The sequence below is a fragment of the Triturus cristatus genome, chromosome 4_1 (assembly GCF_964204655.1).
Source record: "Triturus cristatus chromosome 4_1, aTriCri1.1, whole genome shotgun sequence".
NCBI classification, from domain to species: domain Eukaryota; kingdom Metazoa; phylum Chordata; class Amphibia; order Caudata; family Salamandridae; genus Triturus; species Triturus cristatus.
The window spans coordinates 233236609-233480401 of NC_140585.1; the positions used below are offsets into that span (position 1 = coordinate 233236609).

The 243793-nt window shown below is 44.0% G+C and overlaps 1 protein-coding gene and 1 pseudogene across 4 annotated transcripts; one reads left to right on the plus strand and one right to left on the minus strand.

Moving 5' to 3' along the window:
- Positions 1 to 41669: 41669 nt before the first annotated feature.
- On the plus strand, positions 41670 to 240895 carry LOC146854175 (aldo-keto reductase family 1 member B1-like). Of its 4 annotated transcripts, XM_085651949.1 has the most exons (11): positions 41702 to 41837; positions 133117 to 133450; positions 144055 to 144222; positions 159044 to 159160; positions 159358 to 159435; positions 165471 to 165593; positions 192766 to 192872; positions 212936 to 213017; positions 218459 to 218542; positions 232077 to 232159; positions 240665 to 240895. In XM_085651949.1, exons 3-11 carry the CDS (start codon positions 144085 to 144087, stop codon positions 240705 to 240707), a joined length of 855 nt encoding a protein of 284 aa, XP_085508075.1. In that variant the 5' UTR covers positions 41702 to 41837; positions 133117 to 133450; positions 144055 to 144084; the 3' UTR covers positions 240708 to 240895. The 4 variants fall into 4 exon arrangements, with proteins under 4 accessions (XP_085508073.1, XP_085508074.1, XP_085508075.1 ...); XM_085651947.1 differs by lacking the exon at positions 133117 to 133450 and having other exon boundaries at positions 41670 to 41837; XM_085651948.1 differs by lacking the exons at positions 133117 to 133450; positions 240665 to 240895 and adding an exon at positions 237141 to 237274 and having other exon boundaries at positions 41691 to 41837.
- LOC146854176 (barrier-to-autointegration factor-like protein pseudogene) lies at positions 55023 to 56065 on the minus strand (annotated as a pseudogene).
- Positions 240896 to 243793: the final 2898 nt, after the last annotated feature.

Sequence of the window (243793 nt, forward strand, 5' to 3'; positions counted from 1 at the left end):
GCGAAACCCCCCCAAACCAGACCGAGAGGCGCCGATCCTGTCACACCTCTGGTCTCTTCCCCGAGGGAGGTTTCGATCGACCACCAGGCTCCCGGGGAGCAGGCGCCTCGCCCGCTGGGTGTCTGGAGTCCCTCCCGGACCCACCTGAACAGATCAAAGGGCCGAGCGACAGGAAACCCCGACACACCGCCCCCCAGGCACCAGACCCCTCTCCGCGAGGACTCCGGACTTCAAAGAGGAGGGGGAGTATAACAAGGGGTGCTGAAGGGACGAGAGGGGTGAAGAACTGGACTGACGAGAGCCTGCTGACTTGGTCGCGGCTCGATCCCTCCCCGAACCGAAGAACTCTGAACCATCTGAGCCCTGCTGACGCTGTCGCGGCTCCCCGAACTCTGAACCATCTGAGCCCTGCTGACGCTGTCGCGGCTCCCCGAACTCTGAACCATCTGAGCCCTGCTGACGCTGTCGCGGCTCCCCGAACTCTGAACCATCTGAGCCCTGCTAACGCTGTCGCGGCTCCCCGAACTCTGAACCATCTGAGCCCTGCTGACGCCGTCGCGGCTCCCCGAACTACGACCCTCCGGTGCCTGCTGAGTGACTCGCGGCCCGCTCCTCCAAGGGAAACGGCAGAGATTGCCGAGAGAAGTAACATCCCCTCAGCTCGAGGATTGAGAGCTGTGCGCCAGATACCTCACAGAGACACTGATTCAAAGACTGTCCCGCTACCCCTTTCCCCTCATCACGAGATCGCTGCCGCTTGTGGCATCAATTCTGCACCTGCCTTCCGGATCATAAAGATCCCTGACAACTAACGATAAAAGTCTATGGTCTTACAACAAAATTACTGTGTAGTGTCCCTCTATCCGAAGAGAGTAAGCGCAGCGTGTGCGATCCTAGGTACGAGACCCTTCCAGGAAGGGCCTCCCCGCTCTTGCTCGGCCTAACTCTGGGAAAGGTGGGCCTCCGGGTGGTCAGGAACGCATTCCGTAGCCTCCCCGGGGAACGCCTTCCAACAGCTAGCAAGTAACCTTGTTTTAGACCTTGGTTGAGATTGATCTTGTTTGGTAGAGTAGTGTTCGAGAGCTTGACCCTCACCCAAGTTGATGAATAAAATCCAATAAATAGGTTTAAGCAGGTTGCTTGGAATGCCCCAAGCCTGGAGTTTGCTCCATAGGATGCCGCTGTCCACCAGGTCAAATGCAGACGAATTGTCAACCAAGAATGCAGAGAGAACTTGTAATTTCTGAGTGTTTGCCTGGTGGATGAGATAAGAAAGGGTAATTATGTTGTTCAGTGTGGAGGAATTTGATCCAATTCCAGTTTGGCAAAATGGTATTATTGAGTTGGTTGTTGCCCATGACTCAAGATTCTTTAAATTAGCTGAGGCATATATCTTGGCCTCTATGTCCAAAAGGGTGATCAAACAGTAATCGGAGGGATCCTGATTGTCACCCTTTTTAAGAATTGGATGCAATATTGAGCATCTCCAGCTGTCAGGGACTTGCAGAGTTTTGAATATGATCGGAACAGTGGGGAGAGTGTTGCCGACCACAGTACTTGATCGTCTTTGAACAGTTGCGCTGCAGCCTGTTTGGGCCAGGTGCAACCTGGTGCTCTTGTTTTGCGTATGACTTCTTTGATGTTGTTAGTCGTAAACTTTATGTCACCTGCCTTTGGGTCGTCCATGGGGTTTAAGGTTTCTGGCAAGGTTGCACTCAGGTGCTCAGCTGTGTACACTTTTTTTACGTGTAGGGTCCATGTGGGTTTATCGATGAAGTTGGTTCTGGTGGCATCCTGATGTGTTTTATTTTTTATATGCCTCCATAAGTCGGCCTGATTGTGTTTCTTCATAAGTGAGTATACATATTGCCACTCCTTTTCCCTCTGCCGATTTTTTCCCGACCATATCCATTGCTTCTGTTGTTTTCTTTCACTCCTCAGTTCTTGTTGCAGAATGGCTTTGGTATGATGATTATGGGCCTTGCAGCATCTAATCATTTTACGGATTTGCTGTGTACTGATCAAGATAGATTGTTTGTTGTTGGAGGTTTTTTGCAAAGGTCGCCCACGACCTGGAGGATTGGCTAATGCTTTGTGGATGCCTTTAATGATAGGTTACCAATGTGCTAAACGATATTTGCCACTTTGGACCTGAAGGGACTGCCCCACAGTAACTTTCCATAGTTGTATTTTCTGTGAACAGACCGGGCCCCACTTTATTCTCCGAATTAGGAATGTAGCTTCATCGTGGATAGAGTTGCCCAGCATCCTATGGCTTTCCTGTTTGGCTAAACTGAGGTTAAAGGTTGTGAGGAGTGGGAGATGGTCACTCTCATATAAGGAGAGTACTTCAAAGCTCTCAAAGTGTTCCACAAGTTTTCCTGAAGTGACCACACAGTTAATAGTGCTTATGCCCCTGTAAGTTTTCAGATTCTGGTGAGATGGCTCAGAGTTTTCAAATGTAGTCTGAATGGACTTCATTCCATTTTTTTTTTTTTTTTTTTTAAATATTTTTATTGGTCATCATCAGGAAAAAAAATATATATATACATTTATTTGCTTTAACATATATATCTAATACAAACCAAATAAAAATAAATAAATAAATAAAAAAAGGGCCTTCCATTTGAATCTCTCAAAGTAAACGACGAGATGCAAAATGAAATTTGTATAAACTTTCCGAGAGAAGAGAAAAAATAGTGAAAAATTTAGAGAAAGAAACATAGATTAAGATAAGAATTCATTTAAGTAATGGTTAAACATTCCATTTTTTAAAAAGTTTTGTCCAGTTGTTTACTTAAGCAATGTGTTGGTGAGCAGCCAGTGAGGGTCAGTCCTGGTTCTTGCACGTTGAAATCCCGCAAAGTATTGTTTCGTAATTCACATGATCAGAGAGGATTTGTTCCAGGTTTTCGTTTACTGGCGTAGCCTTTTCGCTTGTGCTGAGCCGAAGCTGTTAAAGTAGGTACTAATCAGAAGAATCCTAGTCTGGGAGGATGTTGTTTTAGGTCTTTCCAGTGTGATCACTTGAAGCATCCCATCTTGAGTTGGTATTTCTGTTACTGATACTTTCAAGTTGAGGTTCACATAAGTTGACAGACCCCCCCCAATAGCCTCCTAAAGATGTTCTTTTTTCTTGCTATTTGATGCACCCGTTGGAAGCCAGTGAATGTTCGCAGGGCGAGGGACCATGTTTCTCATAAACAAAGGACATTGGTTGCTATTAGCAATGCTTTTGCAGATTCTGATTTTGATAATCTTGCTAATCTGGCGACATTCAATGTCAGGAGCTTTATTTATTGTTGTGTATGTGATAGAGATCTAGCATATGTTCTCCCAAGGATTTTTCTGTGGAAGCTTTCCTGATGGTGTCCCTTGTTGCGGAATAGGAGCGACCTCTATATATGTTCTCTGACTGAGAGTGGTCATAGGAATGCCCTGTCCCTCGTAAAATTCTATGGGGGTGAGTTGTTTAATTAGGTAGGTCTTTTGGTTTTTTAGTGGTGCAGGGTATTTAGTTTCTGGTATTTTTAAGATTCCAATGGCCCATTCCTCGAGGACAGGCTTTTGCTCTAGTATTGCTTCAGCCAGTTGGTTTGTTTTTAGGGTTATGACGGTAGCTTCCTTCCCATGTGTGCACTCCGGCGTCGTTTTAAACTCAATGCTCAAAATGTCTTCAGATAATTTTTAATTGATTGGGGATGGTAGGTTGGAACCAGGGCCGGACTGCCTACCGGGCTTTCCTTTATAAACAATGCAAAACAAATGTTTTTAAAAGTGTGCTTTACAGTTATTTGTTCATTTAGAAGCGCCAGCAGCTCCCCAGCAAGAAAATTAGCCCCTTAGCAGTGAACCTGGTCGCCAAACTGCCACCCCAGCAAAAAACGCCCAGTAGCCAGTCCAGCCCTGGTTGGAATGGTTCAAAACATTGTGGCTCCCCTCTAAGGGGCTTTGTTGGTTGATCCCTGCTTGAATATTTGCCACTTTGGCCTTTGTTGAAAACTTGAGCAAGAATGAGATGGTTGGGGGAGGTTGATCTAATCCTGATGAGTGGGGTTGGTGCTCCTTGTAGAACACCATTGTTATTTGCGGGGCGGGTAACTTCCTGTAGCACTGCTGTCGGAGCCCAGCCAGGCAGATGCTGCAGCCTCTGTGTATGGCTGTTGAACTTGAATTGGAACTGATGAACTTTGTCCTAGTGTAGTGCCTATCTTTTGTGAGCATGCTGAGAAGGCTAGTATGTCGGTACCCTGGAATGGGCTGGCTGAAAATTGGGCTTCTGCTTGTTTACTTTGTTTCTGGGCGAGGCTTTTATCTGTTCCTGAGTGCGCTAATAACGTGTCTCCTGTAGGTAGGTTACTGTACTTTGTGCCTCTCCAGATTCAATATTGGGCTTAAGTGAAGTGAATACTGGGGTCAAATTTTCTAGGTTTGCAGGTGCAATCGTTTGCGCTGGTTTTGGTTCACTCTTCTCCTTCCCATCGCTTTTGAATAATGGGTAAACACTAGACAAATTCTTGTCTCTAGTTTTGGTTGAGTGGGGGTGAATTCTAAAGTCGTTCTTTCTCAGCTTTGCTTTCCGGCCTTCTCTTGTCTTTTTTTTGCTATTTTTGACAAAGGCAATGGACCATTGGTTTTCTCTAGGAGTTGTTCTGTCCTTAAGATGCCCACAGGGATTTTATCCTTCTCTTCTGAGACCAATTCTTGTTCTAGGGAAAGTTGGGCAGCATCCTTATTTGTGTTTCCCGGTATGATGGGTGTTGGACTTGGCCCTTCTGGCAGGTTCACTCCTAAACTTTTTTGCTTTTACTGATGGCCTGGTGGTAGTGATTTTTGGTTTCTGCGCACTTTCCCTGTGTCCCAGAGTAAAGTGCGTGCGCACTCTGAGTGCATGTGGTGAGATAGGCCTGCCCTCCCATAGGAATGCATGGGGAATGTATGTGTCCCTGGTAGTTCCTGATGCGTGGGGTGTGCAGGGTCGAGTCTGGTATGTGCGGAGTCGTGTGATTGAATGCTGCGCAATGATGTATGCAGCATGTATGTGTCTAGTGTGGAAGTGCCACTTCTAGACATGGCTGTGCGTGTGCTGTAAAGGTGCTGACACGTGATTGGCTGGAGCTGGCTGGTGAGCCTGACTCCAGGAGTCTGGATGGGTCTGCCCGGGTGGTGAGTGTTGAGATCAGCATGTGTGATGTGAGGGAGTGGTGCACCTGGGTCCGGTGAATAGGGCTGGGATTTCCCCACACAATGCTGGCTCCGCCCCCTGTGGTGCGACTGATGACCCTAGCCCTGCCAGTGAATAGAGTGAGGGGCTGAGCACATCAAGGGTGCTCCCCAACCAGCTGCGACTGGTTTTCCCCCTCACCCTGAACCAAGAACAAAGGGAAAAGGTGTATAAAAATGGGGCTGTGTCCCCACAGAGGTCTTCTCTTCCAGGATCCTATCTGAGGGGGGCTGCTGCTGCTGGCGGCCAGGAGGAACCGCCACTTAGGACTGCCTTCCTGCCTGGAGGGCCCAGTGAGCTGGCCCCTGGCCCCGCCTTGCCCCCCTGCCTACCTTCCTGAACTTTACCAGGACTTTGTTCCTGGACCTTGCCTGCCAGCGCCTGGGAAGCGCTGCACTTTTATTTGAGAAGCGCCTGCATCTGTGGCCAGCAGCGCGGCGCTACGCTAATCTAGGAGGGAACCCCGACGTAGGGATTCCCCCGCTTTGCCCTGGATTCATAGCGGGTGCCCACCCCGCATTGTGGCGCTCGTTGGCGGGTGCCCACCCCGCTTATCTCTTTATTTAACTTACGGGAGCCCACCCTGCATACGTGTGCTCTAGCGGGTGCCTACCCCGCATATCTACCGCCTTGTATAGTTATTTTCTGCGGTAGCCCACCTCGCCGTTGTATTCCTGGCCGTGGGTGCCCACCCCGCCACTTTATTTAATTTAACCGAAGGCGGGAGCCCACCCCGCGCTTCGGAGAAAGCAGAGAAAATCACCGCCGCAGCCGGGCTTCAACAGGAAATCAGGCAACCTCCTTAGAGACGTGGGCAGGGCCTGAGTTGATCCCGGAAGTCAGCGCCGGCTGGAGCGGGGCTCCCGTGAGGAGAGGGAGAGCCCCGCGTGGCGCATGGTGACCGGAGAAAGTGAGGTTGCCATGCCAGGGGCTCCCGTGTGAAGAGGAGAGCCCCGCGCGGCAGTGTTACCGAAGCAACCTTCCAGGCGGGGCCTCCGGTGGTGAAAGGGAAGCCCCATGCGTTTTGAAGTCCCGGGTGAAGAGAAGGTTAGAGGAGCCGCATCCCAACCCCGGGCAGTCTGCCACCACTGAGCGAGACGCCCCTGCAGGAGTCCCGGTGAGTGGGGCTCTAATCCAACGGTTGGGGGCATTGTTATTCAAGAGTTCCCCGAGCGGGACTCCAACGTTTGCGGGCATTGGTTGCTTTAGAGCACGAGTGCGCTCCACCGTCGGGGGCAGTGTTCCTGAGCCCCTGAGAGGCTCCAATGTCCTGGGCAAATTGGTGTTTTTGAGCCCACGAGGCTCCCACGCTGTGTTGGGCACGTTTCCCTTGCCGATCTAGAGCCAGAGAAGGCTCCCACGCCAGGCATCAGGTTTGGTTTAGGGCGTTAGTGCGCTCCAAGTGTGACATATATGTTTTAGAGGCACCGTGGTGCCAGGTCCCTTTCCCCAGCTGCCCAGCACTTAGTGGGCAGCTGCAACGTGTAGGTTGTGCTCAGTTGCTCCTGGCTTGTGCAGCCTTGCCTTGACTTTGCTGGATATTGGGCATTTCTGCACCCGTGAGAGGCCAGTTGGCCTGGGGACAGTTTTGCTGTGTTGTGCCCTCACCTAAGGTACCTGGTGATTTTTACATATGTACTTTGGCGCCTGCGCAATGTCTTTATGCGATGTTTCTTTCTAGCTGTGCCTATGCGTAGAAGAGGGTTTTTCCTAGTATAGGTTAGGCTGATGTGTACATGGTTCCCTGCGTAATATTTTCCTAAGGTGGTTAGGGTTGTGTAGGTGGTACTTACCCGTTACCAGTAGTTACTGGTTGTGTGCTACATGTGTTATTTTGTGCTACAGTAATTTTATATCCTATGTTCTAAGTGCTACGTTCTAAAAGTGCTAATTCCTGACAGTGGTCCATGTGGCCCTGTCCCCTGTACATATAATCCCTTGTAAAATTCTGCCCAGTGCCAGTTGGCACAGTGTAAATTGTGTGAATAGTATCTAATGTGTTTTGGGTATAATACAAAGGCTATTTTTTATATATAACCTTGTGTGGAGTTTCCTTTGTGGTGGGCCTTGGGTGTTGTTGCTGTGTGCGTGCGCAAACGCTTTACACATTGCCTCCGGGATAAGCCTGACTGCTCGTGCCAAGCTATCAAGAGGGTGAGCAGGGGTTATCTTTGACGTGTAACTCCCCAGCCCTGACTAGAGTGGTGGTCTCTGTCTGGCTTTGGCGCAAGCCTTAGCCAACCAGAAATCCCATTTCTAACAATGGGCAGAGGGTAATTTAAGATGTCTTTCGGTGGTGATATCATACCCAGCTGTGGGGATGTTAATGTGATTATCTTTGCTGCAGACTCCGGTATATAGGCCGCATTTTGCTCAATTTGGACAGACCCCTTCTCTGTGGGTTTTATGTCGGTCCTCCTGGGGCTGCTTCTTACTTGTGCGGCATTACTATCCATGAGTGCTACCAAGACAGTCTGGTCCGACACCCACTTTAATAGGCAGGACTGGGAGAGTACTCATTGGACACTGATTCTTGACGTCAGTTGTAACAGTAACGCAGCAGAACGCGGTGTAGGTTAAATCAATTATCAGTGTTACATTGTAACAATAGCTAGAGCTCTGAGAGCAGCTTAGCCAGTCCCTAAACCTACCAAGGGCAGTACGCACCGTGACTGCACATTGCCACTCCAGCTTAAATTCAGTCAGATGGTGCATTAGCAGCGCTACAGCTTAGACAAATGCATGACTTTGCATTTCAGCGTGGTGATGTAGACCGCCACACTGCAATACGTTAGTCTAACGCCTGAGGCAAGCTACTTGGCAGGGCTGCGCGATGCACTGGATGAACTGCGAGAGCATGCCGATGACTTCACGAAAGTCTAGTCACGTTGTCAAGGAAACGGTTTGGAAATTCCTCAAGCAGAACGAACATTGGGCTGTGCATTGTCTTTGTGAGAACGTAAGGCTTTTGATTTGTGAACACAGCGGTCTTGAAAACTGACTTTGTGAGAACGTAATTCCTTTGATTTATTAACACAGTGTTCTTGAACATTGACATTTTGAGACTTTAGTGCCTCTTGACTTTTGAACGCAGCATTCTTGTGCGGATTGAAAACCTGGCTACAGGAACTTTGTTTAATTTCTATTTGATAAGGGCAACGCATAAATGCTATCTCTTATGGTAGGAGCTTCCTTACCTGCAGTCGCTAATGTCTCTGTAAAGACAAGTAGTAAAGTAATCTGTTGGTAACACGCATTGTATTAATCTGTTGGTAACATTAATTTATCAATCTTTCACAGGCCTTTGGCACACATTGGGATCCCTGATCCAGCCCCTGGCAATTTTGAATGCACATGCAACCTCACTCATCCAGCACCTGACAGTTCCGGAATCATGTACTGCTGTCCAGTCTTCAGTAACACAGCCAGCGCCAAGAAGTATTTGGTATTCTCTCTCTCTCTCTCTCTCTCTCTCTCTCTCTCTCTCTCTCTCTCTTTCTCTCTCTCTCTCTCTCTCTCTCTATCTCCCCGCCTTCCCCTTGGGGTCGTCCGTTGGAGCTGTTATACCTTCATTGCAAGCTCTGGTTAGAGCTCAAAGGGAGTTGGGTATTGTCTTCACCCCATCTGAACCACCTGGAGTTTCAGGTGAATGCCTTATAACACATCCACACCCATCTGCGCTATATGTCAACTGAGGTCATCATATCACAACGAGGATTGCCGTGTTTGCCACCAGGGCCGTGTCTAGGTGTTTTGCCACCCTAGGCGAGAATTGAAAAATGCCGCCCCCTCCCTTTTACTCCCATCACTCTTTCCCCCTGACATCCAGGCTAGAAGAATTAATGCATTAGATCACAAAATGTGCCTCGTTATGCCGCATAATTTGCCTTTTTTTGATGCATAATTTAGCCAACTCTCCGCATAATTTGGTTCCCCCTGTGGCTTAATTTCAAGTGGCCCTGAGTATAAATAACACCAACAATCAAAGAGCACATGGCAAAACAGCTGAGTAGGTTAAATGCTTGCTGAAGAGATCTGCAGTGTGAGCTGGTTACAAATTGAAATATTTGCAAAGTCTACTCAGAATTTTATCTTTCCAAGTTAAAAAGCAGTGCATTTGTGTTGAGTAATATTGACCTATTATCTAAGCCCCGAGGCACAATTTAATTAGCGATGTATGTTTTGTAAGTGGGCGTATAGAGCGCAAATGTAGCCGTAGAACATCACAACGCGGAACAATAGTTGCCTGGGTACATTTCAGTGGTAAATCATATAAAGCTGTCAAACTGACTCTAGAACCAGGTGGATTGGAGAGTCTCGCTATGTGATTTTATTCATGCAGGTCAAGCATCACACGTTTCATATCTAGCCACCGCTGATATGTCTTGCCGCATAAATCGTGACAAACATCCCAAAAAGCTAAAGCGCAAGAGGCAAGCACAATGTGAACTTGTTTTTATTGCAGGTTAGAAAATAAATTATGGCTATTCGTCTTTTTTCACTATTTCCAGACCATAATAAGACCGGAACCTGTATTTTGGGATGAAAAAACAAAAAAACAGTTTCAAATTAATGTGATGGAAAAAATAAGCCTCTTGGCACCATATATATATTTTTTTTGTATGTGTGGCGTGCTATTAGCTACCTGTTTGCGCTGCTTAAAAACAAATGAAATTTGTGAATTATAAAACAATTACCTGACAAGGTTATTTTATTTCCTAGGCACCAGAGCAGCCGACACAAACAGTCCGTCCCCCACGCGCTGAGAGAGAGGGTGGTGCGACCTGCGAGACGTAGTCACCGTCATTGGCTGCTGCATAAAGCACCGCTCTGGGACTGCCCAAAAATGATGCCCAGGGCAGTCATTGGTAGCGCTTTCCCGCGCTACAAGATTGACGGCCCTGGGGACCCACACACTGGTACCGCCAGCCCGCCCCACACACCACTTTGCTAGGGTGCGCTGCGCAGCATGTACAAGCAGGTGCGCTTGCACTCACATACAGGTGCTGCTGCCTGACCATGAGGCAAAAAAGTTGCATAGTGCAGTACAACTTTTTATGATGCAGCCCATTTCTGAATTACTTTTTGCGAATCTTGGCCCTGATTCCTTACTGCTCATACAGATTGAGTCTCCCAATAAGTTGCAGTGATCTATGACATGGATTCTGGGAAGAAATTCTGTTTGACACTTTAAGAAAGAGCTTATTGTGCTGTATGTTGTGCTCCTTTCCGCTTTGTTATCTCTGACGACCTCCTTTATCTCCACTTCTCCATGTTTTTCTTTCCGTTTTACTTTCCCATTTCTCACTTGGAGCACTGCAAAGTGTTCCTTGCAAACTTAGTGATGTTATTTAAAATACAATACACTTGCAGCTTTTCTTACTTTTTATTTACGTTCACTTACATGTGTACTCTTTTCCATGTTTCTACACGAGAATGGTGACATTATTTATACTGCTTTTAAAGGTTATGAAATGGGTTCTCTATGGTTTCTTTACAATACTGAAATTATAAAAATGAAAAGAAGGATAACATACATAAAGAACTTCACCCGTTACTTCTGTGAAATGAATGCAGACTGTTCCAGTGGGCATTATATGCATGCACAAATTAAAAAATGTTTCCCCCTTTTGCTGCCCTAGCCCTTTTACCACCCTAGGAAGCCCTCTAGTCTTGCTTAATGGTAGAAACGGCCTTGTTTGCCACTGTACTTTACACCTTTACACTTCTTCGATGAGTGCAGACTGAGATTGCTGTATCTCAACAAGGGTTACCGTGTTTGCTGCTTTACTTTACACCTATACACATCTGCACTGTGTGCTGACTGAGATCACCATGTCTCAATGAGTATTGCAGTGGGTGCTACTGTATTCTACATCTGCACAAATTTGCGTTGTGTGCCAATCAACCCCATCAAGTCTGTCCTGTCTGAAGGAGATCTATTTAAGGCTACTGTTGGTAGCTGGAATCCCACTACCCTTACATTTTGGATGCTAACTGCCTTTTTGTTACCCTAACTAATATGTGGCAGATTCATCATATTGATGCCTTTTTTTACCTTTTGAATATTATTGTATGTCTTGATCGATTAGAGTATGTTGTTGTGGAATGTATGAAAGTATGATTGTTGTTTCTTGGATGAGAGTTGTCGGACAGAAACGTAATAGCCTTTTGAATTGTGGATTGATGCATTGTAAGATATATCTGTACATATAACAAAATGATATTCAGAAACATATAAAAATAAATGTAATTGATTTGCCTTATCAAAACTTAACATGGTTACAATTGTGTTCTTTTTCTTTTGACTTTTGTGTTCATCTGCCTCGAGGGCTTGTTATTATCATTAGGACCCTTATCTAGGGCCTTTTTCGAATTAATTCTGGCAGGTACCATACTTTCTGGCTGTCTGAAGGAGATCACCATGGCCACTGACTTCTCCACAGACGTGCCGCTCACAGGCAGCCCAGGTAGCTCAACCCCCCTCCCTTACAATTCTGAAAGGAGGGGCCAAAGCAGCTCACCTTTGACTGCACAACAGGTATTGTGAATTACGGACTGTGGTGCCTACTTGGGAATCCAGGTTTTGAGTGGCTGGCCACAAGCTTGTCCATCACTAAGTGTGAACGCACTACTTGATTAGTGATTCACTGGTTGGACCAGCACTTCATCCCCATTTGGACCGTAAAAATTGGAAGAGGAGCGCAAGGGCTCCTCCATCGCTGAGATTATCTGCTGTTTTTAAATGTGCATATCTTCAAAAGTCTACATGTGTTTTTTGTCGTTTTGGTCTTAATTTGTTCAGAATATACTAAGCTATATTTTGAAAACCTGTGTGGAGTCATTTTGTTTTTATTCATTGTGTTACTGTGTGTGTGTATGTGTTGCACAAATACTTTACACAATGCCTCTCTTCATAAGCCTAACTGCTCTGTGCCAAGCTACTAGAGTGTAAGCATAGGTTATTTCAGTGGTGTATCTAGATTACCTTGACTAGTGATGGGTTCTGTCTGGCTGGAGTGTATACCTTAGTCAACCGTAAACCCCGTTCTAACAATACTTCATTAGCAGGCCAACCAGAAATTCATTAGACTTCAGAAAACTGGCAGCCATGAGTTTGGTGGCCCACATTGTCCAAGGATGTGCATGACTACGTTCAGAGCTGCTCCATATGTTCTCAAAACAAAACTTCCCATTCCGTCCCATCAGGCTATATACAAACCTTTCCAGTACCTCCACATCCTTGGCATACCATAGGCATGGCCCTTATTGCTGACCTCTCCAACTCTAATGGCTACCATACCATTTGGATGGAAATAGGTCTTTTTTCCAAGATGGTGCATTTTATTGTCATAAAAGAATTATCAACTCCCAAGACCCTCACAATGCTGTTTATTTAACAAATCATGCAGTTGCACGGACTCTCCTCGGTCATCATTTCTGATGAGGGCCCGCAATCCATTTCACAATTTGAGTGCAGTCTTTGCACATCATTGGACATTGATGCTGGACTTTCAGCTGCCTATCACACACAAACTGATGAGCATATGGAGTGGGTACACAAACTCTCGGAACAGACACTGCAATGTCTACTGACATCTACTCCAAAGGTTTGGGAATCCTTGTGACCCCAGGCTCAATCTGTTTACAGTAACTTTCAGCCACTGGTATTATCCCCTTTTATTGTGTAACTGGTATACATCTTCATATATTGCCCGAACATTTTGTAATGCACTCTGAAAATGTACCTGTCATACAAGACTTTGTAAAATTCCTGGATGATCCACAACAGCAGGTGTTATCCCATTTGCATCAGGCTAAGTAGAGTATGAAAAAATATGCTAACAGACATCAACAACAGCTAGACTATAATGTTGGAAGTGTCCACTAAATACCTGCAACTACAAGGGCCACATAAGCCACCACCTAGATATGTGTGTCCGTTTTCCATTGGACGAGTCATTAAGTCAGTAGCTGTAAAATTGCAGTTGCCAGAAGATTTACCCGATAATCCAGTATTTCATGTGTCCCTGTTGAAGCCCTATTGTGGCCAGACCCATCCTATGTCCCCTCTTTCACCTATAACACTGGATGATCATTTGGCATTCGAGGTACAGAGAATCATTGATACTAAGCGCAAGAAAGAATGCTTGTTTTACTTGATTGCTTGGTAAGAGTATGGTCCTGAAGAGCAGTCTTGAGAACCAACTGGCCATGTGCATGCCCCTCGCATGGTTTGTTCCTTCCATGCCCATCACCCAGAAAGATCAGGACCTGTAGGTTGTTCCTTGCTAGATGTGATATCATGACTGATGTTTTCTAAGCTTCTGTCAGGCTGGCAGTAGCCGTATACTCTAGAAAGCTACTAACCTGCTGATCGACCGGCAGGAACGATGACGTGCAGGAATTCTCCCTTTCCCACAAGTGCAACCCCACGCTGGTGAACCCCAAACAAACACCAGTGCGTGGGAGAGGCACACAGGGGGAAAACGAGAGGATCAACAAAGGAGGGATGGGGGTCAGCGTGGCTCCTCTGTCAGCGAGCGGGAGGGTCTGATGGAGTCACTTCCTAACAGGCTGCAGTAAGGAGGAGACAAACAAATCAGGCGTTTAGGGAAAGAAGTGCCACCTACCCCCCACCTCCTTTCTCCCTCTAGAGGCCTACCACTCACCTAAGGAGCACCGTAACCTAGAACCCCCAGTCATGGAGACCGTTAGCTTCACGGCCAATGAAGTCGTAGATAGGGCGTTGGCTCTTGGTGCAAGTCCTTGCGAGTTTGGTAGTTATCCTCACTACCGTGTTATCGCAGGCTGTCACCAACTGTGCCTATCTGCACACAAGAAGTCCTCTCTTCAAAGCAAAGGTCGGGTGCGAGCTGCGGAACGACAATGCTTCCTTGCGTCGGCAGCGTAGTATGCTGAATGGTGGGGGAAAAACACGTCTAATGCACACGGAACACTTGCGTTCCTCGGGGTAGTCTTTTGGGACAAACGCAGTTACTTCACTGCCTGGGTAAGTGTCTGCAAACGGAGGGCTCCCGTTCCTCTCACGGCGTCCCACTTAATTACCTGACCTTGGCGCCGCGGACAGGAATTGGAACTGGAGAATTCACAGGGGCAGCGTGACAACGGGCATTGGCATCGGGGTCGCGGAGAAGGAGAGTAGGCGAGCGCTAGTCCTCCAGCGGGGATTACCATCCGCTAAGCGCTGTCTTCAGGGAACTCCAACGGATTGTCAAGCACCGTTCCTTCAGAGGGGGAGGGTCTTATAGCGGCGGTCATGTGATCGACACCGCTTCCTGTGCTCTGCCGTTCGGCATCCCAATGTCTTCTGGGAACTGTAGTTCGGCTTTGGAAGTCGCTTCTTTTCCTGGCCGCAAGGTAATAGCTGGGGGCGCCGATCTTCCTTCCGGCTGTCAGGTGTCTCGCGAGGATCATGACAGAACCCCCTCTCGAGGACCGCCGTCTCGGCGGTTGCCCTGGTTTACCAGGATATATGGCGTGGAATTGTTGTAGCAGTTCTGGGCAGTGTAGGTTAGCTGCTGGTTCCCAAGTCCGTTCTTCCGCCCCAAGCCCTTTCCACTCTACCAGGTACTGTACTCTTCCTCTTACCTGACGGGAGTCCAATAAAGCTTGGACTTCATATTCATCTTGACCCTCCACCTCTACAGGGAGGGGAGTCAGGGGTAGTCTCATGCTGGCAGGGCATGGTCGGAGAAGGGAGACATGGAAAACAGGATGTATTTTCCAGGAGGAAGGTAGGCATAGCCTCACAGCAACAGGATTCAGGACGTGGTCTATTCTGTAAGGCCCTACATACTTGGGAGCTAGTTTACCCACCCCTTTGAGGTGTAGATTCTTGGTGGACAACCACACTTTGTCTCCCACCTGATACTCAGGTTCTGGTGTTCTCTTTCGATCAGCGTACAGTTTTTGTGTTTTTTGCGCTGTCTCTAAATGGAGCCTGGTCTCTTTTAGAATGGTTCGAAGGTGAGTATGGTGTTCTTGGATTGTGGGGTGTTTGGTGACCACAGGCCACTCGAACGGGAGAATGTTAGGGTGAAAACCATAAAGACAAAAGAAAGGGGAACACCCTAGTGTGGTGTGCTCGGCGTTATTGTATGCGAACTCCGCTAACCATATTAAAGGGTACCACTCTATGGTGTTTTGAAGGGTAAAACAACGCAGGTACTGCTCTAGTGTCTGGTTCAGGCGTTCTGTTTTACCATCCGTCTGAGGATGATAACTCGTGGATAAATGGGCATCAATATTCATTGAGTCACACAATTTTCTCCAAAAGCGTGAGGTGAATTGGGATCCTCTGTCTGTTATAAGAACCCTCGGTAGTCCGTGTGCTCTCACCACGTGTTGCAGGAAGACCAGGGCCAGTTCGCCCGCTGTGGGAAGTCTTTTGAGAGGGACGAAGTGGCCCATCTTTGTTAGGTGATCAATTATCACTAGCACGGTGGTGTATCCTTCACAGGGCGGCATCTCAACGATGAAATCCATCGATACCGTGTGCCATGGGGCTGGCGGGATAGGGATGGGACACAACAGCCCCACTGGTTTCGAATGGCTGGTTTTGCTCTGCGCACAGACGGCACAATTCCTCAGATATTCTTTAGCATCCGTTCGTAAGGTGGGCCACCAAAAGGACCTTTCTAGCCCTGCTATGGTTTTGTTTACCCCCAAATGGCCTCCCAGTGCGGAATCATGAATCCAGGTAATCGCTTGCTGTTGTTGTGCTTGCTGGGGTAAAAATAGAGCATTGTTCTGGAACAGGAAATCCCCTTTTTTGTTTCTGTGGGCTGGGTCTGTTTGTATCCAGGCGTGGAAGTCGAAGTCGGATAAGGACGCTTTCACAGCCTCAAGGTATTCGTCTGACGAGGTGAGAGCAAGTAACTGGTGAGCAAAGGCCTTGTCGGGCAGGATAGACGGTGGCTCGGGGGGTATGCTCATCTCGGGGTGTGTGGGTTCTTCCATGCGGGATAAGGCATCGGCCTTGCCGTTCTGGGGTCCAGGCCTGTATTTGATAAGGAAGTCATAATCGAAGAAGAACAGTGACCAGCGTAACTGACGCGGGGTGAGGGCTCTGGCCGATTTCAGGAACAAAAGGTTTCTGTGGTCGGTGTACATCTCAACAGTATGACTCGCCCCTAGAAGATAGTGCCTCCACTCCTCACAAGCCCGTTTGATGGCCAGCAGTTCCTTATCCGTGATGGAGTAGTTCACCTCACTCGGGGATAGTTTCTTGGAATAATACGCCACCGGATGGAGTTGCCCCGTTTGTTGGTGTCGTTGGGACAACACTCCGCCTATGGCGTATTGAGACGCATCCGTCTCCACCACGAACGGCAGGTCAGAATTCGGGTGTAGTAGAATAGGGGCGGTTGTGAATCGTCTTTTTAGCACCTGGAAGGACTGCTCCGCCTCTTGGTCCCAGACAAAAGGGGTATTTTTTCGCAGTAACCGAGAGATGGAGTGAATCACCTTAGAGAAGTCTTTTATGAACCGCCGATAGTAATTGGCGAACCCCAGGAACCGTTGTACCGCCTTAACGTGGCTTGGGGCTTTCCAAGAAGTGATTGCGTCCACTTTGGCGGTATCCATTTGAAAGCCTTGTGAATTGATGATGTACCCCAGGAAGGCCACTTCTGTTACATGAAATAAGCATTTTTCCAGCTTTGCGTATAGAGAATGGCGTTGAAGGCGGGTCAAAACTTCTTGCACATGGGTGATGTGTTCTTGCAAGGTGGACGAATAGATGAGTATATCATCTATGTAGACTATGCAGCACACCTCCAGCAGGCCTCTGAGGACTTCATCCATAAAGAACTGGAATGCTGCTGGAGCATTGCATAGACCAAAGGGCATGACTTGATACTCGTAAAGACCGAATTTGGTTCGGAACGCAGTTTTCCATTCATCCCCAGATTTTACACGAACCAAATGGTATGCACCCCGAAGATCTAGTTTGGTGTATATTCGGGCCCCCTTGAGCTGGTCCAGCAGCACGGGAATCAACGGGAGAGGATATCGGTTCTTGATGGTTATCTTGTTGATGGCGCGATAATCGATGCAGGCTCTTAACTCGTCGCAGTCTTTTTTGGAAATAAAAAAGAGGGGAGAAGAGGCGGGCGATGAGGAATGACGGATGAATCCTGATTCCAGATTCTCCTCCAGGTATTTCTTGAGGTAGCGGGTCTCTGGTTCGGTGAGTGCATACACTCGGCTGCAGGGGATGTCCGCTCCAGGTTGGAGATCGATCCGGCAATCGAATGATCGGTGTGGAGGTAATTGGGTCGCTGTTTGTTTATCGAATACTGGTTGGTATTTCAGATACACGTTGGGTAATGAGACAGCACAGCAATATTCAGGTTCTTCCCGGCCTTCAGCGAGGAAACCTGCTTGTGTTCTGGAACCGTTGTCCTGCAAGGAATGCCCAGTACAGTGCTTGGTGCAATAATCAGAGGTCAGGGATACCGTACGTTCCGCCCATCTGACTACTGGGTCATGCAGCGTCAGCCACGGCATGCCTAAGATCAAACGGAATTGAGGCGCGTCGATTAGGTCAAACCGCAGAACTTCATAGTGGTCTTCCCCTACCCTCATTTTTAGGGGTATGGTGTGATGTCTGACGGGTCCGGATGTTAAGGTCTTCCCATCTACGTCTTTCACGATTTTGGGTATCGCCTTCCTTTCATATGGCACCCCAAACCGTCGAGCGTACTGTAGATCCATGAAATTTCCGGTTGTGCCTGAATCCAACAAGGCCGCCACGTCTAGAGGGAGGTTCTCGGTGATCCATATGGTAACGCACACATTGATGTGGGCTACGGCGGGCTGCATGGTGTTGGCTAGTGCTAGGGGGATCCGTGATAAACCCGTACCCATGACAGTGATCCCTTCCTGTCGTGGGCTTTCTAGTTTTCCGACTCCTGTGAAAAAGAAGCGGCTGGCACTTGTGTGGGGCTGGGTCTTTCGGGGGCCTTGGCTCTCGCGCGACGTTCCCTGATGAAATGCCCACTTTTTCCACAGTAAAGACAAAGCTTTTGTTGTCTTCTTTTTTCCCGTTCTTCAGGGGTAAGAGGACCTCGCAGTCCCCCAATCTGCATGGGTTCGCTGGTATCTGTGGTTTTCGGACGTTCCTCGGGGAGTGCTCGAATCCTAGGAAGCGGGAAGCGAGTCTCACCTCAAGCCTTATCAGTCTTCCGCTCTTGCAAGCGATGTTCCAACTGTACTGTGAGATCAATCAGCTCCTCACAAGTGGGAGGCAGCTGAACCACTTGAGATAATACGTCTTTTAGCTCACCTCTAAGACCTTGGTAGAATAGGGTGGAACGTTTCTCGGTAGGCAATCGGTTTCCACCACCAGTCTATTAAATGTGGTAATATATGATAGCAAATCCTGTGTGCCTTGTCTGAGGGTAAGCAATTCACGATCCAATGATAGCATGTGAGATTTACGATCGAATAGTCTTCTCATTTCTGTACAAAAGTCTTGGAAATTGTGCAGCACAGGGAATGGTCCAGCTAGCCGCGTTGCCCCCCATGTACGACATCATGAAGGAGGTCTTTGCAGTATGTTCCTGGAAGATCGTCGGTTTACAGAGGAAATGTAACCTGCATTGGTTAAGAAAAGTCTCAAATTTCTTGGGGTCCCCAAAGAACCTTTCGGGGGGGGCTAATGGTATCCCATGAGTCTGGATGACATGCACTGTAGGAGCAGAATCCTGAGAAGCTTGTGACGTGCCAGGAGGGGTAAAGAACCCTGTACCAGAAGCACCACCCCCAGGACCGGGGTTTTGCGTGTCGCAGGAGGGGGAAGGGTCCAATCTTTTATGTACGTGCTCTTACCAGGGTCTTGTCTAGAAATGCCTGCAACCTCCCTGCGCAAGATACACATTTCTTTTTTCATTTCTTGGTTCTCTAACCGAGAAGCGTGTACTTCCTGTTGTAAAGCCGTAATGCCTTCCAACAGGGAGGACAACACGACATTGGAGTCCATCGTTCAGGCCGAGATGTATACGTGGGCTTGACAATCTGTCAGGCTGGCAGTAGCCGTATACTCTAGAAAGCTACTAACCTGCTGATCGACCGGCAGGAACGATGACGTGCAGGAATTCTCCCTTTCCCACAAGTGCAACCCCACGCTGGTGAACCCCAAACAAACACCAGTGCGTGGGAGAGGCACACAGGGGGAAAACGAGAGGATCAACAAAGGAGGGATGGGGGTCAGCGTGGCTCCTCTGTCAGCGAGCGGGAGGGTCTGATGGAGTCACTTCCTAACAGGCTGCAGTAAGGAGGAGACAAACAAATCAGGCGTTTAGGGAAAGAAGTGCCACCTACCCCCCACCTCCTTTCTCCCTCTAGAGGCCTACCACTCACCTAAGGAGCACCGTAACCTAGAACCCCCAGTCATGGAGACCGTTAGCTTCACGGCCACGGTAGATAGGGCGTTGGCTCTTGGTGCAAGTCCTTGCGAGTTTGGTAGTTATCCTCACTACCGTGTTACCGCAGGCTGTCACCAACTGTGCCTATCTGCACACAAGAAGTCCTCTCTTCAAAGCAAAGGTCGGGTGCGAGCTGCGGAACGACAATGCTTCCTTGCGTCGGCAGCGTAGTATGCTGAATGGTGGGGGAAAAACACGTCTAATGCACACGGAACACTTGCGTTCCTCGGGGTAGTCTTTTGGGACAAACGCAGTTACTTCACTGCCTGGGTAAGTGTCTGCAAACTGAGTGCTCCCGTTCCTCTCACGGCGTCCCACTTAATTACCTGACCTTGGCGCCGCGGACAGGAATTGGAACTGGAGAATTCACAGGGGCAGCGTGACAACGGGCATTGGCATCGGGGTCGCGGAGAAGGAGAGTAGGCGAGCGCTAGTCCTCCAGCGGGGATTACCATCCGCTAAGCGCTGTCTTCAGGGAACTCCAACGGATTGTCAAGCACCGTTCCTTCAGAGGGGGAGGGCCTTATAGCGGCGGTCATGTGATCGACACCGCTTCCTGTGCTCTGCCGTTCGGCGTCCCAATGTCTTCTGGGAACTGTAGTTCGGCTTTGGAAGTCGCTTCTTTTCCTGGCCGCAAGGTAATAGCTGGGGGCGCCGATCTTCCTTCCGGCTGTCAGGTGTCTCGCGAGGATCATGACAGCTTCGCTCACGACTGATGTTCCCCCAGTGTCCTCATGACTGATTTTCCCCAGCATCCCTCATGACTGATGTCCCCCAGGTCCATTATGCGCGTTTGTTTGTTTCTCGTTATTTAGTTCCCATCCACTAGTTGGACCTGCCTATTCTGCTTGGTCAAAGAGAGTGTACTAGCACATGTTTTCGCAAAGGTTCGAGAACCTTCCAGAAGGCCACGTGCCCCTGTGCCACACATGATCTAGCTACATTCATTGAGACTTCGAGAGGGTATATAAACCTCACCCAAACCCAAATCGTGGCTTGGCCTCGATCCCTGTTGGAACAAGCTTCTCCCTTCCCACTAAACTGAAGCGCCCTCCCGGAACCAAGAAGCGTTCCAGTCTCCTTTAAGTCCATTCGAACCAGTGGTTCCAATGGCACCCACACCTTTGACGTCTTCCTCCTTGCTCCCTCCTGCACAGCTACTCTGTTCCCCCTGTGACTCCCTGAGTTAAAGCATCAAGATCATCTTCGAACTTCAGTCAAGTGGAAGAACTAGGCTAAGTACTTGATATCAGGTTAGTGTGCATTAAACCTCCTACAGTAGTAAACAGGACCAAGTATCCTGTCATCAAACACTATAGACTTTTCCCCCATGTCCTGTCTGTGAATTACTCCAGTGCTTCGTGTGTGTATATACTCTGGAGCCTCCCTACAACCTTGATGCTTGAACTGTCACCGCTCAAGGATTAAAGACTTTGGGCCAGATGTATGAAGCATTTGCAAGTGGTAAAATGCATTTTGCCATGCACAAAAAGGAAAAATGTGACTTGGTAACTTGTTACTGAATGACATTTTGCTTTTGATATACGGTATTAGGAAGGGGCTTGTTCAGGCCACCCCTTCCTAATACTGAATAGCACTGGTATGTATGAATGTTTCGTGACTGGAATGCAGTCACAAAACTCCCATAATTTTCCGACTCTGTAGAGGAGGCGGGAACCCATTCGCAAATGGGAAGGGGTCCGTGTTGTGAATGTGAGTGAAAACATTTCCTAAGAGCAGGCAGGACCCCTGCCTACTCCTAAAAATGAAAAGAAATCTTTTGATTTGTATTTTTGTAATGAAGCCCATTTTCCATTAAGAAAAGACCTTTGGAGACGACTAAGATGCCACTCAAGTGGCGACACAAGACGAGATACAGCCCCCCTTTAAACAACCGGATTTAACACTTCGGGATATCATGGCCGCCATTACTGGGGTACGATCGTCTCTGGAGTCCCGTCTGGACACTGTGAACATCATAGTCTCACTTATCCGCGCAGATCTCCATAAAATGGACACAAGAGTTAAGGAGATGGAAGATGTGACTACCAAGATCACTAGAGATACCTCCCAACTTAAAAAACAAGTGCAACAATTGTGGGAAAACCAGGTTAAAATGGAAGCGCAGCTAGATGATTATGAAGGAAGTGCGTGGCGAAACAATGTGCGCATTTTGGGGATAAAAGAGCGAGCGGAAGGCCCGACTACAGACCTGTTTATTGAGGAATTAATCACCAAACATCTGCGACCACAGAGACTCTCCAACTATTTCTCAATCAAACGGGCCCATCGGGTAACGACGGGGGCGATCGAGGCCGAGGGCTCCTCCCCGACCGATAATAGCTAGAATCTTCAATTTTCAAGATCATGATGCAATACTCCAAACAGCACATAACAACCTATCAATCTAACTGGAGAACAGTGAAATATCTTTTTTTCCAGATTTCACCACAAAAGTTCAGAACCAACGCCGCAGTTTCCTGGAGGTTTAAAAGGCTCTGAGAGACAAAGACATAAAATACGCAATGCTTTTCCCAGCTAACTTACGTATTGAAGCAGATGGCAAAACAAGGTTCTCCTCCTCGCCAGAGGAAGCCTGGGACTGGATGGAGGGGTGGCGACAAGTAGGTAAGCCCAGTAAAGAGAGACAAAAGGGACCAAGGAGTAGCAGACTGGAGCCCTCCCGTGGAACTGGTGGCGATCCGGCGGGTGGAGGAGTGGACCTGGTTTCCCGGAGCTGAAAAGACACGGTGAACTGCCGAACAATGGAGGGCATGAATATCAGATAAGAGGAGCAGGCTGTAATGTGAAGAGACTATGATGTATTGCTCTGGTGGCAGATACCCCAAGGGTCCAGATAAACAATCCCTGTTGCACAAATGTAGCGGGAGAGGGGTTTCATAAGCACCTCATTAAGGTTCATAATATCTCTTTTGGGCTAAGGTCCAAAAAGACTGTACTCAGTAGAAATCACGTAGAAGTGGGGCGGGATAGAGAGGCTGCGTACCAGGCACCTTTCCAGATTGCGGGGGGGCAAAAGGCACTCTGCCTTGTTGGGTGTGGTTAGTTCAGAATCCACTGGGAGGGGGGAAGGGTGGAAAGGGCAGTTGAAGGGGTGGGGGGTTTGTTGTTATGTGTTTTGTAATCAGGTCACTCTATATAAGTTACTTGAATCGGCCACACACTATATCTTCACTCATAAATCGGGAGGGTCTCTATCATTACTTCTAACCTGTGTTAACGTATACCACCTAACAGCTCACACTGTGGGAGGAGGTTCTGTTTTCGAATCAGTGACTCTGGTTAGTATGCTCCAGAGTTTGTACATGTCCTACCCAATGACAAAATGGTGAAGAACTTTGTAAAATCGTCACTGTCTATGTTAACGTGGAACATCAATGGGATGGGTGATAAAATAAAAAGGGCAATTGTGATGCAGTACCTCAAACGGCAGGCCCCTGATGTTGTTCTGCTACAAGAAATGCAGTTGGTGGGGCTCAATTGTAAAGCTCGTACTAGTGGGGGATATAAACTTTTGGTCCATGCTGGTTACACCTCGGGATCCAAAGGCACAGGAGTCTTGGTAAAGAGGAGTCTTGCACTTACTCCAATACACACATGGGTGGACCCCCAGGGTAGATTTGTGTTCCTAGAGGCAAGCTGGGAGAGAAGGTCGCCTAATGTTATCTCACTATACATCCCACCAGCACTGTGTAAGGAGGCACTGACTGATTTCGGTAAGATCCTGTTTGATCTTCTAGTCTTAGGGGGAGATTTCAACATGACGCTGAATGATCAAAAAGACAGGCAGCCAGCACACTCACTGGCACAGCCGGCCACACACATGTCAGAGTTTGTCACTGCCTTGGGCATCACTGACATATGGCGTCATTATCATCCAGATCTGACCCACTTCACTTATTATTCAAACGCCCATAAGAGTCTCTACCACATAGACTATCTCCTAACCCATTCAGCAAGCATTAGTACCTTTCGGAAACCATGCTGTTTTCCGCGGGGAATCTCGAATCACTCTCGGTGTGGGCGGAACTCAAGTACCATAACCAGCGCCATAAAAATACAATAGTAATCAACCCCTGACTGCTCAAGATGCCGGATATAAAAGATAGTTTAATATCACACTCTGAAAAATTATTTCTAAGATAACGTGGGGTATGTGGACTCGGCCCAGATCATATAGGAGGCCTTTAAGATGGTGGTGAAGGAAAAAGCATTGGCACTCAAGGTGGGTTATATTAAAAAGCAAGGAAATCAGGTAGCGCAACTTGAATGTGAGCTCCAACAGCTTAAGGCAGAATATACTAGATCACCCAGCGAGGCTATCAGGCATCAATTGGACATGAAGCAACTCGAATATAAATCCTTAACCCGAGAGCAGGCTGGAGCCAGACTACTGGCCAAGCGCCATCGGCTCTATGAGTTGGGGGATAGGACGGGTAAACTACTTGCATGGTTGGACAGAAGGGAACAAGCAGAACGCTGGGTCCCTTGATTAAGTGTCAACAGTACACAGACTCTTTTAGACCCGTAAGAGATTGCAGACGCCTTCGCTGATTACCTCGAGCGAATTTACACACCTGTGGTCTCCACCACAGCAGCAGAGGATTCTCTGCAATTCTTGGCAGACATACCTCTGCCTACTTTGTCCATTAGCGACAGGGACTCACTGGAGGAGGATATCACTGATGATGAAATTCTAACTGCAATAAGTAATATACAGTTGGGGAAGGCAATGGGGCCCAACGGGATCCCCATCGAATTCCTAAAATGTAATGTTTTGCAGATCTTGCCCTATTTGAAAGAAATGTACACTGAAAGTTAAGAGAAAGGGATCCTGCCAGAGGATCAATTCAATTCAATTCAATTCAATTCAAGAAGCTTTATTCGATTGTAACATTGTGCAATCATAAAATCGATAAAATCAAAGTGACAGTATAAAACAATATAGCTCCATAAATATCGATCATATATAAAAATAGAAAGACAGATATAATCGGGAATACAAAATTTGACATCCACAGTTAATTAAAACACTAAGCTCTTCCTATAGGCGACCATCTTTTTCAAAAACATCTCAACTTTCCATATGATATCAGCATTGTCCAAGGTTTGCAATGCAATATACGCAGGTCGACAAGTCCTAAATCCCATCATTTTTAACATTGGTCGAATCAACACTTTCCTAATTTTATAGTAAAAACCACAAAAAAAAAGAACATGGATGGTGGATTGACATGAGCTATCATCACAAGGAAAAACTGTCAAAGTGTGACTCCAATTGTTCATATTAGGAAAGCTGGTGAGTCTATGAAATATACCAAGTCGGAATCTTGTTTATTAAAACCTGTCAAACCCTGCTGGAACTATGGCTAAGTAAGGCTGTATTTTAAAAACACTTAAAATCATTTGATTATCTAATACCGAGGGTTTAGAAATTTCCGTCGTCAACCTTATCATTTTCAGCAATGCAATGCCTTCTTTTTTTAATTCCTTCCTACTTACTGAGTGCAAGGAGTCAGGGTCAGTAAAATATTCAGGATGGCCCAGATTATGCATGAAATTAGAGACATAATAAATCCAAGGAATCCTTAAAACTTTTTCCAATTTTAAAATATCCTTTAAAACATCCCTATTTAATGTGGATTCCTCTTTAGTCCATACACGGTGCCACACTAAAAGTGGCTCAAGTTTAATCATGTCAGTCAGATATGTTAATCCCAATTCTGCATGACAGATGTAGGCAGATGTTGTTCTTGGTACGTACAGTAAATATATTAAATTTTTATTTTCCACTACTTGTAGGGAGTTAGTATTTGTAATGCCCCAGATTCCAGACCCAAAAAATTGCGGTGGAAATACATTTTGCCTGGTACATTTGTAAAAGTTTCCAGTGGTGGTCGCAACCCTAATCTTATCGAAAACTGGGTGAGTGCGGATATAGTATTAATAAAACTAAGTGTTTTACATCTTATTGCCTGTGTCCACATGTCCTCTTGGTGGAACATAACACCCAGATATGAAAAAGTTTTTGTTATGTCAATCTTTTGATCCTCAATAAACACTTACCGACATTTTTTCCTCCTCACCCCACAGCTCATAACGTAGGACTTAGACGTGTTCACGGTTAGACCTAAATCCCGCATAAAATCATTAAAACCATTCAAGACTCTCTGTAAACCGACTTGAGTTCTGGACATTAAAACCGCATCGTCGACGTATAAAAGTGCAGGGATAGGGCGGCCATTAATTTTAGGGAAGTCCACCTTTTGGTCAAGTAATGTGCCTTCCAAATCATTTATATATAAGTTAAAAAGAAATGGTGCACGGACACATCCTTGTCGGACTCCCCTGCGGATTGGGATTGGAGAAGTGGTCCCACCCTTAACCTCAAAGCGGACTCTGGTTTGGGCATTAGAGTAAAACCGCCTTAAAAAGTAAATAATTTGATGATCCACACCTATCCTTTCTAGAATTTCCCACAATTTAATATGTTGTACCGAGTCGAAAGCTGCTGTCAAATCTACAAAGGCTAAAAACAAATTACCCTTTTTCACATGAACATATTTTCCCACCAATAAAGTAAGATTAAGAGACTGCTCAATAGCACCCACTCCTTCGCGAAAGCCATATTGCAAATCGGATAAAATCTTATTATCAGATGCCCAGGCTTTTAGTCTTACTAAAATTACTCGGCCCAAGATTTTTGTCATTGAGTCGAGCAAAGAAATGGGCCAGTAGCATCTAGGGTCTTGACGGTTAACTTTTTTAAAAATAGGAACTATGAATGACTCCGTCCAAGTTGCTGGAAATGGAGCGTGGCAACTAGCATTCGCTACTTGCGTAACGATCGGGCCCCAAAGAGATAAATTTGACTTAAAGAGATCACTGGGGACACCATCTGGTCCAGGCGCCTTTCCTCCCCGGGTGTTGGAGATTGCCGTCACCACCCCGTCTAGGGTGAATTTGAGGTCAGTAGTATGCGATTTATTCCTTAATAAGCTGTCGTTGTCAGGTCGATCTGTCCCCCTGAAGACCTCTGTGAAATGCCCAATCCACTGTTCCTCTGAGATAGCAATCTCAATGGAAGGACCCCCGTCTGGTTTCAGAAAAGGTGCCTTTACCGCCTTCCAGAAGGCACTACTATCCCTACTTAGGGCAGCCGAATGTAGGGCCTCCCATGCTTCTCTTTTCAAACTATCGCTTCTCGCCTTAATTGCTTGTTTATACGTTCTCCTTGCCACCCTAATGGCCTCGCAATCTCTCGAAATAGTGTGAAGAGTCTTTTTAAGTTTGTGTGTGCTTTCGTGCATTGTGAGTCAAACCAACCCGTTAATTTTGCCTTCCTGGCCTTATGAACAGAAAGTGCTTGATATTGATTCAAAAGCCTATAAAATGCTACCTGGGCCAGCTAAATTGCTAGTACAAATATCAAATTCATCTTTGCAAGTAGTCACCACAATTTTTTGGACACGATCAGGATCAATCATAGCCCATTTCAATGCATAACCATTTGTTCTAACCAGTGCAAGTGACTCCAGAGGCATTGGATCAATATTATCTCTATTTGAACTTTTTAAATATCCTTTAAATGTTGCACACAGTGGGAAATGGTCACTCAGTGAAATATCTCCGATGTGAAATGAGATAACCTGAGCAGCATAAAAATTTGACAGCAATAAAAAATCAATTGTGGAGTATAAACCCCGCCCATTAAAAGTATACCCCATAGATACTGGTTCCAGGCACATTTCATTTACAAAGCCTAAGTCCAGGGTGCTTAGCAACTCATTTAATCGCTCCCCAACTTTTGAGTGTGTAAAATGCGTGCCACTGGGCCTTTCCGCCACATTGAATCCACACACATTTGGATCATCAGTGGGACATAAACCACAGTTAAAATCTCCTGTGAGGAGGATCCTAGTGTCCGAGACACTTTTATGCCAGAGAGATTTAACATCAGTCGTTAACTCATTAAAAACCGCTTCTACATCAAGCGATGGAAAATTGTTATACAAATTAATCAAAATTATTGACCTCTTACTATCTATCTTAATATTAATAATTTGAAAAAAGGCATTGTGTAGCCTAGATTCTATTTTACCAAAATTCAGCGTATTTGCAATATAAGTACAGAGGCCTCCCTTTAGTCTACCTCTTTTACTATCTCGTGCCTCGGTGTGTAAGGTTCTATACCCATTGATATGTAGTGGGTCTCTAGCCCATGTCTCTTGAAGGCAGAGAATATCCTGACTTTGAATGAAATCACACCAAATTGGGTTTAACCTTTTTGGTGTAATCCTGCTATATTCCAAGAGACAAGTTTACAGAGGATTTCCTCTCCTATATTGTCCTGGATATGCATTGGTAATTTTAATGAGGGAAGATTATTATCAAGGTGCAATACGGGTTGCATAACTTTAGCAGTTGTAACTCCTTCTAATAAATTTACTTGAGTGGCACAGGGCAGTGATGAATGATTGTAATCTCTATCTAACGGCCCTTGCAGGGGAACTCCTTGGGTGGGAGTGATATCACAGTTAAGACAAGTTTCTACAATAAAGGAATTACCAGCGTCATCATAGATAGATGGTTCATGTATGCTACATTTGGAGCATTGGGCTAGGCTAGGCAAGTATTCTTTATACGGTACACTAGGAGCTTGATCGAATGGTCAATCAATTGCGTCTAGGGACTCAAATACTTCAAAACGATTGCTGGTTGGCACAATGTATCGAGAAGAACTACTATTGGAGAAGAGAGGCTGTTGGAGATGAGACTGTTCAATGGTCAAGGGGTTATAGTAAAACCCCAGGGGGAGAATATTAATGCCATTTACGTTAATCTCCCCAGTTCCTGCTCTATTGAGAATGTGCCGTACTAGATTTGGCGATCTAAATGATAAAACAATACAATCTCCCTGCAATCGTTTGTTTTACTTTCCAACCCATGAGACTCGTCTTGCCATTTTGAATTCACTGAAAAGAGCATTATTTAGCCCTGTTCTGGTAGTAAGGAAATGACAAGCTTTATTGCGTAGAGTTGACCAGTGTTCAAGATCATTACCAAGCACAGGAGGAACATCTGCTAAGACCACTGTATATGGGGTCGCTTCAGGTGGGAGATTTAAGACCATATTGGGTGAGGCTTCGTATGTCCTACACTGCTTTGGTGCAACAGAACCTAGATCTACATTCATGCTCCCCTGGGCTCTTCCCCCCCCCCCATATTGTGCGTGATCGGGTTTTGTAATGTTACAGGCCGAATCAATGGGAAGTTATGGCCCCAGTCGGTCTGAGTATGTGTACTAATCGAAGGATCAGTCCTTAAGTTAGAGGGCAATTGGGTCGTCGTTACTTGACTGCAATTCTGACTACATTTGGGATTTGGACAATAAGTTGTAGTGACTATACCCTTATCCCTAACGATATTCCCTCTAAAGAGCATAGGCCCATCACCTTTGCCTTTATAATCACCAACAGCAGAGCTAGCTAATTGGGATGGAGCTGCTAACCTTTCAAGTACAATTAATCTTTCTTCAATACTGCCCAACTTCTGTATCACGGGGGCAAGAAGGTCAGTAGTCAGTGACCCCAAACGTTTACAAATATCGTCCTCACTTGACCGCGCAATATTAGAAATCCCATCGTTATTGCCGTTATTCGCCGTGACATCACTGGGAAATTATGACATAGAAGAGCAAACTTTGTTATTAGTTACCGTAGAGGTTATTCTAGGTACAGTTTTATGAGTTGATCGTTGATTTTGTTTCTGTGGCACATATCTTTTCTTTCTTGTTCCCTGATCTAGTCCCTGATCTAGTCCCTTCTTGCCCCCCTGGTTTTTCGTTGCTTTCTGGCCTCTAGTACTAACTCCAGTACTCTGTGTCTCCGGCTCATGCTCAATAATTAGACTCATATCCTGGGCCGACAGATTAGGGTTCTTATTGCAAATAGATCCCGGTGAATCAGCAGTGGCATCAGTCAATCGGGAGACAATGGAAGTTTCCGGGTTACTACTCAGGGCATTGACTGTACTATTATCAGGCTGATGTGCAAAAAGGGTTTGCGGGTCCAGGGATAGCCTCCATTCAGTTAGTGCAATTTCGTGAATCAGGGCAGACTCAGCGCGCACAAGAAACACGTCTAGGGTCCCTACCACCCCTGAGCCCGCCCCCGCTTTGCGGCTATTCATTTGGACGTGTGCAGTCACAGCGCAGACCGACTCGGCAGCCTTGTTACTTCACTATGATGCGCGCGTAAGGGAAAGAGACACTCCCTCAACCAATGCCAAAAAAAAAAAAAAGGAACTGTTCCCACTTTAAGTGAACACAACGTTCGTGCCTGTTTCCAAAATTACTGAATCCGTAATTTCTAATAGTCCGATATAGATGGGGCGGGTGCTGGGGTTGCTGGGGCAAAAGCAAAGCAAAAATTCCAAATTCAAAATCCAAAGTTCAAAATTGTAAGTTCTAAATGAGGGCAGCCACCTACTATCCTGCCGATTACTCCTTCCCCTCCACTGCGTGCTAGGAGTCCAGGAAACTAAAGGTCTCACCCCTTCTCCTCTGCCTCCGTACCTCACCGGCACCAGTACTCCTACAGTGCTATATGGCGTGGCGGGGTATGGAGCGGGCGACACAGGACTCTGTTCAAATGCCGGCTTAATCGGCAACTCCTCCACGGCTCCTGTTGGCTCCTCAGTCACTCAGCTACTCTGGACTGTATTCCACTGGGCACCCAGCTGGGCGCTGACTGCAGAATGCCATGAGAAGCTTGCCGCTCGCAACCCGGCTCCTGGCTCCACGGTCGATGGTCGATGCTCCGCCTCCACCTCCGCTTGTGACGTCACCAGGCACGCCTCCGACCGAGCAGTTCCGAACGAACACATCAACAGAGCAACAGGCAGATGATCAAAGGTTGGCCTCGATAGTTGTCATCCGTAAACCGGGGAAACCTGTTGACAGGTGTGGGTCCTATGGACCTATCTCAATAATCAACGCTGAAGCCAAAATCCTTGCAAAAATATTGGCCTCCCTTCTATCATCCATTATTACCTCGCTGATACACGTGGATCAATCGGGCTTCATGCCCAGCCGAAATCCAGCTTTAAATATCCACCGCCTCCATAATGTCCTGGGTCGTAAATAAGTCATAGAATAGGATGTGATAGTACTATACCTAGACACCAAAATGGCGTTTGATTTGATTGAGTGGCCTTACCTATTTGAGGTCCTTTGGCGCCTAGGGTTTGGCCCGAAATTTACGGGATGGATTAGGCTACACAGATCTTAAAGGTCAGGTTACAGCCAACAACCGCACATCCAGGATATTTTCATTAAAAAGGGGCACCAGACAGGGGTACCCTCTGTCTCCACTGATCTTTTCATTCATGCTCGAACTACTGGCAACATTGGTCAGGGGAGATCCACTACGGAGAGTTTTGAAATGGGCTGAGGGTCAGGAAGACAGGATCTTCCTCTACGCTGATAATATTTTGCTTTATCTTGCGTCGCCGACAAAATCAGTGCATAGAATTTTAAATATTTTCACAAATGTCAGTAAATATTCGGGCTACTCGATTAACTGGTCCAATCAGTGATCTTTGCTATCCATGGCCGATCCCAAAACTCCCAGCAGGATGTGAGGTGAAGGTGGCGAAGGAGGGATGCAATTATATCGAAATATACATAACCCCTGATCCCAATACCTTTCACACTAAAAATCTGGCTGTACTGTTGGACAGGTTGCGAAATGCGGGTAAGTATTGGAGAACTTTGCTCCTCTCCCTATTGGGTCAAACCATCCTTTTCAAGATGCTGGCACGACCCCAATTTTTATATATCCTCCAAAACTGTCCGAACAAAGTCCCGGAATCCTACTTGAAGAACATTGAAAGGTGAGGTGAGGACTCTGTTATGGGAAGGCACCTCGCATCGCGTTACATAAATTAACCAGAGGGTGGTATGACGGGGGTATTGCACTCCCAGATATACGCCTCTATTACTGGGCGTCATAGTTGATGCTGGTAAATCACTGGATATATCGGTCCCCGCTAGACTCAGCCTGTCTTCTAGATAGATATCAGATGGGTAGGTAGGGTTACCTGGGGGCCCTTTATTCTAAAGTCAGGAGAAGCCGTTACTTTGGCCCACGGCCCATTCTGTTGAAATCTGGCATCAGGCCAATAGGAAACTTGGTTGGCTAGATCTCCTGACCCAGGCCACCCCATTATGGTCAGCTCAAAATGTAGGTACACTATGCAATCAACTTGGGTTCAATAGATGGGACACCATAGGTATCTCTACAGTGGGCTACTTACTAAAAAGAGGGAAAATAATACAATTCGCACAACTGAGAAAAGAGTATGATCTTGCTCAGGGGGAGGTCTTCCAATATCTATAAATCCGTCATGCTCTTAAAGCTGCACTTCCTGACACCTGCTATCTACCGGAGTCATCCCCCCAGGAGGACAGGCTACTCTCTGAACCCCTCATTCAAAAAGCTGTATCCATAACATATCGGAAGTTGTGTAATAATCTCCCCAATCCACTTCAGACACTCCTAGACAAATGGTAAGATGATATCGGACTAATCGAGAACAACGATTGGCAAACGGCACTGCTGTCCCCACGGGAGGCGGCCATCCCTCTTAACTTCGCCTTATCCAACTAATAATATTGCACAAAACCTATTTCACTAGGGTTACCCTTACAAAGATAGGGGGCAGGAAGGATGCACTGTGTCTCCGCCAGTGTCGCGAAGAGGTTACCTTTTATCATACTATATGTGGATGCCCCCGCATACGGGCCTTATGGGAAGGGGCCACACAATATATGCATAGAGCCATTGGGAAAGAAATCAATGCGACACCCCAACTGGGGCTACTCAACATATGGGAGGCAACAGACCTCACGGGGAAAACAATAATGGGTCACCCTGGCCTATACACTGATGAAACGCACACTAGTAATGCACTGAGGAGCAGCCACGGTGCCGTCCTCAAGGGGTTGGGCAAAGGAACTAGATACATGCATGATTGCGGAAAAAGAAGTATTCAAATCTAGAGGGTGTCCCAAGATGGGGTAAAAATGGGGCATATGGAATGCGTAACGAGGTGAGCTATGTAACTCCCCCATGAGTGATTTGGAACTAAAGAGGAGATGATGGAATGATCAAATATAGGTGGCTTAGCAGGGAAAATCTCTTTGTTAATCTTGTACCATTATGTAATTTGTGATGTGATGTAATCTATGCTGATATGTATGTGGTTGACACGTTCCTTGAAATACTGAAAACATCTTTAAAAAAAGAAAAGACCTTTGGGAGCTTGTTGTAGCCCTGTAGCTCATACAGGAGGTAAGCCTACTGACCCTAAGTGACGAAAGGGAGCTAATAGAACAGGAGAATGAAACAGAAGGGGACTTACCCAATATCCGCGATGGTCCATGCTGGGCGCAACACCTTCAAGACAGGAAGAAAAAGTGCATGTGAGAGGTGACAAGGACACCGAAAAACCAAGTAGGAAACAAGACTGCGGCAAGCACAGAAAGAAATACTGGAGAGCAGGAACCACCTGGAGTAGCATGGCTAGCACAGGTGCATACTAAGGTACAGGGATAGGGGTGGAGGCCAGGTAAAATCTAGAAGGCAATAACTTGAGAGTAAAGTGCAATCAGGAAGTGAAGTCCACCCCTGCCTCATATAGTGTCCCATTGAAGGAGTGCATCCTGAGGATATTCGCAACCATAAAGCAATTTCAAAAGACAACTTTGAGCACTTTATGCTCATACAAATTTCTCCTGAGAATAATGACCTTCTGCCTCTTATAGATTAAATTAGTACAAGAAATAGATGAACAATGGATCCAGCTCACATGCTCTTGGGATGTTTAAGGTCTGATAACTCAAATTGCACATGGACCTTTTCAGTAGTCAAATACTGATTTTACACCACCAGGCAATGCCACTGCTGTTTTTCATAACCTGATATGGGATATTTGCATATGCTTTTACCCTCCACCTCATCCCATTAACCATCACCAAAATCAAGCTAAAGTATGCCGGATCATGCTCCTCATGACTTGGCTGAGGCTTCATCAGGAATGATTATGCAAACTATCTCCAATCTTATCCTTAAGGTTCTGTCAGAATTTCACCTCCATGAGTATGTATTTCCTATCCATTACTCTACATCCACATACCTTGATTATGAATTAGTATTCAATATGTTGCCGATACAATCATTTTGTCATTGGATATATTGCATAATATTTAATTACCCAACGCAAACAAAAGTGGTCCTTTATGCAGGAGTATCAGTTTTGGACATGAAAGAGCCAATGCTGGAGTAGAAACAAGTTACTTACCTCTACCAACAGTTCTTCATTAATTTTCATGCAGCCTGCCCTCCTGCCCATTTCAGAGGCTCATGTTAGTGTCATGCTTCCACACTTGTGGTCTCTGTGGGAGATGAGCGTAAGGTGCATCTACCTCATAGACTAGTATTTAAGTCCCTTCCAATAAGAGGAATGTGCTACTAAATTAACATTATTAAACATCCTTTTAGGTTCATGTTAATGCTGTTTACTGCTGTTGAAAGGTTTTAGGGTAGTTCTGTCCGAACAACAGACAATGATTCAAGCATGTGATTCTATGAAAGATACCAACACTAGAGAATGGTAATGATGATACTTTTCTAACTATAAAAGGGTTGATTGATGAATTGGGGCTATGTGTGAGGGTATTCCAGACAAGAGCTCTATTGAACATATAATATCATTGTACTCAATGGGACATGAGAATATAGGAGCATTTGTCATAAGGAATGCTCAATCTGTCAGCAGAGAAAGAACATGGAAAATATTCCAAGGATTAAAGCCATTAAGGCTTTGACACGAAGTCTGCCTCAATAGGAATCGGCTACAAAATGGTGAGCCTGTCTTTATACCTTTATAGACAAAGAAACTGTGCAGTCACTGTAGTGTGAAAAAGAAAGTTCCATTTCACAGGCAAATGGTAAATAAAAAACACATCACACAGTAATGTGTAATATTGACATTTGCCCTACATCTAATGAGTATGCTGTACTATGTCTTACAGAGAAAACAATACTGCATTGGACATTTAAACAACATCTCCACGTTTGCTGAAGGAAGTGATCTTAAATTGTATACAGTTGTAAAATCTGTCCTGACCAGGAAATATAAGGAACAGAATACATTACATGTTATAAATGTTACAGCGCAAGGAGTCTGAATTTCGTTAAAGTAAAATGAAGCCTGAAGCTCATGTCTAATCCGCCTGGGAGGGGAAAGATGAGTTTATGTCACGTGCTAGAAACCCACATGCATTAAAATGTGCAATTTAAAAATATGGGTAAGGCTAAGGCCTCGCTCATGTCAGGTTATTAGAACGTCATTGTATTAAATGCAGCTAAACATTGCATCTAGACCTCTTTAGTATCAATTAGTGTGCAGAATTATTTATTGTGAAACACGCAACCACAGTAATTGCGGGTAACTTGTTCTTTCTCTTCCTGTAACTATTTTCATGATGACTAATACCTGTGGTAGGAAGTGCAATGCCTGTTGTAAAAGGTCAAGCCAGGTATAGCAACCCCTGCCCTTGAGTGGAAGCTTCTGTTCATGGTGCCAATGATCTTCTCATGGAACACCATATCCCTTGTCAGAACCTTCTCATTCACTGGGCTGTTTATTGACATGTACAAATATCCTTTACCTTCCTAACACTCACCCCTCCTGCTCCTATGTCTGTCATCCTCCACCACCAACACCAAGTACAATCCCCACCCTGAGATCCCATCCACCTGACAAATGTCCCCTGTGCTGTCCATCAAACATGTTATCGTTTCCTCTCAGAGTGGATGATACCAGACGTTCACTAAAGTATACTGGTGGTTTACAAAATTAGTCATGCAGCATGCTCTTGTCCCTTGCAGCCCCTCTGATAGAATCAAGGGATCTGCAGGAGGACCCTGGGGTGGGATCACTTGCTGAAGTTTCAGCAGCTCACAGCAGAAGGGCATCCCTGACTTGATTGGAGGGTGATCAGGTGAAAGTGCGAGTGTGCCTTTGCCCCTGAGCCGTATTACTGGTGTGCGCACAGGATCAAAAGAGTGTCATGGTGAGGGGCGTAGCTTGTTCAGTAAGATTGTGGGGGGGTGGGGTGAGCTTCAGATCGTCTGACAATCGGGCAGGCATATATTATTTAAATACATTATAGGAACATCGGGGTGCATGAGAGTGGCTTAAGGGGCAGTGGAAAGGGAGATAAATGTGGATTAGTAGGAGTTCTAAGAGAGAAAACAATATTTTGTTAAATATTCACTATTCTGAGGACTTTCAAAACAGAGTGGGAGAGAGTGTGTGTGCATTTTGGTCTGTGTGTATGTAAAAAATCCCTTGGGAAATCCTACTGACATCTCATAATACCCGGCTGAAAGCACCTGTACCTAATTATTTAGCAGAAAATACATTAATTAGGCAAGCTGTAACACCTCCCCTGAAGCTACCCCTCTGGTCATGGTAACCGCACTAACACGTAGGAACTGGTGTACAGCAGCTGTGCTCTCCAAGGGCCACAAACTGCACCCTCCTGCAAGGGTATTTCTGCCCCTTTTGCGAGGGGTCCCTTTTCCAAACTTTAAATTGAAGCATACTTTACCAGAGTCCTATACATATCGTGACATACGCTTGCACCAACGATAGGCCTCTGCTATAACTTATCATGGCCTGGCAATGCAGTGGACTCCCAGAGCAGACATCTGCTCTGCACATATCCTCTCCCTCCTTTCAGCTCGGTGTGTTGGCAGGGGTGTATCTTAGTGAGATTCAGGGCTGGGGCGGATGAATCTCAAAATTCCCAACTAACAAACTGGCAGGGGGAGCGGTGAGGTGATGAAGGAGTCTGCGTCTTAAGAGGTCGGAAAACTGAGGGTGAAGCTTTCAGGCTGTCTTTGTCAAATGGGCTCATAACTTTTTTATGCAATTTTTGTTTTTGGAAACTTCTGTTGTTCAACCATTGTTGAACCTCAAAGTTGTCTCTTGTTGTGTTGGTGGAATAATCCAAAATGTCCTAGAGATGGTCGTTTTCTATTGGTGGGCTCACTCAGTGCAATCAGGGACTGGGTTGACAACGTTTTCCGGGGCTGCTTTACCTTCTGGTCTAGTCCTGAAGTGTGAATCACAAAAACACCAGAAGGGTTGTTGTGGTCTTTTGTCCGGATGTCCCACATCACTCTGCACCATCCCAAATGTAGGGCCAAAAATGTGTGTTTATCAAGTAGGCGCCAAAGGATATCCAGCATTTACTCCTGCACATTTGTATGTTACAACTTCATGCAATGATACAGTGGTAAAACCCATGCAAGGAGCGTGGAGATGGGAGGATCACCCATGATTTGCCTTGAGAGTTCGTGAATGCCCACCCGCTTGTGAGTTGGTGGGCTTTCACAACCTCCTCCAGGACTGTTTACCATCCGTTCCCACTTTGGAAATTGTTGAAGATTTGCCCCAGCAAAGCACTGGAGTAAATGAGCATCTCAAACTTTTGTGGAGGGGTTTCTATACCGAGAAAAGTATTTTCACCATCTATTCAATTTCAAACTTTATTTCGACTTGTATCATCATAAAAGCAACATATATAAACATTATCAATATCATATACAAATACACAATCCAGATTCCAAGTAATACATACGAAGGTCAGACCACAATAAATTATATCCGCAGCTTTGCTAAAATCAAACATACATTATAAATTAATTTAAAAGCCAGATAATATTTAAAAACAATTCCCAAATACATATTAAAAAGGGGGAATAGATAAAATTCATAGTGTCTAACCAGGCCTGGTAGTGGTATAACCAGCCTATGTATGTTACAGCTTGCAACCTATCTGATTCCTTATAAGATACACATTGAATAGGAATCTACTTATACTAAACACTATAGGTTGCAAGGTATTTGACTTAAGTGTGCGTTCTGCCTCTTTAAAGAACCTGAACCCCATATTTTTACATAAGGGTTTAATCCATCGGTCCCTTGGTTTTTTATAAACCGGACAGAAAAACAGTAGATGGGCGTCATCTTCTTTTGCTTTTTGGGAACAAAGAGTACACAATCCTCTAGTATCATTGCCCCTCCAGCTACAAGTATTTACAGAAGTCTGCAAAACCCCATATCTAAATTGTAAGTATAATGTTTTTGCTAGGGGGGTCTTATCTCGTCCATAAATTGCTCAAATGCAGGAGTATCCTTGATAATCAAGAATCTCTGCGTCAATGGACCTAATAAGGAACTAGTAAGTACTTCCTCCTTAATATATGTCCAAAAAGCAGATTTCAAAAGTTTTTTAGAAGATGATGACATATTCTGGGGTTCTTCCCAAAAATGGGACAACCCTAGCCTTATGAACCACTGGGAAATATGTTTTAACCATGTAATATTTTTATACTCATCAATTCTAATTATTTCCATCAGTCCATTCTTATAATCACTCAGCTCAGGGGTTGTCCATAGTCTAACCCAGTAAAGTAATGGCCTTAGTGTGGCTTGGTGATCAGTCCTTTTGAGATTAATATCCATGAACACTGGAATTATCGGGGTTCTTGTTGGTATTTTAAGCAACCTGCGTATGAAGAGATTTTCTTCCTTCTTAAAAGTGTTATTGCAGGAATGGCCCCATACCTCAGCGCCATATAATGCCGCCGATTGAGCCTTTGCTTTAAATAATTCTAGTGCCGGCGTAATCGCTTTAGATTGACTACTGCCGTGCACCTTCAGAATAGGCAATAAATGTTGTTTCAAAATTAATTTACTTTTTTCCAACTGTCCCTTCCATAAAAGCATGCTATCCAGCGTAATGCCCAAATAATTAAAGCTCTCCACATACTCCAATTTTTGATTATTTAAGGCCAGATTCTTTCTAAATGATTTCTGAGGGTTTATGGACATATATTTTGTTTTGGATGAATTTATTTCTAACCCCTTCTCCACACAGTAATTATTAAAAGTATTTACTAGATGTTGTAGACCCTGTGGGGTTTGTGAGATGAGGATTGTATCATCAGCGAAAAGTAATGCGGTAATCGCTTCATCTCCTAATTTCGGGGAGTCATGTTTGCAGTTTCTTAAGTAGGTGGGTATATCGTTAACGTATAAAGAAAAGAGTGTGGGCGCCAACACACAACCTTGACGTACACCCTGACCCACAGGGATAGCTTTTGAAATTTCTCCTCCCTTGCCCCATCTCACTCTTGCATAATTCCCTGTGTGTAGTCTAATTAATTCCTTAAGTAACTCACTAGGAACTGCCATGTTTTCAAGAGTGGACCACAGTAGTTTACGTGGTACAAGGTCAAAAGCGGCCCTCAGATCAATAAATGCTACATACAGACTACCCTTCCTTATATTGATATATTTCCAGCAAATGCACATAAATCTGAATACCTGGTCAACCGTGCTGGTTTTTAACCTAAACCCTGCTTGGTATTTAGACAAAATCTGCGCCCCCTCTGTCCATATTAAAAGTCTATTTAAAATGTGTCTGGCAAAAATTTTTTGTAAAAGATCTATTAAACTTATAGGGCGGTAATTGGCCGGATCATAGCGATCCCCTTTCTTAAAAATTGTTACAATTTCAGCCCCTTTCCAGGATTCGGGGATTGAAGTTCCGGCCACTATGGAGTTACAGAGAAAATGTATGTAGGGTCCCCAAACTTCTATATCATGCTGTAGCAAATCGCCAGGGATTTTATCAGGGCCAGGGGCTTTGCCCATTTTTATAGCCTGTAGCGCCTCAATAGTTTCTTCTAGACTAAAGTGCAGAAGGGTGTTATCAGTTGATATATTAGTCTCCTGGTCCTCCATAACCATCCCCTCATTAGTATTACAATATAATTTAGAAAAATGATCACACCAAGTTTTCTCATCAAGGTAGATATCCCTGGAAGATCTGCCTTTTTTATTTCCTTTAGAGATTAGATTCCAAAATGTGCCCTGGTCTTTCCGATTGGCCGCATTTAAAAGGTCATCCCAAAGAGCATCGTCCCATGTTTTTTTTGCTTGGGCCAATATTTTATTATATGCTCGTCTGCTATTTTGGATTCCCTGAACGTTCTTTGATTTAACAGCCTGGATCAGATCAGTCTTGGCTACACGACAATCCTTAGTATACCATTGGTTTACTATCTCTAAGTGATTATCTTTCTGATTCGAATCCTTTTTATAGATTTTGCTTAAATGAGGAGTGAGTGCATCTACTAATTTATAATGTAAGTCTAAAACATCCTGAGTGCCTAAAACAGGCATTTGGCATGCTTCAAATATATCAGCGAAAGTATTATAAATGTTTATCATCGTTTCTTCTTTAGCCAAGATATAGGGCCACTTTATAGCACGCCTATTGTTTGTAACCTGGAATTCTCCAGCGGGGCTATTTAGCATGGCTTCCATGCTTTTATTAGATTTAAAAGGCTCTGGATGTAGCCATAGTTGGAGGGGGAAATGGTCACTCTCTGTTCTAAAGTCTATTTTAAAATCAATTATTAGAGACCATAGACTCATGGAAACCAGTACAAAGTCTATGTGTGACCTATAGTTTCCCCTACCAAATGTTGGAGCCGCTGGTCTATCAGACTGAAAACGGCCGTTACATGCCCATAATTCATGATTCACTGACATTTGTAAAATCTGCATAGCTGCTATAGAATTTTTAACTGTGCCAATGGACTCCAAAGGCAGGACATTATTAGCTATGTCCTGATCATCAAATAGGGTGTCCAAGCCCAGTAATGGTTCATATTGACAATTAAAATCTCCTCCGACAATTATCTTTTCATTTGGACTTAGAGTATTTAAATAAAGGTCAAGAAGTTCCACCACCTTTGATTCTTTATTAAGAGGGTGCGGTCTGTTATATATATTTAGTAAATATATGATTTCTTTTCCCCTTGTTACTATTTTTAGACCCATTAAATCAGGGGAAGAAATCGACAGTAGGGTAATATCTAACTCCAAGTTAACCCTTACCCATACCACCAAACCCCCAGACGCTCTTCCTCTTACTGACGGGTTTGCGCCGCAACTAAATGTTCTATATCCCAGTCTATGCGGTGTTTCTATAGCCCAGGTCTCCTGGAGAAGAACAATATCATATTCCTCAATATAGGAAGACCAAGCTTCATCCTGCAGGTTCCTGGTTAACCCTGCTATGTTCCATGATATTAGTCTAGCAGATAAAAATTCAGCTACGCTATCCACAGGACTGCTTAAAGCGTTAATTCCATCAATTGACGACTTTGCAGTGATTACCCCCGCATTCTCACCATCTATTAAAAAAGGCAAACTGCAAACCGATCTTTCCCATACATGAAAGTTATTGTGCATGCAATATGTATTATGGAAATGGAACTTCCAGAAATTTTAAACCACGAAAATGTCACATGCCATTGCCAGTGGTGTGCCTGGAAACTGCAACTGACACAGCTTTACAAATCAATGTTTGTGAATCCCCCAAAAGTAGTAAGTCTGCACCCGTTCAAATGTACATTGAGGGGTTGCAGGTGTACTACCATCTTTGTAAATCAATCACTGTATGTCTTTAAATTCCTGATACCCAAAAAATAACAAGCTAAAACATTCATGTCTCTGATGACGAATGTACACTTTACATATTTACATTAGGATTAGGAGAAACAAAAACAACTCTGCAATAGAAGAGTCGATTTACGGCCCCAGGGCATAGGTACTAATCTAAAAGTGCAATTTGGTGGGTGGAGCTAGGGTCACAACTCAAACAACCACTACCTCCCTCGAAGCTATGGCCCTGAGTGATGGCGCCACTGGGTAACAAATCATGCCGTTTTCTGGTTTGCTCGGTCCACAGCGTTCTGGCCAATCAGAATCGTCGAAATCACAGGTCATTTAAATACAGAAAGCTTGAGGTGTGCAGCGCGCTACTAAGAGCCTGTAGAGCTCGCGCTTCCTGCATCTCACGCGCACCTTTTTGACAGAAGTTCCTCGCAAGAAGAGGTGCTTCGAGACCTCCTGCAGTCATGGCCACATTCGTGAAGCTGAGCACCGGGGCTCTCATGCCAACGCTGGGTCTGGTCATGTGGAAGGTAAAGACGGGCTGAACATGTTCTTTTGCATGGATCATGCAGTTCACACGGTGCGGAGGTAGGCACCCTAGCACGCAAAGGGTTTCCATGCTCATTTGTGAATCCTACACAGCAGGGTTTCACTCATACATTTTCCATAGGCCTAGACAAAGCTTCTGACTGTCCCGTATTGAGTTCTGAAGGTGCAAATGCTTTGTGGACCCGGCCCACTCCTTTAATTTAAAAAAAAAAAAAAAAAAAGAAAATGCTCTGGATAGAAGAGGATAGACTCGACGTTTATCTTTATTTTTTACGTCACTAATAAATGGCAGCAGCAATATTTGGTGCTGCAGGTGTAGTCACACCTGGGTACAGAGCCCTGAGAGGCACATTGGAACCTGATAATTGCGGTACTTTACTACAACAGTAGTCCAGGGGGGCGGGGGCAATTTCCTTGTGTGCACCAGGGCCCATGGCATCCTTGTCCCTTACTACAGTGAAAAGTGCCCTGCCACAAAGTCTCGAGTGGAATGGACATGGAGTTGTTGAATTGACACGGGCGCTGTCTCCCTGTAGCTTCTACTATTTCTGCTTTTAGCTATGTTTTGACTAAGTTGCTTTTGTGTCCTTCACTTCACAAAATGCTCTGGGCTTTTGAGGGTCAGCTTGCCATAACATGTGTACCGCTTGCGTGACGCTGTTGTTAACAAAAAGGGTTTGGAGCCCGCCCTGTTGCTTACAATTTGTTGGCTTGCGTGGTATTCTTCTTTATAGCCTCGTAACTGGTTACTGCAGGCCTAACATAATTTCTGTTCGTCTGTATGGAACAGGGACCAAGCACTGATTGCTTCATCCTAATCAGTGCCCGTCTGCCTCTCTAGAGATGACTGAGGTACATTTTGTTTTTTTAAACTTGCAATGCCCTGCAAACTCAAGGCATGTGACTGGCAAAAACATGACAAGCAGGGCAAACAAAATTGCCAAGTTTTATTTTCTATAGTTAACTTTCCTTTTTTTGGCAATTCTTTTTCTCACTTCTCACTTCTCACTCATGTTTTGTTTTGTTTTTGTGGTGGGCGCAGTTCTCAAGATAACGAATATCTTGTTCTATACATTGCAAAGTGAAATTTTTTGGAGTGGATTGAGGTGAAATTCACCTCAATGCACTCCAATCCTCCCAACTGCCTCACTCAGTCCATAACAATCTGCCCCACTCCAATCCAGTAATCAAAAACAATCTGCCCCACTCCAATCCAAAATTATCTGCCTTATTTTACCAAAACAATCTGCCCCACTCCAAACCAAAACAATCTGCCCACTCCAATCCAAAACAATATGCCCCACCTCAACCTGCTCCACTCCAATCTGAAACAGTCTGCCCCACTCCAAACCAAAACAATCTGCCCACTCCAATCCAAAACAATATGCCCCACCTCAACCTGCTCCACTCCAATCTGAAACAGTCTGCCCCACTCCAATCAAAAGCAATCTGCCCCACTTCAAACTGCCCCACTCCAATCCACAAGGACCTGTTCCCCTCCAATAGGCCCTACTCCAATGCGAAACAATCTGCCCTACTCCAATGTTCCACATTGCAATTCAAAACAATCTGCCCCACTCTAATCCAAAGCAATATGCCCCACTCCAATCCAAAGCACTCTTGCCCACTCCAATTCATGCCCTACTCCAATCCAAAACAATCTGCTCCACTTTAGTACAAAATAAACTTGTCTACTCCAATCCATGCCCTAGTCCAATCTAAAACAATCAGCTCCACTCCAACACAAAATACTCAATAGCCCACTTCAGTCCATAACAACCTGCCCCACTCCAACCCAGACCAATCTGTCCCATGGCAATCCAAAACAATCTGGACCACTCCAATCTGCCCCAATCCAATCGACTCCAATCTGCCCCACTCCAATCCAAACAATCTGTCCTACTCTAATCTGAAACAATCTTCTCCAAAACAATATGCCACACTCCAATCCAAAACAATTTGCACCACTCCAGTCTGCCCCACTCCAATCCAAAACAATCTGCGCCACTTCAATCTCTCTACTCAAATCTGCCCCTATCCAATCCAAAGCAATCTGCCTCACTCCAACCCAAAACTATCTCCTCCTATACAATCTGCCCCACTCCAGTCCAAAACAATCTGCCCCCTGACAATACAAAACAATCTGCCCCACTCCAATCCAAAACAATATGCCCCACTGCAATCGGCCCCACTCCAATCCAAAATAGTCTGCCCCGCCCCAAACCAAAAGAATCTTCCCTACTCCAATCAAAAACAATCTGCTCCACTCCAATCCAAAACAAACTACCTAAACTCCAATCCAATACAATTTGCCCCACTCTAATCCAAAACAATCTGCTCCACTCACCAAACCAAACCAACTCCATACCAATTCACCCCACGCCAAACCGCCCCACTCCAATCCAATCCAATCCAATCCACCTCACACCAATCCACCCGAATTCAGCCCAATCCAACATATCCCACACCAATCCAATATACCTCACACCACTCCACCTCACCCAAATCCAACCTAACCAATCCACCCAACTTCAATCCACCACAATCCACCCACTCTAATCTAATCCACCCCTCTCCAGCCTCATCCACCCCACTCCAGTTCAACCCACCCCACTCCAGTCTAGACCACCTCAATCCCCCATTCCAGTCCAACCCAACCTACTCAGATCCAACCCACCCCACTCCATTCTACCCCATTCCATTCCAAATCACCCCACCCAATCTAATCTGACCTATTTCAATCCAATTACCCCTCTCCCACTGAAATCCATTCCACCCTATTCCAATCCACATCTCTCCAATTCACCCCACTCCAATCTAATCCATTTTAATCCATCCCAGGCCAATTTAATCCACCCTCTTCAATCCAATCCAGCCTACCCCAGTCTACCCCATCCCATTCCAATCCCCACCACTCCAGTCCAATCCACCCCATTCCAGTCCAACTCACCCTACTCCAATCCAACCTACCCCACTAAAAACCACCCCACTCAAATCCAATCCAACCCATTGAAATCCAATAACCTCACTCCAATCCAGTGTAAACCAAGCCACCCATTGAAATCCATTCCACCCCATTCCAATCCACCCCAAACAATCCAATCCACCCACCCTAAACCAATCCATTCTACTCCAATCTATCCTTCTTAATCCAACCCAGGCCAATCAACTTCAGTCCACCTCCATTTACCCCACTCTAATCCAATCCACCCCACTCCAATCCAGTCAAATCTAACCCACTCCAGTCCAGACTAACAAATTCAACTCCAGGCCAATCCAACCCACTTCAGTCTATTCCACCTCATGTCAGTCCAGTCCATTCAAATTCAGTCCACTCTACCTCAATCCAATCCAATTCAGAACCACTCCAATCCACCCCACTTTATTCCACCCCACTCCAATCTATCGTACATCAACCCAATCCACCCCACTCCAATCCACCCACTCAATCATATCTATCCCACTCAATCCAATCCACCTCATGCCACTCCAGTCCACCCCACTCCAGCATCCCATCTAATCCACTCAGATGTAAGTTATTGGAATACAATCTTTTTCACATGCTGTGGGCCTATCCATCCCTCGCCATCTGTTGGCAGCATGTAATGACCAAATTATTGGCATGTACAAGACGAACGGTATAGCAGACACATGGGAGACGTTCTTCCTAGGCCAGCTCCACAGGAGTGAAGGGAGATGGTCACTTCTCCCTTCATTGATTTTGGGGTTACTGACCGCCAAGCGTTTAGGCGATGAAAGTTGCCTGAACCTCACCATATGTTAGCCTGGAACCAATCGCTTTTGGAATGGGCTCAAATTGAATGCAACTTGCTGCATAAGGAAGACACCCTGGGACTGCGCAAGATCCCAATTGCTGCCAACTGGTACTCCATACTACATTATTTCCATAATGAATGAGATCCAAACTCTGACCAATCCACCACCACAAATGGGGCAGAAACACTGCTCCTCAAGCTGACATGTAGCAAACATGTGCAAGGGAAGGTGTCATCATGCTGACCCCTCACATAGTCCAGGTCCTATTGGGTTAACCGAAGGGTAATGTGCATGCTACTACATCCTTTCAGAGGGCGGGGATGGGCAGGGTGGGCTGAATGACGCAAGGTGGGCAGAGTTATTCCCCCAGTTTTTTCTCCTCAACCTTCACCCTTCTAACAATTACAACTGCTGATAACCTCACTGCCTGTCTCCGCCCACAGCTACCATGCATGCTTTAAGCCTCTGCCATTACGGCTGACATAGTGTTTTCTGGGGCAGTGAGGGTCAAGAGGATATCGTCCGCGTATAGCATATTCTTGTGTTCTCTCCCACCCATTTGGATGCCCGTTATGTTAGGCCTGTCGTAAACTAGGATCTGCTTCTTATGGTTACCCCCACTTTTTGCTGCTTTAACACTGTTTTTCGACTTTAGTCTGGGTGGGGCCCTGCTATTCAGGACCCCAGCCTAGCTGCTTCCTCTCTAAATTGATTCCTAGTACCTTAGGTACACAACAGATTGGATTCTCACCGGCACAACCTAGAGAGTCCGCCTTCCGCCATTCCTGTCTGAGGCCTCCAAGATCATCTGTGGCGTCCCTCAAGGATCCTCCCTCAGCCCAACGCTCTTCAATGTCTACATGGCTCCTCTCGCCAACATCGCTCGGACACACCACATCAACATAGTATCATATGCAGACGACACCCAGCTGATCCTCTCCCTCACGAAAGACCCCACTACTGCCAAAAATAACCTACACAACGGACTACACGCCATCTCTAACTGGATGGAATCAAGCAGCCTCAAGCTAAACACCGATAAAACAGAGATCGTCATCTTCGGCTCCAACCCCTCAGCATGGAACGAATCCTGGTGGCCCAACTACCTAGGCACCGCACCCTCACCCACCCCCCACGCTCGCAACCTGGGCTTCATCTTGGACTCCACTCTCAGCATGACTCAGCAGGTCAACGCAATTTCCTCCTCCTGCTACAACATTCTCTGCATGCTCCGCAAGATCTTCAAGTGGATCCTCGTCGAGACCAGGAAAACCGTCACCCACGCCCTGGTCAGCAGCAGATTGGATTACGGCAACGCCCTATATGCAAGAACAACGGCCAAGCTACAACGTATCCAGAACGCATCCACCGCCTCATCCTTGACGTCCCACACCGCAACCACATCTCCCCCACCTCAGAGACCTACACTCGCTACCCGTACCGAAAAGGATCACCTTCAAGCTCCTGACCCACTCCCACAAGGCTCTCTACAACACCGGTCCAGCCTTCCTCAACGACAGACTTTCCTTCCACGCTCCCACACGCCATCTCCGCTCCGCCAACCATGCTCTCGCCACCATCCCCCCACATCCGCCGGAGGAAGATCCTTCTCACACCTCGCTGCCAAAACCTGGAACTCTCTACCACTCCAGCTACGCCAGACCCAGGACCTCCTAACTTTCAGGAAACGCCTCAAAACATGGCTTTTCGACCAGTAGCATTCCCTCTCCCCAGCGCCTCGAGACCCTAACGGGTGAGTAGTGTGCTTTATAAGTATATTGATTGATTGATTGATTGATTCTGAGGAGCCCTTATAAATCCCTAGTATATAGTATACTATGTACCCAGGGCATAGGTACCTCAGAGGCCTACCAGGGGCTGGAGCATGTATTATGCCACCCCTGGGAAGCCCTCCAAAATGACACCACAGGTCTGCTACTGCAGCCTGGGTAAGGTGGTGTATGCACCCCCGGACGCCGAAGACTTTGCAACACCAGAGGTGGATTTCCAGAATTCCCAGAGGCCGAACCAAGTCCCCAGCTAAGGTGAGACCCGTTGCCCTCGTGGGTACCGTGGAACCGGAACCCCTGGACACTGTGCACATTTGCAAGTGCATCAGCTTCCCGTTAACTCTCGAGGCTGTGCAGTGGGTTACTTGTAGCCCAGACTCCAAGCACCTTTTGCACTGAAGATTGTGGGCCTACACTCCATGAGTGTTCCATGAGCCCGCTCTTTGCATTCCCACTCGACGTCCCTTCGCGATCCCTGGTCCGTTGACTGGTGGGTCCCTGTGAAGGCAACTCTGACTTTCTTTGGACTTCCCTGGTTGCTCCAGATGTGCCCTCACTCCTCCTTGTTCAGGGAGTCCCTCGGACCTTGCTGGTCCGCACCGAAGCATCTTTCTGCTTTTTGCGTGGGTTGCTGTTGCCAAGGCTTGTTGTGTCCAATCCGGGCACCGATACTACAGCACTCGACATCCTTTGTGGGGCAGCTTGAATCCAGATCCTGGTCATCCTCAAAGTCTCCTGGTCCTCGTGGCTGAAGAGTCAAGCTTCACCTTCTTCACCTGAAACATCCGACATCGGTGGGCATTCGTCTATCGTGCCCCTGGTCACTGGCAAGTGACACAGACTCTGTCCCCTCTGCTTTCAGGTTCTTCACATCTCTGATCCAGGCTTGGATCTCTTCGGACACTTCGCATCTTCCCGGCAGCAGCACTTCTTCGCCAGCGGCCATTAAAAACGACGATGCGACCCAACACCATTTGACACCTATGCACCCGGCTTCCCTGGGTGAGGTAACTTAAGTATTCCGCTGATCCCGTGGGTGTTGACCCTAGAACTGACTAAGTCAAAGAGGGTTTTGTCCTAGTCCATCTCTAAGTGTCCTTTAACTTTAAAAATATAACTGCGACTTTCCCCATAGAAGCTAACGGGAGCTCGTGGCTGTGTTCTCACACTGCACACGACTCTCGTGGGTCCCCTGTGTCACTACCTTGGGTGGTTCCTTGGGGTCCCAGCGATTCTACAGGCTCTAGGCCTTGTGTCTAGTTAAGTGGTGGTTCTTATACCACTATTTTAGTATATGGTTTGGTCCGCCTCTAGGGCCTAATGTGTATTGTGCTACTTTACTGTAATATTTGAAGTGTAACTTATGTGCTTTTGCCTCTAGCCTCATAAAGAGTCTAGAGGGGTGTGTTTAATAATAAATACATATATTTTATATATATACCTAGTGTGGTCTCCTTTCATTTAACCACTCAAGAGATTATAGACTGGTAAAACAAGCTGCTTTACATTCCTTCAAGACTTAGCCTGAAGGCTGCTCTCCATAGCTACCACTAGGATAGATTTCAATAAAGGTTGTCTTTAACCTATCATCAATGAGGGGTTGTTTGGACTGGTGCAAGGTGCCCACTATAACTAGTGGACAGCATATACCAGGCCAACTTCCGACTTCGCTCCACGAAGAGCTCCATGTAGAACGCAAAGAGCAGTGGAGATAGGGGGCAGCCATGCCTAGTTCCCTGCATGATGGAAAATGGAGTTGACATCACGCCATTCTCCTATACTCTAGCCCGGAGGGCGAAATAACACAAATGGACCCAGCCGTGGAACCGTGGGCCAATGCCCATGTTCTCTAGGACTAGATGTAAATAGGGCCAATGCACTCAATCAAATGCTTTTTTTGGAATCAATCAATAACAGGAGGGCTGGTACTTTTAGAGCTGTACCTTATCCAAGTGTTGGTACAGTTGTTTCGTGTCACGCTACATCCTTGCTCCAGGATAAACATGGCCTGAACGTAGGGGGCCAGTCTTTGGACCAGAACACTTGTGAAAATCTTTGCATCTATGTTTAAAATGGAGATTGGGTGGTAGGATGAGCAGCATTTGCGGTCTTTGCCTGCTTTGGAGATCAACGATAGTGGCTGGGCACATGGAGTCTGGCAGTGCACCCGTCACACTAAATGAGTTAAACATCTGTGCTAAAACAGGAGCCAACTGTATGCTGAAAGCCTTATAGAATTCAGCTCTTTAGCCATCTGGGCTTGATGCCTTCTTAGGCTGCAGTTTTTGGATGGCGGCTTGGACCTTCTGCAGTCTTATATCTACATCCAGATCGGTGAACGTACCCATGGTGGCCATGGAGGAGGGTGTCTGGGATATTCTAATCAAGGCATATTCTGCCCTCCCCTGTCCAACGCACGCAATTGTTTCCATGCAGCTGTAAATTGATGTCGGACTGTCACCGAACTAGACCGTGCATGAGGGATCTCTAGTTCCTTAACTTGTGACTCCAACTAGTGTCGTTTGGCCCGCCTCTCTCTATGCATCCCATGGCCAGGGCAATAAAGTTGCGTCTGATCATGACTTTCAATGTCTCCCACAATGTGGAAACAGAAATGTCAGGCATGCAGTTGGTTTTCAAGAAGGCGGTTATGGCCATCAGGGTGTCTGTTCGTATTTGGTCATAGGTGAGGAGCTTTATGTTAAGTCGCCAACCAGGAGGAGTCGTTAAACGTCCTCCGGGGATGAACAGTAGGACAATGGGGAAGTGGTCAGAGAGAGCTGATGCTCCAATGTCCACCGAGACTCTGTCTCACTCTCGAGTCCCACTTGGAGATGTGTAGAAATAGTGTAGTCCAAAGACGTGGGGTGCTAATGCTTCTATATATTTGTTACTCACTTCTCCCAACCTTTGTCTAGTGACTAGTGTGAGTCCCCCGACCTGGCCCACCCTCAGAGTAGAACTGTCACTGTGTGTTCATTGCGATATTGAAGTCTCCACCCACCACCAGGTCATTGTCTGGCAAGGTCTGCAGTCTCTAAAGAAAGCTTGTTGACGTTCATTGGGTCCATAGACTGTGGCTACAGTGTACCTGGTTCCCTGTATTAAGACATGCAATGCTAAGAGATCTCCACAAAGACCTGCTCCACACACCCTGGAAAATGTGTAGCGAACAGAATCGCCACTCCAGCCCTTTTAGACACCCGTGATGAGAAGTATTGGTGGACGAATCAGCAGAAGCGTAGCCGTCGCCAGTCACTCTGAAGGAAATGGGTTTCCTGCAACATACAAATGTCACATTTAGTATTCTTAAGGAAGGAGAGACGAGCCAAGCTCTTAGAAGATGCATTGAGGCCCTGAACATTGAGGCTAAGTATAGATAGTACCATTGAGACCCATGTTGTGAGGTATTATGCTGCACCTTCGAAGCAGCAGCGCTCCGGGCCTCCAAGGGGGAGTGTGCAGGGTTATCATGAATAAAGGGGTGGGGGAGGAGAGCGAAGGGAAACAGAAAAACACAGGTGGACAGATTCACAGTGGCCACACGTGCGCAGCCTCAAAAATATCCAGCTGCACCAAGGGGGGCACAACTCCCAGGGGGAAGCCCGCGCACCTTCAAACACTAAATGTAAATTTACAGGCTGCCCGACTTTGTTCCAAAGTGCAGGACCCTCTCGCAGCTCCACAGAAGCCTCCATTGGGTGTAGATAGGGCGTCCACTTCAGGTGGCCATATGTGTCACCCTGCTGCCGCTAGGGCCCATGAAGGAAGTAGCAAGGGTGATGCACTCAGCTCCCCTGCACAGGTGCCGCCACCAACAGAAGACCACAGTGAGAAGGAGGGGAGCCACCGACATGCCGCAGAAGGTCACAAGTACTGGCCTTTGCTTCACACCCTGCGGTGGGTTAGCAGCAAGCAGCCTTGTGGTCAGGGCCCCCAGCCTGAGCGACCCATGTCCCCCTCCAAGGCACTACACAGCCTGACCAACTCCACCGTGCTGCGGTGTGTGCCATCCAGTCCCCCACAGGTCACGCCTACAACTCAGAGGACCCTCCACACCAGGACCAGGCAACAGCTGGGAGGAGCAGACTAGCCGTTCCGACTGCAGTACGGGCTCGGGCCCTCAGCGAGGGCAGTGCAGAACAGTCTGGGAGGCCACAAGGTCTGGGCAGGCCACAACTACAACCCCACTTCTCAAGAATCCTAGACCCCAGCAATGCACTGCCACACACACCCCCTAGCCCTCCCGCCAGTTCTTATACTGGCTCAGGAGGGCACTGTTTGCCAAGGAGCAAAGGTCACAGGACAGACTGACCAGAGGAAGCACTCCGTCACCCAGCTCCTGACCACCGATCCCTCTCAGGCACAGCCTTCTCGTTGCACCAGGGTGCCTCGCAGCTACAAACAGTGACCGCTCAATCTTCTCCATCCGTCGTAACACTCCCAGAAGGACGGCACGTATGTCCCATAAGTGGATGGGGGAGATGCGGCCAGACTTGCTGCAAATTTCCTTTGTGATACTTGACACCAAGGGGTCATTCCATGGGGGGTGCTTGAGCGTTTCTGTATATTCACCCATGAACTGTGACCCAAATCCATAGCAACAAACAATTGGAGACAGATTTTCATCAAAAGTCTGTGCCTCACTGCGTCTGTAGAAGAGGAGAAATATTTCTAATACTCTTTATTCTACATCATGCAGTCTTACTTGGACCAATATGCCACGAGACAGCGGACTCATCTGAATAGTTACGGTGGAATACTTCAGCCCGGAGTTTACAAACAATAGACTTACAAAAGGACGTATCACTGCCCTTCAGTTGCACTTTGTGTGTACCTCTACTTTTTTAAGCATGCAACTTACAGGCATACAATGTTTTTTTACGACAACTTTGCACAGATTAGGAATGGTGGACTACCTATTTGGAGAATCGACTCATGAATTGTGACGAGTTCATGCCCATATCCTACACTCTCTCTGACCAGCACTTTAATACTTGAGAAGTGTAGACCACATGAACTGCTGAAATAGTTTCTCCCTGTGGCTCTTCCACAACGTTTGAAAGACATCAACAGATTTCAAACAGCACATAGAAGGACTTATTTCTTGGACACTCTTTTTCATTATAAAGACGACACGACATTGGTGGATTCTCTATGAACATGTGAGGATCGCCCCCCTTACATAGCAAAGCCTTGAAGATATTACTCATGTAACAAAACACGTTTCGGCTGTCATGTCTCTATTTCACCGTGCTATTCTGTTCTTCCAGCAACAAGAACTGGACCTTGAAAAAATAACTGTATAAACATGAAATCTTTTTGAAAAAATATTTTTCTTGTATGAATATATGTACAGTATGTATAGACTAAATGTCACACTGATTATTACATTTGAGAGAACCCAGTACAAATCCAAATATTGTCATATCCTGTGGTTTGAGTGATCGGTAGAATACATAGATCTTGTGTTTCAATTTTAAAAAATCAATGTTGTTGAGTGCCGGGGTACATCTGTCTGTCTAATTTCCCACAAGTGGATGGGGTGGTGCGGCCGCAAGAATCATCCTCTGCAGCTGCTGCAGCTCAGGGCCTGTAAGTCTGGCAGAGCTCTGAGAGATGCGACCTACTCTGACGCCATCTTGGACACGCCCCAGAGGTAACCCTTTAAAGGTATTTATATTAGCAGTGCTCCATACCCTGTAGTTTCAGTGACATGCATGTACAATCAAGAATACTGTTGCATGACCCCCGTCAGTGCTTCCAAGGCACACTCACCCCATGGCCTCCATGCCTAGGTGACGCACCTATGCCCCGTCAGGAAGTCAAAAACCTTGGTGTATGGCTCGATGCTGACCTGTCTTTTGGACCCCAAATAGACCGAGTGGCGGGTGTCTGTTTCAGCGTTTTAAAAATCCTACGGAAGGTCCTTGCTCTCCTTCCTATGTCCGCCCGGAGAACGCTGGTACATGCCCTCGTGACATCGCGCCTAGACTATGGCAACCTATTGTACTTGGGAGCCACCTGCAAGGCAATAAACCGCCTCCAGGTATTGCAGAATGCGGCAGCCCGCCTCATCCTTAAAACCCCAAAAAGATCGGATTCTAAAGCTGCCCTTCAGACTCTCCACTGGTTGCCAGTGAGAAGCAGAGTGGAATTTAAAGCCCTCTGTACCTGTCACCGTATTCTTGCTAGGAAAGCGCCTATACCACTTCAGAACCTAGTTACCAAGTATGCACCATCACGCGCTCTGCGCTCTTCACACGGAGGTCTACTTGTGGTCCCTAGGGTCAGAAGGGCCCGCATGGGTGGACGCTCTTTTCGCCATTTGGCAGCGAAGCGCTGGAACGCCCTGCCTCTTAATCTCCGCCTAGACCCATCGGAATCCAGCTTCCGGAAGAACTTAAAAACACACCTATTTTCAAGATAATCGGGCTCACTCCTCACCACTGCTCTGAGTTTTTCAGCTGTAGCGCGGGGACACGCTTCCTAGCATAACCAAGCGCTTTATAAGCCTCCCTAATAATAATAATAATGGTAGAATTTCATAGATCTGTGTCAGGTTTAAGTTAATTTTTTAATACAGACTTGCTGCAAATTCCCTTTGTGATACTTCAGACCAAGGAGTCATTCCCTGGGGGGTGCATGAGCGTTTCCGTACATTCACCCATGGACTGTGACCCAAATCCATAGTAACAAAAATTGTAGATGGATTTTTATCAAAGTTCTGTGCCTCGCTGCATCTGGTATAAAGAGGTGAAATATTTCTACTACTCTTTATTCTACATTATGCAGCACACATACAAAATAGAAAACTGTCTTCAAGGATACTTTTTGTGCAGGAAGAAACTTTGCTTGCTGCCCTGTGTTACGTCAACACTTTGCAAATCTGGGCTGAATACTTCTTAAGGTTCACTGCTGGGAGTGTCATTTAGTTTGTATCTCCCATTAATACAATTTATATTTGAGTAATGCTCACCCCAACTGCAGCTCGTGCAAACCTTCTTCAGGTGTTGCATAGACAGTGCATGCCCTGTGTTTTCCAGACAGGTGGTTTACTATCATTGAGGCCACCCAGTACTTGCCATTGGTTGGCATCACTGTTGCTCTTAATTGCTTGCATCTCACTGGTCAGCGCTGTGGTCGCCACTTCCTCTTCTTGTGTTTGGCACTCCCCTGGAGCATGGCATAAGTACTTGCCATTTTGTGAGCAATTTTTTTTTTCTTATTGCTGATGCACTCTATAGAGTGCTTACTTTGTAGCTGGCTCTGTTCTGCATTTCTGCCCTGTATGTCTGTTCCTTCCCACCCTCCCCTAGTCAAGTTTGCAGGCAAGCTTTCACTTTATTCACCTTAGAAGGAATGCTGTCGGAATCCGGAGTGAAACTGTGCAGTTTGGCCATGTGATTTACTGGCAGCCACCAGAAGCTCGTAGTGATAAATTGATTAATGAACATCTATAGAATGCCCAGGGTCAGCTGTTGCAGGTATTTATGTCTCTGTTGCAGTATTCGTTTACTCTGGCTTCAAAGCCAGTCTGCATGTGCTTTATTATTTATGAATGAAAAAATATAGGGTTAATGCATGTAAAGATTTAATTCATTCTGTTGCAAGGGTGGTGTGACACTTATCAAGTGCTTGACGAAACGGAAAAACAAAGCGATGACGTCTTGACAGGAATGCCTCACACCATTCTTTCAAAGAAGAGCACAAGTCCACTTGCCTTGCGCTTGCTCTAGGACGTACGTGAATCCTTCAGCCAGTCCTTAAGGAGATCATCCTCGTCTTTTTTCAAAAGGAGAAACCTCCCCAGCACTACATATGCCTTATCAAAGCCTAACTCTTGCAATCTTGTTCCAAGCACTTCTCCCACGCCTGCGAGCGCTATGACAGTCTTTTCACCCATGGGCTCAGAGACAAAGGGCCCTATTTTCCGTTTGCCATATTACGATCTCCATAGGATACAATGGGCTCGTAACATGGCGGACAGGATATCCCCTTTGCCAAGATCCAAATCAGGCTCAGGCCTCTGGCTCTCATTGGTTAGGAATTGGCCTAGAGCAGTACCGCAAGTCTTCTGGCTGCGCTACCCTACACAAAAGGGAAAGGGCAGGAATGCACAGTATTTATGAAATATGATGCACTCCTCTCGTTTCTCCTTGCACTGGCTTACAATTAGCTGCCTAGCATCAAAGCAGGCACCTACGCACCCTGGTGCGCAAAAACAATCCTGAGAGGCGGTTTCCTCTTTCTACATGTACTGCAGAATGCAGCACACATGAAAAGAGGAGAAAACGATAGGAAAAAAAATATTTCTCCGCATTACGCCTGCTCTGGGGAGGTGTAAGGTTTTGGCACTGCCCCAGGTTTACGTGAATAGGTAAATCTGGGGCAGGGTCAAAACCCATTGATGTTGCTTCGAAAAACCCACTGCAACGTCCATTGCACGCCTCGTTGACACACAGTAAGCCAAGGCAGAGACTTGCGCTGTTTTGTCCTACTCCATTTATAGGAAGCCATGCAAAGTCATGCAGAGTGACTTTCTGTCGCCTCATAGATATGATTTAGAGGTTTGCGCCACCTCCAGAGGTGCAAGCCTCTCATAGAAAAGCCCCTCTGTGTTTTTGTGATGATGAGACATTTCACTGTGCTACATGGTGAGTTATGTTTAATATAAATCGGACAGCCGAGAAAGTCTAAGTATAGATGAGCTTCCCCTGTTGGAGTGTATAAAATATGCTCTCCCAATCAGCCCGTTAACTCCCACACCGATCCTGCTCCACATGAGCAGCATCTTCCCAGTGTGAGCACAGGCATGCAATACTGCGCATAAGAAGCCTACAGCAAACTACCACCTTTACACACCTTGTTTTTCTGTTTTTTTTAATTATATTAGCATGTAAAGCAGTAATGCATCAGGAACCGGGATATAAAACAAGCATTTGCAATGCATCGGTCTCGCCTTTGGAACCTTATATGTATTTAGCAATGCAGCACATTAGCCTGGGTTCTGAAACATCTACTGTTCTTTAACATGGAGGGAAAGTAAGCACCAAACTACATGACACGCCAGGTATGGGAACACATGGAGAGAAATACTGCCTATCAGCGGGAAATGGTATAGTCCAAAGCTCTGTTTTTAATATAAAATCGGGGCCTTCAGTGGTCATATCACTGAAAATACTGTTATCTACCAACAATACCATACACCACATAGAAGAAGAGGCAAGGGTTCCAAAGTCAATCTTTGCTGGATTAGGATAATGGTATTTTGCCTATGACTGTGAGCTAATAGTGCGTACTGAACTTTAATGCAGTTTTGAAAAGCAAAGTAATGCCAATCAACTGGCTGGACTGAAATTGTCATTATAAATAAAAATGGTTTAATAGAGCTACCTACAAGTTATTGCTCTGTTTTGATAATTGATTCTATAGCAAAAAGATACCCCCCAAAAACAAATCACTGGGAAGAAATGGAAGTTGGATTAACAAGCTAAACAATTTTATTACATGTCCACACTTGAGATCCACCATCACCTTTTCCACCATGACAACACATGAGATCCCACATATTATCCTCCTGAAACACACTGCCCAAAATTCGAACACAACTCCGACACTAACGCCCCATCTAGACCTGCCAGATCCTTAAATCCATATTCAGAACCTGATATTCTCTCCCTCCTCCTTGAGTACTCCTCTCCTCCTTCGGACATCTCAGTCCCTGCTATATGCTCTTTTAAACAGCCCCACTAAATGCAACTAACTCGACACACCCTAATCATGGTAATGCGGAACCCATCCAAACCATCACGCTCAACCCCCATAGAGCGCCCAGACTCATCGTCAATTCCATAAACATCAATAACCACTTGCAGATCCCCACTACACAACCCGTGCCCACAGACACCCTGCACAAATCACACCTGAAAAGCATGCTACTTAACTGTAGATCAGCTGTGAAACATGCCACAGACCTTGCTGATCTCATCCTTGCCCACGATCTGGACCTCCTTATCCTCACAGAAACCTGGTTCAACGACTCCTCTGGCCCTATCCTTGATCTATTGGGAGGTGGCAAAGCCTGTATCTTCCGCAACTCTCTCACAGTAAAAAAGTCCCCTTCAGCTAATCTCTCCTCCTGTGAATACTTATGCATGGATATCACTAGCACACACAGACCCTTATGCAGCCTTCACATCTTCTACCACCCCCAAGGTGATAACCTCCATCTAATCGAACAAGTTATGGAAACCATCTCCTCCAACCTGGGCTAACACTTCCCCCAGATCTTCCTTGGTGACTTTAATCTCCACTGGAATGACCCGCACGATCAGGCGGTTACAACCTTCGAAAACTTCCTAACCGACCTATCTCTGAACCAACTCTGTGACAGCCCCACACACAACCTAGGCTCGACACAGGATCTCATTATCTGCAACCCCAAATCCATTCATCTTGAATCCATTCTCCCCTGTGACTGGTCTGGCCATCCTTTTATCAACTTCCTGATACTTGAAAGTTGGAACCACAAAACTGCTCAACCATTGAAGCTAAAACACTGGAAAATACCGCTCCATAACACAAGCGTTATGTAGCTCATAGAGCGATGCAATCTCTCCCTTCCGCCGTCGTCTAACATGATTGACATTCATGGCCTCACCGACCACTATAACAACACCATGCTCTCTGCCTTGAATGATATGGCCCCCCTTCAACTAAAAAGAATTCCCATAAAAGACTCCAAACCGTGGTTCAATGACAGACTAAATGCAGACAGACGCAGTCTTAAACTAGCTGAACGCAAGTGGAGATCCACTCCCTCCACTGATCTTCTAAAAACTCTAAGATTCCAAAGAAGTAAATACAACAAACTCATTAGAACGGCGAAAGCCAACTTTTTCAAATACCAACTTGACAAAGCCAAAAATCGCCTAAAACTACTTTTTGAGCTCATTAAATCACAATCCAACAACACCTCTACCCAATCTCAGCACCATCCTCCCCCACAACCAAACTGCGATGCGGTGGCTGAATTCTTCCTCGAAAAGACGAATAAAATTGAATCAGATCTAAGGTCTTCTGCACTCACTCTCTCACCCTCTCCTGACTCCTCTGTCTCCTCCCCCCTGCCTCGCCTCAGGGTCTCTCACTCAAAAACAATGCTTCATGGAGTCAATTCACTCCCCTCAATGAAATTACCATCCTCAATATTCTCTCTACCCTTAAAACCTCTTAATCACTTCAATGACCCCCTTCCCCCAACTTCATTAAAGAAATGATAGGTTCACTAGCACCACTCTGGTCCAAGATCATCAACGCCTCACTTCTTCAAGGTGAGATCCCGAACTGCTTGAAGGTGGGCCTAGTGCTCCCTATTCTTAAAAAACTCTCGGCAGCAGACCCTGTTGACCCGAATAACTACCGCCCAATCACAAACATACCCACCCTGGCAAAACCTCTGGAGAAATGTGTTCATGAACAACTACGCAATTACAATGAGCTATTCCAGCTGCTCGACCTATTCCAATCGGGCTTCCGTATTGGCCACAGCACCGAAACGGCCATCACTCACATTGTGGACGACGCTCTCACTTTACTTGACCAAAACACAGCCTGTCTTTTAATTGTGCTCGACCTCTCCTCGGCATTTGACACTGCCAAACATGACAATCTACTCTTCCTCTTGGAACGCAGGATGGGGCTCTCAGGCACGGTCCTTAAACAACAGAACACAAAGAGTCAAATCCACCCAGTCTCTCTCCAACCCGAGTCTCTGCACACTTGGTGTTTGCCAAGGATCCTCACTCTCCCCCACACTCTTCAATCTTTTCCTGGAACCACTGACTGAAATTCTTAAAGCCTTCAACATCCAATATCACATGTATGTGGACGACACCCAACTGTACATGAAAATCTCCTCCCCCGAAGACATCAAATCTCTCAAGGGAACCCTTCTCAAAACCCTCAACTGGCTAACCTCCAACCACCTCAAATTAAACGCCCTTAAAGACGGAATTTCTCCTCATTGCACCTGCTAGGCAAACCCCCACTGTGGTGAAATTTCTCTGTAACCTCACCGCCCTCAACTGCACACCTCACATCATTGATTCCACTAAATCACTGGGAGTTGTTCTAGACAAAAACCTAAACATGCAAGACCACATCAGATCATCGACCAAAGGAGCGAACTTTCAACTTTGCATCCTAAGAAAACTCAAACCCTACCTTCCCCAAGATGACTTTAAATTGTCGGTGCAAGCACTTGTCATTTCCAGACTAGAATACGGCAGTTTAGCACCTATCAGAGCATCTCCAAATGCTGCTACTAGACTCATCACGGGTTCTAAGAAGACCAACCACATTTCGCCGGACCTGAAATCGCTCAATTGGCTTCCCTTTGAAGCAAGGATACAACTAAAGATCACCTGTATGACCCATACAGCACTAGATTTCAACACCCCACTCTACCTGACAAAAAAGTTGGAACTCTCGGGTGGCTCCAGGTCCACAAGGAGCACCGGCACACTGTTGCTCAAGCCCAAGAAATGTAATAAGCTTAAAACCTACAATCTCACATTCTCTGGTATCGCCCCAAGAATCTGGAACTCCCTTCCAGTGGAAATAAATCTGATTCCCTCTACTCTTGCCTTCAAAAGGAAAGTCAAAACTCTACCAATGAACAAACTCTTCTAAAGAACAATGTGTTGAACTTGATGCTGTGCTCCTGTTGCCTCCAAGTGACTCTATACTGTCTGGCTTGCTCTTGATGCATATTGCCCTACTTGTCGTTCTCACCCAACCTACTTCCTATGCCCACATCAATTTCATCTTGCCCCTGTTGTATATTGTCCCACTGTTTCCATGATTTCTCTCCCCTAGCTGTTTTCCTTTGTCTACCTATACCGTATGCAAAGCGCTCTGATACCCACCTGGGTCATGTTCGCGCTATACAAAACGTTCAACATAAATAAATAAATAAATGCTAGCCTCCTGAAACTGGAGTAAGAACTTGTAATGAGCACAAGACACGTAGGCCCTGAACACTGTCGCAATTTGTGTGTTGCTTTAATGTCCTTTTATGGCCATAGAAAAGAATCTGTAGATAATCCTAATTTGAGTTGGGGCATAAGTGAAGTACTGCCGTAAAAATGAGACAAAAATGAAAGAAAAACAATTTCGCCTACAAGTACGTTTCGGAAAAATAAATAAGGGTGATTGAGCTGATTTTTTGGCTAAATATGATTTACATGAAATGCAAAGATGGCTAGCTGTACATTATGTTTAATAAGGATATTTGATCAAGAACAGGCATTAACTACAGAAAAACTTCCCAAAGCAGAGATTATGTTTATCCCTTAGGGTATACGTGGTAAAGCTCTGGCGGAGAGTCCGGTAACAGCTACCCGCTACCCAAAAGCACACCGCAAGTGGCGTGTGCAAGCGCTGGAAAACAAACACCCTCCTATTCACATCACTTTCTGTTTTTCCTAGTGGGAGACTGTTGGCGCATGCGTACAATGTAAGGCATCACGCACATGTTAATGCGCACTACTTTAAAAACAAGCATTTGCAATGCAATAGAACTCGCATTTCCGCAAGTCCTATTGTATTTTAAAAGGGAGTACGGGCAGGCAAAAAGGCACAAACGGAGTGCGGGGGGAGGGTGGTGGTGTCCTAAGAAGTCATGGACTGCGGGAGGGGACGGAGGGAGGCACGGGAACAAAATAGTGTTTACAGTAAAGGGGCAAATAGCCATGGAAGGACACAAATGACAACATGGCCGTCAGAAGGAGGGACTAACAAGCCTAAAACCAATGGGAAGGCTGTATTTAGGACCTAAACCAATACAAAAGATAGGCGGAGAGTAGGAGGAGCTTAAACGAAGCTCCCACGCTATAGTATATACTGCATGTCTCAACGAGACAGCGCAAGCGCTGCCTAGGCGAGACCTAAATAGTTATATATCTTCCCAGAGAAAAAGTGGAGAATAGAGGAAAGAAGGCACCATGGCCTTGAAGTGAAGAGATGAAATAAAGGAAGAAAAGAGAAAGTAAAGAGGGTGAAAAGGGTAGAAAGCAGATCACAGCAGTATATCACATTTGGGCATCCCGTAGTAAATAGCTGATAAAGAGGGAGAGAAAAAAAAACTGCACAAAATTGCAAGGCCAAAGGGGACAAAACTAAAATATGGTCACTCATTGTCCATAAACTGGTCAAGCTGCATTAGCGGGGAAAATAGTGCTTGCAGGTTGCTTTAATCCGAGTTAGGGATCTGACTTCCCACAGGAGAGCATGCTGTGTTTGTCTAATAGAAGGTTTTGTGTGCAAATATATGCTAAGAAAGGTTCCCAAATGTCCTTGGATCTGGATGGTGGGGTAGTTGCTCCCAGTAAGAAGCCATCTGTTCCTGACAGTAGATTGCATCACACAGCCAGTACTCAGTGTTGGGCGTCAACTTCCGCTCCCAGTGTATAGAGACCCAGTGCTTTGCCAGAAAAAGCAGCATAGCCACCAGTCTCTAATTGGAGGAGAGGGCAGTCATTTGTGTGCACCAGTATTTCCATTGTTCCTCTGTTATTGGGGCGCCCAGATCATCCTCCCAGAGTGTGCGAGCATTGGAGGTGCGGATAGGAGCTGAGTCTTGCATAACATTGTAAAGTCTGGTGATTAGTTTGCGGGGGAGTGGGTGGTGAGCATATGCTCAAGAGCCTGTGCCTGCGGCAGTGTTTCAGGAAAAGTGGCATAAAGTGTTTAGCATGTGGCACGCAATTGTTCATATAGTATACTGTCCAGCACAGTGATGCTGGAGTCATTGATAGGGGCAAAAGGAGGAATTAAATGGCCATTTGGGTATAAATCTGCAAAGGTGAGCAAGTGCCTCTGATGTGCATGTGTTATGGTTTGGCTAGCTTGTAGTGCGGGGAGTAATGGGTTCGGAGCTAGCAGTATAGATGGAGCATACAGAACAGTAAGTTTGGCACAGCGGCGCATGCCCTCCCATCACTAATTCATGCATATAGTGCAGTTTGTAATGGCCAGTTGGAAAAGGCATCGGCCTCCACTGCCGTGTGGGGTTAAAAATGTATTGGATAAAGCCAGGAATGTAGATACTGAGCTTGGGCACACAACTCAGAGATGCAAGTTGGGTGCACCCAGGCCCCCCTGGTGGAAGGGGAGTGTAAGTATTTCCCATGCTATGCGAGGTTGCTTGCAAGCCCAGGCTAAGGATATGAGATTGAAACGCAAGCACTTGAAGAAGGAGGGGGGTTGGTACATTACTAAACAGATAAAGGAATTTGGATAATATTATCATCTTGACTATCGACAAGTGACCTGTTAAGGAGAGGGGAAGTCTGTTCCACGACAGGATTTTCTCTTCAAGGCAGGTAATGGCCCTCCCGAAGTTTACCCTCCATAGTTCCTCAATGTCTCTGCTCAGCCAAATTCCTAAATAGCTTACTGGTCCCACGCCCATCGCAATGAAAATTCTGATGTCACTGGTGTGGCGGTATCTGTTAACGGAAACAGTATGGATTTGGCACAGTTGATGCATTTACCGGAGTATCTGCCAAAACGAATAGCTTCCCATATAATGGGATCGAGACTGTATTGGGGATTACGAAGGTATAATGCAATATACTCTCTATACATAGATATGAGGAGATTGTGCGACTTGAAGTTTAAACCCTGATGTGCGTGGTGCTGGCACAATGTAGCTCCATGGCTATCGCGAATAAGATAGGTAATAGAGGACACCCCTGATGAGTGCCTCTTGTTACTGGGAATAGATCAGATATCATACCGTTGAGGCACAGTCTAGCCATCGGAGATGTATACAGTAATTGAATGAAGCAGATAAACTTGGGACTTATGCCAAGAAGGGGAAGAAGGAAGAATAAATATGGCCCCTCCAGCGAGTCAAACGCCTTTGTGGCATCAAGGAGAGCAGCAAGCGCATGAAGGTTTGGTTCTATTCTGTGGATTATGGAGAAGAGGGTATGCAAGTTGTGTGCGGTGGAGCGCCCGGGACAAAACCTGATTGAACCGGATGCACAATGTCGGGTGGGAGCGAGAGTAGGTGGTTGGCAAGTAATTTAGCGAGAATCTTGTTGTGCATGTTAATCACAGACAACGGCCAAGAGGAATTGCAATGGTTAGATGGTTTGTCAGGTTTAAGAATAGTGACAATGACAGCCTCGCTGAGCGATGAGGGTATCTCACCAGCAGTGAGAGAGGCCTTGATCATTGTCTATAAGTGTGGTATCAGCAAGGCAGCAAATTCTTTGTAGCCATCTAGATCAGGTGCCTTTCCACTAGTTAGGCCCTGTATAACCTGCATGATCTCCTCCTCAGTGGAGGGGGAGTCAAGAAACTCCTGGCATGAGGGATCAAGCCAGAAAAATTGTAGGGGGTTCAGATAATTTTGAATCTCGATTGTGCAAGAAGTTACACTAGTGCTCTAGAGGTCATCATAGTATGATGTCATAGTGCGAAGTAGAGCTTCAGGTGCGGTATGTTGCTCCTGCCGCTCATAGAGCAGTTCAATCACATATTTAAAAGCCCTAGGTAGACGGCACATGCAAGCAGGTGTCCTCCCAGGGAGGTCCACCTCGCCATTTCTGAATGCACAAGCTTCACAAGCAAGGAATTTAAGCTGAAGCGCAGGCTCATCATTGTATTCTCTAAGTTTTTCCCCAAATTGTGCCATGGTGGAAGGGGATGCAAACCTGCAGCAGTCCAGTACAAGCATTCAAAGTTTACCCCCCAGTGTTGCCAGTAAGGCTCTGATTGCTTTAAGGACTCCTGCCCGTTGAGCGCTACACACATTTCCCGAATCACTGCTTTGAAGGCTTCCCACAGTACCGAAGGGACAGAGACGGAGTCTTTGTTATGTTAAAAAACTGTATGATAGCCGTATGCACCTCTGCGCGACATACTGCATCACAAAAAGCACCGGGCGGAAGGCGTCACATGAATGCGTGTGGTACGGTTATTGGAAATGCAAGTTCAACAAGGAACGGAGCGTAGTCTGATAGGGTTCAGGAGAAGTGGGAGACCCCAGTCGTCCATGTGAGTGCATCGCATGAGATCATCCAGTAATCCAAATGGGACCACGTATTGGATGTGAAGCATGTACCCCCCATGTCTTGCCCATGTCGGTATCGCCAGGCATCTACAAGGGAATTGTCCGTCATGATTGCATGCAATTAGCAGCCATGCCAGGATGAGGTTGTCGGGACATGCTAGAGCGGTCCAGTACAGGGTGTAGTATGATGTTGAAATACCCCTCCCATATAATCGTACCTGGCTCAATGCGGGATGCAGCGCCATACTGTCGCAAAGAAGTCTGGACTGCCGAGATTGGGACCGTAAATTGATATGAGTGTGACTTGACGTTGATGCAGGACGCCTGCCAAACTTTTGAACCGACCGTCTGTGTCTTTTATAATGTGCTTGGAATGCCATAGAAGCCCTTGCGGAGCAGAATGGCAGTCCTACATGCATTATTGGAGTGGAGTGCAGCATGTGTGTCTGAGCTCCAGCCCGCCTTTAGACGAGAGACCGTTGAGGGTGTGAAGTGTATTTCTTAAAGAAAGCAAATGTCTACTCAGTGTTGTGTTATGTAGGCATGGATAAGCCTTGCTTTGTGCTTATTATTAAATCCCTTCACATTCCAGGAAAAGCATCGATTTGGAGCGGTCATCTTGAGGTGGTAGCAGAAATAAAGGACGTGGATGCAGGCTCTCGGTCATGTATTTCAGTGTGAGGACTAGGTAAGGAAAGCTTGGATAGTGTGGTAATTTAGCTGGCATGTATGGGATGTAAGGCCGAGTTAAGGCGTATCGTTAGAAGAGATGGGAAAGATTTGCGGGAAAGAAAAGCAGTAATAAACAAGTTCAAACATTAACATGGTAGCCCAACCCCTCCCAATTCTGCTCCTGAACATAGCGAAATTCAGGAAACCACCCCCCTCACTAACCCCAAACCCTAGGTAAACATCTTGTAGAGGGACCATCCCAGTAGGTGGGGTCTAGTCAAGCGTGCATCCCAATCCAGGCTCGACTAGGTGGCAGAGGGGGCAAATTTACCCAGTGGGCTGTTCCATGGGCATATAACTGATGGAGTGAAAGCAGCCAGTGCGGCAGAAAGGCCAGTGCTGGCAGGTTCCCCCAGAGAAGTGAGCTCTCAGGCACATCACAGGTGCCGTGAAGGGGTCTGCAGTCGGAGTCAATATATTCAAAAGGGGTTGATCTATTCGATGTCGTCAATGTTTTCCTGCTCCCTGGCTTGCGGCGATGTGCGACTTTATCCAGGCTCTTTTATTGAAAGCTTAGCAAGTTTCGGGTCTGTGAAATGATGTGGTTTGCCACCATATGCGATGCGCAATTTGGCGGGTATAAAAGAGCGTTGGTGATGTCAATTCTTTGCAGGAGTTGTTTAACAGAGAGGAACTCTTTAAGTGCTGCCTGCACAGGGTGTGAAGTCCAGGTAGAATGACAGTGTTTTACCTTAGAAGTGTATGTCTCTTTGTTGGGGCAGAGACAGAATATCGAATCAAAAATATAGAATTACACAAATATCGAGTTAAAAATATTGTGGGTCAGAAATATCGACATGCAAATTATCGTGGCCAAGAATATCGATTTTAGGTAGGTAATATCGATGTTAACAATATCTAAGTGTAAAATATCGTTTGCAAAAATATAGGGCCCCATTACGATGGCGGGGGATTGCCCCCGCCGGGCCAGCGGTGGTCACCGCCGGCCCGGCGGGGGTGATCCGCCCGCCATCCTGACTGCAAAGACCCCCCGCTATATTATGATGGCTGGGGGGTCTGCGGCGGACGGAAAGACCGTCTGCCGCTTTTCCGCCGGTCGACTCGTCGAATGGCGGAAAATGGGTTTAATATGGTGGCGGTGTCTGGAAGACACCGCCATCCATATTACGATGCAGGCTGTAATCAGCCTTTCCATGGCTGCATTGCCGCCATGGAAAGGCTGGCGGTTCTTGCTGTTGGGGGCCCGTTGCAGGCCCCCAGGGTGTTGGGTGGGTGCAGGGTGCACATGGGGGGTACCTATGATACCCCCCTGCGTTTGCATGTACAATGTGGCAGGCACCGTCACATTGTGCATGTGAAAGCACAACATGTATTTTTTACATTGCGGTGGGTGCTACTTGCAGCACCGCCCGCCGCAATGTAAAATATACAGGATGCGTCTGCCACACTGGCGAGCGCATCATAATTCGTATGGTGGGACCGCCGCAACTATGGCGGGCGGTCCCTTTTGCAGCTGCCATCGTAATCGGCCCCATAGTTCTTAAAAATATCGATTTTTTTTTTTATTAATGTTATGTGTTATGTATATATTTTTTATGTATGTGATATATGTTTTTTTGTATAAGAATTGTTTGTATTTTTAATATATGTGTTAAATGTTTAGTAGTTATTAATTCTTTTTATTAGATTGTTGCGTTTTTAGTTCCGTAGTGGGTTTTGGGTTTATATGGGAATAGGGTGGGAAGTAATTTAATTATATCAAATTAATTGATTATTTTTAGTAATTATTAATATATATTTTTTTTAATGATAATGTTAGTTTAACTGAGGTGCTATAGTGTTAAATGTGTAAAGTAATTTATTATTACTTAATTTATAATTGGTTGTTAATTAATTTTAATTAGGTATTTGTAATTAATTATGGTAATTGTGTAATTAATTTTAGGTGTGTGTTGTGGGGTTTATAGGTGTAAAGGGTGGGAAGTAATTATTTTTAAGTGATGAATTCATAATTAATTGTTCGATAATTTTAATTAGTTAGAAATTAATTATGGTAATTGTATTATTAATTTTAGGTGTGTTTTGTGGTGTTTATAGGAGTAAAGGGTGGTAAGAAACTTGTGTTTAATTAATTATTATATAGTTGTTAATCAATGTTAATAATTTGATATTTATTTTGTGTAATTGTTTATTTTTGTGTGTGTTGTTTTTACTTTTAAAGGGGTAAAGGGTGGGTATTAAATACATTTTAATTATTTAATTATTAGTCGTTAATAGTAATAGTTTTTCCTTTAAAAAAATATTTAATTGTGTTTTATAATTTCATAGTTTAATTTACGTGTGTGTTGTGGATATTATAGTGTTAAAGCATGTGTACTCAATGAATGTTTACTTTTTTCTTAATTAATTAACATGTTTTTAATTGATTATTAATTATGTTAAATATGGAAATAAATGTAATTTAAAATGTTAAAGTGTTTTGTTATTGGTGTGGTGTTATAGGGTAGGACATAAAATAAATAAATTTATGTTTTGAATAATTTATTTGTTAATATTTGCTACTCTTAAAAAATTATTGTTTATTAATCTATTTATTATTTTATATATTATTTGTAATTAATATTATAGTATTTGTTCTTTTTATGTCTAATATATTTAATTTTATATTTTGAAAATAATGTTTATCTATTTTTGAGTTTTTTTAAATGTTGTAATATTTTTTGTTTTTTTCCAATTGTTTAAGCATTATTAGTAATTTTTGTTTCTCTGCTATTCAACACTTTCTCTAATGTTGCATTCAATGGAGTGGGAATAGTAATTTTTACCTCTCTGCTATCCAGCACTTTCCCTATTGCTGCACTCACTGGAATGGGAATAGTCATTTTTTATCCCTCCGCTATCTAACACTTTCCCTACTGTTGCACTCACTGGAGTGGGAATAATAAATGTTATCCCTCCACTATCCAACAATTATCCTACTGTTGCATTCAGTTGAGTGGGAACTTTTACCCCTCCGCTATCCAACACTTTCTCTACTGTTGCAGTCTTTGCAGTGGGAATAGTAATTTTTATCCGTTTCCTATCCAATACTTTTCCTACTGTTGCATTCACTGGTGTGGGAATAGTAATTTCTACCCCTCCACTATCCTACACATACCCTATTTTTGCACTCACTGCAGTGGGAATACTAATTTTTACCACTCCACTATCCAACACTTTCCCTACTGTTGCACCCTTTGGTTCCATGTAGTGTTCTATTCTCTCAATATTTGTGGACCCTGGAACACCAATAATCCGCACTTCATTTTTGGCTTTCATAAGTACGAAGACATTTTCCATGCGCTGGAGTTGTTCAATGAATGTGGCATAACTCTCCTCTACCTTCGAGACCCTCGTTTCTAGATTTTATAGTCTGTCTTCATGTTTGTCGAACCTCTCATTCATTCGATCGAGGCGATTCACCATAAGACCATGCCATCTATGGCACGAAGACTTGATTTTACATCAACTAGCATTTCTTTCAAATCGTCGTCCGTCCTTCGACATCCCCTGTGTTATCAGGTAGGTTGTTGTGAGGGGGGTCTTGGCAGGAGTGCCCAACTCGCCTCCTGCCCTTAAAAGAGAGTTTCGATTAGCATGAGTCCTGCTTCCCCATTTTCGTTCGGCTGCGTTTGGGAGCCAATGACACCAAGTGGGAGTTAGATTTGGAGATGCAAGCTGAAATTAACTTGGTAGAAGCGTGCGCAGGTAGAAAGGAGACCGGGCTCAGATGCCCCTTGTCAAGCAGCGGCACCGTGCCCCATGGGGAGGGAACTCCGGGATCCAAGATGTCACTGTAGAAGTGTCAGGTAAGTTTGCTGCGGCCAGTGTCGGGTCCGCAGAGGTGGCAAGCAACCTCAAATTGTAGGCCTAATAGCATCTGCTTATTGTAGGCTGTGCTGCGACCCCGCCACACCCTGGGAACGTGACCAGGGCCGGGGGGCATGTGCAGGTCGGCAGCGTACAGGTGGAGAGGAAGAGAAAAGGAGCCCCCAGGTGACCATGTCCAGCAAGCCAGCAAGTGGTGAGGTGTCAGAGGTGCAGGTGAGCCCACGTCAGGAAAGAAAGCACTTCAATTAGAGCTCGCTAGTCTAGGAGGACCGTATAGGAAGCCTGCTGTTGGTTCAGTGGCCCAGATGAACTGCAGGACTCTTAGGATTGCAAGGGCCCCTCCCCAGCAGCAATGTCCACCTCGCAGCGTCACAGAGAGTCCTGAGGCAGGGCAGGGATCTGTCAAAGGGCCCCCACCTCCAGTGCGGCAGAGAGGGAGGGGTGAAGAAAGCAGGCAAGGCACACAGGCAGGAAGGGGAAGCAACAAGTCTGGTGCCGCTCTAGGGACACCATGCAGTTGAGGCCCAACCAGGGGGAAAGTCATGGCACCCATGTGCCCAGGCCGCAGTCCGGAAAGTGCCGATGCAACAAAGTTCTCAAACGGACAGGAGAGCCCCGGCCCAGAGGGTCCCAAACGGGGCTCGAGTACCCTTCCCCTCTAAGGCCGGATCCGAAGCCGCAGACTCACCGCAGGGAGCCCAGACAGTCCAAACATAGCTGGCCCTGCAGATTAGTCTGGGTCGCCTACACTCCGAGGCGAAGTCACCCCAGCATACTGTATTCCAGGGCAAGAGCCGCAGCCGCGTGTCTCCAGGGCCGGATCTAGGGCGGTGCGATCGGTGTGACCGCACCGGGCATTGACTTGGGGTGGGGGGGAGTCATTTTTGAAAATGTGTCTTAACATTTTAAAAGCACCTGCTGCCTGGTTCCTGTCCTCCAGCAACTTTCAGACATCAATTAAAATGTCAAGAGAAGTCCGGTGATTAATTGTCTTCCTGGAAAGAGTTGTCTGGTGAAAATTTTGACTCATCCTAAGGTAGCGCAGAGGGTTAAAATGCCTGCTGCTAAGAACGTGCACCATGCAGATAATGAAGTGCATGTGATGTGAATAGGTCAGTGGGTTACTGCTTTTGTAAGAGAACTCCTTTTGTCACTTGTCTTTTTTAAGTCAAAATCCTAATATAGAATATTGAGCTATTAACTGTTATCCTAGAGCTGCATGCAAACTGCAAGGTATATGTTAGAGCTATATGTTTTTTTGCCCAGTCTTTCATCATCCTAATCTTGTGAAAAGGGTTCATTTGGGTAGAAAACAATTCTTATTATGAAAGAGAAGCCCTAACCAGGGGAGTAACAAACTCCTACACATCCCCTTGGTGCGGGGGCCCCAGTTTTCAGTGCATAAAGGGGTCCCTCAGTTCATCTGTAGAGAGCTGTGTGTGTCTTGCTCTAAAGCAGCTGCAGTGTGCAGCCTGCTCTGGGCTCCACGGGTTGACCCAGCACTGAAGAGAAACAAAGTAACATGTTACATTGTTTCTCTTCAGTCAGAGCCAGCCCGGAAAAAGGATGGGGGTTGTAGGAGAGTAGGATCTGCTTCACATGGGTACCCCCACTTTTTGTTGGTGTTTCACTGTTTTTCGACCTTAGTCTGGCTGTGGCCCTGCCAATCAGCCTAGCTGCTTCCTCTCTAAAATGGTTTCCATGTAAATTAGGTACATATCTAATTGGATTCTGGAGTGCCTTATAAGCCCCTAGTATATGGTATACTATGTACCTAGGGCATAGGTACCTCGGAGGCCTACCAGGAGCTGAAGCATGTATTATACCACCCCTTGGAAGCACTCCAAAATGGCACAACAGGTCTGCTACTGCAGCCTTGGTAAGGGTGTGCTTGCACCCCTTACAGTGGTATAGGCTACCTACATCCACATATATACAGACACATATAAACCTATAAGTCACTCCTATGGCAGGCCTTGACAATCCTGAATGTAGAGTGCTTGGTTTTGTGTGAGAGGGTGCCCAAGCATGAGCTGAGCCCCTCTGCAGCTTTCGGAAATACTTCCTTATGGCTGTTCTGTGATACAGCCATACCATATACTCTTAAGTGCATTATAACCTCGCGGTAAATGCTAACTTTGGGATGGCTGCATCAAAACATGTCGTGTTTGGTGTCAAACGCTTTGGAATACTATCCCCCCCCCCCACCAATTCTGGCAGCGGGGGTAGCATTCCACCCTTCTAGAGGGAGAGACATGTTCACACTGGCTAAACCCGATAGGACTTTCCTGAGCCCTGGCATCACAAAATGGATGCCTCTGCCACAGGCACGGGTCTGGCCTCCTGCTGCTGACCGAAACTCCGGTAGGGGAGGCCTGGACAATAGGTTTCCTGTCGAAGGGAGGTGTAACCACCTCCCCAGACAGGCAGATGTGTATTGGGGCTGGGCGGGAGCCATCTCTGGTGCTTTGAAGTCCTGCACTGGGGGCACGTTTGGTGTCCCTGTGCATGCATAGCCCAGTTCAAACCGGTTGCAGGGGCTACCTGCCCCTGCTCTGGCACGAAACTGGACAAAGGAAATGGGTGTAACCACCGCTCTTTCCTGGCACACCCATAGGTGGGGCCTTAGAGTTGGTCCATCCCCTAAACTTACTATAAGTATAGGAATCCAGTCCCTAGGACTTTAGATTACCCTGGACGAAACTCTGCAATGTACATCCTGAACCTTCGACGTTCTATCCTGACTAGTAGACTGAAGAAATCTCCCTTGGGGTCAAGGAGTGACTCCCCAGCTTGGCAGGCACCAAAGAAGCAACTGACCGGTCTGCATCGCTGAAGCTCCCGCCGGACGCCAAAGTCTTTGCATCACCAGAGGTAGATTTCCAGACTTCCCCGAGGCTACCCTGAGTCCACAGCAAAGCTGAGGCCCGTGGCTATCGTGGGTGATGTGGAACCGTGACCCCTGGACACCATGATCTTTTGCAGCAACACTATCTTCCTGGACCTCCTCGAAGTTGTGCTTTGGGCTCCGAGTAGCCCCAGCCTTGAGCACCTCCTGCACCGAAGATTGTTGGCTCCCACTCCACGAGTGACCCGTGGGCCAGCTTCAAGTGCAACTGCTCGAGGCTCCTTCGCGATCACTAGCCCGTTGGCTAACAGGTCCCCATGAAGGCAACTCCTTTTCTGCTTGGGCTTTCCTGGTTGCTCTAGACGAGTCCCTCAGACCTTGCTGGTCTGCACCGCAGTCCTTTCTCTAAATTCCAGTGACTTGCCGTTGCCAAGGCTTGTTGGGTCCAATCTGGTCGCCGACACCGCAGCACTCGACAGACTTTGTGGGACAGCTCGAATCCGGCTCGTGGACTTCGTCAATGCCTCCTGGGCTTCGTGGCTGAAGAGTCAAGACACCCATCAACTCACCTGAAGCACCCGACATCTGTGGGCATTAGTCCATCCTGCCCTCGGTCACTGGCAAGTGACCCAGACTCTGTCCCCTCGGCTTTTTAGGTTCCTTACATCCTAGATCCAGGCTTGGATCTCTTCGGACACTTCTCCTCTTCACGGCAGCAGCAGTTCTTTGCAGGCTTCCATTGAAATCAACGACGCGACCCGACCCGACACCAAAAGACACCTATGCACCCGGCTTCCCTGGGTGAGGTAACTCGAGTACTCCGATGATCACGTGGGTGCTAGCCCTAGAACCTCTTAAGTCCAAAAGGGTTTGGTCCAGACTCGATTAGAATTGTCCCTAAACTTTAAATTTCCAACCGCGACATTGCCCTTAGAAGATAACGGGAACCCGCGGCTGTGTTTTCACACTGCATACAGTCCCCGTGGATCCCCTGTGTCACTACCTTGGGTGGTTCCTTGGGGTCCCAGCGATTCTACAGGCTATAGGCCTAGTGTCTATTCCAGTCGTGGTTCTTATACCACTTTTTTGGTATATGGTTTGGTACGCCCCTAGGGCCCAAACGTGTATTTGTGCTATTACTGATGCTTGCTCACTTGTAAACTAAGTACTTCGAACTCCAGTCTCATAAAGAGACTAGAGGGGTGTGTTTTATCTTAAATACATATATTTTGAATATATACCTGGTGTGGTTGTCCTTTCATTTGATCATTCAAGAGATTATAGACTGGTAAAACAAGCTGCTTTACATTCCTTCAAGACTTAGCCTGAAGGCTGCTCTCCATAGCTACCACTAGGATAGCTTTCAATAAAGGTTGTCTTTAACCTATCACCATAAGGGGTTGTTTGGACTGATACAAGGTGCCCACTAGAACTAGTGGACAGCATATATCCGGCCACCTTCTCACATTGGTGTGCAGCGTGTGGGATTCCAGCTTGCTATTGTTTTACCAGATAATCTCAATTGAATTGATCAAATGAAAACCACTAAAGGTACCTGAAGTACATATAATATCATGTTTAGCTACAGTAAGTTCTACTGAACTTAGAGTTGTGTGTTAAGGGATAGCACACCCTTTCTACAACTCAAGAGAGTTTAGTAGGCCACACTAGTGTAGGTAGTGCAATACATCACACCACATTAGTAATGTCTAACCAGCCAGGAACCAGTGGGTCCCTACCAGGAACCACTGAGCTCCTTCCCTATAAATATGAGGATCTCATCTTTGCTCAGCTTAGGGCCTTATGTTCCATTAGGAAGCTGAAGACAGGCAAAAGTCCATCCACCCAGCCTCTCATAAAGATACTGAAACTGGATGATATCACAGGACCTAATGGGCCTGATGAGGTAGACAGTGTGGGTGGGACAGCAGGTGAGGGTGGGCCTAGGGGTAATACTTCCCCTGGCCCTACCTCTAATGCTGACCAGACTGGTGACAGTGACCAGACTCTGGTGAACACAGACCTCCAGGATGAGGATGAGGAGAATGACAATAATGCCACTTCCTTTATTCCTCCTGGTAGGCCTGACAATAGGGCTAGAAGGGATGGATCTCTGTCAAGGGGATATATCCAGTCTGACTCCTCTATAGGAACCTATGTTTCTTCTCACAGAGGGAGGGAATCCTCCCAGGAGAGGAGAGAGAGACTGCTGAAGTATGAGCAAGACAAGTTCAACCTCAGAAATCAGCAGATGGCCTTAGATAGGGAAGCCTTAGAGCTCTACAGATCTAGTAAAACGGAGGGACTAGAGTCCCTTGGTGGCAGCAATTTCCCTAGAGATAGGGAGAGGTCTTATGACCATAGAAACCTAAGTAAGATTGTCCCTTCCTACCAGAATGGGGATGACATCCACAAATGGATAACTGCCTTGGAGAGGGCCTGTAAAGTACAGCAGGTCCCTCAAGGTCAGTGGGCAGCAATCCTATGGCTCTCCTTTGCAGACAAAGGTAAAGACAAGCTCCTCACTGCCAGAGAAGAGGATGCTGATGACTACAAAGTCTTGAAAAGTGCTTTGATAGATGGGTTTGGCCTAACCACTGAACAATACATGTTAAAGTTCAGAGACACACAAAAAGCACAACATCAAGACTGTGTTGACTTTGTTGACTGTGCTGCTAAGGCTCTGGAAGGTTGGTTATTGGGCAGTAAAGTGTGTGACTTCAAAGGATTCTACAATCTGATAATGAGGGAGCAGATTCTTAATAACTTTCAAAATCAGCTGTTGCACCAGTACCTGGTAGACTCTGATCTGACCTCTCCCCAAGAATTGGGAAAGAAGGTACACAAATGGGTCAGAACCAGTGTGAAGCAGTAGGTACAGAACCAAGGTGGTGACCCAAAGAAGCAAGATTCCAAAAACTCTGATAAGGGTGGGGACAAGGGTAAAGACCAGAATTTTTCTCAAGGGCCCCAAAAATCTTCTTCAGGTGGGGATTCACAGGCTAACAAAGGGAAAGGCCAAAAGAAACCTTGGTGCAAAATCTGTAAACAGAAAACTCACTGGACTAGTGACTGCACCAAGGCCAAAGAAAATACCCCCACCAATGCCCCTAAGGCACCTGCTCCCCCTAGTGCAGTTACAATTGGTGGTGGGAATGCACAGAATAATGGTGTAGTAGGGTTGACCCTGGGTTCTGAGATGGACTCTGGCCTAGTTAGAGTACCAACTCAGGCTGTGCTTGTCAGTGATGGGGGCATGGACATGACCCCCTTTGTGGGCCCCAGTAACCTGGTCAAATACAGACAGCAGCATTTAATTAATGGAGTAGAAGCTTGGGCATTCAGGGACAAGGAGCAAGTGTCACAACGGTGACAAAAGATCTTGTGGATCCTGGGCAGATTATACTTGGTGAAATGTACCAAGTGACCAATGCTAGAAATGTCAGAACAGACCATTCTCTGGCAGTTGTTAACTTCTCCTGGGGAGGGGTAACTGGCCTTAAGAAGGTTGTGGTATGTGCAGACCTACCAGTACAGTGCTTGCTTGGCAATGATCTAGAATCTTCAGCTTGGGCTGAAGTGGAGCTCAGGACACATGCAGAAATGTTAGGGATCCCTGCACATGTCTTTGCTGTGACTAGGTCACAGGCTAAAACGTCTAACACTGGACAGGCCCTGGATTCTGGAATAATGGAACAGGTGCCTCACAAGAGGAGGAGCAGTAGGGTTAAGGCAAAGCCTTCCCACCTGACTCAGAATGCTGATCAGTCTACTCAGGGAGATGACCTGGAGCCTGAAGAAGGAACTGTCCCAGAGGGGCTTGAACCTGACCAGGTTGAGTTCTTGGGGACAGGGGGCCCTTCCAGGTCTGATCTGAGCCAGGAGCAGAAAACCTGCCCCTCTCTTGAAACCCTCAGACAGCAAGCTGCGGATGAGGCTGCTGGGAATGCTAGTGGCACCCATAAAGTTTATTGGGATGATGGACTCCTATATTCAGAGAGTAGAGACCCCAAGCCTGGTGCATCCAGGAGGTTGGTTATACCTCTGAAGTTTAGGGGTTTCCTATTGACACTAGCCCATGATATTCCCCTAGCAGGACACCTGGGCCAGAACAAGACTTGGGACAGAATTGTTCCTCACTTTTACTGGCCCCACATGTCTGAAGACACAAAGGAGTTTTGTCGCTCCTGTGTAACCTGCCAAGCCAGTGGCAAAGCAGGTGGCACTACAAAGGCCCCCCTGATACCACTACCTGTGGTGGGGGTTCCCTGTGAGAGGGTTGGGATTGACATTGTTGGTCCCATGGATTCTCAGACAGCATCTGGGCACAGATTTATACTGGTGGTAGTGGATCAGGCCACCAGGTATCCAGAAGCAATTCCCCTAAGCACCACTACAGCACCTGTAGTGGCAAGAGCTCTCTTGAGTGTGTTCTCAAGAGTAGGCTTTCCTAAGGAGGTAGTATCTGACAGAGATGCAAACTTTATGTCAAGTTACTTAACTGCTATTTGGAAGAAGTGTGGAGTGAATTACAAATTTACCACACCCTATCACCCATAATGCAATGGTTTAGTTGGGAGATTCAACAAACCCTTAAAGGGCATGATCAAACGACTCCCAGAGAAGCTTACTCGAAAATGGGACCTGCTCTTGCCCTGCCTTTTATTTGCATACAGGGAGGTGCCTCAGAAGGGGTTGGCTACAGCCCATTTGAACTTCTGTTTGGTCACCCTGTCAGGGGTCCATTGTGTTTGGTGAAGGAAGGATGGGAGTTACATCTCAAGCCCCCAAAGCAAGACACAAATGGGACTATGTACTTGGTCTCCACTCCAGGATGGCTGAATACATGAAGAAGGCAAACAAAAACCTTGAGGCTAGCCAGGAACTGCAAAAAGCCTGGCATGACCAAAAGGCTGTACTGACTGTTTACCAGCCAGGACAGAAAGTGTGGGTGTTGGAGCCTGTGGCCCCAGCAGCTCTCCAGGACAAGTGGAGTAGACCCCACACTATTGTTGAACAGAAGGGAGAGGTTACTTATTTAGTAGACCTAGGAACTCCCAGGAGTCCCCACAGGGTTCTCCATGTCAACAGGCTGAAGCCATATGTGGACAGGGCTGGCATGGGCTTGCTCATGGCAACTGATGAGGGACAGGAGGAAGAGAGTGACCCACTCCCTGACCTCCTCTCACAGAACCCTGATGATGGGTCGGTTGATGGTGTAGCCTTGGCAGGCAGCCTCACTGCCCAGCAGCAAACTGATTGCAGACAGGTTCTCAATAAGTTCAGACACATGTTCTCACTGACTTCAAGTCAAACTACCTGGGGCACTCATCAAGTGGACACTGGGGACAGTCTGCCTATTAAAAATAAGATTTATAGGCAACCTGACCATGTCAGGGACTGTATCAGGACAGAAGTCCAAAAAATGCTGGATGTGGGAGTTATTGAACCCTCAGATAGCCCTTGGGCTAGTCCAGTGATCCTTGTGCCAAAACCTCACACCAGTGGTGGAAAGAGAGAGATGAGGTTTTGTGTGGACTACAGGGGTCTCAATGCAGTCACTAGGACTCATGACCATCCAATACCAAGGGCAGATGAGCTCATAGATACTTTGGCCTCAGCCAAGTACCTCAGCACATTTGACTTGATAGCTGGCTACTGGCAGATCAGATTAGCTGATGATGCAAAACCAAAAACAGCGTTTTCCACCCCTAGTGGGCACTATCAATTTGTGGCAATGCCCTTTGGTCTAAAAAATGCACCTGCCACTTTCCAAAGGTTGGTGAATACAGTTCTCACAGGCCTGGAAGCCTTTGTGGCTATCGTGGGTGACGTGGAACCCTGACCCCTGGACACCGTGATCTTTTGCAGCAACACTATCTTCCTGGACCTCTTCGAAGTTGTGCTTTGTGCTCCGAGTAGCCCCAGCTTTGAGCACCTCCTCCACCGAAGATTGTTGGCTCCCACTCCACGAGTGACCCGTGGGCCAGCTTCAAGTGCAACCGCTTGAGGTTCCTTCGCGATCACTAGCCTGTTGGCTAGTGGGTCCCCACGAAGGCAACTCCTCTTCTGCTTGGGCTTTCCTGATTGCTCCAGATGTGCCCTGACTTACCCTTGCTGGGTGAGTCCCTCAGACCTTGCTGGTCTGCATCGCAGTCCTTTCTCTAAATTCCAGTGGCTTGCCGTTGCCAAGGCTTGTTGGGTTCAATCTGGTCGCCGACACTGCAGCACTCGACAGACTTCATGGGACAGCTCAAATCCAGCTCGTGGACTTCATCGACGCCTCCGGGACCTCGTGGCTGAAGAGTCAAGACACCCATCAACTCACCTGAAGCACCCGACATCTGTGGGCATTGGTCCATCCTGCCCTCGGTCACTGGCAAGTGACCCAGACCCTGTCCCCTCTGCTTTCAGGTTCCATTCATCCTAGATCCAGGCTTGGATCTCTTCGGACACTTCTCCTCTTCACGGCAGCAGCAGTTCTTTGCAGGCTTCCATTGAAATCGGCGATGCGACCCAACACCAAAAGACACCTATGCACCCGGCTTCCCTGGGTGAGGTAACTCGAGTACTCCGGTGCTCACGTGGGTGCTAGCCCTAGAACTTCTTAAGTCCAAAAGGGTTTGGTCCAGACTCGATTAGAAGTGTCCCTAATCTTTAAATTTCCAACCGCGACATTGCCCATATAAGATAACCGGAACCCGCGGTTGTGTTTTCACACTGCATACAGTCCCCGTGGGTCCCCTGTGTCACTACCTTGGGTGGTTCCTTGGGGTCCCAGCGATTCTACAGGCTATAGGCCTAGTGTCTATTCCAGTCGTGGTTCTTATACCACTTTTTTGGTATATGGTTTGGTACGCCCCTAGGGCCCAAACGTGTATTTGTGCTATTACTGATGCTTGCTCACTTGTAAACTAAGTACTTCGAACTCCAGTCTCATAACGAGACTAGAGGGGTGTGTTTTATCTTAAATACATATATTTTAAATATATACCTGGTGTGGTTGTCCTTTCATTTGATCATTCAAGAGATTATAGACTGGTAAAACAAGCTGCTTTACATTCCTTCAAGACTTAGCCTGAAGGCTGCTCTCCATAGCTACCACTAGGATAGCTTTCAATAAAGGTTGTCTTTAACCTATCACCATAAGGGGTTGTTTGGACTGATACAAGGTACCCACTAGAACTAGTGGACAGCATATATCAGGCCACCTTCTCACAGGGGTGGGTGCCCTCAGAGAGTGCATAATTATGTGGAGGTTAATTATGGGGTGCTGAGTGGTATTATGTGGAGTGTAATTATGCTGTGTGATACATTGTGTGTGGTTGAATTGTGAAATTATGTGGCATGGTGTGGTGTATAATTGTGTGGAGTGGAATTATGCGGCATGTTGCAGAGTTGTATTTTGTGGAGGGTAATTATGTGTTTTGGAGTGGAGTGTAAATATGTTGTGTGAAGTATAATTATATAGGTTGAAGTGGAATTATGTGTAGTTGTGTGGAGTGTAATTATGTGGTTTGGAGTGGTATTAAGTTGCGTGAAATGTTATTATGTGATGTGGATTTATGTGGCATGGAGTAAAGTGGAAATATGTGTTTTAAAATGTTTAGGATTGTAATGATGTGGTATGGAATGTTGTAGGGTAACATTATTTATTGTTGAATTGGGTGGCATGGAATTATGAGATGTTCAAATGTGCTGTGTGTGGTAGAATTAGGTGGCGTGGATTTGAACAAGCTGTGCACGCTAAGGTTTTTATGTCATGGGGTATAAAGTTGACGAATGTCTATTTTTCTTTGTAAAAATAATATGGTCTGTTTCTTTACCTTCCGGTACATTTCTGAACAATTTGTTGAGCTAAATTGTGTGCGCATGCAGGGAAGAATGAGTGTCTGGCAGACATGCAAAAAATAAGGCTACGTCTCAGTATTAACTTCCACACTTCTAAGCAGTAATTCCAATCCTAGATCAGAAGCTGGAACGAAGGCCGAAAAAACAAAAGCAACATGGACAACCTCTTTAGTTGCACAAAAATTTTTGGCAGAAATTATGATCTTTAAAGATTGGGGAATAACAATTGTCCCATACATAAAGCCAAAATATCCTGACTTAATAATTCCTGTGGCAAGAGATGGAGAACAGCACTCCTCTAGCAGGAAGGGACTAACAGTACTTAGAGACGCCAAAGGGATGGAAGGAGCAAGAAGCGTGGAAGATCTTAGGGCCAGGGGTTGTACCTCTGCCGGTACATCACAAAGCTATTCCGATTTAAGATGGATCTCAAGAACAATAAATAATCAGTCAAACTGACAAATGAAAAACCAAATGGAAATAAAAAGGCAAAACCAACTGAATATATGCTCATGGAACATTAATGGTCTTACCTCTAAAATGACCGACCTGCAATTCGTTAGTTACTTACGATCCTTTGATATTATAACCTTGCAAGAAACATGGCAACTAGAACCTCCACATTTGCATGGATTTCTTCGCTTTTTCACCAGTGCGGTGAAAACAGCAAAATTTGGTCACCTACAAGGGGGTCTAGTAACTTGCGTCTCGGCTGTAAGTGGCTATGATATCAAGGACTTAGGTTTTTCCACTTCAGATCTAAAAATAATAAATTTGTCTTCCTCCACCCAAAGTAAGAAAGGCCTTGATCTTACACTGATCAACGCTTATATTCATCAAAAAAGGAAAGGAAAGGTCGCAAAAGATCTATATAAATGCCTAGACTAAATCATAACTGATACTTCTATAACAGATGTTATTATCACCGGGGATTTTAACCTCAATTTGATGGGAATCTCAACGAGCGACGAGAATCGCAATCAAAACATAGCCTGGAATATTCCACATCAAGAGGCTATACTAACATCCATACAATCAAAGCTTGGAGAGGAGGTCTTAGAGAATCTCGAGCGCTATAATCTCAGAGCACTGAACGGGAGATTTAGCGGAGACACTCCACCAGCGTGCACATTTTACACCACAAGGGTAAGCAAAATACTGGACTATACTTTTATGCCACTATCCCTATTCCGCCACATTGTCTCATTTAAAATAGGGGAGAAGGCTGATAGCGATCACTGTCCTCAGGAAATTATACTTAATATCATGAAACCAAAACTTGAACAATCGCGGGTACCGAATGAGCTAATTTACACCATCAATTAAAAAAGGATTAAGTACTCGGCAGTCACGGACGGAGACATAGAAGTAATGGCAAAACAACACTTCGAGGGGAGAACTGGAGGAAGCGAGGTTGAGAAATGGGAGAGCTTCACAACCACTATGGCAGGTTACACTACAACCCTGAAAATTCAACATACAAAGAAGGCTAGTAATATGCTCCCACTTACAAAAGACCATAGAATAAAAATAAAATGTATAAAAAAAGACATCGCACGAACAATGCGTCAACTTAGACACCTCCCAAGCGACATGGTAAGACATAACCATTTGCAAGATTTAAAAAAATCACAAAAAAAAACTAAAAGGGAAGCAAATAGAGCAATTGAGGATAACCTGTGGGCAAAACTTTGTTCTGATATTAAGCTGAATGACGGGGCAAAATTTTGGAGAACAATTAACTCCTTTATGAATCCTAGGCATGAAGGAATCTCTTCAAACATCAGCGAACAAACATTGGTAAACTATCTTAAAGGTCATTTTACACAACACAAAATCAACAATTTGACGACAGCTGTTGATGACAACGAACCAATTCCTTTGTGCGATATTTGGTATAATCAGCCAGCGCGAACTATGAGTACAGGTGTGACAAAATTCCAAAAATTAATTGAACTATAACCGGAGGAACCAAGATCGTTTCACCTGTTGGGGGACTTCTCTGCTGCCCTGTCCTGCCTGCGCCGCCGCCGCCGCTCCTGTGCCCTTCACGCTGTGAGTCTCCCCTGCCGCCGCTACTCCATCTCGCGGCCGTCAGCAGGGGGAGACTACAGCTCCCAGGATTCACAGCGGCCGCCGACGCCACCCACGCGCCCGGAGGTGCACAAAAGAACGCGGCTCCCTCGGGGGAGCGGGAACTATAACCGGAGGAACCAAGATCGTTTCACCTGTTGGGGGACCTCTCTGCTGCCCTGTCCAGCCTGCGCTGCCGCCGCCGCTCCTGTGCCCTTCACGCTGTGAGTCTCCCCTGCCGCCGCTACTCCATCTCGCGGCCGTCAGCAGGGGGAGACTACAGCTCCCAGGATTCACAGCGGTCGCCGACGCCACCCACGCGCCCGGAGGCGCACAAAAGAACGCGGCTCCCTCCGTGTCGCGGGACGCGTGCGGGCGGCGCCGGGTTAAGCCCGGGACAAGGGCGGGACCGTCTGAGGCCGTCCGAGGTCGGAGGAGGCCGGGCCGGGCCACCCCTCTAATGCGGATGTACTGACGCCAATTTACCAATCAATAGACAAGGTACTGTGCTCCGGCTAAATGACTTTTATGTAGTGTGCGAGGGTCCCGGATTATTGTGATGTAACTACGAGCTTGTTTCCTGTAAACTGTTTGTTTGCTGCCTCATAGCTTGTGCTATCCCTTACGCTGTTGGGTTACAATCATGGGCAAAAGGAAAGCCGTAGAGGGAGGCCAGATGAGTACTAGCAAAAAGGGCAAAAAGTCTAAGAAGAGTGTCCACGCCGCTATGAATTGCGTTTTGACCAGAATAGAGGAAATTGTTCATGACTGTGAGGATACGCTGCTTGACGAGCAAGCGGGGAGTCAGATAGCTAAAGCTGCCCCAAAGTCCAATAGCACAATACCATCTATGTTTCATACCAAGCGCTTGACCAAACAACCAAGGTCTAACTCCGCCCCCGTCATTACTATTCCTGATCCCCAACCCACTCCTTTACAGCCCATGGTCACCATGAACGCCTCTGAAGTGGTCCCAGTAATTCCAGATCTTGCCCTCCAACCCCTAGTATGTTCTAACAGGTTTGCCTCCCTCGATCCTGACTTATTCCATCCCACTAGCCCGGCAGCTGAGCCCATAGCGGACCCCGTGATTCCTACCAGGTCTGATGTTGACAACTTGGCAGCGCTCTATGGTAGAATTGAGAGATTAGAGGAGTTGGTGGCTGATCTTAGTAAGAGAGTGGAGAGTCTCACTATGAGCAGGGTTCCTTCCTCGACCCCCCCCCCTGTTCTTCCACCACCCTCTGGGACAGCCCTCCCTATGAAGAAGTCTGATTTACTAAAGTTAATTCCCCCGAAAACTAATGTTGACCATGTAAATGTGGGAGTTCAAAACGAGGAAAACTACACTAGAGTAAATGGCCATACCAAGCCACATCTAGATACGATGAGACGCTTTGAGCCATCAAGCGTACCTATTGTAAACCCTTCTTCTAGATGTACCCCTAGTTCTCTTCCGCCTCGTAATAACAACCTAACACTCTACACTTCAGCTCACCCGGTCACCTCCCTTCCCGCGTATAGCAACCCTCCTGTTTTCATGACTCACGCTCCAAAATTGACATCACGCTGCGTCGTTGAAAACAGTGAATCTTTACATAATAAAGTTATACACTGGTTGAGACATGTAAGAGGATGCAGATCAATCATTAGAGAGGACATCACAAGGGTAAGGAGGCTTTCACGGGTGGACGCTAGCACTGATTGTGTAGAGATTGTTTTTGGGGATCCTGCCTTAGCAGAAAACCTACTCTTGCTCGAGTATAGGACTTCACCACCTGCTCACTCTTCAATTCAGATCCGTAGGTTTCCTGTTTGGACTCATCAGAGGGAGGGAGAGGACTCTGGCTTAAGACAAGTAGATTGACTACCCAATGTACATATAAGATCTCCTTCATGTCCACTTACACCTCATTCTGTTGTGGGCTTAGTTTCGAATACCACCCCAGCTTCCAACCCGCTCTTAAATGTCTTGGGTGAAGCTGCTGATAGTCTGGCAGCAGACGAGGGCTGTCAAGCTAGTATGTCGATGGACATGGGGACCTCCTTAATGCCAATCCCCTCGGGTGTCATCAAGTTTTTATCATGGAACATCGCGGGGTTAAGGAGGAACCTGACAGACCCTGTTTGGAGTGATTTTATCGACAAGTTCGATGTCATCCTCTTTCAGGAAACCTGGAGTCTGGCCCCCCTGCATAGATCTGGGTTTACTACCTTTTTTGTTCCAGCAATTAGGTCCACACGAAGACGACCCTCTGGGGGTCTCTTAATCTGGGTTAATATCAGCTTGAACTGGGCAGTTAAGAGGCATGCAATTACATCTTCTGACCTCTTGCACATTTCTATCAAGGGGTTAGACCATCAATTTCCCCTTGAAATATCCAACATCTATGCTAGAGGTACCCCTAGCGGACAAGCAAGCCCGACTGTTTCAGCTCTTGAGTCTGAACTCTCAGCAATTTCCCCCCAGGCGGATGTCATGGTTGCTGGGGACCTAAATTGTACTTTTGAGCCCCTGAGCAGCGATGACATCCTGGATATCGGCGATGCTGATTCCAAGCAGGGTATACCCCAACTAACTCTTCCGCCATTGAAGAAATGGTCTAAGAGAGCTGTACAAATCAATGCTCTTACTTTAGAGTTCAACTTGAGGGCCACAAATGGATGAACCCAATCAGATGGCTCGGGCGCCCCTACATTTACGAGAACTGGTGCCCCCTCACGCATTGATTATATCTTGTTGGGCACAGAGCTCTGGCCGGATCTTATTGATATGGAAGTGGTCTACAGGCCCGAGAGCGATCACAGTCCTCTGTTCATGCAACTTAGGCGAGGGCTGGTTACTACTTCTATTGAGCCCTCAATTGAACAGAGGCCTGGGGCTAGAGAGGTCGCCCCTACTAACTGTAACAGATGCCTCAAGTGGCCAAGGGTGGCAAAGCGAGAGATGGACCTGTGCAAAATCAGAAGCTTAGTTGAAGATGGCATTGCAGCTTTGGACATGCCCATGGGCTGTCTTTCGCAGACTCTCCCCCTTAATGACTTCTTAGAAGTCTACCATCGGACGGTAGCAAGGGTTGGGAACTTCTTTGTGATGCAGGAAAAGGGGGATCAAAAGCGACACCCCTCAAAAACAGAAAACCCTTGGTTCTCACAGGACTGTAGGGAAATGAGACAGACCCTATCTCGAGCCATTAAATCCAAGGAACAGCTAGCCATTACCAATGCCCGGAAAATGTATTATAATACCATAAGGAAGGCAAAGCGTCTGTGGGACGAAACTCACTGGCAGGACTTAAAGGCCGCAGCCCTATTGAAAGACTCATCCTCTTTCTGGAACCTCATAAACATCAGTACCAGGGGTGGGGCCGATCCAATCCCGAACCATATAACGGGGTCCCAATGGCATTCACAATTTTCAAATCTTTACTCATCTAGGGAAAGTGTGGGCCACGAGGAGCAGATTCTGGAATTGGAGCACCCGACATCTCTGGAGTCGGAGGCCGATTTTGGCCTAAATGAGGTCCTCTCTGAAATCAACATGATTGCCCCGGGAAAGGCGGCCGGACCCGATGGTCTCCCAGGTGACCTATTGCTTCATGAAAAAGACCTCTGGGCAGAATTTATTCTCCGGATTCTAAAAAAATCTAGCTCTAGGATGCCCAATACCGGACTCCTGGAAGGGGGCGGAGGTGGTGGCCATCTACAAGAAAGGGGATAGGGGGGACCCTGCCAACTACAGACCGATTAGTTTAATCGATGTAATTCAAAAAGTGGTTGGCAGAGTCCTCCTGACTAGGATTAAGGCCTGGATAGACGAGTCATCTACAAGCAGGTTTCAGGGAGGGAGTAGGTACTATCGACCAGGTCTTCAGATTTTGTACCATATACTAGAAATCTGTGGCCATTGAAAAAGGCAGCCTTTATCTGGCATTCATTGACTTAAAAACAGCCTTTGACCTGGTCCCACAATTCCAGCTGTGGCAGGTACTGCACGATCTGGGCATCCCTCCCCTAACCCTGGACCTCCTCAAACGCCTCCACGTAGGCAACTTTGCCAAAGTTAGGTGGGGACACCAGGGACAGCTCACAGAGAGGATTTCTGTCGAGAAAGGAGTGCGCCAGGGTTGTGTTTTGGCCCCGACCCTGTTTTCTCTCTATATAAATGGTGTGGCAGACTATTTGAGAGGCGACATGGTCGATGCACCAACCCTGTGCGGGGAAAAAATATCTACCCTGCTCTTTGCCGACGACACTCTCTTGATCTCAAAAAGCCCTATGGGCTTGCAAAGACTGCTGTCCCGTTTTTCCAAGTTTTGTGACATCAGGGGTTTGAAAATAAATACATCAAAAACCAAGCTGATGGCGCTATCTCCCTCAAAAAACTTTAGGAATAACATCAAGCTTAATGGTACCACACTTGAGCTAGTGGAGGCTTTTGATTATCTTGGAGTGAGGGTTAATAACAAGCTTAAATGGGCCCCCCATCTTTCGAAAATGCTCCTTGCCCATAAAAGAGCCTCAGGGGCAATATCAAAACATCAGAGGCTCTCATATAGCAGGCCAATAGCGGCGGCTGTTAAGGTCTACGAGGGGAAGGCATTGTCAGCAGCCCTCTACGGGGCGGAACTGTGGGGATTCGAAAACCTGACAGAACTACTTAGATCTGAGAACAAGTTCTTTAGAGACTTAGTCTCGCTCCCCCTGTCCACCCCGCTAGTCCCACTCCGTAGCGACCTTGGCAGACAAAACATCAGCAACGTAGCCAGGTTGCGCCCTATATTATACTGGTCAAGGATTAGAAGGTCCCCTGAACTCCACCACTATGCTTCCGCCCTGGACGAGTTATTAAATCTGGGAGCAGAACGCAAGATCCCTTGGGTATCGAATCTGAAAAAACAACTGCAGAAGATAGGTTTGGAAGAGGCTTGGGTGAGCCAGGTCCCCCCACCCAAACTAACGTTAAAAAAAATCTACTGGGATTGGGTCACGGCCGATACCTTAAGAAATCAGGAGGGTGTGCTCACTGTGAATTTTCTGGACACGAAACCTGCTCCTAGTTTGGAGTCCTTTTTGGACCTCATTGAATCCCCTGAAGATAGATCGCTATATCTCAAAGTGAGATATGGTACACTTCCACTCCACGAATTTCAATCTAGCTGGAGCAAGGCAATCGCGAACTCAAAAGGCTGTCCAGGCTGTGCCTCGCCTATAGAGTCCATCGGCCATTTTATGTTCGCCTGCCAGGCATACAGGCAACCAAGACTAAGGTGGCTCAAACCGGTTTGTAAAAATTTGGGTATAAGGTCTGCCAGGGTGGCACTGCGCATTCTGACCTACGAAACATCTGTCCCTAGTGTAATCTGTGGGACCGCCAAATATTTGGGCTGGGCTTGGAGGATAAGACGCAGGCTACTCAAGGCGCACCAATTACAAGCAAACCACCCACCTCCTTGACCCTGTAGGACCAATACTGTTTACAATATCACTCAAAAGGGATATCTGAAAATGTCATGTGTATATATATGCTGTTTTTATCTCTTTTTAATTATATAAGGAATGAAGCCATTTGTTGTAGTAGGTTTTAAATTGTTCTTATATGCACTGTGCTACACTTTTATGATATTTTTTATATGTCGAATAAAGTACTACAACAACAACAATTGAGCGCCAATTCAAAAAAGGGAAGCGGGATGGGGCACCAGGTCCGAATGGTATCCCTCCTATCCTTTACAAACTGAACGAAAAGAGATGGGCTGAAGCCCTTGAGCCACTGTTTCTGTAAATCAAACATTTCAATGTCTTGCCTGTCTCTTGGAAGGGCTCTATCCTCTCCCCAATATTTAAGGCAGGGGACAAAACTTTACCAAGCAATTACAGACTGGTTGCCCTTATGGACAACAAAGCAAAATATTTCGCTGGAATCCTCTTGGAGGAATTTCAGGCTTGGGCCATAGAACACTCTCTAATTCCTGCTAACCAGACAGGTTTTGCTAAATCTGTTGGGACATCAACAAACATCTTGGCTATGGGTCTGCTAATTGACAAGGCAAAAACAAAAAAAATGCCAATCCATTTGTGCTTCATAGACTATAAGGCAGCTTTGGATCATATTAATCGGAACCTTTTATGGGCAAAACTAAAGAGATGGGGGATATCAAAGCCTCTATTAGACTTGTTGATTAACTTACACAGCGACACATGGGTACAGGTGAAGCTGGGTGATGGCTCCCATCTGTCAAGATGCATCCCAACAAACAATGGTCTAAAACAAGGATGCGTCTTGGCCCCAACACTCTTCAACTTGTTCTTAGGAGATCTCACCCTGGTGCTCAACAATTGTAATTCTCATGCACCAAAACTAGGAGGTCAAATACTGTCCTCGTTACTTTATGCAGACGATTTGTTCTTAATCAGCCACACGAAAATAGGGATGCAAAATCTTATCGATGCAACAAAAAGATACTCTGATGAGAATCATTTGACAATAAATTTGGAAAAGTCCAAAACAATGTCAATCAATAAAAAAAGAAAGACATCAAACAGTTGGTTCTGGAATGACAACCGTCTAGAGGACACAAAAATGTATAAGTATCTAGGGGTCAAAATTGATAGTAGTGGCCAGTTTATTTTACAAAAAGAAAGCATCAGAGGAAAAGGTATTGGTATTGCAGTGTCGTAAAAAAACACTAAATGGAAAACTTACCAGCCCATCTCTTCTCCCCTTGGTACAAGTTTTACGTTCCAAACTCTTGCCTACCATTACTTATGGCAGCGAAGTTCAAAGAGGAAGAGATGCAGGAATTCTAGACAAAACTGTGACATCAGTATATAGGATTATCTTCGGCCTACCCAAATATACCTCCCCGGCTCAATTGAGGCTAGAGTTTGGTGGCCACAAACAGGCACTTGCGAGACAGGGGGCATACATAACTACGTGGGACAAAATCAGGAAGGCAAAACAAGGGACCCTTAATAGCCTACTATGGTCAGAACTACAGCGGAACCCAGCATCGCAAGCTGCCATCTACTTGGCCAAAAGCCTGATGAATCTGGGTTACTCAAGATTTATAAAACGGAAGTTTTTAAGACTCAGAATGGGCTTGATACCTTGCAGATCCCATTTTCCACACTGGCAGAGGGACAAAGGGCTCCCTATGTCGTTTATGTGGCAAGGCAACTGAGGATATGCCACACCTTTTGTGCTCCTGTGACAAATTGTTAGAAGAAAGAAAACGCTTGTTGAAATTTCTGTTTAATCAACGAGGAATACGCACGCGAAGAAATGCCGTGCTTGCCTGCTTCTCCCCCGACGACCTGCAGCTAAACTGCAACTTGGTGAAGTTTATGAAGGTGGTGGAGAAAAGGATGCAGGAATTTGACTTTTAACTTAGCCTGTATTTACTTGTTTAGTATGAACTATATCCAACACACTGCTTATTATTATCATAATTATCACAGTGATGGAAATGGGTTATTGAAATATTTAACTTGGAAGTTTTTTCTTTTAAAAAAAAAAAGGGGGAATTTTATCATTTTAGATTGATAATCAAGTCTATGTTGGAAATTGTACAGTATGCACATGCGCTTTTTTTTTCTTTTTAAATGTGGAAATTGCAATGGTTTTTATTAACTTTGCAAATAAAATTTACTTATTTACAATCCTAGAATGAGTTACCTGTTTGCTTTACAACAGTTAGTAAAACAAGTAAGTGCTTTGCTAGCCTGTATAAGTAGCAAAGGTTTTAAAGGGACTTGTTTTCTTGCAAGGTAATGCTTTTACCAGTTCACGGAAGGGATAAAAAACATCTCTAAATAATAATCGGGTTGACAGGATGGTGCGATAGCAGAATATTGATATGTGTGGATTTGGTGAGGACTGCGGGCAGCAAGTGCTTGATACGCTATTTGCATAAGAAAATACTATATATTTTTTCTGTTATCCTCCAGTAGTTATTAGTAAGGAAGGGGGAAGAGAAGCATTCACCAACCGCATTCAGTTAGTTTTAGGGAGACAAAGAATGCTGTGGTGTATGGTAGATGCCGCCCAGAAGGCAAAGGTATATGTATCGGGAGCTGCCAATGAAAGGAAGTGGAAATGGGCTTTAGACGTTGCCGGTATTGATGGCTACTGTGCGGTTGCAGACTTCGCTGGACTGACCGTGGGTGGGGAAATGCTACGTTGTCACTGTAGGTTTAATTAAATTAATCGCGCATTCTCTCTGGTGTTTGTCCTTGGGGTACTTGCTGACTGGTGCTACATATGGGATCAGGCTTGCCTTTGACAGGAGGTATGGTTTAGTGGGGTACATAGTGTAAATTAATGTTGGCGTGTGGAAACAAAAATCGGACCCTTTGTACATTTAATATAATTGTGTGCATCATGCAGAAGATAAAAAGTAGCAGGAACGGCTTTGATGCCGTAGAGGCTAGCAGGAAGAACTGTTTTGGGGTGGTCAGTTGAAGAGATTGTTTAACATGTTTTAAACTACCACAGTGGCATTATGGAGGGCAGAAGCTGAAAGGCTCTGTCTTTATTGGTGGCCAGTGGTTAGATGGAGACTGGCCATCAGTCTTTCTAACGGTGGTGGACAGGGGAGCAGTGGGCGGCGGTCACGGGTTCGCAGTGACATCCGAGGGGTGGTTATAAAGGCAGGTGGACAAGCATGACTGTGGGTTTCATAGGGTTGAGAGTAGAGTGTAATGAATGCTTTAGTAACAGGCACAATGGCAGTGGTCTGTGCTTGGAGGTGATGAACTGAGCGGGCTTTGCTTGGAGGTGGGGCATCAAGTAGGAGGATGTGTTTGGTGGGCTGGCTGGATGCAGTGTTATGTAAATTTGCTGGAGGGCGCAGCAGCAGTATTTACTGATGTATGTAAATCACCTGATGAGAGGGCGGATGTGACCAATGGAGGGATCAGAATCCTTTTTCTATGGCTGGGATGAGCCCCTACAGTATGGCGGGTCGCTGGCTTGATAGCTCTTGACTAGCGTGGGGGGCCCCCTCAATTTTTGTTACGCCACTGCCCCTAACACTGATGTTACATTTTAAATTCTGAATTTGTGCTTTTCCTGAATAAGAACTTAAACTATATTGCCTACCAGTATCAATGACAGGTCACTCCTACACTACACCTTGTAGTACTGTCTGATTTAACATTTCCTATACACTTATTTATTGTCCTTGTGCAATGTGTGTGTGGTGTAAAGCGCTCTGATACCTTACACTGGTATGAGTGGTGCAAATAAAACTAAATGAATCTGAGAGACAGTGGTTATGGAGACTTGAGAGTCACTGTTAAAGGGTGCTAGTGAGAGAATCAGTGGCAGAGGTGGTCATTGAGGGGGCGCCAACAGACATTGTTGCACAGGGCGGCACCAGTGCTAAAGTTGGCCCTGCGTGTCTCCCAGCAGTCAGACCACGGTTAGCCAACCTCATGCACTCAGTCAGGATGACTGCAGGGGAAGATCAGGCAATGACGATGCAGTGCCACGCCTCACGGCGGGCACTCCAGGTACGTTGCGAGCAGTAGTCTTTAGGCTGTGCTCATTGCACCTCTCAGCCACTGCACGCAAAACCCCCACTGTGGCACAGCTGTCCGGATTACAGAACCAGGCTAAGGAAGTGAAAATGCACCCACGGATTAAGGAAAAATTCTGGAGTTCGAACCACGGCTGGCAGAGCGTCTCTAGTAAGCGGCATCTTGCTGCTTGGGTAGGCTCCCCCAACTCCTCTTTCCATACCTTGACCATCCCGAATAAGCAGAGTGTGTTTGAACACTGCTTATGATTCAATCTGAACTTGTTTCGTATCCCGTTGTCTAGCAGATCACACCTTGTTCTGTTCTGTTCTTGAAATGCCTAGTTTTATTTTTAATTATTCTGTCTAATCCACCTGTATTTAAAATGCCTTCTTTCTGAAGACTCCGCGCCTCCTTGGAGCAGCTAAAAGGCCAGCCCCTACACAAGACTTGCATGAGCCAGTCCAGCACCCATCACACCCCCTAAATCAGCAGGACTGCCTGGAACTGTTTTCACCTTGAACTAACAGACATCTGCATTCTTTTCTATGCCAATTTCATCCCCATAGAGCCTTTCCCTTATTTGTTTATGGCTTATTTTTCACATCCATCTTTTTATGTTTTGAGTGATAAAAGGTGTACACCATTTTTTAATCGTAGAAGTAAACTTGAGCATTTACATCAATGAAGTATTACGACTTCCAGGATAGCCATGTAAAATAACTGTACATACAAATACAATAAGTGTACATTGATTGCAATAAGATAGGCAGTTGGTATCCTGAAAATCTTGTACAGAACTGGCCCTCCAAGACCTACTTTGGAGGCCCCTGCATTAATGGTTAGAAAAACAAGTTGGTCCAAGTAGGGTGGCCATCCTATTCTGTGTTTCCAGTCCTGGCTTTAAAACACACAAATAACTCTATCTGGTGTGTTGGTGTCTAATCAGAGCAATGGAAGCAAACCACGACTATTGCACCCAGAATGCTTTGAGTTGACACAGAATCCCAGATCTGGACACAGGTTTTCATCATGTCATGAAGTGAGACAGCTATCCTTGGAGTAAATAAAATTTGTACTTTATAGTTAACAAGTACAAAGGAGTCTGTGTCCATTTTTGTATTTGTTTGGCCCTCCTACACTATTTTGCACAGATAATTGGAATCAACCAAAAGTACTGCTTAAAAGCAGTATGCCTCCATCTGTTAATGTGTGTGGGGAAAGTGGTGGTTCCAGTTTTACAAGTAGCACATGGGTCTGGATCACCTGAGTTTTTAAAGGTGTAACAGTCGAAGCCCATAATTCACTTCTTAATGGAATGATGTAATCCAAGTTTTAATTGAAGGCACATCTTAAGAATCATATTCACATAGGTTAGTACCTAGTGGTTCTGTGTTTAATCAATAATGGTAGAATAAGGTGAACTTTACAAGTATTTTTTTTTAAATTGACATTCCAAGTTTCCATTTTATTCAGTGCACATACTTCTACCACGTTTGGTCGATCGCATGTGCATGGAAGTGCACTTCTCCTGACATGTGTGAGATTGCTCGACATTTTGATAGTTTTAAAACACATGGTTCAATTCAAGCAGCACTTAGAAGCAAAGTAATATTTTTTTGCTTTTACACCCCTTCAAACCAAATCGCAGGTGTCCACATGTCGGCTGTGTCTCTTTTCACATCGGGTCTGCGACACACTTTTCAGTTAAACCATAGACCGCTTCTACTAAATCTATGATCTGCACCAGAGCCAAATCTTCCGCACCCTGGTTTTTAGAAGAATTGAAAGAACTCAGACTGCAGTGCCAGAGGCAAAAGCATAAATGGAGGGCTAATTGCACATTAGAGTAGAAAGGCAAACACAAAGACCTGTTACTGATAAATAAGCGTGCTATAGCTGCTGCTAAATCTGCTTATTACTTTAACAAAATTAGGACTGCCACCAATACTACCAAAAAATTGTTCAAGGTGGGTAATGAGCTTTCTGTGCCACTGACTCAGGAACCCTTGGAAAGCTCACAAAGTTTTTGCAATAATGTTGCAGTATAGTTCAGAGACTAGATCTTGAAGATCTATTCTGAGTTTAACATTCATGATGAAGGGCACCTCCCCCCATGCTGGCAATAGATGTCCTTAAAGATCATCATTCTTCCTCTGTTATGTCTGTTTTCCCTCCTATCTCTTTGCTTAAAGTAGAAAATCTCACCTGATTATCCCTATCCTCCTAGAATTCTCCATCCTTCCTAGTAAAGATCTTCACCCACATATTGTCAATGGGAGTTTTTCCTCAACCTTGGAAGAAGGCAGTTGCCATCTCTCTGTAAGAAACGCTTAATGGAGATGCAGAAGATCTTAAGAATCTGCACCCTATTTCGCTGTGGTGTGCACCAGCAAAAAGTTCAGAAAAATATTTAAACCAGGGACTGGCTGAGTTCATAACTGCCCATGACAAACCCCTCACAAAATGGATTTCGCAGCAGTCATAGCGCTGAGTTGGCATTAGTTGCCAATGCAAATTCTTTATGCTGCCAGGTGGGTCAGGGGGGCTGCGCTATTTGGTAATGTTGGATCTGTCTGCGGCATTTGATACAATGACCCCGTACCGCCTGTGCAAAGAATGTATCGAGCAAGGGAGAGGGATACGGCTCTGGTCCTTTCTGACCAATAGGACTTGTATAGTCACCTGTGGCAACTTCCCAGGCAGAATCATTTCAGCTTCCCTTCCTCAGTCATTCCCGTTTTAACTTGTACATTGCCCCTCCTAGCTAAACTGGGGAGGTATTTCAGCTTTCAGGTGTTGTCTAATGCGAACAAAACCCAAATCATCATTTCTTTAAGTGATTACTTGCTCAGTACAGCTAACAAGTTTAAACTCTTTATGATCAGTGTCCATACTTAGAAGAAGAAGAAATATCTGAAATCACATGCCGATAAGACAGAGATCCTTGTCTTTGGAGCATAGCAATCAATGTAGAGGCCTGATACATGTGTCTCTTTACCTACTCCTGTGGCCTTGGCTAAAAACTCTCAACTTTAACATGCAGGTCAATAGAATTGTAATCTACTGCATTTACATCATTAAAATCCTGAAAAGGGTTTTCCCTCTCATTTCAGTGGAGCTCAGAGTAGCAGTGGGTATTGCTCTAATAACATTGTGCCTTAATTATAGCAACACCATTACAAAGCAATGGGGAAAATCCTGTTTGGTCCTGGGACCTGGGTAGGAAATTGTACAGAATACAGTGGTCCCAACACAATATTTTAAATCATATGCTTGGTACCCAATGTTACAAAAAACACATCAATAAATTGGGTTGCACAGTTATTTAAAAAAAGTGTCGAACGATCACTGAAAAGTATACTATATCTTACTATACAGTTGCTCCACAGACAGTGGAAAGAGTGTAAATAGAAGTGTCTGTGAGTAGGTGAAAAGAAATTGGAAATTTTCATGTGAGAGATTATGTATATAATATCATCAATAGTCACAAGGAGGTTTCAGATATGACCTGGCTGGAGGCACTTATTATCATTACTTTGTCACAATTGAGTAGATACACCATAAATATTCTATGTTAGCTGAATGTGAAGGAAAAAAAATCCAGTCCAGGTAGATGGATATTACAAATGTCAACGCTTCGACCCCAAGGATGTAGAAGGGCCACTTGATCCTTCCAGGGGGTCTTCATCAGGACGGAATGGGAGCAATCTGAAAAAGGGGTAGGAAACCCATCAATGCCTAAATAGTATTATAAGCTCAGGGTACAATACATAGTGGCGCAGTGGCTCACCTTGACCCCATCACTGGTTAACACCTGGGTAGCTCTGAATCCTTAGACATGTGCTGATGGCTCCAATCAAAGGAAAAGAAGGGCCCATCTCATGGTGCAAGGAGGTGATGTGCTGAAATTATTTGCACATTTTGGGATTAGGACACTAATTCAGAACCGTTTCACTTGGAAACCAAATAAAATAAGGGTGACTTACCCGATCACGTGAATTCAAGAAGGAGCAGCACCACATGTGTCAAAGTTATTTGGTTCCTTGTAAATGAGATGACCAAATTAATCGGATTGTTCTCTGGAATAAAAAGGTATCTGTAATGAAAGTCACTGGTATACAGGGTAAGGTCAGGGACAAAGGATTTGTCCCAACAGGACACGTATAGTTACCATAATCAAGGGATTAGTTACCCGACTAGCAATCGGAGCGTCACGTGTCAGTCTGAGCGCTTCAAGGGCTGAGTCTGAAATATACCCGATTGCAACGTGCACGTTGCCACTTCAGGGTCCCAGTCACTAACTGCTAGCGATCCCGGCGTGAGATCCTGGCGACAGCGTTCATTGTGCTCAGAAGCGCATGGTACAGGGGGCACAGAAAATTTGTGAATCAATGGAAAAGTTTGTGAGGAATAGACGTGAATAAAAATTGGCTAATAAACTATATTATGAATCAGGGATAGAAATGGGAAAAATCCTCATTGTGTGAAAGTGATTAGCCAAGGGCTCCCATCCAATATATATACAACACTGCAATACAGTGTGACAAAACATCGTTGAGAGCTTATGACATACGTGTGAATGTCACTACGATTAGCGGGTCACAATTTTATAAAGCGATTTATATTTCATAAAGAATGGAGATGCACATTGGAAACAGTTGAGGACAAATTGCGGATACAGTGTTTAAAATAAAGCGTCCTATACAATGATGGATCTATATTGACATGAAAACAGATCAAACAGTTCAAGGCAGAATTACAATTATATGTTAAAATGATACCATGTTATGTACACATTTTGGAAATCATGATGTAGTCAGGCTTATAATTATTAACAAGTACAGACCCGCGACAGATTTTTGAAATGTAAGAAAACAAGGGAGGAGGTCAACCGTTATTGAGCAGAGATATTTGTCTGGAGATTTCCTCACGCTCATTCAATCCACGGTTAACACTCCCCAAATATTTAGATCCATTTGCATTCCCGCAGGTTAAGGATATCTATTAAGTCTATCCCTGGGGCCTAGGGTGACTTTTTCCAGAACAACCCACCTCAGACTGTTCACTGGATGGTTAAGTGTCAGGAAATGTTCGACTAGTGGTGCCCCTTGAACCTTACATCTGATGCGATTGCAGTGTTGTAGTATGCGTGTTTTTACTTTTTGTCGAGTCTGTGCAATGTATAGTGAACCGCAAGGGCACTTGATGGCATGTATGACATCTACACTATTGCAGTTAGTATGTTTCTTAAGTTCAAATTTGTGGTCCTCATGGCTAAAGTTTTAGTTTCGACCGTGAGGTCACATGCTTTGCAGTGTCCACATTTGTGGTATCTGGTGATAGTGGGCAAACTCCACATTGATTGTATAGAGGGTTGTGTTGGTGTCATAAGTAGAGAGCAAACTACATGGTCTCTAAAGTTTTGACCTTCCTGAAGGTGTGCATGATTAAGTTCCAATGATGGTTAACGATGCGTCTTATGTCATTACTGCGATTGCAGAAGGTTGTGACGCAAATCTTCCTGTTTTCGATCTTATTTGAAGGGAGTTTGGACTCCAATGATGTTTCACAAGGATTAAACCAAGCCCCTTTACGGGCTTTTTTAAGCAGACTTTTAGGGTAACCTCTAGCTAACAATCTGTTGTGTAGATTTTCTGATTCTTTTAGGTAGTCAATCTTACATGAACAGTTTCTTCGTACTCTGAGAAATTGCCTGTATGGTAAGTTATCCCTAAGGTTTCTGGGATGGTAACTCGTGTATCGTAAAAGGGTAGGTTATTCGCTACTTTTTCTAAATAGGGAAGTGTATAGATGCCCCTCCTCCACTTTAATGGAGATATCCAGAATGTCTATACTAGTGGAGCTGTGTTGAGCTGCAAATTGAATATCCTGTGATCTGTCATTTAACCCGCTATGGAAACCCTGGATGTCACTATTGGTCGCTGTTCAGATCACAAGAATATCTTCAATATAGCACTTCCAGAGCGCTATATTGTTCAGATATGGGTTTACTTTTCTTTGAAGATGTAGTTTGTCTCATAGATGTCCATATACAGTATGGCCAGATTAGGTGCGAAGCTTGCCCCCATCGCAACACCTTTAGTTTGTAAAAAGAAATAACCTGAAAGAGATTTTTTATTTTCATCATGGCAATCTCAAGTAGATTCAAAATAAAATCAGTTGGAACTTGAACCGGTTGCACTCTGTTATCAAGGACAGTCTTTATGACTTCTAGTGCCGGTCTCTGCAGAATACTAGTATATAGGGATGCAATGTTCATGGCGACCAACAGTTGTTGTGTGGGATGGAATGCTAGTCGGTCAACCACCTGATGGATTCCATAGTATCCCTTAAATAGGTTTTAGTAGATATAGTGCATGGTTTCAGAAAGAAATTCATATATTTACATATCGGTTCAAGGACGGAACCACAGCCCAGCACTATAGGTCATCTGGGGGGGTTAGACAAGTTTTTTGTGGACCTTAGGGAGGGTATAGATGGTGGGAAGACGCTGTAGTTTTTTGTTGTGGAAGTTATATTCAGTCAAGAAACCCATATGTAGACCCACATTGGTGGTGGCCTTTATCAGTCTGCTGATTTCCTTAGTAGGATATGAATTTAGTTTAGAATAACTACCTCAATCACGGGGCTGGGTAGTGATCTCAGTTTTACAGTCAATGGTATTCTGTATGACGATTGCACCACCCTTGTCTGAGGCCTTGATGACAATGTCCTTATTCTCCCTTAATGTTTTAAGTGCATCCCTTTCAGCCTTGGAAATATTGTTGGTAGCATATTTCTTTTTGGAAACCAAAAGCATGATATCCTTAATAACAACTTGTTCGTATTCGATTAGTCTATGTGGCATGCAATGTGTGCGGGTGTAAAGGTTGAAGGGCAGCGTAGACCTGTACGGGAAGGGCAAGCAAGAGAGGGAAGCTTATTAACATAATGGAGTAGCCTTGTTTTGTGAAAAATGTGTGTAGTTCCATGTTGAGATTGAAGGAATTCGGTAATGAGGTCGGGATAAAAGACAATCCTTTGCTGAGTATCTCGATTTCCTTCTGGGATAATTCATGGTAAGACAAATTGATAATGGGGTTAGTGTTAGTGATGTCTACTACCTGTAATGTTGCCTCTGTGTTTGTATCTCCCAGTGGCTCTCTTGTTGTTTCCGGACCCTGTATTTCCTTCCTTGCCCTCCCTGCCCTCTCTGCTGTTTCCGGATCCATGGGGTATCCCTGCCCCTGGGTTGTCTCCAATCTCCGTCCCCTAAAAATGGACCCTGTGGCTGGTGAGCAGCTAATCATAGCAACATTCACACGTATGTCATATGCTCTCAACGATGTTTTGTCGCCCTGTATTGCAGTGTTGTATATATATTGGATGGGAGCCCTTGGCTAGTCACTTTCATACAATGAGGATTTTTTCCATTTCAATCCCTGATCCACAATATAGTTTATTAGCAAATTTTTATTCATGTCTATTCCTCACGAGCTTTTCCATTGATTCACAAATGTTCTGTGCCCCCTCTAACATGCGCTCCTGATCACAATGAATGCTGTCACCACGATCTCACGCCGGGATTGACAGCAGTTAGCGACTGGGACTCTGACATGGCAACGTGCACTTGGCACTCGGGTATATTTCAGACGCAGCCCTTGAAGCGCTCGGATCGACACAACATGCCCCGGTTGTTAGTCTGGTTTCTGATCCCTTGATTATGGTAGTTATACGTGTCCTGTTGGGACAAATCCTTTGTCCCTGACCTTACCATGTATACCAGCGACTTTCATTCCAGATACCTTTTTATTTTCAGAGAACAATCTGAATAATTTGGTCATCTGATTTAGAAGTAACCAATTACCTTTGACACATGTGGTGCCTCCCATTCTTGAATTAACGTGATTGGGTTAAGCCATCCTTATTTTATTTGGTTTTCAAGTGAAACGTTTCTAAATTAGTACCCTAATCCCAAAATGTGCAATTAATTTCAGCACATCGACTCCTTGAACCATGAGATGGGCCCTTCTTTTCCTTTGATTGGAGCCATCAGCTCATATCCAAGGAGTCAGACCTCCCCAGGCATTAACCCGCGGTGGAGTCAGGGTGAGCCATGTTGTGATGTAACTTACCTCTGTCTTTCTTTCTATCACTGGTTCTCTCCCTTGCATGCATCTTACTTGGGTTAGAGTTTTCATGCTCACCGGGTTCCTTAGAATGTAAGGCTGATGGCACTCCACGATTGCCAGTTGCAGCTGGGTCGTTGAGGTGGTCGGATGCCAGGTTGTGCTTTCTAGTAAAGAACCTCCTCTCTACGCGTTGCTCCTGATCTTCCTTCCTGCGACGCTTCACAACAAGCCACTGCGCCACAATGCATTGTACCCTGAGCTTATAAAACTTTTTAGTCACTGAAGGGTTTCCTCACCCATCTTTCAGATTGCTCCCATTCTGTCCTGATGAAGACCCCGCTGCAAGGTTCAAGTGGCCCTTTCACATTCTAGGGGTCAAAACGTCTACATTTCTAATATCCATTTACCTGGACTGGATTTTTCCTTCACATTTAGATAACATAGAATATTTATGGTGCATCTACTCAATTGTGACAAACTAATGATAGTAAGTGCCTCCAGCCAGGTCATATCTGAAACCTCCTTGTGACTATTGTTGATATTGTATATATTATCTCTCACATGTAAATTTCCATTATCTTTTCACCTATTGACGAGCACTTCTATTTACACTCTTTCCATTGTCTTTAGAGCAACTGTATAGTAAAAAATACTATACTTTGCAGTGATCGTTTGACGCTTTTTATAAAGAATTGTGCAACCTAATTTATTGATGTGTTTTTTGTAACATTGGGTAGCAAGCATTTGATTTACATAATTGCGTTGGGACCACTGTACTCTGTACCATAGATTATTGCAACGCCTTATATCAATGGCGTCCTGACTCAACCAGACTGGAGGGTCCTGGTTCAACAGACTGGAGGTCGTTCAGAACACGGCAGTGCATCTGATTTGGAATGTTACTAAACAACTCTCGGTGAGGGAAGGTATGCACTCCCGTCACTTGCTTCCTGTTTGAAATGTATAACATTCAAGATGTTTTGCATGGCATTTCTGGCTCTCCATCACCAAGGATATGTTCCCCTGAGAACAGCTTCTCACTGGTACACCGCAAAAAGATACCTTAGATCATCTTCCCTCAGGAAGGTGACCATTCTAAAATTTCGGAAAACCAGATTGGGCGGCAGCTCCTTCGCAGTAGCTGTAGCCAAACTGTGGAACACTCTGCCCACTCATATTGCAAGATCTGGATTCATTTGCAGCTTTCAGCAATTGAAAACTTGGCTCTTTTCCCTTCTGTGATGGCAGGTCTTTAGGATTTAGTGGGTTCTCCTTTCCTTTACGATTTTAGAGCTTTGACATCTTGGCATAATGCGCTTTATAAGTTTTCTTTCTTCCATTCCATTAATGAGCATATGCATTTGAACAACAAACTCCGTGTTAAAGAAAATGTCCTATAAGATGAGCATATGCCTCAAACTATGCAAAGCTTAAGAAAAAATTTGATTTTGGAACATCTTGTGCAAATAGCACCTCAGACACTCATGCTTCCTTGATAGGTATTCGCGTAGCACACAATTTGATTTAGGATTTATAAAGCGCCTGAATCACCTCCCATGGGGTATCTCCACACTAGTGAACTGCTTTAGTCGGCCAGAGAAAGAAGAACAGATTAAAACAATGTATTATTCAGAAGCCTACGAAACTGCAGGTGATCAGAACACTCCCGCAAATGGATTGGTAAGTGGTTCCAGAAGGTAGGGGCTAAGTGGAAGAAAGCTTTCCCACCTAGCCCAGATTTTTTACAGGGTGGGACCACAAGTAGAGATTTGGTCCCTGAGCGTAAGGTCCTGTGAGGCTGGTATTTCTTGAATTTCTCTGCCAAATATCTGGGGCCTTTACCATTTAGAGATTTATGCACAATGCAGCACATCTTAAAATGGATCTTCTTCTGCACTGGCAGCCAATGCAATCTCTGCAATAGGGGAAGAGAGGGAGTAAGGGAGGGAGCGTTGGAGACCAGTCGGCCAGCTGTGTTTTTGGACCACTTGCAATTTGTTCAATGATGCTTCACTGGCTGAGATCAGCAGAGCATTGCAGTAATCTAGGCAAATTAGTGCTAGTGTCTGGAAAAGGGTTTTCAGAGTGGATAAGGGGATAAAGGGAAATACTCTTCGCAGAAGGCCTGGAGCATGGAAGCAGACAAGTGGTAGAAGCCTGTTCCTTCATAATTAATTTCTGGTCCAGGCGGACACCTAGATTTTTGACCACGGACTTAGGCTCCAGTGCGGATCCCAATTCCGTTGGCCACGAGCTCGGAGACCATCTCAAAGGGGCATAGCCAAACAGCATAATTTCCGTTTTCCCCATGTTGAGCTGGAGAAAATTGTGCCTCATCCAGCTGGCAATGGCTTTCATACCGTCTGAGAAGATGGACTGAGCATTGGGGTTGTGTTTGTCGAAGGATAACAGGAGCTGACTATCATCAGTATAGGCGATAGGTATAAAACTTAACTTCCTAAGTAAACCTGCCAAAGGAGCAACATAGATGTTAAATAAAGTGCAACTGAGACAGGATCCCTGGGGTACTCCTTTAGTCAGTTCCGCTGTCTCAGAGCCGAAGGGGCCTAGATTGATGGTCTGAGTTCTATGCGCGAGTAAATTCAGCATCCATTGTAAAGCTGTTCCTTGAATCCCAATTTCACTGAGTCTCCTGAGCAGGATTTGGTGTGAGACAGTGCTGAAAACCGCAGACAGGTCAAGCAGCACTAGTAGAACTGCCTGTCCGTTGTCCAAAGACTGTCTGATGTTATCCGTGACGGCAATCAGGGCTGACTCTGCACTACGCTTGGGTCTAAAACCAGACTGAGATGAATCAAGACAGCCGGATGAGTCAGAGAGATGTTTATTAATATGTTTTTCTACAATCTTGCTCGGGAGAGGTAGCAGTGAAATAGGTCGATAGTTGGCCAGGTCATCCATAATGGCCTTAAGGTTCTTACGTATAGGATTTATTTGTGCTGCCTTCCACTGAGTAGGGACTTGACCTTTGTTTAGTGAGAGGTTAAGAATGGAACAGATAGGGGTAGTGAGCTGTTTGGACAGTAGTGAGGTGATCCTTGCCAGGATTAAATCAAGGGGTGAGCCCAATTTAACAGTAGCAAGTAAGGACTCTACTGCATCGGGCGTGATCAAGGGGAAGTATTCCAACTTCTGCACAATAACTCGAGTCGATAAGAGATCGGCAGATAAGTCGAATTGGCACCTTCCATCTCGGGTAATATTGTCATAAATTATATCAATTTTCTTTGTAAAGTGCGTAGCTATTTTGTCGCATAAGGCTTGCGAGGGTACTTGCTCATTATTACATACCTACCTGGGGAATATTTTTAACAAAAAATTGAACTGGGACCCCCTTATTACATCTAGGGTGTTGAAACTAATAGGGCAGTGGAAGGCCTTTTCCGCTTCGCATGTAAGTTAGGGCACCAGCCAGTAGCAGAATTGATCACTCTATATAAATCAAAATGTTTATCCATCGCTACCTATGGGCTGGAGTATGGGGAGGTCACAAAAGTTAACAATTGCAAATATTAGAAAGTAAGTTTTTTTAAAGATTATTGATGATCCCTAAAAGCACCTCTCTAGCATTCTGTCATTCTGAGGTAGGGATAAAGTTTATCACAGATCAGATTAGAATTGCACCACTGATTCTCTGGGCCAAATTCTGGATGTCAGAAGACTTATTGCTCACAAGGGAAATTATCAAGGACTGTATGATGCTGGATTATGCCGAGGCCATGGATTTGCTATGTGAAAAGAAAATGTAATGAAATAGGCCTAGGGCATTATTATGACAATCCTGCCAGCATAGACACAAACATGAAATTGATCATAAAAAAGGCTTATCTTGTTGAGCATGATAACCGACCGAGGCAACCAGGACTGCACTCTCACTTAGATCGGCTCTTTTTACAACAACAATTTTATCTGTCTTTCAGCACAAAAGTGCAGCATAGATTTTTAATGACTAGGTTTCGGCTTTGCACATTGCACTTTTTAGCGGCCTTTCCTAAACAGGCTGGCTGGTGCAATACCCTCATTCAATGCCCTTGTGATAGTTCATCACGTCAAAGCACGCTGCACTTTACTCTCTTCTGTGCACTTTACAAAGAGCAAAGGTCACGGTTCCTCTTACCACTCTTAAGAGAAATTCGCCCCTGTAATTACCAGGATGGTTTTAATTTCTTACGCTCCTTGGCCAACGAAGCTATTTGCACTGCAGCATTAAATGTTATCAGAACTGCATTTATAATAAGGAAACGGTATGAAATGTAAATGAAATGGGTGCTCTTCTTGTTTAGAAATTTGTATTTAACTTGCTTTTAAACTGTTGAGTATTTGAATCAAGTGACATATCATTGTAGAATTTATTTTTGTGGATTTTGTTTGTTTGGTACATTTGTCATGCTTTTATGGTACTTCGTGAACCGAATAAAGTTATTCTTGACCTTGGCCTCTGAGTTTTAAGTATCGTTTATAAGGTTTTGGGGGCATTCCCAGCCTGCTCCAATTGTAATACAATATGAGCTTTGCGGCCATTTCTTATATTTTATCTAGTGCTTTATGGGAGAGACCCCAGCGCCTCTCGAGTTTCTTGCAGAGACTCTTTTCAGTTTTGAGACTGGAGGAGAACCAGACTGACTGAGTGCGCCTGCCTGAGCTCGTGGACTACTTTAGAGGGGCTAAATGATCAATAGCCATTGTTGTAATAGACTTGTATTAGGCAAGGCCAGTCTCTATGTTCTCCGTGTCGAGATTCCATGAATTAAGAGTTAAATTCTTAACGTTATCAAGAGGGATTTTGTGCCACCGTCTGTGCCAGGTCCTATAGGTTGAGGACTGTGCGTTGTGTGCCATAGGACCCCTGAATTTGAACTCGATCAGTGAGTGGTCGGTCCATGTGAGAGGGCTAGTAGCTCCACATCACACATTAGATGACTTAGTGAAAATAAGATCTAGCGTATGTCCCGCTTGGTGGGTGGGGCCTTCGTTGATCTTATTTAAATCTAGCGTAAGTAGATCTGTTAAAAGTGACGAGGCTTCCTGATTCAGGATTTCTTCACTGTGCACATTAAAATCACCCAATAAAGTGAAGCTTTTTGTGGAAATGGCATGCAAGGGAATAAGTTCCAGTAATTGGAGAGCAAACTTTCGGAAGGGCCCGGGAGGGTGATACGCCAGGGTGCCTTTCCAACAGTATTGCGGGTGTAAGTTAATTCTAAAAACTAGCACTTCCATGCTGTCATTTCTAAGTTGCTCCAATATAGTTATTTTAGTGGAGTCCTTATGTACTATAGCTATACCCCCTACTACCTTAGTAGGCCTATCCAACCTTAGGATGCGGTTTCCCTCTGGTAATTGTATTGCTATGGCAGGGGTGGCACTTGGTTTTAGTCAGGAAACCGATATCGGGAAGTTTGGAGCATAAGAGATCCCATATTTCTACCGCGTGTTTAGGCAGTGATCTTACATTCAAAAGGATCCTGATAAAGCCTACCTAGAAAATAGGTGCTCTATAATTAGTAGAGTCCTATACTAGAAAAAACACTTGTTTTTCTAGAGTCCCCTCACTCACCTAGGGTTACCCCAGGGTGACATGCTTCATCATAGGGGTCCTCCCAGGCATCTACTGTCTGGGGCGTGCTACAACTTGGCGGAATACGCAGGAGCACTTTTTTATTTTAAACTATGTGTAGTGATGTGCTGTGTGGAGTGAAAAGTGAAATAAATCAGTAAAAATTACCTGGATAGTGAGCCCTAATTTTTATTCTGCTCCTATCCGGTAAATGTACATTAAAATGGGGCTAGTAGTAGAGAACAGTAACCATTATGTGAAGCTGTCCCTAGTTACTTGGTCGACATGCTTCGTGGTTACCCCAACCACTTCATCAGGACCACACAAGGACCAGCCTTGTGTGTACCACTCCGTGTTTTTACAGACAAACAAATAAATTTGTACTTTTTGCAACCGATTTGGTTTGCTAAATACATACGATTCCCATGTTACAAGGATTTCTTAGATGCATAGGGTCGTAGTTTCTGTATAAAAATATAATGACACATAAGGATTAGTTACACACCCAAGTCCCCTATTTGATGTGGACAAGGGACCTCAATCTCTTTACATTCAATTTAAGTGTCAAAAACCTCTTGTATTTCTTAGAGAATTAAAGTGCATATTTAAAAGTGCTCTAGTGAATATGGTGAAACACATAGACATATACACACATAGACATAACACACGGCTGCGGTAGGTTGCGTGGGTATAACCTACTTTTATGGAGGCGTAATTCTACTCCATGGTGTTGCTGGGGCAGGGAGGCTCTAGATATCTAGAACAAGGTATGAGATTGCAAGTTAAACACAAATGGGAATTCTTCACAGATGCGAGAGACTGAATCATAAGGATTCGTCATGGTATGTTGCTTCCTCTATGCCAACTTACTTGTCTAGATCGGACCATCAGCCATTAAATCTAGTAGCTCCCAGGAACACCGCATATTGTTGTATCACTGCCGGTGCTCCTTTTTAAATGTTTCTGCAGGCGGGAAAAAGGGAACGATTCACAGGTGTGTGCGCCCGAGTGGTTTTGGGTGCCATCTTTGAAGGGTGAATCGATTCTTTATTCTTTTAAGACAAAGTAAAGCATGGATTCTAACATCCAGCTAAGAACACAGCGTGCGATTCTTAAAAAAAGGAACATTTGTAGTGTGTGAATTTGAACATCACGTTGGTTCACCACCTCGAACATCAGTTGTAGATGTCAACCGAAAGTAAACAAGTTAAAGAATACTATTCGTCCGAGTGGTTTTGGGCGCCATCTTAGAGTGGTGAATCAGTCCTTTATTCTTAGGGGCATTGCGAACGTATGGATTCTATCCTCCAACTAAAAACACAACATGCGATTCTAACAAAACAATATTCGTAAGTGTGAATTTGATCATAACATGAGTTTTCCACCATGAACATTAGTAGTAGACGTGTTAGAAACACTACTGTTCCGCGCTGACTAGGTGGATGTATAATCGTCCGTGGGATGAGAGACATTCTATTGCTTAAATATCCAATACTCTGATATCATTTCTAAAGCAACGGTCTTCTCTCAGGTATTTCGGGCGTCTTCTTGGAGTTGTAATTTTAACCCGATAGTAATAAGGGTTTAAGAATGTGTTGCTCATACAAAACCTACAAGGGAGGCATTATTACCAAGAATGGGTTTATTTAAAAAAATGGATGGGGGAGGGGGTGAACCGTACCAAAGCCCTGTTACTTTGGACATTGCAAAACGGTATTTTTAGAGGGAAGGTTTCCTCATATAAAGAGTGATCTTTACCCAAACAGTTTCTTTAATATTGATGGATTTTTATCATATTAGTTATTATATACTCATTCCAAATGGTGTATTTGTTGAGGCTGGTGGTTTTGGATCTGGCATAGTTTATTATTCAAGATCTTTAGGGGAATAGTTTACTTATTGCTCATGTTTTAACAATGCTCGTGTTATTCAACAGGTAATCTTTCTCAGTGATTTAATGCATTCCACGGAATATTGTCATTGAGGCCTTGGGTATCTGTATGTAAATTATAGACCCATCTTTGTTCTTTTACATGTAAACGTTGCTCGAGATTGTCACCGGGTCTTATTTTCTCAATGATGATCCAATTCATATCATTAGGAGAATGTTTCTTCTCTAAGAAGTGATTAGTCATTCTTGTACTTGTCCTCAGACCCATAACCACCTCTATTTCTTGTAGGATTGTTACCCTGTCTCCGAAAGAAATAGAGGTGGTTATGGGTGGCCTTACTATCAACCTCCACCTTTTGGAGCTCCACCTTTCTATTATGGCCCAACGATGGGACCTCATCAATTCCAACCACAACCTTTTCCTTTCTGGAATTCAGGTTTCCAGAATGAAGGACAAAATCAAAGAGGGCCTTTTTTAGGCCGAGGCAGAGGACAACAAAGAGGACGTCAAAAAGGAAAGAACAATGTCCAATGGGCACAACCCCTAACCTCAACACGAATGAACACCAGGAGCATGGGCTTCCCGGATCAACAAACAATGAACAACCCTTGAGTAATGAACAATCCATAAGCATTGTTGTCAATCTCTCCAAAAAAACCTTATCCACAGTTAAGACAAAAATCTTGGAAAAAGGTCTGGGTTTTGTACCGACTCCTACACTGGATAAATTTGCACTTATTTTCGAAATGAATGAATGAATTCATTAGAAAACTAAAATTGGAAGTATTTTTTCGCGACAAAACATCTAATGATTCTCAAAGAGGAGACACAGGTCTGCATAAAAAATCTACATTTACGCCTTTACCTACAATGCTACCGGTAGAACTTTTGGCGTTTGAAAAGGGTGTCCTGAGAGAACTTGATGACTTGGATCCCACGACATCCAGGGTATTCCACAATACTACCAAAAATGAACAAGAAGCAACAAGAACATTAGCTAATGACACTTCGATCACCATAAAACCCGCAGATAAAGGCGGAGGAATAGTGATACAAGATTCGGAGGCATATAGAAATGAATGTCTAAGGCTACTCACTGAAGACCGTAATTATAAGAAAATTGAGACTGACCCTACGGAGAGGCTACGTGTTAACATAACAAGTATGGTTGAGGAAGCTCTGACCCACGACTGGATAACCCCAAAAGAGGGCGTTTTTTTGATCAACAAAAACCCAGTAATTCCGTATTTCTATACTATACCAAAAATACACAAATCATTACACAATCCTCCCGGACGCCCGATTGTATCCGGTATTGGTTCAATCTTAGAACCGTTATCCAAGTTTGCTGATGCCTTTTTACGTCCTATTGTACAAAAAACTAGTACGTACCTCAAAGATACCAAATCAACTCTGGTATTACTCAATGAACTGGAATTTGATCCCACCACAAACATTCTTGTTTCCCTAGATGTGGAAAGTTTATATACGAGTCTCCCGCACAATGACACCATGAATATACTGGAAGATACTCTCTACCAGAGTACCTGGCCATACAAGACACCACAACATTTTGTACTGCATTGTTGTAAATTGGCCTTACAAGAGAATTTCTTTAGGTTTGAGCATCTCATGTTCAAGCAACAACACGATACCAGTATGGGAAGCACTTTTGCTCCAAGTGTGGCTGGCCTTTATGTTTACCACCTGGAAACCAACAAGATCCTAAATGACGCTAATCCTCATCGAAGTAAGATACAAGGATGGTGGAGATACATCGACGATGTACTTATGATCTGGAAAGGAAATGAAAATGAAGTGCTGGATTTCCTGATTTGGCTCAATGAACAAGACAGTTTTTTAAAATTCACGCATACCATGAGTAGATCAGAACTAATATTCCTTGACCTCAGTATACATGTTTCCAGTGAAGGTTTGCGGACAACTACCCATTTTAAACCTACCGCAAAGAACTGCCTCCTTAGATACGATAGTTTTCACCCCAGGCATCTGAAAGCCAATTTACCTTATGGACAATTCCTAAGGTTAAGAAGGAACTGTTCAGAGAAATCCGATTATGTTGAACAAGCAAAAGATCTGTTGGTGAAGCTAAAACAAAGAAAATATCCAAGATCTGTACTAAGACAAGCACAAAAGAGGGCAGGCAACAATAACAGAGAAGCGTTGTTGGAGACCTATGAAAAAGAAACATCAGAACAACCTAAACGTCCCATCTGTCTAACAACTTATAATGTAATGTCAGACCAAGTGACAAAAGTGGTCAAGAAACACTGGTCTACCCTCAACAGCAGCGGTCTCAATATACTGTTGCCAATGTTCTCACATAAAAGGAGCAAAAACCTAAAGGATATTCTGGTACATACATGCCCACTGACCCAACAGGTCAGCCAGCAGACAAGCAATCTCCCTGAAGGCCACCATCCATGTGGAAATTGTAGTGTCTGTCATTTAACCAAGAAAACCACGAGATTCACTTTCAATACAGGGGCTACTTGAGACCTCAGAACTTTCACAAATTGTCAAACCACCGGAACAGTGAATCTAATCACTTGTCCATGTAACCTCCACTATGTGGGAATGACCACAAGAAAAACCACAACCAGAATTAGTGAACATCGCAGTACCATCCGATGTCTGAGGACAAGTACAAGAATGACTAATCACTTCTTAGAGAAGAAACATTCTCCTAATGATATGAATTGGAACATCATTGAGAAAATAAGACCCGGTGACAATCTCGAGCAACGTTTACATGTAAAAGAACAAAGATGGGTCTATAAATTACATACAGATACCCAAGGCCTCAATGACAATATTCCATGGAATGCATTAAATCACTGAGAAAGATTACCTGTTGAATAACATGAGCATTGTTAAAACATGAGCAATAAGTAAACTATTCCCCTAAAGATCTTGAATAATAAACTATGCCAGATCCAAAACCACCAGCCTCAACAAATACACCATTTGGAATGAGTATATAATAACTAATATGATAAAAATCCATCAATATTAAAGAAACTGTTTGGGTAAAGATCACTCTTTATATGAGGAAAACTCCTCTCTAAAAATACCGTTTTGCAATGTCCAAAGTAACAGGGCTTTGGTACGGTTCACCCCTTCCCCCCATCCGTTTTTTTAAATAAACCCATTCTTGGTAATAATGCCTCCCTTGTAGGTTTTGTATTAGCAACACATTCTTAAACCCTTATTACTATCGGGTTAAAATTACAACTCCAAGAAGACGCCCGAAATACCTGAGAGAAGACCGTTGCTTTAGAAATTATATCAGAGTATTGGATATTTAAGCAATAGAATGTCTCTCATCCCACGGACGATTATACATCCACCTAGTCAGCGCGGAACAGTAGTGTTTCTAACACGTCTACTACTAATGTTCATGGTGGAAAACTCATGTTATGATCAAATTCACACTTACGAATATTGTTTTCTTAGAATCGCATGTTGTGTTTTTAGTTGGAGGATAGAATCCATACTTTCACAATGCCCCTAAGAATAAAGGACTGATTCACCACTCTAAGATGGCGCCCAAAACCACTCGGACGAATAGTATTCTTTAACTTGTTTACTTTCGGTTGACATCTACAACTGATGTTCGAGGTGGTGAACCAACGTGATGTTCAAATTCACACACTACAAATGTTCCTTTTTTAAGAATCGCACGCTGTGTTCTTAGCTGGATGTTAGAATCCATGCTTTACTTTGTCTTAAAAGAATTAAGAATCGATTCACCACTCAAAGATGGCGCCCAAAACCACTCAGGCGCACACACCTGTGAATCGTTCCCTTTTTCCCGCCTGCACAAACATTTAAAAAGGAGCACCGGCAGTGATACAACAATATGCGGTGTTCCTCGGAGCTACTAGATTTAATGGCTGATGGTCCGATCTAGACAAGTAAGTTGGCATAGAGGAAGCAACATACCATGACGAATCCTTATGATTCAGTCTCTCGCATCTATGAAGAATTCCCATTTGCGTTTAACTTGCAATCTCATACCTTGTTCTAGATATCTAGAGCCTCACTGCCCCAGCAATACCATGGAGTAGAATTACGCCTCCATAAAAGTAGGTTATACCCACGCAACCTACCGCAGCCGTGTGTTATGTCTATGTGTGTATAATGTCTTTGTGTTTCACCATATTCACTAGAGCACTATTAAATATGCACTTTTATTCTCTAAGAAATACAAGAGGTTTTTGACACTTAAATTGAATGTAAAGAGATTGAGGTCCCTTGTCCACATCAAATAGTGGACTTGGGTGTGTAACTAATCCTTATGGGTCATTATATTTTTATATAGAAACTACGACCCTATGCATCTAAGAAATCCTTGTAACATGGGAATCGTATGTATTTAGCAAACCAAATCGTTTGCAAAAAGTACAAATTTATTTGTTGGTCTGTAAAAACACGGAGTGGTACACACAAGGCTGGTCCTTGTGTGGTCCTGATGAAGTGGTTGGGGTAACCACGAAACATGTCGACCAAGTAACTAGGGACAGCTTCACATAATGGTTACTGTTCTCTACTACTAGCCCCATTTTAATGTAAATTTACCGGATAGGAGCAGAATAAAAATTAGGGCTCACTATCCAGGTAATTTTTACTGATTTATTTCACTTTTCACTCCACACAGCACATCACTACACATAGTTTAAAATAAAAAAGTGCTCCTGCGTATTCCGCCACGTTGTAGCACGCCCCAGACAGTAGATGCCTGGGAGGACCCCTATGATGAAGCATGTCACCCTGGGGTAACCCTAGGTGAGTGAGGGGACTCTAGAAAAACAAGTGTTTTTTCTAGTATAGGACTCTACTAATTATAGAGCACCTATTTTTTAGGTAGGCTTTATCAGGATCCTTTTGGATCCCTTTTGATAGATATATTGTAACAGGAGGCAAAAACCTACCTTCCTATCCTCCAACTCCCTTTTCTTTATTGTAGTGATCTTACATTCCCAAGCATGCAGTTCCAGTTTTGGTTCCCCAAAAGATGCTGAGAAAAAGAATCTGTCAATGCTTGAGAACTGGGCTGTTTTTTGTTGATATCAGGTGTGGTATTGTCGGGGAGGGGCTGTTTAGATTGCATGCCCTGAAATCTGCAGGAGCTGCATGCAAAGGGACCCTCCAATATCACAGAGGTACAGGGAGTGGCCTTAGCCAGATGAATGCATTTGTTTAGGTTCCCTTGTCTGATCTCTAGTAGTTTCTGGGTAGTATAAACGCAAATACCTTTAAGATGAGTGCCAGATTCTCACATAGAACATGCAGCGGTACTGGCTCCTGGCGACGGACGGGCGCGGACGGACGCAGACGGGCTTTCCTTCGGCGTGCTAGCAGCGCACCCACTGCGTGCACTCGCTGCATGTCGTGCCTGGCATGCCAATGAAATAGGGGAAGCCAGCTGCTAGAACGCTGACCTCCGAACCGTTCCCCCGAAAGTGCAAAGTGTGACTTCCTTCTTTACGCTTCCACTCAATCGAGAAAACCCATGGTGGATCGAGAAGAGATGCGGATGAAGGCACATGGAGCAAATGCTGCAGTTGAGGTAAGATTAGAACTCACACAAAGTTAAAAGACAGAAGTACAAAGGTTAAAAATATATATTAAAAATTGCTATGAGCTCCGAGAATGCCCATAAGAACAATCTCATAAGTGTGCAAAGAAGCAGTAAGGCTCAATAAATGGCGATCTAAAATACAAATTCTGTGCCCAAACCTAAGCGCGTCCGATCAAACTGTAGCACTGCATTGCAGGACATTTAGTGGTTCTCAAGACACACTATAGTTTGATTCTGTCTGTGGAGATGTGCCCCAGTGCTTTGGAGTTAAAGGTGTGTACCTTTTAGTCAGGACTCAACAACATTACGTAAATCGCTTAAAAATAACTACACTAGTTAAAGAATAAATGTACAATATTTCAGAGGCATGGATATTGCTTCTATCAGAAAGAAAGCGTCAGTGATGTTTTGCCGGTTGGAGTGCGAGATGAACACGGCCAAGCTGACTATGGTTCCTGTTTTTATATTTTTGTTAGAGATGTTTTTATTTTAATATTTTTGTAACAAGCAGTGCACTGGTATACAGTTGTGCGTGGCTGTATATGGTGACGGAATCAGTGGCGTAACGAAACTTGAGGGGGCCCCCCTGCAAAGTACATGGAGGGGGCCCCCCATTCTCCTCCCCAGTCAAGAGCCCTCAGGCCAGCGACCCGCCATACTGCAGGGGCTCACCCCAGCCATAAAAAAAGGATTCTGGTTCCTCTATTGGTCACATCCGCCCTCTCATCGAGCGATTTACATACATCAGTAAATGCTGCGGCGCCCTCCAGCAAAGTTACATAACACTGCCTCCAGCCGGCCCACCAAACACATCCTCCAACTTGTTGACCCACCTTCAAGTGAAGACCGCTCAGTTAACCACCTCCAAACGCAGGTCACTTCCGTCGTGCCTGCTACTAACGCATCCATTACACTCTACCCTCACCCCTATGAAACCCGCAATTATGCTTTTCTGCCCGCCTTTAAAACCACCCCTCGGATGTCACTGCAAACCTGTGACCGCCGCCTACTGCTCCCCTGTCCATCACCCACAGAAAGACTGATGACCGGTCACCATCTAACCACTGCCTACCAGTAAAGACAGAGCCTTTCAGCTGCTGGCCTCCCCAATGCCACTATGGAAGTTTTAAAAATGTTGAACAATCTCTGCAACTGACCACCTCAAAACAGTTCTTGCTGCTAGCCTATACGGCATCAAAGCCGTTCCTGCTACTTTTCATCCTCTGCATGATGCACACAATAATATCAAATGTACAAAGTGTCCGATTTTTGTTTCCTCACGCAACATTAATTTACACTATGTACCCCACTAAACCATACCTGCTCTCAAAGGCAAACCAGATCCCATATGTAGGACCAGTCAACAAGTACCCCAAGGACAAACACCAGAGAGAATGAGCGATTCATGAATTAAACCTACAATGACAACGTAGCATTTCCCCACCAACTGTCAGCCCAGCGAAGTCTGCAACCGCACAGTAGCCATCAATACCAGCAACGTCTAAAGCGCATTTCCACTTCCTTTCTTTGGCAGCTCCTGATACATATACGTATGCCTTCTGGGCGCCATCTACCACAGACCACAGCATTCTTTGTCTCCCTAAGACTAACCGAATGCTGTCGGTGAACGCTTCTCTTCCCCCTTCCTTACTAATAACTAATGGAGGATAACGAAAAAAATATATAGTATTTTCTTATGCAAATAGCGTATCAAGCACTTGCTGCCCGCAGTCCTCGCCAGATCCACACAAATCAATATTCTGCTATCGCACCATCCTGTCACCCCTGTTATTATCTGAAGATATTTTTTTATCCCTTCCTTGAACTGGGAAAAACAATACTTTGCACAAAAACAAGTCCCTTTAAAACCTTTGCTACTTACAGACTCGCAAAGCACTTCCTTGTTTTACTAACTGTTGTAAAGCAAACGGATAACTCATTCTAGGATTGGGATTGTTGTTTAGAGGTATGGAAGTTAGTACTGAGACATAGGATGATTTTTTGCATACACTCGTTCTTCCCTGCATGCGCACACAAAGCAACATTACAATTTAGCTAAACAAATTGTTCAGAAATGTACCGCAAGGTAAAGAAACAGCCCAAATTATTTTCCACACAACTTAATAGCACTCCAAACCACAAAATTACACTCCACACAACACAATTTAAGTATACATAATTCCACTTCAACCTATATAATTATACGTCACACAACATATTTACACTCAACTTTAAAACACAGAATTACCCTCCACAAAATACAACTCTGCAACAAGCTACATAATTCCACTCCGCACAATTATACACCACACCATGCCACATAATTCCACACGTCTCACAATTCCACAATTCATCCCCACACAATTCATCACACATAATTACTCCACATAATACCACTCAGCACCACATAATTACCCTCCACATAATTATGCTCTCATCCATATTGCATAAATACACTCCACATAAATCTAGTCTATGCCACGTAGCAACATTCCACATACACTCGTTCTTTCCTGCATACGCACAAAAAGAAACATTACAATTTAGCTTAACAAATTGTTCAGAAATGTACCGGAAGGTAAAGAAACAGCCCAAATTATTTTTACAAAGAAAAATAGACAATCGTCAACTTTATACCCCATGACATAAAAGCCTTAGCATGCACAGATTGCTCAAATCCACGCTACCTAATTCTACCAAACTCATTTCTACTTCACTCCATACCTCATAATTCCACATCACATAATAACATTCCACACAACTTAATAGCACTCCAAACCACATAATTACACTCCACACTACACAATTCAAGTACACATAATTCCACTTCAACCTATATAATTATACGTCACACAACATATTTACACGCAACTCCAAAACACAGAATTACCCTCCACAAAATACAACTCTGCAAAATGCTACATAATTCCACTCCGCACAATTATACACCACACCATGCCACATAATTCCACACATCACAATTCCACAATTCATCCCCACACAATTCATCACACATAATTACTCCACATAATACCACTCAGCACCACATAATTAACCTCCACATAATTATGCTCTCATCCATACTGCATAAATACACTCCACATAAATCCAGTCTGTCACGTAGCAACATTCCACATAACTACACTTCACACCATGCCTCATAATACCACTCAACATAATTTTCACCCAGCAGCGAACACTTCCACGTCACACATTTCAACTCTACACATTTCCATTCCACACCACATAATTCAACAACAAACTACATAATTCAAACCAACAACAGAATTACATAACACACCACATACATCCAATCTACACCACAAAATTCCACATCATGCTATAATATTTAACAGCACACCACATAAGTAAACTCCACTACATACCACTCCACAACGCAAAATACCATTCCAGATAATCTCACTCCAAGACACACAATCCCACTCCATGACACACAATCCCACTCCACATAATTCCAGTACACTCAATACCACACAATTACTATACACATAATTACATTATTTCGCTACACAGATCCAATCCACACAACACAATTCCACAACTAACAATTCCAATCCAAACCACATATGTCCACTTGACACCACACACATTCACTCCACTCCAAGCAGAAAACACATAGGTAAAATACACTGTCCTTTACAATGTCAATAGCTCTAACTCTCACAAATGCGAGACCAATTGCATTGCAAATGCTTGTTTACCTTCCAATGCGACCGAGCAGATCCTGTTCATTTTTTTTATTTTTATTTATTTTATGGAGTTTTATATAGCTCGAACTTGACCCGTATCGGGTATCATAGCGCTTTACATGAGCACCAGTTGCGTTACATGAGGACACATTCATATTTGTTAGGCACAGGGAGATTAAGAGATTTGCCCAGAATCACAGGATGTTCAGCGTCATTGCTGAGACTTGAACCCAGTTCCCCAGATTCGAGGTCAACCGCCCTAGCCGTTAGGCCAACTCCTCTCCCAAGTATGAGTAAGAATAGGCATAAGAAGGGCTAAGCAGAAGAGCTGAAGTATGTAGATGTAAAAGTAGCGGAAGGTAGGTTCAAGTAGGAGTATGCAGGAGTAAGAGTGCAAGTAGGAGTAGGTAGGACTAAGTTAATGGTAATAAGGGCATTGGTAAATACGGTAGCAAAAGTAAGAATAGCAGTTAGAAGACGTAATAGGAGTAAGAGGAGAAATGAGTAAGAGCAGGAGGAAATAGGCGTAATAAATTGTAAGTGGAAGCAAGAGTATGTTGGAATAATAAAACGTAAGAGTGGGAACAAATATGAGGTGTAAGAGAAAGGTAAAATTAAGAGGTTACGTAGCACAGTAAGAGGAAGTATGAAACCTATGAGTAGAAACAAAAATCAGCAGTAGGCATAAGTAGGAAAAGTTAGTAAATTAAGTGCAAGATTAATGAAAGTAAGATTGAAAGAGACCAAGATGAGAAAAGAAAGACGAAGACAGCAAATCCTTCCATATTCTTCTACGACTCCAGTACTAACAAAGCATGACATGTTTTTCAATTTATGCACACATCAGATGAAGAGCAAGGACCTTCCATTAAGCGCTATTGTAACACGCTTCAGTTGGTAACTTGCGTGCAGCTGAAATAGGTACAATTTATGTGTTTTATAGCGCTCACAAACAGCATAAGCGTGTTTCTTGGCACTATTTCAACAAAAGTTAACACTATGCCACTGGCAGAGGTGCAATTTGTTTTATTAATGGGTTGCACACAGACCGGTCTCTGTGACGTGCTGTTCGACGAAAAAGTGCAAGAAAAGACTTCTTAATACCACGTGAGCAGCACTTCAGAACTGTTTGGATAAAGCTTAGCCGATGCCCGGGAGCCGAATAGTGATTTTTGTGTGTCTCTGGCGCCCAGTAGCAGTGCATTTACCCCGAGGGCCACATTTGGCATGTTCTGATTTGAACTCACCATTATAGAGAGAATGTAATACTAGGTCATTTATTGTCACATGCAACAAGGGTAGTCAATCCCGGCCCCCTTTCTCTGTAGTCCCCGGCACCTGTTTAGAGGTGGACAGGAAGGAGCCCTCTCTCCTTCCAGCACAGCAAGCAATACCACAGAACAGCACCAAGACCAACACAAACGGCTCCCAGTAGCTCAGCTCATGTGCCCCGGTAGATGTGAGGCTGTGAGCTGATGAGTAAGAGGTTTAGGAGCAGGGTGAGGAGCTGGCAGCCTACACCAGGGTGGAGCAACAGCACCAAGGCGTCTACAGCAACAGGGGACGGGGCTCCTCAGCTACGAAGTGTGAGGCCAGTACGTGGGAGCCATGCAGCGGCAGCCAATGCTTGTGAAGCAAGTAATCAAGCATTGGCAAAGGTAAAATAAAACCAAGCTAGTGCCAACTAACACGAAGGGTGGGACGGGGAATGGTAAAATTGGGGGCAGGAGGCAGGCCCGGCTCCGGGAATTTTTATTTGGGTGGGCCAAGGGTACATTCGGGTGGGCCACTGCTGGCCCGATTTATCGCTTATATATCTAGCCAGGCCTGCTTCTGGGCCCTCCTTTATCTCTCCTTACTCTTACAAGGCACAGTAAAAAGCACTCTTTTCAAAGTCTCTTTCTAAATGTTATCACTCTCAAAAAGTGCTTTTCTTCCATGCAATGTCCCTTTGATGGGAAGAGGAAGTTTCTAAGGTGGGAGTATCTAGCAAGTGACACTACCCGGGCTTCCTCTGTGCGAGCCTTCAGGGAGAAACCCTCTTCATTACTACCTCCACCTGACCTCTGACTCTGCAGCGCACTCTCTTACAGGCTTGATTATCCACTTTTCTACCACCCTTCTCCATCACACCTTATCTCACACCTGACCTTGGGCCCTAGCCCCATATCAGCCACCATTCAGTTCCACTTTCACTATTCCCAGTAAAAAACAATAGTAAAATCACCTTCAAACTTGAAACATTGAATATAGCAGTAAAAATAATTAGCATGCATGATAAAGTATGCTCCACAGTTGTCCTAATCACCTGACTGTTAATTAAATAAATGAAAACAGAAAGGCCATGACAGGGCCGGCTTTATTGCTGGTGCAAACGTCTTTTTGACCTCTTTTTTGACCTCTTTCTCTGTAGATAGCTTAACTACCACCCTCCAACAGTACCCTTCATCTCGCCATAGCCACTCCCCCTCATGGCCTCCACCTCAGACTCCTTAACTACCACCCTCCACCAGTGTCCCCCATCTTTCTGTAGCTCCCCCACACCCCATGACCTCCTCCTCAGATTCCCTCACTGCCACCCTCCACAAGCGCCCCTCATAGCTTCGTATTTCCCCCCACCCCATGACCTCCTCCTCAGATTCCCTGCCACCCTCCACCAGTGCCCCTCATCGCTCTGTAGTTCCCCCCCCCATGACCCCCTCATCAGATTCCTTCACTGCCACCCTCCACTAGTGCCCCTCATCTCTCTATAGTTCCCCCCACCCCATGACCTCCTCCTCGGCTTCCCTCGCTGCCATCCTTCACTAGTGCCTCTCATTTCTCTGTAGCCCCCCCACCCCATGACCTGCTCCTCAGATTCCCTCACTGCTCCCTCAACCAGCGCCCCTCATCTCTCTGTAGTTCCCCCCCCCACCCCCATAACCTCCTCCTCAGATTCCTTCACTGCCACCCTCCACCAGCACCCCTCATCTCTCCGTAGATCCCCCCACCCGTGACCTCCTCTTTGGATTCCCTCACTGCCACCCCCCACTAGTGCCCCTCAGGTCTCTGTAGTTCCCCCACCTCATGACCTCCTCCTCCGCTTCCCTCACTGCCAACCTCCACTAGTGCCCCTCATTTCTACATAGCCCCCCACCCCATGACCTCCTCCTCAGATTCCCTCACTGCTCCCTCCACCAGCGCCCCTCATCTCTCTGTAGTTCCCCCCCACCCCATGACCTCCTCCTCAGATTTCTTCACTGCCGCCCTCCACCAGTACCCCTCATCTCTCTGTAGCTCCCCACCCCATGACCTCTTCCTCAGATTCCCTCACTGCCACCCTCCACTTGTGCCCCTCATCTCTCCGTTGCCCCTCATATCCATTCCATTTGTTGTACAGCGCTACTCATATGAGTGTAGGGTGTCATAGTACTTTACATAACAGCACGCATTATACAGAGACAATAAATCAGTCTATGGGGAATGTCACATAAGCCAATGAGGATTACAAGGTGTAGAAATCGCGTCATCCATACTGGTGGGCAATATATTTTACGAGGGTTTGGACTGGAGAAGCACAAACTCAGGATTTAAAGAGTACTCCAGTGGTTGGGGGTTGGCTTTACTGATAAAAATGTAATAACTTCCCAAACAAACTCTTTTTGGCAACATTAGAATAATGAAGGAATGGAGAAGTTCTAACTATATCACAATACAAAAAAGCGAAGTTTGTATGCAGCTCTTTAAAGACAGTTCATAGGTCACTGTCCTATGTTAGGATAGTAACTTCTGAACTGCAAGTAACACAAGGATATCTGTGACAGAGGTAGTAACCCACTGAGCTATTCCCATAAAATTCAGTTTATCAGCATTTAAAAACTACCAATAGACAAATGGTTACTCTGCAGCAGGATCGTAAATCACCAGTTATCTGCACAGTTTTTATGTAGTTGTACATCGGTGGCAGATTCACTGGGAGGGCCATGGCTCATGTTTGGGTGGGCCTGGCCCACCCGGCCCACCCCACCCTCTAGAACCGGGCCTGGCAGGAGGTAACATATCCTGCACTTGTTAGTGGTGTGAGACAAAGAAAAGGGTCAGCGACAGGAGGATATTTACAGCTGGGACTAATTAAAGTCCCAGATAACCTATCTGTAGAAATGTAAATGCTGCATTTTAAAACATATTAGGCATTTGTTCTCAACCCACAACATAGCATGTTTTTGAAGGAGCACACAATTAAAACTTCACAATTAAAACTGCTAGACTTACCGACAACGCTGCAGAATGTGACCTGTCCTGCTCTTTACAAGTCTAACCTCTCTCCCCGAAAGCCCCATCCTTTTTCCTGCCGGGCTCTGACTGAAGAGAAACAATGTAACTTGTTACTTTGTTTCTCTTTAGTCCTGCCCTGGGTCTACGGGAGGAGCGCAGAGCAGGCTGCAGACTGCACCTGCTTTTTAGAGCAAGCATTTTCACTCACAGAGCTGAGGGGGCCCCTTCACCTACCGAAGACTGGGGCCCCCCCCGCACCGCGGGGGCTGCGGGGGCGTTTGTTACGCCCCTGGACGGAATGCAGGAAAAAGCGGTCTCTTCCTGCTTACTGTACATGCAGTCTGTTGTATATTGAATTTCAGGTACTTCTGACAGACAGCGGCAACATGTGCAATGGCGCTGATTCACGAAAAAATGCCAGGGGTAGCGGAAGCGACATCACATGTTTTGATACCAATTACATCACAGGAAGTGATGTCACATGACTTTGACACACTGTCACCCTCCCCTCAGCTGTTTATGAACTGTCTAACTTTTTTTTATATCTGTCACATGTCTTTCTCACCTGTTTCGGACTCTTTCTCACCCCTCCTGTCTATCTTAACTGTGTCTTTCTCAGTGATCTCCCTATAATACATGTTTTCCCCTCCCTCACCTGATCTGTCTCAAGTTCCATTCCATTTCACCTCTGCTACTCCCTTATCTGTCTGTTCACACCTATCTCTCAGTCCTATTGGTGTCTCCTTCATCCCTCTTTGTCTGTCTGAAACAAACATCCTCCTGTCGATATCGTTTGACTTCTCACCCCTTCTCTCTGTAGTGTCTTCTTTCTTTACCTATTCTAACCTCATTTTGCCTCAAATGCTTTATTACCTTTACCCCTCGCTCTTTTTCTCTGTCCTTCCCTCCCTGCATTTCTTTCTTATTTCCTCCACATGCTCGGGGGCAGCAGGAGGCATGGAGACGATCCACTCCACTTGCAACAGTTTGATTCTTTTCCAAGTTAGCTACTGTCCTCTGAGATTAGGGGTAGCAGGCACAGTGCTAGGGGTCCCAGGAGGAAAGACAGGGGTCGCAGCTGCACCCCTGGCGACTCTTAAATGGCGTCCATGAACGTGTTCCTCAGCGCTTATTCGTTGTATTCTACATTTAGCTCTGGATGGCTACAGGGAGATGCATTTTTTAGGCTGGCTCTTCAGCTGACAGCCCTGCTGATCATTGGAGACCTAGAAAGAGGAGGAGGGGGCTTTGGGGGCAAGCAGGCCGTCTGAATTAAGCATCCAGTGTGGGTGGATCTCTGCCACTGCACATTGCAAAGCAGGGGTCCTTAGTGTGTCTGCTTTTCACACAGAATATTAAAAGTAATGCTTCATGAAGGTGGCATCCACATGGGCAGACCTACTTTACTTTTAGGTTAAAAAATTTAAAATACAGTCTCCTACCCGGTTTGTATTTTGGTGTGGGGTTTGTTGGGTCATCATCCTCTGATGTCAGTTTTGTGTGCTTATTTAATCCTGCAACCGGCATTGTAGAGACCTATCACCATTCTTAGGCGCACCCCCTCCCAGACACAGCCTGTGTGTAAAGCAGTGATACTCAAAGTACGGCCCAGGGGCTGCATGCGGCCCTCCTGACCTTTACATGCGATGCCCTGGGCAGCAGCAGCACTAAGCTGCTGTTTACTCGACTCAGCACTAGCATGGGAAAAAATGTTAAATATACAGCAAACACTTATTTAAAGGTTAATTGCAGTTAGGGAAAGGAAGTAACTAGGTAGTTAACTTTAGGAACACCTTCATTTTTAAAAACAGCCACTAGACATACCTGCTTTGCTTCCCCTACACCCACTTTACACACACCCCTCCCCCCCCCCCCCCGCTGGCATCAGTGCGGCCCTCGGTCACACCATAGACCAAACTTTGTGGCCCCCGGTAAAATGTTTGTGAGTACCCATGGTGTAAAGCATGCTTCTCACAGCAGGGAGTGATGGAGCTGGCTGCAGGCAGAAGCACCCACAACACAAGCACAAGGAGGTGTGACTCACTTGACCCCAACCTTCCTGACACAGCAATAAGAAAGAGACAAATAACAGGCCTGGCCAATAATGGTGTTCACCTTGAACTACAGGAGCTACAGCCTCAGCCTCACTGTCAGCCCCACCATCTGTCAAATGACGGTGTTGAGAAAGAATTTAACCACAAGGAATTTGTAAAGGTAGTCCTGTTCCACCCCTTACACTTTCCTGTCTAGATCAACACCTCCCTCCCACAGGAATGCAGTCAATGCATGTATATTGCCTGGGAAGTCTATTCTCATCCCTCATCCTTTGCCGTTCTAAACCAGGGGAACCTAAATGGATCCTTTTACTACTGTGAGGCAAGCTTTATGGCGGATAGCAAAAGAAATCCACTTCAGCATGAGCAGAATTTCGATGTTTGCATAATTTCCCTTATATTTTCACACATTTTTACAATCAAGAGGTTACTGCTTCTTTCAAGTACTGCATGTTAATGGTAATGTTAACTGAGTTTATAAAACGCCCTGTTACCCTGAGGTGTCCTGGCGGTGGATCCCTGATCTGGGCTGCTAGGTTCCTAGTGACCTAGCAGTCGTCTAGTTACGGAAGAGCCTTGTTTTCAAGACCTTGCTAAAGGTCAGCAAGTTTGGGGCAGTACGAATATCCAAAGGAAGTTCATTCCAGGCCACAATAGTTCATGTGAAGAAACTACTGCCGCCCCAAGTCATTTTTTTAAACCTGGGTACTACCAAGGATTTAGAATTGGCAGATGTAAGTGTCGTATTGGGTATATACCACCTAACCGTATGGGTGAAGTAGGAAGGTCCTAAGTTACGTAGGGATTTGTAAGCGATGCACAGTGCTTTAAATTTTATCCTGATGTTCACTGGCAGCCAATGTAGTTTAAGAATAACATTTTTCACTGAGGTAAATTTGGATGTGTGTGAGAGTACTCTTGCTGCAGTGTTTTGCAACACCTGCAGTGTTTTTAGATGTTGTTGCTATAAATTCAGATATAGGCTGTTTCAGTAGTCTAGTCTGGTCATAACTAAGGCAGAAAAGGCAATGAATAGACAACTTACTGCCTTTATCAAGAATACCCTTCTGCTTGACGCTTCCCAATACGGATTCCGGGAAGGACATAGTACCGAATCAATGCCACGGAAATAATTAGGTTGGCAGTGGATCAGGGAGGCAGAGCGGCCTCGATCCTTCTGGACTTATCGGCCACGTTCGATACGGTCCATCACGGTTTGTTGATGGATAGTCTAAGGAAAGGAGGGATTCGGCGAAAAGCATGGGATCTGCTAAACTCTTTCCTCTCGGACCGCAGCCAAACAATGTCCTTGGGAAATTTTTCCTCTCAACCCTTCTCCTTACCATGCGGGGTTCCGCAGGGGTCTTCATTAAGCCCCACCTTGTTCAATATTTATGTTACCTCCCTTGCTCCCATCATCAGACGCTATGGGTTTAGTGTCATTTCGTATGCGGATGACACGCAAATCGTAATGTCTTTACTTCCAGGTCGAGAAAAGGGGCTAGATCTTAATTTTCAGTCCTGTATGTCGGAAGTGGGGCACTGGATGGCTAGTAACTGTCTTAGGTTGAACTCAAATAAGACTGAGGTCATGTTGTTTGGGAATAACCCCCATTTCTGGACGCCCTTATGGTGGCCGCCGGAACTGGGGGCTCTTCCCATCCCGGTTGATAAGGTAAAAAATCTCGGGATGGTGGTGGATGCCAAACTTTCTATGGCCATACAGGTTAAAGTGGTAGCCTCTAAAATAGGGTACTTGCTGAGAACTTTGAAAAAAATCCTGATTCTGCTCCCCCATGAATACCGTAAAACGGTGGTAACGGCCCTCGTAACATCTAGATTGGATTACTGCAACAGTTTGTACCTTAACATACAGGAAAATCTGCTGCACAGATTGCAGCTATTACAGAATGCTGCGGCTAGACTTTTAACTGGCATCCCCAAATTTTCTCCCATTTCAAAGGCCATCCGGGATCTGCACTGGCTTCCCGTTAGGAGCGGAGTCCAGTTTAAAGCATTGTGCTTGGTTTTTAAGGCTTTACATGAGGAACGCTCTAACTTTTTGAGAGAACAATTCAAATGGTATGCCCCTCCGCAGCGGCTTCGATCATCTGATGCTAACCTGACTACTGTTCCAGTTATAAACAAGGCCAGCTGGGGTGGACGTAGCTTTTCCCTTTGTGCAGCTAAACTATGGAATGGCCTGCCTCTCCATCTGAGACGTATGGATAGCCTACTGTGCTTTAGAAAGGCGCTGAAGACCTGGCTGTTTGGTTATTAGTTTTGCCTGTCTGGATTAGGGAGTAGTGGACAGCGCCAGGACACCTATTTGGTAATCGCACGCTATACAAGTCGCTATAACATAACATAACATAACAGATATTACAATATTTGGGGGATTTAGGGGGAATAAAAGCTAAGATCCTTTTGATCTTTCTGAGAATAAAAAAAGTGAATGATGTTAAAACGTTAACCTGAGTAGACAAGGTTAGCTTGTTGTCTACGATCACTCCCAAATTTGTAGTTTTATCAAACGGCTTAGGTAAACAGCCCAACTCTTCTGGCCAGCAACTTGGTGACCAAAAAGAGGGATCATTTCGGAACAGCACCACCTCTGTTTTATTGGGATTCTGTTTTGAGCAGTAACTGCTAAAAACTGAATTCCAATAGAACAGTTGCTGACTGCTGCCATACAGTAATGGAATTTTTTCCCCATGGTACTTGGCTGATTTGCAGCGGCCACTACAATTTAAGTATCACCAGCGTATGAGGTTAGGCCAAGCTGAAAGATTTGATTATCGGAGCCAGGGCTGCTAAATAGACATTAAAAAGCGCGGGGCTGATGGAGGAACCCTGGGGACCGCAACACAGAAGATGAAATGGTTCTGACTTAAAATGGATCTAAGGCTACAAATTGCATCCTATCTTCAAGAAAAAATCTCAAAAGATTGAGAGCTTGCCCCTGCACCCCTATAGCTGCTATCCGTTTCACCAAGATGGGGTGGTGGACAATATCGAAGGCCGCTGACAGGTCCAACAAAATAAGGGCAGCCTTGCCTTCACTGTCCAATGCTCCTCTGATTTCTTCCACAGACTGAATCAATGCTGATCCTGTGCTATTGCTGCCTCTAAAACCATGTTGTGCATCCCCCAGCAAGCTATACTCAGTGATGTACTCTAAGAGTTGAGTCTTCATGACCTTTTCTAAAAGTTTTGCTGGCAATGGTAGATGAGAAATTGTACAGAAATTATTTGTATAATTGGGATCAAAATTGGGTTTCTTTAGGATAGGTAAAATTGGGAAAGCTGCCCGAGCTGAGGACTACATTAATAATTTTGGCCAGGTTTTCGGCATCGATGTCCACTGCCAATTTTAAGACTGTCACTGGGCAGGGTCCCAGGGGTGACCCCGATTTTGCCTTGGCAGTGATGTTCACAACTTGCATGACATCAAAGTTAGCGAATTTAGAGAAACAAGGACCTTCATGTTCGGGACATAAATTTCCAGTCTGCTTGAGTAACAACACCCTCCTACGATGTCCTAGGTTGGTAAACTTCATTAAAAAATTTTTTTTACTTTGCTTAGGAAGTGTTTAGCAATCTTATCACACAGTTTCTGTATACACACAAAATCTGGTATGCAAAGTGATGCAAGAGACTCGGCTGTATTAAACAGAGTTTCTGTCACTATCAATTCTCTGAGTGAAATACTTTATCTTTTCAATGGCTACCAGAGCTTTGTTTTTGTTAAGGCAAAATGTATACTTTTCCTTCTCCCCAGTATCATAAGCGAATCTCCAAAGGCGTTCTTGTTTTTTACAGATTAATTTATAGTTTTTCAAAGTCTTTCCCCGAACACAGGGGCCGAATCACAGAACTAATCTGAGACAAAATCCTAAACTTACTACTTTTGGTATTCACAGAAGGCATTTAGTAGTAGTAAAGTTAGGATTTTGTCTTAAGTTTGACTTAAGTTAGACTTAAAACAGACTTAGGACAAACTTAGGACAAACTTAGGACAGACTTAAGACAGACTTAAGACAGACTTAAGACAAAATTCTAACTGTACTACTACTAAATGCCTTCTGTGAATACCAAAAGTAGTAAGTTTAGGATTTTGTCTCAAATTACTTCTGTGAATCGGGCCCACAGTCTACCCTGTCACATGTGAGCTTGCCTTAATCACTATTAAGGCATTTTTACAAATTGTCCAAACTCTTTTCAAAAAGCACAACAAACTCCTTTGTAATGCCCCTGAATCTTCTGTAGCTCATTTATTAATCCCTCCAGCCAACTTCATGAACTCACATGCCCCTACTATTGATCACACCTCAGTCCTATTAGTTCAATATTCCAATAAAACGAAACGTATGTAAATGCATGAAATGATTTCCTTGAGAACACAAGATTAATTCAAATAACCAATTGTAACCAATAAACACTGACTAAGCACTGGCATTGGGTTCCCAGAGCAGTGTGCTACCTAGCGTAAAGTGCTTCAGTGACTTGTCAGGGATAGTAAACGCCATATAAATACAATTACAATAAAAGTAGATGGAATTGTGCTTTTACTTCCTAGCTAGCGAGTAATATGGGTGTCAATACAGTTTTAACATTAATCACCCTCGTTATCGCTTCAAAATATATTTTTGGAATAGATCATATTTCACTTACCACCACTTCATTCAACTTGCATTTTTAGGAATGGACTTTAATGTAAACATTGCTAAATGAAATTGCATTTCGCTACTTTTATTGTTGAAATAAAGCTTGCACTTCAGCACCTCAACATTTTTGCTCTCCACTGTTTGTTTTTGGTTACCTTGAAGCTGGCTTTACATATATTTTATGTAATTGTTTTTTCTACTGTAGGAAAAAAATCTTGCTCTTTTCAAATAATTTTTACTTGTTCCATCATAGCTTCAAATGTGCTGTTTACATGAGTAGATGCAAATCCCCCAAAAATTCACCCTTTCTAGCCAAAAGGGACGGGGTAGATTATACCATGAACAAGAGATTTGCTTTTATGCAAACCAATTCAGTGGGTGAACCAAAATCATATCTCAATAGCCCAGTAAGCATAAACTAAACACAATATTACATCAATGCCAATGATACATGAAACTATATATCACTCTGTTGCCTTATTGAAAAAAAAATTATTGCTGTCATTCAGAATAAATACAATAATATACCAATATTCACATATTCAGTGTGAGACAGAATTTAAAAACCTTAAAAACATCATACATATCCATATATTGCGTATAGTTCTCAAGACAGAATATGCAGTGTATGTATCACACACTTACATTAGTAAACACACTAGTCCTTGTTAACACTCTTCATGCATTCCAAAGTTTCAACAAAAATTATATACTTAAAAAAAAACAATAAATGCTTATTATATAAAATGATATCCCATTCAGTCCTAATTACTTTAAAAAAACATTTTCTGTCAACGCGGTGTTTCGGCGGGTCATATGGTAGAAACCACGCCTTCTTCAGAACAAATTTATGTAAAAAAATACTTTTTTCATACAATCAAACAATTATGTTCTAGGAGACCAGAAAACATAAAAGACCCAATCAGTACACAATTTATAAATATATTAATAGCACCACTTAATGCATCCATGTTCTAGTACAAACTAATGGGTAGAAATAGACCAGCCATTTTCATTTTTGGGGGGTCATTCATAAACCAATCAAAACCCATTCTATATGGCCACTTCTCAGCCGCCGACCCCCAACTCATTAGTCATTATATAGGAGGATTTTGAATTCAAATCTGATATAAAAACAGGCTATTTCAGAGCGTCCAACAAATCCCCCGACCCAAACAATACATTGATTAATTCTGCATAGTGACCAGAGGTAGAACGTCACTCTTCTGTGGGACAGTGCGACATACTTTACTGTGTGTATGAAGTATTTCAGAACCTGCTGCACTTGACAGTCATGGACTTGAAGAGCAACAGAAATTAGCTCTAATTCCTCCGCTGTGTGGCAGCTTAACAGGGTCCCTCCTGTGTTCTTAGTGACATCGAACTTTGCCTTAGCCTCTTCAGTGAGGTGCCATACTTTTGCCTCAAATATTGCAGCTAGGGGCAATGGTGTGAGACCTTCATAAATGTTTATATTGGTCTTGGTGAGGCATAGATTTGGGTGGGCTCTGAGTTCTTGGAATCTGTGATAGCCCATCACATTCACAAATGTTCCTGTGTCAATTAGCACTGCGATGCGTAACCCTGCAATCTCTATTTTGCAAATGGTCTGGGGTCGCATTATGGTGTTCTCCTTGCAGAGAATGATGATGATATCTTAGTCCTTTTTCTCAGGCCTCAGGTGTGGCTACTTCAGTGGGGTGCAGACCCCAGTCACTTGGCAGTGGCTATGATTGTATGCACTGCTGGCTTGGTAGTCAGTGATTCATCTGCCTCACCACTTTACACACAAGTTTCTCTTTACACTGGGCATTGTGTCATGAGCTTTGGGTCTCATCCACAATTGCCACATGCCCCTCAAATTGAATGGCATTTCACTGATGGCAGAAGTTGCCTTGATTTGTGGACAAGGTGGATGACCTATTGCTAGATCTTTGATGCTGATTCAGGGTCTGACTGGATGCCATGCTTCTCAAGAGCTACTTCTTTGTGTTCAGATCTGCTGTTGGCTAGTTTGTTGGAGTGGGAGAGAATCAGTATGTCCTCCAGTTTCATGCCTGGCTCTTGCAGAATAGGGTGACAGAAAACTATGGATCAGCATCCTTGTTTTATTTATTCGCACACTTCTTGCTGTGGATAGTCTTGGGTGCAGATGCTGGCCATTTCAGGAAGCTTCATATTGAAGCCACCAATTGTTTCTCTCCCTCTCTGTTTTGCTTGACGACGCTTGCAGTCTGGGTTGACTTGAGGGTTAAAATGTGCATTGAGCACTATTATTGCTGGGGCATAGTCATCTTCATCGCCTTTGTTTGAGAGCTTTTCGAGGAGCTTGAATACTTCTTCTCCCGCAAAGTGTAGAAGGGGGGATCATTTTACCATGTTATCTGTTTCTATGGTTGTTTGAAGGTAATTGTTCAGCCTATTCTGCCAGGTCTTCGACCGTAGTGTTGTGGTTGGTAGGTCTGCTAATTCATTGAACGGTGGTAGGGCTTCTGACAGTTAGTGTGAGGGATGGCTATTCTGTATGGGTGGAACCAGTGGGATCACCCTAGTCTCCAAGCACAATGGGTCTTGAGCCGGGGCATTTACGTGTTTCTGTTCATCTACGATCGTAGTTTTGTTTTAGTGTCCTTGCCGCTGTATGTTGCGTCTCTAAATGGGAGAAACAACATGTGTTGGCCATGAACTCTCTGCCAGCTGGAGTCACTCACATGGCGGATACTTTTCCTTTCCCTTTGTTTAGTATTGGCTGCAAAGGTGCACACATGGTTGTGCCTGAGTCTTGTAGTGTACCATTGCTGAGATGGGAGACAGTTGAAATTCTTTATTCGCGGTTCACCAATTTGTGACTTGCAGTGGTGGTACTGCATCTACAGGTGACTCAGCTGCTGCTTGCTGGGTCCCTTCATGCAGCTGCGCTGCCGCAGTGAGTATCTGGATGCATCGGTATAGAGCCTCAAATGTGGATGAGGGCCTGCTATAGTCACCCTTCACTGGTAGTTCAGTGCTCCATCCAGATTTCTCTGATATGCGCTGGGGATGCTGAGGGGTCTGCTGTCTGCTCCTGTTTGGTGTGCTAGTAGAGTTCATCTTTACAGGTTGCATTCCTCAGAAATGGAATTCATGAAGGCGAGCCTCACTGCGAGTGAGCACATGAGGCTATTGCCTCTTTGTTGCCAGTATGGTATCTCCGTCGGCCCACCCCACAGGGCCTCCGTGCACCACGTAAGTAAGATCTGGACACCTGCTCTGCATTACTGAGTCAGACTACAACAGACTGATGCCCTTTTGTTTATACCCTTGGCCTTGTCCAAGTGTGGGTTGAGTTTGAGTACAGTACGCCAGTGTTGTATCCGCCAGGTGGGATACTACAGCCCTTTTAATATTTACATTTTGTTTTCTCCACCTTTTTTGGTAGTGCAGTTGCTTTTCCTGCACCTATTTGCATTTCTCTCCTACAGCAATAACTATACGGCAAGGCAGAAGGACAGTGGGAGAAAACAAGTAAGGCGATTTAAATTGTTGGTTCTTCCGCTACTTCTCCTGTTGTTGAAGTGCATTTTGAAGTATTTGCGATCTTAGAGAAAGCCTCATTCTCTGCTGGTCTGCCTTACCCCACCCACTAGACGTGGTACTCATAGTTTTGGCACCGCCAAAAGAGCCATTGATTGTGGAACATTTATGGACCTTCAATAAACCGTGCAGATGGAGTTTAAGTGCTAGGTTGTGGTGAATGTTGCTATTTTTGGTCTGGCTTAGGAAAGGTGTAATCATGAGTTGATAAAGAAAATATTAAGTTTTATTTGAGTTTATAGTAATAACCCAAAGAACATATATTGTTTAAAATTTTCTCAGATCTACGTTATATTCCATGTTATAAGCGTTGAGTTTTGAGGAGAGGATACATCTAACCAGGGTACGGTTCTAGGACTTTTTGGCATTCTCAGTTGATTGTAACTAGTAAGCAGAAGCAAGAAAAATATGTAGCTCAATGGTAGACATTAGCTTTAGATATTGGGTTTAGTAAATGTTAACGTATATGACACATCTGAAGCGCTCCTTAAAAAGGTATATGGTCTTCCTGCAGTTAAAATACAGTAAGTGAATTGGCACAGCTGAAAAGAACTGAGACAGGTGTTTCAATGATCAGGAATAATGACATGACGTTCACTACTGGTACATAGGGCAGTTGACAGGTGTTTGCTGCAAGTACAGAGAACAGGTGACAAGTAAAATAATGTAATATTAAAAGGGCATTTGCTGCAGCGCGTCTGTGTGCTTGCTTGGGTCCTTGAACACCCCGGGTTAAGGATTCTGGACCTGCAGCTAAAGAGGGCAGATGCCTTCTCGTGTTTGAGCAGCTCATCTGGAAAATGCACAATGGTTTGGGGAAAGAGAAGGAAGAGCATGGAGTTTTCAGAATGTTATCTGGGATGCAGTGCCTAGTTCTTTGGCCACTTTCTGGTTGGCTACCTCAGAAGACTGCTGCATCCTGCTGGCTGAATATCTCATTTTGACCATTCACTGTCTACTTGTATGAGACTTATTGATGCCTTTCTGTCTGTATCTGGACCATTCAAGTCTTCAAAAATGACTTTTTTCAGGGTTGGGGTCTGAAACCTCACCAATTAGCTGTCCTTACATTTCTGTGGTCACCAGTCCTGCTAAGCACATTATAGCATTTACACAGCCACACTTTGTGACAGCCTTCCAATGAATGCAGGAATCAGGAGAGTTTTACCCTGAAGATGTTTTTTAAGACATTGCAAGAATCTCTCCACTTCCAGTTCAGCTGGTACACTACTTTTAAAAATGTTTGTAGAGCCTTTGTAAATTGAAAAAATATAATAACTCGTTATCAAATCTTTGATGGACTGGAAAAAAAAAGTGTATTCGCTTTTCATATTCTTTTTAAAGTGTCAATGTTTTTTCCAGACATTAATGTGGAACTAAATGAATTTTGTTCTATGTACAAATATTCCTTTTCTCCACTGTAATGTTTTAGGTGGTCTTACTGTAGTTTGGTCAGGACTTCCGATGAAAGGAAGATTGTAGATATTTTTATTGCACCAACAGTACAACAGATTGAATCTCATTTTAAAGTTAATTTCAAACTAAGCATATCTTCATGGTGGAATGTTATATGTTTTAATAGAAGAATTGAGACTTCATTGAATACATTTAGTAAAGGAGACAGCATTTTGTCTCTTTTCATACAGTGATTGAGTAAATATCAACATGATGCGTTTGATCCTTCAGTGAACTCAGTTGAAGTATATAAACCTCTGTTAGATTTTAATTTTTTTTAACTGTTATTCATGTTGCACATAATATATTATTAGTTTAATTTGTTGCTGCTTCATGACTTACTTTATACTATTATAATTTAGATGTTTCAATTAAGTAGCTTGAATATTCTCCTTCCCATCTCTGTTCCTCTAGTTTGTTGCTATTCTATACTTATTACTGCCTAATGTCTACAGTTAACAATTGTTGATTCACCATAGGACGTAACGTAATAAATATATTATTATCAACAACGATATTGTTACGATATTGTTACTATATTATTGTTTTTTGGACAGTGTATGTTCTTAATGTATTTTATTATATGCATCAACATTTTCAAATATTAGTATTTTCTAGGGCTATTAAATATAAGGCTCTTATTTAGGTACTGTAGGCTATGGCCAACAAGCATTTTAAGCGTCAGCAAATGAACTTTGAATAGTATATGGGAGGCAGTCAGTACAAGTTTTGTGGTACTGTGTAAGTATGTGTAGTTTAGGTGAACCATAAGCTGCTCTCACTGCATAACTCCTGAATACATTAACCTTTTTTACATTCATTAGGAAATTCTCTGCTAGAAGAGTACTGTCATAATCACTTTGGAAGCAGTTGACAGCGATAGCAATGGCAGGCCAATCTTCCATCAACATATTCAAGGTTAAAGTTTGCATTAAGAAGATGATCTAATTTTCTGAAGGAAAAGAAGATTCCAAACTTTAAGCAGAACATTCAAGGCAGAAAATAACAGATCACAAAGGACTAGTTCACAAGCAACAATCCAAATCTGTTGAACCAGGTATTGGTCCAACTCTCTCAAAACAGGAATTGATCTCATAGGAAGAAACTCCTCTACATGGAATATTCTAAGAGCTCCCAGTGGACAGACCACCATCTTGGGTATGGCATTTAATAAGGCTAATCTCTGTCTCTAATTGCAAATTTATGGCATGTATACTCCCATGGAAAAAAAGCCCAAGTTTGACATTCGCATCCCATGTGTATTTTAGATGCCTGTAGTTGTCACTTGCGTTCCAGTCACCTCTCAACCTGCAAATGAAATCTACAGGTCACTGTGGGCAAGGAACACTGGAGCGGCTCACACACACACCCTGACACACACACCCTGTATGAACCACACATCACATGATGCGGTGCAGAGAACCTGCTTTACTGTAGCACGCAAGAGACTTCGTACCCTGTAAGGTCCTAGGTAAGCTCTTGTTCATTGTACTGCCCTGGTATGCTCTTGGGTTTCTCCGGATGCCTTGGGAAAATATGGGCATGCAGTGAAGAAGCATCTTTCCAGGAGCACTCACTTAGAAGATAATCCTTCAACTGGATAATAAATTGAAGATTTCCTCAGACTTCATAGAATCACAAATCACTTAAACCTCATATATTTAATACAATTGTACCTTTTTGTAAGGTTTCAAAGAGTTTGAAGTCAATGAGAAAGATCAAGTACCCTGGGCTTCAGTTGAGAAGAATGAAAAACAAAATTAATCTTCCAAACATGAGCAAACTTTAACTGGAAAGCCACAGGATTAACTTGGTGAGTTATCACGAATGGCACAAAAATGGTTTTGGATATTTGGCCTATAAATTATGAACTGTGGGAAAACAAGCAGTCAGCCAAATATTCTTCCTACGACAACACAAAGTAGAGCTTGATCTTCACTTACCAGCATACTGCTTCATCATGATTTTAGAATGATGTAAATGTTCTTAAATAAGTTGTCTTTGTTTATTCAACCAACTCAAATATTCAGTAGCAGCAGGCATGAAAGTATCAATTTGTCGAGGAGCTGGAAAAACACACTGATGGAATTTTTACATACAAAAGAATCGTTATACTCGAGTAGCAGTTATAGCTGCATAATTGTAGGAACATTATGTAATTGGTAGATAAGAAGTCTAATCATCTTGAGTAGTATTACAGTAGGATTGTGACGATTACTCCAGACTTATTATTTCATTATGTCTGCCCATGGATTGGAAATGATAACCAGAAGGTAGAGCTTGTCCAATTACGAATGCTTCACAAAAGGTTTTAAAAAATTTGATAACTGAGTACCTCCATGAAGATGAAATATATCTGTCAAAAACTCTAGACCATTTCTTCAGCTGTTGGTATCTTCTGCAATGGAGAAAAAATAAAATTTCTCAGAAAGTGTGTACTCTGATATGATCACACAGGAAACTTTAGAAAGCAGAAGAAATGTGGTGAGATATGTCAAGTTCATATGCCACAGTTCAGATGCCACTGAAAAGGACTGCAATGATTGAAAAGGCTAAGAAAGCAATGAATTACATTGAGAACACATATAGCAAGTAGAAACACATTCTTGAATACCAGCATGAACAAATGGCACTAAAAGAATTTTAAGATAAAATGAAAAGTAGGCTTAACTCTTCTGCGACTAGAAATAGAACGGTGATAGCACAATTTTATAACTTTTATTGTAATTCCTTAGTAGGAATAAAAATAGCTTAATGAGTAAAAATAGCTTGATGACTAAAATATTGCTCATGTGGTCTAACCAAAGGGGTTTTGAAGTGGAGATCTTCAAGTCCTTAAGAGTCAACAAATTGGGGCAGATTCAGAGAACTAATCTGAGACAAAATCGTAAACTTACTACTTTTGGTATTCACAGAAGGCACTCGCGATTTTTGGTATTCACAGAATGCACTTACGACTCCTACCTTAACGTTCACTCTCGGGCTGGAATTTCCGCACCTGGACCGTACTCTCCGCACCCGAAGCGTACTTTCCGCACCCGGACCGTAGTCTCCGGCTAGGTCCGTGCTCTATGGTTCGAGCCGTAATCTCCGGCTGGGGCCGTATAAAGTGTAATCAATGGGCTGGATTGCAATTTTTACAAAAAGGAACATTAGGAATGTGTGATAAATGGCAGAGGAGGTCATGAAAATCTGTTTGGGCAGGGAAAAGTGTTACCTCCAGACACTACATCATAACCCAGAAAAGCTTTCTCCTTTGTATCATGGTACATGCAGTGCACAATTTGTGCTCCCCTCAGTGTTGACTGCACAGCATGAGTGTATGGGTATTGCCTAAGTGAATTGATAAGTGCATGGGTAGTGCCTGAGTGGAAGGTTTGGTAGAAGGGTAATGTCTGGGTCATTTGATGATTCGAAGTATGAGTGCAAGAGAAATGCCTGGCTCATTAAATGAGTGAATGGGTAGTGCCTGAGTGAATAGATGAGTACATGGGTACTGCCTAAGTGAATGCTAGAGTTTAGCATGAAAAGTGAATCCTAGAGTGTAGCAGAATAAGAGGAAATATATTTCTCCATGTGAAATCCTTTCTCCTATTACAATGAAGCCACACGAAACCAATAGTGTCTTAGTAAAAAAAAGACACAAAGATAATTTGTATACAAATAAAATATACTTTCATTTTAATAAATGCATTATAAAGATGATATAGCTCAACAAAAGAGAGAATGGGTCTACTGGAAGTTTCTCCTGCTCCCCTAGAGGATAAATAACAACAACATGGCCTCAATGATAACATACCCTGAATCAAAGATGAGTCCTTGTGCAGTTAGGGCTTTTACCTGTCCATGACTTGACAATACCTTCAACATGGCCCAATGGCTATTTCTTGTTGAGTTCATGTGGTTAGGAATACCACATTAGCCTCTAGGATTGGTGCAATTGCCCCTCACTGGGCCATGAAAACATATGTGCTTGAAATATCCCGCCTAGATCCTACATATAACGACTTGAACCTAAGGAATTTTCCCTCAGCACCCATAGAATGAGTCTCGCACGATCAGGAGCAGAAATGGTTAACTGGTACATAAACTGGCGTGATGCGTGGCCGTCGCCACACCCTGACGTGATGACGTTCACCCGTTGCCATGCCCACACATCATGAAGGGTTTGTGGAAGCAGCCGGAGAGACCAGCTGCTTCAATAGACCAGTGCCGGCTACCTCTTTTTCTCCGGGATCATGAACCGGGTCCAAGTAGGTGCCGCAAGCAGGTGTTTGACTTTGATGAAGTAAGTGATGGACATGGGCGGTATTTGCGAGCATTAATAACCAGACAGGGTTGTTGCTTAAGGGCTCTAAATTAAATTGTTTTTGTCTCCCCAGAGTGTGACAATAGGCAACACCCCCTGGCTGGGTCCATGGGATATCGCAAATTTACGATTCACGTAAGCTTTGACTAATGTTTCTCTGCCACTAATTTTGAAGGATATCACTGGTTTTTAATCAGAAATACCACAACAGGGATAAAATAAAATTATGTGGTCAGTGGTAATTGTCAGAGGAAGCTTCACCTCAATTTTGGACGTGGTATAAAATCTAATGCCGCGCATAGCTTCTCTTTCAAACAAGGATGATTGAGCAATTGGCACTAACACTCCATTTTATCAAAACCACACGCTGATTGCCACAAGTGTAGTTACATGTATGAACTACAGTCATAGATGGACAGTTTTTTACCCACAACACATGTTAGGTTACACAGGTGTAGGTTATAAATGCAGATCCTGGCATGTGGATCTTTTCACCGCACCTGATGAACCTAGCAGTGAGCTTACTACTGTGGAATGCATGATTGGCCTGAATGTAGTAAGCTTGATATCATGTTGTTTTCTGTTTCAGAACAAAGCGTTGATGAACTAACCTTAAGTTTTGCGGTCAATTGAATCACTTCATGAGTAGACCTTAGAGTGTGCACTCATTTCTATATCTCACCGGTCCTGAAGAAAGCCTTGCTAATATGCATCCAAAGGCTGAAACATGTAGACCTTGTCACTATGTTTACAAACTGATGTCTGTGACCAAGAAAGTAACAATTGACATCCACCATTTTTACTTTTAACCTTGCCCTATAACCCCACTATTAAAACTCTCTTGAGAAGTTACATAGGCAATTTTAAAATCACTTGCACTTTTTCACTCGCTCCAGAGAAAAATACCCAATTCCGCTGTAACTCAGGCCTCGCAGCACACGAGAGAGGCACTCGGCCCCTCGGGTGGGAACCCTATGATGAAGCATGCCACCAACTAGGTTGGTGGGTGAGGGTTCTTTTAAAAACAAGTATTACTTTCCTTTTCTTGACCACAGTAATCCTTCCTAGGAATTACTCCTTCTTTGTCGTTGTTACAAAGATGATAAAAAATATATATATATATAATCTATTCTCTATAACAGTATTGTTGTTTTTCTGGACTATGTCAGTGTACATACATCAGAATGAAGTGTAAAGTGCCCAGAGAATTATTAGGACACTTGGCAATTTCAGCGATCACCAGCCTGATTCTGTGACTTCTCCATATCATTGATAGATTGATCCCTGGAGGAAGGAATGACATTTAGCTGATATTGCATTTTTTAAATGTTTGTCTCATTATCACCTTTCCACAATGTCCCTTTACATGAACCTGAACGTGTTCGCTGTCACAGTCACAATACAGAATAGTTGTATCTTGGTCCAGATCAGGGTCTGAAGTGGCAGTATCCCCAGGACATGAGTTGGACTACCATGTCTCCAGGGTGCTTCAGGTTTCCCCCAGAGGAACTGCTGTTCAATTCTCAGGCACAGCTTTTCTTCACCCCCCGCATGGGTCAGCTGGGTGCTTCAGCTCCTGCTCCTCAATTTCCTCAATCTTGAGAGCACTACATGACCTGAAAGAGCAAGGATGTGTCTTTATTGTCTCAGTGACTGACCTTGTTATGGTTCATCCAATGAGAGGAGGCTGCAGTCCCTTACTCGTCGCAGCGTGGAATAGATTCAGCTAGACTGCTGATCCACACCTCTCTGTGAAAAGGCATCACTGATAGATAGGTAGTCCTGGGCACTTAAAAATGGCTCCCAGGCTTGAGTCTATCTGTGACGCGTCCTCTCATTATGATGGGGAGGACCTCCAAGCACTTTCCCAGACTGAGGTGGTCACACCCACAGGTCTGTGAAAATTTAGTCTGGAAATGTTCAGCTAAGACAGGCGCCTGTGCATTTTGTGCATGTACAGTGCCTGCCTGCCTGCCTGACCTCAAAATGAAGAGACTGTGTCAGGCTGACCTTTGCTCACTCTTTATGTTTGCAAAAAGGTGGTGACATGGACCCTATTACTTAATGTGCAAAGATTGTACAAAGATGCATAGATAGTGAGTAATTAAGCACATAGATGTGCTGTAGCACGGGGTTCCGCTCATCACTTACTCCTCACCATGAACCCAGTGTACATAAGGTCAATTGATCTTTGTTGTCAGCTGAGACATAAAAGTTGAATCTCAATATAAGTCATTAACAATTTTCATTACTTTAGATCAGTCAATAAATAGAGTTTAGCTAACTTAAAGGGTCTTATTCCTAAATCTTTTCATCATTCTTTCTTTTATTAAAGTATTATTCTTCAAGATTCTTCAGAAAAGAACAATCAATCAATCAATCAATATTTAGCAATGCAGGTCCTCACATTCAGCTTACCTTGCCGCATCTATTTCTGCCTCTGTTGCTTTGCTTCAATTGTTACGTGATGTTTTCTTAATTTTCTTGCCTACATTGCACTCTACCGTCTGCACCCATCGGAATCTGAACCAGGCCCGGTGCCAGGAACCCTAGCCATCCGGCCACCCACAGATATTCCAACATGAAGCTCAGAGCCCTGGACCTCAGACACTGCAACAACAACTGCTGCATCGCATCTCCTAGAACAATGGTAGGAACTTTTACCTTCCACCACTGCTGCCCCACCTGCAACTTAAGACCGCCCCACCTCACAGAAACCCTCACCACACCCACCGTACCAACCATGACCACCCAGGAACTACTCCACTGCCTCCTGATGAATGCCTGTTCGCTCTGCAAACGAGCCACCGAAATCTTGGGCACCAACACAACCTTCAATAATTATGTCATCTTCAACACAAAGACGTGCCTCAACTCCCTCCTCCACCCTGGACATCGCCACCATGACACCCAACGGCTACAAGATGATGCACCAGGAATGCACCAACAAACGCAGAAGAGGCTTCACCATCATCCACAAAGAAACCAGCCATTGCACTACCACCAAAGAGGGCACCACACCGATCATTGAACACCTCAATTTGTAACTGAGACCGATGGCACAACTACCAGAGGCACCCTAGAGCGTACTCCTCATGGCAACAGTCCAGCCCAAAATGCTAGACCAGGACCTACCTGGACCGGAAACAAGCATCCTGGGAACGGTTTCAGAGTATCACCCATCATCAGCCAGGCTAGCTTGAATCCAGTGACACAACAAGCCAGGGGCCCACATCTGGGCATATCCTTAGCCACATAGGGTGAACATAGCAAACAGAACAAGATAAAGGACAGAGTGCCAAACCTTTTCAACCACTCACCCCTAGTCAAGAGATCTCGGACAACACTACATTGTCCACTTCACCACCGCAGGATCACCATGCACCACCACCAGGCCCCCCAGCTTCTCCCTCTGCAGCCCGAACAAAGTGGCAGAGACCCAATGGACAGACATCCTCAACACCACCCAGCTGGACCCCCCAATCAACCCTGAACAGGCCTTCCAGAATTGTTTTGCCTGGATCACCAACTGCGCCCACAGAATCACCCCCATTAAGCCAGCCCAAACCATCAAATCTATCAAACAACCCAGTTGGTATTCATTAGAACTCAGGACTATGAAACACAACTGCAGATTACTAGAAAAAAGATGGCACACCAGCAAAATGCTCACAGACTGAACTACCTTCAGGTCAGCCCTGAACAAATACCACCAACACCTTGAAAGACAGGAAAACAGGAACCCTGGCATACTGCATCGAAGCAAGTGCAAACCACAACAAGGAACTCTTCAGCATCGTCAGAGAATTCTCACACCGTCAGCCACGATAATATGATCTCCCCTTCCCAGGGACTCTGCAACACCCTGGCAAATTACTTCCACCACAAGATATCCACCATCTGCAGTAAATTTGAACCCCAACTCACTGACCTTTACAACCTCATCACGCTGACTGACACCACTCACAAACACCCCCTCACCACATGGAAACAGCACACCACTTAGAGCACCACAGCCATCATAAACTCCATCTACTATGGAGCACCCGAGGACCCCTGCTCCCACCACTTCTTCAACCTCGGGAGCAAGGAAATCAGCAGTGAACTCACTTCCATTCTCAACCTATCCATTTCCACTGCCACCTTCCCTGACAGATGGAACCACGCAGAAATCAGACCCCTCCTCAAGAAACCATCCGCCGACCCCAACATACCCAAGAATTATCGCCCCATCTCTCTGCTCCTCTTCCCCACCAAAGTCCTCGAGAAGGCCATCAACTGCCAGCTTAACAAACACCTGAAGAGAAACAACCTGCTGGACACCCCAATCCGGCTTCTGTGCCAACCATAACACTGAGACAGTGCTGATCGATGCCACCAACGACATCAGAACCCTCCTTGAACAGCAGCTATGATCCTCCTCAGCCTCTCAGCAGCTGTCAACACCGTATCCCACCACACACTCTTCAAGAGACTCCACCACATCGGGATCCAGAGAGAAGCCCTCAAGTGTATTGCATCCTTTCTAACAGGACAGACCTTGAGAATCCGTCTACCTACTTCACTTCAGAACCCAAGAGCACCATCTGCGGCGTGACTCAAGTTTCATCCTTCAGCCTTACCCTGTTCAACACTGACATGACGCCCCTGGCCAACATCGTCAGAACCTATGGCCTCAACATCATATCCTATGCAGATGACACCCATCTCATCCTCTTGATCTCAGAAGACCCCTCCACCAATATGACCAACTTCCGCAACTGCATAATGGGTGTCACAGGCTACATTAAGACAAACTGCCTGAAGCTCAACATGGATAAGATGGAAGTGTTGATTTTTGAGAACTCGGATCCGGACCCACACAACAGTCTACACCCACAACCTTGATATCATCCCGGACAGCAAACTCACCATGAAATGCCAGATCAATGCAGTATCCTATGCCTGATCCACATCCTCTACAATCTCTGAAAGATCTTCAGATGGCTCCCTGTCAGCACCAGGAAAACTGTCACTCAAGCCCTAGTCACCAGCTGACTTGACTATGGCAATGTGCTCTATGCAGGAATCACCACCCAACTCCTAAAGAGACTTTAGATGAGTCAGAACTCAGCTGCCAGACTCATCCTACACCTCCCCAAACGGACCCACATCACCCCCCACCCAGGAACCTCCACTGGCTCCCCATCCATAAAAGATGCAAATTCAAGATGCTGATACATGCATGCAGGGCCCTCCACGACCAAGGACCAACACATAATAACCACTGCCTGAACTTCCACCAAGCCTCCAGACAACTGCACTGCACCTCCCTCACCCTGGCAGACACTCTCCACATTCACCAGAGCTACAGCAGAGGACCTTCCTTCTCCTACCTCGCTGCCAAGTCCTGGAACGACCTTCCTCTTCACTTCCAAATATCACCCTCTCTTCCTGAATTCAGAAAGGGACTCAAGATCTTGCTCTTTGACGGATCACAGAAAGAACCTAGCACCTGGATACCATTACGGGTGAATATCTCTGCTTTATAAATCCTAGTTGATTGATTGAGTGATACAATAAACGTAACAAGCGCATTCTATTGAGAAACGTCCCTATTTTACACTAGGTCAAGATAAATGGGAAATGGATTATTAATTCAGAAATTCATGAAGAGTTTTGATGAGAGAAATGAGCATAAGTATATAGCTTTCCCCAAATAAGCTGGAAAGTATTCGCAGCTCAAGTAACAGCAGATCAAGGAATAAACTAAGACTTCTCAATAAAGAGATGTCCAGGAAACTCAGGGGCATATTAGCAAGACCGGCGATAATGGGCTTGCTAAGATGCATTATAGAATTCCAATAGAAGCCCAGGTTAGATGTCCTGCGCATCTAACCTGGGCTTCTATTGGAATTCTATAACACATATTAGCAAGCCCTTTATCGCCATTTTAGCTGCAGTTTCCTGCCGCTAACACTGCGATAATTTTATCGCCGGTCTTGCTAATATGCCCCTCAGTACAAGATCTCCTCTCAGAGAGTCAGGAAAAGAGGAAACAGAATAAGATGCTACTCTCAGTCAATTAGTCTGTTTTGCATTGAAGGGGTGGAAGCATTGGCCCTAATTGAATATGCCTAACTAGTCTAGGAGCATGCACTATTGTAAACACACATTTTCTATATTGCAACATGAATATTCTTTCTTCTTCTTGTTGACCAATAGGATTTCAGCACGCTCCAGGGAACAGGTCTACTCCCTATCTTCTCACCAGAGCACAATCGTCTTACAACCGTGTGTCCTTAAATGTTGAGGGCACATCCTTGATTCTATGTAATATCATCTTCCATAAATCATCCTCCCTGTCGTCTATACATTCTGTGGAGTGAACCTTACTATCAGTCATCTAAAGCAAAAAATATCTATTCATTCATTAATTACAGCTGCTTCCAAAAATGCGTCTGCAGCAAAGAGAAGAAAACAAAGTGCACAATTTTCATTTAAAGTGAAAACAAGCATTTCAGTATTAATGGGCCTTCACATTAAAGACATGGGGGCATATTTACTTTTAGTGACACCCTGGTGGCGTTAAGTATTACACCTTATTTACAAGGCAGCGTTAAGCCACTTAACACGCCTTGTAAATAAGGGCCCTATTCACGCAGCACTTAGAGTGAAAGGGGCGTGCGATGGGTGTTGCCGTGGGCGTTTCACCGCAACACCCGTTGCTTTTTGATGCTGCCCCCTACAAGGTTTGGAGCAGCACCAAAAATAAGACCAGGAAATACCTGATCTTAAACAGGCAATATGAGGAGAAATGTTTCGTTTCTCCTCGTATTTTCCTTTTCTATGTGAGCTGCCTTCTGCAGCACACATAGAAACAGAAAATTGCCTGTAAAGATTGTTTATGTGTAGGAAGGTGTCCATCCTGCACATAAACAATCCCCCCTGCAATGCAGGCACCTTTGCAACATGGCACAAGGCTGCCTGCGCTGGTGGCAGGCTGCTTCTTTAGCGCCAGCGCTAGTGGCAACGCAGGGGTACGCTGCATTTTTGTAAATACGGCACATCGCTGCGTTTTGAAACTGATGGAGCGCGGCATTACTAATTTGGGCGTAATACCGTGCTCCACCAGTTTCTAGTACATATGCCTCATAGAGTCTTCACATATGCCTATATTTGAATTTGTACTTTATTACTAGGTTACAGGCCTACAGGTTTTAAGCATGGTTGCCTACTACAATTTTGCATCAAACATTCTTCATATTTAACTTAAAGTCTGCAATTTTTTTTTTTAATAAAGCATTTGATAAGTATTTAAATTTGCATTAGCAGATGTATAGATAATTTACCACCTATTGAAAGGCAGACCAGACATATTGCCTAACTAGTACATATACGTGGCATTACCGCTTCTGCTGTGGTTGACGCAATTCAATTGATAACTTTCTTCTCATTTTGTTTGTTAATCCAGTCTTCTCCTGAGAAAGTGAGGGATGCTGTGATGGCGGCCATTGATGCAGGATATCGCCACTTTGATAGTGCCTATTCCTATAAGAATGAACATGAAGTTGGGGAAGGAATCCGTAAGAAAATACAGCAGGGTGTTGTTAAACGAGAAGATTTGTTTGTTGTCAGCAAGGTACTGTTCTGATGGAGATGTTGGTACTGCTGAGGGCAGTTACACATCTGTGCATAAAGTTAATTAAAAATGTTTATAGTTTGGGATTACATGAGGGATGGGAATCCATATTTCAAATTGTTATTGACAAAGTTAAGACCTGGCTAAATGTATATCCTGTTTGTTTTTTGGCAGGCTATTGCACACTATAATGGATCTCCCACAGAACACAGTGAGGATTTACTAAAGCATTTGTTAGTATTAGAAGTAGTAAAATGGCCAACTCTGTATTACTAAAAGTGCAAAGATGCCATAGTCCCTTCTATTTGTTCTAAATATATATGAATATTACCCAAATATTCCAATTTTATTAACATTTATGTTTTCGTTGCTTTGGAGCTAATTCACAAAGGTATGTTAGATTACATAAAAGAGTACTACAGGACTGCTACTTTACATACTTCAGATAGCCTATTTAAATAGGCCCACTGTCACCTATATATGTGCCAGAATGGTGTTCAGTGCAGTTTCCTTCAGAGAAGGAATCTGTCTTACTTATACCTTTGTTAAAAACTGCCTGTATTAAAGTTCCCTCGACATATAAATCTGGATTGCAATTATGGAATAAATTAGTTGGATTATTCCTATTAACCCCAGATATTTCAAACCTCAAGTCCTTCAAATAGAATAAACCCAATTCAGAGTGTCTGCTGGCAGGAGGTATTTATGTCAAAATGTACACAAATGTTGTGACTGTGTGTATGTGTTTGTGTGTGTAATATCTACCCGATGTACCCAGGACATTGTATTGACATCCATAAATGAAAACTTGTGTATTTATTTTATAGTCCTGAGCACACACATCTGTATTCATCTGGTTTGTGGGCAGGAATGGAGTTCTGTTTTCTTAGGATGTTATACTTGCCAACCCTACCAATGTAGGCAGTAGGCTTCTGTTTATCCTGCGGCATTAATGCCTACTCATTTTTGGGTTACATCCTAAAGCTTTTCATGAAGCCAGGCTAGGTCAGGCCTTGGCAATTGCGGGCTCTCAGTGAAAACATCAACACAATGACCCAGGGCAGTTAACATGCTTTATCAGAAAGCACTAAGTGAACGGATGAAAAGAGGTAATTATCTTGTTGGCTGTGCTGACAGATCCAAAAATTCCAACTTCACAGTGAAAGTGTGGCCACAGTGAAAATTAGGGTGCAGGCCCTGGGGACCCCATCCCCCAGGGCCTGCACCCTAATTTTTTTTGTTAAAAAAAATTAATTTGGCCCTCCCAAGGCCTTAATCAGCCCCGGGGACCCCAACCCCCGAGTCATGGCCTTTTAAAAAAAAAATCTTTAGGAGGGGGGCTGCGTTGCCCCCCTCCTCAGGCCACTTATGGCCCCGGGGGACCCCAGCCCCCGTGGACGGCCTTTGTTTTTTATTATTTAAAAAAAATATATATTTATAGAAACACCTAGGACATGCTGGACAAACCGTATGTACCTATCACCATGACGATTTGCGTGATATTCATTAAAAGGCGACTATGCATACAATGAATCCACGTGGAATGTATTTACACCGCTAGTGAAGCTCTGACGTGTCTGACGCCCTACCGTGCCTAATCCCGGCGCCCCCGCCGGTGGGTACTCTCCAAGTAGACACCCTTGTCGTTTATTTATACAAACATGGGTAGCTATTGACGGGCACATTTAATACACACGCACACCAAGCCATTCAAAGGGGATTCGACAAAAATTCGACCAAACTATGCAAGAATACCCTCTCACGGTTAATAAAACACACATCCACCGCCGGATGTGTAATACTTTATATTTTACTCTCTGGAAAGGAGACAAACCTCACTTGAGAGTCACAACGTGCTCCTGGCTGAGCCCAATGCTGTGTTACACCCACCAGTGCCCGCCGAGTGCCACACACCTCTGTGTTGTATTCCACCAGCTAGTGCGTATGCTATTACGATCTCTAGCCCATGTGCACTGTAACACCACCCGTGAATATGTCATGCCACACTTGCCTTCGCACGGGTTATATTGCCCCATCTAACGTGCCTTCCTCGATGCCTATGTTATAATGCACAGCGCTATGCCATACATATTACAATCTGGGATCCATATCTTTGTCACAGTGCATATGCAATGTTACACTCCCCAGTACATATTTTATATTACATCTTTAGAGACTAGTTAGGTTACACAACACTGTCCTGTGCATATTACACTCCAAGGCGCATATCGCATAGCAAGCGCTAGTGCCTGTGCTATCTCGCACTCTCCAATGAATCTGCCATTGCGCACAATGTATTGCATATTATATTTCACGCCCCGGTTCAGCTTATATCACACTTTTTGGTGCATAGTTTATACCATATACTATATCTAGTTTTCATTTTCAATCGTGCTCTCAGGACTATGTTCTATATAACACTGCGCCCACCTACCCTTTTCACGGGCATTACATTTTGCGATGGGGGGTGGAGGGTCAGGGGGTGTTTCTGCCAAGTGAGCCCGGAGTCACAGTCACAAACGTCCTCTTCTTCCTGAATAAAAGTGAGATTATGCTGCATACTTGTTCATATTTTAAGTAGTTCGCATAGACACACATTTTAAAAACAATAAAGTTCCTAATACCCACTTTCTCTGAACAGTTAGCTTGCTGCCCCATCCACCTCCTCCCTATGCTCTGTTGTCTGAATCCATGGACTAGCCTCCTCCCTCCTGCCATGCATGGTCTGATGTGCTGCCACTGCCCTCCATGATGTACCAGTCCACTCCTCCTGCCCTCCATTACCCAATTCATTGACCTCCTGCTTAGCCTCTGTGCTCAGCTTGCTGCCCCTATTCTCCTTCCCCCTGCCCTCCGATGTCTTTGTGCATGCCCCTGCTCCATCCTTTTTGCCCACCATGTTCCATGGACCTGCCACTCCTATCTACACTGAGTGTTCTGTTGAGCTGCCACTTCCCTCCCAACTGCCTAGCATTGTCAGATGACTGTAACCTGTCCCTGCCACCTCCACCCAGCCTGTCCACATGCCATGCCCCTATGTCCTCCATGGACCATTTTACTGCCACACCCTTCTGCCCTACCTGGTCTGTTGTGCTGCAACTGCTCCTCCTGCCTGCCTGCGCGGTCTGTTGTGAGGCCCCTTCCCCTGAACTCTCTTGTCGGTGCCCAGGTTCTAACCCTCCCTTCTATCCTCCATGGTCCTTTGTGCATGCCCCTGCACCCGCCTTCTTGCCCATCATAGCCAATGTGCTGCCACTAACCCTCCCGCTTGCCATACATGGTCTTCTGTGCTGCCATGGCCCCTCCCACCTTCCCTGTCTGGTCAGCTAGCTGCCCCTGACCCCCTCCCACCTTCCCTCCATGGTCTGTGTGTATGTCATCATAGTCTCATTGTTGCTCTCCATGGTGTGTCTTGTTTCTAGTGCCCATCCTGCCTGACCTCCATGGTTATCTTGCTGCTCCTGCCCTGCCCCCTTGCCCCCAGCCCTCTGTTTCCATGTGCAGACCCCTATTCCCTCCCTCCTGGCTTGTCTGTTCCATTGTAATGCCCCTGATCCGTCCCTCCTGCCCTTTATGGTCTGTTATGCTGCAGCTTTCTCTCCTGTCTGTCCATTATGGTCAGCTAGCTACCATTGCCTCTTCCCCCTCTGTTCTCTGTTGTCCATGTGCATGGTCCTGTCCCCTCCCTATTGCCTTCTATGGATTGTTGTGCTGCACTCCCGTCCTGCATGCCCTGTGTGGTGTATTATGCTTCTGCAAACCCTGATGCCTGCCCCGTAGGGTCAGTTTGGTGCACCTCTCCATGTCCCTCCTGTCCTCTGTTATCCGAGTCCATGTCCCTACCCCAATTCCTCCTGCCTACCATGATCCAATGTACCATACTTGCGAACATTTTGAACTTGGTAAGAGGGAGATTTTGAAAAAAAACTGGGGTATTGATTTTCCCCTTTGAGTTACATTGAAAAAGAGGAGATTGTAGGCAGGCGACAGATCAAATAAAGCCCATTTGAGCTTAAAAACATTGGACGTTTCCTGGCTGAAACGGGTCTGTTGGCATGTATGGTTGTACTACCACTGCCTCTTCCTTCTGCCCACAATGGTCTATTATATTGCCACAGCCTCTCTTGCCAGTCCTGTATTGTTGGTTTGTTGCCCCTGCCCCCCTTTCCACTGCCCTCCATAGTCTGTTGTGCTGCCACTGCCCTTCCCGCCTGTCCAGTGTGGTCAAATTGTTGCCTCTGCACTCTCCTACCTGCCTTCAATTTTCAGAGTCCGTGCCCCTGGCCTCTGCCTCTCAACAGTATCCCAATGAACAACTAGATTGCTAACATTCTGTATTTATTACAAAAGTGTGGAACGCCTGACGTCATCTTGATGTCATCAAAACTGTAATACCTAGAGTATTTCCTTTAGAAATTACATATATGAGAGGGTCTTATTTGCATCAAAATTATGGTTAGTGCTCTAAAAAACTAAAATGAGGACATATTTTCTGAGTTTTCAAATAGCGACAAAGAACTTTTAAATTATTTGTAATCTTTATGTTTTTTATCCAGTTGACCACTTGATTAAATGTTGCACCTAGGGGAGAGGATGTGGTGTTACTTCCAGAGCTGCAGACTTTGCAACTGGGGAACCAGGTTGGAGTTTCTGCTTCAGCTCAACATTCTGTGATTCTGGTCAAATCACTTAATCTCCCCACGTCTACAACCAAAATGAATTTGATCTTGTGTCATGTAACCAATGCTCATGTAAAGCACTCCAATACCTGACAAGTCTGCACTATATAAAACTGCAAATAAATAAGTGTTTTGCACACTTCTGTCATTGGGCTACATGTGGGCTACATCTGGGTGATATTTGGGCTACATTTGGGCTCTTCTGTCTCTGGTGGCCATCTTGGGAGATTTATTTGTTATGAAGTTTCCTAATTTCCTCATTTACTGCAGTCTCCTCAGTAGCAAATACTTTCAGTTTTTATTTTGGTTCCATCAAGAAGGCATTCAGGTGTGTCACACATTTGCCATAAATTCTGAATGTTAGCACTCTAGTTGCTCATTAGATCACTGTAGTAAAGCTACTGCTCACCAGGGAAGTCTGCTGCTGGTATTCAAGTGCATGTTTCAGTCTGCATGTCAGAATTGTTTTATGAAATAGAAGAGGATTTGAGAACTCAAAATGTGCCCTAATTTTTCTTTCTGCAGCACTAATCATAATTTCTATGGCAAAATGAACCCCCTCATTTTGTTCCTTTGTAAATTAAATGTTTTAAGTGTTACCACTTTATTCCAATCAAGATGGCTTCAGGTGTGCCATACCTTTGTCATAAGTAAGACTGTTAGCGCTCTAGTTGTTCGTTAGAACACTCTGGGACATTCTGTCATTGGGATATACTTGGGCTACATCTGGGTGATATTTGGGCTACATTTGGGCTCTTTTGTCTCTGGTGGCCATTTTAGGAGACTTATTTGTTATGAGGTTTCCTAATTTCCTCACTTACTACAGTCTCCTCAGTAGGAAATACTTTCAGTTTTTTTACTTTGGTTCCATCAAGAAGACATTCAGATGTGTCACACATTTGCCATAAATTCAGAATGTTAGCACTCTAGTTGCTTATTAGATCACTGTAGTAAAGCTACTGCTCACCAGTGAAGTCTGCTGCTGGTATTGAAAGTGCATGTTTCAGTCTGCATGTCAGAATTTTTTAATGAAATAGAAGAGGATTTGAGAATTCACTCAAAATGTGCCCTAATTTTTCTTTCTGCAGCACGAATCATACTTTCTATGGCAAAATGAGCCCCCTCATTTTGTTCCTTTTTACATTAAATGTTTTAAAAGTTACCACTTTATTCCAATCAAGATGGCTTCAGGTGTGCAATACGTTTGTCAAAAGTAGGACTGTTAGCGCTCTAGTTGTTCTTTAGAACACTCTGGGAAGCTGAAGTAGAACAAAAAAGGAATCAACTGACAGTCTCTGCCCTTGTTGGATGTACATGTTTTACTGAGAATGTCAGACTTCATTCTCACATGACTGAGAAAGATAATGTGAATTTACAGAAAATATGCTCTCAGTTTAGTTTATAGATCACCTTCCAAACCTCTGTGGGAAAGGCATGAGAAAATAGTTTTCTCTCAAACATGATTCATGATATCACAGCAGAAGGCTTTTTCACATTGTAATATCACCTTAGAACACACCACAATTCCTAAAATGAGTATGGTACCATCAACAAATGATTTATAATGTAACTAAAGTCTTAAAACCTTCTATTAACTCACGATGAGATGTGTAGTTAGGCTCCGCCCAGATATCTCTATTTTTTTAACTCTAATTTTCTCAGAAACTACTGAACGGATTTACACCATTTAAGCAAAAGGCACGAGTCTGAACTGAGGAATACCTCTTTGCCAAATTTGGTGTAATTCCGTTCAGCAGTTCGGGCTATGGGAAAATGCATGGAGAAAATGCCTTTTGGGACCCCCCTTTTTTCTCTGCCCCCGCTTGACGAATCACCGTGAAATTTGTAGAATAGGAGCGGACCAGAGCTGGCCAAAAGTTTGGAAAATTTCGCGAAGATTCGTCAATCGGCGCCAACGTTATTCCAAATAGAATGTTGCGGATTTCCTATGGAAAATAGATCCTAACTATAACTACCTACTGGTGACTGCCAGTAGGTAATATATATATATATATATCACACAATTCCATTACCTCCAGGATGCCTCCACATACAGACATGGACCACTTTGTAGGTGCATTGAATCAGTTTATTGCATAGTCGCCATTATGCGTTTCGGCTCAAACAAGCCTTGATCACATGACATGGCACTGTGGCTTCAACTTTATTTTTAAAGTGACAAGTGCAGGGTGTGGCGTACCACGTGCAAATAGCAACCATAGACATACAAAAGTTTGTGATGAACACATTTAAATATTTGGCTCAACTTGCACAACGTACATGGTAAAATTGTTATTAAATCAATTGTTATTAATAATAAAAACTGGCAATTGCGAAGGCATAAATAAGTATTAAAATAATAAGTTACTTAAAACACCTTGTATGTTGTTGTCTTATCGCATGGACTTGCCCATATTATCAAACCATATATTGTCCTTATTTGAATAGATGAGTATAGTCAACATGAATTCACATCTGGTAATTTCTTGTGTAATACAATTGCATTATCAGTGTCATGTTGATATTAACTCCAATCTTGAATCGCCATATACTGTGTTTGTGTGTCCATGTCTGTCCTGGTTGCCTGTGTGTAAAGTGCTCAGGTGCAGCGAATAAAGTGATAAAGCGCTTAAAGTATCTATGTGCAAAGTGCATGTTTCAAAACTGTAATATTGTCCGTTAATCAGGTCTAACTCTCACCCTATAGGTGGAGTACTTCTTTTGGTTTCTGTTCTATTCAGGTTATCAAAGAACAAATGGGGGGAGGTAGAGGGATAATCTTCATATTGATCAAATATAAATATATATATATAGCACTCTGCAACACCGGGGACACTCTGAATCTGCTCACCTCAAATGTCTGTAATACTGTGCCTGGAGTGGAAAAAGCTTTTGTCATATTACAGCTTGGCATGATAGCACTTTGCTAATCCTATGCTTAAAGATTTTGCTTTGTAAATGGCAAAAGGCTTTGTCCCTTTTTACCTCAGCATGGATGGGACGGTGCTAATCTTATGCTCAAAAACATTGCTGGAAAAACAGACATTTGAGGTGAGCAAATTCATGTGTCGCTGGTGTGGTAAGTATAGTCTATATAAGTCTATATAAGAGCTGCTCTCCACCTACATTTAGTAACTACCCAGAGTTCTCTGCTTTCTATTTTGCATAATCTCTACAGTAAGCTAAGCCTGAAAGGGCATTGTTTCGACTTAAACTGGGTGCTTCCTTGTGTCTGGACAAAGCTATACCACTCTGTAGAGCTCTAATGAGAGTGAAACATGTGTCAGGAGTTGCTTTCATGTACCCCAGGTTGGCATGAATGGTATATTCCCAATCCAAAACTGTAATACTGTGCTTGGAGCGGTAAAATGCTTTTGTCATTTCACACCTCAGCATGGATAGCAGTTTGCCAATCCTGCGCTTAAAGATGTTGCTGTATAAATGTCAAAAGGCTTTGTCCCTTTCTAGCTCAGCATGGATGGCACTGTGCTAATCCTATGCTTAAAAACCTTGCTTAAAAACCATTTGAAGTGAGCAAATTCAGAGTGTTGCTGGCTCCATATAGGAGCTGCTCCCCACCTAAATTTGGGAAGTACCCAGAGTTCTCTGCTTCCTCTTTTGCATAATTATTCAGCACTCTTAGCCTGCATGGGTATTGGTTTTACTAATACTGGGTGCTCCCATGTGCCTGGACAAAGCTATACCTCTCTAAGGAGCTCTGATGTGAGTAGAACATATGTCAGGGGTTGCTTTAATGCATTCTATGTTGGCTTGGATGGTATTTTACCAATCCAAAGCTGTAATCCTGTGCCAGGAGTGGTAAAAGGCTTCTCTTAATTTTACAGCTCAACATAAATAGCACTTTGCTAATCCCATGCTTTAAGGTTTTGCTCTATAAATGGCAAAAGGCTTTGTTCTTTTTTTAGCTTGATGTGGATGGTACTGTGCTAATGTTATGCTTAAAAACTTTGCTGGAAAAACAGACATTTGAGGTGAGCAGATTCAGAGTATCGCTGGTGTTGCAGAGTGCTCTATATAGAGGCTGCTCTCCATCTACATTTGGGAGCTACACAGAGTTCTCTGTTTCCTCTTTTTTACAATTTATTTGGCCCTCTAAGCCTGAGGGGGTTTTGTTGTCACTTATACTGGGTGCTCCTTGTGTCTGAACAAAGCTATACCTCTCTGAAGAGCTCTAATGACAGCAAAAACATGTCTGGGGTTGCTTTAATGCTTTCCAGGTTGGCTTGGATGGTATTTTACCAGTCCAAAGCTGTAGTACTTTACCTGGAGTGGTAAAAGGATGTTGTCATTTTACAGCTTGGTATGGATAGCACTGTGCTTATCCTATGCTTGAATAGTGTACTGTATAAATGGCTAAAGGCTTCGTCCCTTCCTAGCTCGCCATCGATGGCACTGTGCTATGCTTAGAAACTTTCCTGGAAAAATAGACATTTGAGGTGAGCAGATTCAGAGTGCCGCTGGTGTTGCAGGTTGCTCTATGTAGGAGCTGCTCTCCACCTAAATTTGGGAACTACCCAGAGTTCGATGCGTCCTCTTTTGCATAATTCATTCGGCACGCTGAGCATGAAACAGTATTGTTTTGACTGATACTGGGTGCTCCTTGTGTCTGAACAAAACTATAGATCTCTGAAGAGTTGTAATGAGAGTGAACCACGTGCCAGCGGTTTCTTTTATACATTCCAGGTTGGCTTCGATGGTATTTTAGCATCCAAAGCTATAATACTGTGCCTGGAGTGGTAAAAGGCTTTTGTCATTTTACAGCTCAGCATAGATTGCATTTTGCTCATCCTGAGCTTAAAGATTTTGCTGTATAAATGAAAAAAGGCTTTGTCCCTTTCTAGCTCGCTGTGGTTGGCATTGTGCTAATCCTATGCTTAAAAACTTTACTGGAAAAACAGACATTTGAGGTGAGCAAATTCAAAGTGTCTCTGGTGTAGTGAGTGCTCTATATAGGAGCTGCTCTCCACCTAAATTTTGGAACTACCCAGAGTTCCCGGCTTCCTCTTTTGCATAATTTATTCGGCACACAAAGCTTGAAAGGGTATTGTTTTGACATATACTGGGTGCTTCCTTGTGTCCGGACAAAGCTAAACCTCTCTGAGGAGCTTGGATGGTATTTTACCAATTGAAAGCTGTAATACTGTGCCAGGAGCAGTAAAAGGCTTTTGTCATTTTACAACTTGGCATGGATTGCACTTTGCTGATCCTATGCTTAAAGAGTTTGCTGTATGAACAGCAAAAGGCTTTGTCCCTTTCCAGCTTGGCATTGATGGCAAGTGCTAATCCTATGCTTAAAAGCTTTGCTGAAACTAGCCCACCAAGTATCTCCAGTAAGCGCCACGGAGCTGCGTTGCAGTGTTGTAAAAATGGGCGTGGCCTCATTACACCTCTCTGCAACGCAGCTCCCTGGCGCATACTGGAGGTACCTGGTGGGCTAGTTGGCCCCCAGGGGACCGCAGGATTGAAGAGGAATTAATTCCCCAACCTAAAACGCGCCACAGGGCGTATTTGCACACGTCACCTCAGGCCCCGCCCCCTTCCTTCACCATTGTACAAATATTCATCTAAAATCAGCCGAACTATGAATTCCGATTTACTCACCTGTTATCAGGAGAGAACCCAGTGCTGCATCTTTTAGCCCAGCACTGACCCTGAAAACTAATTCTAAGCGTACTTACCAGTAACTTGTATTTCCTTCCATAGGAATCCATTGTGTGGCTTTCAGCAGAAAAGTTTCTGTCTATTTTCACAAACTAAAAATATTCCTAAAAAATTGTCTGTATGACTTAAACACATTCTTTCAACTGTTTACAGGAGATTCACCAGTGCTGGATCCAGGATCGACCACTGAGTAAGAAAAAGTAACGATAACACTACTTACCTGCTAAGTGAATGTTCTGCCATGAAATAACATTGGTTATTCTATGTGAAAAAAAATTCTGTGTCAACTTTTAAAATACAATAATATTCCTTAAAAATCACTACTGTAACCAAAACGCTTTTGCTCAACTGTTTATAGGAGATGTCCAAGGACTGAATCTAGGTTCCAGTCCTGTGGTTAGAAAAGTAATCCATAAAGTAACTAATTGCATTTGACTAGAAATTCACATTGAGCGCAATGTTGCATTGTGTTTGAAATTGTGTTGCCCATTGCAACAACTGTAACTACTGTACTTAAAAATCTATTGCCTATTTGCAAAGTATTTAAACTAAAGTAATTCATTCTGAGAAAGTATATTTTGTATTGTAATGTATAATGTAATTATAATGTAATAAAAAAATATCTAAAAATAAATAGTTTAAAAAATGTAGTAAATCAGTATCAAAAAAATCCGTATAACAATTGCTACATTAAAAATTGTCATTTACAAAACCTTTGAAATTCACTGAAAAAACCATAGGTTTCAGGCCTGATATAGCTAGGAATTAGCATTTAAAAAACCTTAGAAATTCACTGAAAAAACAATAGGTTTTAGGGGTGTTATAGTTAGCTGGACATTTCACTGGAACAAAACCATTGAAATTCCTCCGATATAGTTAGTTGTACTAACTACATCTCGCGCGCCCGCAATCCACTGCTGATGATGTCACATATTACATCATTCATGACATGGTCAGTGACATCACTGATGACATCTCAAATGACATCACTGATGACATCGCCAATCTGTCCTCCCTCCCATTACTGACCAATCAGGTCAGCAGAATGGATAGGGTTATTAGCGCTGCCACCCGTGAGTTCCTGTTGTCCTATGTGTTCATGAGAAATTGCCAGTAAAACAGAGGCATGTAGACTCACATCCCTCACTAGTAAACAAGCTCCCCTCGTTTTCTGACCTGGTGTTTAGAACTATTATTGAAACTCTGAAGTTGCAGAAGAAAAGGTAACTCACCCTGTGATGAATGTTCTATATCGTGAGTAGTATTTGTACGCTTTATACCCAATCCTCCACTTTGATAGAATCATTATGCTTGACGTATTAGTGACATTTTACCTGTTTCTATATAATGTCAAAACAGAGTGAGGCATCAGTTTCCTCTGTGATGCATGCTGGGAATGTGGAGGTCCTTGCTATCTGAAGTTTTATTTTTCCTTGCTGTGGGGTGGTGCTTCTATTGGAACGGTTCATTTAATTGTTTTCCGCTTTAAAAGCAAAGACATAAAAATGTTTGGGCAGCCATGCTGCTGCATGTGCTTTTAACCCAGTTCTGGTTTTCCAGTGTACTTTTGATATCCTGGAAACGAATGTTTCCTCCACATAGAAATTGTTTATTGTTGCAAATACTAAGTTCTCTGTTCAAAATAGATTCCAGGGTCCCTTACCTGCGCAGGCATATTTTCATGTTTTTTGATTTATTGACTTTATATTATTTACAGAATTTATTGATGGAAATTTACTGACTCATGTGAGTAACATTTTTCTTCCATTGGGTGTTGCTAGAATCCCCCATTAATATGATGTTTCTTTTACTACTAGAAAAGCAAGCAAAAGCAACAGATTGACGTATTATCATGCTTTTTTTGTCCATCCCACCACCCTAAATTCATTCTCAGGACTGTTCAACTGTATTTTGCCATCTGCATACAGTTATATGTATTAGAAGCTCCTAGGGCTAGATGTACAAAGCATTTGTGCTTTCACAAACGGCCCAATATGCAGAACCAGGCCATTTGAAACTGCAAAAATGCTTTTTGAAATGCACAAAACACCAAATCGCGATATGGTTACTTGTAACTGGATCTCATTTTGGGTTTGAGACCCATAACAGAATAACTATTTGGAAGGGTGTGTTCAGGGCATCCCTTCCAAATCTGAACGGCATGGCAGTCACATAACATTCACACTTTACCACCAGATGAAAGTTAGTGTCAACCCATTCGTAAATGGAAAGAGGTCCCCTGAGACGCCTTCGTCTTTGAGAATTTTTGGAAAAATATTTTTAAATATAAGGCAATGATCTATTGGACCACTGGCTACTCTTTAAAAATAAAAATAAAACATTTCATTTTTATTTTTAAACGCATCCTGTTTTCCTCTAAGGAAAATGGGCAGCATTTAAAAAAAAAACTACTTTATTTAAAAGCAATCAGAGACATGGTGGTTTGCTGACCCCAGCAGACCTACATCCCTGTGATGGCAGCAAATCCTAGTGGGTCACAATTTGCGACCTACTGCATTAATATTCAAGAGGTAGGTCTAGTTACGATCCACTACGAATTGCTAATTTAGAAATAATGGGAGGATCCCACTTTAGTACATTAGTAATAGCAATTATCGATTCGCAAAAAAAACGCTATTTATTAATTTCTATTACTAATGTTAGTACATCTAGCCCCTAATCCCTTGTTTGTAGCAGAAAAAACTTGCTCTGTCTGGTATGTTCGCCATCTGAAGGCTCTTAAACAGAATACATCTAAAGTAAATCACTACTTGCGGTGCACATTGTGTATCTTTACGGTACAGATGCACCTTTTGTTGCTTGCAGAAGATGCCCTGTAGAGTGCACTGTTAACTGAAGTCATCTAAGAAAATTGGGGGCATATTATCAAGGGCTGTATCACTGCGTTAGCGGAACTTTTTGCCGCTAAAGCGGCGATATTTTTATCACCCTATTAGCAAGCTGTCGCTAACAGCTGTTAGCGGCAGTTTACTGGCAAGAGCGCCCGTTTTTTCGCCGCTTTGCATGTCAGCGATATTTAGCGTTCCTCACTAAAAGTAAAGGGAAACAGTCGCAAACCAAACATCGCACTATTTACAATCCTGCTCCAGACACGCGAAGCGATATGAAAAGCCGCGCTAACCGCGGTTATCGCAGGAATCTATCACCTGTTTGACAAGTGACTTAACCACCTTTTGCATGGGAAGTGGATTGTCTGGTTAGGTTCACAATTGCATATTAGCAAGCATTTCAGTAGCGCTGAGAAATCATCGCATGATTTATCACGCTATTGCTGCTTATCGCTGTACATCGCTGGTTTTGACATCGCCTCTGAGCAAGGCGTTGCTAATACGCCACTCACACTGCGATGTCAACCAGCAATAGACGGCGGTACAGGAAAACGCGCTAGGCGTGATTTGCGATTATTATGGCATTCCGTTGCTAATATGCCCCTTGCTGCTTCCTTTTGGGATTTGCGGCATCAAACCTGGTAAAGAGGGATAGAAAAAGATAGTTCATTTCTGCTTCTCTAGTCCTTGGCCTCTGTCGATGAAATTGTTCAGCACTTCAGTGATTTGTGAAGCACCCCCTGCTGCACTTGTCCCCAGACAGAAACATCCAGCCAGCCTATTGAACACATACCAGATGGTAATGCATTCAGAGGCGGCCCTTCCATTAGGGCAGAGGAGCGTTGCTCCTGCCCGCTGCCAGTGCTGCAAAAGGTGAAAAATAAAATGGTAATAAAATGAATCCATTACCATTTTATTGTTCCCTTTCCCCAGCCCGAGCTGTGTTTCGGGGTGGGGCCACTGCTGCTGACTGGCAGCAGGGGAGCGCTGCTCACTCTACCACTTTACACTGCGCATGTCACTTTGGCCGGCTGTGACGGTAAGCCTGACATGCGCAGTGTAACCCTCTCCACCCAACTGTCTAAGACAGTTAGGTGGAGAGCAGGCAATGGTCCCCAGTGCCCACGGGAGCATTGAGGCAGCCCGCTGCTGCCAATTCTGATGCTGCTCTTATGCTGCTGACATTATTAGCAGCATAAGGGCAGAATTTGATTAGTGTGGAGAACAACTGCAGCCTGCACACCAGACCAGCATCGAGGGACCGAAGCAGGAGGACCAGTGCATGCTTTGGGTGAGTACATTTAAAAAATGTTATTCTTAACCCACTGATGCACTGTGAGACTGCCACTGCCTTCATCCATAACGCTAGTGTTCTCAGTCATGGTTCGTTCGACACTTTATTAGGGTGCAAGCCACCACTGAATACATTGTTATGTTACGTTAAATTGTATAGTGCACTATTAACCAGTGAGGGTTTCCAGACACATTGCAATTACTGTTCTCATAGGTTAGCATTGATCTGAATGAATGTGTCTTTTTCTAACCTGGCCGAGGTCTAGAGTGGGCATGTGAACCTCATTCTTCCAGTAACCCAACTATTTTCTCTTGTAGCTCTGGTGCACGTTCCATGAGAAGTCGATGGCGAAGGTTGGATGTCAGAAAACTCTGGATGCACTGAAGCTTAATTATCTTGATATGTACCTGATCCACTGGCCGGTGGGGTTCAAGGTGCATTTTTATGTCATTGCTACTCTATGTCACTTATTGTGCAAAGTATAAACATAACAAAGTTTTCTTAAATACACCACATTGATGTTGTGCTTTGGATGTGGTCACCGATCACGCTTTTCTGTTAGAAAGAGTGCAACGGCGTGGGTCTAGAGCCCAAAACGTTTGAGTGAGATGTTTTTATTTTCCTTTGGCAGGCTGGTGAGACGATGTTCCCACTTAATGAAAATGGGCATGCAATTAGGAGCAACACTACCATTCTGGAGACGTGGGAGGTAGGATTGAGGAGGCTGTGCTGCTCCAGGAGTCCCACTATCAGTGAAGGATGAATTGTGGATGTCTATTGTGATCCAAAGTGAGACTGCTCCTTTTGATGTTGTTTGGAACCTCCGTTTCACTTGTCTACTGTGGTATCTTCTATTTCTATCGTAGTTACCGTGTATGTCATACTGGTGTTGTTGCCATGTATGCAAAAACAACAATTGATGGACAGAATGCAGAACAATGTCATACATTCACCCCAGTACAGAGATCTGGGCCTAAATCCATCGTTTTTTTGCTCACCATGCCATTCCAGTTTGAACCCAGCCATATGCAAATCAGTCTTGACCCTGTGCCCAATGGGAACAGTGCAGCCCGAACTGCCAAGCCAGGTCCTCCCTGGACTGGAAACAAGCATCCTAGGACCGGTTTCGGGCTTTCAGCCCTCGTCAGCCAGGATAGCCTGATTCCAGTGGCATGGAGAGCAAGGGACTCACGTCTGAGCATACCCTTCCCACTCGGGGTGACAAATGCAAAAACAACAATTGATGGACAGAATGCAGAACAATGTCATACATTCACCCCAGTACAGAGATCTGGGCCTAAATCCATCGTTTTTTTGCTCACCATGCCATTCCAGTTTGAACCCAGCCATATGCAAATCAGTCTTGACCCTGTGCCCCATGGGAACAGTCCAGCCCGAACTGCCAAGCCAGGTCCTCCCTGGACTGGAAACAAGCATCCTAGGACCGGTTTCGGGCTTTCAGCCCTCGTCAGCCAGGATAGCCTGATTCCAGTGGCATGGAGAGCAAGGGACTCACGTCTGAGCATACCCTTCCCACTCGGGGTGACAAATGCAAAAACAACAATTGATGGACAGAATGCAGAACAATGTCATACATTCACCCCAGTACAGAGATCTGGGCCTAAATCCATCGTTTTTTTGCTCACCATGCCATTCCAGTTTGAACCCAGCCATATGCAAATCAGTCTTGACCCTGTGCCCCATGGGAACAGTCCAGCCCGAACTGCCAAGCCAGGTCCTCCCTGGACTGGAAACAAGCATCCTAGGACCGGTTTCAGGCTTTCAGCCCTCGTCAGCCAGGATAGCCTGATTCCAGTGGCATGGAGAGCAAGGGACTCACGTCTGAGCATACCCTTCCCACTCGGGGTGACAAATGCAAAAACAACAATTGATGGACAGAATGCAGAACAATGCCATACATTCACCCCAGTACAGAGATCTGGGCCTAAATCCATCGTTTTTTTGCTCACCATGCCATTCCAGTTTGAACCCAGCCATATGCAAATCAGTCTTGACCCTGTGCCCCATGGGAACAGTCCAGCCCGAACTGCCAAGCCAGGTCCTCCCTGGACTGGAAACAAGCATCCTAGGACCGGTTTCGGGCTTTCAGCCCTCGTCAGCCAGGATAGCCTGATTCCAGTGGCATGGAGAGCAAGGGACTCACGTCTGAGCATACCCTTCCCACTCGGGGTGACAAATGCAAAAACAACAATTGATGGACAGAATGCAGAACAATGTCATACATTCACCCCAGTACAGAGATCTGGGCCTAAATCCATCGTTTTTTTGCTCACCATGCCATTCCAGTTTGAACCCAGCCATATGCAAATCAGTCTTGACCCTGTGCCCCATGGGAACTGTCCAGCCCGAACTGCCAAGCCAGGTCCTCCCTGGACTGGAAACAAGCATCCTAGGACCGGTTTCGGGCTTTCAGCCCTCGTCAGCCAGGATAGCCTGATTCCAGTGGCATGGAGAGCAAGGGACTCACGTCTGAGCATACCCTTCCCACTCGGGGTGACAAATGCAAAAACAACAATTGATGGACAGAATGCAGAACAATGTCATACATTCACCCCAGTACAGAGATCTGGGCCTAAATCCATCGTTTTTTTTCTCACCATGCCATTCCAGTTTGAACCCAGCCATATGCAAATCAGTCTTGACCCTGTGCCCCATGGGAACAGTCCAGCCCGAACTGCCAAGCCAGGTCCTCCCTAGACTGGAAACAAGCATCCTAGGACCGGTTTCGGGCTTTCAGCCCTCGTCAGCCAGGATAGCCTGATTCCAGTGGCATGGAGAGCAAGGGACTCACGTCTGAGCATACCCTTCCCACTCGGGGTGACAAATGCAAAAACAACAATTGATGGACAGAATGCAGAACAATGTCATACATTCACCCCAGTACAGAGATCTGGGCCTAAATCCATCGTTTTTTTGCTCACCATGCCATTCCAGTTTGAACCCAGCCATATGCAAATCAGTCTTGACCCTGTGCCCCATGGGAACAGTCCAGCCCGAACTGCCAAGCCAGGTCCTCCCTGGACTGGAAACAAGCATCCTAGGACCGGTTTCGGGCTTTCAGCCATCGTCAGCCAGGATAGCCTGATTCCAGTGGCATGGAGAGCAAGGGACTCACGTCTGAGCATACCCTTCCCACTCGGGGTGACAAATGCTGAAGACGGCTGAAATGCCAGAAACCGGTCCTAGGAAGCTTGTTTCCGGTCCAGGGAAGACATGGCTTGGCAGTTCGGGCTGGACTGTTCCCATGAGGCACAGGGTCAGACTGATTTGCATATGGCCATGTCTGAACTGGGGTGGCAGAGTGGGCTAAAGAACAGTGATGGATTAAACCCAGATCAGTTGACTGGGGGTGAGTGTTTGCAATGTTCAACACTCCGTCCATCATTTCCTTTGGTTTTTGCTTTGTTCGCCATAAGTTGGCAGGGTATGCTCAGACGTGAGTCCCTTGCTCACTTTGCCACTGGATTCAAGCAAGCCTGGCTGAAGACGGCTGAAATGCCAGAAACCGGTCCTAGGAAGCTTGTTTCCGGTCCAGGGAAGACATGGCTTGGCAGTTCGGGCTGGACTGTTCCCATGAGGCACAGGGTCAGACTGATTTGCATATGGCCATGTCTGAACTGGGGTGGCAGAGTGGGCTAAAGAACAGTGATGGATTAAACCCAGATCAGTTGACTGGGGGTGAGTGTTTGCAATGTTCAACACTCCGTCCATCATTTCCTTTGGTTTTTGCTTTGTTCGCCATAAGTTGGCAGGGTATGCTCGGACGTGAGTCCCTTGCTCACTTTGCCACTGGATTCAAGCAAGCCTGGCTGAAGACGGCTGAAATGCCAGAAACCGGTCCTAGGAAGCTTGTTTCCGGTCCAGGGAAGACATGGCTTGGCAGTTCGGGCTGGACTGTTCCCATGAGGCACAGGGTCAGACTGATTTGCATATGGCCATGTCTGAACTCGGGTGGCAGAGTGGGCTAAAGAACAGTGATGGATTAAACCCAGATCAGTTGACTGGGGGTGAGTGTTTGCAATGTTCAACACTCCGTCCATCATTTCCTTTGGTTTTTGCTTTGTTCGCCATAAGTTGGCAGGGTATGCTCAGACGTGAGTCCCTTGCTCACTTTGCCACTGGATTCAAGCAAGCCTGGCTGAAGACGGCTGAAATGCCAGAAACCGGTCCTAGGAAGCTTGTTTCCGGTCCAGGGAAGACATGGCTTGGCAGTCTGGGCTGGACTGTTCCCATGAGGCACAGGGTCAGACTGATTTGCATATGGCCATGTCTGAACTGGGGTGGCAGAGTGGGCTAAAGAACAGTGATGGATTAAACCCAGATCAGTTGACTGGAGGTGAGTGTTTGCAATGTTCAACACTCCGTCCATCATTTCCTTTGGTTTTTGCTTTGTTCGCCATAAGTTGGCAGGGTATGCTCAGACGTGAGTCCCTTGCTCACTTTGCCACTGGATTCAAGCAAGCCTGGCTGAAGACGGCTGAAATGCCAGAAACCGGTCCTAGGAAGCTTGTTTCCGGTCCAGGGAAGACATGGCTTGGCAGTTCGGGCTGGACTGTTCCCATGAGGCACAGGCTCAGACTGATTTGCATATGGCCATGTCTGAACTGGGGTGGCAGAGTGGGCTAAAGAACAGTGATGGATTAAACCCAGATCAGTTGACTGGGGGTGAGTGTTTGCAATGTTCAACACTCCGTCCATCATTTCCTTTGGTTTTTGCTTTGTTCGCCATAAGTTGGCAGGGTATGCTCAGACGTGAGTCCCTTGCTCACTTTGCCACTGGATTCAAGCAAGCCTGGCTGAAGACGGCTGAAATGCCAGAAACCGGTCCTAGGAAGCTTGTTTCCGGTCCAGGGAAGACATGGCCTGGCAGTTCGGGCTGGACTGTTCCCATGAGGCACAGGGTCAGACTGATTTGCATATGGCCATGTCTGAACTGGGGTGGCAGAGTGGGCTAAAGAACAGTGATGGATTAAACCCAGATCAGTTGACTGGGGGTGAGTGTTTGCAATGTTCAACACTCCGTCCATCATTTCCTTTGGTTTTTGCTTTGTTCGCCATAAGTTGGCAGGGTATGCTCAGACGTGAGTCCCTTGCTCACTTTGCCACTGGATTCAAGCAAGCCTGGCTGAAGACGGCTGAAATGCCAGAAACCGGTCCTAGGAAGCTTGTTTCCGGTCCAGGGAAGACATGGCTTGGCAGTTCGGGCTGGACTGTTCCCATGAGGCACAGGGTCAGACTGATTTGCATATGGCCATGTCTGAACTGGGGTGGCAGAGTGGGCTAAAGAACAGTGATGGATTAAACCCAGATCAGTTGACTGGGGGTGAGTGTTTGCAATGTTCAACACTCCGTCCATCATTTCCTTTGGTTTTTGCTTTGTTCGCCATAAGTTGGCAGGGTATGCTCAGACGTGAGTCCCTTGCTCACTTTGCCACTGGATTCAAGCAAGCCTGGCTGAAGACGGCTGAAATGCCAGAAACCGGTCCTAGGAAGCTTGTTTCCGGTCCAGGGAAGACATGGCTTGGCAGTTCGGGCTGGACTGTTCCCATGAGGCACAGGGTCAGACTGATTTGCATATGGCCATGTCTGAACTGGGGTGGCAGAGTGGGCTAAAGAACAGTGATGGATTAAACCCAGATCAGTTGACTGGGGGTGAGTGTTTGCAATGTTCAACACTCCGTCCATCATTTCCTTCGGTTTTTGCGTTGTTGCCATGTATGACATACTTGAGTTCTGTAGAATCTAGGTGTAAGGGAGTTCTTGGTTAGCGTTTGGAGCTGATGGGTTGTCTGTTGGATAGGATCTTTCTATGAAGAATTAAGACATCTTCTTCAACTTGACTCTGTGGGAGCCTGTCTTAATTACCACATCTACGTATGAATATTTTTTTATTATGACCTCTACCTACGTTTGGTGTAACAATAGAATGCACACTTTGGTGATGATGTCACTTTGAGACATCTGAGAATGTGTGGAATCCAAAAAAGTTATGGTTGAAATTATTTCAAATGAACAATCACTTTTGCCATTTTTTTAATCAATCGATAGCACTCAATAGTGAGCTCTAAGCTTTTGCTAATTGCTAGCAGTTTAGTTCTTGCTCAATCATGATGGTCACCTCACACATGCACTCTTTGAAAAAAGGGGGTTTATATTTTTATTCTGAAATTGCATGTTTAAAACTGTGCTCTAAGTAGCTTCCACTCTTGTACAGTATGCATTGCAATCATGTTGTTTTTCTTGTGTGGTGTTTGTGTGGTGTTTGGTTTTGTTATTTATCTGTGTGGTGAGGTTTGCAGGATGATAGGTAGGAGGTGGTGTAGTTTCTGGGCTACAGCAGATATTTTGGGGTGGGGGAACTGTAGGTGTTTATACCGGAATTATTTGTGAATACTTTGTGCTATGTAAAGTTGTATATTTTTTCTGCTACGTGGAAGCATGGGATTATTTGTTGCCTGTGGACTCTTGGTCATTGTTACTGGGGTCTTTTTCCAAACTACGTGGATAAATATATGTATTGTACTTAGGAGTCTTTTGTACTGGTTGTATTATTGTATTACAGTTGGATTGTGGGTTGCACTGTGGGTTGCATTTCTTGATCAGGGTGGTTTTGAATATTTTGCTCTGTATTGGGCCATGGGCAGACTGTCATGTGTGATCTCGCAGCATTTCTGCAGTATGGTGGGCTTTATGGACACTCACATCTCATTTAACCTCTTGAAGGGCATGGAAGAGTTGGTGGATGCAGGTATGGTGAAGGCCATTGGAGTTTCCAACTTCAACCATGCCCAGATGGAAGCCATCTTCAACAAGCCAGGACTTAAATATAAGCCAGCAATCAATCAGGTAAACCTTTCTCCAAACCTGTGTGTGGTGGAGATGAGTCAATGATTATTAGTAACTCAATCACATAAACAGAGATAAAATCAAGTTACAAAAATAACTTTAACAAAACTATAACCAACAATTTTTGATCACAATGCTACCGGTCCAAATCACGACAGATGGAAGGTGCACTTGGTGAACGATAATAATACTGGCTCCCTTACTTAACCCTAATAGGGCTCCTGATGTGGTTCAGTCAGTCATGGTGACTCAGATTCAGTGTGCTATAGCTAGGGACATCAAGAATCCAGGCACAGAGGGAAAGCCATGCCTGAGATCACCGGTAGTGACTATGAAACCACAAACAGCAGTGCGGGGCTTACCCACTCTTGTCGAAGGGGCAGGAAGCCTGGAGTTGATGAGGGGCCAGATATCCCAGAATGCAGGCAAACGTTTGCCAATGTCCTGATATTGGTGACTCTGCCTATCAGTGAGAGACTCAAATTGTAACTGGATACCAAGCCGGATTGACTAGATTGGCTTTGCTGCTTTCTTTACCCATCGGTATCGCTTTCAGTGAATATATGTCAATTAAGCCACACATCAATGTCAAATGTGTGGTAGGCACTTTTCTCCCTTCCTGTTCCACTGCCAGCCATAGTGCTCCTTACATTTATCTAGATATATTTTTTATTAAGTTCTGCATGTTTCCATGTTTATAGACCGGAAACACTGAAGCAGCCATATCACAGAAAATTGCCAGTATGTACACCATTGAGATGAGTATATGTTTAGCAGATTCAGTAATTGCAAATCCTGTTTCTCCACCATTGGATTATCATTAATGTTCCTAAACTCTAGGGCCCAGATCTATGAAAAATTCACCAAAAGCGGCTGGGTTGCGTGAAAGGGAGAGAACAGAACAGTGCCATATCTACTAAAATATGGCTCTGTTTTCATCTTTACCTGTGCTGGTACACTTTAGGCTGCCATGCGCCAATGCACACACCATTGCGCCTTACCGCAAGGTTGTGTGCCCTGTAGAGAATCTTTTTTTTTATTGAAGGTGACCCTTTCGGTACAATAGCTATCCTTTAACACTTTTCCTGCTTTGTACGTGTGCTATACAATGCGGGACACATGCAAAGTAGGAAGAAGGAGGAGAAATGAAAGCATTTCTTTTCGTTACACCTGTCGCTTGGAGGCAGACGATTTTGAACAAATTGCTGTTTACAAATGTTTGTAGATAGGGGTTTGCCACGAAACCCGTGGGTGGTTAAAAGGGAACACCCATGTACCACCCATGGAACTCCCATTTCACACAAAGTAATGCAAAGCAGAGCACACTGTAACTGTGCGTTACTTTGGGAAATTATCCAACACAAATCCGGATTTGCGTTGACTATCGTAAATACCAGCATAACACTTTGCGTCGGGTTTGCGTTACAAAAGTAATTCACACCCAGCGCAAAAAGTTAGTAATTCTGGGACTATTATATCAAGATAACTACCCAAAGAAAACTCCTTTTTATTTAAGTCCGTAATGGACAGATTTATAGTAATGCACTAACTGAGTTGATTTCCTTTTAAAAGAAAGGTGGAAGTATGATTTTGTAAAACAAATCAAGTACGAGTGCACACCCTCTAAGGAAGCTATGTGCATGTGATCATGCAAAACGATTCACTTACAGTGCAAAACAGGCAATGAAAGTGCCTTGTACTGATTGTTGTGGTGGGCAGAAGCAAAACATGAATGACAATTGAATAGATGAAATGAATGAAGAAGGTTGACAGTCTAATCTAATCTGTCTCTCTCTATATCATGTTTCACACCCCTGTATATATTTTTATTATGATTTTTTTTTTTGTAAGTTGATGCTAGCCAGCAGATACAGCTGCCACTAGGCCACACCTAAAAAACCATCAAATGGGGTGAGAGGGGCCACAGTCTCATTAAAGTCTAACTTTAATGCAGCAGACATGATATCAGAGATCCTTTTACCCCAATGACATCACAGGAAGTGATGTCATATGATACTTGACCTGCTGTCACCCTCCTCTCAGCTGTCTGTCTTTTGTATTACCTCCTGCACACCTGTCTTTCTCACCTGATTCGTTCATATGACTCCTCCACTACTTTGTCTTTCTAACCTTACATCTCATGTGTTCTCCTCTCTCGCCTCACTATCTCACCTGTTCTTTTTTTCACCTGTCTTGTACCTATCCCCCACCTCTCTTACTCCATTATCTGTCTCTTTCTCCCCTGTCTTTGTCTCAAAAACACCTCCGTAGCTCTCACCTTTCCTTCTCCCCACCTCTCCCTCGGATGCTTTTTCTAACCTCTCTCTTTCTCTCTCTCTCTAAATTGGATAACCAACCAGTATCCTATTTATCTCTGTCACTTTCTCACCACTCTTTCAACTGTCTCCCTCCTTTCAGCTGACAATTTTTCACCTCGTAATCTCCCCACTTATCTTCGCTGTTTTTCTATCCTGTCTCTTTATCGTGTCTCTCTTTCACACCAGTCTTCCCTTCTCTCCGAGCTGTCTCTCATCATTGTCTCTATTACCTCTCTCAGCTTTCTGCCCACCCTATGCCTTCTTACTCTCTTGACAGACCCTTTGTGAGTAGTCTCTCCTCTCACCTATATCCCCACTAACTTTCACCTGCCTCTTTATTATATGCTGCCTGTCCCTCTCTGATCTGTATCTTTTCTTACAAGTCTCACCTACCTCACCCTGCCTCTTAGGTGTCTGTCCTGTTATTACATTTATCACACTGGTATCTCCCCTCTTTATGTCTCTCTTTATCTATTTCTTTCTAATCTGTCTCTCTCTATATCATGTCTCTCGCACTGTCATTCCCTGTCACCAGCGTCCCCTTCTCTCTGACTTTCAGCTGTCTATTTGTCACCGATGTTTCTATCACCTATCATTCTCACCAGTCTCGCTCTCTTTCACTCCTGTCTGCACCTTTGTCACCTCTGTCACGATGTCTCTTTAATTCTTCTTTATGTTTCCCTTGAACACACATACCCGTGCTTCTGTCTGTCAACCACGATGCATGTCTCTTTGTAGTGTACTCTTCCTGCTGTTGCTTTTGATTTTCCCTAATTTCCCCCAAGTCCTGTCTACCCCCTCTTTCTGTCTCCTACTCACTCCTGTCTTCCTTGCTCCCTTCAATGCATAGGGGCTGGAGGAAACACAGGGACATCTTTTTACTGGTATCCGTTCCACCTGTAACAATAAATAGTTTTTTTGACCATGTACTAAGTTTATTATGTTTTTGGCTCTCAAATGAGGGCCACATAAAATAAACACACAATTATACAACATTAATTACAATAAAATCACAAAAAAGACAGAAAAAAGGTAATACTTCATATTCACTGGTCGAACAGTCGTCTAACATTTCTCTATGTATCATTAATAAATATCTAAAAACCCTTTAAAAAAGTTAAAAATTCTGAAACAGAACATTTCATTTGGCGGACAATAAAGTGCATGGAAAAAAGTTTTTACATTTAAAACTCCTAATTGTAGACAAATAGGTTTTAACCATTTATAGCGCAATGAGCGTAGTGCGGGACAAATAAACAAGACATGATTACGATCCTGTACAGTATTATAACAAAGATTACATATTGGAGATACACCATACCATTTTGCAAAAAGGAGATTTAGTGGGAGCAAATCTTGTCTTAAAAGGTACCATAACCTACGGACTCTGTGGGGGATATTCCAGGTAAGGTATTGTTGTGCCAGCTTTGGTGTGTATGTGTTAAGGAGTAATTGCCTTTTTTTTTTTCCTTGTTGGGCAATCATATCCAATTTATAACTGAGTTCCCAAGATGCACTTTTTAATTTAGACTTTAGTTCAGAGGGAGTAAGTAAAAACAAAGTGCTTACATCCAACTCTAACAAAGTTACTGCTTTTCTAAAGTTTTTTTACTGACAGGGAAAACTCGTTAAAATTGCCCAGGAGCTCATTTTTAATGGCTTCCCGTAAGGAATCCGATTTACCTCTAGCTAAGCAAGCTACCCACCTTACGAGGGCAATCAACCCCTGTACCCAACAACTTCGGAGTCCGAATTCCAGCCTGCATGAAGATACAGTGCAAGCTGTGTTAAAAGAAGAAATTCTTCTTAGTACCTTTCCTTCCATTTTATGCAAGAATCCCCAGTGTTTTAACTCCACTAATTCTAATCCGTACAGTAGAGTTGCAGGGATCTTTGCTCTAAATACATCCAAAAATAGTGTGAAATGTCTCTTCCCTGTAGCATTGTACAAGGAACATAACCCCATACCATGAGCCGATGCTTTACGCGAATTATGCTCAATGTGGGGTTTCTCACTTAGGTTTGCTGAAATTATTTTACCTAAGAAGATGTAGGTTTTAACCACCTCTAGTTTCTGTCCTCCTATGTCCCATCTATAGTTTTCAGACCTACATTTTTTCTTTCCAAAAATGCACATAATTTTACTTTTCGAAGCGTTAATCTTCATGTAATGTGCTTCTGCAAATTGATTTAATGCATGTAGGCGGTTAGACAAGCCCTTCGGGGTTAAATCTAATATGAGGATATCATCTGCATACATTAAAACAGATATTGATGATCCTCCAATTATCGGGGCTATCCCACCACACACTGAAATGGAAGTAGGTAGGTCTACCGTATATAGTGAAAACAATATAGGGGCCAGTATGCACCCTTGTTTCAACCCGTTCGGAGAAGGGATAGATTGAGAAAGACCCCTTTCTCCGCCTTGTAGTACCTTACACCACGTGTTCGAGTGAAGAGATTTTACAAGTTCAAGTAACTGTATTGGCATGCCTAATGTAGCAAGCTTTCTCCACAGCGTTGGACGATCTACCTTGTCGAACGCTGTGGAGAAATCGATAAATGCCGCATATATTCCACCACCTCGAACACGTACGTATTTATCAACGATCACCTGTAATGCTGTTAAATTATCAAGTGTACCATGCTCTTTGCGAAATCCAGTTTGTTCCAAGGGTAAAATATCATTTAATTCTATCCATTCAGTAATTAAAATCAAAAGACATTTAGCAAAGATTTTTCCTATAGAGTCCAATAGAGCTATTAGACGATAATTCGCAGGATTATCCCGCTCTCCCTTTTTAAATATGGGAATTAATATACTTCCCCTCCAAGAGTTAGGGACTGATCTCGATAGGAAGCATGCATGAAACACTGGAAGAAGAATCCTACTCCAGGAAGTGACATCTTGCTTTATTATTGACATGGGCAACTCGTCTGGACCCATAGCTCCGGAAGCGCGCATACTCTTTATCACCGAAGCTATGGTTTTCTCGGTCGGAAGCTCTATATTAGGCTCACTATTCGGGGCTAGGTCCCAGTTATCACCCTCTACACTGTTAGATGCGTACAAACTTGATACAAATAGTATCCAGACATCTTCAGCGATAGAGATGGGGATGGGGGAAGTTCTTGCACCACATCCCTTCCCTATTATGGACCAGAATTCTCTAGATTTATTAAAGGCCGATGCCTCTCTTAACCTAATCCAGAGAGAATCTTCTTTTTCTCTTTTTAATTTTGTTCTAAGTCTGGCCCTCCTTCTTCTTAGTAAGGCTAACTTATGCTCATTTTCCCTAGATCTACTAAGGTACTGTTGCCTCACAAGTTTATTTATTTCCTTATTTAAAGGTAGTAATATACTAGGAGGGAAGTGTAACTTCTTTGGATTTCTTGATTTCTTAGCTGTCAAGGTAAGCTTCTTCTTAAAAATTTCAAAGTGTGAGAATTCCCTACCCTGCCATTCATCTAATTCAAATAAAGTTTGGGCAAGAATATTTTGTACATCTTTCATAGTGGAAGGGTCCCAGAAGCACCTTCCAGACTTCCAATGAATAGAAACACCTTTATTGATTAAAGACCAAGAGTCAGTATCTGGAGGTTGTAATGAGACAGTTATATTAATCACATTATGGTCGCTCAAGGAGGATTGAGAGATCATTATGTCTCGAATATAAGAGAATGTATCATAGTCCGTAATTACATAATCCAGGATGGATTCACCCCTAAATGACTTGTGTGTAAATTTAGCGGGAATGTCAGAAGGCATCCTACCATTTACTATTAGCCCCTCTAAATAACTAAGTTCTTCAAGTAATATCTTTCCTCTTTTATTAGTTTTTATTTTACTAGGAAAGATTGCTTGGGGTATATTATATGCTTCTTCCTTAAATTTGTTTCTAAACATATCTATACTTGAAGTGGACACTTTGCTATTTAAGTCACCCATGAGTAAGATATATGGGGGCTGATCAAGCTCTAATAATTGTTTTACATAGGAAAACATTCGCTTCAAGACAATGTTAAAAATATCTTCAGGTGGTATGTATGCATTTAAAATTACAAGAGAAGTCCGTCTACCTACAGACGCTAGATTATTGATAGTTATTGATTGAAAGAGATTACTAGTGTCCTTATAATGGGAAAATTGCCATTGTAATGAATTAGATAAAAAACAGGCAATTCCACCTTTCGCATGACCTTTTTTTGAGGGTATAGCGGCGGCCTCGAAGACAAAATAATCTTTCCCCCCATACAGGATATTTTTACACCATGTTTCCTGAATACATAGCACATCTGCGTTCAAGGAGAATAGATAATCAATCTTCTATGGGCAATTATATAATCCTGCTGCATTCCAAGATATGACTTTTAATTGTCTGTTAAAGATGTTGAAACAGTCTTGGATTATTCGATGTGTTATTAGATAAGACTCCTGGTAGCCAATTCCAATGTTGATTATCTTCTGTTAGAGGAATATCCAAATTCTCAGTGGGTGGGAGTACCTGAGAAACCATGCGTTTACCTCTAGAGACCCAGATCTTTAGATCTTTAATGTGGATGGACGGGTCTTCCTGCCGAAAACCCAACTTTGAAACTCCTTCTCTGGAGAAAATACGCTTTCCATTATTAAAAAAGGGTAACAAGTCAATCCCTCTACGTTGGAATGTTTCCGCTTGTTGGAGGACAAGATTAGCAATTATTTTTTAACAGAATTTTACCCTTGCTCGTTGCCCATTTTCAAACCTTATTACTGAAACCAAATCAATATCACTTGACAAAATAAGTTTTAAGCTTTCAATATCCTTAAAGCAATTGAGCAACCATGATCTGTTCAAATTTAGGTCTGAATCAAATAAGGGAAGAAAATCCAGTGACAAGGTATCCACACATGGATTAAAATTTTTTAGAGGTGCAATAGTTAAATTTGTGGTCACATCAGCTGGGGGCCGAAAAATAGGTGCCGATGGATTGAGTACCCTTGTTACAGTAGGCATATTTCTTGTAACTTCATCCATTGGTGCCGGAGGCTCTATCTCATTAACCTCAGAACATAGGACTCCCCCATTCATAGTGCTGTCATCAAGGGGACCTTCTGCTATAGGGTTAGTGAAACAACCAGCAGCCTCATTAGAGGAAGTATCCAATAATAAACTATCTGGAGTTTCTATAACATCAAGTGCTTCTGTATTTACGTGCTTTTGAAAAATAATTTGCCTCTGTCTTTTCTTCTTATATTTGCGAACAGGTTTCCTATTTTTCCCTTTGTTCTTTCTACTTTTTTCTTTTACTATCCCCTTAGTCACTACGGTTCCTTCAGGTTCTTTTTTATCCTGATTAAAAATGGGAAAAAGTTCGTTTCTAGCGGTTTGATTAACCTCTACCAAACTTTCTTCCTTCGAAGTCGGTTCCAAATCTTTCCTCCAATTTAAAGAGAATGGAGTAGGAGTCTTAGAGGGCTCATGAATATCTACTTTTAATGACATCCCCACTGGTACATTTTTTCTCAATGAATTATTGCTGTCAGGAACATTCTGGACAACAGGTTCAATAGGGGAAATAGACCCATTCTCAGTATTTTTAGCAATTAATACTTTCAATATCTCAGTAACTGAGCCCAAAATGCAGTCAGAACTCCCAACAAATTTACCCAATAAACATAATATGGAAGCCAATAAATGTTCAAGTGCTATCAGAGAATCAGAAATTGGTTTATCATTTTTTGAATATCCAGATGCAGTGAGAGAGCAGATACCTGATAAATTGAATTGCGGAGATTTCAAATCACTCTGAATTGAGGGAATATCATTGGATGTTATAGAAGGAGTGCTACTATATAACAGTAATCCTGATGGCGTTGCTCCATTTGGAGTTTTACTAGGTTCAGGCTGTTTCAAGATTCTCTCGTCCATATAGCGACCACACAATTCAAGATCGATACTGGACGGAATAGAGATTTCTTTTATATCCACCTCCTGATTTTCTGTGTCCTTAAGAGTGTTAAGCTGAAGAACTTTCGAATTTGCTTTCATAAGATCAGAGTTGTCTCCTTTGGATAAACATACTGGGAGGTCTACATCTTTAGTCAGAGACCGGGTAGGCGAGTTTTTTTCCGTAGTTAGCACAGGATTAGTATCGTTCACTACTTCTAACTGCGGTTCCGTCATTGTTATCATCTCATCGTCAGTGATTATTGGAACTTCCATATATTTGTTCACTGGTTTTTCCCATAATTTCAACAACTGCATCTGTCCCTTAAGTTGTACGCTATTTTCATATTTATTCCTCAAGGGGTTGGATCTGGTTTTTATACATGACCTCCCCCCTAGGACTCTTCCAGAGCGTAATTTCTTTGCTGTCATTTTGTGTGGAAAATGACTAACCAAGCAGCAGGGTTTTTTTTTTTTTGGTTTTTTTTAAACGGAATATGTGAATGTTTTTAAATTTATATGAATAAATAAACAGTTAATAAGATATGAATCCACGGAGAAAAAGAAGTAAATATGCGGCCAGTCAAGAGATATATCTCCTTCACAGTTTACTCGCCTTCGATCACTGTCAGGGCTTACTTAAAAAATAAAAATAACAGGGCCCTGCCCGGCCTACCTCGGCCACTGAGGGCCACAGAGGGCCCGCCCTTTGCCCGGGCTTCGCCCGGCGTCCCGCGAGACGGTGGTGATGCTGCTTTTGAGCGCCTCCTGGCGCTAGCACATGACGCGGCAGGGCGCTGGGGCTTCTGGGGATTGTAGTGCAGTCCTCGCTCGTCTCCGCTCGGCGGCCCCGCTCAGTTGTCAGGAGAGCGAAGGGCGGCGGAAGACAAGCGGTAGGAGGTCCACGGGCAGAGAAATTATCCCCAGGCAGTAAGTGCACGAAAAATGGCAACACACGCTTCTACTGTTCAGCAGTCAGGAAAGTTTCCACCCACTCGATCGTGGTAATGCTGCTTTTGAGCGCCTCCTGGCGCTAGCACATGACGCGGCAGGGCACTGGGGATTCTGGGGATTGTAGTGCAGTCCTCGCTCGTCTCCGCTCGGCGGCCCCGCTCAGTTGTCAGGAGAGCGAAGGGCGGCGGAAAACAAGCGGTAGGAGGTCCACGGGCAGAGAAATTATCCCCAGGCAGTAAGTGCACGAAAAATGGCAACACACGCTTCTACTGTTCAGCAGTCAGGAAAGTTTTAAATAGTTGTTTTCCAAGTTTGTTATTTTCCTCTGCGGCCAGGGGTCGCAAGCAGAGCACCAGGGGTAGCAGGAGGCAAGACCGGGATCACAGGTGCAACCCCATGGAAACCCTTAAATAACATCCATGGATGGAAAGTGATGGCATCCTGTTAGAACTATATTGGCATCTTCCATAACACCTAGCTGAGCTACTCCTGGAAGTGTTTGAGATGGACCATGGGGATGAGAGTTGCTGGATATAATTAGAGAAGCTCTCCTCACAAAAGTACCAAAACCTGACAAGAAACTAGAAGACTATAGGCTATTCTGAACGCTCTCCAGGATAAAGATGGATACCAAACTGGCAGATAGAACTAGTTGTCCAGTGCAAATGCTGATACACCAAGACCAGGGTGGATTTACATCTAGCCTGTCATGATTCATACCCTGCGCTCTCATGCCCACCACCAAGGGAGCCTAATTGTGGGATTTTTCAGTGTTCTAATAAGCTTCATAGACCCTCCCCTACAAGCATATTCCAGTCATTTGGAGGCTACCTGGATTTTACCATCGATTACCAATCCATGCCAGGTTTTGTGGAAACCAGCCTGCTCATGCTTCAGGTCAGCCTGCTAATGCATGAAACTCCAATACCTAGAATTCCCTGCTCACTGCTTCGTCTCCATCCCTGCAGGCCAAGGATGAGTGGAGGGATTCAGCTCACTTGTGGCTGGCTGCTGCTAGCCTTCTCACACCGGATGCAGGTGATAACTGTGAGCTCTTTTAAGCCCCAGATCCTTTCAGTTTTGTTTTGGTCATTGTAGCTGTGTTCCGGTGAGACTGATCCATGTTTCCTGAGCTTTAGATATCCTTGTTTCCTGAGCTTTTGATTTTCCTTGATTCCTGAGCTATAGTTAATACCTCTTCCTTGATTCTTCAGCTATAGCTATTCCTTGTGCCTGAATTAGCACTGCCTGCAGTGCTTCATTGTTTCCTGAGTTCTTGAGCTATCGTTATTCATTGTTCCTGAACTAGCACTGCTTTCAGAGCTATCTTGATTCTGGAGCTTAGCTGATTCCTTGTTTCTGGAATAGGACTGCCTGCAATGCTACCTTGTTTCCTTGATTCCTGATCCAATACTCTAGTGCTCCCTTGAGCCTCTCTCTTTCTGTATTTACCCTTTCCTAGACCCTGCCTTTCATCCCAATACCTTTGTTCCAAATCCTAGTTTGCTGTCCAACTAATCCTGCTGTCTTGTTTCTAGTTTCCTGGCCTGTTTGTTGCTTGTTTTCTGCCAAGTGTGCCCTTAGTTTTCCTTCTTTTCTGTTAAGCACTCATTCTTGCTAGCTCCTTGTCTATCATGGCGGTACATTTAGGTCTACACCCTTGCTGTAGCCACCTTGCATGTTCCTGATTGATCTCCAGGATCTGTGGGCTCAGCTGACAACCTAGGTGGTATTTCTTGTCCACTGTGAGTATTGCCTTTGAGTTACGTTTATAACATCACCATAGGTACCAGCTCTACAGACCCTGCCATTGCATGCATACGATTCTGTGTGATCCTGGGCACTGCTGTACTCCTCCTCTTTCTGCTTACTTTTTCTACCCAGTCACAAGTGCTTGCTCAAGTCCCTGACTGTGCTCCCGACATAGTCCAAGACAGTCCTTCCTGTGTGTTGGCCTCCTGAACCTCAGGAGGCCAACACACATACTACACTTGTTACAACTGGGAGAACAACACTATCCCATAACAGCGTTAGACATAAAAAAAAAGGTATTTGACACCTGAGTTGGCAGTACATTACCCGAGTGTTGGAAGCTATGGTGTTTGTTTTGAACTTTCTTAACTGGGTCAGGGTTCAGTACACAAAGCCCAAAGCCACATTCCAATGCAGGAACTGGTGTTTGAGTGTTAGTTGAGAAATAGAGTGAGGCAGGAGGCAAGTCTACCCATTCGACGGATTGCTGTTTGTGCTAAGAGTTGAGCAGCTAGGGAGATAGTCTGGGGTGGGGCGCCGACTGCAACTGCAATTAGAGAATTGGAGCATAACAAAAAGTGCAAAACGCACATATTACCAATGTATGCAAATGATCAATTAGTGTCTATACAGCAGCCAGAGGATTCAGTCCTCAACTCTTGGGAGGAGTTGGACAGATTCCAGGGGGTTTCGGGCCTTCGTACAAAATCACATATATTTCTTATTGCAGGGTATGCTAAGCTGAACAGAGAAATATACCGGAGGTGATCCTCCGATGAAAGTATGATAATATAAGCTATCTGCACATGTAAGTTGCAGACTCGGATCCCATTGTCCAATTTTTTCCAGGTGTCCTTATGTCATGCAAAACTCAATGTGGTCAATATCACAGTCTGTATTTGAGAACTTAAACAAGTTATTATCACTGTTTTGTACAGGTAAAAGTAGTAGTGTAAACCTGGGCACACTTAATCAAGCCTCTGAGACAAGCTGTCTTGAACTTATGCATCTGGAATTACATTAAATAGTAGCCCACTGAAACAGGCAGTCAGATGAATCAATGAAGGAGCGAGCTAGGGGAACAATTATTGGAAAGGAAACATAATAGGGATGGGCTCAGAAAGTTATGAAGGATGGGGGTAAGAGTCCCACTTAACCACCCCTATGTGATAAGGCAATTAGCACCACATGGGGGAGAACATTGAAAAACAATGGGGATTGCCTTCATATACCCCAGATATGGAGATATGATCTTTGCCACTGTTTGAAGATATTAGCAGACACGTTGGGGAGGCAGTGGAAGCATGGAAGATGCATTATACTGGGAGACTTCTATTCGGATGACCACTTCGGAACATTCAGTAAGGCACAGCAACGCTTCAAGGGTGGATAATCTCAATTTTTGTAACATTCACCGGTAGCAAGGGATGTTTAGACAGGCTTCCCAGAGACTCCTGTGACCATATAAACATTTGTAGGAATGCTGGAGCTGGCACACAGGTCAAAATTGGTGCCCTTTGTCTAGAAAGCACTGAGGAGGCTGAAGGCTTGAAAGTTAGGCAGCAAAGTGACAAGGGTAATCAAGAACTGTTAACTGACATTTAATGGGAAAAGACTGCTTGCTTACATGTAAACAAAAAAGTATTGAGCAATGCCAGATTCAAATTAGCGAAATACAATATCCAACATAAAACTTACCTGACCCCCCTAAAGTTAAAAAAAGATTTATTGCACTAGAAAAAATCACTGCCCTAGATGAGAAACAGACACACACACATGTTATCCACATGATGTGGTCCTGTAGGATAATAACTAACTACTAAAAGAGGATTATGGCCAAACCGAATCCCATCATGAAAACACACCTCAACTAACAGTAAAGCATCTTATTATATATATATATATATATATATATATATATATATATATATTACCTACTGGCGGTCGCCAGTAGGTAGTTATAGTTAGGACCACGTTTCTATAGGAAATCCGCAACATTCTATTTTGAATAACTTTGGCGCCGGTCGACGAATCCTCGCGAATTTTTCAAAATAGGTGGGGCGCTACGCTCCGCTCCTACCCTGAAAGTCTCGGGGGGATTCGTCAAGCGGGGGCTGAGATAAAAGGGGGGTCCCAAAACGCGTTTTTCCCATGCATTTTTCCATAGGACCTTTAGACACAGCTACAGCCCGAACGGCTGAACAGAATTACTTGAAATTTGGCAGAGAGGTAGTCCTCAGGTCAAGGAAGTGCCTTTTGTAGGTTTGGTGTAAATCTGTTCAGTAGATTCAGAGAAAATAGCCTTTAAATCAATATATATATCTGAGCCAGCTTACGGTGCGCTTACGGTGCGCTTACCGTACGCGTACGGTGGCGTGCGCGAGCGCGATTTTGATTGGCTGTTAGATCTTAGTAAACATTCGAATCGGTCGAAACCAGGAAGCGGCGGCCGCCATTTTCTCTCTCGCTCTCTGAGTTGGGCAGCAAAAACGATGCCAAAAAATGTCTAAAGAGGCAGTTTCTTGAGATCCTAACCACCCAGCATTTTCGGAAAATCGCCGATTACGCTTACCGTCCGCGTACGGTAAAAATTTTTTTTAAAAAAAATTATCCACACCCTCCCCACCCCGTGTGCAAATTCCCCCGTTATAGTTAGTGCAGGCAACTATAACTCACGCGACCGCAATCTTCTGCTGATGACATATGTGTCTTTATGAAAAAAAAATATTTGTAATATATGTATAGCTAAAATTTAATGGAAGAAGACATGGGCAAATAAGTGTCTAAATACAGTATTAGCATCAGCAGAGGATTGCGGTCGCGTGAGTTATAGTTGCCTGCACTAACTATAACGGGGGAATTTCATTGTTTTTTTATCAATAAAATGTCCAGCTAACTATAACATGTGTGAAACCTATGGTTTTTTCAGTGAATATATATATATATATATATATATATATATATTCACTGAAAAAACCATGGGTTTCACACACGTTATAGTTAGGAATTAGCATTTAAAAAACCTTAGAAATTCAATGAAAAAACCAAAGGTTTCACACATGTTATAGTTAGCTGGACATTTCACTCGTAAAAAACCAATGAAATTCCCCCGTTATAGTTAGTTCAGCTAACTATAACTCGCGCGCCCGCAATGCACTGCTGATGATGTCACATATTACATCACTCATGACATGGTCAGTGACATCACTGATGACATCTCAAATGACATCACTGATGACATCACTGATGACATCATCCTTGTGATAGAGTGGCAGACCTCCTCTTCCCCTAATATAACCTTTGATACACACATTCAAAAATAGAAATTACAATTTTAAAAACAATGGACATACCAATACCAGTTACAACAACCTATACAGTAATTCTAAGATCCACATACACATCCACTCATTCACCAACAGTCCTATACAGTCACTCATACATGTACTCACTCATCATATGTACTCATACACCTATACATCCTGTTACACAATGCCACTCATCCATAGAGGTACTCACACACATAGTCACTCATGCTAAAAAAGAATCAAACATACATTTACTTGCATATACAGTTATACACACACCACCACACTTACTTCTACGGAAACTTACACATACTTAGTCTTTTAAACAATCACTTATAGAAACACATACTTATTCATACAGGAACTCTTTCAATCTCTCACTCTCACATATACTCGCTTATATACACCAATAGTCACATATACTAGTTTAAAACATATGTAGTTACTCATAAAGACACTATTGAGACAGTCATTCACTCACTAACACACCCATACACTCACTCATCCACCCATAGAGTCCTGCACACATGCTGTCTTCAACACATACAAAGAGTGAGTCATTCATTCATGCACCTATGCACTACGTAATACCCCCACCGAACCATGCAGACACTCAGACTGATACTCATAAAACCAACTAATAACCTATATAGACACCCATGTAGCTACTCACCAACCCATGCAGCCACTTATACACAAAGTGAGAGACTGATACAGATATTTACATATTTAAACATTACTCACTAAGCCATGTATTCACTATGATACACTTAATCAGTCAGTTACACAATCAATTTTTCAAAAACAAATCATCCATTTAGACACTTATATACCCATTTATTCTTCCATCGACCTTGAGATATACATATATAAACCATATTTAATTTTCAGAAACACCCACATTCACTGGATGATGTCATCAGTGATGTCATGAGTGATGTCACTGACCATGTCATGAGTGATGTAATATGTGACGTCATCAGCAGTGCATTGCGGGCGCGCGAGTTATAATTAGCTGAACTAACTATAACGGGGGAATTTCATTGGTTTTTTACGAGTGAAATGTCCAGCTAACTATAACATGTGTGAAACCTTTGGTTTTTTCATTGAATTTCTAAGGTTTTTTAAATGCTAATTCCTAACTATAACGTGTGTGAAACCCATGTTTTTTTCAGTGAATTTGCAAGGTTTTTTAAATGCTAATTCCTAACTATAACGTGTGTGAAACCCATGGTTTTTTCAGTGAATTTGCAAGGTTTTTTAAATGCTAATTTTTTTTTTTTCTTCTATTTTTTTAAACATATTTTTATTTTAATTTTCTATCCTTTTTTAAAGACTATGGTTAAATTTTTAAAATTCTATAATATGTTTTTTTTAATATATTTTATAAAATAAACATGTAAAATTTATTTGCAATACATTTTTTCCTTTTTTTTATTTTTTTTTTAGTACGCGTACCGTAAGCTTACGGTAAGCGTACGGTTTACGCAACGTCCGTAATTTATCTACGCTGTTTGCGTATATTTACGCAATTTGCGTAGCCGCGCGTACTCCGCGTGGGACGCGTACGTGTGTACGCTACACGCGCACGTTACGCGGAAGTGTCGGGGAGTGACTGTTATGCGCACGCGCGCAAGCGCGTGTCTTTTTTACGCGCATGCATACTTTTGCCGTAAGCGTACGGTAGGTCATGTGATCACGAAACACAACTTTTGATTGGTTGAAACTACTTTCAGTTCTAGAACTCTCCTACACCACACCCATTCCCCTCATTTCTGCTTGTGATCCCTTAGGAGAAGGAGCTGGGTTGTCTTTGTGATACGATGGCAGAACAGCAGAGCTCTTCTGACAGTGAGGCTAGCACTAGCAGCACTACCTTGAGGCAGAGAGCGAGGAAACAAAAGACCTCTTATGTATGGGATTATTTTACTTTTCCTGAAGGCCAGCAAAAGGTAAATGCACCCTTAGTAACTTGTAAGCTGTGTAAGCGTGTACTTTCAAGAGGTAATCCTGACAGGAAGTATTCCTTTGGGAATCATACCATGATGAGACACCTCAAGGATGTACACAGAAGGACACATGCTCGACTTACTGGAGGTAACCCTTCAGTAAGTCAACCAAGCACATCCACAGCAGCTCAGCCTGGACCATCATCTGCAGGGCCGAGTCCTTCTTCTGCAGGTCAGGTGAGCCCTTCATCTGTGGGGGGAGCATCTCCTTTTGCTGGCCCTCTGGAAATTAACCCTCGATTTCTGAGGGTTGATATTCGATGCGCCTCTTGTCATGATCTAATTTGTCATAGGGAGACCAGTGTTTCCCTAGTGAACAACAAAATAGATCAGCACACTTGTCGCAGAGACTAATTTTCCCAATCTTTCTTTCCTCTGTCCCTGCATGAACACAATGGCTCTTTTAAGAGCCAACCTTATCTTTCATCTTTTTTTTATATATGTTTTTAAAAACTTTTTTTTTTCTTTTTTTTACCGTACGCGTACGGTGCGCGTAATTTTTTTTTTTTTTTTTTTTAAAAACACTAAAATCAATTATCACATTACAAGGTCCTTGAGAGACTACAATTAAAAATTGAAAATGTGATTGTAGAGAAGTGGAAAAAAGGGACCATGAAATTTTTGACTTACCATACCCACTCAAAAAAATATTTATTAATTTAAATTTAATTTTAATTGCTTTAAAAATGGTTCTAGTTTTCGAATTTTTTTTATCTCAATCTGAAAAAAAAGAAAAAAGTATTAATATTTAATAAAACATTTTATAATACAGTACACATATTTACATATTTTTCAAAAAAAAAATTTGCCTTTTTTTTGCTGTTTTCAGAATATATTGCATTTCACTATAAATTGTGAAAGCAATTGCATTCATCATTTACTACTCTTTTTTTTGGCAAGTGATAAGTACTTTTACAATCTGACACATTTCTAATCCACTTTTCAGATTCTCAAAAAAGCACATGTCCAAACTGCTTTTTCAGACCAGCACCATGTGTAACCTGGGTGACTGACTACACTCCAGCAAGGGCAACCAGCCTTAGTGATGCTGAATGTATTTGCATTACTGACTGCAACCTCAAACCCCACTCGGTTGTGAATACTATGCATGATTCTACAGGATAAGCAGCTGGGTGTGTGCTAAGAGTCTGCTTCTGCAGAAAAAATAGCTCCCCCTTTCCAACTAATGCAACTGTAAAATTACCAGAGTAATACGGAATAAATCTCTGCCTATAATTCCTCTTTGCACACAGAGTCATGTTTTCACATTAGTCACAAAACGAAATTTCTTTGCCAATTTGAAAGCACACTTACTGCTCTTTTTTTTTGGCAAGTGATAATCACTTTTACAGACTGACACATTATGAATCCACTTTTCAGATTTTTTAAAAAGCCCATGTCCAGACTGCTTTTTCAGACCACCACCATGTGTATCCTGGGTGACTGCCTACACTCCAGCAAGGGCAACCAGCCTTAGTGATGCTGAATGTATTTGCATTACAGACTGAAACCTCAAACCCCACTCGCTTGTAAATACTGTGCATGATTCTACATGGAAAGCAGCTGGGTGTGTGCTAAGAGTCTGCTTCTGCACCAAAAAATCGCTCCCCCTTTTTCCTACTAATGCAACTGTGAAATCACCAGAGCAAAACGCAATAAATCTCTGCCTGTAATTCCTATTTGCACACAGAGTCATGTTTTCACATTAGTCACAAAACGAAATTTCTTTGCCAATTTGAAAGCACACTTACTGCTCTTTTTTTTTGGCAAGTGATAATCACTTTTACAGACTGACACATTATGAATCCACTTTTCAGATTTTTTAAAAAGCCCATGTCCAGACTGCTTTTTCAGACCACCACCATGTGTATCCTGGGTGACTGCCTACACTCCAGCAAGGGCAACCAGCCTTAGTGATGCTGAATGTATTTGCATTACAGACTGAAACCTCAAACCCCACTCGCTTGTAAATACTGTGCATGATTCTACATGGAAAGCAGCTGGGTGTGTGCTAAGAGTCTGCTTCTGCACCAAAAAATCGCTCCCCCTTTTTCCTACTAATGCAACTGTGAAATCACCAGAGCAAAACGCAATAAATCTCTGCCTGTAATTCCTATTTGCACACAGAGTCATGTTTTCACATTAGTCACAAAACGAAATTTCTTTGCCAATTTGAAAGCACACTTACTGCTCTTTTTTTTTGGCAAGTGATAATCACTTTTACAGACTGACACATTATGAATCCACTTTTCAGATTTTTTAAAAAGCCCATGTCCAGACTGCTTTTTCAGACCACCACCATGTGTATCCTGGGTGACTGCCTACACTCCAGCAAGGGCAACCAGCCTTAGTGATGCTGAATGTATTTGCATTACAGACTGAAACCTCAAACCCCACTCGCTTGTAAATACTGTGCATGATTCTACATGGAAAGCAGCTGGGTGTGTGCTAAGAGTCTGCTTCTGCACCAAAAAATGGCTCCCCCTTTTTCCTACTAATGCAACTGTGAAATCACCAGAGCAAAACGCAATAAATCTCTGCCTGTAATTCCTATTTGCACACAGAGTCATGTTTTCACATTAGTCACAAAACGAAATTTCTTTGCCAATTTGAAAGCACACTTACTGCTCTTTTTTTTGGCAAGTGATAATCACTTTTACAGACTGACACATTATGAATCCACTTTTCAGATTTTTTAAAAAGCCCATGTCTAGACTGCTTTTTCAGACCACCACCATGTGTATCCTGGGTGACTGCCTACATACCAGCAAGGGCAACCAGCCTTAGTGATGCTGAATGTATTTGCATTACAGACTGAAACCTCAAACCTCACTCGCTTGTAAATACTGTGCATGATTCTACATGGAAAGCAGCTGGGTGTGTGCTAAGAGTCTGCTTCTGCACCAAAAAATCGCTCCCCCTTTTTCCTACTAATGCAAATATAAAATTACCAGAGTTGTACACAATAAATCTCTGCCTATATTTCCCAACATGTGTAACCTGGGTGACTGCCTACATTCCAGCAAGGGCAACCAGCCTTAGTGATGCTGAATGTATTTGCATTACTGAGTCCAACCTCAAACCCTTAAACTATTCTTTTTTTATACCAGTACACCTTAATTTATCGTGAAACCATAGTCCATATTATTTTACATGTTCCTCACATTTAAATTTCTCCCAAAACAGAAAATAATAAACACAACTTCAACAAAAAGAATTACATTTCTATTATTCATTTCTTAATTTACCATATACATCTCCTCTCAAACTCTAAACTCACCTTTAAAATTAGTTAGTTGTGAAAGAAATGTGGCACTCAAACAGCAGATTATCAGAGCCAGGATCTCTGTTCTCTACACCTCTCTCCTCTCAGCAGAACCAGATAATGGCAAAGTTTCCCTCTATTTTTCCACACATATACATGTAAGTTTCAAATCTCAGTGCTTCCCCCTTTTTTTCAAATGTAATCACACATTTCTATTGGTTGAAAACCAACCCTTTTCCAAAAGTACCCTTCCCCCAACTTGACTTCTGCCTAGTACCCTTCCCCCAACTTGACTTCTGCCTGCTACCATAGCAACAGCTCATGGAACACTGCTGTGTGGAGTTAGGTCAGAAGTTCGCCAAACAATGTTTCAATTCCACAGAGCAAGAGTGCTTGACTTTTCAAACCTTACAGCAAATCCATAGTACTGTTCTTTGGTAACACATTTTTCTGTACCAATACAAAACATGCTTCTATAAATTTACACATACAGCCTAGTTTTTAGTGTAGAATGGTATGAAACAGCCAATCAGTTCTTTTTTTTTATAAAAAAATATGTATGCCTCCATTTCCAAACTGTCTTTAATTTCTTTTTACCATTCTACTGAATTACACCTCCTGAGTGCATCCAGATCTCCTTTGAAGATGTTCACAGTGTGGATTGTAGGACACAGCTATGTCTTCTGGAGTGAAAAGTTTGCAGAGAAAACAGGTATTGTGAGAGACCTTGCTTTGCCAAATGTAGACATTAAATGGATTGGTCAGAGAGGGTTAAAGTGGCACCAATTGATGCCATTGGTGAAATCCTTCATGCAAATCCAACACCCTGACCTCATAATAGTGCACTGTGGTGGCAATGACCTAGGCACTTTGACTGGGGTAGGTCTGGAAATGCTTATGAAGGACACCTTTGCACAACTGTTTTCACTTTTCCCTAAAACTGCCTTTGTGTTTTCCAACATATGCCAAAGGCAAAAATGGAACTGGTCCAATCATTTCTGTCCGCAGATTGACAAAGCAAGAAAGCACGTCAACAAATCTGTTTCTGCTTTCCTCCGTGACTATGGTATGGGTTCCATTTACCACAACAACTTGCGTTATGACATGCAAGACATTTATAGAGGAGATGGTGTGCACTTCAATGATGAAGGGAACAGAGTCTTCCTCTTGAACCTTAGACTCTGCATCGGTACTTACTTGTAGGTACCACTAAAAAATAACTTCATAAACACAACGGCTCTTTTTAGAGCCCCCTAATATCTAAACTCTTAAATCTGCATTTCATTTCTTTTATTTATTTTTTTTGTTACCGTACGCTTACCGTACGCGTACCCCGTGATTTTTTTTAAAATCAATAAATGTTTTCTTTGTACTTTTCTGTCCTTCTTTGACCCCCTCACAAATGTAAGGGGGTCTGTAACTCTCCTCCTTGCCCCCTTTTCTTGTTATCACTCTTTTTTTTCCGAGTGAAACACAAGAAATGGCGGCCGCCGCTTCCTGGTTTCGGCCGATTCGAATGTTTACTAAGATCTAAGAGCCAATCAGAATCGCGCTCGCGCACGCCACCGTACGCGTACGGTAAGCGTACCGTAAGCGTACCGTAAGCTGGCTCAGATATATATATTGATTTAAAGGCTATTTTCTCAGAATCTACTGAACAGATTTACACCAAACCTACAAAAGGCACTTCCTTGACCTGAGGACTACCTCTCTGCCAAATTTCTAGTAATTCTGTTCAGCCGTTCGGGCTGTAGCCCTGTCTAAAGGTCCTATGGAAAAATGCATGGGAAAAACGCGTTTTGGGACCCCCCTTTTATCTCAGCCCCCGCTTGACGAATCCCCCCGAGACTTTCAGGATAGGAGCGGAGCGTAGCGCCCCACCGATTTTGAGAAATTCGCGAGGATTCGTCGACCGGCGCCAAAGTTATTCAAAATAGAATGTTGCGGATTTCCTATGGAAACGTGGTCCTAACTATAACTACCTACTGGCGACCGCCAGTAGGTAATGTATGTATATATATATTTCTTCCAAAGGTTGCCACTCGAGCGGAGACGCACACAAAAGCAAGCTGACCCCAAAAGCATTCAGAGTCTTTATTCAACGTGGCAGCGTGCACATCAGGATATTTCATAGCCTACCCTACGCGTTTCGGAGCCCCTGTGCTCCTTGGTCACGGGTCGTGGCTGCTGCTATGTGGATACGTAGGGAGGCAGTCCTTAAATAGCAATTGTCCCGCCCAAATGAGCCAGTATCGCTGTGCCTTCTGGGACTAGCAGTCCCTACGTTCAAATAATACCCTGATGGGTTCCACATTTAGCAACAATATCGTCAAGTTCTCAATAGAACCTCCCAACTGCTTACTGCCACAATGTTGCTGCTTGCAATCCTGCCATTCGTGATTCCCGTATGTATCCGGAATCGACAGTCCAGTGAATGCACGGTGGTGCTGCCTCCCCGGCCATGACTGGCCGTATCAATTTCTTCCAAAGGTTGCCACTCGAGCGGAGACGCACACAAAAGCAAGCTGACCCCAAAAGCATTCAGAGTCTTTATTCAGCGTGGCAGCGTGCACATCAGGATATTTCATAGCCTACCCTACGCGTTTCGGAGCCCCTGTGCTCCTTGGTCATGGGTCGTGGCTGCTGCTATGTGGATACGTAGGGAGGCAGTCCTTAAATAGCAATTGTCCCGCCCAAATGAGCCAGTATCGCTGTGCCTTCTGGGACTAGCAGTCCCTACGTTCAAATATTACCCTGATGGGTTCCACATTTAGCAACAATATCGTCAAGTTCTCAATAGAACCTCCCAACTGCTTACTGCCACAATGTTGCGCGCACAGTGAGCACGCGGTGCGCTTCGTGCACCGCGCACCCACTTTACGCAGTTAGTGCCGTGCACGCACGCACGGTGGGCACGCGGTGCGCTACGCGCACCGCGTGCCCACGTTACGCTAGATGGGCCATGTACGCACGATGCGCTTCGCGCACCGTGCGCACATGGAGGACATATGATGCGCTTTGTTGTGAAAGGTAATATTTTCATTTTTCATATCTGTATTATGCCATGCACAAATGGTGCCCTTCGGGCACTATTTGCACATGGGGTGGGGAGAGTATGGATAATTTTTTTTTAAATATAATTTTTACCGTACGCGTACGGTAAGTGTAGTCGGCGAAATTATCGAAAAAATTAAAATTCCGTTTTTGGCCTTGGGGGATCTTTGGGGACTCCCTCAACATGGCTAGGTGCTTAGGAGCTGTCTAAACAGCCCCTTTACATGTTTTTGTCCTTTGTTTTTTAATCCACACTCTGAGTGCGAGAGAGAAAATGGCGGCCGCCGCTTCCTGGTTTCGACCGATTCGAATGTTTACTAAGATCTAACAGCCAATCAGAATCGCGCTCGCGCACGTCACCGTACGCGTACGGTAAGCGCACCGTAAGCGCACCGTAAGCTGGCTCAGATATATATATTGATTTAAAGGCTATTTTCTCAGAATCTACTGAACAGATTTACACCAAACCTACAAAAGGCACTTCCTTGACCTGTAGACTACCTCTCTGCCAAATTTCAAGGAACTCTGTTCAGCCGTTCGGGCTGTAGCTGTGTCTAAAGGTCCTATGGAAAAATGCATGGGAAAAACGCGTTTTGGGACCCCCCTTTTATCTCAGCCCCCGCTTGACGAATCCCCCCGAGACTTTCAGGGTAGGAGCGGAGCGTAGCGCCCCACCTATTTTGAAATATTCGCGAGGATTCGTCGACCGGCGCCAAAGTTATTCAAAATAGAATGTTGCGGATTTCCTATGGAAACAGGGTCCTAACTATAACTACCTACTGGCGACCGCCAGTAGGTAATACATACATATATATATGTGTGTATTACCTACTGGCGGTCGCCAGTAGGTAGTTATAGTTAGGACCACGTTTCCATAGGAAAACCTCAACATTCTATTTTGAATAACTTTGGCGCCGGTCGACGAATCCTCGCGAATTTCTCAAAATAGGTGGGGCGCTACGCTCCGCTCCTACCCTGAAAGTCTCGGGGGGATCCGTCAAGCGGGGGCTGAGATTAAAGGGGGGTCCCAAAACGCGTTTTTCCCATGCATTTTTCCATAGGACCTTTAGAACGAGCTACAGCCCGAACGGCTGAACAGAATTACTCAAAATTTGGCAGAGAGGTAGTCCCTAGGTCAAGGAAGTGCCTTTTGTAGGTTTGGTGTAAATCTGTTCAGTAGATTCTGAGAAAATAGCCTTTAAATCAATATATATATCTGAGCCCGCTTACGGTACGCTTACCGTACGCTTACGGTAAGCGTACGGTGGCGTGCGCGAGCGCGATTCTGATTGGCTCTTAGATCTTAGTAAACATTCGAATCGGCCGAAACCAGGAAGCGGCGGCCGCCATTTTGTGTATTTCACTCTGAAAAAAAAGAGTGAAAACAAGGAAAGGGGGCAATGAGGAGAGTTACAGACCCCCTAACATTTGTAAGGGGGTCAAAGAAGGACAGAAAAGTACAAAGAAAACATTTATTGATTTTAAAAAAAATCACGGGGTACGCGTACGGTAAGCTTACGGTAAGCGTACGGTAGGAAAAAAAAAAAAAAAAAAGAAAATTAGATATTAGGGGGCTCTAAAAAGAGCCGTTGTGTTTATGAAATGATTTTTTAGTGGTACCTACAAGTAAGTACCGATGCAGAGTCTAAGGTTCAAGAGGAAGACTCTGTTCCCTTCATCATTGAAGTGCACACCATCTCCTCTATAAATGTCTTGCATGTCATAACGCAAGTTGTTGTGGTAAATGGCACCCATACCATAGTCACGGAGGAAAGCAGAAACAGATTTGTTGACGTGCTTTCTTGCTTTGTCATCGCACCGCGTGCCCACCGTGCGTGCACGGCACTAACTGCGAACTGCGCGCACGGAACGAACTGCGTTAAGTGGGCGCGCACGCCACGAATGGCGTAAAGTAACTTAGCATTTAAAAAACCGTACAAATTCACTGAAAAAACCATAGGTTTCACACACGTTATAGTTAGGAATTAGCATTTAAAAAACCTTGCAAATTCACTGAAAAAACCATAGGTTTCACACATGTTATAGTTAGCGGAAATTTTACTGATAAAAAACCAATGAAATTGCCCCGTTATAGTTAGTGCTGGCAACTATAACTCACGCGACCACAATCCTCTGCTGATGCTAATACTGTATTTAGACACTTATTTGCCCATGTCTTCTTCCATACATTTTTAGCTATACATATATTACAAATATTTTTTTTTATAAAGACACATATGTCATCAGCAGAAGATTGCGGTCGCGTGAGTTATAGTTGCCAGCACTAACTATAACGGGGCAATTTCATTGGTTTTTTATCAGTAAAATTTCCGCTAACTATAACATGTGTGAAACCTATGGTTTTTTCAGTGAATATATATATATATAAATATAGTCAAGATAGTAATAGTTTCTACACCCAAAAGCAGTAAAATGAGATATAGGTTTGCAACCATGGGAACCCTCCTGCCTATCAGCCGCATAGCCATACCCAAAAGGGAAGGTCTGGGAAAAAGGATCCTATACAATGGGCTCCTGCAGAAGAAACCCATATCAGGGCTTGTAGATTAGACAAACAAGCTGAAGAACATTTAGAGAAGTGGATGAGAGTAGTTAAAATATCTGACAGCCTTTAGATTGTAGACTACCTTGAATCCATGGAAAAATACTAAAACTAAATACTGCTGAATCCATGGTGAAACCACTTCAAACATAGCCAGTAATGGAAAGGAATGGAAATGTCAAAAAGGGGGAGGTAAGAAACTTGAAGAAGGGTATCATACATCAATAACATACTACGGGGAATGGATGGAGCTGCAATACAGGAAGGCCAAATATTTGGGGTAGCTGTGGGAATATGTCCAAACTCCAGGCAGACGGGTATCTGGTAGATCCCCAGGTAGATAGGCATGTCCAGAGGAGGTATAAGGCAAGCTTGATACACATATATGATTTGATTGTTGACGGGTGATGACTCTGAGAATATTTTGGTAGAGCGGAGAATAAATAATGTATTGATATGTCCCTGATAAAATGATAAATATAAATAAATAGGTTACAAAATATTTAATTTAAATGTGTCATTTTACAGGGGCTAAAGAGTGATTCTGCTTTAATACCAAATGACCTTTAAATCCAGCTTTGTGTTTTCTGATTTTCATACAGATACTAAACAAATTGTTTCTCTGTAATTACTATGAAAACCCCAAAATGCTGAATTTAGATTATCTTTGAGAGTTTTTCTATGTTGTCTGCCAAAATCACCAGGTCATTTACAGCATAATACACATACAACAGTGCTTCTGTTTAATGGGTTTATGTATTTACTGTATATGGCTACTTAGCACATAACAAGCATACAGATATCGAATTGTGAGATACATTAAGTAGTTACATACTGTGGAAGTATAATAGTTGTATATTTATTTATTAACCGATTAAAAATAGATATGGAGTAGTGATATATAGTTAAATATGGATAAATACAGATAGAAGTATCATGAGAATCAAAACAATCAAACCATTTCTGTATGTGCACACATGTGCATGGGCAATTGTCCCAGTGCTTCCCAAGATCATCTTCTGATAGCATATTGGCTAACTTGATTTAACTTTAACAATACTTTTGGAGCACACAAACACTTCTATATTTCAATTATATTCATTTAGAGATAAAATCCACAAAATTCTTGTTATCTTCTTTAATGTCAACAGAATCCAATCCCATATGCCAACGCGTTTCGCCGTGGTAGGGATAACCTACGGCTTCCACAGGGCTGGAAATGATACAAATTAAGCATTTACAATCCATCCTATATTACTTCCCTTCAGTACCACTGAGCCCATTTTTTGACAACCTTGTGCAAAGGAATATTCAAGTCTACAATCAGTGCAGTAAGTTTCTACACAAGCCAAAGTTAATATCATTGTACATTTTCTTAATCGTACACATGCTTTTCTCATTTGTACACATGATTTAAAGTCACACTTAACATATACCTTCAAGTTTAACAAATCACTTGTTTCTTACATCCAGTTGATTGTGATATGGTGATCTAATTTGTTAGGCCCCTTGATTCAACCAAAGTGTTTTTATAACTATATAGCCCACGTGAATAATGGATAAGAACACGTCATATGACGTTGGTACCTTCAAATTCCTAAATATGTTTCTATTAAACCAGAGCAGAATAAAATCTCTTGTTATTCCAGAGCACACGAGGCAAAAGTTTATCAATGAAATTACTTGATTAATAACTCCTACCTCATTGGCGATATTTGATATTTATAAACTTTTGCCTCGTGTGCTCTGAAGATAACAAGAGCCCAAGTGAATTTTTGGGATTTTATCTCTAAATAAATAAAATTAAACTATAGAAGTGTTTGTGTGCTCCAAAAGTATTGTTAAAGTGTTATTCAATCAGTGGATTGAGTTTAGGGAAGTAGGGTGTTCTCTTCCCTCCATTTTGGATGCACCTGTAGCTAGAAATTCTTTTTCTAATTAGGTGTAATACCTATATGAGCGCCAGTATACCCTGTGCACCCAGCAGTATTGACTTTGATTTAACTTTACTTTCAGGTTGAGTGCCACCCATACCTAACCCAGGTCAAGCTCGTGGAGTACTGCCATTCTAAAGGGATTGCTGTGACCGCCTACAGTCCTTTAGGCTCTCCTGACAGACCCTCGTGAGTGCTCATCATTTTCATTTATTATGTTTATTACATTTTATAGTTATAAATTAATACTTTAATCTAGGTGTTTCAATCAAATGATAAATGTTCTCAGTAATTAACTTTTTTAAAACAAACGAATGAACCATGATGAAGAAAAATGTCTCTCCAAGGTCCAAGTCTACAACATCCTTATTAAACAACAATAAGCAAACATAAAGCAATTTTGCAATTCATTGAGACAGAGCTTTGCCTGACCAAACAACCACGCATCTAATGCTAACCCCGTCTTAGTTTCTTTAACTTTTATGCATTTTCTTCACATCTGCAGTTGAAGCAGCATACATGTGATAGAAACCAAACGTTTATATAGCAGCACTAACAAGTGCCAGGGTTTATCAAGAGAATAACAAAATAAGACCTTGAAAAGAGATACAACAACTGACATCTCATATGCTGAGCTAGCTGAATTCAGTATCCGCGGTTCATAGTGTAGGCATCAAAACTAGGGCAAGTATGTCAGAGGTGTCAGAATGCATGCACATTATAAAATGTAAACTACAAGTAGATTTCATACAGTTCTAGTGACCTGTATCTACTATCGGGGTATTTTGCATCAACAATGTAAGTGTACATCCACTATAATTGATAAGCACTGTACCTTACCAGAAATGATGGAAACATCATGACGCTAAACACGTTATGTGTAAATACATCACCGAAAGCAACTAAGGCTAACCACTCACCACTGGTGTATCTGTTGAAAGATAGCACCAAGCAAGCAAAACAAGCTCCTATCAATGAACAACAATGCAGCTCAGGAAAACCAAATTACCACTCATTTACACAAGAGACCTATAAAAAATCGAGACACATCCCTTTAACCATTAAGTAGGAAGGATAATAAAAAAAATAAAAAAACAATTAAAAATAACACCTATAAAAACAGGATAACCCAAAAGACAACAAAGGTAACCCTATAGATTCACACAAGCCAAATAAATCTGCCCATGAACATGTATCTCTGTTCCTGAGAGGGCACTCTCAATGAGATTCTAACTACTCCCAGCTTAGTAGTACCAAATTCAGTCACTCCACTAACAACAACATTTTATCACATCACTTTAAAACCAGCTAAATTGGTGCTTCGTTTTAAGGAATAATACGTCAATTGCGGGATATGGATCTACAAAAGGCAGATCGGAAAATATTACAATGTTTTGACTTTCCATCAACAAAAAAGTTCTCATACAAAGGGGCACCATTGTACCCTAAGAGGAGAACAGCCGCTATTGATACACTACACAATGCAAACAGTGCAGTTCACAGCACAATAGGAGACAACAAACAACAATACTGCTGTGTGACCTCTAATGCTGCAGCTAAGAGCGATGAAGTCACTCCAATCAATGCCACGATCTAGTGTAAGCCAGAATACCTAATGCACGTATTTGGAAAGTCCATGGCCAAGCTTCACAACCCTTCTATTGTGGAATGTGGCTGACTTAATAAAACAGCCACAAAACACAGATACAACCTCTTGTATAGGTAAAAGGGACCCAGTGTGTATCCAAGAAACCTGGTGCAAAGACACTGTTCATGTAAAGTTTTAGTAAGGGTTCTCAGTCCCAGCAGTATTATACAGTAAATATGGTAGATCATCAGGAAGATTGTTAGTATATAACTCAACAGCCATAAAAGTGAATGTGAAGCCACTGAACCCTTCTCAAATCTTTCAAGCACTTATAATTTAAAATATTGAAATGAGCAAAACAATTGGACACCATCTTATTAATTAATGTTCATGGCGTGGCCAAGCCAGCCAAGATGGCGGACTCCTCTTTCTGAGGCTCCCGCTCGGCAGCCCGTGCACGAGCCAGAGCTACCTGACCCAAGTTCTCACCAACCCTGGGAATAGTTGTGCCGAGTCCAGATACAGAGGTGGCATCTCCGATCGGCTCAAAATCCCCGAGATCGAAGCCGCTGGAGCGCCGGAGACTCCGCGCGGGAGCTCGCCCGCCTACTGCGGATAAGATGGCGGCCATGTGAATCGCTTCGGGAGCGTAGTGGAGAGACGGGGGAAACACAGAGGCTCCGGAAGGCAGTCGACCCCACCGGAGATAGAAACCGCCAACACAGCATCACAACACACTGAAAGACCTCCAATCACGAATAAAGGCGCTGGAAACCAAGACGGACGATTTAGAAGGACGCTCTAGAAGGAGCAACATCCGCATCATGAATCTGCCAGAAGGAATAGAAGGGTCTAACCCGATCAAATACATCACTGACTGGATAGCAACATTCACGCCAGCACAAGATCTCACCGCTTACTTTTCGGTGGAGAGGGCCCACAGGGTACCAGCACTCAGACCGCAGCCGGGCATGCCTCCGCACCCATTCTTGCTAAAGCTCCTCCATTACCAAGATAGAGACACTATCCTATGGGCAGCCAGGCAACAGGGGCGACTTCATATAGAGGACAAACAGATTATGCTGTTCCCGGACTACTCCTGTGCGGTCCAACAGCAACGGGCCACCTTCCTAGCTGTTAAACGCTCCATGTGCATGAAGAACATACAATACGCCCTCCTCTTTCCTGCCCGCCTCAAAATCATATACGAAGGTGAGACACACTTCTTCACGGACCCGAGGGAAGCGGAAACATGGGTGGAACAACACGCACGGCGCCCCAGAGACAACTCCAGCCAGCAAATGAATAAACCGCCCGGGCGCTCGGGGCGCCGACCCCGACGGGTCTCCCTCACACAACTCAGTGGGCGAACCGGCGCTACCACTACCAGCTCACGGGACGTAGCGCAGATCATTGCGGAGCGTAGGAAAGCACTACAGGCGGTGGCCACACTGAGTCCCCAAGACAGAGGGTCGGACATAGAGAAAGATCCCCACCTATTCAGCTCGGATGACGAGAGAAGTGCTACACCCAGGTCTCAGGAGGGCTCGATGACGCCCCCCGTGGTGACTCCTCAGACTGCAGACACACTCATATGATAAGTCATCAACAGCCTGGCTAACCGAGAGAGCTGATGTGACCTGCCCTAGGGACAAGCACTCGCAGAGCAGACTACGAGCCCAGCAAAGCGAAGTTGCGTCCACCGAGATGCGACGCAGCCATAGCAGCAGGGAAGCGGCATTCCCACCGGTCTCGGATGACGGCAAGCAGCCACGACATGGGCAGGACCTTTATAGACAACTACAATATACGGGCAGCCGCTAGAGCGAGAGCTGGGAACTACCGGAGTCACCACCCCCTCAGATACGAACTAAAGTTTCAACATGAAATCCAGTTTGGGCGCACCGCTTCGTGCAATACGCCCCATGTATTGGGACTGTTTCCCTTTGTTGCAGTTTACCCCCCACCCCTATTTGTTGATCCTCCACATACCCCTGAACGGGCAAGGCTGCGATCCCAGATGGCACAGTGCACAGGTGGACGGTGGGTGGCGGGCGACGGGACGGGCACAGCGGACGTGGGGTCTACAGTCCCGCAAGACCACATACACCCACTATCTCACAGCATGTCCTGCAGAACTCCTAGCACAGATATAAAATTCCTCACATTGAATGTCAGGGGAATGCACACGGCCCGCAAGAGGTACTCTATTTATGCCTATATTAAGAGACAGCAGGCCCAAGTCGCAATCTTGCAAGAGACACATCTGACAGCGGGGGAGGTGGACCGGCTACAGAAAAAATGGCAATAATATGTGCCACGACGTACTCCACGTTTGCTAGGGGCGCGCTAGTGTGGATCAGGCCAGGGGTACCATTCAAAGAACAAATCAGACTCATTGACAAAGAAGGCCGATTCGCAATGCTGATAGGGCTACTAGAGGGCCAACAACTACTGATAGGAAGCATATACGCCCCCAACACGGAACAGGAGCGATACTGGGGCAGACTCACGAACACGCTGGCACACTACACGTCAGTCCCATGGCTACTGGGAGGGGATTATAACTGCACCCTAGACCCGCAACTCGACAGATCCCGCCCCCCCGCAGATACACTCACCATCGTACAAACAAGCTGCATGCCTCCGTAGCTTGGCAGATAGATGGGGGTTAGCGGATATCTGGAGGACTCGCAACCCCACCACAAAGCTGTATTCCTTCCACTCAATCCCGCACGATTTAAGGGTCAGACTAGACAGGTTCCTGTGTTCAGCGTCGCTTTTACCCAAAGTACAAGACTCCGACTACCTAGGCAGAATAGTGTCGGATCATGATGCACACACGGTGGTCCTCAGATGGCGACAGCCTCACCCCCCACTCCCAACATGGAGGTTGCCCCGGGAGCACCTCACAGACCCGGTATTCTGCCAAGCCCACGAGGAATACATGCGGGAACACTTTCAACAGAATGACGGCACGGCTTCTACAAGATCTATAGAGTGGGACACATTTAAGGTGAGCGCCAGGGGACACTGCATCCAACAAGTGGTGGGGGTCAGGAGAGTGTTGGACAGAGCCCTGCAAAGGGCGGAGACTAAGCTAGAGGAAATATCGAAGAGTGTAGATCAGGGGAATGCCACGCCGGCGCAACTGTCGGCGGCAAAATCCTCCCATGCAGAAACGTTGCGAGACCTACGCAAATACAATTTTCGGGCATACGCGGCAAAGACACACCGGGAGGGGAATAGAGCGGGATCACTCCTGGCATGGTTAGTCAAACAAGACACAACACCGCACCTCATTACAGAACTCATGGCCTCAGACGGACAGCTCAAACACTCCCAGGCTGACATCCTGCAAATCTTTCACGGATACTACGCGGCATTATACCGGTCCCCACATGCCGGGCCATCAAGAGATCTCGTTAATTTCCTAGGCTGGTCGTCCATGTCCAAGATCCCCCCTGCAGACAGGAAGGAACTAGACAAGAAGATCAAACCCGCTGATGTGAAGCAGGCGATCAAGGCCCTGGCGCGCAAGAAGGCGCCAGGTACGGACGGATTCCCACTTGAGTACTATAGCACATTCGCGGCACAGTTGGCGCCGCGACTGGCCTCTGTATACGAGGAGGCGTCAGCCCACAAAATACTCGCGCAATCGATGCGGACATCGATCTTAGTGACCTTCTTGAAGCCACACAGAGACCCCACGCTCCCGGCTTCCTATCGGCCGATAACGCTCCTGAACGCTGGCTGCAAGATCCTAGGGAAAATCTTAGCGGAACACTACAGTCAAATACTTCCAGCATTGGTGCATCCCGACCAATGTGGGTTCATCCCCCGGCGTAACACCTCGCATAATCTGCGTCGCCTTTTTCATGTCTAGGATCAAACAAAAGAGCGATATCCCCGAGCGGCATGTCTGGTGTTGGACCTGGAAAAGGCGTTCGACACGTTGTTATGGCCCTACCTGTTCGCGGTCTTGCAGTGCGTGAATGTCGGGCCCACACTACTGGCCTACACCCAGCTCCTATACAGAGATCTCACCTCCAGGATGCGAATCGGCAAACTCATATCGGCTCCATTCTCGGTGACCCGGGGGACCAGACAAGGGTGCCCTCTCTCTCCTCTCCTTTTCGCCTTGGCGATGGAACCCTTGGCCATACGACTGCGACGGGAGGGGGAGACATGGGGGATTCCCATAGCGGACGTCACCCACTGCGTGTCGCTCTACGCGGACGATCTTTTGATCTATGTCCGTGACATATCGGCCGACCTTACATCAATATGAACAGCGTTGCGGGAGTTCGGAGAGACCTCGGGACTCCAAGTAAACTGGGAGAAATCAGGGCCCCTGGTGATAACGCTGGGTGCTCAGACGCTGTCGTGGGACGAGACAGCCCCCAGATATTTGGGGGTGCGTCTGTACCACTCCCCCAGAGACCTCTTCGAGGGTAACCACCGAAGGGCGCTGACAGGCCTGCGATCGGCGGTGGGGTTCTGGAAGACGCTGCCATTGGCACCCGTAGGTCGGGTCGCCATAGCAAAAATGATTATGGTGCCGAGAATGCTCTATTACTTCGCGAATCTTCCCATAATCCCACCACGTTCCTTCTTCCGGGAGTTAGACGAGTTATTAGCAACCCTGATCTGGGGAGGCGGCTGCCATAGGGTGGCGCTACGCACTCTATATCTACCCACGACAGGCAGAGGCCTGGGAGCACCGTCCTTCGAAGCATATTTCCTAGCGGCGCAGCTCCAGTGGTTGTCCCATTGGACGGTGGAGAGGCACATGGAGGAGACGGCCACCGAGAGAGGCAGACTGCTCCTTCCCGAGATCCGACGAATGCTCTTGCCGGGTACTAAACCGGCACGCACGCACCCGCTACAGGTTTTCATAGCCCGCAGATGCATGATGCGGATACACCGCATGTCCAAAGACCGACCACTCTATTCCCCCTTACTACCCCTGGTGGGCTTCCGCCAGAACAGCGGGTACTACACCGCGGGAGCCCTCCGAGTATGGACCGACCATGACGTCACAGAGATGGAGGCGTTATTCCAGGAGGGACAATTGAGGACATACGCCCAAATGGTCGAGTGGTATGACCTCCCCCAGGGACAGTTCCTCCGACATAGGCAAATTTTGGAAAGTGGTAGCCAATTCTGGAAACTACGTGACGGGGAACCCCCGAAACACCCAGTGTTGCACACGGTTTTGCGAATGGGGGCAGGTACACACCTAATCACGTGGCATTATAAAGCGATCTGGGAGTTGACGGACGTCTCCCTGGACAGGCTCCGAGGAGCATGGGAGGACGACGCGGGCCGAGCGTTCCACGACACAGAGTGGCGCAAAGCTCTGGAATCTCCAAAAAAGGTATCCAGGAACGTGCGATTCAAAAATATTCAGTTCAACATCCTGCACCGGGCGTATCTTACTCCGGACAAGCTCCGCCGGTTCTACCCCGACACGCAATTCAGGTGCCCCCGCTGTCAACTGTTAGAAGCCGACTTCAAACATATGTTCTGGACCTGTCCATCCATACAAAGCTATTGGGAAAGGGTGCGCCGAACAATTCAATCGACAACAAATCTCCCTACTGCCTCTACGTGGGAGGAGTGCGCTCTGGGGATATCCCCCAAAAAGAAAACCGCAAAAGTACAATGGAAGTTCACGTCATTGGCCATTCTCCTCACGAAGAGGAACATTGCCATGCACTGGAGGGCTCCAGCTGGGCCTTCAGAGTCAGCCTGGGCGGGAGCATTACTTAAACGGGGTGCGGCGGAGGAAGAGCTACTGCGAGAGGAAGAGGTGAGGGGCGCCCGCAAACATCCGATATCTATGGAATGGGCACAACTCCTAATACACTGCAAACAGGAAAGCGCAGAGGGAGACGCACAGGACACGACACGGTCCACTCCTCACGCTTCTCCGGTTCCCCCCGCCACCCAGGGCCGATAGGAAACACTGACAGTTCGATAGACAGGTAGAGCACTTAGACAGGAGAAGCGAGGGCAGACCCCAGCCTTCACCACGCCTGCCTACAGACACACTCCCCCCCTAGATCGCCCCGGAACTCGTCCAATGCACGTACACTCAATCTACACACAGTTCACCACGGAAGCTTCTCCTTGCCCGCCCTACACCCTCTCCCACCCTCTTCCCCCCTCATGATCCGCACATTAATTTCCCTTTTCCCCGCTTCAGTTTCTCCTCCCTCTTTACGGTCTTTCCCTCTCCGCCCCGAAGTTCGTAGTTGATCCCATCGGCAGTTCAAACACCGATGCACCAGTTGCACGAAACAGACGACTATATTGGGTGTGAGGGAAAAGCTACACGGGCAGTATAGGGGAGACAGAGTTGACCCTGGATAGCACGGGACAAGTCGGCACAGATATGACGACATACATGATGGACTATCGGAACACAGCTGTAGGAGACATATGTTGTTGGTTATATCAGGAGGTCCCGATAATTGAGTGATTAATGCAACCGCCCACTGCAAGCCGAAATAATGATACACGTTGATGCGCAAAAATGATTAATTTGTACTACAGTTGAAATCCAATGTGGAAAGTTGTATGCAAAACCCTAATAAAAAAATTTAAACAAAAAAATCTTATTAATTAATGTTCATTTAAACATACACAACACAGATCAAAAGGCAGCAGTCAAGCAGTTCTTAGAAGAGATCAAGAAACCTGTGCATAATTTTTCAGGGCTGGAAGTTATCATAACTGGGAATTTTAATGTAATATTGCTGAACTATTCCCAGAGACTTCTGAAAAAACAGTGTGTCCAACAGAGAGCCATTTTGACACATCAGTAATCCGTCTGTTAAAATAAGGCTTATTAGGGAAACAAAGATGACTGTTTCACCTGTTTCTCCCTAATATCCTTGGCATTGTGTGATAAATTTACAGTCTATGGAAGATGGTCTATTTTAGACTCTACGTATCTCTCGCTTTAATTTACACCATATGCTGATTACTCAATAAATAGAAAGGGTTCACAGCCACCAGCCAACTCTAACAACTCTGGATTTGTATGCAATGCGAGCTGATAAACTGAAATGTTGGGTACAATGGCCTTAGGAGAGTAAACATGTAACACAAGAAAAGCAGAGAAGCTAACAGTATGGAAAACATCAGTTAGTACACAGGCACTAAAATGCAGATTTCTAGGGTTTACAGTCCCTTTATAAAGGCCACCAGTGAAGCCAAAAATGATCAAATCGCTACAAATAGAAATGCTAAATGACAGTAAGGTCCCCCTCACTGACAGGACAATACAAGCAGGAAACAAAAAGTGGTTCAGACAGGAATTTAAGACTCAAAAAGTAGAACTAAGGAAAATACAAAGGAAATACACGGATGGAAGTAAAGATCTGACCATCGTACAGACATTGCAAACGTTGCAAGCCATGTATAAGAAAGGGCTGTTGGAAAAAAAGGAGAAATATATTTATTATCAATGGCAAGTCATCTTTAAGATCTCAAGACTTAAAGCCCAAACCAAGTTTTGGAATTATATAAACCGACTTAATAATTGTGAACAACCCCAGAATGAAAACGGTGTAAGTCTAGAAAATTAGGAGCACCGCATCTTTAATGTTTACAATGATGACAGGTTGGCCTTGGAATCTCAATCTGCCCTCACACTGTGTTTGAAATAATTCCATAAAGATATTAAAGTTCGAGGAATCAACACCAGTTACCTAATTGAAAAAGGGAGCATTAAAGTCATGCTAAAGCATATCTGGGCAATGCAGAGCTCCAGGACTGAATTTAATTCCGAGCAGCCTCTTCAAAGCTGATATACAATATTGAGAGTCCTGGTTGACACGTCTATTCACGGCTTTATTTTCAGTTTTTACTGTTGTAGATTCTTGTCATGGTTCCATTTTATGCCCTCTTTGCGAAAACAACAGCAATAGTTCAGATCCTTTTACCTACCATATAATAGCGCTGTTGGACATTGACGGCAAAGCATGTACCAGGATTCTGCAACAGGAACTTGAACATCATTCTTTTCTTCCCAATGGGTTTCACACACCCAATTGCAGCACTATGGATAATATAGTGACACTATCATGTCTTGCCCATCACCCAATGACTCAGAAACATGCCCTTTTTTATTTGTGTTCTTCTTTGACTATTCTCTTGCATCTGAGTTGATCTACTGATTCTCTGAAGCAAACTGTCAGCCTGGGGAAAGCATGACTCCCCTGTAAGAGGCTATTGTTCTATTGTGCTCAGAAACCTGGGTGAGAGTTCAAATTGGTAATGGTTTCAGAATATCAAAGAAAATTATATAACTAATAGAGGATTGAAGCAAAGGTGTATACTTATTTACAAGCCCCTTGCGCCGCTGGTTATGTCACTTTTTCCCATATTACAAATGATGCACCAGCAGGGCATGGGGCTTGTAAATAATCCCTTAAAGCTCTTGACTAACGCTAGACCTTTAAATGAAAGCCTTAGAGTTCCTTAAGAGAATTCTAATGTGATGCCCAGAATACTGTGGATGGGGAGACGGAAGGGGCATAATTATGCAAGAGTAAGTCAGCGATGTCTTCTCATGCTCCTCTACCCTACAACGGAAAAGGTTTTTGACCACGATGAGCTAAAAATCACCTGTGAATGAAATGGTGCACACATGTAATAAAAGTGAGTTCAGCCCAATCTTTTCCTTGATTCATTTGATCTGCAAGAAGGGTTATGAGTTTCAGGTTTTGTCATTGGATGAACGACTTACAGTCTTTAATCGAGATTACATGATGCTCAGGACACGTCAATTCTCCATACTCAAGGTGCTGTCTGGAATATCATGTTAATCAGACTATACACTTAATTTTAGAGATCCTGGCACAGCAAGCTCTCCATATTTTAGATGTGAGATCTGCACTGAAGTATTGCGGTATTCCTTCCAATGTTTCCTCCCAAGGTGATTGTTTCTGTGAAATCTATTCTAAGTTAAAGAATCTGGGGCATATTCTTTGCTGAAGAATAAAAAATTACTGACCTGTAATGATAGTTCAACAATGCAGCAAAAATCCAGTTGGTAACCAATTGAAAATAATACCTACAATAGATGGATATAGGCCAAAAGAATATGTAAATAGAAAAAATGCTTTATTTGTGTTCACAATTAATATGATGAATCTGATAACATTCCTGATATCACATATAAAATGAATTAACAAGCAGAATAAACTTTTTTTATATTTGAAATTATCTCACAACAACACTTTCATATTTCTAGGTAGGGAAAACTAGTCCCATCCAAACAAGACAATAGATCAAACAAATGTCGCTGGTTAAAAGCAGAGAAAAAAACCAAAGAGACTCCAGAAACAATTACTAATACATAACTGGTATGAACTCACAAAAATCATGAAATATATACAAATGAAAACAAGGATTGTGGCTCAGTTAATCATTCATTGATAATAATAATCACCTCTACGTGTTTTTGGGCGAGCAAACATGTCTTCTTCAGGAATAGCCACAAGGTGAATGTTCCAGTACCTGTAATGTATTTCATGCCCATTTATAGCCATAGTAAAAATTAAATATGATTTGCTATATCTAATAGATTAAGACTCAATAAAAAGTAAGTTAGTGACAGAGTTGTATTCACAAACAAGGCCATGATTTGCCCAAAGTGAAAGGAGAGTGCTATTGCATCAAGAGGTAGAGCATGCATACAGATCAGGATGGGTGTGTTTCTATATACTCAAATAAAAAAACAATAATCATGCATCATATTCAGAAAATCCATCACCAGTTTTTGATGCACCATATCAAAGATAGAGGTCCATTACTTATCTGACAATTATCTATATAAGATAGAAACTGGAGAATTATATAAATGAGAGGTGTATAATGGATGAGCTGAGATTATTCCAACTGTAAATAGGACAAATTAAGAAAACATGTAAAGTCCTCTACAAGGAAATGATTTTATCTCTTCGAGGGTCGAATGTGTACAGAGTGATAATATAATTTCTCAAATTAACAATACCTTAGTAAAGAAGAAAAGGATCTAGTTTCAATTCAACAGGTACAGCGAGAATGAGAAGGATCTTCTCTAGGTACTGTGAAGCCTGGTGTATGTCTTCATAAGAAAGGTTTCTTATAGTTACTATAAACCAAGTAATGATTTAAATGAAGAGCTGAAAAGACTTATGGGTACACTATAAAAATGGCATAAAGAAGTCTTAGCATAAACTGCACAGGACTATACTTGGTGACTCAGTTGTATCAAGGCAATGAATGAATCAACATGGCAGGTGTACCTGTCTCCAATCTCTATATTATTGCAATTATAGCATCAAAGAAATACAAATATTTTGGGTGTCTGAGGAGCTAACCTGGAAAAGTGAACATCTGAGAGATAAAGGTCTGCACTAGAATCTGTGGTTATTATTAAAGAAATCTCAAAATATTAAATACAATTGTGACAGTAACTCAAGAGACGTTGTGTGAATGTCAAAAAAGTTAATGTTACCTACGTACACCTGTGATGATGGCTATGCGCATGAACCGGGTCACAATATTTCTCTTCAGAAGTATCCTCGGCCAACGACTAAGGTAATGGGGATCGGCATATATAGGACACTTCACATATAGGACCAGCCGGTCCAAACTGAAAATTAACAACGGGGATAATTGAATAGTGGTCACCACAGGAGGCAAATGCATGTGACTGTGTGCTTACATGCATTGCTAAGCGTGTTAATAAACTCCTATTGCAATTCATGTTTGAATTTAATGTCTAGCCATAGACGAAACGCACATTAAAAAGGTCTATATCCATGTGTTGGACTTGGCCCTTATTGCAGGGTCCTCCCTGAACGTTTTGCCTTCTCCCTGTATTTCTTTGACCTGTTGTTAGTGATTTTATGACTCTGGGCACTTTACCACTGCTGATCCGTGCTAAAGTGCATATGCTCTCTATTTTAAATTGTTGTAATGGATTAGTGACTCCATGATTGGCTTACTTGATTTACTTGTCAGACCCTAGTACAGTGCACCATGTGTGCCCAGGGCCTGTAAATCAAATGCTGCCGGTGGGATTGCAGCACTGGTTGTGCCACCCACAGAAGCAGCTTGTAAAATATGACTCAGGCCTGCCATTGCAGAGCCTGTGTGCAGCCTGGGGCTGCCATGTCGACTTGGCAAGTGCACACACTTGCCAGTCCCTAAACTTTCTCTTTTCTACATGTTAGTCACCCCTAAGGTAGGCCCAAGGTACCCCCATGGGCAGGGTGCATTGGATGTGAAAGGTAGGACATGCCCTGATGTGTGTGGCATGTCCTGATAGTGAATTTTAGCCATTTACGTTTTTCACTATTACAAGGCTACCTGTCCCCATACGCCAGAATGGGCAGTTTGATTATCAATCAATCAATCATGGCATTTGTAAAGCGCACTACATACCCGTGAGGGTCTCAAGGTGCTGGGGGGTCAGGAAGCTGCTACTGTTCAAAGAGCCAGGTCTTGAGGAGTCTTCTGAAGGTCAGAAGGTCTTTGGTCTGCCGCAGGCGAATGGGGAGGGTGTTCAATGTCTTGGCAGCGAGGTGGGAGAATGATCTGCCGCCAGTGGTCACTCTTTGGATGTGGGGGACGGTGGTGAGGGCGCGGTCTGCGGAGCGCAGCTGGCGGATGGGGGTGTAGAGGCTGAGTCGGCTGTCGAGGTACGTTGGTCCGGTGTTGTGGAGTGCCTTGTGTGCATGGGTGAGGAGTTTGAAGGTTATCCTCTTGTTGACAGGGAGCCAGTGCAGGTCTCTCAGGTGGGGTGTGATGTGGCTGCGGCAAGGGATGTCGAGGATCAGGCGTGCAGAGGCGTTCTGGATGCATTGAAGCTCTTTCAGGAGTTTGGCTGGGGCTCCTGCGTAGAGTGCGTTTCCATAGTCCAGTCTACTGCTGACGAGGGCCTGGGTGACTGTCCTTCTTGTTTCGGTGGCGATCCACTTCAAGATCCTGCGAAGCATGTGGAGGGTGTTGAAGCAGGAGGAGGAGACGACGTTGACCTGCTTTGTCATGGAGAGAGTGGAGTCGAGGATGACCCCTAGGTTGCGTGCGTGGTCGGTGGGTGTTGGGGGTGTTCCTAGTGCAGTCGGCCACCAGGAGTCGTCCCAGGCCGAGGGGGTGGATCCGAGAATGAGGACCTCCGTCTTTTCCGAGTTCAGCTTCAGTCAGCTGTTCCTCATCCAGTCGGTGACAGCCTTCATTCCCTCGTGGAGGTTGGTTTTGGCGGTGTGGGGGTCCTTGGTGAGGGAGAGGATCAGGTGTCGTCGGCGTAGGAGATGATGTTGAGGTCGTGCCGTTGAGCGATGTGGGCCAGTGGTGCCATGTAGACGTTAAACAATGTTGGGCTGAGGGATGAGCCTTGGGGTACGCCGCAGATGATCTCGGTGGCTTTGCAGAGGAAGGGGGTGAGGCGGACGCTCTGTGTCCTGCCGGAGAGGAAGGAGGAGGTCCAGTCCAGGGCATTCTCTTGGATTCCGGCGTCATAGAGGTGTGTTCGTAGTGTGCGGTGGCAGACCGTGTCGAAAGCGGCTGACAGGTCCAGGAGTTTGAGGGCCGCGGTTTCTCCGTTGTCTAGCAGGCTCCTGATGTCATCGGTGGCAGCGATGAGGGCAGTTTCGGTGCTGTGGTTGCTGCGGAACCTGGACTGGGACGGGTCCAGGATGCTGTTCTCCTCAAGGAAGCTGGTCAGTTGTTTGTTGACGGCCTTTTCGATGATCTTTGCCGGGAGCAGGGAGATAGGTCGGAAGTTCTTGAGGTCCTTGGGGTCCGCCTTGGGTTTCTTGAGTAAGGCGTTGATCTCTGCGTGCTTCCAGCTCTCCAGGAAGGTTGCTGTCTCGAAGGAGATGTTGATGGTTTTCCAGAGATGGGGTGCGATGGGGCTGCTGGCTTTGTTGAAGATGTGGTGTGGGCAGGGGTCTTCCGGGGATCCGGAGTGGACGGTGTTCATGATCTTGATGGTGTCGTCGTCGTTGATGTTGGATCAGGCGGTTGGTGCAGGTGGTGGTCATTGGAGCGGGGTCTCAGTGGTTGCCGGGGTGGTGACAGCGTTGAAGCTGTCGTGGATGTCTGCGATCTTGCGATGGAAGAAGGTGGCCAGCGAGTCGCACAGGTCTTGTGAAGGTGGGATGTCGTTGGTGTTGGAGTTGGGGTTGGAGAGTTCCTTCACGATGTTGAAGAGCTCTTTGCTGTTGTGTGCGTTGTTGTCTTGGCGGTCTTTGAAGTAGGTCCTTTTGGCAGATCTGATGAGGTGGTGGTGTCTGCGGGTGGCGTTCTTGTGGGCTGTGTAGCTTTCCGGTGTTCGTTCACGGATCCAGTTTTTTTCGAGTTTTCGGCAGGTTCGCTTGAAGGCCTGGAGGTCTTCGTGCTAGTGGGGGTGTTGGAGGGCTTCTTGAGCGGGGCGAGGGTGTTGGCGCAGTCGTTGATCCACTATTTGAGGTTGCGAGAGGCGATGTCGGGGTCGGTCGGATCTGCGGGTGGGCTCCGGGCAAGGGTGGTGGAAACCTGTTCTTCGGTGACTTTGCTCCAGCAGCGGCGCGGCATCTGTTGGGTGCGGTGGTGCGTGGTGGGTTTCCAGAAGGTGAAGTGGATGCAGCGGTGATCGGCCCAGTGGAGCTCGGTGGTGTGGTTGAAGGAGACGTGGGAGCTTGCGGAGAAGATGGGGTCAAGCGTGTGGCCAGCAGAGTGGGTGGGTGTAGCAACGAGTTGTCTGAGTCCGAGGTTGGCGAGGTTGCCGATCAGGGTGGAGGAGTTGGTGTTGTTGTTGTTCTCGAGGTGGAAGTTCAGGTCTCCGAGGAGGATGTAGTCCATGGAGGCAAGGGCGTGTGTGCTGACGAGGTCGGTGATGGAGTCACTGAACTGTGCTCGTGGTCCAGGGGGTCTGTAGATGAGGGTTCCTCTGAGGGTGGTGTTGGGATCGGTGTGGATCTGGAAGTGCAGGTGTTCGGCGGTGCTGAGGGTGTCGTCGGTGTTGGTTGAGACTTTGAGGAAGTTCCTGTGGGGGATGGCGATTCCTCCTCCTACTCCATTGGTGCAGTCCCTGCGGGTGATCTTATAGCGTTCCGGGATGGCTATGGCGATGTCGGGTGCCGAGGAGGGGTTCAGCCAGGTCTCCGTCAGGAAGGCGACGTCTGGGGTGTTGGAGTCCAGTAGGTCCCAGAGTTCCACGGCGTGTTTGCATGTGGAGCGGGTGTTGAGAAGGATGCATCTGAGGTGGTTGGGTTCTTTGGTAGGTGGGTTGGCGGGCCGGATGCTGGTGAAGCTGCAGTTCCGGCAAGAAAAGGGTCCTTGGGTGCGCTTCGGGCGGCCAGGCAGCAGGTGCGTGATCGTCCGGCGTTGAGTGCATGGAGGGTGCTGGAGTCGTAGCAGAGTTAAGCACACAGGGGTAACCCTATAACCCAAGGAACCTGGGCCTCATCAATATATATGAACAATGGTTCCGTAGGGAAAACAATTATTTACAATTGAGATAGATCAATTAGACACAACACACAGCATTCGATGATCTAGCAAATAATTAATTTTAAACAATGAATAATAATTCAAAAGAACATAATAATTTATTTTTTGTTTTTCATATGAATTTCAAATCATTCATCAACTCCTTTGGGTATGTACAAGAAATGAAAAAGGCTGTATATACAATAATATTTGCAAGAAAGCGACGCAGTGACAAAGTGAATAAGGTGACTAGGTGTGATAGTGAAAATGTGAATATTTACAATATATGTACGTGATTATCAATAAAATACACAAAGTTTTTTGCAAAATTTTTTGCAAAAAAAGTCCTCAGCTGAATTATAGATAGATAGTAACCCTTGTAAGGCACAAGTCCTAATTTTTCTGTATATACAAGGAATTCCAATTGGTACGGGACTGTGGAACCGTCAACGTTTCGACCCTATATCAACCAGTTGTTGTATACAGTCATATCGGGTCTTCTTCAGGACACAGGAGGTGTATAACAGCCTAATTGTAGGTGATAGGACAAATGTCCACCAGTATGACGTGGTTGCCGCTCGATTTCAATCAGAAGAGACTACCAGTGTTGTAGAAGATCTAGATTCGTCTTCGTCTAGTTATTTAATCTTTTCTTCTCTTTCCATTCTGATTAACGAGACCTGTGTGAATCGCTGACTTCAGGGTAGATACTTTATACTGCAGGGGGCACAGTCATCAGGATATAATTTCGACTGATGTTTTCGGTATATTTTCCTTAATCTCGGGGAGTCCGTCTGAAGCACGCCACCAGAGCACGCAGAGGCGGGCTTCATGGCGTTCGCGGGGGCCAGGGGTCCTGGCGCTGGGCGTAGTCCAGGCGCGGAGGGGCTTGCCTTAGGCGTGCCTTAGGCGCCCCAACGGCGCGGCCGCGCAGCAGCCGCTATATATGGGAAGGTGGATGGGAGGAGCAGCTGGGAGGCGGGAGGCGGGAGGTAGGGGCATCGAATGGACAGAAAGGGGGGCGGGGCCACAGGGGACACAGCAGTGGGAACGGGAGCGGTGAATGGCACGGAGGGCAAGGGCACAGAATCACTGGGGTCACAGAAGGAAAAACGGGCACAGATCACGGGGGTAGAGAAGGGAAAAATGGGCACAGATCACGGGGCGCACAGATGGGAAAAAGGGCACAGATTATGGGGGTCACGGAAGGAAAAAATGGGCACATATCACGGGGTCACAGAAGGGAAAAACGGGCACAGATCAAGGGGGGACAGAAGGGAAAAAGGGCACAGATCACGGGGGTGACGATGGGAACAGAAGGAAAGAAGGGTACAGGAGAAAATACAGGCACAGGGGGAAGACAGACAACAGCAGTCACAGACAGCAAAAGAGAAAACGATACAGGCAGCACAATGAACAATAGAACAGACCTTAGGCCTACCACTGGACACCAGGGATGATTCGCAGGTGGTAGCCTGCGGGTGGAGGAGGGCCTCAACTTTCCTCAGCAGCAGCAGCTGGGGCAGGGACAGGACGCACAGGCAGTGCTGTGCGGAGGGGGAGTGACCTACCTAACAAGGTCAAGGGTCGCTCACCTTACAGCGCAGAGGCCGCCATATATGGGGAGCTGGGAGGGAGGAGCAGCTGGGAGGCGGGAGGTGGGAGGTATGGGCAGCGAATGGACAGTCAGGGGGACAGGGCCGCAGGGTACGCAGCAGCGGGAACGGGAGCGGTGAACGGCACGGAGGGCAAGGGCACAGAATCACCAGGGTCACAGAAGCAAAAACGGGCACAGATCACTGGGGGCACAGAAGCGAAAAATGGGCACATATCAAGGGGGCACAGAAGGGAAAAAGGGCACAGAATGCGGGGGTCACAGAAGGAAGAAACGGGCACAGATCACTGGGGGCATAGAAGGGAAAAAGGGCACAGATCACGGGGGTCACAGCAGGAAAAACTGGCACAGATCACTGGGGCACAGAAGGAAAAAAGGGCACAGATCACGGGGGGCACAGAAGGGAAAAAGGGCACAGATCACGGGGGTGACGATGGGAACAGAAGGAAAGAAGGGTACAGGAGGGGGAGCGACCTACCTAACAAGGTCAAGGGTCGCTTATAATCCTAACTGACCATGGGAACATGGTAGAAAAACGAATTTAGTATGCCTGAACACAGAATGATAAAATACATCTTTTAGTGTAGTTGGTTTTAACATTCTGTGTTTGAAAATACCACTTTTAGAAAGTAGGTATTTTCTTGTCTAACCATCCAGCCTGACTCTGCTAAGTTTGTGTATTGCATGTCTGGTTTGTGAGTGACAGAGGCTGGGGTGGCTCCAGGAGACAGGGTGAGTCAGCACTAGGCTGGATAGACCTATCTGCATTGGGAGTGGTGAGAGGAGTAGCACCTTGGCCTGAATAGGGCTGTGCCGGCCTTCCACAATGCTGTCTCCACCTCCTGTGGTGCGTCTGATGACCCTGGCCCACACTGACAAAGGAAGAAGTTGTGCACAGGCAGAATGCACCCAGAACTGGTTTGGACTAGGTACAGACACTCTCTGCCTTCAGAGACAAAGGAGTTGTGTGTATAAAAAAGGGGAACCAGACCCCAGAACTTTAGATCATTTCTGGGAAATCAAGAGGAACCTTTGCCAAGGAGAAGAAACCGGAGAAGCTGAAGGAGGATTACTGCCCCTCTGCTGCTTGCTGTCTGGGGTTGGCCTGGTTACTTGTTGCCAAGGAAAGGAGAAAAGGACTTTCCTTGCTGGGAATTCTAGCCTACAGAGAGGTGCCTGCAGCTGTTTAGGACCTCTAGAGACTGTTCATTGCTGGGTGCTGGATGCGCAACGCAACGAGGAGAATCATGTCGCCACAGCAGTTGCCATTGCATCGCCGAAGAAGCGTGTCGCCGCCACAGCTCTTCGCCGTTGCATCGCCGAAGAAGCGAATCGCATCACCGGAGAAGCGTGCCACCGCCGCGGAGGTCGCCGGCGCATCACCGGAGAAATGCGTCGCAGGGCCTATCGCGGCTCTAAAGATCATCGATTTCAACGCACGACCGTCGGGCATGCACGCATCACATCCACGTTGTCACATCGCATCAAAAACGCCATTTTGTTGCATCGTACCGTCGCATCGCATCGAGGCACCATCTTGTCGCATTGCACCGACGCATCACCTCCTCTCCGGTAAGGAACCGACGCATCACCTCCCCCGAAGCGAGGAATCGACACATCACCTTCCCTGCATCCCTTTTGTTTGTTTTGCGTGAAGCATCCAAGGTACTTTGAGAGTAAAGTGCTGCTTTTACCATCTACATTGAACTAAGCTATTTCTATCATTTTAAAGTCATATTTTTAATACACTATTGTGGATTTTTGTTGTTTGGTCTTGTGTTAAGTCTAGTAAAGAATACTTATTTTTCTAAACTGGTGTGGTGTCCATTTGTAGAGTTTTTACTGTATTAATGTGTGTTCACAAATGCTTTACACACTGCCTCTGACATAAGCCTGTCTGCTCGTGCCAAGCTACCAAGGGGGTGAGCAGAGGTTATTCAGGAGTGTATCCCCCTTTCCCTGACTAAAAGCGAGGGTCCCTATTTGGACAGTTCATAGTTGAATGACTTGTGACACAGATTAAGCAAGCTGTGCAATAATTTCATAGATAAAAAAACATTATTCTGTTTGTTAACCTATTCTGTAAGTGATATCAGAGATGTAATCCGATTTATCAAATTAATTATGAATACAAATAAAGCATTTTTTCTAACTGCATGTTCTTTTGGCCTATGTACATCTATTGCATGCATTATTTTCAATTGGTTACAAAGGGGACTTTTTCTACATTGTTGTATTTTCCCTTCCCTTGGAACCGTGATTTCTTAACAGGGAGTCCCTATTTCTGTAGACTGTAATGATACTACTCCAGCTAGAAAACGTCAAGAGAGTCATAACACACCACATTCTCCCCTCATTGAAGGTTTCTTTGCACATATGATTCCTTAAAAAAACTGTAAAAAAATGCCGGGGACTGAAACATCCTTTTATGACATGCCATGCTGCAGTTTTTTTCTTTTCATTTTTCTGGGTCTTCACATTTTAAATGCTATTTAGAAAAGTGGGAGGCAGAATAAGTTGTTATTTTAAATAAAACAATTTCATTGGTCCCTTTCCTATTACGTTTACTAGGGCCAAACCTGAAGATCCAGTCCTCCTGGTTGACCCTAGGATCAAGAAAATTGCAGAAAAGTACAAGAAAACATCTGCTCAGGTACATGGTGAAAGAGACATTCATTTAGACTAATGGCTCTAAAAGGTCAAATCTATTGGTTCTTGTAGCCTTCTACATTTCTCTAACTACACTAGATTTCTCTTTGTAACGCTTCTTTTAATGCTTTCTTACTTTACCAATTCACATTTGTTTCTCATCTGCCTGCATATATAGTTCAATCACTGATCCTGGAGATGTGTTGTGAATATTATACAGACATATGGCGGATGACTAGGGTTCACTCATCTAGTTTTTGGCAACGGTCTACTAAACCCTCAAGTACCATTTAATTCTGCATATGCAGCTTCACAGGAGGCTTTCTGTCACTAGAAAATTCTGTGGCATCTGCACATTTTTTTAGGTGCACCTTGTAGATTAACTTGTGGGCCTTTAGTCTTCCTTTATGGACCCCACATGTTTGTGAGGCTTAAATTAGTCATTGGGTCCCTACATCCAAATACCTCAGACTATGCCTGGCCTTTCCATAATTTTAGGAGATTAGCATAATTCCTTGCATATTCCAATTAGCAATAATTCAGTACTGTTATAATGAGATCTGCTGCTTTGTGCCGATATTCTCAAAGACATCTACACGGGTGTGGAATTCCTATAGCCCGACACCCAGGACAACAGGTTTCTAAGTTTATATTGTCATTGGGGCAAGTAGGCCTGACCCCCTGCAATACAAACCCTTTGGCTGCCAGTTCACAGTAACACGTAATGGATCAGGGAAGGGTATGGTATGCTACTAAAGTAATATTTGTGTCCATGTGTTAATGCGGTTCAAACCTGTATTTATGATCATTAATGCAAAGCCTTTATTATTAGGGTGGGCTTGGGCCCTGCTATATGCTTTAAACTCGGGGTGTACTACAGACAGTGAATTCAGTATAAAAATGTGCACTTGTTTGCAAAGTTTAACAACTTATAAGTTTAACTACGTATAAAGCTCCCAGTATGCAAGGGCGGCCGGCATGTCTCGCAGGTGGGAAAGAAGGCGCGGGTGCGTAGCGGGTCGCGGGGTGTCGTACAGAGGGAGTGGGGGGGGTCGCGATGGAGCTTAAAAAACCCAAAATAACTTACATTTCCGCCAGGTCCTGAGTCCTTGGTCTCTGGTCCTGCTCCTACTCTCCTGCTTCTGACTTCAGGAATAGGAAGCAGGCAGCCAGGCTCTCTCCCCTAAGCCAATCACAGCGCTGCAATGCAGCATTGTGATTAGTCTGAGTGCCTTGACACGGCGCTCAGCCAGGGGCTGTTGGGTGGCTATTTTCGCCATGCAGGCTGTAATGCAGGCTGCATGGAGAAGGAGAAAGTGTGCATGACTGGTTTGAGAGGCCCAAGAGAGCTGACCAAACAGTCATTGGCACTTTGGAGTGGGCATACCACTCCTACTCTGCTCCGTGAGCAGAGCATGTCCGTCTGCAAAGGAAACATTAAATGTTATTATCCTTTTATACTTCCTTTCCACTGTTCGAATGTAGTGGGGTGACGCTCCTCTGCCATAGCAGAGGGGCCGCCACTGCTCTCTGATTAGATGCAAATATTTGTAGAAGCTTGAAAGCAAACGGGCAATTCTTTGCTTTCAAAATAAAATGTTTATAAATGCAACTAGGAAAAAAATGTTTTGCTAAAATTTTACTTACCATTTCTTTGAAGGATGAGTAAAATGTGTTGATACATGCTAGTCTTCCCTCCAAAAATCATAATGGAAACAATGTAACCAGTTTTAACCATATATGGGACACATGAAAATAAAAAAACATTGGCAAAGCCAATAGGTCTGACATTGATGGTCAGCCTTCTGTTTGTCAAAATGTGCCTTGTGTTGCAATAGTTTTTGTAAAACTTTATTGTTGTGGAAGCTGCCAGGTCCTTACTATCATAACAACAATTGGCAAAAAGCAAAAAATGATTTTGGCCTCAAAAAACACACATTGCGACAGTAGTTCCTGGCGCTAAACACATTTTTGTGTGCCAATATGCTCCTGTGTATACTGAATACTGTCACAGTGAATCTGACCGATAGATAAAGTCACAGTGAAGCCAGCCAATAGATAGAGAAAGGAATACACTTTAAATTCAAACAGAAAATCTTGGTTAACATCAGACGTAATAAGATGCCCAATTCTTAAATAAAGTCACAAAGGTGAATCCATGGTATATGCCCTTGCATTAGAGCAGATATACGGCTTTAATTAGTTCACAAAAAGTTACAGAAGTAGGCCAGGAAATCATACTCCTATAAAATATTTGTGAACTCCATTTTATTACGAGCAAACAGGAATGTGTAGATTTGCTCATGCGGAAATCTGTTGAACCTTTACAAGTTCACTCTTCCTCCAACCACTTGTTTCCAACTCTGGAAGAAGTTTTACTCCTGCCTTGTCAAGGAGTAGATTTCTAACCTTTCTTGGTATGGGAACATATTAGAGAAAAGCCGGTGAAAACCCCTAAAACATGCAAGTTGTTAGGTATGCACAAACTCAAAAGGGCATACCAACCCCTGAACTATTGCTTACTGCTACCTCCAGTCCCAGTATGCAGATCTGCGAAAGGTGGCAAAAAAGAGGATTGTTAGTATTCAAACCTTATGCCCCAGCATAATCGGAGAGGCTATTATTAGAGCTCTTATATAATGAGATTGCCACCATAATTTGTCTGCGCACTACATGGCACCAAAGGGACAAGCGGATTTTGTTACAGGACAAGTATATTTAAGAAGCAACTTGTCCCAAGTAGATATTTTATTGAATTCCACAGCCATGCTTCTACCTCTCGTCTATTTAAGGTGCCTTCTCAGTTAAAGAATCAACTCTTCATCTCAGTTGGTTCCTGGGTCTGCTAAGAAACACAAAAGGAAGGAAAGAAAGAAAACAGGTACAGTTTTCATTGCCAGTCCCAGACACTATACATTCCAGTACTGCACAACTTGCAACTTCATCTGTGGTTCATCTGGTACCATGGGGTTTTCCCAAAATGTAGCTTCTGTGGATTCATGGGAGAAGTTTACTGCATCGGATTTGTTTTGTTATTTCTTTATAGATAAGCAGTTTCACACTCCAATGGGGGTGTTATGACAATTGGATCTTTTTTTACTTCAGGTAGTAAGGGATCAAATCTAAATTTATGACAAAGTCCAGATTCCTGGTCCTTTTATTACTCCCTACATGACGTTCAAGTATTCTTGGATAACAAACATTACCCATGCTTGTGGTGTTTAAAATAATGCCGTAATGTACTGGAAAACCGCCCTGCCTTCCCTTCTTGTTCTCCAGAATCTCCAAATCCTAAGAGTTGTAACTTCCATTCTCTATTCTTTTTTACTAGAGGAAGCCAGCTGCTTATCTTGCCTGGAGCAAGAACTAGCACTGATGCAGTAATGGCATTGACAATGTGAGCATTTCATGGATGCGCCAGGAGAGTGTGATCCTGCAAAATAAACTGTTCCTAAGGAAACGAGGATGACTCATCTCGTCCAACACCCAAAGATGCCAATAAAACCTATGTATGACACTTATCAAGGATTTCCCAGAACCTGACGGTGATGATGAGCATTTACATTCATGTACAAGGGTCCATCTACGACCCTATGGAGCTGTCCACTGCCTTTTGGTTAGTGTCCCATATAGAAATACCACATATTAACACACATATACCTGAAAAAAGTAATTGGTTGTTGAGCAGTGTTATAGAAGCTCTTGGACGCCTTCTTCCTAAATCTCCCATTTCAGGTCTACTTGAGGTTTACAACTTCTTAGTAAGCAAGGACCTCTGTTAAACCTGGAATCTTTGCTAATCAAATAGTCCCTGCGGAGGTGGAATCAACCTCATTCTGAGCCATCCAAATGTCAAATACAAAATATCCAAGAAGGAGACTTTTATTGTGATGGTCAGTTTGCCATTCCAGTCTGCTGTTTTAACAGCTGAAAGACAGTGGTCCAGCACCTCAACCCTCTCTGAACAAAGGTATGGACATTTCAGAAATTAACACAATGCTAGTGGCAGCGTGCACCATGATGATGTTTGCAAAAACCAAAACCCACCAGCTACTTAAAGCGGGAATACCCGCCTAGCACACCATCAGGTTGGTATACTCTTATATAAAAGAGTTGCATGTGCTAGCCTATACGATGTAACACTTGACATGATGTGGCCGGTATTGACTGCAGAAGGTTTTAGACACAGAGGGGCCGATTCACAGAACTAATCTGAGACAAAATCCTAAACTTACTACTTTTGGTATTCACAGTAGACATTTAGTAGTAGTAAAGTTAGGATTTTGTCTTAAATTAGGAGTTTGTCTTAAGTTAGGATTTTGTCTTAAAATAGGATTTTGTCTTAAGTTAGTATTTTGTCTTAAGTTAAACTTAAGTTAAACTTAAGTTTGTCTTAAGTTTTGGTCTTAAGACAAAATCCTAACTTAAGACACAATACTAACTTAAAACAAAATCCTAACTTTACTACTACTAAATGCCTTCTGTGACTACCAAAAGTAGTAAGTTTAGGATTTTGTCTCAGATTAGTTCTGTGAATCGGCCCCATATGCGTTATACGGGCGGTGGTCTGTGCTGCCCTGAGCCTCTTGGTCTCTGAAGGCAAAACGACTGGCAAGTGCCCCTGTAAGCAGGTACCAGGCAAAAGGAAGACACACTCAGCATCAGCTAGAAATGCAAAAGTGAATGAGAGAGCGTGGAAAGAGCATGAGGAAGAAATGAAGAGAGAATGAGGAGAGAATTACAGAACAATAGAGAGGGTGACTGTGTGTGCAATGTTTTTAAATATCACAGTGACAACTGCGCAGTATTGATTTTAAAACTGATCTTCTACAAACCGACAGACAAGAGATCTGCAAACAGATTCCACCAATGCTGGCAAGGAAGACTGATTTACTTATTTATTTTCCTTTAATTGTAATTGCCAACAATATTCAATGCTTGTGAATAGGGTAATTGAGAAAACTTAAGCAGGTGAGAAGCGCAGGCCACTATCCATATTTTTCTATGCCAAATTTGCATTTTATATCATGCACCTCCAAACTGAGTGCCTTGGAAGTCTGGAAATCATAAACAGTGTTGAGGATGTATGAGGTGTGTACCGTGACGACTTCTATGACTTGGAACTGCGTTGAGCATCACAGCTAGCCAACATCTGGAGTTTGGAGACAAGATTACAAAGTCATTTTTGAAAATTGTTTTCCCACATGTATCCTCTTTTCTGAGGATACCCTTCTAATGTAGATCATCTTGGGATCATTCTGCAGGCTGTTCTTCAGTTCTATACAAGTGTGCCTCAGCTCACAAGGATTGGTGTCAGCACCTCTTTTCAAGTGGTGACCCTACATGTCAGTTGTAAGGGCAAGCAAAAGAGATAAAAGACACGTATCCTGTGAGCTTGTAAGATGGTGAAAGGTATTTTTAAAGTATTTTTTCATTTTATTTTAGGTGTTACTGCGGTTCCAAATCCAGAGAAATGTGATTGTAATACCCAAATCAGTAACTCCTGAGCGCATCAAGGAAAACTTTCAGGTGAGGTGCGACACTTGGGCTGTACCACTATGCTAGGTTTCAAGGGTAAAATGTGCTGTGCGTTTCAGAGCTTATATTTTATGGAAAGGGTGAAAGCATAGCCCGGTAACCTAAATCTGATATATAGCGTTTTGTCATTGTAGGAGTTGTCCCTCTCTGCAGGGTCACCCTCAAACATGTTGCCTTCACCCCTCATGTTTTCTGAGCCTGTTTATGTTGCTGTTTCGGACTCTGTGCACTTTACCCCTGCTAACCAGTGCTACAGTGCTTGTGCTTTTTTTTTTTTTTTTAAACATGGTCAATTTTGCTTACACCCAATTGGAACATTTAATTTACTTAGAAGTCCCTAAAAAAGGGTATTACATGTACCCAGGGCCTGTAAATCAAGAACTACTTGTAGGCCTGCAGCACCCATTGTATAACCCACTTAAGTAGCCCTTTAAACATGTCTCGGGTCTGCCATTGCATCCCGTGTGCAGTTTTAAACTGCAAGTTCGAATTGGCAAGATAACCTTTTTCCCAAGTGAGAGAAACTGGGTTGTTGTTTGACTGGGGTACGAGCCCTTGTGAGGCAGCAACCACAATACTTGTCAGGGTAAGATACTAGCAAACCCCATATTAACCTGTGCTCAACCCTCCGCTAGCTTGTCACAGAGCAGTCATGCTTAACTTATAGGTGATGTGCAATGTATTTGTGCAACACTTCAAACAGTAATAAAGTGAAAACACCACATAAGGGTAGAAAACTAGACCTTTCTCTAGTAAATAAAACAAGACCAAAATAAAAATCAAATCAGTGCACCCGAGATATTCAGTTTTAAACATTGTAGAGAAAATAGTGGCAAAAAGCACAAAACGTGAACTGGGGATATCTGGTAATGCCAGACTGAGACGAAGTCAAAAGTTCAGGCCGCCCGTGATGGAGTACAGGGACCCAGTTAGGTCAACAGAACAGAGTACCTTAAATTCCGGTTTTCAGAGCGCCGCGATGTTCTGCGACAAAAATGTGTCATGCAGCAATGTGAGGGCCCGTGTCGTCATTGAGGATCCCGTTGGCAGGGCTTGTGATGTGAAGTCCGCCGTCAACAATGCGGCGCACAGTTGGGTGATGCGTCAGTTCCGAAGAGCTGCAATGCTGTGATGCAGAGTCAGGTGTCATCACCTAGTCTGCCATCAACAAGAAATGAAGGGGTCTACATCGAGGATGCGTTCAAGCAGTTGGAATTCCAAAGAGCTGCAATGTGGGTCTTTGTGATGGGTCTAATCCACAAAGCAGCGGTGATGTGTCAGTCCTACTCGAGTTACAGTGCTTTCTGATTGGCTGATAGGGCTAGAGCTCTGATTGGCTCCCATGGCTAGTGTTTTTATTGGGCTTAGGGATTGAGTTCTGTGTGGCTGATAGGGATGGGGTTTTTATTGTCTCCTTGTGCTAGGGTTTCTATTCGACCTAGTGCTTAGGGTTTGGGTTTTGATTGGTTGCTAGGGCTAGGGCTGTGAGTTGTTGATAAGACCAGGTCTCCCATTTGGTTTAGGGATAGGGCTAGGGTTTCCAATGGGGGAAGGTCATCTGACCTAGGACCTATTTAACCTAAGGTTCAAGGAGTCGAGTCTAAGGGTGAAGACTACAAGGGTGGTTGCCCTTTCGGGCCTAGGACCAGAAATGCTGCCCTTTTTCCCATTTACCAGCAACTACCTCAAGCCATCCAGATCCTCAGCTTACAACCACAATCTCAGCAAACGCACACTGCTCATTTACAACATACAAACTCCAAACAAATTTCAGTGTTTTAACAACCACTATAAAAATCCTATTAACCACATCTATATACCCTACTACACAAACTGACACACAATGACACCTTCACTCTAACACAAAATACCACCCTGTCCTATACCACTATAAAATCCGCACATTGCCAACACAACACAAGTAGCCTTTTAACACATAACACTACAAATCAACACACCTAAAGCCACCTTACATGCATCCACCTACCAACAATGGAACAAAGTCGGTTTTGAATACTTAGAAATACAGCTAACATCCAACACAGATCTGGACACAATAAATGCAGTTCAAAACCATTGAGTGGCGCCAGGAAGCTTTTGACATCCTAATACCATTAAGAACAACAAAAGAGGACAATAGAAAATAAGCTTTAAGAACAACAAAACAGGACAATAGAAAACAAGCACCTTGGAGGGATACAGAAGTAAAACAACAAATTGCAAAGCTGCAATGTACCTGGCTCAAAACAAACAGCAATCAAGACAAACTTTCTACCTATACAAACGCAAACGAATATACTAGTAGACAGAAAAACTAAAAAAAAGGTACTATTCAGACAGAATTCAAAATGATAAATTTGCAAATCAAGAATGTTATAAAACTCTCACAGAAGTTCGTAAACGTTAATGCACAGCAAAAAAAATGGAACAGGACCACTTTTCATAAAATCCCCAAATATATACAAAAAACAAACCTCCGCTCCAAATTGACACCTTGCCTAAAAACCCAAGCATACAAGATGAAAATCCTGTGTATGTAAGCGTGTGAAAATTGATTATATACATGTATTTATATATGTGCATTTCTTTGTACAAAAATATATACATATACATATATATATATGTAAACTTATGGTTTACAAATATGTAGAAATTCTTTAGGTCTGCTTAACGAATGTATATAATATTTATGGTTAAAATATATCCAACGTTCCTCCTTGATGATGTGCTCCTGATCACGAGGGAATGTCGGCCAAAAACGGAGGCGGCTGCTCCATATTAAAAGCATGAAAACAGTTTTTGCAAACATACACCAACACTCAAAGCTGTTTTTCTCAGATTTATTGAGTATAGCTGCTTCATTTGATCAGGCGTGGAAACCGGCCTTGTTCACAAACTAGAAACGCCATTTTTAAAGGCAAATATATACTCCATAATATAATAACCATAGAAGTTGAAACACATTCTTTTTTTTTCTCCGCTAGAAATTAAAATAAATTGTTAAGCAGCAGAAGGAACAAAGTACTAGTATAGCAGTGTGTTAATTATTACACAGTGAACACTCAATACATTGTAATTGAGTGATTTCGTACATTGAATTTAACTTTTGGTGCAGACCTTAATTCAAACATTTTTTTTTCTCTTTCCATCCTTCCCGCATTCACGGGTCGGAAAGATACAATGTTGCACTGGGGAAACAAAGTTATCACTGCTCAGTATTTCACAGCATGCTTTTGATATTAAGGGGCTTATTTTGATATCGAGAGGAATTACTTCCACCTGACACTGGCTCAGTCCTGGGACACCCAGTCAGCGGCCTCAACCGACTCATTTAAATGCGACTGAATACTGTTCGGCTAGCCGGCTTCTGGCTCTCAGAGCAAATCGGAAGCCAGCCAGAATGACTGGCCGGTTTACTTTCCAACCACCTCCATCATAATGAGGCGGTCTGAAAGTAAACAGAGCGGCCCATTATGATGCTGCCCCTTTACAGGCAGTATCGTAATCACCCCCATATATCCATTCTCACTCAAAAGAAATGATCAGTTCATTCTAGTCAAGTGACTAAGGACCTGATTACGAGTTTGGCGGTGTGGGAGCGGGGCGGTACTCCAGTGCCCGCTCCCACACATCAAACCCGAATCCCACCCACCCACCAGATCACAAGTAAAATCATGGTCTGGCAAGCGGCGTGGCGGTCCCGCAACGATGCAGTAAAAAGACTCAAATGTTAGCCTTATGCTTCATCACCGTGTGACCGCCACAGCACATTACAGCATGGCATGGACTGTAAAGTCCAAGCCGTGCTGGAACTGGGAGGGCATGCACTCATGGGGGCACAACATGTGTACCTGCCTGCACCAACATGCTTGGGGCTAGGGGAGCCCTGTAGGGCCCCCTTTGTTTCCTGACCGCTAGCAGTTTTATGGAGTACGAACTTCATGGGACCGCTGGCAGCCAGGAAACTCGTAATATGGATGGCAGTTCCGCAGTAGCACCTCCAGCATTTTGATTGTGAGACCCTGACCACCGCGCCACTACCAGGGAACGTGGTTCGCTCGTGGTTGGAGCCGTCCATTGGCAGTCTGGTCGCCAAAGTTGTAACACCACTGTAAAACTCATAATAAGGCCCTTGGTATTTTTTCATTTTTGTCATTCACCACATCAATCCAGTGAAACAGGTTTATATAAATTAATCATGATTTAAATATCCAGTTCTGCACTAGATAGATTCCTATTTCTCATATAATAAAATCCGATTATTCAAATGATCTGAGTATACCTGGTGAATGGGGAAAGTGGGGTCGGAGTTTCGTCTTAGCAGTATGTTGCCTGAATTATTTTCCAGCCTGGTCATGTTTGTGTGTGGGGATGGGCTAGGGAGATACTTCCCATACCCCATTCCAAAAATCACATTGTACTTTAAGAGCTTATCTTCACCTCTATGTACTGCGCTGAAGTGCCGCACAGCTGGGTAAATTTTGACATTTGTTTCTAATCACACAATATACGTTTTTGTACCTTGCGCACTGTGCTACCTACATATGTGAGGGCTCATGGGCATGTTAAAACATACACTGCAAAATCTGTTTTACAATTACATGCCTCCTTTATTCTACATGTTCTTCTCTGAGTGGGTGATATATTTTCCATCTTGTTGATACCATGTTGACAGGCTTTGGATTTTGTACATTTCATGATTCCCCAACTCCTTGCTAGCCAATATGTATTGTCTAATCCTTCTAAACCAATGTTGAATGATACATCCCTCATCGATGTTACCTTTCGGTAAGTCACTGGTATTTTTCTTGATACTTTTCTGCGAATCATTAGATTATTCCTGAATAAATGCCAGTGTGTGGCCGAGATCCTTCTGATTTGTTTCTACTCAGTGCTATAGTCCGTAATGAATCATTTCTGTTCCCAGGCATTAACCACCTTCCTTTTCTTTGTTCTGCCAAGGAACCATGCTTCTCTTTTCACTGTGTATGCTCTGGAAGCACTCTCTACTTGAATCTCATAATTAGATTATTTTGTGCCCTTATTGCCTCCTCCTGTTCACTACAATGTGTGTCTAATCTTAGGTTTTCTACATAAGGGATACATCTTTTGAGGCTAATATGGTAACAGTTGTTAGTGTTTAAAACGTTATTTCCCACAGTGGGCTTCCTAAATATTTTAGAATGTAGTGTATTTTCTTTTATGTAAACAGTGCGGTCTAAAAGGTTAACATCTGTTGCACTGATGGGGCTAGTGAGTATGATGTTCGGATCATTGCTATTTAATGCTTTAGCAAAATTAACTGCACTTTCAACTCCGCCCATATTACAAACAAGTTGTCTATAAAACGTAGCCATAAACCAATGTTATAGTCCCACTTATGTTCAAATTTTTGACCGAGCACCCGCTCCTTCCACCAGCCCATATGCAGATAAGCATAACTGGGGGCAAAGCAGGTGCCCATCACTGTACCTGTGATTTTTTGGAATATCTCCTTATCAAATAAGAAAGGATTATTGGTAAAACACAATTTTGTCATCTCTATTAACATCTGCGTATGTTTCAATAAGCATACTGGTTGCACCCTCAAAAAGTGTTTATGGCTTATAGTCCATCTTCATGGTGTATGTTTGTGTAAAGTGATTTTACGTCTAGCGTCGTTAATGCATGGTTTTTCTCCTACGTAATGTTGTAAATTCTCTTCAGGAAATTGCTTGTGTCCTTCATGTATGATGGTAATGCTTTTACGTACTCTTGTAAAAGGTGGTTTACAAATCTCAAGGTATTTTCAAAGAGTCCATCCATATATGATATTATTGGGTGGTCAGGTGGAAGACTTAAATTTGTATGCACCTTTGGAATGAGGTAAAAAACTGGAATCTTTGTATGATCTTTCTTAAGAAAAATGTATTCTTCTTGACTCAATAAAGCTTAATCTTTCCAAGTATACAGCTGTTTGTTATTCTCAGTTCTAGCCACTTGCTTTTTGCAATTGTTTTTTCTTCTATAGCAATCATTATCGTTTAGTTGTCTGTACGTTTCTTTGTACATCTTTAGGGGCCAAAGTACTGTGTTACCCCCTTTGTCTGCTCGTCTAACCACTATATCATGTCTGCTTTTTATTTTCTTCATTAGATTGTCGACTGTGTTTGTCCATAGGTCTTCTGCTTCTTATGTCCTATCGCATGATACAGTGTTTTTATTTCCTGTTTTACAAGCTCTGCAAATATATCAATACTATCTCTCTGTATAATTGGATAACATTTAGATGATGGTTTAAATTGTGTTGGAGCTTCCCCATATACAACCAAGCCTAAAGATGTTATCAGCTCATCCTCTGTAAAGGATTCTGTAATTCTTAAACTTTCATTCTCCAACTCTTTCAGTTCTTTGATGAGCTTAAAATCAGAAATCTTAGCACTATTGTTGTTTCTTGTTCATCTATCAGGCTTTCTTGATATCTTTTAGGTTCTTGACAATAGATTTTTTTAAAGTTCTGATTAATTTGTATTTATCCACTCTTGTTTGACTGTACTTCAATGATTTTTCAGGGCAGACTGAGAGTCCAAGTGCTGATATGTGTTCTTCCGCATTACTCAGATTAATGACTGACAAATTAATGATGGCTTCATATTTTCTAATCCATGCTTGCCTACTTCCGCTTGGGTTTCTTTATTGTTCTACTCTTGGTCTCAAATTCCATCTCCTGTCCAGTCGTGAAAGATTCAATTTGTTAATAACTGATGGAATTTCTTAACTCAGGGGGCTTTCTCTCCTCTTGTAGTCTCCTCTCATAGAGCCGTATCCACTTCTGTATTGGGTTCAGAACTTGTGTCTGGTATCATGTAGAGCTATGTTTCTGCCTTCTGATATTATCAAATCTTTTTGCAATAGTATAAATTTGACCACATTCATAGTTGCTTTTACCCCTTCTAAATTTCACCACTGTGCTATTTCTGATTGTTTCTTCCTGTTTCAGCAACTTGTCTCTAACTTCGCTCATCTGCTTATTAATGAAATCCTGATCTTCTTTCTTGAGTTCCTCCGAAATCTGTTCCATTTCTATTAAGAGACTTTCTCTATCTATTTCAGCATATTTTATCAGAATTGTATGAGTCTACTCAATGCTTTAGTGTTACTGCTGGCCCATTCCCTTAACATATCAGGGTGGGGATCTCATAGCTGGGCACTGTAATAAAAATCCGTAGTCCATGTGATATGCGTCCCACTTATAGATATATTTTTTTATGGGCTTACTTTCTCACCACTTAGAGTGTTCACTGTGGAATAGTTTTTCATATTGTTTTAATTTTCTCTTTACATCTTTGTTGGCTGCTCCCATATTAGTTTCCTCTCTTTCTGGGGTTACATCACTGGTAATATCATCAAAGTGTTTGTCCGCTATCACCTCCCTTTTCCTTAGGATTTTAACAGCCATAGGGTATATATTCTCACAGTATTATACAGCTTGGCAACCCCATTCCCATTCAACATGCAATGGAGAGCTCACCTGGGGTAGTATATCAGATCGGCGGGTGTCCTACGACTCTCTGGGGTCCAAAAGCTCACCTCCAGTAATCAAGCGCTGACAGGGTGCTCTGTGGCATAATATCCAACGTTAATCACTTTTCAAATGCCACGTGGGAGTAAATATATGCCTTTAAAAATAGTGTTTTTTGTTTGTGAGCAAGGACGGTTTCTGCGACCGAAACGCGTCAAGCAGCTATTCTCAAGAAATCGGATAATTAACAGCTTTGCATGTTGGCGTGCGCTTGCAAAAGCTGTTTATATACATATATGTATATAAATATTTTCTTTTTTTGTGTCTGTTATGGGGAGATTAAGGAAATGTGGTGCTTCAAAACACAATACACAAAATTGCTCTAGCATGATATATTAGTACGATGCTAAAGGGAAAAGGAAGTCAACCTTGCATCCCAAACACAGAAAGAAGACATGAACATAAGTCTCCAAGCACACACAATATCATATAAACACAATTATGAGTTGTAGGAAAGTAGGATCTGCTTCTTATGGTTACTCCCACTGTTTTGACTAGTCTGGCTGGGATCCTGCTATTCAGGACTCCAGCCTATCTGCTTTCTCCCTTAAATTGACATGTATGTACTTTGGTACAACTCCACATTGGATACTGGGGTACCCTTATCATACCCTAGTATATGGTACACCTGTACTCAGGGCATAGGTACCCCAGAGGCCTCCCATGGGCTGAAGCATGTATTATGCCACCCCTGAGAGGCCAGGCAAGATGGAACCTCAGGTCTGCTACTGCAACCTGTCTAAGCTGGTGCTTGCACCACTTACAAGAGCTTTAGGTTCAATATATCGATATATATATATATCACTACACTTAGAACCTCATAAGTCACCCCTATTGCAGGCCTTATCAATCTTGAAGGCAGGGTGCTGGGTTTTACATGAGAGGGTGCTCCTGCATGAGCAGGGCCCTCTGCAGCCTTCGGAGACCATTCTCCCGAGCTGCGTGTGATACTACCAGACTTATAGGTAGAGGTGCATTATAACCTTGCAGTAAATGCTATCTCGAAAATGACTGCAATGAAGTATGTCGTGTTTGGTGTCAAACACCTTGGAATCATACCTCCACACCAGTACCTGGTGTGAGAGGTATGATTCCTCCCCTCAGAACCGAGGATCTGGGGGTACCTAAGTCTACTGGTACCAACTTTCTTGAGCCTCACAGCACAAAATGGATGCTGCCAGACACGAGTCTGCCCTCCTGCTGCTGAGCCAAGCTTGAGCAGGGGAAGGCAGCACAATAGGCACCCTGTCACAGGGCGGTGTGGCCACCTCCCAGACAGGATTTAGTGTATTGGGGCTGGGTGGGTGCACTGTCTCAGTCCCAGAAAGGCTGGCTCTGGGGCACATTTGGTGTCCCTGTGCATAGTCCAGCTCAAACCAGTTCTGGGAGCCATTTGCTCCTGCTCTGGTGCGAAACTGGACAAAGGACATGGGAGTAGCCTCCCCCCTGTCCCGTCCCTCCCAGAGGAGGCTCCCTAGAATCTGTCCAACACTCTCCTGTGGGTATAAAATGGGTTACCTGGCTACAGGACATTAGATTTTACGTGGACAAGATTCTGCAAGAAGATACCACTACACTTCGACCGTCTGGACACACTGGACTTCGCTGGACCTTCCTTGGGCTACACTTCGTCTTCCCTTGCCGTCCCCAGTCTCGCCAGTGTCTGTGATCCATACAAACTCCGTGCAGGACCCTGTGGACCTCCAAGACAACAGAAGAATCTCCCTTGGAGTGAAGGAGTCACTCCCCTTCAAATGCAGACACCGTAATGCATCTGACCAGATTGTTGATCCTGAACTCCTGCATACTCTGAAAGGATCCAGCAATACAGTAGGTAGGTTTCTGAAGGTCTCCGAGGTTGAGCTGCCCTCTTACCAAGTTTGAGGCAGATATCCCTCATGGGGACCATATAACCCGTACCCCTGTGCACCACATTAATTTGCAGCCGCACATGCTTGTTGTCATGCAACGATTCTGTGCACTGGGCCATTTGCAGCCCTAACCCCAGTGCATCTTTTCTGGAAAGGACTCCTGCATCCTCACACTCTGTGCACTACTAGCTGGTATCCTGTGAAACCACCTGAGGTCCCCTTGTGACTCCTGTGTCTTCGACCTGTGGGTCCACTTGAAGGGTTAACTTTGCTTTATTTGGGCTTTCCAAACTCTTAAATTCCAAGGGTTGTCTTCTTAATCTGCTGGGAAGGGTCCTTAATCTCTAATTTTCCAACTGCGACTTTCCCATTGAATCGTACGGAGCACACGGTCGTGTTCTCACTCTGCACCCATCCTCCGTGGGGTCCCTACTTACTCACCTTGGGTGGTTCCTTGGGGTTCTTCCTTGGGGTTCCAGCGATTCTAAACCTTCTAGACTAGGTCTAGTCCAGAGTCGTGGTTTTTATACTACTTATTTAGTATATGGTTTGGTCTCCCCTGGGAGCCCACTGTGTATTGTTCTACTTACGTTTGATTCTTTGCAACTGTATTATTCGATATGTGTTCTATCCTCGTGTAGCAGATACTAGACAGTGTTATATATAATAAATACATATTTTTACAAATACTGTGTGGTTTCCCTTTCATTTAACCAGTACTATAAGGTTGCATTCTGGTAAAACAAGCTGCTTAACATTCCTTCAAGACTTAACCTGAATGCTGCTCTCCTTAGCTACTACTAGGATAGCTTTCTACAAAGGTTATCTTTAACCTAATCCCCATAAGGGTTGTTTGGACTGGTGCAATGTGCCCACTTTAATTAGTGGACAGCATATACCAGGCCAACTTCTCACGAGTCAATCCATTTGTCGCAAATTCTTCAATCTTTTCTTTTTATTGTATTCAAATTGCTCTGCCAGCCAACACGTGTTTCGTCAGGTTCGGAAAATCAAAGTAAAGCCTATCTTACAATTTTATCCATTGCATGTACCTCTAACTTTGTACAATAAATAGCTCCCAGTAAAGTCCCTTTAAAAAACACCCAAAACACAATTCTCATATAACTCATGCCACTTTGTGTACATATGAATTACATATGTGACATGCTTCAATCATCTAAGCACCTCCCTCATTCGGTTGACACCACACCCAGTGGGAGTGTCTTTAAAATGCACATAATATAAACTGAGTACCAAGCATATGTATTATTGACTGTTGTTACTCTGAATTTTACATTAACTTTGGTAGGCCATAACATGGATCAGGATAAACTTGACTCAGATAACATATTCAGGACATTATGGCTGAATTGTTGGATTATACATCTCCACATCCGCCAGTAGTTTAACACTCCCTGACTCCTTATTGGCCCATGAGCATGTTTCTTGCCTTTTGCGCTATGATGTTCTTTCTTAAGTTTGGTGGCCTACCTGTTTCTTTTAGAAGTAACCTCTAATTTTATTAACTGTATTATGTATAATATGCCGCCATGTGGTTGTATTTAAGTGAAGGTTACCCTGTCCTAGAAAAAAAACTTTTATATTTATAATTTTACTGCCTCATTTTTATTGAGAGTGATGGCAGGCGCCTAGTGAAAAATATTTTCTAATATTTTTAAGTTTAGACTCATATGTGGATTGTAATGATTTTATTAATAAAACAATAAAGTACTGATAACATATGTATTATTTCTCTCATTGTTGTGTCATACAAATAGGACAATTGTCTCATGTGTAGTCCTTTACTGTGTCCGTCACCAGTTAGCAATCAATACCTGTTATCCGTTAAAGGATCTGTAAAAGAGTAAAGGAATGATATGATGATCTGACATAATCTCGGAAGGATGATCTCCAAATAAATTATTAGTCAAAGCCTCGCCTACCTCAAGCATTTAGTTGAATCACATGTCAATTTTCGGCACCATTCCTCTTATAATAAGTCTCTTCCGGGCCCGTGTACAGACCTCTGGTATTTTTTTAATAACTTTCCACCGTCAGCCTGTCAGAGGGGTGTAGAGGAAACCACATTAGTCGAGTGCGCTCCCCCAAAACTCTCCCCGTATGTATATGGCTACCCCACCGTCGAGGAGGTATTTATTACCTTACTCATAATTTGCAAAAAAAACTCGCTCTAATGCACTTCTCATCCTCTCTCAATATATCCTCTACCGCCACACTCTTACTCTTCCCAAACCTCATTTTACTACTATAATATTCATATTAACCCTTTCTTGATGCTTCTCTCCTCTATCTCTCCATGACCCACTTCAAACCTAATATTCTTCTATGATCTCCCTAATAACCCTTTCTAGACTCTTCCCACTGCTATCCCTCCTTGATTCACCCCCAAACCTCATTTTACTACTGTGATCTCTCTAATAACCAAATAATTTTGTTATTGTATGTTTTTAATGTAGTATGTCACACCATATTTTTATCACAGATCACGTGATAGCGTTAGAAGACGATCATCGCTCACTTCCTTTTCAGATCACTGTTTTAAACACGACGGAATGAACGTCTATCCTTATAACAATAATGTCTTGTGTATCTCTCATTTCATACCATTCTCTCCATTTAGGTTACAAGGAGTATGTAAGACCCATTGGGGCGTTACCAACTCTTGGAGGCTATTTACCTCCTATTTGATTTTTTCACCCACTATTTTTCACCACATCACAGTGCGTCGTTGGAAGGGATCTTCTTAGGTCCTGACGAAGAAGCTTGGGGAAGCTTCGAAACATGTCGACACCAGGAGGTCAAGCTCATTGAGGCATACACCCTCCACCCCCACCTTTTTACTAATACCAGCTTAGATGGCAGAATAAAAAAATTTTTCCTAGTCCAGTGAGCCAGGTATTTTTTTAAAATCACTCTCCACTCACTCCTGACCCTTCCTTGCACACCCTTGCACTACACATAGTAGTCTCACCAAGAACAGTGCTCCCACGTATACGTTGGTCGTAGCACGCCCCGTCCCGTAGAGGGGCGGGAAGACCCCTATGATGAAGCATGACACCAAGGGCCCTTTTGGTGTGTGAGGGGTATTTTAACAACTGATGTGTATTCTCCACGACCGTGGGACACACATGGTATGAACGGGAGTCTCTTGATCTACTATACATGCGGGTGGATCCCTTTGTTTAAGTACGCTTCATTGGGAGGAAGTATCCACCTCCACCACTCGTTGAGTGGAACCTCTCTACTCCCCCCTTTGTTTTTCTCTCTCTAATAACCCTCCTAGACTCCTCTATCCTCTATTCCTCATTTAACTCATCTCAAACCGCATCTTACTATTATGATCTGCCAGAAACACTTTCCACAACCTTCCCTTCTCTATCCCTCCTTTATCCTACTCAATCAAACTAACAGACTCATATTTCGACCGCTCACATTAGACACTTACATTTTCCTATACTAATCCACCACACAAGCGTGCTACTTGCCAAAAAGTGCGTAAAGGCCTGGTCAGGGGCAGTAAGCACTATATGGAAACATTTGTGATTACAATTTTTATAACCCATGTTTAGGCAAAAATATTTATTCAGACAACATTTTTATTATCGTATTTTGATATGCAGCCGGGTAATTTAAGAATAAAATTATGATGACATCTGTACTCCACCACTTCCCTTGATTAAGATTGACAATCATAACTAGGGAAAGATTGAAGCTCCTATTCATTTTCTAATTTAAAGAACAAACGTGACATAATCGGATCTCCATCTTTATTCATGAATCAGAAAGACATATCTTTGTTCATACTTTTTGTGATGCCTTTGCAAATTACTACCACTTCAATTTTCTTTTTATGAGTAGTGCACTATTTGCTTATTGTCTAAAATGCAGTATTCGCTTGATGACCAGTTCTAAATTGAAAATGTAAAGGAGACCCAAATTCCATGATGGATGCCTCTTAAAACTGCAGTGATATAACTTTTACGAGACATTGCCTCAATCCTCTGTGACTGGTATTCATCATTTCCTCAGTGTTGCTCAATTGACCCAAATTCTGTTTCTCCTGCATTCCCAGATATTTGATTTTGAAATGACTCAAGATGAGATGGACACCATTCTGAGCCTTAACAGAAACTGGCGATTCTGTGACATAGAAATGTAAGTATCCTGCTTGGCAAAAGGTGGAGCTCAAGATTTTTATAATTAGAATATAGATATTGGCACACACAAGCATCTTTGAAGAAATGTAAATGAAAGATATCATTATACCCATTCCAGTTTATTGGCTTGTGGCAGGAGCATGGGATTCGAGACCTGGCTTGTAAATTGCACCCGTCATCAGTTTATGGTTTACGCTCTGAGTTACCTTATTAGAGTATGTCTTTTAGGAAGGTAGTCCTAAGTTAAATAATGAAACAGTGTTTATGGAGTAGATTTAAGTTTTCTGGAGTCCAACTACAGGATGTGCTTACCCTCATTGGGCACATTTAACTGCCTTTGAAATATTAGTAGATGTCTGAGGATTTTTTTTTAATAATGAAGTAAACCTACCTCGCAAGGAGAGGAACTAGGCAGATGATAGGGTCAGGGTCAGGGTCTCACCCAGTGATTTCTGCACATAACCAAAGATGATGCACAGAAGATAGGGTCACTAGTCCCAGGGTGTGGCAATAGGGTACAGACTTTGCCTGCTGGACATGGCTGCAACAGACGAACAGGAAAAGGGCAAATGGAAAATCTGTAGACGATACAAAATTAAATAAATTCCCTGACAACAACTTTTATATATGGTTGTTATGACTGGCTGCATTGATCACAAATATGTATTACAATAGAATGAAAACATTGGTAGCCGTTTTGCCTTCAGTTTAAGACCTGTCATGGTTTTGATCCAAATTCAATGCTATACCTCATTTATGTTTAGCTAATCAGCCATCACAGAAGACATCACTGGTGACATAGGACAGCATAATGAAAGACCTCAGCAGTAGCATCATTCAAGACACATTCCAGTAAAGTACAGGGGCAAATTTACAAGCCCCTTACGCCAGATTTGAGCCGCCGTTGCGTCACTTTTGTGACGCAGCGGCGGCGCAAAGCCAGCGTCATGCTGCGGGCTATTTACAACATGACGCATCTGGGGAGATGCGTCACGTTGTAAAGCCCTGCGCCACATGTAGGCGTTCCTGCACAGGGGGGGGGGGGGCGTTCCGGGGCAGGAATGCCTCCGAAAAGTGGCTGAGTGAAATCTACAAGATTTTACTCAGTCACATTTACGGCCATGCTGCGTCAAAACCCTGCGCCTGCTTGAAGCAGGCGTAAGGATTGACGCAGCATGTTAGGGATAGGGGCACCCCGAGCCTTGCTGGAGCTGCTTGCGACGCAACTCCAGCAATGCGCCGCCTATTCGCGGGGGGGATGCGACACACATCTGCCCATCTGTGCGCCACGGTACATCGCATTGTAAATGCGGCGCATCAGTGGTGGCGCACGGGTGGGCAGATGCGTCGCAACACTTCTGGCGCATCCCTGCTGATTAGCAGAGATGCGCCAGAATTAGCAAATCTGCCCCACAGTCTTTTTTGTAATGCCTACAATGTCTTATGGTTGACAGTGGAACAAACCAATAGATGTGTCTCTATGGCTTTCTCGAATTCTAAGAAGTGGTCAAATTCCCATATATTGGTGTTTTAGAACTTTTATAGACGAGATGGGGTTCAGTGACTAAATATCGAGGGACATAATATAGAATGCCCAAAATATCGACGCCAAAATATAGAAGGACAGAATATCGACTCCCTATCTACAAACAGGTAAGTACTAAAATATCGATTCCAAAATATAGACTGTTAAAATATAGTTAGCTAAAATATCAAATTTTTTAAATGTATTAAAATAATATAAAAGTAATTCAATATTAAAAACAATTAAATAAAACATACATAATATAAAAAAGCTTAAAATGTAAACATAATAAAAGTAATGTAAAAAAAGTAGAGCTTTTGTTGGATAGTCAGAGCGTAACAATTACTATTCCCACTCCAGTGAGTGCAACAGTAGGGAAAACGTTGGATAGCGTAGGGGTAATAATTACTATTCCCACTCCAAAGAGTGCAACAGTAGGGAAAGCGTTGGATAGCGGGAGGGTAAAAATTACTATTCCCACTGCAGAGAGTGCAACAGTAGGGAAAGCGTTGGATAGCGGGAATGGAAAAATTACTATTCCCACTCCAGTGAGTGCAACAGTAGGGAAAGCGTTGGATAGCGTAGGGGTAAAAATTACTATTCCCACTCCAGTGAGTGCAACAGTAGGGAAAACTTTGGATAGCGTAGGGGTAAAAATTACTATTCCCACTCCAGTGAGTGCAACAGTAGGGAAAGCGTTGGATAGCGTAGGGGTAATAATTACTATTCCCACTCCAAAGAGTGCAACAGTAGGGAAAGCGTTGGATAGCGGGAGGATAAAATGTACTATTCCCACTCCAGAGAGGGCAACAGTAGGGAAAGCGTTGGATAACGGGAAGGGAAAAATTACTATTCCCACTCCAGTGAGTGCAACAGTAGGGAAAGCGCTGGATAGCGTAGGGGTACAAATTACTATTCCCACTCCAGTGAATGCAACAGTAGGGAAAATGCTGGATAGTGTAGGGATAAAAATTACTATTCCCACTCCAAAGAGTGTAACAGTAGGGAAAGCGTTGGATAGCAGGAGGGGAAAATTACTATTCCCACTCCAGTGAGTGCAACAGTAGGGAAAGAGTTGGATAGCAGGAGGGTAAAAAATACTATTCCCACTCCTGAGAGTGCAAAAGTAAGTAAAGTAATGATTTAATTTTAAAATAAGATTACATTAATTATCAATACCAATAAAAAGTTAATTAAAAATAATTACCAATTATTAACAATTAATTAGCATTGAAAAAAACTAATTAGCAATTAATAAAAATTAATTACCAATAATACAAATTAATTACCAATTAATAAGTAATTATCAATTATCAATACACATAAATAAAAAAAATATATTTACTTTATTACAATTAATTTACTTCCCACCCAATTCCCCTATAACCCCACAACCCACTCCCAATAATAAAAAATACAATTAACATTATTATCAATTAATCAATTAATAAAAATAATTTTGCAATTCATAAAAATTTATTCGCAATTCATACATATTATTTACCCATTAATAAAAATTAATTACCAATTAATAAGTAATTATCAATTATCAATACACATAAATAAAAAATGAATTATTTACTTTATTACAATTAAATTACTTCCCACCCAATTCCCCTACAAACCCACAACCCGCTCCTAATAATAAAAAATACAATTAACATAATTATCAATGAATCAATTAATATAAATTAACTACCAATTAATAATTAATTATCAATCAATTAATTATCAAAACATATAAATATAATTAATATTTAATTAACCATAATTAAATTACTTCCCACCCTATTCCCCTATAAACCCACAACCCGCTAGGGCATTAAATTACGCAAAAATTAAATTGCATAACATTCATTAGTTTAAATAAATTAAACAGACATTACAAAAAGAATACATAATTTTAACACATATACTACCATACATAACACTAAAAAAAATTCGATATTATAGATATCTATATTTTTAAATTCGATATTATGGAAATCTATATTTTAAAATTCGATATTATGGAATTCTATATTTTTAAATTCTATATTATGGAAATCGATATTTCGTACCCCAGTTTCGATATTCTGACCTATCTATATTTTGATAATTCGATATTCTGTCCACTCTATATTTTGACTTCGATATTCTGGGCAGTCGATATTTCTGAATCGATATTTAGGGTGTTCACCACGAGATGGGTATGTAATTTTTGACTATGTGGGGATGTTTGCCTTCCTTTGTGATAATTAAAATGTTGGTTGGCATCGCCTGCTAATGTAGAATTTTTCATTTGTCTGTAAATTGATGAGAAATGTTTTCTAGAGAGTGTGAATCTGCTTTCTGAACCCCCAGGTTACTATAGTAATATAGAAGAGGCTGTACACTCTTGAGCAGTCCCTTCTGTAATATATATAGCGACAGCACACATCTAGTCTAGTACCAGCACTATCCTGAGAAGGCATTTTCTCATTTGCATGGGGGCGTGGCCCAATGAAAATGAGGGAAAAACTTTGTCTGCAAATGTGCCGTATTATAGAGGCAAGCACAGAGGCAAACAACAAAAGAGGCCATCAGGATGTGCACTGGCCGTGTGTCATAAACAGAGCGCCCATCTGGAGGAGGGCAAGAGGGTACATTGACCCTTAAGACATCACCTGCAGGTTGGTGGGTGCAGTAACCCAGTGCACCCACCTACTGGGGGCTTTCTGTACCTCTTTGTGAAGAAGGTGGTGATACTGCGTGCACAGAGAAAGATGGATCGGTTGCTTCAAACAGTCGGTTCACCTCTCCCTAATGCACTCCCCTCGGGGCAGGTTCACAGCTGCCATGGGAGCAGCGCATTATCAGGAAAACAGCACAGAGTCCTTCTTTGTGCCTGCTACACCCAGTTAAAGGTAAAGCTCAAATAGGAACAGTGTGCCCTTACTCTTCTATTGCCCTAGAAAGCTCCATGGTAAACCCAGTGTTTAATTTTTTGAAGAAAGAATACAAATGCCAAAGCATTTCTCAGAAGCCTGTGCCATTAAATGATCACACACCCAGCACCAAGGCACTACCAGACACAACCTCCACATTTTTCTCACTCTTGCAGATTTCTCCCTCTGAGATGTTTTTTCTGTCCTTCTCCTTCCGTTTATCCCTCTGTAAATGTTTGATGATGAAAAATAAGTGCTGGTCTCCAAAAATAAGTGCAGTGGGGTCCTCAGGCAACCACAGGCTCAAATAAAGCACTGTTTAAACCTCTTTTCACTCATTTCTTAAAAACTACTGCCAGGATTTAGACCAAACCATGAACAGGCCCTTCCTTGACTTCTACCTTCATGCGACGTTTGGTATAGTTCCATTTTGCTTTTTTCTGTATCGAAGAGCTAGTAATCCTATATGACGCAAACAAAATAATTTTTTTTACCTTTTTATATCCTTATCCTACACCCCTTTTTTTCGGCGCTTCTTGACGGATCAGCACAAAAGTCATCATGACGAATTCTCCGCCTGGAATGTGAAAGGACTTGCCGCAAAGGTGGGGGAGGACAAATTTCTATCATTGGTACATGACTATGAGATCGTACTCCTGCAAGAAACTGCCAGCCGTCATGAACACCAATCGTGGGATTCAAGGAATATTTTAATGCAGCAACAAATGAGGTTAAGCCAGGAAAAACCAAAGGGGGCATGGTCATTTACATCCCGAATGACATCTTATGGACACATGAGGAAGTGGACATGGGTCTCTCATGGATGCAGTGTGAGAGGATCCTCATACCACCCTATTAATTGTAAATGTGTGCATCCACCCATCCAATAAACACAAACCAGACAATATCCAAACCTTAATTGGATTACTTAAAGCTTTGAGTGCATGCATCCACAAGCTTGCATATTAGTATTAGGTGATTTTAATAATCAATCTACTCCAAAGCTCAAATGTTCAACCGCCAAATCCTATTCCAGAAATCGCTGGAAATCAAACTAGAAGGGATCTACAAGGCAAGTCATGTATAACAGCCTTGGGTTTCTATACACTCAATGGGTGAAGTGCATTGGATAATCCAGCAGCCTTCACTAGAGTCACGAACGGACTAGGCTCCACATTAGACTATACTCTGGCTGACCCTAATCTGTTAAAGGGACTTACCAATTTTGCTCTAAAAAAATATCAGATAACGATCATTTTGCCCAAACGTTTACTTTGGCGATCACTCCACCTCAGGCCCCAGAACCAAAAGTCCTGTCAACACCATCTCAGGCTTTCAATTTGAGGAATCTCACATGGAAGGACACAACAACAGGGACTATTATGGACTTCATCACCAACCACCTCATGCAGGAAACGCTGATCCCCCCATTTTGGTTTGTCCCCTGTCCAGGCATTTGTCCTGCCTCCTGTCGCAACTTTTCTACAAAACCTCTAACACATCAAGGTATAAGACAGAGTGCAAAAAATGGTTCATACCACAGTTCAATGTGAAACATCCTCAACAATGAGTTCTGGAGTCATGCAAGCCACACAACGGCTTGCCCGAACAACGACTTAGCCTTAACCACGTATGTGCATGGTTAAGGCTAAGTTGGTCTAGTGTTCGGGATGGGCAGGGAGAGAGGAGCGAAGGACAGGAACAGGACAGGTAAGAGGAGTTTGGAGTAGTTTTTAGGGGGTGGGAGGGGTTCAGGCTTTTAGGGGTGGGGGTTCTGGGCAGTCTTTAGGGGGTGTAGGGTTATGGGATAGTTTTTAGGGGTGAGGGGGATTGGGGTAGTTTTAAAGAAGTTGGGGGTGTATTTAGGGCTCAGGGGGAGATGTAGGGTGGTCGTAATATTAGCCACAGATGGCCGTTTACCATGCATGCCTTTACCACGAAGATTTGTGGTAAAGGAATGCGTGGTAATAAGAATTGTGGTTAAGACGCAGTCATTGTAGCGACTGCTCTGTTAATGTAGCCGTTGTTGAGGAACTCGTTCCAACATACAACCCAATTTCATACTATGAAGAAACAACTCAATTGAGACTTCAGGAGCACCCGTTTGTGGGGTGGTCAACCCAACCAGATTTTTCTGTCCAAAATAGCCAAAATGAAACAAACCTACAAAAAAGCAATCTGGACAGCGAAACAAAATTTCAGTATGGCCCGTTGGATACAACAAGTACATACAAGCAAGCAAACAAGTTCCAAATTATTCAGGACCGAAATAACCAAACTCATAAATGGGCAGAATCGGCACGACAACGCCGAGATTACGGAACACTTTGTTGCAGTTTATAATTCAGTGGACCACAATCCCCCCCTCTCTGATACCACACGCAGAGTCTGGCCTGTTTAGCTGGGAGAAGAAACAACGCCTGTTCGCTCAATACAGTAGGTCTGAGCTGATGATGTTTACAAGCCACTATTCGTGTATGGTCCTCATTGGTTCATTGGAAAACATAATGTCAGACGGCATAGACATTTTATGTTTATGTTTATCATGAAGCTATAGGCTTGACTCATTTATCGTAAAAAGTAAATGTTAAGGTCAATAGCCCTTTTTGGGTGGCGTGTCATTACGTTGGGTTAAAGTCTCCTGACAGGGAGTTGGTAAGGTAAGGACAGTATAAGATAAGAATTCTATTACTCCCTCTAACAAACAATGGGATAGTACATGTGTACTGTGAAAAACCTTGTTACGCCCCCTTGGGAGGAATTGTATATGAATTTGTCAACTGTGATTTTGTACATATTTGCAATTTTATGACTGTATATCTTATGATTGCCTAGTGACAAAGCTTATGCAAAATACACAAGGCCATTGTTGGCTGAAATGGTAAGCCAATCCTAAATGAGATAGGCCTTATTCGTTCATTAGGAAATGATATGTCAAAACAGTATTTGCTATAGGTCTGTTTGGCTTATTATTAAACATTGTAACAAAAGCAGCAGACCTGATTTGTTTTGTTAAAAGAGTGTATGTTAAAGCCAATGTGCCTGATGGTAGATTTGCATCTTGAAAATATTTGTTAGGCTATTTTAGGAGGTGTTGTATACTGTTTTGAGAACAACGGATGTATACATATTTGTAATGTAAGTGCTGTATGGCTGATCGTTGCCTAGTTGAAAAAGCTTATGTTCAATACAGAATGCCTGAATTGGCTATATACCAACATTAACAGTCATAGATCTGATCAGGATCATTGGGAACAGTTACATCAGATGCCGTAGGTTTGACCTGTTTATAATTCAAATGTAAACCAAGGCGTTAGTGCTGACTTATATTTATTATGGGAAGTTGACCTTTAATAATGGATTATTATTACATTATGTCTGTCAGGGTCTTGTATAAAATACATACATACACATAGATACATAGAACGAGTCAGTCGGTGGATCATCAGAGGCATGAGTATGTGGATGAGTGATAGAGTTAATTTAGGATGAGTTGAGTGTCTAAACTCACCACTGACTGCAGAAGCACTTTCAGTTATAAGCCAGACCTATTTGCATTGCCAGTGCTTGTTTTTTAAGGTGCCTACTTCCCTTCTATCTTTTGCTTTTCTTGCCCCTGGTTCCATTCTTTCCTCACATTGACCTACCTCTTGTCTTCTACGTGTCTTCCCTGCCAGTTTCTAACATTGACCCCACACTTCCTGTGCACAGCTAAGTTGCACCTCCTCCCTGCACCCTCTGACAGTGAACCACCATTAATTCAGAGCCTCTTTCCCACATATTCTTTCCACCACCTAACTCTGACTTAGCAAGCCTCCAGCTCAGTCTTTCTTCTTTGCTACAACACCTGGCAGATAATTGTGTCTTCTCTTACCTTCTGCCCAAATAGTGGACAGCAGGGAGATCCCATGGTCGTGATCCTATTGAACAGCCAACTGCTAGCAATGCATGTGAACCCCAATCTTTAGTGGCTGCTGCTGAACTTATGCCCATGAAATAGGTTGGCGCGATCTTATCAACAATGTTTCATAGTTGTCATTAAACTGTTATTTTTGTGTTTTTTGTCTTTCAGATGCAGAACTCAGAAGGATTACCCTTTTGCAGCAGAGTTTTAAAGTTCACAATAACTGCCTCACCAAGATTCAGAGTTTCCCACTACAAGTTGAGTGGTGAAACCAAACATTCATTTCTCGGCGCTCTATCAATTGGGCTGTTAATGAATAGTACTGATCCGTAACTCTTTGAAGGAGGATTTCTATTTGAGTCAAAGAGATGAAGAGATCATGTGAATGAGTCAAACCTGCTTTGAACTCTAATGTTATGCTTATGCACGCAGAATTCAACAGACGTCAAGTGCCAAGATTGCAAAATGGCACTGTAGCAATGGTTCCCATGGTGCGCGGTATTCTTTGCATAACACTGCCTTGTGCTTGCAGCCTTGCTAGTCTCCAGGACTCTCTCAGGGCACTGTGGTCTTTGACTGCAGCTAGATCTTTGCAAGTTTGTGCCTCATTTATGTATTCTGATGAGGATTTGATAATTCTAGCATGACTCTGCATTATTGAACCCTCCAAAGAGAACACACATGACAAATTAATCAATACACACATCCTGAGTTACTCTCTTCATCCCATGGCTGCAGCAGCCCAAAAAACAAAAAAAAAAAAAAAAAAAAAATATATATATATATATATATATATATATATATATATATATATATATATATATATATATATATATATATATATATATATATATATATATATACACACACACATATATATATATATTACCTACTGGCGGTCGCCAGTAGGTAGTTATGGTTAGGACCTATTTTCCATAGGAAATCCGCAACATTCTATTTGGAATAACGTTGGCGCCGAATGACGAAACTTTGCGAAATTTTCCAAACTTTTGGCCAGCTCCAGTCCACTCCTATCCTGAAAATTTCACGGTGATTCGTCAAGCGGGGGCCGAGAAAAAAGGGGGGTCCCAAAACACGTTTCCCCCATGCATTTTCCCATAGGACCTGTTGACGCAGCTACAGCCCGAACTGCTGAACGGAATTACACCAAATTTGGCAAAGAGGTAGTCCTCAGTTCAGACTCGTGCCTTTTGCTTAAATGGTGTAAATCCGTTCAGTAGTTCCAGAGAAAATTAGAGTTAAAAAGATAGATATATCTGGGCGGAGCCTAACCACACATCTCATAGTGAGATCTGATTGGCTGTCAGTACTTCAGCCAAGAAGTGTTGGCAGCCATCTTGGGACCAATATACATGATAGCACCTCATAAAAAAGCATTGCAGTTAATAGAAGGTTTTAAGACTTTAGTTACATTATAAATCATTTGTTGATAGCACCATACTCATTTTAGGAATTGTGGTGTGTTCTAAGGTGATTTTACCATGTGAAAAAGCCTTCTGCTGTGATATCATGAATCACGTTAGAGAGAAAACTATTTTCTCATGCTTTTCCCACAGAGGTTTGGAAGGTGATCTATAAGCTAAACTGAGAGCATATTTTCTGTAAATTTACATTATCTTTCTCAGTCATGTGAGAATGAAGTCTGACATTCTCAGTTAAACATGTACATCCAACAAGGGCAGAGACTGTCAGTTGATTCCTTTGTGTTCTACTGCAGCTTCCCAGAGTGTTCTAAAGAACAACTAGAGCGCTAACAGTCCTACTTCTGACAAACGTATTGTACACCTGGAGCCATCTTGATTGGAATAAAGTGGTAACTCTTGAAACATTTAATTTAAAAATGAACACAATGAGGGGATTCATTTTGCCATAGAAAGTATGATTAGTGCTGCAGAAAGAAAAATTAGGGCACATTTTGAGTGACTTCTCAAATCTTCTTCTATTTCATTAAAACATTCTGACATGCAGACTGAAACATGCACTTTCAATACCAGCAGCAGACTTCCCTGGTGAGCAGTAGCTTTACTACAGTGATCTACTAAGCAACTAGAGTGCTAACATTCTGAATTTATGGCAAATGTATGACACATCTGAATGCCTTCTTGATGGAATCAAAGTAAAAAACTGAAAGAATTTCCTACTGAGGAGACTGTAGTAAATGAGGAAATTAGGACACTTCATAACAAATAAGTCTCCCAAAATGGCCACCAGAGACAAAAGAGCCCAAATGTAGCCCAAATATCACCCAGATGTAGCCCAAGTATAGCCCAATGACAGTATGTCCCAGAGTGTTCTAACGAACAACTAGAGCGTTAACAGTCTTACTTATGACGAAAGTATGGCACACCTGAAGCCATCTTGATTGGAATAAAGTGGTAACACTTAAAACATTTAATTTACAAAGGAACAAAATGAGGGGGTTCATTTTGCCATAGAAATTATGATTAGTGCTGCAGAAAGAAAAATTAGGGCACATTTTGACTTCTCAAATCCTCTTCTATTTCATAAAAAAATTCTGACATGCAGACTGAAACATGCCCTTTGAATACCAGCAGCAGACTTCCCTGGTGAGCCGTAGCTTTACTACAGTGATCTAATGAGCAACTAGAGTGCTAACATTAAGAATTTATGGCAAATGTGTGACACATCGGAATGCCTTCTTGATGGAACCAAAATAAAAAACTGAGAGTATTTCCTACTGAGGAGACTGCAGTAAATGAGGAAATTAGGAACCTTCATAACAAATAAATCTCCCAAGATGGCCACCAGAGACTAAAGAGCCCAAATGTAGCCCAAATATCACCCAGATGTAGCCCAAGTATAGCCAATGACAGAATGTCCCAGAGTGTTCTTAAGAACAACTAGAGCGCTTACTGTCTTACTTATGACAAAAGTATGGCACACCTGAAGCCATCTTGATTGGAATAAACTGGTAACACTTGAAACATTTAATTTAAAAAGGAACGCAATGAGGGGATTCATTTTGCCATAGAAATTATGATTAGTGCTGAAGAAAGAAAAATTAGGGCACATTTTGAGTGACTTCTCATATCCTCTTCTATTTCATTAAAAAATTCTGATATGCAGACTGAAACATGCACTTTTAATACCAGCAGCAGACTTCCGTGGTGAGCAGTAGCTTTACTACAGTGATCTAATGAGCAACTAGAGTGCTAACATTCAGAATTTATGGCAAATGTGTGACATATCTGAATACCTTCTTGATGGATTCAAAGTAAAACACTGAAAGCATTTCCTACTGAGGAGACTGCAGTA

Bases quoted from the DNA above. Each gene is read 5' to 3' on its own strand.
- LOC146854175 (XM_085651947.1), top strand. From the start codon at position 41,772: ATGGCCACATTCGTGAAGCTGAGCACCGGGGCTCTCATGCCAACGCTG. The intron at 159,436-165,470 runs GTAGGATTGAGG...AACCTCTTGAAG, and splicing joins CCATTCTGGAGACGTGGGAG to GGCATGGAAGAGTTGGTGGA. The intron at 213,018-218,458 runs GTACATGGTGAA...ATTTTATTTTAG, and splicing joins ACAAGAAAACATCTGCTCAG to GTGTTACTGCGGTTCCAAAT.